This window comes from Eretmochelys imbricata, chromosome 8, assembly GCF_965152235.1.
Source record: "Eretmochelys imbricata isolate rEreImb1 chromosome 8, rEreImb1.hap1, whole genome shotgun sequence".
Classification (NCBI taxonomy): domain Eukaryota; kingdom Metazoa; phylum Chordata; order Testudines; family Cheloniidae; genus Eretmochelys; species Eretmochelys imbricata.
In genome coordinates, this window is record NC_135579.1 from 74,407,964 (window position 1) to 74,658,298 (window position 250,335).

Sequence of the window (250,335 nt, forward strand, 5' to 3'; positions counted from 1 at the left end):
TTGGAAAATGGATTAATGTTACTTTCCAATCACAGGGCTTAGAGAAATGAATATATTGATCCAGCCTAGCATACAACTTTGTGATGAGGCCCACAAGATTACAGTAACAAGAATGGCTGATGGTTTAGCTACTTGTGGGATACTTGGGGGAGAAGATAGGGATCATTAATCCATTCTCATTTTGGTTTTTTTCAGTACAGGTCTCCATATTAGTGTCACTTTCTAGCACTCAGTCTTCATCCTAAGAACAAATCATAATGTTAGCAGACAGTATGATTACCAAAAGGCTGATGTATCCCTTTTCCTCATTTGGAAAGACTTTAACCAAAAAGTCAAGACGAAGCGGTGTTCTGCATAAATTATTTCACTCTTATGAGAAAAGAAGAAGTGAGCAGGGAGTGTTTGGTCTAAAGGAAGAATGGATAACAAAGGCGCTTTCCTCCCTCCTTTTCTATATGGGACCCTGTTCTGAACTGTTAGGATTGAATTAAAATACTTTTTGTTTTATTATGATACAAGTCCCTTTCCCAATTAAGCACCAAAGTGCTGCTCACGGCTGTTCGAGTATGGCAACTCTTCAAAATGTTCTCCTCTGAGTGAGAACTCAGTAAGATGGTACTATTTAGTCCTGGTTCATTGAAGAGGATCTTTCGAGAAATATTACTGTAGATAACAAGGTCTAGTTATGATGTGGTATGCCAAATAACTATAAAATATCATGGGCAAAGGCTGTCACAGACTTCACAGAAGCCAACGTTTTACTTTGATAATGTTCCTGCCTTTCACTCATTTCAGATGAGATGAAAAGACATGGTTGGGAATAGACCCATGTGTAGGGATACTATTAATAAATATTCTGTGTTGACCTATGCTAGTCTTCTGTGTTTGGGAACTGATAGTCTGTGTGTCAGGGTTGAAAAACAACTGTACGCTCATGCAACCATATAATTTTTTCGGATTTTTTTAAAATCAATTATAGAAAAACTTACATAATTCTGAAGAGGTCAAGTAGAGTAGTTTAACTTTCATAAGTCAGAGTATACAAGACATTAAAATATAGACTCAGTATCTAATTTTTGTAATCTAAATTGTGAATATAACAGGAAACTACAAAACTTGATTATTGCAATGAGACTAGGAGATGTTTTGAGTGGAACCCTCTTGCATTTACTTGTGAAGACTGGAATCTTGTGGCCTTTCTTAGATACTGTAGTGGTGAATGGGTTATTATTCGCAGTAGAAAATAAATGTATAACCAAAGGTGCTGCTAAGCTTTTCAGCCACCCACTGAACTGGTTTATAGACATTTTATGTCAGTTCAACCAACTCAATAGATCTGCCAAAAATCCAATAAAATAACCATCACTCTACCTAAATGGCAAACTCTTAAGTGAGCAGATAAAACAAGGAAAGGAGGCTTAACTCACAAGAATTGTACCAAACAAATGAAAATATTTGTATCTGTAACTCCAATGCCAATGAAGGATCAACAAATACAAAAACCTTTCTGAAGAATGTGGATGAGAATTTTAAAAAATAAAACATTTAACGTTAGCAGAGGCCTTGGAGATAAGGAAAATATGAAAAATAAAGGCTCAGGCAATGAAGCCCTTAATGACATAACAGTTTGCAAGTAGTCTTTATATACTGTGTTCTTTTTATACACAATATTTCTCTTTGGACTGTATAGCTTCACATGTGTAGGGCTAAATTCATCCCAGTGTAACTCCAATGGCTTCAATAGAATCATAGCAGGGATGAATTTGAATCAAGAATTTTATTCCTGAATTACAGCATATATATTATGTCACCTAGACATATCATTCTATTACCCTGCAAGCTGTATCACTTGGCTGGTTTGGTAATGAAGTGCTGGAGTTTCCTGAGCTAAGTTCTAATGAAAATGTCAGTAGTTCATTGTTCTGGAAAATAAACAATTTGGAGTGCTATTTTCCCCCTCAATTTCTCTTTTTAGCTAATGGACAATTGTTGGTAACTAAAATATTCATTTCAGAGTGGGGCCAAATTTCATCGCTTGAGTTACTGTGTTGTCTCCCAAAGACTTACCCCAGAGATGGTCCATTATGTTAAAAAAAACCTCTGGGAACACTGTAAACCAGATCAGTTCTGTCAGGTAAGCATGACTGCAGACTATTTTGTTTTCACAATAGGGACGAATGGCTGTTATCTAGTCTCCAGCCTTTTATGAAGTGTTTTTGTTTTGTGTCTGTCTTTGACGAAGTGCTGTGTCTAGGAGCAAGAGTGCCTAATCATTTGCACTGAAAACTCTTGTTTTTCAGCACTGAACTGTACTGAAGTCAGACACTGAGGCATCAGTGTTTTCTTTACTTTCCACTCTTAAATAAATGTGCATTTCTCAGCAAAAATTACACCACTGCAAAGTAAAAGATACTTTTCCACTCTGTCTTAATTTGAATTTTAAAAGAACCCAGATTAGCACTAAACTTGTTGTTCAGGCGTTTTCTATGGAGTACAAGACAGAAGTTATTTTAACTTGCAGACACTCTCAGAAGTTGTTCGGTATTATTGAAGATACACAGGCATGTCTTAATGGTGATTTTTCATCTCTAAAAAGGTCTGGTTAAGTGCACAGATGGAGGATTCTTCCACACTTCTGCAAACTCTGTTGTTAAATACAAAAACATGTCTGCCATTTGTGTGCTTCCTGATTTTGCCTCCCAGAAGTATTTGACGTACTGTTTCCTATGAAAAAACAATGAGGAGTCCTTGTGGCACCTTAGGCCTGGTCTACAGTACGCGGTTATTCCGGAATTAGCTGAGTTAATTCGAAATAAAACTGATTCCGTCCACACAACCAAACCAGTTTTTTTGATTTAAAGGGCTCTTTAATCCGATTTCTGTACTCCACCTCGGCAAGTGGAGTAGCGCTAAAATTGAGGTCACAGTTCTGGGTTACAGTGTACTGTACCACAGGGTACTGTACCACAGGGTACTGTGGACGCAATTCAACGTTATTGCCCTCCGGGAGCTATCCCAGAATGCTCCCTTGTGACCGCTCTGGACAACACTCTCAACTCCAATGCACTAGCCAGGTAGGCAGTAAAAGCCCCGGGAACTTTTGAATTTCATTTCCTGTTTGGTCACCATCAGCACAGTCCGCCATCACAGGAGACCACGCAGAGTCCACCATCACAAGAGACCATGCAGTTCCGGATTCGCAGACAAGCTCCGGCATGGTCCGAATGGGAGGTACTGGATCTCATCGCATGTTGGGGAGATGAATCTGTTATGGCAGAACTACGTTCCAAAAAAAGAAACGCAAATATGTACGCTAAAGTCTCCTGGGCCATGACGGAAAGAGGCTATTCCAGGGACACAGAGCAGTGTCATTCAAAAATCAAGGAGCTCAGGCAAGCATACCAAAAAGCCAGAGCGGCGAACGGATGCTCTGGGTCACAGCGCCTTACATGCCGCTTCTACCATGAGCTGCATGCAATTATGGGGGGTGACGCCACCACTACCCCACCACTGTCCGTGGACACCTGCAAGGGGGGAGTTGCATGGAGCGAGGAGGATGAGTTATTGGAGGACGAAGAGGAAGAGGAGGAGGAGGAGGACAGTGCACAGGTGGCAAGTGGGGAATCCGTTTTCTCCCCTAGCCAGGAACTAGTCTTAACGCTGGAGCCAATAGCCTCCCCCCACTCCCAAGGCAGGCTCCCAGACCATGACCCTGGAGAAGGCACTTCCGGTGAGTGAGAGTTTGATCGGAGCCATGCGGTGGGGGGAAACCCAGCTGCGCTGGGCTGTTCGCGTTTAGTTTAAAGGGCTCATCCCTGCTCAGAGTCTCATCGGAGCCACGTGGTGGGTGCAGGGAGGTGGGGATGAGGTGTTGTGTGAAGCAATCGTCCCAGAGAGCCTGCAGGCCCTCTTTTTATATGGCAAACCCACCAGGCATTGCTTGCTATGGGAAAGGGGGCCCGGCAGTTTGAAAGCATTGAAATGAATGCGGAAGAAGCAGAACCCCACGTGCCCCTAGGGCTTACCGTGGCTGCCTGCAAGCTGAATTCTGTTGCCCGGCCACATGTGATGGCTTGCTCACGCCAAAGTGGCAGGCACTTCAGTATAAGAGGCAAAATGCGACCTTGTACAGAAAGACCATGTGCTGTGTACTATGAATTGCCTGTTTCACTGAGAAAGAGTGTCCCCTTGGTTCTCTAAAATGTATCTTTTAAAATACTACCCTCCCTTTTCCTCCTCCCACAGGTGCAAATGTTTCAACATGGCCCCTATCTACTCCTTCCCAGAGGCTGGTCCAGATTAGAAGGCGGAAGAAACGAACTCGGGACGACATGTTCGCCGAGCTCATGCAGTCCTCCCGCACTGATAGGGCCCAGCTGAATGCGTGGAGGCAAACAATTGCGGAGTCCCAAAAAGCGTTAAATGAACACAGAGAGAGGAGGCATGTGTGCGATGAGAGCAGGCAGGATGCTATGATCAAGCTCATGGGGGAGCAAACTGACATGCTCCACTGTATGGTGGATCTAATGTGGGAAAGGCAGCAAGATGACAGATTGTTGCTGCAGCCCCTGTATAACCGCCCTCCTTCCTCCCCAAGTTCCATAGCCTCCTCACCCAGACGCCCAAGAACACGGGGGGGAGGGGAGGCTATGGGGACCCACATACTCAACCCCAGAGGATTTCACAAGCAGCAGAAAGCTGGCATATCCAAAATTTTAATTTCTGGACTTGTCCTTCCCTCCTCCTCCATCCCCCTAACCCAATATCTCCCCTTACCCCCGGTCTGCCTTCTGATTTCTCTCAATGTGTTGTGCAACAAATAATAAAGAATGGTTTTTAAACAATTGTGACTTTATTTTCTTTCATATATATAAGGGGCGGGTAACTTCAAGAGAAACAAACACAACTGTCACACCGTACTCTGGCCAGTCATGAAACTGGCTTTCAAAGCTTCTCTGATGCGCAGCACGCCCTGCTACACTCTTCTAATCGCCCTGCTGTCTGGCTGTGCGAAATTGGCTGCCAGGTGAGTTGCCTCAACCTCCCACCCTGCCATAAATGTCTCCCCCTTACTCTCACAGATATTGTGGAGCACACAACAAGCAGCAATTACCATTGGAATATTGGCTGGGTCCCCGAGGATAACTCTAGGCATTTCAACATCCCCAACAGTAATTTTCTGGTCTGGGAAGTAAGTCCCTTCCTGCAGCTGTTCAAACAGACCAGAGTTCCTGAAGATGCGAGTGTCATGCACCTTTTCTGGCCATCCCACGTTGATGTCGGTGAAACGTCCCTTGTGATCCACCAGTGCTTGCAGCACCATGGAAAAGTACCCCTTGCAGCTTACGCACTGGCCAAGATAGGGATATGGGTTCCGTCTATCTCCCCACCGCAGTTAGGGAATCCCAGCGAATTAAAGCCATCCCCAATGGTCTGTACATTTCCTAGAGTCACTACCTTTGATAGCAGTAGCTCAGTGATTGCGTTGGCTACTTGCATCACAGCAGCCCCCACAGTAGATTTGCCCACTCCAAACTGATTCCCGACTTGACCAGTAGCTGTCAGGCATTGCAAGCTTCAACAGGACTATGGCCACTCACTTCTCAACTGTGAGGGCTGCTCTTGTCTTGGTGTCTTTGCGCTTCAGGGCAGGGGACAGCAAGTCACAAAGTTCCATGAAAGTGGCCCTACGCACAAAAGTTTCGTAGCCACTGGGAATCATCCCATACCTGCAACGCTGTGCTTGTTTCCTGGGCCCAGAATCAGCCCAATGCCACCATGATCTCCCAATCGCCACATGTCGTGCTTCTAGGAACGTCTGTGTCCATGCCCTCATCAGTATAGTAATCACACTGTTGTCGCTTCCTCGCCCGGTTTTGCAGGTACTGCACATACTGCTGGATAATGCACGAGGTATTTACAGTGGTCAAAACTGCAGCGGAGAGCTGAGCGGGTTCCATGATTGCTACACTATGACGCCTGCATGGGTAATCCTGGAAAAAGGGCGTGAAATGTAGGAGAGCAGAGTGGCAGCGGAAGAGGTGCTGTTTGGTTCATGATAGCTGAAAAAAGGCAGGAAATGGCTGTCTTCTGTAGCTTTCACGGAGGCGGGAGCCCAGGACAGACACCATGGAGAAGCTCGGTGCGCAGCAAGAGCGGGAGAGCCGAGTTGGCGGCGGAAGCTGTGCTGCTCGGTCTACGATGGCCGAGCCGAGTTGGCGGCGGAAGCTGTGCTGCTCGGTTTTCGATGGCCGAGCACAGTTGGCAGTGGAAGCGGTCGATGAGGAAGAGAAAGAGTAGATACTTACAGAGATTACATAGAAAGACGAGAGGAAATGCGAGGTGGATTCAGAGTACCAGGAGAGAAGCAGTGCACCGTACTGCACCGTCTGCTGAAAGCAGTATGGCGTCTGCTTGCCAAAAAGGCACGAAATGATTGTCTGCCGTAGCTTTCACGGAGGGAGGAGCGACTGACGACACACACCCAGAAACACCCGCGAGAATGTTTTTGCCCCATCGTGCACTGGGATCTTAACCCAGAATTCCAATGGGCAGCGGGGACTGCGGGAACTGTGGGATAGCTACCCACAGTGCACCGCTCCAACATTCGATGCTAGCCTCGGTACTGTGGACGCACTCCACCGAATTCACGCGCTTTAGTGGGGACAAACAAGACCGAAGGTATAAAATCGCTTCTGAAAATTTGAATACAATAATTTTGAAATAATTTTGTACTGTAACAAATTTGTTAGTCTCTAAGGTGCAACAAGGACTCCTCGTTGTTTTTGCTGATACAGACTAACACAGCTATCACTCTGAAACCTGTTTCCTATGAGTATTTAATCCAACCTAGATGAAATTAGAATGAGGCATCATATATTTTGAATCAGTAACTAAGATCCTTTCAATATGCTCTTTGGTTCTTTCTACGTATGGCCATGTTCTCTGCTGCATTCTGGCTCTTTTTTTGCTGCTAAGAAGCCAAAAAGCAACACAATCTCCCCCATGCCAGGGCAACCCTTACCTTGGAGAGTCCATAGTGGGCCTGGAGCCAACATAGAAATGTAGGTCGACCTATTTTAGATTGACTTGCAGCCACTGCAGTAATCACTGCAGTGGTGCATGTCCACACTACCTTCCTTGGATCAGTGGTGCGCATCTTCACCAGGAGCACTTCCACTGACCTAAGGGAAGTGTGGGGAGCTGAGAGCCCAGTCTCTCAGCTCCACTAGCAGCTCCCTGCCAGGAGCCTGGCTGCCCCTCAGGCTCTCGGGGTTTTGGTGGGCTGCCCCCACCTTCCCCTCCCCATTCCCCACCAAGAGCAGGGGAAGTCACCCGGTGCTTCTCCCCATCCTATTTCAGGCTTGTCAGCCCACCACGCCAACCCTCGCCCACTCCCTGCCGGGAACCGGGCAGCCTTGTCAATGTCATGGCTCACCAAGTTGTGAAACTGACATGGTTGCCCCGTTCCCTGCAGTGAGTGGGGTGGGGAGGTGCTGGGGCTTCTCACCCCAGTTCCCAGCTGGGAGTGGCGGGGTAGGGGGGTGCTGCCAGGGCTTCTCGCCGGTGGCTCCCAGCTGGGAGTGTGTGTGTGTGTGTGTGTAGAAAGGCACCAGGGCTTCTCGCCCCAGTTCCCAGTGGGGGGAAGCTGCCGGGGCTTCTCGCCCACAGCTCCCAGCCAGAGCGGGGTCCAGCCGCCCAGCTCTCTAGGGGAGTGGGGGCCAGTAAAATTGACAAGACAGCCAACAGCCAATGTAAAGGAGGCAGTGTCTACATAGTTACTGTGTCGCCTAACTATACCAACATAAGCCTTACACCTCTCATGGAGGTGAAGTTGTTATGTTGGTGTAGTAGGGCACTTAGGCGAGCTAAGTCGGTCTAAGTTACGCAACTTCAGCTACGAAAATAGCGTAGCTGAAGTCGACGTACTTAGAGCTACTTACCGCAGTGTCTTCACTGGGGTAGGTCAACTGCTGACACTCCCCCATTGACTCCACCTACGCTTCTCGCTCTGGTGGAGTACCAGAGTCGACAGGAAAGTGCTCGGTGGTCAATTTATCGTGTCTTCACTAGACATGATAAATCGACCCCCGCTGGATCGATCGCTCCAGAGGTAAGTGTAGACATGCCCTTACATCGGCGGGAGGAAGGCTGTAGTATAGACACTGACATAATTAGGTCAACATAAGCTGCCTAGTGTAGAATCATAGAATCATAGAATATCAGGGTTGGAAGGGACCCCTGAAGGTCATCTAGTCCAAGCCCCTGCTCGAAGCAGGACCAATTCCCAGTTAAATCATCCCAGCCAGGGCTTTGTCAAGCCTAACCTTAAAAACCTCTAAGGAAGGAGATTCTACCACCTCCCTAGGTAACGCATTCCAGTGTTTCACCACCCTCTTAGTGAAAAAGTTTTTCCTAATATCCAATCTAAACCTCCCCCACTGCAACTTGAGACCATTACTCCTCATTCTGTCATCTGCTACCATTGAGAACAGTCTAGAGCCATCCTCTTTGGAACCCCCTTTCAGGTAGTTGAAAGCAGCTATCAAATCCCCCCTCATTCTTCTCTTCTGCAGGCTAAACAATCCCAGCTCCCTCAGCCTCTCCTCATAAGTCATGTGTTCTAGACCCCTAATCATTTTTGTTGCCCTTCGCTGGACTCTCTCCAATTTATCCACATCCTTCTTGTAGTGTGGGGCCCAAAACTGGACACAGTACTCCAGATGAGGCCTCACCAATGTCGAATAGAGGGGAACGATCACGTCCCTCGATCTGCTCGCTATGCCCCTACTTATACATCCCAAAATGCCATTGGCCTTCTTGGCAACAAGGGCACACTGCTGACTCATATCCAGCTTCTCGTCCACTGTCACCCCTAGGTCCTTTTCCGCAGAACTGCTGCCTAGCCATTCGGTCCCTAGTCTGTAGCGGTGCATTGGATTCTTCCATCCTAAGTGCAGGACCCTGCACTTATCCTTATTGAACCTCATCAGATTTCTTTTGGCCCAATCCTCCAATTTGTCTAGGTCCTTCTGTATCCTATCCCTCCCCTCCAGCATATCTACCACTTCTCCCAGTTTAGTATCATCCGCAAATTTGCTGAGAGTGCAATCCACAACATCCTCCAGATCATTTATGAAGATATTGAACAAAACCGGCCCCAGGACCGACCCTTGGGGCACTCCACTTGATACCGGCTGCCAACTAGACATGGAGCCATTGATCACTACCCGTTGAGCCCGACAATCTAGCCAGCTTTCTACCCACCTTATAGTGCATTCATCCAGCCCATACTTCCTTAACTTGCTGACAAGAATACTGTGGGAGACCGTGTCAAAAGCTTTGCTAAAGTCAAGAAACAATACATCCACTGCTTTCCCTTCATCCACAGAACCAGTAACCTCATCATAAAAGGCGATTAGATTAGTCAGGCATGACCTTCCCTTGGTGAATCCATGCTGGCTGTTCCTGATCACTTTCCTCTCATGCAAGTGCATCAGGATTGATTCTTTGAGGACCTGCTCCATGATTTTTCCAGGGACTGAGGTGAGGCTGACTGGCCTGTAGTTCCCAGGATCCTCCTTCTTCCCTTTTTTAAAGATTGTCAGCTCCTACACCCAGGCACATTTGTTCCTCCCTATAGCTCCCCGTGCGAAGCACAGGGAGGGAGCGTGGCCAGAGCGTATTGTAGTCCAGATATCCCTAACATGTAGATTGCTCACTGGGAGCTGTAGCCAGTTGGAGAAGATTTGGGCAGTCTCAAGGGGGGGGGCGTGGGGAACTCTGTTCAGCAAAGGACTCTGCTGACACAGATACAGCAGGATTTGATCTTATGTGTAGATGGGATGTAGTGTTTTAACCGTGTTACAATATTGTGCTACCGCCTTCAAGAGAATGATTAAAATATGGTTTGATCTGAATTACACTACAAGACCAAACCATGCTTCAGCTGTGTTGGGGAGGGCTGATGTGTTGTAACCGGTCCTGCAGTGTGATGGAAATGTCATTGTAGAAAGGGCAATGTAAATATTAAAGGTACATTTCTGGTTTGACATAACAAAGAAACATCTTTTAGGTTTTACCAGCATTAGAAGCTATTAATTTAAGAATTCATTGGTACCTTGATTGTCATGAACCTAAAGACTGTGCTGTTCGTATACAGATGAAATTGTACAGTAGCCATAAGAATGGAAAATAAAGTGAGCAGCATCAAAAAGTAGAGAGATAATTTCTTTTGCAGAATTCCAAAAAGCTAGCTCTTTGTTTTTCAATGCAATTCCAATTTAGCTGAATTCTGATTAACAACAGTTTGTGGCTTAAACTTACTTCATTTATATCTTTGGGGAATTTTGTAGAAATAAAATACAATTTTATCAAAATATTTTCTTGCCCAAAAAGGGAACATTTAAATCTTTATCTTTGAGAGACTGGCTATGTAATATGTCTTGGTATTTTTAGTTTGTTTATATAAATTTTCCTAGAGAGAATGAGAGATGGAGAGAAAGAGATTGCCATTTTAATGGGATCTATGTTTAGATCTTTTGTGGGTCCATTAGCCTAGTCTATGTGGTTTAAAAAAACAAAGGCCAAAGTTGATATATTTAAACAAATATAAGCATCATCATAGTTTATTGCCAGTGAATATAAAAGGAGATCAAAAAGCTGATGTGTAATTAACATGCCCTATCTTCCTGCTTCTGGTTTGGAAAGCTGTTTTTACATTTAAATTTCTTTATAAGTAACTATATGCTACTGTCGAATTTCTTTTCCTTTTGCAGTACACTGCTTTTTCTTTCTGATCTTCTGATCTTTCTTTCGTGGTGCAAGGCAGAGCAGCCTAAGATTTGTGCTATTAAGAAGGGAGATGGGAGAGCAATAAACTTGCCACTCACATTTTAGCTCTAGGTACCTGCAAGCACAAATGGGCTTCATCCCCCAGAAAACAGTCTCCAGCAGCCACATGTTCCAGCACTATAATCTTCCATACTGTATACAGACTATACTGTAGTGATAGGAGCAATGTAGATAGACAGTGCAGCTATTTTTAAAAAAATCCATCCTCAACGAGGCTAGTAAATAGCCATATATAAAGAAATACCTCAGTCTTTAGCAAAGAGTTATCAGAGAGCCAAAGCGATGAACAAAAGAGCCTACTTGGTCCCGCTGTTGAACACAAGTCATGCTCAAACAGATCAGCTTTTTCCCACTGTGTCTCTTCTGCTTTCCTTAAAAACCTTGGAATCACAGCCAGATTTTTCAGTTCAGTAGTATTCACTACCTACTTTGCAGATTCCAGACTGGAGCCAAAGTATTCTGGTACATTTGCCGAGAGTCAGAGGAGGCTGCTTTGAACACTTCCTTTAGCATAACAGTTGGGGATGACATCAACACCTGTGTGGTCTTTCTGCTTTTCTTCACAAGTTCAAGGATTGGAAATTTTTCTCCCACCTTTTCCCAGCTTTAAATGAGGAGCTCAAAAGCATAGACACAATTACAAAATTATAAACATACAGGTCTGGCTTTTATGTACCTCATGGGCCCTCGGGCAGTCCCAGATCCCAAAAGCAGCTGAGCTAAAAACTACAACCCAGTCCTTTGAAAGTTCAAACTTTGTTTATTCTTACTGTTTCTGTCTGGCTCCCTATTTATCCTAGATCTCCATGTCAGTCAGAAGGTGAATAAAAATCATCTTCACTGAGGCTGTTAATTCATTACTTTCATTTGAGACATCACGCAGAAATTGGAAAAACCATTGGTTTCCATGTACAAGGGGCCACTGTCACAAAACTGTGCTAACCCATGTTAATTGTGTTCTTCTACTGCTGGAGAAAAAAGGGAACATAGACCTGCTAGTGGACTGTTGCTGTAAAGAAGAGCACTGTGAAGACTCTTCCACCTACTCTTCCCTTCTCGAGCAGGGGGAGGTTTGAAAACCATCCCACGATGTCATCTTTGCTGCCCTTCATTGGTTCACTACTTCTCTTTGGGGGAGGGGGAGTTGATAGATATGCAAATAAAACTGATTTCTCTTCAGAGACTTTCATTACTTCATTTTCCACTTTCATTTTAACACTGTATATCTCAAAGCATGTTTATTGTGAGCCTTAGTTGATGTGATGAGTGTATCAAATATTTTAACAAAGGCTTCCTTTTCCAAAGTGTTAATAGTCAGTGAAGTTAAATTGATGTAACCAAAAAAAAGTAACAGTTTTACTAAAAAATCCCTTCCTCTCTCAAAAACGTCTCTTTCACTGTCTTGAATCATGTGACATTATACTTTCGCTAATTCTCAGTGGCTGTAGAATCTTCCAGAGTGGACAAGACCTGAATTTCTAATGTAAGAAACAAGCAGAAAAAGCACCTTTACAAAATGTAGGCTCTCTTTATACATATCATACAGAAGTATACAAGCCCCCACCTTTTTTGCCCTCCTCTGTACGTCACCTTTAAAAGGTATTTTTTCTGATGTTGGTTCTTTTTATTTTGCCTAGTTGACCTAGTGGTCGTGGTCTGTATCACCAGGCCAGAGATCAGCTTCCATTTCCAGCCAGAGTAGTCTGGTTTTGGTTATGATTTCAAAAGGTTTCCTTCTTCTGTTAGCCTAGTTTTAAAGGGAAGGTAATATCAGTATTTCCCAGAAAGATAGCCACATGAAGTTGATGGGTTCTACTCATCCATCAATATGGCAAGGATGGCTGTGTGTAAGCCCAAGTGGTGGTTGTAGGTCTTGCCCCTCGTAAAACTGTAGACATTGATAAGAGAAGAGATTCCAGTGTCATTTGAGCAACTTTGTTCGTTTATATATTTTTAAAGGTCTGGGCTATACTTAGTGTTAGGCTGATATAGCTACAATGCTCAGGGGTGTAAAAAATCCACACCCCTGGGCAACGTAGTGATGCTGTCATAACACCCACTGATGCAACTAGGTCAAGAGAAGAATGCTTCAGTCAAACTAGCTACCGTTGCTTCGGGAGGTGGTGGTCCTACACGGATGGAAAAAGCCCTTCTATTGGTGTAGGCTGTGTCTATACCAGTGGTTCTCAGGGTGACATGGGCTGTGTTATGTGGGCTGCAGGTTGAGAACCACAGTCCCCATCCCCAAACCCTCCACAGTCCCCTATGCCCAACACCCCCTGCGCAGAGACCCCTCCACAGGGGAATGGGTAGCCTAAAACCTGGGGTGCTGCAGCACCCCCACAAGCCCCTCGTTCCTAGCACCCCCACCCAGTCACTGCCCAGAGTGCTCCCCCTCCCCACAAACCTGCCCAGAGTCCCACTCTCCCGCACCCTGCCCCCCTACTACACTCACCAGCCCCCTGCTGGCAGTAGTGCTCCAGCAGGCTGCCAGACACTGTCTCCTCCTCAGCCAGCCCTGCTCCCTTTCAGACCGGAGCAGCAAATTTTGCATTTTTTTAGCACACAGCTGGGCCGCAGCTGTGTCCTAATTGGGCTGTATGTGGCCTGTGAGCCACGAGTTGAGAACCACTGTTCTATACTGTGTGGTTATGTCAGCATAGCTACTCCACCATAGCAGTGACAGTATAGTTCCTGTAGCGTAGACAAGCCTAAAGTCTCCCTGCTGTTCTCTTTCTGGCATTTATATTGTTTGTTTCTTGAGCTATGTGGCAATATTAGCAGTGAGCATGTCTTAGAACTGCTCAGGCTTGTAGCTAGGCAAACAAAAGTGAGGATGCTTTGGGAAGGCAATAACAATATAAATGTGGTAAGAGTCCTCCCCACAGAAAACTGTGAAATGTCACGTGCAATCATCTGTATTTTAGAAGGATTTTAGACAATTAAAAGCAAAACACAAAGAAGGAAGCCTATCTACTATTTATTTGGAATTGTAGGAAACCTTGTTGATGACAAATTATATGCAGTTAAAACACCAACACGTAACAAAAACCTTGGTTCAGAAATACTCATATATACTCAAAAAAGGGCCCATATTGGATTTATGTGGTTTTATTTGTTTTGTTATCCTCTCCTCCGTACATGTGGCAGGGACACTAGACTCCACTGTACACCCCGCAACAACAGTGAGGAGTCCTCAGCCCTCTCTAGCATTTGAGTTGGTATAATATTTTGCTACCAAACTTTCTGTTTAAAGAGAACCAATTTGAAACCTACTGATTTATTTTTGTGCTCCCTCTTTCCCCATTTGACAGTCTTTCCTTCCATGGCTTTTTCCCCTGTGGCCTGTTCTCTAAAAAGTAGCTTTCTTTCCCACTCTGGAGCCTGATCCACAGCCCATGGAAGTCAATGCAAGTCTTTCAATTGACTTAATGGACTTTGAATATGGCTCTTAACCTCTCTCTCTCTCTCTGTTTTTTTGTTCCTCCACCTTTTTCCTTCCACTTCACTCATTTTTTCCATAATCTCCCATCAGCTCTCAATCACAGCTCTCTTGCTTCCCCTTTTCTGCGTTATACTATTTCCCCTGGCTCCCTTACTTCTGCTTTCTATTCCCTGTCTACTCTTTCCTGTTCTGTTCTCTCCATGCCCTTCTTTAGCCCCTTGCCCAACCTTTCTTCTCCCACTTCTACCCCATATTCTAGTCACTCTCCCCACACTTCCATATTCTCTCTCTCTTGCCCTACCTGAGGCTCCCATATCTTTCTTGCCTCCTGCATATTTCTTTCCCATTCTCCCACTGCTCCATCAATGCATCCATGTGCCCCAGCCATCATTAAAGGTCTGTAATGTGTTATTTCTACCTGTAAATGTCTGATGTTGGAGGCAGGATCTGCCTAGGAGTGGATTATTTTGTCCACTGATGGTGTTAGTGAGATGGATTCCAGTACCTTTAGAATCTTTGATTTTTAAGATCAGGTGTTCTTACCTCAAAGTAAAAAAGAAAAATAAGCTCCATGGGCCAAATTCATCCAATTGAAGTCAATAGAGTTACACACTTTTACACCAGGCAGTGATACTCAGACTGAGGCTCGCAAGCTGCAAGTGGCTCTTTAATGTGTCTCCTGCAGCTGTTGGCAGCACATGATATTAAAACACTGATTTAATTATAAACTAATTAGGATGCTTTTACTATGTTATTAATCAATTGTAGTTGATAAAATAATAATACTTGGTCAGTCATTTTGCTGAGAGAATAATATATCTATATATAATATATAGATATAAAACTAAATATTTCCCCTATCATACTGTTTAAATACAAATATATAGTACTATAGTAAATGGAACAATGAATTCACACTACCGTGGCTCTTTTGGGCAATGCTGATCGCTAATTTGGATCCTGAACCACTGAAGTCTGAGTATCACTGCACCAGGACCTAGTCTAGCGCACTTGTTTTAGAGATATGGTCCTGGGTTGTGATGTTCAGATCAAAAGTTGGACCAAGATCTGAACTTTCCAAAAGTTCAGGAGGAAGGTGGGCACAGATGAATCATGTGTCTCAACTCAGGTCCATCTCTAATTTCTTCTTTTATAAAGGAAGGTGTATGGCCAGCAAATAGCAGTTGCTTTATTTTGATTTTTAAGCTATTCATCCAACACTACCAGAAGAAGCCTGACAGAAAAGATATGGCCCCTAGCAGCAAAACCTTCTGGCTGCTGCTATTGCTCATTACGCATTGTATTAATAGAATATAGGGTAGAGGCCATGTACATTTTTTTCCAGTACTAGATCAGACCACTGCTCCATCCACTGTAGTGTCTTGCCCCTGGCAGCAACCACTACCTGATGCTTTGTCAAAAGGAGAATTTCTTCATAATGCAACCGGCCATTGTGCAGTAAGGGGAGGGGATCCTTCCAGTGCCTTTTGGAGCCACTCAGTTTACATTTTGAAGATTAGATTTGATGAGTGTTAGATCAGGTTAGGAGCACTACACTATATATTGCTAAAATTTAAAGGGAAACCAATTTTTTTTTAATGATACTGTCCATACCTTTTTATTACCTATTACAAAGTACACCTCAAGGGACTATAACTTTAAAATATTAGAGAGAAATTGCATTTTTCCCCAGTCTGTTTACTTTGTGCATTTAAGAACACTGTATAATCAGTTTCACAGTTTTACCTGTTGTTTGTGTGGTTTTTTTCACAGTGGAAGGGGAGGGAAGTGTTGTTTTAAACAGGAAAGTGTGATTGTAAAGCTATCACAATTGGCCAGGGGACTGAAGGGTAAGAGTTGTACCTGACACTACATTTAACTCATTTTGGGAAATAGACTAAATCCCTTTAATGCAACCTCTGCTGAAGGATCTTTGTTCCCCATAGCTTGTCTGTCAGATAGCTTCTTTAATTTTTGTTCTTTAGGATTTATTTGAAAATTTTGCCATAAAATGAGGAAGTGAAACTGCAGTTTGAAAAAAACCTCAGCAGCCTGAGCTGACAAAAAAACAAACGAAAAACACCAACAACCCCTACAGACAGAAATTGAGTCTACTCTTAGAACACTGAGCAGAGGTATAAACTGCACTGAGGTCCTGAAGGTGATTCCCACCTGTGCGCTATCTCTCAGCACATGTACCCTATCTGATCTTAACTCTTCTGTAACCCATTCAGCACCCTATCTTCCCTTCTTTCCCGCTTTGGGGAGCTTGGCTACTCCTTTCCCATCACAAATATTCCTGACCCTCTCCTCTTCTCTGGAGGAATTCTACTCCCCACCCGCTAGCAAAGCCCCCTTTCCTGACATCAAACCCAGCTCTCAAGTTGTCCTGCTATTGTTCTCTTTTCAGAAGAGTACTCAGTCCCTGCCTCCTCCTGTGTCTCCCCATCCCTTAAAGCACTTGTTCTCAGTTAAAGATTCTTGATGGGCTAAGAAGTTACCTTAGGCTCCATCTATGCTCCAGATTCAGGTCCATGTTTTATTACTAGCTTGACAAGTTTCACTTTGGATTTCATTCTGTTGTGAAGTGATTTCAATGTAACATTTCATACAATTTTAGATAGGTCTGATTGGAGACAGATAAATATTCAGGATAATGCATAAAAATAAGCTGCAAGAGATAAGTTATTCTTAGTGCCTGGCAGAAATTAAATCCACTATCCAGGAATTTCACGTTCACCACCTATACATTATAGCTAAGGCTATGTTTTAGTCATGGGTATTTTTAGTAAAAGTCATGGACAGGTTATGGGCTATATAACCCATGACCTGTCCATGACTTCTACTATATACCCCTGACTAAATCTTGGGGGGGAGGGGTGGCCTGGGGGTGCTGCGGGTGCTTGGGTGGGCATGGGCAGCAGCGCATGGCCCATGGATGCCGCAGGTGCTGGGGGAGGGGCAGCAGCATGCGGCCTGGGACCCCCACTGGGACTGGGGAGGGGTTGGCTGGGCCAGCAGACTCCCTACCTGGCTCTGTGCCTCCCTGGAAGTGGCGACATCCCCCTTGCTCAGCTCCTAGGTGGAGACATGGCCTGACAGCTCTGTGCACTGCCTCTGCCCAGAGTGCCGGTTTCGCAGTTCCCATTGGCTGGGAACCGCGGCCAATGGGAGCTGCGGGGGTGGTGCCTGCAGGTGGAGACAGCACACAGAGCTGCCTGGCCAAGCCTCTGCCTAGGAGCTGAGCGGGGGGGATGTCGCTGCTTCCGGGGAGCCCCCCGCCAGGTAAGCACTGCCCAGAGCCCGCTTTACCCCATCCCGTGCCCTAATCCCCTACCCTCCCTCCCACCCAAACTCCTGCTGCTGCTGGGGACGGGGTGTGGTAGCCTGAGGCTGCCCCAGCAGCGGTTGGTGAGACTGGCGCAGCAGCTGCCTGAGCTGCCCCCGGGCCAGGCGCACCAGCAGCTGCAGAAGTCACGGAGGCCATGGAAAGTCACAGAATCCGTGACTTCTGTGGCAACTCACAGCCTTAATGAAGGCTGATTATATTCTAATCTTGTCCCTTTTATAACCTGATATTGGCTAATTGGTTTGGAGTGAGCATGTTCCACTTTCTGCTACTTTCTGGTGTGGCACAGAGGCCCTGAAAAATGAATAATCTACTGCTAATTGTTTGTCATTTAGATAGTTTAAGACGAGGCCACAACATAGTTTGAAATCAGTGAGAATGGAGGAAACTCCAACAACGTTATATGGGAAGCTTATAATGAAGTGACAAGAAGAAAGCTCTTTAGAATTGCTTCTGGGAAGAAAGAAGACAATGAAAGGGGTAGACTTCAGATTGAAATGAAATATTTTGAAATAGCGCATAAAAATATTTTAAAAAAGAAACAACCACTCGAGATCAATTCAATATCATTCTGTCTGGTAAGGCAGAGACAGCTCTTCACAGGCTGCTGCAACATTATGAGGAAAATGATAATAAAGTCCTTAGATTTGTGACTTATACATTAATAAGGGCTTGTCTGCACTGGCAATTTACAGCACTGCAACTTTCTTGCTCAGGGGTGTGAAAAAACACCCCCCCCCCCGAACGCAGCAAGTTTCAGCTCTGTAAAGCACCAGGGTAGACAGTGCACCAGCACTGGGAGCCGCACTCCCAGTGTTGGTAGCTACTCCCCTCGTGGAGGTGGGTTTTTTTAGAGCCGCGACAGCACTTTAACGTTGCCAGTGTAGACTAGCCCTAAGACAAAAGAAAGAAAAATAACAATATTAGCAACATTTTTCTGGATAACTGGAGACAGCAACAAAGGATCAGCATCTAACAAAGGAGAAAAAGAGGGATATTGAATTGGAAAAGTGAAGGGATCCAGTACGGAATGTGAGCATATCTTTGAAAAAAGTAGCAGTCCCAGAAAGATCTTTCAGGATGAGGGGGTGATGTGCCTACCTTTGCATGTAAGCAATAACCCTCTGGTTGGGTCAGTGATAGATTTGAAGGTGACTGTCAAGGTTCCTCCCCCACTCTGAACTCTAGGGTACAGATGTGGGGACCTGCATGAAAAAAACCTCCTAAGCTTATCTTTACCAGCTTAGGTCAAAACTTCCCCAAGGTACAAAATATTCCCCCCCGTTGTCCTTGGACTGGCCGCTACCACCACCAAACTAATACTGGTTACTGGGGAACAGCTGTTTGGACGCGTCTTTCCCCCCAAAATACTTCCCAAAACCCTGCACCCCACTTCCTGGACAAGGTTTGGTAAAAAGCCTCACCAATTTGCCTAGGTGACTACAGACCCAGACCCTTGGATCTTAAGAACAATGAACAATCCTCCCAACACTTGCACCCCCCCTTTCCTGGGAAACGTTGGATAAAAAGCCTCACCAATTTGCATAGGTGACCACAGACCCAAACCCTTGGATCTAAGAACAATGAAAAAGCATTCAGTTTTTTACAAGAAGACTTTTAATAAAAATAGAAGTAAATAGAAATAAAGAAATCCCCCCTGTAAAATCAGGATGGTAGATATCTTACAGGGTAATTAGATTAAAAAACATAGAGAACCCCTCTAGGCAAAACCTTAAGTTACAAAAAAGATACACAGACAGAAATAGTTATTCTATTCAGCACAATTCTTTTCTCAGCCATTTAAAGAAATCATAATCTAACACATACCTAGCTAGATTACTTACTAAAAGTTCTAAGACTCCATTCCTGGTCTATCCCCAGCCAAGACCCAGCATAAGACAGACACAGACCCTTTGTTTCTCTCCCTCCTCCCAGCTTTTGAAAGTATCTTGTCTCCTCATTGGTCATTTTGATCAGGTGCCAGCGAGGTTACCTTTAGCTTCTTAACCCTTTACAGGTGAGAGGAGCTTTCCCCTGGCCAGGAGGGATTTCAAAGGGGTTTACCCTTCCCTTTATATTTATGACAGTGACTGAAATAATTTATGAATACTATATGTTCTATATGCTTTCCTGGTTGTTATAAGGGGTTTATTGTAATACATGAGGTTAATTCAAGAAGAGGCTGTTTGCACATAGGCAGGAAAAGAGTATAACGGCTTCACTGAGTTGTCTATCCACCAACACTTGAGGGACAGTGAAAGAGCCATTGGCTTTCAAGTTCCACCTCCAGACACACTGCTGAGCTCAGCAGGTGGGTTTTGGACAGCAGGACAAAGACGCTGCAGGAAACTGAGAACAGAAGCTTTTGGCTGGATTTAGAGAGAGGTCCTTAAGGCCAGGGGGAGAGAGAGAACAGGGAACAGACTGAGACCCAGAGATTAGGAGTCAGGAGGAAGACAGACTTGCCTAGGGCCTTAGGTAAGATAAGTGAGCATGCAGACCTGTTGTTTTAAAAATCCACTTTGTCTTGTTTGCTCTGTTCTGTGGTTAAATAAATAGTACTTTGGTTTATAAAAGCTGTTTTGGGTCTCTGTAGTCCATTGGTCACAAGCTCCTGAAGGGAAGAACCACAGGTACTGAATCCAGTCAGACCTGCTGGTTAGCATGGTTGATACACAGGGTTCTGTAGTTTAGGTCCTGATCTGACAGTGGGAGAATTGCATGATTCTGTCAGAGGAAAGGTAAAGGGGTGCACTCAGAGACCAGAAGGGCAGCTAGCCCTGTAAGTGTGACATCAGCAGCAGCCAAGTTTGAACCCAAGACCTCTAGGTCCTAAGCAAAGGCTATAGTCACTTGAGCTAATGCTGGGGTAGCAGAGAGTTGTTAGCACATGGCTATTCTCTGTGGATCAGCCCCTTCCCCTGGGAAATGTCTGCCCCAACTGTGACAAAATCTGTGGATCCTGGATCAGCCTCATTAGCCACCTGCGGATCCACCAGGGCTAACTGGCTATCATTTTATGGAAGACAATCATCCTCAAGCTCCAGGGGATTGCTGACAAGTCAGGAAGGTGACACAGGCACACAGGGCCTGAATGTTACTTCCAGAGGTGAGAAGGCAATTCAGAGGTGATGCGTGGGGAGGGAGGCATGTGGGCTCATGTATTCCCCCCCCCCCCGATTTTTGGTTGCACCCCTCCAAACTCAGACAGGCTGGGTGGCTTGCTGAAGTGAGTCGGGGGTGGAAGTGGCACTCCCTCCCTGAACCCCACCAGGTGGGGTTAGCTTGAGCCCCCTAGCATCACCACTGACCCCTAGGGTGGCATGCCCCACAGTTTGAAAACCTCTGTGGGGTGGTCACTTGCCTCCCAGAACCTTTACACTGCCCTCCCCCACTGTGAACAGTTACGTGTTGCCTCTGGAAGGCATGTTGCTGTTCTGAACAGACTAGCACTGGAAGTGAACAACAGGAGGGGGCTGCAGTGATCAAGGCGTGAAATCAGTGATTCAACAGAGTGAGAGTTGTGGTGGCTTCAGGTGGTGTTGCAGATGTGGTGGTAGGTGAACTCACAGGGTGGTGCAAGGTGCAAAGGAATTCCCTTGGTGTGAGGAGGACACATCTGTGTATAAACAAGAAGTAAAAAGGATGCTAGCTTGAGAGAGGAGATGGATGAGCTGGGTATATGTACCAGTCCACGTGCAGTGCATTGCATTGGCACAATGAGGAAGATAAATGATGGGGAGGAGGGACACAACATTTCTGTCTTCTTGGGGCACCCTGATCTTTACATATGTTGCTTTTCTTCGTGTAAATGAGCCCTTGTTAATTCATTGAGGGAAAGAGCTGTTTGTTTTGTGCACCCAACACCTACTGTTCTAATTGGTCACAACCATTGACAGGTAGGTGGGCTTTTGTCTCCGTGAATACACTTTACACCGCAAACTAGTTGCACCCATGTCTGGATGTGCGCAAAAATAGGTGCTAATATAATTAAATTATCTGGGAGTGAAGTGACAGTAGTCGTCTGGATTGCCCACTAAAGGTTGTATTAGGAAGTGATAAATCATCACTTCAGTGGTATCTTACAGGGAGAAGTTAAAAGTTCTCAAATCCATGGAAAAGGGCAACGGGAGGTCACCGCATGTAAATAGTATTTATGTAGGGGGTTCAGGGAGATTCAGCCTGAATAGTCTACCAAGGGGAGTGGCTGGAAAGCAGTAAATCACCGCTTGAGTGCTGGCTTGTGTGTCTCTCAGAACTGCGTCTGCAGCTGCTGAGCTGTTGCACGCAGTATACAGAGCTCTAGGCTGCTCAATTAGAACTTCAAAAGACTAGAAGAATTCTGTTCAATCAAAGTGGTTCTGGTTGAGCTGTGAGATCTGATTGAGAGCTGCCAGTGTCTGTCTGCCTTCCCGAACCGATCTGGCTCCGAGATGAAGGGTATGCTGCACTGATCTGAAAGTGTGCGAGTACTCTTCAGAGAGGTAAGTGGCTCCCTATTATTTGTCTAACTTCAGATTATGCGAAGGGACAAGTCACTGAACCAGAAGCCTTTAAAGATTTTTACATCGCTAGTTTTCTCTGTATTTTGCTATCCCAGTGATAATACAATGATTCCACCGGGGTGCTTTTACGAGACTTTAATGTGGAGATCTTTGGTCTATATAATGAACAGTCATTATTAACTAAATGAAAAGTGTTACTATGGTAATCGTGATGCACTGGAATTTGCCCATAAATATCCCAGCTAATTTAGTTTGAACAGACGGAGCTGGCGTTTGCACTTGCATATTCCAGATGATCAGTGAGCTTTGTTAAAAATATGCTGGGTTTGTATGTGTGTGTAAAAACATATGTATTTGTTCTAATGGTTTGGTGTGGTGGTCCTTGTTTACAATGTGTTGCCCTGTTTACTGTATCAAAGGAGGCTCAGCTGCTTTGGAAATTAATTGAATGGGGCACAGCTCGAGGTAGAACATTTCGAGGAGACAAACTTTTCTACTAATCTCTTCGAAAGCTAGCAAAGAAAGAGAAGTAGCCTGCCATGTAACTGTGTTGACAACATTGTTCTTTTTCTTTGCTGGATGACGAATGAATAGCTGGTTGTATTTGTCTCCCAGGGGGAGGGGAGAAAGGAGAAGAGCTCAGAGCTGACTCACCCTAAACTATTTTGGTAGCTCTGAACTAAATCTGGTCTCGATTTTAGGCGTTTAGAGCTTTGAGGCTTTTGAGAGGAAGAGATTTCGGAGTTTAGCTACCACGGGGATGGGCTCTGTGGAAACTGCTTCAATACATAATCAAAGATCGGTAAACGACGGCTATTATTTTAAAAGCCAAAAGCAGCTGGTGCGTTCAGGCTCGTGTTCCACACAGCAGCCAAAGGAAAGATACAATATTGAGTGTCAAGTCAATAACCGATCTCCTCATTCGTGATTACATAATTTTGCTTTGTTTAAGGAGGAGCCCATAGCAAGATGCTGCTTCCTGTCCCGCTCTGTTACTGTTTTTTACATAAATCCATTATTAGTACAAGATAGAAGAGCTGTATGTTTACTACTGGAAAGAACTCTGAAATAGCTCATGGGGATGTGCCTGGTAACGCAGAGAAATCCTGGGACTAGAACAACGTGATAACAATAAATGGCTTCCCCGTGCCAAAAAGAGAGGAGGTCTTGTTGGTTGGGCTGTCTCTGTCTGCACAGAGAGGAAACCGCATAGCCGCGGGAACTAGGGGTGCTGCTACACCCCCGGCTTAAAGTGGTTTCCATCATATACAGGGTTTACAGTTTACTGCTGAGGGCATTCTGTGCCTAAAAATTATACGCACAATATTTTAAAATTCTGCAAGTTTTATTTGTCAATAAATAAATGCAGAGGCTCCAGCATGGCAGTGGGGTGCACAGGCCACTGGCTTGCTGAAGGTGGGAGATCACCCTGCAGTCCTCTCCCAGCCGCAGGACGCAGACTCAGTGATGTGGTGAGGTTGGGCCCGAACCTAACACAGCACAAGGCCTGGACCTGCCCCAGAAAAATCCTGGGGCTCGGTGCAAGGCAGGTGGGCTCAACCAGGCAGGATCCAGGTGTGGCGGGGTTCAGCATGGTGGGATCCAGGTGTGCGGTGAGAGGATTCTGTGTGGGACAATCTGGGTGCAGGCAGCTCTGGGGGGGGGGGTCTATGTGTGGGGGGATCTGGATGCACAGAGGCTCGTTGGGGGGTTCAAGGTGCAGGGGCAATGGGACTCTGCATGGGCTTTCAAGTGAAGGTGGTTGGGGCTAAGTGGAGGGGTCTGGGTGTGGGGGTCTCAGTGGGGGTCTGGGTGCAGCTCATTGGGGGTTAGTGGTGTGGGGGTCTGGATGTGGGGGCTCAGGGTGGTGCGGGGGGGTGGAGCTCATCAGGGTGGGGGTTTGAGTGCAGGGAGCTCAGTGGGGGTAATCTGGGGGCAGGGGTCCAAAGGCAGGGCATCTGGGTATAGGAGGCTTCAGATGTAGGGGGTTGAGATTCAGTGAGGTGGGGTTTGGGTATGGAGGGCTAGGAGGGTTGTGGATGTACCTGGGGAAGCTTGTCAGGGGTGTCTGGGTATGGGAGGTCCGTATGCATGGGGGTTGGGTGGATGTGGGAGCAGCTCCCCCTACAGTGACCCTTCCCATCCACAACTGAGGAGCAATGGGGACAGGAAGCAGGGGAGGATGCTGAGCTTCCTGCAGCGGGGGGAGGTTTCTGGGGGTGGATTTGACACTGCCCTAGACACTCCTTGCAAGGGAAGAGGAAGTCCTGTCCTCTCCTGCCTCCAGCCCAGACCTGACTAGCAGCTGATCCTGGCTCAGGATAGGAGCCACTGGCTCCTAGGTGTCCCCAGCCCCATGGTGATTTACCTCTCCGCTAGCTGCTCTGGGTGCCTGAAACAATGTACCTGCTCTGCTAGGGAGTGGTGCATGACTGCACTTGCAGATTCTCTTTGCCTCCCTGTCAGAAAGTCATTTTTATGTGGGAAAGCAAAGAAATCTGTAGGGGACATGAATTCTGCGCACGCGCAGTGGCACAGAATCCCCCAAGAAGTAACTATTTGATTCAGTGACTCAGCACCCCTAGGAAACAGTGATTTTCATTTAAAGAGCTAGCTGAAAAATACTCCGATTTGACAACCATTTTATCTTCAGGAATGGAGAGAAGGAGGATCCAGAATTTTTTTTTATCCCTAGTCAAGGGTGTTTGTTGGCTGATCTGCCATTCAAAATCAATGAGCAGTTGCACTGTGTGGGTCTAATTTCATATTACCTTAACAGGGGTATGTAACATTTTCAGGGAATTGTATAGTACGGTGAAAGGGCCAAATGACGAGATACTAGGACTCAGTAAAAAATTAAGTAAGTAATATGAATACTTAATCCTTAGCTTTTATATAGCTTTGTTTCTTAATTCATAGATTTCAAGGTATTGTATAGGTGGGGAACAGGTGAAATGACATGTCAAGACAAATAAGAGCATGTCATGGAAGAGTTGGGAATAAAACCCAGGTCTCCTGATTTAGGCAAATGAAAATCAATGGGAATTTTTCCTGGTTAAGGACTTTGTAAAAATTAAAGACTTGACCTCACTGGGATTTGAGGGCACTCAGCACCTTCTGGGAGGTGTTCAGATTTTCAGAATCTTTCAGAATGAGCTTCTCTAAGTATGGATATCAGAATTTGGCTGAGAATTTTTTTTTTAAATGTTCATCATAGAAACGTTCATGATGATATAGTAGAGGTTTTCTGCTTGACAAAATGCATTTTTAGCTTTTAAATCAAAATCCACAAAACTGTCTTGATCATGTTACAATTTAAATGACTTACAATCCCAAAAAACAGTTAAAATTGAAGTATTAGAAGTATTTATGCATACATTTTTAAATAAAAGTAAAAATTTAGTTTGTGGCCAGTTATTATAAATCTAATGAAATGATGTGATAAAAAGACTGATCTGAAATGTTTCTGACAAACAATGGGGGATTTGTTCAGTTAAACTTTTCTCAAAAGCGAGTTAAAAATCTAGTGTGAAACATTGGCTGGCCACAGCTTTATTTTAATTTGAAATTGATATTGAGTAAGCCCAAGTCATCCTTGTTTATATGCTTTCCACTGACTCAGAATAATGGTTATAAAAAACTGTTCAAATAGGTTGTGAGCTTATCATAATATAGGATAAGGATTAATCAGCTTTTTTTTTTTTAATTGTAAGTACATTTGACATCTTTTCAGAAGCCTTTTCAAAGCTCTGGTCTGTCTGTAATCTCATGTGTTTGATGCTTGGCAGACTCTAGCTTGTTCCTGATAGAGGTTTAGATCCTTTGAACTGTTGCATGTGCTCTCACCCACTCACCCCCTTTATCATATCAGGTTATGGATTCCCTGAACCTTTGTATTCATTTCAAAGTCTTCAGGCCAGTTTGCCATGGAGGCTAGAGTACCAATTAATTTTATAATACCTGTATCAAAGGCTTGGTAGTATGCAGGAATTTTTTAATCCCAGATAATTTTATGGAAGCACCTCTTGGTGCAGGAAGACTTGTTTGATTTTTAACTATTTTCTTGGTTACTTTAGACAAATGCAAAAAAAGTGTTTTGTTTTGTTTTGTTTTTTAAAGTTCAAAATAGTTTTCAGCTACTACATCTATCCAAGCCACCTGCCAACTTCTGTGGTTTTTCAATCACATTTTCCTATTTTATTTTATTTTATTTATTTATTTTATTTTAAAATGTGCGGTTCTTCTCTCTTGATATGAAAAACCACCCACACCAGCAATGGGGAAAACTGAAGGCCTTGATCCTGCCATTGACTCTGCATGGGTCCTTCACTTGCGTGCAGAAGGCTGCCAGTGCCAATTCAGTTTCAGGATCAGGGCTTTGCTGACCATACATTGAAAATGGTGAAAGGGACTATACACAAAGTGCTTGCAAATGTGCAAAGTAAACAAACTGAAAAATATATTTTTCTGTAATCTTTCAATTACAATATTCTTAAGGATTACTTGTAATAATAGTACTGTAAGTAAAACGTTTTCAAACAGGTGTGTGTTTTAAATTGACTATGTCCCTTTAAATGGAGAGTGAATTTGTGTGAGGGGGTGGAGGGTGAGAAAACCTGGATTTGTGCTGGAAATGGCCCAACCTGATGATCACTTTAGATAAGCTATTACCAGCAGGACAGTGGGGTGGGAGGAGGTATTGTTTCATATTCTCTGTGTATATATAAAGTCTGCTGCAGTTTCCACGGTATGCATCCGATGAAGTGAGCTGTAGCTCACGAAAGCTCATGCTCAAATAAATTGGTTAGTCTCTAAGGTGCCACAAGTACTCCTTTTCTTTTTGCGAATACAGACTAACACGGCTGTTACTCTGAAACCAAAATAGTTTGTTTACTTGAATTGGATATGCACATATTACTCTGCTCCATCCCTCTTAACTCCATTACTAGAGAGAGCAGTGAGAGACAGGGGTGAGATGGGGGGAGGAAGGAGGTTAGTATCTATAGTACAGTACAACCAAACCAAGTAAGACATACATCCAAAGAGCCTGATACAAATCCCCCACTGAAGTCAATGGGCATCTTTCTGTATGATGAGCTTTGGAGCAGAACTCAAGTGTGATATGAATCAGTTTTCATAAATATCTAACAATGCACTGATCGCTTAGCATTTTGAAAAGAGATGGTTTAAGACCCTGATCCAGAGTCCTTTGAAATAAGTAGAAAGACTCCCATTGGCTTCATGGGATTCTTGAATCAGGCTGTAAATAGGGATTTCACAAATACAAAGGGGGCAGACAGGATGAATCTAATTTTTGTGGCCAAATGAGAAGTTTTCTCCTGGACAGACTGGAGTTACAGTTTTCACCATTAGACTTATTTTATTGTTCCTTCTCCAAAAGGACCACTTACTCTGTGAAGTAAGGTAGAAAAACTTCAGAGCATCTCCGGGGAAGGCGGGGGTAGGGAAAAGGGGTTTGCTTCAGGAAGGCAGATTGAACCATAATGTTGGCATTTTTATTCCCAAATCAGAGTCAAAATAGCTTTTTGAATACTCCATCTTAGGTATTTATAAGGCATATATCAGGTTGGTGTCTGAGCAATGATGTGAATAGAATCTTTGTTTTGGAATGTAATATTGTTTGGTTTTTCCCAGCAGACAGATGCCTTCACCCTGTTTCCAATCCCTCTGCAAAATTTCCCAATGCATCCACATTCATTAATGTACATGGTCATTTAAAGACATCTTGGTCCATGCTTCCTCTGTTTGCAATATAATAAAAGGGTGGGTGGGTTCTTTCAAAATCTGTGCATGGAATCTGGAAAACATCTTGTCTATTAGCTGGGATCTGGATCTGGAGTCTTTTGTTTCTTCTGTAGCTGACTAAGACCAATTTGCTTCACAGATGGTCAAAAGCTGTCTTTGCTCTTCTTATGGGGCTAGGGGGAAGTAACGGGGACAGAGATATTGTACTATGAATAAAATACAAAATTCCTACCATAGATTTAGCATTATAGGAGACTGAAACAGTTTTTGTTCTGCCCTAAATAAAAGCGAGCTATACCATTTCCCAGGCTCTTACTCTAGTGTGACTGCATGTTAGCAAGCAGTAGTGTTCAGAACTGGGATTCCAGTCCCTTTTGTTCAAAAACCCTCTAGTATGTTGACCCATTGTGTCAGCTGTTGATTGAAACTTTTGGCAGGCAAAGAGTGCTCTCTAATAATGAGTGTAGTTTTCTAGGACTGCATCTACAGTAAATTCAAGCATTCCTGCTTGGCTCATACACTGAAACAATTGAAACATTCCAGGATCTCCAGCTGAAAAGGGGCTCATTCCTTGGAGCTTTGACATTCAGCCAAAGCAAAACTTGTCAGATAATCTGGCAATTTGCATTACTGAGCTGACTGTTTTGGTTATGTTGCTGAATCTTGACTTGCTTTTAGGAGTCCATCAAGGAGTAGCAAGTCCTACTTCTGACCCTTGGTGAGGATGCTAGCAGGCATGATTATAGAAAAATTGAGTAGACCTATTTTGAGGGGGGAAATGCTGTAATGTAATCAACATTTTTATGTATTAAAATTAAAGTATAGCTACATATACTTTGCAAGTGGAGAGATCATTTATCAAATGTGAAAGCAGGATGTTTATGTCTCTCATGTGAATTCTCAAAACAGCACCTAAATGCTCATTTTGCATACCTAAGTGTGAATTTAAGTATACAAATACTAGACTTACATATCCCATCAATGTGTATGCATTTGAAAACTGGGCTTATGGTCTAGCTCATGTGGGGGGTGAAGGTGCTTTAAAATGTGCAGTAGCAAATTCATGGTTTAATACTTGGAAAAGTAAACCTCATGAGCCTTTCTTGTTTCACTGAAATAGTTTGTCAGGCTGTTGTTTTAGAAATTAATATCTTTGATAATGGAAGTTATTGGTGCAGGCGGGTGGTCCTCTTTCTCTAGATATCGCTACATAGGAAGTAGTCTGAAGTCTATGGTTAATGTGTGTCTATCACAGATTTTGGTGGTAGCCAAAACTATAGCTGAAGTTACATTGCAACTTCTATTATTCTATCCACTTGTTTTTGCATGCTTGTAACTTTTGAGACTAAAACTTCATATGCTTTATCTCAGCCTAGAGATGAATTTACTAGCAAGTTTGAGGAAAATCCCTCATATGTTTGAGTTAAGAAGACTGAGGAAAGTACATTTATTATATTATAATACTTTTGCACTTATCAGTCTCAAGGTTTTTTATGAAGATGGTAAGTACCATCATTAGGTGCAAAATCAGAGGCAATTCTAAAAGTTGGCTCAGTGCGGGCAAGTTAGGCTGGGACTTCCAAACTCCTGTAAATATGGGGTTTGGGTGCCTACTCAATTAAGGTTCCAGCCTCAATGTTAGTGTGAGTTTTGAGAACCTTCATTTTTTTCATTTCTTGACTTTGATTGGGAATAGTTAACTTTTTAGCCTTAATACTCTGTTTAGTATATGGACCAATGGAGTTATACCAATTTACACTAGCTGGGAATCTGGCCCTGGATCTATATCCTGCATTTTCTGTTTTGGACCTACCTCTGAATCAATTATGTTGGCATGGGTAATCAAAAATGCAAAGCAGCCTATACAACACAGTAAAATTTTGAATGAACTGGCAATATTTTTTGTTGCCACCAGGTAGAAATGACTTCCCCAAACTACATTCTGAATGAAGATGTAAACAATAGGAGGGTCTGAGATTTAGTGGTCACATCAAGGGACACATCATAATCTGTCAGAAAGACCTCTTGAAAGGTCTTTATTTTAATTTAATCCCTGTTAGTTGACTCCATCTACAAGAGCACAACTTCCCATAAACATTACACAACATGCAAGAGCAATTCTACAGAGCCTCTGCACTTGGAACTTTTCACTTTCACATTATAAGTGATGTCATCAAGGTCCTACCATAAATACCTTGCTCTAATTACAGATAGTGTTTTTATTTAAAAAAAAAAAAAAAAAAAGGCGGGAGGGAGTTTTTATCAAGTCACCAACATATTTGTGGAGTCCATGGCTAGATTCTCTGCAGCATCCGAGGCCTTTGTGGTGCAGCTAAAGTGGAGGGGGGAGAGTGTAAAGGTACTTTTATGAGCTGAACCCTGACATAAGTGAGATCAGCCTCAGTGTTGCTCTAAATTATGCCTGGCTACAATAACCCGCAAAGACCCCCAGCACTCTAACAATGTCCTGATGTTGGAGCTGGAAGTGGATGGAATGGGGCATAGAGCCGGTGTAGCCATCACTACAGGACCTCTGGATTCCCCTAAACCAGAGGCATCCATTGGTAGTCACTTAATGCTACTTTATATTTGTGGAGTGGCAGAAAGCAGCCTTATCATGGGGCCAGAATCTGACCCTATGAATTTACACCAAGTGTTGTAATTTTGTTCATGTTGGAGACACCTCTCTGTTGTAGGCCAGGGTATAATTGACCAAATTCACCTCTAATGTAAAGTTGCATCCCACTTATACCAGTAGTGAATTTGACTCAGTTGGCCTGTGTATCCTACAGAAAAGAATTCCAGTAATCTATTGCCCTTCTCTTTTGGATAAAATCCTTTGTTTTACAAACTGTTAAAAATATTTGCCCCAGGTCTGCAGTGCCCACTACTGAGTTTAGACTAGCAATCTTTTAAACTAAGCCTTGGTCTGTATGTTGTTGGGTTTTTTTCCTGACAACTCAGTTTCAGTTAATGATTCCAGACTGATGTTTGACCTTTCAAATGGAATGGTTTCTAAGAACTCCGGGTAAAACAACAGATAAGAAGATAAACCTTGTAGGTAATAGCAGATTATGGCCCAGATCCTGCAAACGCTTGCATATGTGTTTAAGTCAATTATTTTAATGGGGCTATTCACATGCATAAAGGTTAAGTACATTTGTATAATAATCTGCAGGATTGGAATTTATGAGATTAGGTCATAATTTAGTGTATATTTGAAAAGCATATAAATTGTCTGCCTTCTAATACAAGAAGTGTAATGTTAATAGAGACAACAGCTAACAATGTTGTTTAATTTCATTTAAAATGGCAGCACTAGTGATTGATGAACGCTGTGGGTAATTTTTATTTTTCAGAGCTGAGAATGATAGCTGCTGGAAAACTTTCAAGTCTCCACAGAAATATACAGATGAACCATCAGTTCTCACTGGCTTCTTCTATGGATCTTTTGAGCAGCAAACCTCCTCTGACCGAGCATCGCTTAGACTCCTATCAAGATGTTTCTATCCATGGCACTCTCCCTAGGAAGAAAAAGGGGACCATTCCCATTAGATCTTGTGATATGTTTAGCCATATGGGAACCCTGCCGTTCTCCAGAACACATAGGCAGCAGTCACCTTTGATTCAAGATGTCCTAGAGGAGTATCCCCTGCAAGACAGGAAGAGTGAGAAACTCCACTTCAGGTACCTTCTTAAATTTAACCCAGATGTTTGTTTTATAAGAGCTGTACTGTATTCTTCTAGAACTCCTGTCCTCTACTTATAAGGCTACACTGGCATGGCTGAGCCAACATGGGCATGACCGTGAGCTGGTGCTCAGCTTGAGTCAGCCCTTAGTGAGATGGCCCAAAGTCACAAGCCAGGTTTTAGGTCTGCTTCTATGTAATTATTACACAAAAAATGAAATCTGATGCATTTTGCTAATTATAAGGGAAATTTTTGCATTTTATTTCATAGATTAAAATGAAAAAAAGTCTTAGGTGGTAGTTTGATTAAGTTTTAAATATTGTAAATTTTAATAATTTTTGTTGCTTTGTTCCTGTGGATTCAGAAATCTCTGGGTGTGTGTGTGTGTGTGGTGAGAGGCAGGTCTAATTAGTTGTCCTAGTGAAGATAAAAATATTCTGGCCAAAAATTTTAAATGTCGGTACCTAAACTTAGACACTTAAACAAAAGCTCGATCCAATTCCACTCGAAGTATTTGGGAGCACTACTGAAAGCCTCAGTTACTTACAGTAATGACTGAAGTCTAAGAACCTGCATCAGATAGTCATTCTATTAACTTCAGTGAACACTGTATCAGTTCCTAAATGTCCTGATTTTCAGAGATGCTGATCCTTCAATGGCTCTGGACATCCTCCTCATACCATTTTGTGGGATATCTACTTAGGTTTGCCCACATGTTACACTCAAAGGGTGAAATCTTAGCTCCATTGAAGTCAATGGCAAAACTCCCACTGACTTCAATAGGGATACTATTATTTATTACTGTTATTTAGTAAGTGATAGAGAAGAAGAATTAGGGTGCAAAGTTGTAAAAACACAGTCACGGAGCATAGGCAAAGTATTGTTGACAATCCCATAAGAATGGCAAGATTGTCTTGGGTGGGTGCCAGAGTCAGGAAAAACAGAACAAACTTGAGTATAACACAGTGGATTAATAAGGTACAAAGAATATGAGATCCCATTTTGCTGCTTGGATTTCAGAATTGGCATGGTTAAGAAAAGTAATCAAATGGAACTTCTACATTGGGATTTATAGTTACACTGTAAAAATGTATTTACCAATCAGATTTCATCACACAACCTTTGATTGAAGGAGCGAAATTGTATATGCTCTGTTCTTCTGGCAGATCAGATCAGCCTTCTCCTTTTAAGGGTGAAGTTAACTGAATCTATACTGTTAGTAGTGCTTGAGGACAAGCTGAAAGGTTGTTCAGGAACAGTTTGTTTCTTTCTACCCTCCAACAAATCAGTCTGGGTAAATGGCTTCAGAGCACATAATATTCCTCTCCATATGGTTTATAGGGCAATGGTCGTGAGGTGTAATTGCTTCCTGCTTGTTTGGCCTGGCTTGTGACCTGTTGAACTCCTTTTAATTTTTATGTGATGAGAAAGTGCGTGCACCCAGAGATGTTATCAAAAGAAGAATGTGACCTCATACACTGTTGCTTTCTCACAATCTTCCTTCACATAACAATTACTGTACAAGTACAGTTTACAAGAGATGTACCTTCTCTCTTTTAGAGAATAGGGCCTCCAAATTACATATATTTATACTTGTGCTATTAGGAATATTGCTGCAGTCTCAGCAAGAACAAAAGTGTCAAGAGGGGAAGGACAAGTCTCACCCAGAATGAGAACATGATGCTACTCAAATAATAAGGGATGTTGTTAGAACAGCCAGGTAATAGTGCTTTCTACTGCCATGTAGGAGATCTGGTTGGTCTTCCAGTCACCTTGCTAGATTAGTCAAGAGCTACTACCATACATCTCTGACTAATGTTTACAGTGCTGGCAACTGATGTTAGACCTGAAGTCACTGTCCACTCGCGCCATGAGTAAGTGTGTAAAAGAGCTGTGACATCCATAGGTAAATATATATATGATGGCAGACATATGGAGCCAGATTCTTTACCCCTTGCTTATGTTGAATACTCTGCCAGTAGGTTTGGTTTGTGGTTTTTGTTTTTGTTTTGTTTGTTTTTGGGGGTTTTTTCGGAAAGCTAGAAATTGCCGTATTCTGCCATCCTCCTTGGTGTCTCATGTTGTAAATCTGCACCTTTGTTCAATAACTAAAAATTAAGATGGTACATTTAGACACAAATGCAGAGCACATTTATGATTTGCCTGTAGTGAGCTTTTGTCATAATCAGCAGGGGTCACATTCTGATGCTCTCACTGATGTTGAGCATGTTGAAATCAATGGGACTGTTGGGGTAGTGAGGAGGCTCCACTCAATGTGAGTGAGGGTATACGTCTAAGCTCACTTGACACTGAGCATTCCTACAGTTTGATAAGACAGATAGATATCCTTCTTGTACTACTGATTTCTGTGTAAAATCTCCTGGTGAATGAGAGTCAGAGATCAGTTCCTCAGAATAGGAGCTGCATTGCAAACAAGTGTATCTGAGGCAATCACTAGGATAGCTCAGTTTGGGTAGTTAAGAGAACACAGCACTGAATAAATTCTTTCTTTTGTGGCCAGTTGGTTCTTTTTTTATATAGTGTTTTACTTTCACTTAAACTTACTCTGGAGGCCTTATTGAAATTGGGAGAATCCCTGTCCACTTCCATCACTGTGTTGACATAACAATAAAGCAGGGTTCTAATGCTTAGCATTGTAGTTGCTATGAACTGAGGTTAGAGGATCCTAAATATTGAATTGTGATACAGAATGTCAAGGTTGCAAGCTCAAGTATTGTGCTTTTGGGATAGATTTTTTTTTTTTAAATAACATTTATTGAGACTTTATATATCAATACACTCTTCCAAGAGTTTTTAAAGTTAAGAATAAAACCGTGAAAACACAGTGGAGACCATACACAGGGATCAGTTGAAATTGCTGGGGAAAGAAACCGGATACAGTAAAGAGCAGAAAAGAAAAAATATAGTAGGTATCCAGAGTGTACAATACTCTCGTGCAACTCTGAGCATTAATTTATATTTCTCCCTTGGTTTTTATTTCCAAACATTCCTCTCATATCTCCTGATACTTTGTCAAGTCATCTTTCAGTATCAGTTGGTTGTGGGGCAGAGGAAGCTATTTCTCCCAGGCATTGGTTTAAAACATGTATGAATGGTATCATATGTGAGCTACTTATTAAAATTACATTTTACTTTACACAAGATAGATTATATATTTTAAATATCTATTGTGTAATGTACCTTGATTATATGAAATGGCTTGTTTTCCAGATAGGGACGTTTCCCTGTGACCCTCAGAGCACCCCAGTGCCACAAGGCAAACTGCTCTGTGGTATCTAGCAGTGAGCCTCAACTGTCCTGACAAGCTCAATGTAACCCAACTTGATAGTGTCATAATCTATATCTAAAGGGTGTCCTGTAAGGTATAATATGTGAACTGGTAACATGCTCCTCATTAATACTGTGTCGTGTATGTATGGGTGATACAGACTCTACATTGAGCAAAGAGGCAATAAAAGTACATTTACAGAAAAGGTAAACAAAGCCATCAAACTAGTGAGTGGGGGAGATGGGCACTTAAGTATCACAATGGGAGGCAGGGAGACACTGCAAAAATTAACATGGCGTGAGATTCGTGGTGGACACAACAAGCTGAGCCCCCATGAGAGTGTCCTGACTTTGAAGATAAAGGTAAAATAGAGGCTAGAAGTGGAGAAAGAGCAAGCCATTTTCATATCCTTCACTAGAAGAAACAAAGAACCAAGCGCTTTGAGCTCTGTGTTGGGCCCTGGCTAAGAACTGGCTGCCCACGCTGGAAGAACTATGGTGAAATCTACTTTGAACAAAAGATTCTAGTTGGTTAAGTTCGGTTTTAGTCTTAGTGTATTTTTACTTTCTATCTCAATTCCTTTTACTTGGTATCACTTAGATATTTCTTCTTTGTTAATAAACTTGTTTTATTACACAATCATCTCAGTGCAGTGTTTCAAACTGAAGAGTAAAATCCTCAGCCACACTAACAGACTGGTGCTTGTACTGCCTCTCTAAAGGAGCATCAAACTTGATAAGGTTTTGTGAGGGCTGCAGTGAGGGGGTGGTTTTGGGAGGACTTGAGATTGGAGAGGCTGTTGGAGTCACCCTGCAACTAGCCAGGTTGGTGGAACGCAGGGTGAGGGCATTTTGCTGTGAGCAGGGCTCTGAGACAGATCTGTACAGCACAGACACACACGGGGTTACAGGGCAAGTAGTGACACAATCTCTTACTGGTCTGGGTGAACACCCAAAGCATCACAGTCCCCAAAATACTTTTAATTGAAAATGTTCTTGTTTATCTGATCCCCAATTCTTCAAACCTGTTTAGTGTCTTCTCTCTCTTCCTCCTCTCTTCCGCCCCATTACATTTGGCTAATCAAGCTCTGAAGGACCGCTTTATGGTTAAAACACGGGGCTGCTGACTCTCCCATAGACTTACTGAATGATCTTTGGGAAGATATTCAGGCAAAATTTTTGAAAGCTGGGCACCAAAAGTTAGACACCATATTTGGTACCTAAATAAAAGTGGCCTATTTTTCAGAGGAGCTGATGCTTGCGGCTCCCAGTGAAGTCAATGGGAACTATGACTCTTCAGTACCTCTGAAAATCAGGTCCTTAACCTCACTTTGCCTCAGTTCCCCATCTGTAAAATGGAGATAATATTTACTGAGTAAGCAGGGGTGTTGCAAGGCCTAATTACTGTCTGCAAAGTTTTTTGAGATCTTCTATTTGAAGCTGTTACACTAGTGCACAGTATATTATATGAGTAAATGTTTTTGCTTATTCTATTCTGGTGTTTTCTCAGTTTGCAAAGAAAAATGCTGTTTACTCCCTGCATGTACTGTCCATTCAAGGGCTCAGAGCTGGAGCCATGTCCGTCTTGAAAGTGTTGTTTTGTGTGTTGTGTGCAGTGTTTCTTGAATGTTGTCAAGTAAATATAAATAAAGGATTTCCCTTTGAGGCCAGGTCCATGGATCTTGTTCATTGATTAACTTGACCTTGCAGAATGTTTCTATTTAAACACCAGAAGTACTCAAAAGTGTTTCCTTGCAATGAGACTTAGTCATTCTGGGTTGCTTTCTTTGGCTGACATCAGAAAACCCACCGCTTTCTACATCCTTTTATTTAGTTTAGGGTTGGATTTTTGTGAATGTCTATTCTTCTGCTTGACTGAAGATCAGCCCAGATTCTTTGCCACATCTTTTGGTGAACTGTGTATTTCCAGAACACCACTGGATAGAATAGTAATATGAAGTACTTAATTTGGCTGCTCTGGTACTATGAGAAGTGGGTATGAAGGGTCATGAACATTTTTCTAGTCAAGTCAGAAGTTTTCTGTTGAAAACTTTTTTGTTTTTTTTTTTCTGGTTTTCTGCCAAACCAAATATCTACACAAATGTAGACTTTATACATATGCTAAAAAGCATATTCCTTCAGAGCTTTTATGTTTACTTTTTAATGTATCAAATGTGCCTAATTATTAAATACCTCAAACCACATGGTCACACTTTAATAAAAAAAAAAAAAAATCTACAAAATCTTTTGAAAGAATAGGCTTACCGCAAATGCAACCAACCAAACCCCCAGTCAAGCAAAAGTCTGAGAAAAGAGATGAGTCATATACCATGCCCCAACAGCACTGTTGGGCCAGCAAAGGAAGGAAAATAACCGAGGTCACCTGGTTTTTGATTATTATGATTCCCATTGACTGGGTCAGTGAAGTTGGAAGCTAGTCTTCCAATGCTGGAGGTCATGCAATTCCACCCTTGCTCTTTATCACAGCAAGATGTCCTTCATAAATATGTTACATCTAAAAATAATGCAAATTAGTATTATCATTGCGCATAAGAATGTTGCCTGTTAGTGGTACCACCCACGCTGTGCAAAGCTGGTGGTGAAGGCAACTGTGGAAGACATGTGCATAGTTCATTGCCCTGGATCCTAAGCTGAGGAGATAGCCAACTGAAATCTTCTTTCCTTATGAGCCTGTCAGTAGCACCCCCATAACAACTGCCAGACCCTTATAGACAAATATGATTTCAATGTAAGAGCTAAGATGATGTGTGCATTCTCAGCTGTTCTTTCACAGGAGAGGCACAGGAATTTCTGAAGATCATCCAAGAAGGCATAACAGATAAGAACTTGATTTTGCAAAGTGTCAGAAAGGAACAACAACTTTCCAGTTCTGAAGCCATCCTCTCACTGGTATTTCAGAAGGCACAACAAATGGAATACGTCGCCGCCACCTTCATCTTGCTAGGTATATGGTGACACCTGTACTACTCACTTTTTCTGTATGTTCTTATAACTACAGTACCTTGAAAATAAGAGCACTTAAAAAAAGCACTTAAAACTAGTGTCTCTCTATTCAGTTGATCACATAATGAGAAAAATGGATGCTCAATTTCAATTACTAGTAATGAGTTACATTTTTAATAGCCAAATAGAGTGCTGAAAATGTCATTTCAGCTCCATCTATCTTGTTCTAAACAAGTACGTGGATTATTTTTTCCAGAATTGATGGATTTCTTCATGCACCATCAAAGTTTCCTGTTAGAGCTATGTGAATTGCTGCAGTGTTCCTGTACAGGGGTTTATGCCAACCATTTCTTTTGCTTCAATCTGTGCTGGGAGCCGATTCCCTGAGGTTTGGTTTGTTTCAGATTGAACAAACCCCAAAATGTTTGGCACTCAGATAAAGTGATAGGGCACTTAGGTATTTCTGAGATCAAGAGAGAAATTCAGCATGAACTTAATTTGAAACTGATGGGTTTCATAGCAAAACTATCATACAGAATTTCATATAGTTTCAAATCAAAACTATATAACTGGTCTAGGGGCCTGAAATTGGACCCAGATTTTATAGAAGCTTCATGATCCTTTCAAGGAACCTAGGCCAAATGTTAAGATTGTAACAAACTCTAAACCAGGCAAGATTTAGCATGAAGAAGTAACTTTTCTGACCATGGCCTGTTAATACATATGCACATTAATGTCTCTGTGAGTTGTTTTACGTGGGCAGAATTCCTACCAGACTTCCTTTACCAAGGATGAATGACAAGTGTGTCTTGTGGTGCTTAGCATTTGGTGGCATGACAGAAGAGCTGCTTTCCCCCAATCCTAAGAACATACATAAGTATAATGGAACCATTTTGTCTGAATGCCTTGTAGTATTTTAGCACATAAGAGGTTGGTCACATATTTGCATTACATTGTTTTCATGCTCCAGACTGGCCTCTCCTAGGAAGTGCTGACACTTAGCAGCTGCTAGTAAGAAAAACTGTGCATTAATTTGTGTGAATTAAAAAAATCTACAAAGTGAAAATTAATTTACAGGGAATATTTCCAATTATATGCTTTTACTGGCTGGGCTCATTTCAATAGCCATTTCTTCTGCATTTAGAGTTGCAAAGTCAGTTTTCAATTCAAATTCCCTTCCTTGGCCACAATGACATTTTTAAAATCTGGGTCAGTCTGGTAAATAAGTTGGACTGTAGTACTGGAAATGGTTTGGATTCCAAACACTTGCCTGCTTCTGTAAACTATATAAGATGTCCTTAATGTTTTGTTGTACTGCAGTTGCTGAAGGATTCTGTTTCTGACCTTATCTTTTCCTTTAATTTTTATGGGGTGACTAGTTTAGCCTGTGCTGGCTGTACACAACTAGAATGTTCACATGTAAAGGTCAGGTTTTCACTAGACTCTGTTCATTGTTTTTGAGAACGTGGAATTGTAACAGTAGAACCTGTAATATTCACTTCTTTCCTTCTGGCCGTGGTTCGATTCTTAAAGGCCCTGTCTGTGTTGAAACTACCACTATGTCAAGAGACCAGACTATTCCGCTTTTGTCTGTTGACTGAGTTACCACGTACTTCCTCTTTGTTTTCCCGAACAATGCCAAAGCCTTGATTGGGAGTTGATTGGTATCCAAGGCTTTGGCATGGTTCCAGGGACACCATTTGAATATGCATTTTTAACTGTCTGTGCTATAAGACTGATTTGTGTTTTTAACAGGAGTGGTCGTGGGTGCAGCTGTAATGTGGACGGGGCCTTACATTCATGGTGATATTAAATATAACCACTTTTATTTTATTATTTTATTTGAAAACTAGCCATTAGAAACTATAAATATAGACACCTCTTTCTGATGCTGAATTTGGTGTTGAGACTTTTCCTGTCACAAAGATTTGAATTTCTTAGTGTATCCAACTTGTTTATATTTAGCCAAATTTCAATCTTTTGGCCTTCTGATAACCACTCAAGCCATCTTTTTCAGCAAGCTTTTTTCCTGTGGTTTCAGATTAAGTGCTATAATCTAGCATTGAACTGTCCATTGCTATCACAGGCTGCTGTTCTAGAGCAGATATGTTCTTAATGATCAAATAAACTACTGTGCATTTTGTCATTATTGGCCCTCTCATCCCCTATGTTTTAGGTGGGGTTTATGCACTTTATAAAAGTCTCTTAAAATAATGAAACTTTTACAATGTGTAAGGTTAAGCATAATAAAGATACAATAATGTTGAGTGGCTCCACTGACTACCCCAGGAGACTCAGTTACAATGAAGTGCCTAAGATGAAGCACTCGGGTAATACTTTGTAAGAGCGAGGCCTTAGAACATATGAAGGAAGAACATTTCTGGGAGCAATCAATCAAGGCGTTGATTTTGATTAATAAAACCTTATATAGTTTGGGTCCTGAGTATCTGAAAATCTCCTCTGTCCTTGTCGTGATATCAGAGCAGCTGAGATCCACTTGAGCTAACAGCCCCCTGGTTTAAATGCAAGGGAACTGGAGGCACAGGGTGGTTTTAGGGGACACTCTGGGATTCGCTTCTCCCTTAGCTCAACAGAGCACAGGCCTGTTGACCTTCATGACCAGCTGTTCTTACAGGCTTTTAGAAGGAGCAGGGTTAGGTGTTTGGGAGGGATCCCATTGATAATCCTGATTATAAATAGTCCTGATGGGCTGGTTGCGTAATGCTTTATTTTGTAATGTTTTAATTGCCTTTACTGTATGAGCACCTCAAGTATATGGATAGGTGTATTTTGAAAATCAAAGTACAATTTAAAATTAAGCTAAAATTGTGGAGTATTGTCTATCTCCATTAAAACTTACACTTTCACATATGTCTTGTTTCTCCTATTTTATGGAGAGAAGTGAATAAAACATTAATTTATAGTGATGTTTGCCGTGCCCATTGAACTCAGTGGGAGTACTTGCATGTTTGCAGGATCAAGGTCTTCGTCTGTTTCCCATTTAATTCCTTTTTCAAAACAGGAAAATGTATTTGCAAAACTATAAACCAGTGTAATACCTGAAACGACATCTACTTTTTAGTTAATCTCTCCCCCCTCCCCCCCCCAATTTATGAGATGATGAGTTGACAATTTCCTTTAAATAGGAATAGGCTGGTAGGGCATGCTTTATTGCCCTAGACTGTATCTGTTTGTTGGATATAGCAGATGTGAACCTATATGCTCTTTAATAAAAGCTAGGAAGTGTTTTCCTGTTTCTCTAAACACTCATCCATTTATTTTGTGATGAGACATATCTGGGATCAGATAGCAAATTTCAGTCACCTCTGGAGAAATAGACTGAAAGGAGATTGTACAGAAGAGAAGTACTCTCTTTTCTCGCAACACTTTCAATGGTTTTTTTTTCCTCTCCCTTTTTTAGAAACATTTATTAAAAAAGGAAAAACATGACAGAATTATTTCAAACAAACACTAAACATTCCTGTGAATCTGTTTTCAAATAATATCCCATTGATGCCACTGTATTATTTTACAGCGGGACACTAGTCTTTTTCTGTGCCTTAGCGCTGCCCACATAGCAGGTGGAGCAGTTTCTTTCCCCTTGAAATGTCAATGCTTATTTAATTATATAAAGTGTAACTAGAAAGTCAGTTAAAGCCTCCTATATCACAACACACTGCACTTTCTAGGTATGGAACTATAGGTTACATTTTACACACATAATAATCAGCAGTTTAACCTTATGCCCTGATACTGCAACTTTTTGTGCATAGACTGACTTTAGTGGGTCTCTGCGTGGACACAAGGACCTTCCTGTGGAGCCCATTAAGATTAAGACTGGGGCCTTAATGTTAATTGTCAAGTCAGTATAGGCCCAAATGTTACAAAACATCAGACAAGTAGAAATATTTTCCTTTTAAAAACAAAAAACAAACAAACAAAAACACACCACTGATTGGAAATAGGGTGTTTTTTGTTTTAAATTCTAGGGGTCGGGGCATGTCTATGCAACAAACTTTGGTTGCTGCAAGTTATGTTGGCATACAGCCACAAAAGTTAGTATATCACTTGTGTGTGTGAGAGAGACACTGTTGCTTCTGTAGGCTGATTTATTACAAACATTGCATTTTTCTGTTCTTCCCCCCCCCCCCCCCACACACACACCCCTCTCTCTCACACATACACGCTTGCACTCTCTGTGTATCACCCCCTCTATTTCACAGACTTCCTGCAGTCACCCCAACACCCCTCCCAACTTGCCCAGGGGCTTTGTGTGTCTTCCATGTCCTCCTTCCCCCTATATCATTGTCCCCCATTCTTATTTCTTCTCTTGCTGTGTGGGAGATAAGTTACTTACTGTGTTAACATTTCTCAACTGTATTGGAAGGCATTGTTGTGCTGGAATGTGTTAATGGCTGCCATCAACCAGTTCTTTGATCTATAGAAAATCACAGAGGTGGTTGAAGCGCTTGGCTCTGCTAACCAGATGCAAGGGGCTCTGCATGCCCCACATTTCCCCCCATCTGTTTTTTCTGATTGCCACCAAAATAAATAGGGTTCTTCTGCCCAGGGATGTGTTGATCATTCCCTGAAATTTTAGAATTAATCAGATGTATTCAAAAGTTATTGCATTACAGACAAATGTCATCAAGTTGAGTGTAGATCCAAACTTTGCTCTCCCAATAAATATACTTTAACTTGCAGGGCCTGCAGCTCAGACATTACAGCTGTGTGCCTGGTCACTGAGAGCAGATCGGACTATAAACTAACATAGAAGTGTCTAGTTTGTCTGTGTCCAAGCTGAGATAAATGTAAAATGCACAGAGAAAAGTAAACTAGATTTTTAAATATTTTTTTCTGCCAAACTATTTTAAATCATTATTGTTAACATAGATTAAGGTTTTCAGGACAAATTTTTTGGTGGCCTCAGAGTGCGGCCACCAACTTTTGCTGGTGGCTGCTCTCACACTTTTTCCTGAAGTACTTAATTAGCTTTAGGAAAAACAAATAAATATGCACATAGACACATCCAAATCATTGTAATTTATTTATTGCTAGCTAGTTAGTCTGCTGTGAAAAGTGATATTAATCAACATACAAGTATCACTTTTTCACAGCAGTCTTACTCAGCCCTGCCAAGCCTGGGGACAAATTAAGCCCTGGATGGAAGGACAGGGGAGGCAGCTGGGGAGTAGAGCCTGAAGCCCAGCAGCTAGAGGCTGGGGCCTGCCGCCATGCAGCCAGAGCCCAGGCCTGGAGCCCGGAGCCTGAGCCCCACTACACCAGGAAGGTGGGGAATTCACCGGCTGCCAGCTCCCGCAGTGTGGTGCCCCAGACGTTGGCCTAACCCCTGTTGGCGACCCCAGCAACCAACACCAAGGAAGTACATCAGGAGCAACAGGGAGCGGGAGGGACCTCTACTTTGTCCTCCCCTTCCCCCCATTAGACCCAGGAGGCTGTGGCTGTAAGAAAAGCCCCTGGTGGCCACATTTGAGAAATGCTGGATTAGATTATTTGTTCTTTACAAATATTTTTGTCCTGATACTATATTGTTATAAATTAAAGGGTGGGGGGGTAACTTTCTCTAGCTTCTGGTAGGTTTCTCATGTATGAGGTTTAAAACCAAGTTTTTGTATATTGTGGAGGTAGAGTTTAATAACACTTTGGCAATTACACTGAGGGACATGTCAATCCTCATCCCCCTCCACAGAGGTTAATACATTAATAAGATGAGTCTAAACAGAAGCAGCTGCCAGTGAATTGTCCTTTAGGGCTGTTTTCTCAATCTGGCCATGCAAATATTAGCAGTGAAAATGGAGGTTGTAAGGGTGAATTCCTGTGCTTTGAGAGGAGATTTTACCATGGCCTGAACTGTTAACCTTTTTGGTTAATTAATTTACCAATAACCCCTAAGGGATATTCTCTCATCTCAGCACAAAGGGGATTTATACGTGCAAGTGCCTTTAATGTTAACACTAACTGCTGGAGCAGGTGTTTTATCTCTGGCATTAAAATAAGAGTGTCTACTAAATGAAATATACATATTTTTAATAACTTTATACTTTTTTCAATAACTATTTATATATGAACAATGTACAAACAGAACCATATGAAAAAATGAATCCATGAGTGGAGTTAAAGATGCCCAGTGTAGCTATCCGGCAACCCCTGCTAGTGAAGACAGGGCCTTAGACATATTCAGGCTGTAACAAGTTAAATCTACAATCCCACAAGATAGTGGGAACAGAAAATCCTCTCTCGTTAAGGATAAATACGCTAGAATTAAATATATTAGCTCAGGAGACAAAGATCCTGAATTTCTTTGGTGGAGTAGTTCAGCTATTAGGTTCCGTGTTTTCAAATACTTGAGACTCTGGCTCCAATTCTGGGCTGCAGCAATACAGCCCATAAAGGGACATGGCAGCAAAGCACAAGTTAGAGCAGCCCCCAAATTTCCTGCTTATTGCCATTTTTTTAGTTCCTTTCTTGATTCTTCACTAATAACGCACAAACAGTTTTGAGACCATATAAAACAATATCTGTACCAAATATCTCAGTCTGAAAATTGGCATAAATACCATGGGGTAGAATGAGGGAGCGTCTTCTCTCCCCGGCATGAATTGCTTTCGGCAGTGGCATTTAAAAGAGGGGCATTAGGGCAACACTTATTCCTGCCTTTACTAAAGCCCCATACTAAGGCCTGGTCTACACTACAAAGTTAGGTTGATGTAAGCCAGCTTGCGTTGACCTAGTTGTACATGTGTCTACACTTAAATTTGTCTCCAACAATAAAAGCGCACTGTTAGTGCCATGAAGTAACGTTACCTCCTCAAATGGTTGACATACTGAGCTCAACATAGTGTGAATGTAGACACTGCATGACCTATGTCAACGCTAACCGTCCTCCAGCTGCTGTCCCACGATGCCCAATACTGACCACTCTGGTCACAGTTGAGAACTCCACTGCTCAGGGGTTGCAGACATAAGTGCCAGCTTCCCCCTGCTCTGCCCCAGGCCCCACCTCTTCCCACCCCGGCCCTGCTTCTTCCTGCCCAGTTCTGACCCCTCCCCTGGGTGTGCCCCATCCCCACTCCTCCTCCTCCCTCCCAGAGCCTCCTGCATGCTGCAAAACAGCTGCTTGCAGTGGGCAGTAGGCACTGGGCGGGAGGGGGGAAGAGTTGATTGGCGGGGCTGCCAGCAGGTAAGAGGTGCTGGGAGAGATGGGGGAGCTGGCTAAGCACCCACTAATTTTTTTTCCATGGGTGCTCCAGCCATGGAGTCAACACCTATGCTCACAGAGACGAAGTGCCACACTACCCCCTCTTTAAAACCCTGCACATTTTTGAAATGCCTTTTCCTGATTGCCTAGCTGGAGTAGACAGGAGATATTGGATCTCCTGGGGCTGGGGAGAGAAGAGGCTGTGCATTCACAGCTGTGGAGCAGCTGTAGAAATGGACATCAATGAGCAGATTGCATGGGGATGCAGGAAAAGGGATGAACAGCAGTGCCACATGAAAGAGAAGAATGTGTGGCAGGCATAACAGAAGACCAGGGAGGCCAACAGTTAATCCAGTGCCGAGCCACAGACCTGATACTTTTACAAAGAACCGCATATCATCCTTGGTGGCGTATGATATCATACTTGGTGGAGACCCCACCGCCACCCCGTGTGCCACCAGAGGAGGCTGAGACCCAGACGTCTGCTATGAACAGTGAGGAGCAGGAAGAGGAAAAGGATGTGGGAAATGCAACTGGGAGGGGTCCAGCTATGCCATGAGCCAAGACTTGTTTGAGACTCAACCACAGTCCAGTCAGTCCCACCAGTTGAGCACGGGTGAGCCCGATGCAGGGGAAAAAAACCTCAGGTAAGTGTATAAATGAATTTCCCATTACAATGATGTTCTGCTGGCATCCCCAACTTAGTAGGAGTTAGCTAGTGATTTTTCATTAATTTACTCAGACTAGACGAGGTAGAGGTACTACAAAGAGAGGTAGAGTTATCCTCTGCTTTTCATTCCTCTGTAGAGATAGATTCAAGGGGACGTGCGGAGCAGCTTGTTTATGTACACAGGGATGTCCCTTGAATCCTCCTGAGAGATCTCGATATAACGTTCATGGAGGTACTCTGCAATCCTCTTCCAAAGGCTTCTAGGGATGGCAGCCTTATTTCTTTCTCCACAGTAGGACACTTTCCCACACTACTCTGTGATTACTGCAATGGAGCCTGCCAAAGTTAACAGGCTAGCAGCATATAGGCTTTGGCAGCTTTGGGATGTTAACAGCGACTGTGCTATTTTACTCTGAGATATCAGCTAAAATCCCCACTGCCTGTGGGAAACAGTGACTATGTTCGGTTCCATTGCCCTATACTCATGGTTTCATCCAACCAAGCAATTCCTCCTCACTTCCTTCATGCCTGGAACACCATACTCACAATGGCTAGTGCAGTGCTGTGAGTGATGCTGTGCACAAACAAACACTTTGAAGCAGACATGTCAAAAAGCATGTCTTGTTTAAAACTTTGGAGAGCAAAGGAAGGGAGTCCTGAACCTCAGCTTTCACTTTCCATTGTGACTGTACTGACAATGGTACCTCGGTGTGTTCTATTTGCAGCTGCTGCAAATGCAGCATTCCCCCTCCACACTTATGAACACCTGAGCCAGATGAGGAGGAGAAAGAAAAGGACTCAGGATGACATGTTCAGTGAGATCCTGCAAACCCAGTGCTGTGCCAGACCGTGAGCAGAGGGCCTGGAGGCATAGGTGCCGACTCCGTGGGTGCTCCAGGGAAAAATTGGTGGGTGCCCTGCACCCACCGACAGCCAACCTCCCATACCCGCCTGCCTCCCCTCCACCCCAGCCTTGTCCCCTGAGCGCGCCACGTCCCCGCTTCGCCACCTACCTCCCAGCGCTTGCCAATGCAAAACAGCTGTTTCATGGCATAAGAAGCTCCAGGAGGGAGGGGAAAGGAGCAGGAATGCTGCACGCTCAGGGGGGAGGCGGGGCTGGGGCGGGGATTTGGGGAAGGTGTTGGAAGAGGGGCAGGGAGGGGGTGGGGCTGGGATTTGGGGAAGGCATTGCAATGGGGTGGGGCAGGGGCGGAGTCTGGGGCAGAGGTGGGTCAAGCACTCACCGGTGCCAGCAGAAGTCAGCGTCTATGCCTGGAGGATGAATATTTCAGGCTACATTGAGAAGGGAAGAGCAGACTGGGAAAGGCCCAGGAGTCCCAGCAGGAAAAGGAGAGGAAGATGTACCAGGACATAATGAGAGTCCTACAGCAGCAAACAAAGATGTGGCAGACTCTTGTGGACCTACAGATTCAACAATCGCAGGCTCGCCTCCCTTTGCAGTCCATGGAGAACTCCCATTACAGCATCTTCCTACACCTTCACCCCACTCAACATTCTATGTGGTGTCAGGGGCCACGTCCCTATCCTCCATACTGGGGGACATTAAGGACAGCCACAGCTTTGCATATGCTGATCTGTGAGAACCACAATTGATACATGTGTAGATAAAATGGACACGAATGTTTTTTCCCGTTGTTAAGTTCTGTACTATTAATTTATTAAGTTTTGCATGTATTTGCTTTTACACTGCACAGATTTTTTCCCCACTGCTTTTGTTACTGAATAAAATTTTATTATTTGGAAAATAATTCAGTTGCAGAATGCTTAGTGATACAGAAAGCATCTAGTTACATGTTACTGTACAGCATGACACCACTCATAGGACTGGTGATAAACACAGTGTAATAATCATAAGTGTACAGCAAGCACCACAAAATTAATAGGGCCATTGACAGTGTTATATTCACAAATGTACGCCAAGCAGCGTGCAGTTCCTAGCAGGCCCCAAAACAGGAGGGCCAGGTAAAGCACAGTACACCACAATGCGTTACTGTGCCTCACTATGAAAGTGCTCTCTGAAGGCCTCCCTCAGCTGTATAGCTCCATATTGAGATCTTCTAATAGACCTTTGTCTGGCTATTCAAACTCAGCAGACCGACAATCCACTCCATCCAGCAGCAACTTTTCTCCCTTTGCATCACAGACGTTACGCAGGGCACAGCAGGCAGCTATAACCATTGGGATATTTTTCTCACAGAGATCCAGTCTTGTGAATAAACAATGCCATCATTCCCTCAGTCTAACAAAAACACCTTCAGCTGTCCTTCTGCACTCGCTGAGCCGGTAGTTGAATCTTTTTGTGGTGCTGCTGTTGATGTGGCTGGAGTACATATTCATGAACCAGGGGATCAAGGGGTAGGCTGGGTCCCTCAGGATCACTACTGGCATTTCAACATCACTAATGGTAATCTGCCATTCAGGAAATAATGTCCCTGCTTGTAGTTTTCTGAACAGCTCTGTATTCTTAAAGATGCGAGTGTCATGCATCAGGCTACGATTTGGCTATGGAGGTCATGGAATCCACGACTTCCGCGGACCTCTGTGACTTCAGCCTGCAGCTGCTGGGAGCTGCAGGGTACCTTCACCTCCCCTGGTGGCCAGGAGCTGCAGGGTACCTCTGCCACCACCGGCATCTCCCCCGATGCTGCGGACAGCGGAGGGGGAATCCCCCAGCAGCTCTCCAGCCACCACAGGAGGGGGTCCCTCCCAGCCAGAGGGCAGGGGCCGCAGCTCCCACCCACAGCAGGGCAAGGTGCTGAACCCTCCCTCCCTGTTTTGTCATGGACATTTTTACTAAAACTCAGGGACATGTCATGGTGTCCGAGAATTTTTGTTAATTGCCCGTGACCTGTCCATGACTTTTACTAAAGATGTCCATGACAAAATTGTAGCCTTAGTCATGCACTTTCTCTGGCCAGCCAACACTGATGTCAGTGAAGCATCCCTGGTGATCAGTAGAGAGATGCATGCTGTCTATTGCTCCACCACAGTTTGGGACTCCTATTGCTATAAATCTATCCACTATGTCCTGTACATTGCATCATCGCAGTCCTGCAAAGCAGGACACAATTAGTGGCCCTGCATACTAGCACGACAATGCTCCTTCCCCCCCCGTTCCCCCCCACAAAGGATTTTTCAACTCCAAAATGATTTCCCACTGACTGGTAAGGAATCTGCTGTTAAGACGGGAAGGGTGTTGACTCCACTGCAGGGTGTTCAGATGATCCAAAATGTGTTACTATCTGCTTCAGACTAGTATCTGGGTAAGGTAATATCTTTTATTGGACCAACTTCTGTTGGTGACAGAGACAAGCTTGTCTGCCCTGGGGTTGTGGTGCAGGGGGAGACGTATAACTTGGGTAGTTCATAGTTTAAATCCAAATCTCTAAATTGCAAACTGCTTTGTTACAATTTTTTCTTTTAAAGTACTTAATAGCTTTCCCCTTAAAGTGCTATTAAGCAACACCTACATCAAATGTACCTTTGTTTACATGGAAATAAGGCTTTTATCTGATCATTAAGAAGCCAAATGTAAAATGTAAACTTACTTGTGGACCCACAATTTACATACTACACAAGTCAAGCATTGCTCTCTAATGCAAACATACTGTGAGTAAACAGAGACCAATCAAGAGCTCTCTAAACTCAAGCTAAATAAAAAGATAAACATTAGCTTTATTTGAAATTTAATAACATCTCATGAAAGACAGAACTTAATATTATATTGTATTGAAACAAATTGTCAGCTGCAGTTCATTTGGAGATGGCTGGGATTGCAGCACCTGTCATCCAACCTAAAGTCATTTGAAAATATCAAAATACCCCTTTCCTGCTGGTAACCCGAACTGCTTAATATAAAATCAGAATGTGTGTGCGTTTTTTCATACTTACATATGGTGGTCTTGGGTGTTATTGATGGTTTTGTGCATACAGCCCAGAGAGAACATGTGGCTAACACAGGTCTGGGATTCAGCAGATCCTGGGCTCTACTCATGGGTCTGCCACCAGTTTGGTGTGTTACTTTGGGAAAAATGCTAAACCTGTCCGTGTGTCATCTCCTCCATCTTTTAAGCAGAGGAAATAATCCCTCCCACTCTATCTCATAAGGCTGTACAGGGGAAAAATGTGGGTGAATTCTTGTTTCTTTATGATGGATAAAGATCTGGATGGGTTTGCTTTTTCTTAGGGTTTTTTTTTTTGGGGGGGGGGCGTCATTAAATGTCTAGGCACTGTCTAGTCTAGAAAACTCTATAGTCTTATCTACACTAGGAAACAGATTTCAGAGTAACAGCCGTGTTAGTCTGTCTTCGCAAAAAGAAAAGGAGTACTTGTGGCACCTTAGAGACTAACCAATTTATTTGAGCATGAGCTTTCGTGAGCTACAGCTCACTTGATGAAGTGAGCTGTAGCTCACGAAAGCTCATGCTCAAATAAATTGGTTAGTCTCTAAGGTGCCACAAGTACTCCTTTTCTTTTTACACTAGGAAAATCATCCATTCCTCACAATGGGTATAGCCGAGCTAGTATTGAACACAGTATAACTAAGCATAGTAGAGGATGAAGTGTATTCATTACTATTTCAGAAGCTATCAAATAAATCAGTTGTTAATTTTAATGCTCATGTTTCACTCTCTTGGTATTTTGGGTATCATGACATTGGTAGTTCTTCAGTTGTCCAGGAAAAATAGGGTGGACAAGGATTTTCAGAAGCATTCAGCATTTAATAGAAGTAGAGTTGGGCCACTAGTTAGTGTGTTTTGAAAATTCCATTCCTAATTTCTAATATAAAAATCAAATAGAAGGCCAGGCAAATAAATAATTAATCTTTCAGGCCTTATTTGTGCATCATAAAAGAGAAATAAGCACACAAACCTATATGATTTTCTTTGCAAGTCACTTTTAAAAAGCAGCTTTTTACACTGGGCCAAATCCTATTCCCACTGAACTCGCCAGCAAAACACATTAATTTCTCTGGGAATAGGATTTGGGCCTTTGTGAATGACTGGATAGCAAACAATAGCAGCTGCTGATACCAGCCTGGCAGCTAAATTTTCCTCATTGTAGAAATGTCTTTGGGGAGTGGTGGTGGTGTTTTATTTCCCTAATTGTTATGTTTTGGATTAAAAGTTAAGAGCCCAGACCCAAAATTAGATATATAATAGCTTAGTTTATTGAGTTTATTTAAAGCTACATTCAGACAACACTGAGAAATTGGAGACAGAGAATTCCGGGTCAGACTGATTCCAGAGAAACTCAACTCCTACACATTTTGAAGTTGCATATTACATTAAAAGCATTATATCATAACAACCCCCTGCTGTGCAAGATGCTGTTTCCAGATGTAATATGATCAATAGCCAGGGCTTAAATTCAGCCAGAGCTGTCCAGAGCAGAGCTTCAGTAAATATTTTTAAACCTATGGGGCTGAAGCCCTGAGCCTCGAATGGGGGACGGGGGGAACATAGGGGGTTCCAGGAAATACATGAGAATTTAAGTCCTGTCAATAGCCTTATACAAATTGACCTTTTCATGGTTTTCACACCAAACTCATATTCCCTTACAGGTGTGTCTGGTTTTGTGTGTGTGTGTGTGTGTTGTAAGGGTTTTTTTAAAGGGAACACTGTGGTATTATATGTGCCTTTAAGTTCTATAGAAATAATCCAAGCACAACTTGTAGGTTTTGTAAGCCTGTCCTCTTATAAAAATCTTGTAAATACTTGGGTTTTTTATTAATTGCATTTTGTAGAAAAAGTTGTAATTGTGATGAGTGGACTGTCCTCCTAGGTTTCTACACCTTTGGGAATATTTGCCATTTGTGCAGATGGGAAAATAGCAAGGAGACTCTTTTTTAAAAAAGAAATAGAGCTCTATTGATTTAACATTCTATTTCTACGGCAAGTAATACAACAGTGACTATATTGTGGCTTAGTTATGGTTGTAACAGAGCTTGCAAGAACCACGTAAGTTTCTTCAATTATAAATATAAGTTTAACTCCCACACCCTTCTGCGCACCAGAGCTTTATCTCTAGTGAAACTGAAAGATGCTGTACTTTCATTTTCTTACATTATCCCTGTCTTTTCTAGACAACTTTTAGGGCTAACATCAATTAGAATGATTTATATTCATTACTTTAATATGGTCACAAGTAAATTTAACAAATGGAAATCCTTCAGTGGGTTAGCTCAAGTTTGGGGGAAAAATGTCTTCCAAGGCATTTAAGCATTCAGACAAAAGATTTGCTTTCAGTTCTTTCAGTGAAGAAAGCGGTCTTCCTCATTCTAAAGCAGATAAACGCCCTTCACTTGCATAATATTCAAGAATTTTAGAGAGCATTTGGATTACAAAGGCTAGCCGTATAGCTATTTTTAGCCATCTGTTGAGATGCTGTTCTCTAGATTTTCTTTGTTCAAAACTGTGTAATGAGTTTTCAAATGAATTAATAGAGTTCAGTAATGACATTCAGGAGGGAAACAAGGCTGCATATATTTGTTAAAGTATAGAGAGCATGAGGCATTAGAGCAACAAAATGTTGATTTGTCTAGGTTAGAGTTTAACAATAACTATTTTAACTTTTTGCTCTTGAAAGCATCTCTTTGGCATAAGAAAACATTTGATTCACTACTGTGTTTTTCCTTTGTAGAGGTCAGAATATCCTGGATCCAGCTATGGAATATGTGAAGGTACTGTATCACTTCCAAACATCAAAATCCTTTCCCAAATATTTTATAGTGTACGTAATCAGCGATAGCCAATTATTAATCTATTTTCCGTTTCTGATCGAATGCAATCGAATAGTACTGCAATCAAATTTTTCAGATTAGGGGAAAAAAGAATTAATTATATTGTGTGAAGCAAACACTTAGAAAATAGAGTACTTGGCCACCAAGGACTGTTTCTTTTTTGGGAGAATATATTCTGATATTCAGAGACCTCTGTTACATCATGAATATTCTCTATTTAGTAACGGCTTTAATTTTTTTTTTTTTTTTTTTTTAATGTTTGAATTAAATTGGTTAAATGATCCCACATTTCTCACTGTGAGGTAGGGCCTTTGGGGAAGTAGAAGAAAGAAATAGGTCATATCTCAAAAAGATTACCCTCCGCCCCGGCCAATCTGAAATTGAGGCCTTATAGATTTGGCACTTTCCTCTTTACAAATACAGCTACAAATTCATCTCTGGTCTAAAAAGCCAGAGCCAGGTCTGGATTTGGTCCACACTAGTTAAGGCAAGGCTGCTAGGTTAAACACTAACACTAATTATACTCAGTGCTGATTAGGCCTCTACTGAAGTATTGTGTCCACTTCTGGGTGACACATTTCAGGAAAGATGTGGACAAATTGGAGAAAGTCCAGAGAAGAGCAACAAAAATGATTAAAGGTCTAGAAAACATGACCTGTGAGGGAAGATTGAAAAAACTGGGTTTGTTTAATTTGGAGAAGAGAAGATGAGAGGAGACATGATAACAGTTTTCAAGTACATAAAAGGTTGTTAACAAGGAGGAGGGAGAAAAACGTTCTCGTTAATCTCTGAGGATAGAACAAGAAGCAATGGGCTTAAATTGAAACAAGGGCAATTTAGGTTGGACATTAGGAAAAACTTCCTGTTAAACACTGGAATAAATTGCCTAGGGAGGTTGTGGAATCTCTGTCATTGGAGATTTTTAAGAGCAGGTTAGGCAAACACCTGTCAGGAATGGTCGAGATAATACTTAGTCCTGCCTTGAGTGCAGGCAGGGCTGGCTCTAGGCACCAGCAAACCAAGCACGTGCTTTGGGCTGCACATTTCCAGGGGCAGCATCCATGGGTGCTCTGGGACTGGAGCACCCACGGGGAAAAATTGGTGGGTGCTTTGCACCCACCAGCAGCTCCCCGCACCCCCGTGCCCCAGCTCGCCTCTGCCTCCGCTCTGCCTCTGCCTGCTCCCCTGAGTGCGACGCTGCTCCGCTTCTCCCCGCTCCCTCCCAGGCTCGCCAGCTGTTTCGCCCTGCAAGCCTGGGAGGGTGGGATAGGAGGGGAAATGTGGCGTGCCCAGGGGAGGAGGCGGGGTTGGAATGGGGCTGGGGAAGAGGTAGAGTTGGGACTGGGCTGGGGGGGCACGGGAAAAAAGCGGGGGGTGGCCAAAATTTTTTTTGCTTGGGGCGGCAAAAAACCTAGAGCCGGCCCTGAGTGCAGGATACTGGACTAGAAGACCTGTTAAGGTTCCTTCCAGTCGTATGATTCTATGATTTGAACTAATCGGCCAATATTTTTGTGTATACCTTTACAAGTATTGTCCCTACAGTCTGAGAGTCTGACTCCTGGTGTTTGCAGTATGTCTAAAGTGATTTGAGACAAGACAGCATAGTATGTTTTATCTGACCGTCAGGCAACAATGAAGTTCTGGAGTCACTTTAAATCTTTTAATCATTTACATTCTGGAGCATACATTAATGCTCATTCTAAACTCAATCCTGGGCAAGCAATATAGGAACATCCAAGGAAACACGAGGGGGGATTCTTCTTGATGTGAATGCTTCCTGAAAGTGCTGGCATCCTCAATTTCCACTGAATTGGCATCTTACACCACTGATCCCTTAGGCTCAGCTCCTCAAAGGTATTTAGACACCTGGCTCCCAGAGCCCTGTAGTCACTGCTGATTTGCTCAGGGTCATACCTGGCAGCATCACGGGGAATCATCATATAGCAGGCGTTGTTTCTAGTGGGTCATGAATGGATTGGTTCTTGGACCTGCACTATTTAACATTCTTATTAATGGCATGGAAGAAGACTAAATCATCACTGATACATTTTCAGATGACACCAAAAATTGGGGGAGGGGTAAATAATGGAGTGATTTGAATCACGTGGTAAGCCGGGTACAAGTAATTTGCATTTTAATACGTATGTATTAAAGTTACACATCTAGGAATAAAGAATGTAGGCCATTCTTACACAATGGGGACTCTATCCTAGGCAACAGTGCCTCTGAAAAAGACTTGGGGATCATGGTGGATAATTAGCTGAACATGAGTTCACAGTGCAACTCTGTGGCCAAAAAGGCTAATGTGATCCTGGGATGCATAAATGGGAATCTCAGAAAGGTTATATTGGCTCTGTGTTTGGCACTGGTATAACCACTGCTGGAATACTATGTCCGGTCCTGGTATCTACAATTCAAGAAGGATGTGGCTAAATTGGGTAAGGTTCCTAATGCCTAACAGTGATAGACTCAAGGAGCTGACTCTATTTAGCTTACCTAAGAGAAGGTTAAGGGGCGACTTGATTACAGTCTGTAAGTACCTATATAAGGAACAAATATTTGATAATGGGCTCCAGTCTAGCAGAGAAGATCCAATGACTAGACTTTGAAATTAGACAAATTCAGACCGGAAAAGAGGCTTAAGTTTTCAGATAGTAGTTAATCTTTGGAACAATTTACCAAAGATTGTGATGGATTCTCCATCACTGGAAATTTTAAAATCAAGATTGGATTTTTTAAAAACAGGTGGTATAGTTCAGGAATTATTTTGCGGGAGTTCTATGGCCTGTGTTATATGTGGGTGAAACTATGCAATCACAGTGGTTTCCTCTGGCCTTAGAGTCTATGAATATGGCAGGGAGGAAGACAAGGTTCTGTGTTGGTCATTCACGAGTGTGCTTGGTAGCAGGAAGTGATGCTGTGAAAAGATAATAGACTAAGTGCTAATTCTGATGCTTGTAACCTTTCCAACAGGAGTAGGTCCCATACTTTTGTCAGTAGTTGAGATGTTTGTTAATCATTAAGATTTTGGAGCTGGGGAGGGTAGCATGGCAGAACAAGTTTGTAAGACAGGAGGAGGGCATTGTAACCCCATCTCTTCCACTTCCCTCTCCTGCTCCCTCATTTTAATTAATTGTCAAGTAGTTTAAGCCTAGCATTTGACCTGCCTTAGAATAAAAATTCCCTGATGGGAAAAATCCTGTGGATTCTAAATAGCTAGTTAAAACATACATATAGGAATAAGAAATAATTGCAATTTGTGTAGGACCTACACAAAACAATATCTTGTAATTTGTGCAATTGTAGATGATAAAAATTATTTCCAGAATTGTGTTGACCTCACTCTTGATCTTGCTGCACAAAGAAGGGAACATCTCAATAGCTACTAGTCATCAATTTTCTTTAAAAATGTTTTTTAACAGTTTAAAAACTATATTAAAAGATCTTTTTGGTTTTTGCTTCTTTAATTTTGTGTGTCTTCTCAATTTCTTTCGTTGTGCTTATTTATAACCTGCTGAACCTCACCTTGTGAGGATTAATATATTAATGTTTGTAAAGCTCTCCCAGCTCCTTGGATAAAAGATGCTATAGGTGGAAAGTAGTATTTGTAAACTGAAGAACAGTAAAGTCCCTGTAAAGTCCCAAAGTTCAGTGCAGAGGTTCCTGTAGCATCCAGCTGTGCTCCTACCCATAACTGCAGTTTGCACTTAACAAGTGTATTTGACAAGAGGCACAAAGTCTTAGTTTGCTTTGCTTGAGCTCAGGGAGTTGAAGCACACTCAAGATTTTCCATTAGTTACCTCACCTCTTCTTATTTGATAATCTTTGACACAAGCCTGTTATAGAAGGAAGTGGCACTAATAAGAGATAAGCAACAAAATTAACCCTTAGAAGTAAATAAAAAGAGGAAGGGAAAAACTCAATAAAAAAAACACCAAGAGCATTTTACTTTGTTGATATGTGATATCAGAATAGATAGGATTCTGGTGGTTCTAGCTGTGAGCAAGAGAACTTTCCTAAGACCAAACTGTCTGATGCATGCAAGAAAACATAGCTCTGTAGCCCTGTGGCAGGGTGTCGTGAGCTGCTTCAAACTGGGCTCTATTAAAGCCAGCACCTGGTCACCTAGAACAATCAGGGCACTGAGTGGGTTGAAGGTAGGAGGGAGCACTTACACCTGGTGGTAGCCTGATGAATTAATGAGGTAATTAGCTCACCAGCTGGAGAACCCAGGAGGGAAGACAGGCAGTATAAAAAGCAAAACCAGGGTGCTGAAAGGGAGAGGACTCCTCATAACTGCTGCTATATGGTTGTATTGTGCCTGGAGCTTACGAAAGAGACAAACAATAAATGCACATGGTGAAGATACCTTGGTGGACATGTGTGCTGCTCAATTCACCAAGAGGGCTTACCAGCCAGGGTTTTCCAGGAGAGGATAGGGGAGCCTGTTCACAAGCCCTTACACCTTCCTACTGCAAAGTGTTAAATTAGATGGCTGAAAATAAATTTAAATATAAGTACCCAAACATAAAGTATGGTACTAACTATGACCATTCATTGATGCTACACTTTCTTACACTCCATTGTTTATCAGGTTGTTTGGACTGTAAACTCTTTGGGGGAAAGAGCTTTCATGTGATTCTAATCTCATCTACCCAGGCATAAAACCAGTGTATAAAAAAGCAAACATTATTCTGGGATGTATTAGCAGGAGTGTTGTAAGCAAGACACGAGAAGTAATTCTTCTGCTCTGCTCCAAGCTGATTAGGCCTCAGCTGGAGTATTGTGTCCAGTTCTGGGCGCCACATTTCAGGAAAGATGTGGACAAACTGGAGAAAGTCCAGAGAAGAGCAACAAAAATGATTAAAGGTCTAGAAAACATGACCTCTGAGGGAAGATTGAAAAAATTGGGTTTGTTTAGTCTGGAGAAGAGAAGACTGAGAGGGGACATGCTAGCAGTTTTCAAGTACATAAAAGGTTGTTACAAGGAGGAGAGAGAAAAATTGTTCTTCTTAACCTCTGAGGAGAGGACAAGAAGCAATGGGCTTAAAGTGCAGCAAGGGAGGTTTAGGTTGGACATTACAAAAAACTTCCTAACTGTCAGAGTGGTTAAACACTGGAAATAAATTGCCTAGGGAGGTTCTGGAATCTCCATAATTGGGAATTTTTAAGAGCAGGTTGGACAAATACCTGTCATGGATAGTCTAGATAATACTTAGTCCTGCCTTGAGTGCAGGGGCCTGGACTAGATGACCTCTCGAGGTCCCTTCCAGGTCTATGATTCTATGATTCGATGATGATGGGCAGACTGGACTTGTATGGAGTTTCCTGCATGCCGCCTCCTTCTTTCAGGGTGTGCTGGGAACCCTCCAGCTCCCCCTCCTTCCTGGCAGTGTCCTCTATTTGTGAACTGGGGAGCTGGGCTCTGTCGGCCTGTAGTATGCACATATGCTTGTTTGAAGGTCACTTATGCTTGTTGCCATGGAGTACTTGGTTCAAAAAGTGCTCCTGCTTGGAAATGACAAACATTCCCAGATGAGCTGCAATTCAGTTTTAAATAGAACGGAGGGGATTCATTGTGGAGTAAGGAAAAAAATAACACAGTTACTGGCTGGATTCAAGAAAATTACAATACGCCAAGTGTCTGCACAATAAACAAAGTATAGCGGTGTTAGACGCACACCAAGAGCTGCAGCCAGATGTCACCATAAAAGATGGAGATGTTTATAATCTGTTATTTAACACACCCTTGTAGGTTTGCTGTATCATTTTACTTTTTCACCTGTACTTTGTCTCTCCTTGCCAAAAACTGTTGCCTGGAGCTGAAGTAAATAATTAGTTGCATTTGGAGATAAATTGAGGGACCTGTTTAGAAAATGTTCTACCAAGAGTGACAGCAAAAGGATTCGTTTTCCTTCCTATTAATGCTGCTCAATGACACCAGATATTTTAGACTGCTTATTTGTAACATTAATCCTTTGAACATGTTCTTTGTCACAGAAGACTCTATAGGCATGTTATAGAGTTTCTCATACTTGAATCTAAATTAAAGTTCACAAATGGCAGTTTATTGCATCTTGAATAATGATGCATTATGTCATCCAGTTGATAAAAAGAGAGCTAATTATGCATAAACCAGTTCTAAGGGAAAAAAATGTACTGATGTGTTGGAGCCTGAGTACTGAAAAGTTGCAACATGACTTCAACCCTTCCTTTGTGCTCACAGTACTGCTGAAACCATGGCCACAGTTAAATGGCTCTTTGAGAATACCCTTTCATTCCAGAAGTGAAAACAGGCCAGTCTACTTTGAGTTAGGCTGCTAACAAAGTCATGAAAGAGTTTTATAAAAACAATAGAACGTTGTACATTCTGTGAGATTTTTACAAGTTTGATGAACCAAATAACGGAGGCATTGACTGCCTATGCAGGGGTTGTGGTTGTTTTTTGTTGGGTTTTGTGTGTGTGTGCCTGAGTCTGCACATCCACAGAACAAACTCCATCGCCCTGTGGGGAGTGGGGGGAAGGATCAAAAGGTGCCAGCTGCGAATGTGTAACAGGACTGTATTTGAGCTTTTGCAATCAAATGTGTATGAACTAAGTATAGCCACCCACCACTCCCCTATCCACTACTAAGATCTTTGAGGTTTTGTAATAAAGTGTTGATTTTCTCTTATTATAGCTAGGAGAGGGCGGGAAGATGGAAGAATGGATTAATTGCATTCCTTACATGGAAATCTTGCGTAGTGTTTCCATGCAGTGTGCTGATAGTGACAGAAATAAGAATTTAATGCATCACTGATGAGTTGTGGGCTTACTCTGGAAATGTGTGTTAAAACTTCAATGGAAAGAAAAACAAAATCTGTGACTGTCTGCTGAGTATGATTAAGAAGAATGTTTATATTTAGCGATCAATGTGGAGAAACCATTTCACCGCTGCCATAAGGAAGTTACAAAATTAGCCTCTCACAGTTTGTATGGTAACTTCCAACTTATCTGTGTGTATACATATGTGTATCTTACTATATGTTCCATTCTATGCATCCGATGAAGTGAGCTGTAGCTCACGAAAGCTTATGCTCCAGTAAATTTGTTAGTCTCTAAGGTGCCACAAGTCCTCCTGTTCTAACTGCAGTACTGTCATCCTTCGTTTGTGACACTCCATTGAGAATGAGTTGTACCTGCTTACCCCAGCCCCATATCACCTAACTATCTTTTCTTCTGTAGGTTTTATTCCATCTTACTTGTGAGATTTGCCCAGGGAGTAACAGTGTTATAGCGAGAATAGCAGCATTATGAGGGCTTAACCCTAATGTGTCTAAAAACAAAACGTTGCCTGGCATCAGAGCCTCTCTGTCAACCTACTTTTTCTGTAGCTTTGCAGTGCTGTCCAGTATTTTATAGAGTGATCTCCCCTACAGGAAGCATTGCAGCTCATGTGGGGACATTTACTGGGTGGTAAATCAAAATATTGTAGAGACCATACCTTTTATTACTATTCCCAAATTAAATGGAACTAACTTTTGCAGCTGTCTGGCTCTTATAGGAACATTGGCAGTAATCATGATTTCTTACTGATTTTCTTGCCATTGTTTGTCACTCACATGCCAAAAGACCATTTAGAAAGAGTTTCCATGAGAATAGCAAGAAGAAAATATTTTTTTCAACCCATTGGCATCACAAATGTTAATGTATTGGGAAAGAATCCTTTGACTGAGGCACTGAAGAATGACTTGTTGGTCATTCTTTTGTGGTAAACAACAGTTTTGCAAACCAATTTCCATTGCTGTGTATCCCGGGAATTGGCTAAAAGTGCTACTTTTGGGGGAGAAGTAGTATTCCAGGAGCTGAGAGATAAAACATAAATCTCTGCTGTAAATGCCATCAGTTAAAGTCTGTATTTCTATGAAACATACCACCTGTTTCTATGTCTCAGGGACTGTCCAGATTTTCATGACAATACTCTTAATCCTCCCGTGTATTTCATTGGAAGAAATTGGAGTGTCCTTTATTTTTCTTCAAAATATCCATATTTATGGCTTCCAAATGCAGAGAGTCATATGCTGCTATTAATAATGTCATTGAATCAAAATGGCATTGCCAGTGAGGCAAAAGTGTGGGTAACAGTAGAGTGGCCATCTGCTTTTCAAAGACATTAAAAATACAGGACAACGCTTACTTTTAAGGAATGACACCACACAAGATTTTATTTGTGGTTCAGAATCATGCACCTTATAAAATCATAAATTTGTACTGAAGATCGTTGTCTTTTGCATGATTATTTTTGAAATGCAAGACAAAACATGTTTCTTATTGACATGATACAAGCCATGAGACATTGGGCACCAGGGCCTGATCCAATGCCCATTACATTTAATGGAAGGACTCCTACTGACTTTAATGGGATTTGCATCAGGCTCCAGGCCAGGAGCATTTCTTTAAAAATAATAAAATAAAATAATAAAGGGGTGGGAAGGAGAAGGGGGTAATGGTAACAATATGCCCATTGTGGTCTTTGTTCTCTTTTGTCATTCGTGGGTCTCCTGTTTCCATGAGTCCTGTCACTACATGTTGTATAAAGTGGGGATGAATAGGCAATGCAGTGTGTAATACTTAGCACCTGTACAACATTTTTGAATTTCAAAGGCTCATACAAACATTAACTAATTGATTTATTAATTAACACAATGGAAAATTGATTGATTACGTATTCATTGGTGGAGTCTCCTGGAAGTGGAATTGTTGCTAAAATGTGTTCTGACTTGATTTTATTTCTCTCTCTGTGACATGAAATAGTGAAACCACCTGCAGTAGAGCTGGATTTCGATAGCTATCCATACAGGCACAGAAGTCTTATCCCTTCTGTATTGCACCTTTCTTGGCTGCTGGGATTGTTTCCTTTGAGCGAGAGCAAAATGTCTCTAATTCTCCCGTTTCATCCTGCATTTTATGGGCAGTATTGTCTCCCAAGACACTGTGATAATCTTTTACAGAAGCCTCACCCTGTCCTGAAATCAGCCCATTCCAGAAAAACTCCCAAGTGAATCATCTAGATCTGCTCATGCTGATAAAATGAGCTTCTGTTTAATGTTGTCCTCTGGAGACTTGCACAATGAGATGCATGTTATGACTTGTGAGCAGTGAGTTTGCCAGATTTCTAACCCTGTCCTTGAGCATTATCCATTAAGAATCAGAGCTGGGATGGAGACTCCGATAGAATTTGTCAACACCAAGCAGCAACAGGATTCCTTTCAGATCCAAAATTTTTCAGTTTTGTTTCTTTGCCCCTGTTACAATAGTGGCACCAGCAGGAGATAGGAGGGCAAATAATAAGGGTAGCAGCATGAGGATATGCCTCCATTAGTAGAAATCTGAAATCTTCCTACATATCTGATTAAACATACATTACAAAGCTTCTATGATAACTATGAACAAACTGTCAAACTGGAAGAAACCCACTGGCATGGAGGCTATTTCATAACGTCACTTCGGGAAGCTTTTTAGAAAGAGTTTTTTTACATTTAACTTTTCAACAGAACTTCACCTGCAAATGTGGCTTTAACACAACCCTTTTGTTGATCACCAAAACAATTCAGACAGAAGAGATTGTCAGTAATTTAGACTATTGTTGAGTCAGTTCATTATCTATTTGTCTCCAGATCAAAAAAAAAAAAAAAGTATTTTGAAAATGTGATACTTGAGGAGTGCCTGATGGTATGCATTGCCCTCTAGTGTAGGTCAGTAGAATGATACTGAATAGAGTTTTTCACTTTAAAAACATAAAGATAATTGAGAAAGAATGGTCACTTAGATGGCTTATAGCAAGAGTCATTCATTCCCAGCATGGCTGTCAGAAGACTTAAAGCTTTTATCTCTACTGTGGAATGAGAGTGCTTTTCTGAGGCAAAGTGGAAAATGACAACTAGGTTGTTAAACATTTTTGGATCCATATATGCCTTGTGTTTCTTGGGATGAACATTCCCTATTTTAAAATTTTTAAATATTTGTTTCTACTGTTCCCCCCAAAAGCTCTATCAGCCCAGTGTATTTGGTCTAATAGTTACAACTAGGATTTTCAAAGGAGCCTAAGGGAGTTAGATGCCCAAATCCCATTAAAATGTAATGAGAACTAGGTAGCTAACTCCCCCAGGCACCTTTGAAAATTGTACCCTATATGTTTAAATTCATGGAAATCTTTTTAATTTCTCAATGGAATAATATTGTCCATGATTGTTGCTGGAATTTTACCCATGCAGATATAGGTTTATGGGGTATCCTCACAGCTTTTGACAACGTGGTCAACATCAGGTCAGTCTACGATGAAAAGTTGGAAAATGGTAATTCACATACAGTCCTTTTTGTTACAGTGACATAAATCCAAGCTGTTTTTTCCCCAGTGAATATGCAAAAAGTATGCCTACCACTATGTAAAACTATATAATACAATTTCCTATTGCATGTCTAATTCATGCTTGGCCAGTATACAATTTCCTACACTAGTCTTTTTGATTTTTCCATGCCTAGATGTTCCTGATTGTTTTTCTCACTAAGATCTGATTTTGAATACATGGTAGGTATTAGAATTCTCTCTCTTTTGAGTGATAACCATCTCATCGGTTCTAGTTCACCCAAAAGTGGATGGCGGTCGTTATTAATAGAAAGTTACCCCCCACCTTTCATTGGGTGATCCGTCTGTAGTGCTGACTCTTGCTCTCTTTCTCTCCACTTTTGTTACTGATGCAGGTAGGATTGGTGACTCTGGTGTATGGAGCAATGCCTATTCTTACATACTGCTGTAGTTTTGCTGACTTGGGTATGCATAAAATGATGTTTCTGTGACTATCACTTACTTTCCAGGATTGCATGTTAAAGAATAATCTTATCTCTGTAGTTTCATTATACATCACTGACTCTATTAATAACCACATTCTGATTTAATTTATTTTTAATCATTAACTCTAAGTTCTGGTTGATCCTGAAACATCAAAGCTTATACATTCACTACAGTTGCGATAGCTGAGCTTTGAGCTGAAAATCTATAAAAGTATATTGTGCCAATTTCTATGGTACCTTGGCGCCAGTAGGCATACTTAGAGCTCAGGTGGTGCTTTCATCTGCTAACTAATTAATCCTCACCGTACCCCTCTGCGGTGGATAACTATTATCAACCCATTTTTACAGATGGAGAAAGTGAGTCAGATCCAGTAGTAGAAACCAGGAACTTCTGAATCTTAAACACATGCTCAGTCCACCAAATCCCTCTTCCTCTGCAGCTTTATCTGTAGTAAAGGCATCAAACATCTCTCCCTGTTGTATAGTAAAAGCCACACATCTCTTGTTGGTCATTCTTTTGTGGTAAACAACAGTTTTGCAAACCAATTTCCATTGCTGTGTATCCCGGGAATTGGCTAAAAGTGCTACTTTTGGGGGAGAAGAAGTATTCCAGGAGCTGAGAGATAAAACATAAATCTCTGCTGTAAATGCCATCAGTTAAAGTCTGTATTTCTATGAAACATACCACCTGTTTCTATGTCTCAGGGACTGTCCAGATTTTCATGACAATACTCTTAATCCTCCCGTGTATTTCATTGGAAGAAATTGGAGTGTCCTTTATTTTTCTTCAAAATATCCATATTTATGGCTTCCAAATGCGGAGAGTCATATGCTGCTATTAATAATGTCATTGAATCAAAATGGCATTGCCAGTGAGGCAAAAGTGTGGGTAACAGTAGAGTGGCCATCTGCTTTTCAAAGACATTAAAAATACAGGACAACGCTTACTTTTAAGGAATGACACCACACAAGATTTTATTTGTGGTTCAGAATCATGCACCTTATAAAATCATAAATTTGTACTGATGATCGTTGTCTTTTGCATGATTATTTTTGAAATGCAAGACAAAACATGTTTCTTATTGACATGATACAAGCCATGAGACATTGGGCACCAGGGCCTGATCCAATGCCCATTACATTTAATGGAAGGACTCCTACTGACTTTAATGGGATTTGCATCAGGCTCCAGGCCAGGAGTATTTCTTTAAAAATAATAAAATAAAATAATAAAGGGGAGGGGGAGGGAGAAGGGGGTAATGATAACAATATGCACATTGTGGTCTTTGTTCTCTTTTGTCATTCATGGGTCTCCTGTTTCCATGAGTCCTGTCACTACATGTTGTATAAAGTGGGGATGAATAGGCAATGCAGTGTGTAATACTTAGCACCTGTACAACATTTTTGAATTTCAAAGGCTCATACAAGCATTAACTAATTGATTTATTAATTAACACAATGGAAAATTGATTGATTACGTATTCATTGGTGGAGTCTCCTGGAAGTGGAATTGTTGCTAAAATGTGTTCTGACTTGATTTTATTTCTCTCTCTGTGACATGAAATAGTGAAACCACCTGCAGTAGAGCTGGATTTCGATAGCTATCCATACAGGCACAGAAGTCTTATCCCTTCTGTATTGCACCTTTCTTGGCTGCTGGGATTGTTTCCTTTGAGCGAGAGCAAAATGTCTCTAATTCTCCCGTTTCATCCTGCATTTTATGGGCAGTATTGTCCCAGAGGAGTGCAGGTGGTCATGGTGAGTAATGGATGGAACTGTGGTCACTGAGGTAGCTAGGTCCTGATCTATTGATTATTTTGAAGATCAGGACAAAGGAATTGCACTAGCAAGAAAAGCGGACTGGGAGCTGAAGAAGGGATCAAAGCAACAGTATTAGGCACCTGCGGCAGCCAGTCCCATTGAGGAGTTGGAGGCCTGGCATTGCTGTCTCCTTCAGCCCCAGATACAGGTACAGTAATCCAGTGTGGAGGTGGCAGGCACATGGATCAGTGTGGCCAGAACCTTCTTTGGGAGCAAGTTCCCTAGCAAGAACTTGGAAGGTCATGCCTGACTAATCTAATCGCCTTTTATCATGAGATTACTGGTTCTGTGGATGAAGGGAAAGCAGTGGATGTATTGTTTCTTGACTTTAGCAAAGCTTTTGACACGGTCTCCCACAGTATTCTTGTCAGCAAGTTAAGGAAGTATGGGCTGGATGAATGCACTATAGGGTGGGTAGAAAGCTGGCTAGATTGTCGGGCTCAACGGGTAGTGATCAATGGCTCCATGTCTAGTTGGCAGCCGGTGTCAAGTGGAGTGCCCCAGGGGTCGGTCCTGGGGCCGGTTTTGTTCAATATCTTCATAAATGATCTGGAGGATGGTGTGGATTGCACTCTCAGCAAATTTGCGGACGATACTAAACTGGGAGGAGTGGTAGATACGCTGGAGGGGAGGGATAGGATACAGAAGGACCTAGACAAATTGGAGGATTGGGCCATAAGAAATCTGATGAGGTTCAATAAGGATAAGTGCAGGGTCCTGCACTTAGGACGGAAGAATCCAATGCACCGCTACAGACTAGGGACCGAATGGCTAGGCAGCAGTTCTGCGGAAAAGGACCTAGGGGTGACAGTGGACGAGAAGCTGGATATGAGTCAGCAGTGTGCCCTTGTTGCCAAGAAGGCCAATGGCATTTTGGGATGTATACGTAGGGGCATAGCGAGCAGATCGAGGGACGTGATCGTCCCCCTCTATTCGACATTGGTGAGGCCTCATCTGGAGTACTGTGTCCAGTTTTGGGCCCCACACTACAAGAAGGATGTGGATAAATTGGAGAGAGTCCAGCGAAGGGCAACAAAAATGATTAGGGGTCTAGAACACATGACTTATGAGGAGAGGCTGAGGGAGCTGGGATTGTTTAGCCTGCAGAAGAGAAGAATGAGGGGGGATTTGATAGCTGCTTTCAACTACCTGAAAGGGGGTTCCAAAGAGGATGGCTCTAGACTGTTCTCAATGGTAGCAGATGACAGAACGAGGAGTAATGGCTTCAAGTTGCAGTGGGGGAGGTTTAGATTGGATATTAGGAAAAACTTTTTCACTAAGAGGGTGGTGAAACACTGGAATGCGTTGCCTAGGGAGGTGGTGGAATCTCCTTCCTTGGAAGTTTTTAAGGTCAGGCTTGACAAAGCCCTGGCTGGGATGATTTAACTGGGAATTGGTCCTGCTTCGAGCAGGGGGTTGGACTAGATGACCTTCAGGGGTCCCTTCCAACCCTGATATTCTATGATTCTATGATTCTATGATTCTAAGCTGGAGTTGGAAGATGACATTTTTAATCACTGATGGTACCTAGTCTTCTAGGCTAAGCGCTGAGTTGAACAGAATGCTGAGGCTTGGCACGACTGTGACCAATAGGGGCAGACAGCTTTGAAGAAAGGAAGGAGAGTATCCTGGTTTGTTCTTCAAAACATTTTCCCCATTCAGTGAGCGTTGTTTTGATCTTACCCAGGATGGTAAAAGGTGGTAGCTGAATCCATGTGCGTGGATCACACCATCCAAGGGATCCTGACGTGGTGTTGGAAATGATTTTGTCTCTGATACTGTCGTCAACACTCATTCAAGGAGAGCAGTTCAACAATGGTTCAGTTGTCTAGTGTAGAAAAGGCAAGAGCCTGTGTTTGACTCTTTCATAGCTGGAAGGAAACCAGATTACAGCTGTACTTTTCTGCAACAGGTTTCAGAGTAACAGCCGTGTTAGTCTGTATTCGCAAAAAGAAAAGGAGGACTTGTGGCACCTTAGAGACTAACCAATTTATTTGAGCATGAGCTTTCGTGAGCTACAGCTCACTTCATCAGATGCATACCGTGGAAACTGCAGCAGACTTTATATATACACAGAGAATATGAAACAATACCTCCTCCCACCCCACTGTCCTGCTGGTAATAGCTTATCTAAAGTGAGCATCAGGTTAGGCCATTTCCAGCACAAATCCAGGTTTTCTCACCCTCCACCCCCCCACACAAATTCACTCTCCTGCTGGTGATAGCCCATCCAAAGTGACAACTCTTTACACAATGTGCATGATAATGAAGTTAGGCCATTTCCTGCACAAATCCAAGTTCTCTCACTCCCTCACCCCCCTCCAAAAACCCACCCCCATACACACACAACATGCAACAGACTTTGCAGAACGTTTTAATATGCTGTGAGCCACAAGGGGGAGTTAGAGTGTAATTTGTTGCCAGGCAGATTATGGTAATAATTTCAGGCTGTATAACTATTCAAGGAGTGGTCCTCTGAGGCTGAAGTTCCTTTCCCCTATCTTTTGTAGCATGATGCTATAGTTTTCTCTATATGTGCATCTGATTTCAATAAAACTGTTCCTTTTAAATGATGTGTCTCGCTCACTTCATTGAGGGGGAAGCTGCTTCAAACCCTCCTGATATGTTGTAGTTCCCTTCTCTTCCCTCCTTCTTTGAGTTGCAAGTGGGTCTGGGTTGGAAGAGTAGCTGGGGGAATGTTAGGTGGAACAAAGTGCTCTTTTGGGTGGGGTGATGTCACCTCCCATCTGCTCTAGGGTAGGCACATGCTGCAGTGTGAGGGCTCCAGCTGCTTTGTTCGCTGAATTCTTTTGGATTCATTTACTTGGATACCCATGATGTTACAATGTCACTTCAGCAAATGCCTTACCCTGGTCATCCAGGACCAACTGTTGCCAGGTTTTTTTCTGAAAATCCCAATATCTTGAATAAAAATTGTTGAAAGATAATATCTACTCAGAGCGCTAATATGATCCTGTAGCCTTTGTTCAACTACACCAAGTTTTGTGTGTGGGGAAATAGAAGAGAGCCAATCATCCCCAAACACATGCACTCATGGGTCAAGATTTTTTAAAATGGAGTCTAAAACTAACTCCCAGGCTATTTTTCTTATGCTCCCTAAATATAGATTTAATTTTCAAAAGTGCTGAGCATCCAACAACCCTTTGTGATCAGAGGGAATTGTACTCAGCGTTTTAGAAAATCTGATCATTTATTTAGATGTCTCATATGAATTAAATGGTTAACTTTAGGCTTCCACTGTTGAAAATACTGCCCACCCTGCCAGAGTAGAACTGATTCTGGTTTGCTGAGCTGATCACAATCCCACTACGATCGTTAAAACATGAAACATTTTTGTGGCGTTGCCATGCTGTGGGAAATCAATCCTTTTTAGAGGCAGGGCCCCTTCAGCATAGTGTCAGGCAAGACAGGTGTTAGATTGGTGACAGCCTACACAGTGTCAGCAACAGAGGGGAGGAGAAAAGGCCAGGTACAAAGGCTGACAGAGAACGTGAACCAACTGTGATGGCAATGAAAGAAAAACTGTCTGAAGGGTAAGTTAAAAATTAAGTTAAAGAAGAGTGAATCAAGAGATGAGGGAGGTTTTACAAGTCATCTATATCTGTATATATGTGAATAGTTAGGAAGACAGCAGATGGTGCTGAGAAACATGCAGCATCATTCTTGGGTGTTGTAGGACCAATAAAACTTGCTGGTGTTGTGCACTGCAAATGGTTTCCTCTGTGCAGCTTTTTACATCAGCTCTTAACAGGAGGAAGGGAAGAAGAGGAGGTGGCTGAAGGGGGTAAGAAAGAGGTTGCTGCAGCTTAGCCTCTTGCAGGGTGTGTGTGGGAGTGTGTTTTGGCGTGAAAATGGCCTGTTGTAGTTATAAATTTGGGCCAGATTTTCAAAGGTATATAGGTTCCTAAAGATACAGATAGGTGTTAGTGGGAGTCAGGTGCCTAACCTGGTTAGGCACTTTTGAAAATCCCACTAAGCACCTATCTGCATCGTTAGGCACTTAAATACATTCAAAAATCAAAAATCTGGCCCAAAGTGTATTGAAAACCAGATAGATGGCAGGCTGCCATCTCTGCCACTGTTGTGACAGCTATAGAAAGTTTCTTACATTGCCTCATAGAACCATCAAACCGAGAAAAAGGAAATTACACTGACCTCTCCCACACCACTCCCCTGCAGTGCAAACAAGTGAGATTACACCTGTTGCTGTGTTTACTGAATTATGATTAGAAGCCACAGCTACAACAGCCTGCAAAAGCAAAGGTAACAGGGTGGAGAGTGTATGGGAAAGAAAAGGTCAATCCCAGTAAGGATTGCCCTATACACAGACGGCTGAGTGATGGGATTTTGGCACCAGGATTTTGTATATTTAATTTAGGTCCACATGCAGTTGAATTAGGAAGGGGCTAGTTTTAGGTAGCGGTTTCAGGAGTGCCTTCACCCCCTTCCATTTTGGACATCATCCCACCCTTCCCTTCCAATGACCTGCGCTTTGTAAACTATGTGCATTATTCTGTTGTGAATAACTAGGGAGATGGTGCCACTGTGTGGCGGCATCTCCCTCAGCAGGTTTACAGAGGGGATGGGGACCGGACTAAGTACAAGGAAGAATGGGGAGTGGGCGCTCTGCTGATGGCAACGATGGCCACTACAAATGGGCTGCATTGTGTATTTCTCACATGTTAATAAAGAGGGCCCTGTTAAGGGAAAGGGAAATTCTTGTAATTAAGTTAAGAGCGTTGCCATCCTAGGGTTTAGATCAGGTGCGGACAAACTTTTTGGCGTGAGGGCCACATCGGGTTTCTGAAATTGTATGGAGGGCTGGTTAGGGGAGGCTGTGCCCCCCAAACAGCCAGTCATGGCCCAACCCAACCCCCCCGCTTCTCACCCCCTGACAGCCCCCCCAGGACTCCTGCCCCATCCAATCCCCCCTGTCCCCTGACGGCCGCCCCGGGACCCCTGCCCCATCTACCGCTCCCTGTCCCCTGACCACCCCTGGGCCCCCTGCCCCGATTAACCCCCACCGCCCCATCCAACCCATTCTCTCTTTCCTTGGAGAGGTTCAGAGAAGAGCCACAAGGAGGATTAAAGGATTAGAAAACATGCTTTATAGTGATAGACTAACGGAGCTCAATCCATTTAGTTTAACAAAGAAAAGGTTATGGGGCGACTTGTTTACAGTTGATAGGTATCTACATGAGGAACAAGTATTTAATTGGTCCTTCGATCTAGCAGAAAAAGGTACAACACAATCCAGCAGCAAGAAGCTGAAGATAGAAACTGAAGTTTTCAAACTGGAAATAAGGTGTACATTTCTAACTGTCATAGTAATTAACCATTGGAGCAATTTACCAAGGGTTGTGATGGATTCTCCATCACTGAGCATTTTATAATCAAGATTGGAAGTTCTTCTAAAAGATCTGCTCTAGGAATTATGTGGGGGAAGTTCTATGGCCTGTATTATACAGGAGAGCAGAATAGATGATCACAGTGGTCCCTTCTGGCCTTAGAATCTATGGCCTGGTGTGACATGTTACTGAGACACAGGACTGGAACCTGGCCTGATTTGTGGCCTCTTTGTATTGCACTGCTGGCACAAAGCAGCCATAAAGCTGGTGTAGCTGGTTACGGGAGAATCACCAGAGTGCGAGGGAATCCTGTTAGCGAAGAAAAAGTATAGCAGCTCCTATGAACTGCCAAATACCAGTAAGCTGTTCGTAGTCAGCCTTTGGGCTGCTCTAATTTACATAGGGAAACCAGCTTGGTGCATAGATGACCTAGGAAAATAAAGGATCCAAAAAAGTGGTCTAAAGCCATTTTTTCACCATCCCATCCTGCATACATCTTGACAGCAACCCACGCTCTGGGTCGCTGAGTGCAAGAAAATAAATTTCCTGTGTCATATACCTTCAAAACGTCAACTGCAGACTTAAATCGTCCCCCCACTCAGATCTGGGACTTTTTCAGCCCCTTTACACTGTTCTGGCCAGACATGCCAAATCCGCGGAAAAAATGCAGAAATTGGGCTTGTTTTTGGCTTAATTGGCTTCTGAATTGCTTGTTGTCTAGTTTTTGGCTTGTAGCTTGTTTGGCTTGTAGCTTGTTGCTTCTTTTTTTTTGATCGGCTCCTGGCAAGCAGGGAAAAAGGGAGTGGGGGGAGAGAGAGTCAGGGATGCACAGCGGGGTGCTTATTTAGTCAGGGTGCTTATTTACCACTTGAAAATTGGCAACTGTGGTTCTGGCCTTTTTATGTGGCATAAAGGGCCTGGGCATAAGGGACAAGGGTCTTTTCACCATCCAGGAACTGAAGTACTGCAAGAAGAGACGATCCTGCATTTCAACATAATAAATGGCTCATTGAAATAATGTATAACAACCTTATGAAAACAGACAACTATTTGAAGTAAGGACTGTGAGGAAATGTGTTATGAATGGAATCTGAAAGCAAAATTAACCACGTGATTTAAAAAAATCCAATCTGAAGCATCTAAACCAGAGGTGGGCAAACTACGGCCCGTGGGCCACATCCAGCCCACTGGACCCTCCTACCCGGCCCGTGAGCGCCTGGCCCTGGAGGCTAGCCCCTGGCCCCTCTCCTGCTGTTCCCCTCCCCCAGTGCTCTGTGCTGCGTGGTGGCATGGCTGGCTCCAGCCAGGCGGCACGGCTGCCTGTCCTGGTGCTCTGGTGATGCAGCTGTAGTGCTGCCAGCCACCGGTGCTCCAGGCAGTGCGGTAAGGGGACAGGGAGCTGGGGTGTGTGTGTGTGTGGATAGAGAGCAAGAGAGTTCAGGGTGGTGGTCGGGGATGTGGATAGGGGTCGGGGCGGTCAGAGAGCGGGGATCAAGGGGGTTGAATGGGGGCAGGGGTCCCGGGGGGGCAGTCAGGAAGGAGAGGGGGGCAGTCAGGGGCAGGGGTTCTAGGGGCAGTCAGGGAGAAGGGGTGGTTGGATGTGGCACGGGTTCCAGGGGGGCAGCCGTTAGTCTATCACTATAAAGCATGTTTTCTAATCCTTTAATCCTCCTTGTGGCTCTTCTCTGAACCTCTCCAATTCATCAACCATCCTTCTTGAACTGTGGGCACCAGAACTAGAGACCGTGTTCTAGCGGTGATCGCACCAGTGCCAAATAAAGAGGTGAAATAACCTCTCTGCTCCTACTCGAGATTCCCCTGTTTGTGCATCCCAGGATCACATTAACTCTTTTGGTTCCAGCATCACACTGGGAGCTCATGTTCAGCTGATTATGCACCATGACCACCAAATCTTTTTAGAGGCTCTGCTTCCCAGGATAGAGTCCCCCATCTCGAAGGGGGACTCTTTTAACTCTTTGTGGAGGGGGTGCCCATGTGCATGCTCTCTCTCTCACAGACACAAACAGAGCAATGCAAGACTGGCATTAAGCCTTGATAAATACAAATATCCCATTTTACATGCTTGTTGGCTAGGATTAATTCAGTATAACGATGCAGTATTCATTACCGAAAGAAAGATGTCTTTATTTCCTGACAGTTACACTGCTGTTTTTGTAAAGGATGCCAGCAGTTGTCATATTAAATTGGACAGTATTATTTTTCTTGAGGGCCAGGATCATTATTACTGGCACTCATGCACTGTGAGTAGTCACTTCTGAACAGATTCTTTACTTTACTGTCACAGAATGAGTTGCCAGTTATTTGTTATTTGTGCCATGCTGTTCAGCTCAGATTGTGGATGCAATACTTTAGCTTTGTTATATTTGCTGCTTGATAACAAGCCTTTCCAAAGAGAAACATGCACCTCCACATCAAAACATACTGGGCCAAATCACATCCAGTTATATCTGTGAATACCCATTCAAGTCAGGAGGTTGGGCCCATTTGGGGATCTATTGGAGGCACAGGGCCAACCCCTCTATTTTTATAGAGGAGAGGGAAAGAGAGGCAACCAGGTCTTGTTCAGAAGATTTGGAAGGAAACGACATAAGGGAAATCTTACAGACTTTTCCTGTCCTTGTTCCCATCTCTGGTTGTGATTTTTGGTTTGTCTTTGAAAACCCGAAAGAGATTGAAGTTGATCTGGGTCAAATTTGGAATCTACGGCCAAATTCTACCCTGACTTAGAGCTTGTTAAACCCCATGATGTATATCAGGGAAGAACTTGGCCATTTTTGCTCTTCATTAAGGGCCCGATTCTGCCACCTCCTCTCATGTTGAGCAGTGTCTCACTCCAGAGAGCTCCATGGAAATCAGTGAATGGCAAAATATCACTGATGGTGAGCAGAGCTGGCACAATCGTTCTCTAAGCCTTAAGGCCTTGTCTACATGAGGAAATTTTTCAAAGTTGCATAAGCTAAACCGGAAAAAGACACTTGTATTCCAGAATAAGTATCCACACGGTGAGTTATACCAGTAAAACTACAGCTGTATGATTATATCACAATAATTATCCCAGTAAATTTCTCCATGTAGACAAGCCCTAAGTGAAGTTTACAAAACTATTAGTTTGTCATTTAAGACATGAATGTACCTGTAAAATGGCTGTGGGCATTTTACATGGGGACTACATATACATAGTGCAGGGTCAGTAATCATCCTTGTTTATAGCTGGATGTCTGGACTACACTCTAGTCACTGGGCCTAGATACTGTAGTAACAACTTACAAAATACCAACATCAGACGCTCTCTTCCCCTCTCTGCTGTCCTAAGCCTTTACTCCCTCTTCGTAAGGAATCAGCATTATTAAACTTCTCTTGCTTTTAGCAACTAAGGGTATGTCTACACTACAAAATTAGGTCGATTTTATAGAAGTCAATTTTTAGAAATCGATTTTATACAGTCGATTGCATATGTCCACACTAAGCGCATTAAGTCGGAGGAGTGCATCCTCACTACCGTGGCTAGCATCAACTTATGGAGCAGTGCACTATGGGTAGCTATCCCACAGTTCCTGCAGCCTCCACCGCCCATTGGAATTCTGCGTTAAGCTCCCAATGCCCGATGGGGCAAAAACGTTGTCGCGGGTGGTTTTGGGTACATGTCGTCAGTTGCCCCTCCCTCCATGAAAGCAACGGCAGACAATCGTTTCGCGCCTTTTTTCTGTGCAGATGCCATACCATGGCAAGCATGGAGCCCACTCAGCTCACTGTCACCGCTGCTGATGTGTCCTGGGTGCTGCTGTTAGCAGACGGTGCAGTACGACTGCTAACCATCATCATCCACCTCTTCCGCTGCAACGCTGCTCTCCTGCTCTTGTAAATGAGCTCAGTCTCAATAGCAAATTTCTCCATGTTGTCGTCATCCACCGCTTCCGCTGCAACTCTGTTCTCCTGCTCTTCTGGTGCCATGAATCCACCTCGCAGGTCCTCTCATTGTTCTGTATAAATATCTATTCTCGTGGCATCCATCATCGTCCACCGCTTCCGCTGCAACTCTGCTCTCCTGCAGACACCATACCATGGCAAGCATGGAGCCCACTCAGCACACCACTACTATTGTGAGCATTGTAAACACCTCTTGCATTATCCTGGAGTATATGCAGAACCGGGCTAAGAGACACCAGCACCAGTGATGAGGACATGGACACAGACATTCCTGAAAGCACGGGCTGTGGCAATTGGGACATCATGGTGACAGTGGGGCTGGTTGATACAGTGGAATGCCAATTCTGGGCCGGGCAAACAAGCACAGACTGGTGCGACCACATAGTGTGGCGGGTATGGGATGATTCACAGTGGTTGCGAAACTTTTGCATGCGTAAGGCCACTTTCCCTGAACTTTGTGAGTTGCTTTCCCCCGCCCCGAAGTCCAGAATACCAAGATGAGAGCTGCCCTGGCAGTTGAGAAGCGAGTGGCGATAGCCCTGTGGAAGCTTGCTACACCTGACTGCTACCGGTCAGTCGGGAATCAGTTTGGAGTGAGCAAATCTACTGTGGGGGCTGCTGTGATTCAAGTAGCCAATGCAATCATTGATGTTCTGTTATCAAGGGTAGTGACTCTGGGAAATGTGCAGATCATAGTGGATGGCTTTGCTGCAATGGGGTTCCCTAACTGTGGTGGGGCGATGGATGGAACCCATATCCCTATCTTGGCACTGGACCACCTAGCCAACCAGTTCGTAAACCGCAAGGGGTACTTCTCAATGGTACTGCAAGCACTGGGGGGTACTTCTCAATGGTACTGCAAGCACTGGGGGATCACAAGGGACGTTTCACCGACATCAACATGAGATGGCCGGGAAAGGTGCATGACGCTCACATCTTTAGCAACTCAGGGCTGTTCAAGCAGTTGCAAGAAGGGACTTACTTCCCAGACCAGAAAATTACTGTTGGGGATGTTGAAATGCCAATAGTTATCGTAGGGGACCCAGCCTACCTCTTGCTCCCATGGCTCATGAAGCCATACACAGGCAGCCTTGACAGTAGTAAGGAGCAGTTCAACTATAGGCTGAGCAAGTGCAGAATGGTGACAGAATGTGCCTTTGGACATTTAAAAACTCGCTGGTGCTGTTTGCTGACTAGGTTAGACCTCAGCACAACCAATATTCCCTTTGTTATTGCTGCTTGCTGTGTGCTCCATAATATCTGAGAGAGTCAGGGAGAGACGTTTTTGGCGGGGTGGGAGGTTGAGGCAAATCGCCTGGCATCCGATTTTGAGAAGCCAGACACCAGGGCGATTAGAAGAGCACAGCAAGATGTGCTGCGCATCAGAGAGGCTTTGAAAACCAGTTTCATGACTGGCTAGGCTTCGGTGTGACAGCTGGTGTGTGTTTCTCCTTGATGCAAACCCGCCCCCTTTGTTCATTTTAATTCCTTGTAAGCCAACCACCCTCCCCCCTTCAAAATAAAGTAACTATTGTTTTGAAACCATGCATTCTTTCTTTATTAATTAAAAAAAAAAAGGGAGATAACTGACAAGGTAGCCGGGTGGGGTGGGGGAGGAGGGAAGGACAAGGCCACATGGCTTATTGTAGCCACACAACAAATCAAAACTATTTGAATGACAGCCTTCTGTTGCTTGGGCCATCCTCTGGAGTGGAGTGGCTGGGTGCCCGGAGCCTTCCCCCACTCCCGCAGCATTCTTGGGCCTCTGGGTGAGGAGGATATGGAACTTGGGGAGGAGGGCAGCCAGTTATACAATGGCAGCAGGGGTCTGTGCTTTTGTTGGCTTTCCTGCAGCTGCACCAGACACTTCACCGTGTCCGTTTGCTCCCCCATTAACCTCAGCATCGCCTCCTGCCTCTGCTCTTCGTGCTCACTTAATGCTTTCCTGGCCTCTGCCACTGAATGCCTCCATGCATTAAGCTGTGCCCTATCAGTGCGGGAGGACTGCATGAGCTCGGAAAACATATCATTGCGAGTGCGTTTTTTCCGCCTTCTAATCTGCGATAACCTCAGGGATGGAGATGATAGGGGGAGCACAGAAACATTTGCACCTGGGGGGAGATAAAAAGGGAGAGTAAAATTTAAGATGATACATTTCTGAGAACAAAAGGGAGACTCTTTCACAGTAAATCAAGCAATTCACAGCAGACAGCACATGAGCTTTGGGTACAAGGTCGCATTTTGCCTTTTATATTGAGCTCCTGCTGGTATGGTGACACATCACACATCGCTGGGCAACAGAATTTCCAGGCAGCCGTGGTAAGGCAAAGGGTATGCGGGGTTGGCTTTTTACACATAACATGTGGGAATGGTTTCAAACTGCAGCACCATCCTTTCCCATAGCAAGCAATGCCAGTTGGGTTTCACATTTGAAAGGAGGGACTGAGGTTTTCAGGTGGATGTGCAGCACACATCTCCCCCCACCCCACCGCGTGGCTATTCTCCGGGATGATCCCTTTTAGCCAAGCGCAAACAGCCCAGCATGAACAGGAGTACTTTTACTGTTCCCGTACAAAAATTCCCGTATTTCAACCAGGTGACCATGAATGATATCACTCTCCTGAGGCTAACACAGAACGATATAGACCGAATGTTGCTTGAATGCGACCAAAACCCAGGACCATTTGCTGCCATGCTTTGTGCTGCAATGATTCCAGACTACTTTCAGAGTACCTCCAGGAGAGCTTCTTGGAGATGTCCCTGGAGGATTCCCGCTCCATCCCCAGACACGTTAACAGACTTTTCCAGTAGCTGTACTGGCCGTGAATGCATTCCAATTCTTCAGGGCAAATCAAACATTAAACACTATGGCTTTTAAACCCTGTACTGTAGTTACAAATGTTCACTCACCAGAGGTGCCTTCTCCAGCTTCAGGGTCGCGGATCCCGCCTTCGGAGGGTATTTGGCTCCAGGGTGATGAAAAGGTCCTGGCTGATGGGGAGAACGGATTCACCGCTTGCCTGCTGCACATTCTCCTCCTCCTCCCCTTCCTCATCCACAAAATCCTCCTCCCTGTTGCATGAGACTCCCCCCTTGCAGGTGTACACAGACAATGGTGGGGTAGTGGTAGGGTCCCCTCCTAGAATGCCATGCAGCTGATCATAGAAGTGGCATGTATGGGGCTCTGACCCAGAGTGACCATTTGCCTCCTTTGTCTTTTCGTAGGCTTGCCTGAGCTCCTTAACTTTCACGCGGCACTGCTGTGTGTCCCTGTTGTAGCCTTTCTCCAACATGCCCTGTGAGATTTTGGCAAATATATTTGCATTTCCTCTTTATGATCGAAGTTTGGCCTGCACAGATACTTCTCCCTATACAGCAATCAGATCCAGTGTCTCCCTTTCGGTCCATGCTGGAGCTCGTTTGCGATTCTGGGGGGACTGCATGGTCACCTGTGCTGCTGAGTTCACCGACCAAACAGGAAATTAAATTCAAAAGTTCCTGGGGCTTTTCCTGTGTACCTGGCTAGTGCATTGGAGTTCAAAGTGCTGTCCAGAGCGGTCACAATGGAGCACTCTGGGATAGCTCCCGGAGGCCAATACCGTCAATTTGCATCTGCACTACCTCAAATTCAACCCAGCAAGGTTGATTTTAGCGCCACTCCCCTCGCCGGGGAGGAGTATAGAAGTAAATTTTAAGAGCCCTTTAAGTCGACGGAATGGGTTTGCTTGTGTGGACACATTCATTTTAAAACCGACCTAATGCGGCTAAATTCGACCTAACCCCATAGTGTAGACCAGGCCTAACTGAACAGCTATTCACCATAGGTAGCCTGAAATGCCCTTGTTTCCATGGTCATGGACTAATGTGTGCTAAATTAGACCTGACCATGAAAAAAGCCAAACTCCAAGATAGTGGTTGGATCTTTCCCAATGCCCGTTTCTCTCTGAATCCTTGATAGATATTTTGAATGTCTGTAACTGGTGTGAGAGGAGCTGCAGGGCCCAGCTGAAGGTGCAGTTTTGAGAAGGAGTTTCTTAGAGTCCCTCTCTCAGCCAGCCCCCCTCACCCTGGGAGGGTGGGATCAGAATTCACACACTCCCCCATTCCCATATATTTAAAAGCCCCATGTTTACACAGACTGGTAACTATGTGCTTTTTGTATCTAATATATCTAGGTATCTGAGAGGGTGAATTTAGAACCAGTCCTAAAGATGACATGATTTGAACCTCTTCACAACCGGTCATGTTTTCTTGGTGATAGACTGTACTGTAGTTGCTTGCATGAAGGAATTAGTCAGAATTTGTATCTGAATTAAAAACTTGATCATACCCACTGATGTGGAGTAGCGACTGTGGTCAGCTAAAAAAGGGAGACAGTGTTGTTTACTGGTGAAAGCAGAGTAGTGGGAATCGGGAACCCGTCCATTGCACTTCTGGCTCTGCCCCGGCATGGACAAATCATCCCGGATTTGGACAAATCGTTGCAGCTCTTGTGGGCCACACAGATATTCAGAGGAGCTCAGCATCTGTAATTTGGGCCAGATTATTTAAAAGGCTGAGTTCCCATTTAGGCACCAAAACAATGAGCCAGGTTTTCAGCAAAGTTGACAGTGTAGGTTGCTGAGTGTTTTTGGAAAGTCTGGCCATAAGTGTCACAATGAGAGGTTCTAGGTGCAAATCTTTTGAAAGTACAGCCTTTATTTAGGTATCTAGATGGAACTTGAATTCTTCTGAATTTCTAGCCCCAGGTGATTGACTTTGTCCATCTGTACCCATAATACCTGTCTCACAGTGGTACTGCAGGGCCAAGTTTAATATCTGAAAGATGCTTTGGCTTTCTTGGATGAAATATACCATAGAAGGGCAAAATAGTGTGCTCTACTATTATTATTTATTATTAGAAGCCTTTTGGCCTCCCACCCATCACCTTCCTGTCAGCCGCTGGACTCAGTGCTCCTGAACTAGCAGAACTTTGTGTGCGCCACGATGACTAGATGGTCCATGGTTAAAATGGAAGTTAGCTGGACAGTTCTTCTGTGGTGATAGTACCCTCGTTCCCGACCAGACTGAAACCATATGGTGGAAACCGTGTCTTTACGAAAGGGAGGAAGAGGATGGTGAAAGCAAAGCTGAGAGTCAATACTGACTTGACTTTCTCTGTTTATTCCCCAGTGAAGAGCTGCAGAATGCCCACCAGCCCCAAGGAGACCCAGTCAGTATAATGTACAGGTTTATTTGCCTGCATTTCAAATTTGTGGTTTCTAGAGTTAAATCATTGCACATTAAAATAAATACTGGAACAGAGAGTGCCAGTCTTCAAAGAAATCGCAGACTCTGAATTCCCTAGCTGGGTAATTGCAGCTTTAGGGCCCAGGCCCACACTGAGACATGCAGATGAGCACCTTTAAGTTCATTGGAGACACACACACCACACACACACCGCAAGTGAAGGATCAGGCCCTCAAACTTTCTCTGTCTCCATGGTCGGCTACTTCCAACATTGCACAGATGTTTGGAGCGGATGTACTGTTGTGGGGGGCAGCAGGTTTCCATTCACTAAGAGAGTAATAACTGAAAACTTTGGCAGCTCGTAGAGCTCTGAAGTGAGGGACTTCTTGGAGAGCAGTGACCTGATCCAACACCCACTGAAGATTTTGGGGTTCTTTCCATTGACTTCAGTGGGCAGTGGATCAGGCCCCTGCACAAGTAAACTTTGGTCTTCTGTGATTGATCCACGTACATGCACATACCTTGGGACAGTTTTTCTCTGTTGCAATTGTGTAAATCTGGAAAAACTCAGATGAGACAGAATCAGAATTTGGCCTATTGATTCCCAAGGAGATACTCACATAAGTACGGGTTTCAGGATCAGGCCTATAAATTGCAATGTCGTATAATTCATTTCCATTTAAAATACTAAGAGAAGTGAACCCTGCTCTGCTCTGTATCCATAAGAAGTGGCCACATTTTGGAACCAGGGCTTTTTTTTAACAATTTGTGAGTTTACAGGCCAGCAGCCAGTGTTTCTGCACATGAGCCTCAGAGCTCTCTTGCTCACACCCTGGTCAGGAGCAGGCGGGCACCCACTGGGCAACAGGGCTTTTTCTTTTTTTTTAGTATGTGTGTTTGTAGTGATCTTAGCAGGCAAATGGTGTGGAAAGAAGCTTTGCATGAAAACCACCTCCTACTGAACTGCTTCTGGAACAAGCATCAGTGAATCTGTTTCAGCAAATACTTCTGGCTGGAAAAAAAATCCATCTAAAATTAAATGACTAAAATTAAACATCTGCAGATGTTATCATAAATAAAAATGTCCGATCCTGTTTTGAATCTTGCTAAACTATTTGCCTCCCTAGTATCCTGTGGTAGTGAGTTCCAGAAGCTATTTATGTTGTGGACGTTAATTATTTTTTAAATTAAATCCAGCTTCTTGCCTATAGCCATTACCTTTGTTCATCCTTCATTTCCTAATATTTTCCTCTCCACTGGTACTATAGATTTTAACTTTGTAAAATATTGTAACAATTCCATTGTCATGTAGGAATCTCACAGCTATTGCTGTGCTGCATGTCATAGCCACTCAGACTGACACAATAATGAAGTTGTATAAAAATCCAGTCTTTCCTCCAAAAGCACAGGTCCCTAACACTTGAGTTAGAGAAGACTCTCTGTTAGTTCCTAGTTATACAGGGACTAAGATATATCGTTGACCAGTTTTGCTTCCATCCAGTAGAGGGCAGTGACTAATCCATTTGTGACCGTATCTTTTTGAGGAAAATTTTAAGTGCTGCTTTTTTTCTTTATTATGAGCATAATCAAGAACTAATGCATTGGAAAGGAAAAGAGTAGGAGAAGAGGAAATATGACCGTGTTGAGAGAGCCAATCAGCAATGCTTTATTTACTTTTTTCCCCAGTACAAGAAGAGATTAAAAGAAACAGATAAAAGGGAATACTTTAACAGCCACAGCCTTGCAGAGGTCTCCGGATGGAACTGTGCTCTCTAAGAGAAGAGCAGCATATATATATAAATATGACTGCTTCCTCTTCTGTGAGGATAAGGTTTAACTTTATATCCACGCTGAAGTTTTCAAACTTACACAGTATGTTCTCCTTTCTAACAGCTTGCCCAATTACGTGGGACCTGCACCAGGCTCTGGCTGTTTGTTGATGGTCTTAATTAAACTCCAAAAGGTTGTATTAGCTATGTCGCTAATAATGACTGTACTGATGTAATTGGCTTCTCCCAATTTTTTTCCTGTGACTGGCTGCCAGAAGCTTCCTAATTAAAAATAAACAGATTTGACATTTTCCTTGGTTATCTACACTCTAAGTATATACCATCTTGTTTGATTATGAAGAGTAACAGAGTCATGCAAGCCCTAGGCAACCACTCTCCGTCTCTCTCCTTATCACTTGTGTGCTAAACAGAATTATTTATGTAACATGTAGATACTTTGTGACTGAACAGAGACAGCAGGAGTGAGCAATCAAACCTTTAGGAGTGCAGTGAGTGACTCAGGTGTTGTACATTGTTGAGAAAAAGAGTCTGCCATGAGCCTGTGGCTCAAAAATTTGTACACTGCAACTGTGATCCAAGGGGATACCCAAATAGAGGCACTTTCCCAGAGGGTTAGAATTTCATTGGTGAGTGTGATAGATCACATGCGGATTCTGGCACTCTCTACATGGCAGGCTGGAAGCTAGCATGCCTGAAGCCACTGAACTAATAGTATCTGCACTAGCTGAGGAAATAGTCCCAGATTGATGTGTGAGTAAGGGGGAGTGTATGAGCCCTGGCAGGCTGAGGGCAATGCAAAAGAGCTCAAAAGTAACTCCTGAAAGTTGCTGGTGATGACCATTTGCTTTTAATCCAAAGGGTCCACAGAACAGAGGATTTGAAAATGCCTAAGGATTGTAATGTTTTTCAAACTCTCATAACAGCTCTTTGCTGTTTTTATCACCGTAAATCCATTATTGGAGTTAAGGTAGGTGCCCTTCTGCAATAACAGTAACTATACTGCATACTAGTTGATATTCAACAGTGTTTGTTTTCAAATGACATTTAGATACAGTGTGTGATGGTCATATAATGGAAGTACCTTTTGATAGTGTACTGTCGGCTGAAGGAGAGGCTTAAAAATGTTCAAACTTACTTGCCTGAAGTTGAATGCACAAATCCATATTTAGGCACCTAAATCAAAGTGCCCTGAGTTTGAGATAGTGAGCCCCAGCAGATCCCATGGAAATAAATAGTAACTTCAAGTAGGGGTGCTGGAACAATTTGTATAGTGCGGGGTGCTGAGAGCCATTGTACCAAACTGTAAACCCTGTAGATGATGGAAACCACTTCAAGCCAGGGGTTGCGGTCGCACCCCTAATTCCAGCACCTATGGCTTCAAGTTCTCAGTACCTTGTAAATCAGGCTGCTTTGATTTAGATGCCAAAATATAGATATATGCCTAAATTTAAGCACCTAAATTTGAAAATTTAGGCCACTGTGTTCAGTCTTTGCTTTCTATTCAGGTAATAGTGTTCAGAAGTTAAGCCTTGGTATTGGTCCAAAGGAGCCAAAATGCTATAAAGAATAGGTGGGACTTTTCAGTGACAGCATCTCATACACTTGTATTGGGTCAAGGTCATTAGTTTTTCTTTTATTATAGTATCATTTTAAAACCGTACAGGCAATTCCGATTTTATTGTAGATTTAAAATGTGAGATTATGTAATATCCTAAATGCGCTAAGCGCTTTACAGACACCGAGTGGGACGCATTCCATATGAGCCACAATCAATTGTGATCGAAGTCTCTCCAAAGAGCTTTGGATCAGTTTTACAGTTCAGCCCCATCCCTAATAAAAACCACAATAGCCAAACCATATAAACAGGTTCTCCGTTTGAGCTGCTCTCATGGGTTTAGTTTGTAGATATGTGAGCCTACATGGCAGCTTGTTTGTGTGAAGAAGATGCATTGAGGCTTTCAGAGATGAGCATCTATCAGCATTAAAAGGTATTGTCATTGTGATTAGAATTGGACAGCGTCCTCACTGATGGAGATGCCTTCGCTATCTAGACACAATGCAGCCACTGTACGGTTTAATTAATGCAAACATTAAGATTATTTTAAAGACTGGCTTTCTGTAATTATTACAGACTAGCTTGTGTTGAAATGAATCCTAGAACCCAGACTTGATCCCTGATTTATGTTTGAAAACAAAAACGCATGCTACAGATTGTTGTAGAAGCCGGGTATGTAGCTGCATGATTGCATCAAACATGATTGCATCAGATGGCTACCTCGCTGAGGAAGGCAGGTTGTGTGTCTCTCCCAATCCTGTTAATGCTGCTGACCGTGCGAGCGAGTGGAATGTTCACAGTGCCCCACCAGCCCAAGCTAACTGCGTTCAGTGGAGTGCAGGCTTGTTTTGTGCGCTGGTAATTAAATTTTTCTTCACCTTCCATTCACTATGTATGGTTGGTGGGACAAAATCCTATACCCTCCTGAAATATTTAATCTTCATTTTCAAAATATTAGGGGTCTCATTTTCAGAAGTGCCAAAGCGATTAAGGAGCCTAGTCCTATTTTCAAAAGTGACTTTCAGTGAGATTTATGCTCGTAAGGGCCTAAAGACAGTCTCCCTGACAGTCAGTGGGATTTGGGCTCCTGAATCACTTTGGCACTTTTGAAAATTTGACCCTACTGTAGATTCTCTTCTCCTTTTCACTGATGCAGCCGCATTGAAGTAGTCACCAGTATCAAAGAAAGGAGAGTCTGTCCTGTTAACTTTATTGCTTTTAATTTTAATTGGGATTTTAAAGGTTCTCACTGTAGTTCTGTTGCTCTACAACTTTCAAAATGAAGTTGGGGTTTATTGTTTGCTATCAGAACTGAATTAAAACGATCATTCTTGTCCATGCCCTTTGTTTAACTTGGCATGAATTTCTAATATCTAAAATAACACTGGTGTTGTCATGGTAATTTTCCATTTGGTCTAATCCATATAGTCTCTGGAGAAACCGAAACATTAATAGTGTTTGCTGTATGGGAAAAGAATAAAGCCTTTTATGAAGAAACAAATTACAGCTGGTCTCTTTCAAAAATAAGGTTCTATTTAAAGAGATTTCCAGCATTTAAAATAGATTTCAATACATGTGTTCCAGAAGGCACTGCTGACTTATCTTCAATTAAACCCAATGAACTGCTATTTTTAGACATGCCTACATTTTGGAAGTGGGTCACCCTTGCTGAGGGGAAAACAGTCAGACATGGAAATGGGTAGGGGGCAAGAGAACATGAGATCCAAGAGAGGGAGCTGAATGCCTCCTTTCTCTAGCACACCAATGCACTTCGGTGCCAGCATTGATAAAGAACTCAGGGCTAGTTGTTCTCTCACACCACTGTAAACCTATTGACTTCAATGGAAAAAAATTATATTTAGATGAGATTTATCCTTAACTTTGTTAGGGATCAGCTTTGTGCAGTTACCGAGGACAAGTTCATTCTGAATAAATCCTCTGACATCAGTAGAGTTATACCAGGGATGCATTTGAGACACGGGACCAAATTCTGTTCTGTTACACTGAGGTAAATCCACAGTAACTGCACTGACTTGAGTTGTAACTGAGAGCAGAATCTGGCCTAGCACATGGACACTGATATATGTCCCACCATGCACTGTAGTGACATGTACAGGGTCTGAGTACTGATAATGCATTATACCTACCTTTGTGACTCTTGAAAATCAGAAATACAGCAGCTAAAGTGGTATTTTAGTTACTGGAGTGTAAAGTCCAACGTAATGGTTAGTTCAGAAACTCTATAGCCTAATAACGCTATATCATGATAATGGGGTGTGTGTGTGTGTGTTTTAGAAAGTGCACCCCTGTTCAATTACTAACAGTAAGTAAGAATGAGGATCACCACCTAGTTCAGATGTTTACTGCAATTTACAGAAAACTGCAGTGTGATTGGCAGCTGTCTGTAGAAATGGGCAGAGACACTTCTACTTCCCCTAAACTGTGCTCATTTATTATGTGAGCTTCAAGCCACTGAAAATGGTTCCTTTTAAAAGTTCTATCTGTCATTTTTGGGATTCAGAATCTGGAAATTCAGATGCAACCATGGTAAAAATGGTAAACAGCCCCCATCTTAGCCCTGAAGGTGTTGCAACTTCTATTCAGTTAATATGTTCTTTACGATTGGAAGGGGAGAACCTGTTCAAATATTATATTTGTTCGTAACAGCCTAATTATACAGCTGATGATTCACCCTCATCTGAAGCTGTTCAAAAGGGGAAAGCCATTCAAGTTCTCATTGCTGCCAGGTTTTGAAACTTCCAGTATATAGAGCTACCACATCACCCAGTAATGTCCTAATGTTATGAATGTAACCCAGGCAGGCAGCCTTTTATAAGAGGCCACCCTTGCAAGTTCGTCCAAGAGAAAGATAGCCTTTGCAATGGCTTTTTATAGATGGTGATTTTTAACTAATATTTCTTCACTACATGACAATCTAAATCTGATTCACTGGTATCTTTGGGCTTTACGTATCCAGTTTCAGCATTCACATGAAGGATATTCAGTCTGATACCATGAGCTAGCAAGTCACCACAGCCCAGCTTTTGGATCTTTGTTTTTGGCATAAAATTTGTTGTTGTTGGAGAGTCTGGGCTGGGAAGGAATAACTTACCAAGATACTGTGAAATTTCACATAACTCTCTGAACCTTGGCTCCCCATTGACTTCAGGATCTGCAATGAGGTTTGTTTTGCATCCTTGGTAGCAAGGCTGATTTTTTAAAAAAAATCATGTTTGAAAAGATCTTCTTTCCTTCTTGACCTGTCTGCATGTCCTAAGATCTTCCAAGGGGAAAGCTCCTCTCTCTGAGTTCTCATGCTACTTTTACATAATTCATAAGATTTCCACTCCCACATGCCCTCTAACACACGCGTAACTGATGTCTGTGCTACCCCAGTTCTTTTTCTGAGCATGACTATAGTGGGTGTAGTGAAGATGGTGCACGGAATGTGTTGCTAAAAGAGATAAACGATTGTCTTTATATATGCTACTTTGTGCCTTTGTTACCACAATTTTCCTTCTTTGTTCAAACTCCTAAACTCCATGCTTACTTTTTACTCTGTACTTGCTTCAGCCTATTCCCATTTGCTGAAGTGGGAGCTTTACGTGAGTACATACATCAGCGTTTGGCTTCTTAGTAATAGATTGGACATAAGCATTTCTCAAATACATTTGCATAAGCACATGGGGCCAAATCTTGCAGTCCTTAAGATTTACTCAGGCAAAAATCCCCATTGCAATTAAGGGGAATTTTTCCTGAGCAAATACCATTCAACAGTGGAATAGGAACTTTAGGATTGTGACACATAAGAATTCAAAGCTTTAGGCTCCATTAGCTAAAGGTGAACCATATTCCCTAGTCTGTGAATGCTGTCGTTTCAGTAATTAAGGATTGAGTTATATTTACAGTTGGGTTGTAGGGAGGGTATTATTTTCTTACTGGAGTGAAGGATTGTATAACATAGGCCTGACCCAAAGCCCACTGCAGCCAATGAGATTCTTTCTGTTGGTTTCAGCGAGCACTTGACTGAACCCTGTGATATTGTATTGTATGCCTGTTGGGCATAAACCAGATCAATGTTCATGTGGCTCTTCCATTCAGGAACATCTCCATAAATGTCAGAAGGGCCTCACGCTCCTTGCCTTGTGGTGGGCAAAGGACACTCAGCTTGTGTGACTGACTTGAATTTCAAGAAAGTCAGTGAGATGATGATTGAAGTTTGCCTGTTACTGATACTTTTCACCAGTTGTTCCTCCAAAAGTTCCCAGCTGACACTAGAGACTCACGATTCTTCAGCCAATGCCCATTTGGGTTTTCCATAAAATGTCATTCCACTCCGTCTTAGTTCAGGTCTCTGGTTAATTCTAGGGTTCCCTTGGCTCAGTTTAAGATCTATATATTGGCCATCTTCAAAACTTTCTCCTGAACAAGCTGGCGGTTGGGCCTGACCTTGCCTTGTTACATCATTCAGTTTAGATCAGTTTTATGTCTCCCTCTTTTGGGCCAAATTCTGTCTCATGCACCCCTACATGTACAAGGCTCTGACCTCATTCGAACTGGTGTGATTCCACTGTGCTGGGGCATGGGTTTCAGGGAGATTATGCAGGGGTCCACACCTTCTGTGAAGTGTGGAAATGGGTAGCCATCTGCCATTCTCCTCCATGACTGGGGAGGGCAGCAGCTGCAGGGTGTGTTGAAGCCCTGAATCTGCAGTATTAGCCATGGAACGCTACCTTGGGGAAAACTTCTTTCCTCCTCTGGATTTTCCCAGTACCTGACCTAAAAATATGGGCTGTGTGCTATAGTCAAGATGTGCCCCTCTTGTAGCTGCTGCCATTGTATTAATTTACTTAAAGTTTCACATTGTCCAGGAATGCCCAGTCAGCTCTCACGTGTCCGGCCATCACTTATCTCTGGCTGAGGACCCTTGTCCCAGTCCCTTCTGACTGGGGATTTTAAGGCTGCACAGCTCCCTGCCCTACACTGCAGTATCCCCAGCAAGCCAGTCTAGCTAAAGGCCAGCACCTGTGCTTTGCTTTCCCTTCAAGGGCTCTGAACAGTAGCTATCAGTTAACACACAGCTTCTTCTAAACAAGCACATTTATTCCTCAGGTAAAAGCATTACAGGGAAAACATTAAAAACAATAGAAGAAGCTGCATGCATCAATATATGAGGCTCTAGTAGGCAAAATCTTTCTGCAAGGGTGGGGGCGCTTGCACAGAAAGTCCTATTCATTTGCTGGATCAGAAAGAAGGCATTGGGTCTGTTTAAATACAGCCTTTTTATGCCAAAAGTTCTTTCTTTATCTGTTGGTCTCTGGAAAATCCAGTTTGAACTAGTATATGCAAGCCTCCCCAGGGGTTGGTACCTCTCTAGAGGTGTTTACACCTGTCCTAGAGTGATTTACCTTAATCACCCCCCACAGTTCTTAGTTCATGGAGGAGTTGTGGCATCCCTCTTCCTGGAGTTGCATACAATTCCTGGCCCATAGTGATACATAAACCATTCACACACTTAATGTACTATGATCCCCAAAGATGTTGCATGTGGTTGCGATATCTGTCACACACCATCTTAGTTCCACAAACATTTTCCATTTTTTGTGAGAAATTAAGGGAAATCTAAGCAGAGAAGTCAGTGCTATGACCATTTAAGATGTACCATTCAAGATGTACACCATTTAGCAAGAGAGTCTTCCATCCCTCCACTTCCCCCAAAGTAATGTTTGAAATTAGTCTGGGTTTTGCACGCTTGCAGTTTTACAGGCTAAGTGCAATAAAACCACCAGGCAGGAGAGAATAAGGACCAAACAGAATGCTTTCAAATAGCATCCCATTAGGGATATTTTTTGCAGGTGATTACACCTATACATGTGAAATACTTGATGCAAGTCTGTCTTGGTTAGTAGTTTAGGGGCTAGGGAATTGTAAAGGATGCTTTGTGGTATCCAATACCTTTAAATATCTTTATACATGCAGTGTCAGGTACTTACAGCAAATGTCAAAAGAAGGCAAGGTTAAACTTACTGCAGTAAGTGTACATTTTAAATGGAAGCCATGAGTTTTACAGTAAATATTGAGTTTCTCTTACCTTATCTAGGCCAAATCTTCTCTTATTATTATCAGAGAGGAGCAACCTGAGAAAATTGGGGTTGGATTCAGATGAGCCTCACTCACTCCCTACAGTTTGGAAGCTTTTCCAGACCTTGTGAGTTTTCCCTTTCTTTTCCTCAATACTTCTCCTCTGTTTCATCTCCTATCCTCTCCTGTCTTGCTCTCCCTCACCTCCCAAATCCCCAACATCCCTTTCACCTGTGCTTCTATTCCTTTGGGAGTTTTCAGTCTAGCACTCTGGACAGCTGCTCTGTTCAAATCATGTGAATTCTGGGATTTTCCCAGTATCTGAAGCCAGGGCATACCTCCCTCCTCCCCTCATCTATTCTAAGAAAGTGCCAGAACTTGTGAGATCTGAAGATTGCAACTAGGCTAGCAAAGACTTCAGGATGGACTTAACCAAGAGCAGGAGGCCTGTGGGGGGTTGGGGAAAAGATGGGTTTGTGGGATATGTAGCTGAATTTATTAGAACCTTGGGCAAGGTGTAGGTTTGGTTCAATTCCTGGTTCAGGTGATGCCCCCTTTTTTTTCCTAATTGATTCATTGATCTCTAATCATAATACTGCTCTCTGCTTTGAAGCCTTCTCAAAAGTTGAGCTTTTCCTTTCAAAGCAAGAAGAATCAGAAAATAACAAGGCTGCCTCTTGGGGCTAATTTAAATGTCTGCTAGCTAAACTGTGCCCATAGCAGCAGGAAATAATTGAAATACTATCATGAGGATGAAGGACATAAGGGAAGCTGCATGAGCAGAAGACGCTAGCGAATGGTCTGATGAAAACCTCATCAGGGTTTCGGGTTACCTTTTATCAGGAAAGTTGAGACCTACAGAAACAACTGTAACAGTCCTTAGATGTGCTTTGAGTAAATAATACTTTACCAACAGGCTACACAGAGATATGACAGTGAATCCCCTGGGTAACCAAAAATTCATCTGGAGATTTTGTGCAGTAAACATCTTGAACAGTTTCCAACATATATTTTATAAAGAAAACCGTTTGTGTCTTCATAATTCCAGCCAATTTGGATTAGGTTAGGTTTTATTATTATTATCGTTGCTTCCTATCCATTTTTAGTGTAAATTAAGATTATTTAATTTGTTCTATCCATCCTCTGACTATATAATACCTGACTCTCAAACTCAGATAGAAACCAGATTTGGTTTATTGCTTCCCATTAGAATTGAGATAAGCCTCCAAAGCAGAAGCAACATAAGCTTTGGGGATGTATGTAAAACAGTGGGCCTGACTCTCTTCCTCCTTATTCTCGTATTAAACTGATGTGTCTCCATTGACTTTAACGGAGTTACTCCAGATTTACACTGGTGTAGGGGAGAGTGGAATCTGCCCCGTTAGTCTACAGGATAAACAACAATTATGAGTTTAGCTTGCAGACAAAGGGCGAGTCTACATTACAGCACAATATCGGCACAGCTGCAGCGCATCTGGTGAAGATGCGCTATGCCGAGGGAGAGCGCTCTCCCGTCGCATAATAATTATTCCACCTCAGTGAGAAGTGGAAGCTGTGTCAGTGGAACAGAACAAAACTTGCCTCGCTTGGGGTGGGAGGGAAGGCTTTTTCACACCCCTGTGTGACGTAAGTTATATTGATTTTAGGCTGTAGTGTAGACCTGCCCAAAGTTGCTACAGAGCAATGGGCACCGTTCAAAATTATCCAAATGCGATTCGTTCTGAATGGAGGATTAAGAACTAGGGCCTGCTGTAGTAGAGAGGTCTCTTTGGAAGAATCCCATCTGCACAAATAAAAATAATCATTTTCATTTGGATGTGAGAATAGTATATTTTAATAGGAACTTCCCAGAACAATAGGTTTGTCAAATTTCATACATATAATATATGATGATAATCCAAGTCACTTTTGATAGTTTATCCTAAACAGGCAAAATGGAGTGAATCTTTTGGAATTTGATTTTCTTGAACTTCACTGGTATTTTCCAATCTTCATTGCACCTAACAGCTTATGTTTGCCTTTGAAATGCAAAATCACATATAGTATCAAAACAAGCCTATGGAATTAATGACAGGTTGTGATCCTAGATTTAATGAGACTTGAGGGGAAATCATTCGTACAATGTGATAAACGCCGCAAGTTTAATTGGAAAAATGGTAAAATAATTGCAGTGGTCATTTTAAACGTTTTGCTGAAAATTAAAAGCTTGGGACCATGTGTTCCCACTGGGATTCTTAGCAGAATTCAACACTGAGGGAATCCCTTGGGCAGGCCCTTGTGGATTAATGAAGTCAAAGTGGCTCTGTGCAGGCACAGGGATTTGCCTACATGGTTCTCCTTGCAGTATCAGGGCTGCATATGAAGGAGTTGTTATTACCGATTGGAGATCCTGAGGAATCTGAGCTGCATGCTTCCTTGTTTCTCTGTCAGAGTGAGTTATGTCACAACACGGATTGGAATAATAGGATCATATTTAGAGGTTGAAAAGACTTTTATCACCCACTCCACCATCTCTCTGCAAATGCATGGTAGAAGCAACGCTCCATTCAAACCTCTTTATTGTTTATTATTATTAGATAACTGCTGACAAAGCGTTTGTCTCTGTCCAAGACACAAAATTAAGACAAATGCTGCTCAATTTAAAAAAAAAAAAAGTCAAGACAAATGAATCTAATATGTGATTTATTTGCTGTTGCTCTCTAAGTGCAAACACCACAGTTTTATAAATAGATTTGGGCTAATGGTAGTACTGTCTGTAGAATGCCCCTGTTGTGGTAGGTGCTGCACAGATGCATAGGAAGACTCAGTCCCTCCCCTGAAGAGTTTCAAATCTAACCATTTTTATTCTAGGTTCCAGTCTGTTGTGAGTTTAAAAGGCTGATCATGAATGTTAACTATTTGGCTAAGTTGGATTCCTTAAAAATGTTTTTCTTATGATGAGCACACTGTTTCATTACTTTCTTTTTAAAGCTAGTGAATAATCCAGTTACCCATGATTTATTTCCTGTATTATATTAAATATGTTCCTGTATCCTGATGAAAACAGCTGTGATAGATAACCCAGCCTCCATTTGTAAGATAAAAGTTAGTTGTCAGCATTGTTCACTATGACTGAAATTCACTCTTGAGCTGAAGGTCTGGCATGATTATATTTTATAGACCTGTAGCATCTTTCATCCTGATTGGTCCTGTAGCATGTCACAAAGTCATATTCCATTATACAGTAATAGCGTCACCCACCACTGAAATGGTCTCATTTCTAGAGCGACCCTTGATTAATGATATAAATACTGCTTTTTTTATATCCAGAAAATTTGCAGTAAGCAATAGATTACATCAAAACTCTTTATTTAGGAGCTACAATCCATGAACAACTACACTACAGAAATACTGTCTGATAAATGTGTTCCATCTAATACAGTAGATGTATATACAAGATATTTAGAATTACATTTGTGCACCGAGTTATTTTGATTTGGGCTAGTATTTTTAAAACTCCCTATGGCAATTTAAGTGCCCAACGTCTAGCCACTTAAAATGGGAACTGGGCAGCTAACTCCCTTAATTACTTTTGAAAATCCCATCCTAGATTTGTATACTAACCAGGGGCGGCTCTACCAATTTTGCAGCCCCAAGCAGTCGCCGCCGAATTGCCGCTGAGGCAGGAAGAGCGGCAGAGCAGCCGCCGAATTGCCGCTGCGGCATACGGGCTACCGCCCCATTCTAAATGCCGCCCCAAGCACCCGCTTGGAAAGCTGGTGCCTGGAGCCCGCCCTGACACTAACTTCCCTAAGTAACTGCAAATATATAATTGGCATGATGTTGTCATGCAGATGCAACAGTATGCCTCTTTAGTCCATACAATTGCTATAATTGTATCTCATTTAGCTTTAACCCATTTAGTGTAGGATAATACTTTTAATCTTTCACACCTTTCCTTGTATTTAAAGATCACTGGTGCAAATCGTGCGCTGGGCAGCTAAGTGATGACGATGCTGGAGCTGAGTTCGGTGGATCTGCCAATTTGCTGATCTACTGGATACTCATTCATGCACAGACACTCACATGCACCACAGGGGAGAGTGAAACAGCTGTGGAGAGCTGAAGTAGCAGCTGCAAAAGTGACTCATTAGTGCTCCACAGGCCACAGCTGCAGGAAGGATGGCTCCGTCCACCCCACCCCTCTGAAGGTCCCCTGTGCAATGCTCATTTACTTTGCTTTACTGCAGGGAGGGACGACTTGGCCTATTGTTTATATCTATGCCCCCGTTTTTCTAAATTATGCAGTGCATGTGGGAGGAATCTTACACTGAGTGCTTGGCCCAACTAGCTGAGCCAGGCACCAAACACAGGTATTGTGAGGGATGGGGAGACTACAAATCCTCTCCCCTACAGGCTGCAACGCAACCAGGGAGCTGATTTGTCGAGACTCCTCTACATCAGTGGCCAGAGTCCTTGCCGTAGCCCCTTGCATGATTCTTTCTGCACCCAAGCTGTGGCCTTCTGTGCCCTCCCATCACTGCATGCTGCTGTGCAGGGAGCTCCATGTATAGGCTATACACCCAACCCCCAAATCCTGCCCGATCCCTGAAGCAGAGAGGCATCCTGGCTGCAGGAGAAGGAGCAGGACTTGTCCCTTGTTGCACAACATGAGTATCCCTGTTAACCATGTTCACCTGTGTAAACAGCATGGTAACATGGCTGACAAACAAAATTGCAGGGGGGTTTAAAGTGCTACTATAGTGCTTCATTGACCTCAACTGTATAAACTAAACCTTCAACTATTTATTGTCTAAAAAGGCACATAGTTTTTCCTTGGAAGAGATAGGAAGAAAATTCATCTTAGAATGAATCTGTTTAAATGATGTGGGCAGCAGAACGCCCACCTCTCCTGAAATTTTTCCATCAAGAATATGCTCTCTAACAAACAGTTGTAACTTGGTCTATCCCAGACTGCACCGAGGCTTGTTGATGGGAGCTCAAAACACACAGCATCTGCTCTCTGTTATATGCTGAAAGGACGCAATGATGGAAACTCTAGAGAGCACAGCGATCACAGAAAGACTGTGATCAGTGGGTGAACAGCAGCGTTCTCCAGTCTTTTTATAAACAATGCATAAATTGTACCATTCAATCAAAGTGTCCTGTGAAAGGAATCTGGGCGCCTTGGATTCCATCCAAATAACTTAAAAAAAAAAGAAGTGTCTGTCCATGGGGGGAAAAATGTTCTGTGGTTATTGTTTCATTGTAACCCATCTCCTATCAGGGGTCCAACATTCCGTGTCACTTTAGCTCTGGCTTGTTTATTTTATTTTTTGGAGGTAGCATCTGTCTCTTTCCAGGATCAATGTAGCATCATGTTGGTTTCCACAAATAGCCGAATCCCATTAAAATATTTTATAGTTGAACATATGGGGCTTTCTGAGGGCATTTCAGCAACATCAAACCCTACGTTTAAATCACAGGCCTTGCAGAGGAAGTTAGAATGTCCAAAGAACGTCTCCCCTTTGAGAATTTCTGGAAAATTGGACAACAGTATCCTTAGTGGTTCTCTGGAGAAGGAGCCACACCCTTCATGGATCACCAAAGTCACACTTAGGGTGACCAGATCACAACAGTAAAATATCGGGACACATTGGGGTGCCATCGACCCTGCCCACAGTCCACCCCTGCTTCTCCCAGGCTCCGTTCCCACTCTGCCCCAGGTCCCACCCCCTCCCTGCTCGGCCCCTCCGTCCCGCCACCGTGCCCTTCCTCACCCACCGGCCTGCCGCTGGCTTACTGCGTCCCTCCTCAGTCCCCCACCCACCACTCACCTCCTCACTCCGCTGCCAGAAACCCCCATGTCTGCTCCGAAAACCCCCACTTGCTGCTGGCTCGCTGATCGCCTCCCACCCGCCCACCGCTGGCTCACCAATCACCTCTTCACCCTCCCTGCCTGCTACTTGCCTTTTCGCACCCCCCCCTCGCCTCTTCACACCTGCCCCCGCCTGCTGCTCGCCTACTCACCTCTCCCGCTTGCCTCCTTTCCTGAATATCGGGACAGATGCGGTCCCAATTGTACATTGATCGGGATGCGGGACAAAGGGTTAAATATCGGGACATTCCCGATTTTTATCAGGACATCTAGTCACCCTAGTCACACTCCAGAGAAAGAATAAGGACCCCAGATGGAAGTGGTACGTCATTTGGGAATAGAGGGACACGGCAACCCCCTGAATATCCTGCGCTTGTTGAAAGGGGGAGAAATCCCATAGAAGATCTTACGGTTGTTATATTATAGAGATAGAGGAATCCCCCAGAAGACCTTACACATTGTAGGGAGGTGCCCTAACGGGAACCAAGATTTTTGCTCTCTTCAGGAAGGAATAAGGAGAAATGCCAGAAGATGCAGGCTTCAATAAGGCTGTACTTCTACTTAGAAGTAAGTGTTTTAAGGGAAACTTGCCTTTAATAAGGCAGATATTTCTCATGCAGCATAAGTACTGAATTGTACACTCTGTATCTGTCCTGATAGTTTAGGATATGCTTTCTTAAAATGGGGCAAAAAAGCAAAGTTCAGATCTGAATTAAACTACAAAGTCTTGGGGCGGGGGCAGAAGCTTTGGACCCATCTCTGCTTCTTATCTTGGGAAGATGCAATTACTGAAGTGGCTCAGTAGGTGCATGTTATCTCTCGATACACAGATGGGCCATTTATTATGCACTCAGTACAGTGTGTCGTCATTACGCACCTTCTCACCTGACACTAGTTTTTGCAAATACAACTTAGGGATCAAAGGCAGGTCAGCTTGTTAAACGTAGCATCCATGTTCCAGTAGCTTTTGCAGATTGTGTGACATATGTGATGAAAGTTTTGAGTGATATAAAATGTTAATGACTAAACCTGGCACAGTCAAACCTTTTAATCTTTATTGCAGTTTTCTAAAGAGAGGCAGATTATGGACAACACCCCAGAAAAGCTGAAGAAAGAGTTAGAGGAAGAGCTGCAGTTGAGCAGCGAAGACTTACGTAGCCATGCTTGGTACCATGGACGCATTCCTCGGCAGGTACGTCCCTCCAGGGTCTTCCTTTCACAGGCAAAGCTGTGGGCTTTCATATACAGATACAGACAGGTTAACACTGGCGTGTTACAGAGGCTGCATGAGATCAGCAATTCAGTAGAAAGGAATGCCTTCCAGTGTGAGAAAAAAACAGTGTCTGGTATAATTTACTTAATATGCCCTGGTGAGAAATGAGACTGAGGGAAGAAATCCACTGTTTCTTATACTTTTAACAAATAAAAAATCATCCAATGAGGAGAGGTAAGAAAGCTCCTCTGTGCTGTAGATGAGCTACACTCTGTCCTCTAATATTGTTGTTCAGCTGCTGGCCTGAATTTAGATTAATATGATTATCCAGAATTTTAAAATGTTCCAATCTTCTCCCTTTCTTTAGTTTGAAACGATAAAACAGCGTACTAGTAGTAATAATGATTAATAGTTATTTGGAGTAGCTATCTTTTTATTTTGGTCGTCTACACCAAAAAGGGTTGTGAGTTCAATCCTTGAGGGGGTCATTTAGGGATCTGGGGTAAAAATTGGGGATTGGTCCTGCTTTGAGCAGGGGGTTGGACTAGATGATCTCCTGAGGTCCTTTCCAACCCTGATAGTCTATTCTATGAATGGAAAAACATCATGAGCTCCCCCTGCTGGCTCGTCATCAACATGCACCTGGCAAATGCTGTTTCTCATAGTTATGAGCTTTCCTGCTGCCATCAGCAGATGCTGAACATTGGGCAGAGCAGCCAGAAACAGGCAGCTCTGTGGTTTGAAAATTAATGAATTAATGTTTGTCCAATGGGAAGGGCCAGCTTGGTTCAAAAAGAAATGGGTTTTTTCAGCTTTTATGTGCATATTGCAAAACAAAGAGAAGAATGGTGTGAAACCCTTTTTAAATATAGCTCTTTTGTCTCTCTTGAGGTATATACAGATTAGTTTCTTTTGACAAATTGGGGAAATATGCACACAAACTGCGTTCTCTGGCCCTGTCCTAGAAGGTCCTTCCAGACTCCTGTTGTAGAAAGTCTGTGGAATGGCTTGTGGATTTTAGAAGGAGCCAGAATTAGAGAGGGCAACATTCTGCCCCACGCTTTTCCTCCATCCTGTCTTTTCTGGTTTTAAACCTGTGCTCACAGAGCCGCCAGAATTGGGCCTGACATTTAGGATTAAATAACAAGACTCTACTGATGTGATACTAGCCCAGGCTGAGTATTCCTCTTCTGATTCTAAATGTGAGTTTTTTGTTTTTGTATGTTTTCTCTCTAAGGTGGCAGAAAGCCTAGTTCAGAGAGATGGAGATTTCCTGATTAGGGATTCTCTCTCCAGTCCTGGAAACTTTGTTCTTACCTGTCAGTGGAAAAACATCTCTCAACATTTCAAAATCAACAGGACAGTCCTCAGACTCAATGAAGCCTACTGCCGTGTTCAGTATCAGTTCGAACTTGAAAGTTTCGACAGCATCCCTGGGTTAGTGAGATGTTATGTGGGGAATCGCAGGCCAATATCAAAGCAGAGTGGAGCAATTATTTTTCAGCCTATCAACCGGACCGTGCCACTGAGGTGTCTAGAGGAAAAGTACGGAGTATCTCCAGTTCGACAAAGAGAATGCAATATCACTGAAGGAAAAACAGAGACAGCAGTAAGGCTCAGTATATGCGGCGTGCAGTCCCAGGAGCACAGCTTAACCAGAGGAAATCTTTTAAGGTACTTTTCTCTTGTTCCACCATCATCCTTAAAGGGGAGTCAAGAATCCAATCCTGCTCCCATTGAAGTCAATGGGAGTTTTGTCCTCTACTTTCATGGGGAAAGAATCAGGCCTCACAGTCTCATCTAATAACTCATTTTAAGAACCTGATCCAAAGCCCAGTGAAGTCAGTGAAAAGACTCTCACTGATTCCAGTGAGCTTTGGCTCAGGCCTTAGAGGACTAACAGCTGTAATAAGGAGCTTTAAGGTAACTCTGTCTTCAATTATATTAATGTAAAACACAGAGATTACTGATGCCATTGACTATGGCAGCAGCCTAATTTAAGTACAGATATTCTAACAAACTAGATGAATGGTGTAATCAGATTTTGAAAATAATCAGCTCTAAAATATCTTTAAAAAAACATGATTCAGGGTTTTTGCAGTGAGATCTGTTTCCTCAGCGAGATGGTGTTTGGGCTCTGCAGTGCTGGCCCACGAGGAGTCGCAGTGAAGTCCATGGAACTTCAGACAGATGCAGAGGATTGCTTGTGCAGCAGTGGGGTCTGGACCGCTAATGATGTCTGCTCTTGAACTGAGAAATGCAGTTGGTAGGCATTGTTAATGCCTTTTATGAAAACTGCATGTTGGCTGAGCAGTCGTTCATCCAAAGCCTGTAAATAATATTCTGCATCTGCTTTTCCTGGGAATGTCAACCAAAGCAGGTCCTTATTTACTCTCCTGTGGCTGAACCAGGGCAGAAATGGAAGGGCAGCTTTCTTTTCTGTTAGCTCAGTGATACCCAGACTGAGGCTCGCGAACCGCAAGCGGCTCTTTAATGTGTCTCCTGCAGCTATTTGCAGCACATGATATTAAAACAGTGGTGTGATTTAATTATTAACCAATCAGGATGCTTTTACTATGTTATTAACCAATTGTAGTTGATAAAATAATAATAATACTTGGTCAGCCATTTTGCTGTGAGAATAAACTAAATATTTCTCCAGTCATATTATTTAAATCTGAATGTATAGTTCTATAGTAAATGAAACAATGAATTCAAACTACTGTGGCTCTTTTGGGTAATATTGATTGTTAGTTTGGCTCCTGAACCACTGAGGTCTGAGTATCACTGTGTTAGAGAATGGGTTCTTAACCTGAGGGTTGTGACACACACTCCAACCAGGGGACACACTCCTCCTCCCTTCCTGTATGGCTAGGAGAGAAAAGGAGTCACAAATCTTTCCTCTGCTGTAAGAGGGGGTCACAGCATGCAAAAGGTTGAGAACCTGTAAAGCATTAATTTCTGCCCTGCCATGTTGTACAATTACAGACCTGTTGCCATGTTGCACAAAGCAATAACTCTCAGTACTGAATGCTCAGAGCCAGATCTTCACCCATACTAAGGGCCCTTTAAGCGGCTGTAAGTGGGAAGCTGAGGACTCTCCTTAGTTCTGGCACAACTGAAGGTTGGTCCTGTATGTTAAATGTCCTACTGCACTTTAATGATATATTGTTGTGTTGGCTTTTTTCCCCCTCAGAAACAAAGAAAAAAGTGGTAGCCAGCCAGCTAGTTTGGATCACGTCCAGGAGAAAAGATTCTCCCTAAAGGCTCACCAGTCAGAAAGCTACCTGCCAATAGGTATGTCTGTAGGCAGATTTCTAATAACTCCTTAGAAGATGCATGCCAGCAAGCAGTCAGCCTTCTACCCTGTCTTCAGGTTACATTTTAAAATGCTGGAGATTTTCAGAGACTGGAGCCCACGTGAAATTCACGGTCTCAAGTGTGAGGGTACTGAATACAGTTAGCATCTGATGACTGTTCAGTGGTCCATGGAAATGGAGTTGATAGGCTCATTATAATAACTAGAGTCAAGCATGCTATTTAGAAGGCACCCATCAGCTTGGTATGGCACCCTAGTGCCTAGGTTTACACATCACAAAAATGATGATCATGATTGGCACGAATAGGTCCATTTCTTGGCAGTGTCACCATCTCAACCCTAGAGTTTTACAAGACCCTCAACAGTTTCACTGATACCATCATGCCCATAGCTGCTTGAGCAGCTGTGGTAAACCTGATGCAATCTGGTATGTTTCACTGCTGTTAGGCAGGTAATGCAGCTAATGCAGAATCAGTACTCTGCTATTTTCCACCCCTGGCTACTGCTGGTGGTTAGGGAAGAGGAAGTGGGGCAGCTGTACACTCTGTTCCTCTGATCCCCCTTTGCTCTTCCTTTCTCTGCTTATATCACAATTCTGCCCCTGCTGCTGCCCCATGTAACTTTCCTGGGGGGAAGCAATATGAAATTTACCAGAATGTGATCAGTTTCATTTGCATTACCCTACTGATAGAAGACTTACTAGCACTTGCCCAATTGCCAGAGAAATTTTGCTTACCTTCCCACCCCCCCCACCCCCGACCTACCCTCCAAGCTATACCTAGGGGGGAAAATTGTAAGGGCACCCCCTTATATGCCAAACAGGAGCACTGTGTGAGGAAGCTTGAGATGAGGTTGTGAGTAGCCCTGTGGATAAATTCTGGCCTTTGGTTTCCAAGGTGGTCAATCTTGAACTTTTGTAGAGCACTAAATCTGTTTAAAAAATAAAATAAAAGGAAATGGGTGTTGTGGATTTTAAACTGATTTCTAAAGGCAGGAGTTCTCAAACATTTCTGTGGAGTGGCCCGCACCTTAATAGAGAGAGATTGTCTAGTCATGCGCATCTCTTCCTCCACCGTACTCCCAGACATAACTGAACAAACTGCTTTCCCTCCCATTTGTGATCGGATGAACTGCCTTCCACCCATTCACGATTGCAATAACATTGATGTAGTAACTATAGCAATTACCCTGAAAAGTAAAATTAGGAAAGTATTTCATGTGTGATTCATGTATTTATTTATATTATGATGGTGGCTAGAGGCTCCAATCAGGAGCAGGGCCCCTAGACACCTTGCAGACACATAGTAGGAGATAGTCGCTACTCTGGAGACCTTACAGTCTGGGGGGTCTTTAATGCAATGTAGCAGTTGGGGTAATGAGAAGTATGAAGTAATCAGTCAGCTCTCTGTAGACAACCAGCAAGTTCTCCGTGGGCCACAGTTTGGGAACTTCTGTCTTAAGCAGGGGTGGGCAAACTTTTTGGCTCGAGGGCTCCATCGGAGTGTGCAACTGTATGGAGGGTTAGGTAGGGAAGGCTGTGCTTCCCCAAAGAGCCTGGCCCTAACCCCCAATCCGCCCCCTCCCACTTCCTGCCCTCCTCAGAAACCGCAACCCATCCAATGCTCCATGTCCCCTGACCCCGGCCCCTAACCACCCCCCAGGACCCCATCCCCATCCAACTCCCACCCCCCTTCTCCCTGTACCCTGGCTGCCCCGACCCCTATCCAAACCCCTGCCCCCAGACAGGCACCCCTGGGACCCCACCCCCTATCCGACCCCCCTGCTCCGTGTCCCCTGACTGCCCCAATCCCTATTCACACCTGCACCCCCAGACAGGCCCCCCCCCGGACTCCCATGCCTATCCATACCCCCCTGTCTCCTGACTGCCCCCTCCCAGAACCTCTGCCCCATCCAACTGCCCTCTGTCCCCTGACTGCCCCCCCCGGAACCCTTTGCCCCTTATCCAACCCCTGCCCCTTACCATGCTGCTCAGAGCAGGAACGCCCCACTACCCAGCCAGAGCCAGCCACGCTGCCACCGCGCTGCCCAGCAGGAGCGGTGGGCCAGAGCGTTGGCGTCATGTCGTGCTGAGGCTGCAGGGGAGGGGGAATAGTATCCGGAAGTGGCCCGCGGACTGTAGTTTGCCCGCTTCTGGTCTTAAGAATCCTGCAGCCAGCCCTCATTTGATGTCAATGGGATGTTTGCCTGTGTGGTAACTGCAGGATGGGGCCTATGTGTGTAAATATTACAGTGTACACACATTCCCTCATATTTGAGTCAACTGTCTTTTAGGGTTACAGAAGTAGATTCCCTGAAGTTCATTCTTTTCATACCTCACTACATGCCCAGACTCCACTTTAAGGAAGTTTTTCTTTCTTTTCAAAACATGTCATTCTTAAAAATGACTCATAGGCCTCGTGTGGTGCAACTAGATTCCATTTTTATCTGGCAGATCAAGTTACAAACTCACTCCCATTCCAAGCCAGGACTTTCCAGCTCTGACTGTACAGCCTTTGTGTGCTGTGGGGTTGTGGGTTATTGTCAGTGTTACCACAGGGTGACATTACAGCCCAGCTGCTCTCTGTATCTGGGATTTTGTGAGGATCTGTTTGGTAGCTCATCTCTTAAAGTATACATTTTAAACAGTGTTTGACAGAATGAAGAATTTACATAATCTGAAACACTTCCCCCAGTAAACAACAGCAACAAAAAAGAACTGTAAAATGTATCTCAGGCTTATATGTAGTTTTGCCTTAATGCTATTATTACATCATAAAAAATGATTCTGTTCTTCACCTACAGGTTCAAGGCATCCATCTCAGTTACCTGAAGTAGATACAAGCCCATGTTCAAATTCCCCTGCATTTAGAACAGGCAGTGAACCTACTCTAAGCCCCACAGTAGTTCAGAGGATCGCTTCTGAGTCGCCAGTAGGAGAAGCTCTTAGAGGATCAGACAGTCAGCTCTGTCCCAAGCCTCCGCCTAAACCCAACAAAGTGCCCTTGCTGAGGCAACCTCAGTCTCCTTTAGCTTGGCACAGTTCAGAGGCACACTACTGTGAATTAAACCCTGCCACTTCCATAGACTGTGGAGCAACACAGCAACCTCTGTCTCAGAAGAGCAGCTATGTGGAGCATCTGATAGCTAAAGAGAATGGATTGCTCTCATTCAGGAACTCTGAAACAAGTTATCTGATCCATGAAGATGATGCCTTACAGAGCTCAATGGATCCATTAGCAGCTTGGACTGAGATGGCTGAAGAAGGCAGCATGTTTGTAGTACCTGTTCTTGAGACAGTATCCGGTTTTAAACCAAATGATTTTGAATCCAAACTTCTTCCTTCTGAAAACAAGCCACTTGAAACACCAATGTTAAAAAGAGTTAAGGAGCTATTCACCAACAGTAATCCAAAGATTATTGCCCGGCATATGCTTAGAATGGACTGCAAGGTAATTGATTATTTGGTTTTTAATAATTGTAAAGGGCATTAACTTTTCTGCATGTCACTGGATACCCTGCCAGATTAAGCTTTTTTAAAATAGAGATTTGAAAGAATTAAAGGAGAGATCTGGGACTCAGGTAATGAATATATTTACTTGGGGGACTTGCAGGGATTTGTCAAGGGGTACGGTTGGAAAAGAGCTTTTAGCCTAGGAAGAATGATTACAAATTTGTCTCTGGACCAAAAATCCCTCTTAGTTGTCCCTAATTTTAGAGCTATATTTCCCTCCATTCCACACAAATTTGATGTTCTCTTTGTTTGTTGTAGATTTATTTAAAGCAGAAATGCTGAATCGTGAAACTGAGATTAGGAAAAATGGTATTTATTCTGAAGGAATGAATCCCATATCAGCGAATGAGGACACCACACATTGCTCATGTTACTGGAAGGCACTCAGATACCAAAATGGTGGGCATGAGCTAAGAACCTGAATAGAATACAATCTGTTTTAGCTTCCTATATGAATACTGCTCTTCTAACCCTTGTTTGGGTCTTTGGGCCTTGACAGGATGAGAGGTAGTGGAAGGGGCCTGCAGAGCGTTTAGATGCAGTTCTCTCCTCACATGCCATTTGTACCCTCTATTGCACACCTTGGTAAGCATCAGAAGCACACAGATATTTTTACAAGGAGGCAGGCTTGGTTATACTGGCAAATCTTTGAGCAGCAATTCTGGAATCAGCAACATGGAAAAAAGAAGAGAGAAACTCAAGTACAAACAGCCCTTTTTATAGGATAATGATTTTATTTAAAGGGAACATGAAACCCATTTGAATTCTAAGTCATTTGAAGTGGATGGTTGAATGCTGTATCCATTACAGACACAGCATTTGAGAGAAAGCGTGGTATGCCTCACACTTCTTCAGTGTGAACCTGGTTCCAGATCCTCAAAGTTATTTAGGCACCCAATTCCCATTGAAATCAGTAGCACTGGGTCTAATGAAATCCAGGGGAGTTAGGATATGTCATAATTGCAATGCCTGTGATTCGAATGACATGATCTGTGTGTAACCCACACACCACCTGGGTGTTGTGTTCTGTCCCATCTAGTGGCACTGAGACCACTGAGAGAGCAATTAATGAGTCTGCTCTACAGCCTTAGCTAAGAGCCAGGTGGCATTTAGCTCATGTGATAGAGGCTCATGCATTGAGCTCCAGAGGTCCCAGGTTCAATCCCACCCCCCAACGACCGGGGTCTGTCAGCGTTACATGTGCACAGTTTCAAATAGCATTTCCTTCTTACTGCCATCAGCTCCATTACACCCCTTTAAACTCTCTATACAATCTATTGGAATTGGAATTGAATGGTTCTTGATTGAGTCTAAATAATGGAAGCACCAGCCAGCCCACTGCAGAAAGAATGGAAAGGCCTTTCCAGCCCTGCTGCTTCTTGTTAGGAGTGCTTTACTGTGAAAGCATAATCAAGGTTTGTTAGTTTCCAAAGGGCGCTGGAGGCCAAAGAGATGGTGCATTGTAGTGATTTTCAAACGGCATATTTGCACACTCACATGAGGTGAAATCAGTGCATCAGTTAATTCAGTCAGTCATTTGGGAACTATATTTGTGAGAAGTGATATTGTTTCTAATTACGCTAAAGAAATGTACACCACCTGCCCAATATCCAGAGAGGGGCAATGGCTCCTCCTGAGGCAGAAATGGATAATGCTGTGACTATCATTTTGTTATAACTCAAAACAAACTCTTCTCTACAATGTTTGCTGTAAAACTTGCCTCATGAAGGTACAGCATTTGTCTCATCTGCCACTCACTGAGCATGAGATTTAGAAGAGAGTTTTGCGTGCTCAGTGACCTAGCAAGGGCTCTTCCCCGCCCCTGGGGTTTCTAATAGCTTACATGGAGAACTGCACAGTGTCTCCAAGACTCATTTGGGAGACAGGTTGGCGAATGGGACACGTGACTACTGTCAGCCATAAAGATGAACAAACAGTGCAGCAGTGATTTCAGGTGTATTGAGGAATGACAGGTGAATCTGCCTAACATGAATATTACACTGTAAGGTAGAAAGAACCAGGCTGTGCCAGTTTCCCCAACAAAATGTTACTGCTAGTACTCCCCCAATGCTAGTGTGCTTACTAGTGGCTCCACAGCCCCAAGGGAGCATGATTAGCCAGGTATGGGTGTGGCTAGCACACCCGCCCTATCGACCTGCTGGCATCCACCAGTAGATGCTGAAGTAGCATACACTGTTTCTTTCTGAGGCAGTTGCACTGACTGCTTCTGAATGTGCTTCCCTAGGCCCTCCTGAGCCATTCCGATGCCCATCTGTTCCTCATACACAGAATGGCTCAGGGAACCTCACTCAGCAGCTACACCTCTGCACCACCCTTCCAGAAGAAATGCCAGAATGTGGCTTCCTTACAGTCATAGAATTATAGAAGCATAGGACTAAAAGGGACCCCGAGAAGACATCAGGCAGGACCTACTAAACCTAGACCATCCCTGACAGTGTTTGTCCAACTTAAAAATCTACAGTGATGGGGATTCCACAACCTCCCTTGGAAACCTATTCCAGAGCTTAACTACCCTTATAGTTAGAAAGTTTCTCCTAATATCTAACCTAAATCTCAGTTAATGCAGATTAAGCCCATTACTTCTTCTCATACCTTCAGTGGACATGAGATTGTTCACAGTCCTCTTTATAATAGCCTTTAACATATTTGAAGACTTATCAGGTCTCCCTCAATCTTCGTTTCTCAAGACTAAACATGCCCAGTTTTTCAAACGTTCCTCATAGGTCTTGTTTTCTAAGCCTCTTCAGAAAACTAATAGTTCTAATAATAGCACTTCTCTAACCCTTTTTTTTCAAAGCCCGGCACAATCTAACTAATATAGTACCTTTTCTCCTTCTACCGCAGATAAAGTTTTAAAAAATGGAATTTTAAAACCATTATAACAAGAAGAATGGCTTGCAATCGAATAGCAAAAGTGTGTGTTGACTGAAGTAATTCCCTTAGGTATACCCTAGTTTAATAGGAAATCTTAGCTTCTGTAATTAGCCTAGCAAACTTAATTAAGAACTCTGCTTCCATGATGGAATATTAAAAGACCTGGAACAAATGTGGCTGGAGATGCTTCTTTCTGATGGCTACGTTGTGCTTCACTCAGTTTGACCCTATCAAAGTGCCTATGCATTCTCTTTCGATCTTGCTTTTCCCCCCTGATCCTGTGACTATCGAACTCATTTAGATGCAACCTGAAATGACAGCTTGTTCTCTGCCTGTGCTGCTGGGATTGAAGGATTGCCATTTGTTTGGAATTGGTTATATACTATTGGTACCACCGAATTCTAAAGTATTACAACAGATTTGCATACAAGCAGGGCCAGATTAAAGCCTGTACACTATAGATCTGTGTATAGGACCCCAGCTCCTGAAGTCTGATTACATCAGAATCTCAGCTTTCATTTAAAAAATAAAGTTTGTAGCCCTCAGAATTGTGGAGGAACACTCAAACATTTACCAGGTGTAACCGAGGTAGTGATGTCTGCTTGTCTGTAGAACGCCTGGAACAATAGCTGTGAGAGGAGAAACTGTCCCATTCATCTCAATGGGCTGTTAACTCCCAGACCTAGTGCTCTGGTGGCACACACTAACTCCACTCAAGTCGGGATCTATGTATGGCAGGAGGAGATGAGCAGTGATTCTGATCTATTCACCCAAGCAGATTAACCCTGGCCTCTCCATGAGGCCCTCTGCCACCACTCTTGTCTCTCTGGGAGGAAATGGGGATCGTCTGGGGGGTAAAGCCATTGGGTAGCCAGTGTCATGGTGTGCCTAAGGCCCCATATTGCCTTAATACAGTCCTGCAGATAAAGGTTGGCACTTAGATGCTGTGATGATAGAGAGGCAGATTAGATTAGAAATTTGTCAGCATATGAACATTAAAACAATACCCATAAGTATTTCATTAGATAATATGAACATTATTAAGATTAATACAGATTAATAGTTCTTATAGATGTAGCAAACTGCAAATAATCATTATGTATTTGAAAGGCAAGGACTAATGCAGTAGGGAGGGAAAATAGAGGCTTTTTTGTATGAATTACTGTCAGACACGGAGCACTCACATAGTCCTTTCCAAATTCAGAATGCTTTGTGTACATTAATTCATTCTCACAAGAGTCCTGTGGCGTGGAGAAGCAGCAGTGTTACAGTATTATACCTATTTTACAGATGAGGAAAGTGAGGCAAAGAGGTTAAGTATCTTGGCCACAGAGCGTTCGTGTCAGAGCAAAGATCAAGCCACGAGACCACTCCGTGCTTTTGTTAGATGTGTGGGGATTTGCTTTTGGTAGAGTGCTTGATCAGATCTGTTGTAGGTTTGACACAAGCCCTACGGCTCTCTGCTCTAGAAGAAAATCTCCTTATGATGCTGCTTGTTTTCTGTTGTTTTTTAAAAACCAGATCAAAGAATTAGTCCTTATTTCTTGGCCATAATTCTTATTTGTTTTCATACACTTGTCTCACTAAAGGAAAGCATTTCTAAGTTCTGCACTAAAACCTCATTGTGTTTAATGTACTCAGCATGTTTCTGTTTAACGGGGATATTTTTAAATGGCTTTATATTAGTGTTCTAGCTGCACAGCGAGTTAGAGTAACACTAGGAAGGAATCAAACTCCTCCTTTCCTTAAATAAGTCAACTTCCTGGATCAGTGTGTGTGAACTTTTGCACTTGACAGGTTGCTAGGATACTAGAGGTCTCTGAAGAGATGAGGAGGAGGATGGGAGTGAGCTCAGGTCTGGAGCTCATTACATTGCCCTATGGACACCAATTGCGCTTGGACATAATTGAAAGGTATACGTTCTTGTTACATTGTGCTTCGGTTCTGAGACACTTGGCTAGAATATCAGTCTGTTGTTGGTATTGGTGTGTCTTATATCTCCAGGTAGAAACACTCTCCTGCCCCAATAAACACTTTACAGTATTGTATACTATGTTGAAATCCACTGAGAGGCAGTTTATTGGGACACAGAGGTATTGTACAGCTTTGTGCTTAGGAGGATTCCTGGAGATCATCAGGCAACTCCATGGAGGGAGTGCTTGGAGGAAAAAACCAGGTATTAAGAGTCTGATTCTGGTAGGGGAACCTGAGCCCGCCCTCTGCTCCAGGTTCCAGCTCTGGAGCCCTCTCTTCAGCATCCAAGGTCTGCCCTATCCTATTTCCTGCTGCTTTTCCCCTGAGCCTTTCCTAGCTCTCTGGCTCTCCTCCTTCCCTGGGTTTACCAGCCCAAACTCCCTCCTCCCAGGGAGTAACTGCAGGTTACCTATCTCTTTGCCTCAAACACACCTCCCTTCTCCCAGGCAGTGACTGCAAACTACTTCCCCTTGCTGCTCTTTGTTCCTGGGCTTAATACAGGCCCCACCTGTTCCTGTCCAGCTGAGCCTCTTCTCATTAATCCTTGCTCCCTGGCTCTTCCTCTAGGTGCAGTCTAAGTGGCTTACCTAGTCACCTTACCCCTTCAGGAACTGTGTGAGGTGGACACCCCATCACAGGTGTGCAATAACATAAGGGCAGATCTGTTCCCTGAAGCCTCCAATATATGGTCAGTCTATATCACATAAGCGTACCATTGTCCCTGAGCTCCATGTAACAGCAGCATTGTCAGTAACATCCATTTAATCCTGTCTAGGGACATTAAGGTCTTTTAGGCGTTGCCTTTGTTATTTGATCACTTCTTATCATTTCAATAGTTTACTCTAGACATCACTGACTTGCTTCTCTCTAGACACAACACCATGGCAATCGGAATAGCTGTGGATATTTTGGGCTGCACAGGAAACTTAGAAGAGAGGGCTGCAACGTTAAACAGGATCATCCAGGTAGCCGTGGAACTGAAGGACTCCCTGGGGGATTTGTACGCATTCTCTGCTGTCATGAAAGCACTTGAAATGCCACAGGTAAAACAAGGTTCCCTTTATGGTATTCAAAGAGCTTAATTTTAGTTAGTTGATTTTTTTCAACATTTTAAAGCCCTTAGACAAGTGCTTAGATGTGACAGGAATGGGCATTATAGAAGGCCCATCCCCATGTAGACAGACAGATGGTCATAAGAGCTAAGATAAGTTTAGCCATTATGAACTTACAATACTTTTGATCGTAACAATCTCATTCCATTCAATGCCAGGACAAGAAGAAAACTTTGCTTTATAGAACAACGGTCTGTTTATTTTAAAGCAAGGCGGGTCTGATAGCGTCAAGACATTTCTTCTGTACTATTTAAAAAAACCAACAAATTTGTTATGAAACAAATAACTATTTTTTGCAATTACAGAAATTTGCCTCTTTTGAATATATCTCTATTATGCTCTTTGGTGAAAGCTTTTTTTGTGATCCTGCAGGGTATAGATGACCTTTTGAGATTAACACTTTGATGAGAGAAAGTTGAGCAACCAGCAGTAAAAACCCTAAATACCAAAAGAATGGATGTTATCTGAATTCAGCTAGTAACATTTATCTAAACAAAATTTTCCAATCACACATGCCAGTTGGGAGACAGTTCTCATATCTAATCCTTGAATAACAGCGTTAGAAACACAGAGTATTTAGAATAGCTGGTCTGTAAACAAAGAAATGTACATTTGTTATGTGCAAATGGACATGGTACAGCAATTATTTATTTGTCAATCCAGTAAAAAAAAAACCCTCATGTTTTCCCCCCCGACATTAAATCTAAGTTTAGGGCCCTTTTAAAATCACTCAGCAGAGAAACATGCTGTTATTGCATCAGCTAAATGCTTGGCTGAAAGTTTACTACTACACAAGGAAAGTGAGACAGTAGTTGCAAGGAGAGATTGCCAGATGTGGCACCAGGAATGCTGCTTTAATTTTTGAGTGAGAGGAATTTGTTAGCTGTATCTTGGCCTGTGGTGATTTGAAACTTGTCCTAGATGACCGGAAAGGGCCACTTCATGGGAACAGAACATTGGGTTGTGGCTTTTTCCCCAAGGAGCACACAATTATTTTGCCTAAATACTAGGATGTTTTATTCAGTGGTATTAAGTTGTATCAAGGTATTGTTATTTATTAATGTCAGGATCCAGTGGAAGAGGCAAACTGTTGCATAAGCTTAAACAAGAGATGGTATCATATTATTATGATTCAGACCAATCCGAATCAACCCTCTGGTGTCTGCCAGAAGCAGCATAGTGGCTTTACTTAAGAATTGTTGCAAAATGAAAATTGGACTCTCTTCTTTGCATCTGAACAGATCGCAAGGTTGGAACAAACATGGGTGACTTTACGGCACCACTACACCCAAACTGCCGTTACTTATGAAAAGCAGTTGAAGCCGTTCAGCAAAGCTCTGCATGAAGGGAGAGGTGAGTGTGTAGCACGTGGGATTGCAGCCAGACGTGTGTGACGCTGGCCGTCACCATATTTGTTTTCATTAAGGGAACCAGACTAAGTCCGTTACTGAAAATGACAGATTTTCAGTCTGAATAGCCTTTACCTTGCTTCCCCTCTCCATTAATGTAATAACGGACATACACAGAAATGGAGTCAGTTCAGCATAGTCCTACCCACTAGCTTGTGAATGCCTTCAACTCCCATAGCACAGACCAGACAGGCTGTACGACTGCCTCAGCCCGGTCAATATAGTAGATCAGTACAGAAGGGGCGTTTCACTCATTCTGGTGCCTATATGTGATCATGCGCTGAAGTGACACTGCATCGTTGTGTGATGGAACACGGCACAGGGATGAATAAATCAGAGGAGTCCATATCTGCAAGTAAGTCCATAGCTAGCCAAACCAGAGTGTAACACCCCTTGTGCTCCCAGCATTTCCCCTCCCCACACCCACTATGGAGTGCGAGGAGGGCAGGGGAACTGATAAGGCCCTTCTGCTTCACCGGGATTCTGACTAGTAGAAAGCAAATCTGTGCAGAGCCTCCCTTTCCCCCTGCAAAGGAGGAAGAACGGTGGTGTGGCAGACTCCTATATGTCTACACTGCATTCAGAAGCAAGACTGCAGCCTGTGTAGACACACCCAAGCTAGCTCTACAAGCCCACTGGGGACCCAGAATATATATTAGAGCAGCCAGCCCCTGTTGTCACCTCTGCTGCTGCAGTTTCACTGTTATTGCCCGCCCGTCAAGGTAGCTAGATCAGAGCTAGCTCAGGTATGTCTACTTGAGCCGTAATCGCACTTTTGATTGCAATGTAGCCATACCCTTACTCACGCTGCATCCTGGAGGTGAGAGGGAAGCAGCAGGGGAAACCAATCTTCATGCAGAAGGAAAGAAGCGGATCAGGGTCTTCCACCTGAGCTAGTTCTTCCGGCCCTGTCAAGTCACGGGGGTGCTGCTGCTTCTACTTGTGGGAAGGCTCAGAGCCCCGTAAACTCTGAGCCCCACGTGTAGCTGCTGCTGCTGTTGCTCCCATTTCAGACTCATGCCCGCTGCATCCACATTCCAGGAGGAGCAGAGCTGCATGCCTGGTTTGTAAATCCTGCCTGCATCAGGACTTAAGTGTCTGTGCACATGCTCATAGGCAGCGTACTTTAATGGCAGAAACTTAGGCACCAAAGGCCTTTATGCACCTTCAGGATAAGGTGGCAGCTGAGAGGGGTTTTGAAGATCTGAATTTTGAACGTAAGTGTCTAAAGTGGCACTGATGCACTTCAATTCCTGTGTGGCTCTAGCCTTCAATTCCTAATACTTCAGCAGAGAACATAGATGGGATGCGAGCTATTGCCCTGCACCAGCTGCAATTTTTCAGCATTACAGTAGATTCTAGATTTATCAGGATATTAACTGGAAGCTGGGGGGCAGGGATGAATAGTGAGGATGCTAATTTGAAGGATTACAGAGGCATATTATGGAAGGGAAAAATACTCAAAACAAATGCTATTTGTAACTGGTTTAGGGAAGAATGTTGTACTATAATTAGCTTGTAAATTAGCAGGATTTACGATTGTTGAGTGGCTGTGTTGCATCTCTTCCAGAGTCCGTGTGCGCTCCCCAAAACAACATAACCGTGCCCCTGCTGATGCCCTCGGTTACCTTGATGGAGCGACAGATTGTCATTTTTGATGGGATGGACCTGTGGGAAAACACCGACCAAAGCTGTGAAATAATGCTTAAGCATTTAGCCACAGCCCGTTTTATAGCACAGAATGCTGACATGTACCGAATGACTGCGGAAAGGATACTGGAAGGTAGGGACACTGGCAGCAGTAAAATCTTGCTGCACATTTCACCAGTTCAATATTTCTCAGAGTGAGCAGAATGTGAGAGGTGTTTTGTTAAAGTAATGAAGAGATACTGCATATTCTCCCAAGAGTCCAGGCTCTTATTAGTAACTGAAATAACAGCTTAGAAAATCTGGTACAGGCTTTTTCTTCAGCAATTGACAAATCTGAGAAAAGTTAACATGTAAATTGACCAGGAATTTGCCTTTGTCCTATCTCCCCCTCTCAGCTGGATTAGTCTGAGGGCATGATGCTACAGCTACTGTGTGCAACTCTCAGCAGCATGCCCTACAGAAGGAAACGTACTGTATGAAAAGGAGTATTTCCACGTTAAACCTACATGGCTTCTTATTGCTTTTTGTTAGTGAATCAGTCTCTCCATTAGCTGTTAGATTCTCTCAAAAGAAAATCCTCTACATTCCTTTTGTCTGACTCTCCCTTAGCTGAAGTTTTGTCACTAGCTCATACCCTCCTAACCCATCTTCTGTAGGAACTCTTGTTGTACAGAACTGTGAATTTCTTTGAGAAGGTCTTTCACTTAAGTGGACTAGGAATTGCTGCAAGAAATACATTCTTCTCTCCTCTCCCAAGGCTGCGATTCTCCTAAATCAAAGTCTCTTCCAGGCCACAGTAGCTGAATACACTCTCAAGTGAATCATCAGGCTGGCTCGAGTTAAACAGTCATTTTGTATTTATCCAGTTAGCAGCATGGTAATGCAATTGCACTATACACATTTATCTGTTAAGTCAGAGCCATTGTGACCTTTTAAGTAAATATGCACGTAAGAAGCTAAGAGGACTCTCAACATATGTTGATAAGGAGCTGATGACAATTTGCAGCCATTCATATAATTTAAGATCGGTCAAAGTGGCTTAGTATGTGGCTAGCCGACCGGCAAGGGAAGCAGGTGGTTCAGTAGATGGTATTCTATCTTCTGACTCAGGAAGCAAAGACCCATGGTTTTCAGGGATTCTGTGCTCCTGGAAGTGCCGTAAAACTGAGACCCTTCTCATTAAAGAGCCCATAGAGCTCTTCAAAACCGGTATCTATTAACCCCACCAATCGGACTAAATTCCAGCTCAAGTGATTATTTTGCCTGCAAAAAAAAATTCTGACTCCACTTGTGTGTTTGCAATAACTATGACCAATATTAATCACACTGAACAGATTTTCTGCTGGTGCAGGGAAATTAAAAATAAAGTTATTGCAGGCAAATATATAGTCTCAGAGAGCTCTACATTTTTCAGGAGTTGCCATTACACCATCTCCTCTTCACCTAACAGTCTTTATAGATTTTTAAGGCCAGAAGGGACCATTATGATCTCCTAGTCTGACCTTTTTTACGCACTATCAAGAGCCAAAGTTTTCCTTGGTTCTGAGTATATCCTATGCCAATGATCTTTAACTAAACCAAAGTCATCTACATGTCCCCACAGCATGGCCAGTGGAAGTGTTTTTTAGTATTTACCCAGCTTTTTAATATCTCCAAATATTTATTTTGGAGATAAAGCCGATAGTATAAAAAGAACCCAACATTTGAGCATAGATGTACTTTTGGAAAAGTTCAATAACCTTAGAACCCGCCCCCCATCACCAAGTAAAAGCCGATTTGATGGTTAGACAAGGTGGGTGAGGTATTATCTTTTATTGGACCAATTTTGAGAGAGACAAGCTTTTGAATCACTGAGTTCTTCTTCAGGTCATACACCATTATGCATTTTCTGTTTTCCGCATTAGGTTTTCAGCCAGATGATGAGATGAGTGAGATCTTCAAGACAGAATTTCAAATGAGATTGTTATGGGGCAGCAAAGGAGCACAAGTTAATCAGAGAGAGAGATACGAGAAATTCAACCAGATTTTAACTGCTCTCTCCCGAAAATTAGAACCTTCTCCAGTGAAACAGGTAGAGCAATGAAATATCAAATGGACCCTTAAGATATGATTACTTCAAGTTTGCCATTTAAAAGAAATTGCCCATTTGTCACTGTACAAGCTTCTAGCATTCACAGGATCTTTAGGACTTGTAAATTGCACAATGCACATTTATGAATTGTTTAAAAGCTACTGATTTCTAAATGAATAATTTATTTATTAATATGTAACCATGTTTTAATAATTTCTTGAACAGTCAAATTTAAGATAGTCTGCATAATGTATTCTTGTGATTTACAAAAGTGTCTATTGATGTCTACTAGTCATTACTATTGGTGTTTTACTTAATGTTATCAATAATGGAACAGTGTACTGTAAATAAAAAACGATAGGTATTTTAGAAAATATCAGTTGTATGATATTCCTTAATAAATATGAACCTGTACATAGTTGTGAATTAAAATATAAATACTGTACAGTGGGTCATTGTACACTATAATCACAGGAAATAATGTGATCTGTTAAGAAGGTGTCCTTTTTATACTGTCCTGGCGACGGGGGAAGAAAGGGCTGAGACGGTAGTGGAACAGAAAATTAACTAGTTGATTAGGGTAGAGTTTGATATATTCTTTCACCAAGGTACATAGCACCCATGAGCTGATACCATTTGTCTCCCAGGAAAATAGTATTTAGAAGTTACTCTGGACTTCGTAATGCACAAGTTACTATTCAGGAGCGTTCTGGTTTGTTGTTCAGGCTCCAGTACAAACTATGTAATGTGTGCTGGAAATGAGTGGGGGGAAAAAGCCCAAACAAGGGGATGAGAAGAACAAATAGCTAAGCAATCAAGATCATTAAAATGTCTTCAACTTCACCATCAGCTAGAGGTTTGCACCTGTATCTCAGGTCTTCTCCAGCAAACAGAGGTTAGTAAGTAGTAGCTAGATTAATCTATCAATCTTTGCTGTATACAATTAAGAGGAACTGCATAATCTGATGGCAAAGTGTGGTGGAGTTCAAGTCTTTGAGGAACTAGTCATGGAGATATTAGAAAAGCTCACCTGTAATAAACCATCAACATTGGATGGTATTTTATGAAATAGGGGAGACAGCAAATTAGTGTCGGTGCAGCTGTGACTGCAATGTAGATCATGGCTGCTAATGGGTTTTTCTTAACTTTTTTTTAAATTGATAAACTCTCAAAAGGGCTTACTCAGAATCCTCATCTCCATTGTAAGAGTAATATACCTGTGCCATATTTTATAGCAATATCTATAATGGTCAAATGAAATCAGCCTTCTACAAGAGAAACCATCTCTAGTGCTTTAGGATTATTTCAGGAAGTTCAAATAGTAGATAAAAATGACAGTCAGTCAAATTTAATTTACTTGGATTTTCATAAGGACCCCCATAAGCGATCAAGAAAAATAAATAACCACAGCCTCAGTGACAAAAGTTATGATGCTGATTAAAATCTTACACTGAACTAGAAATTTCTCTGCCCAGTGAAGTGTGAGATTATTTCTCAGTTACACAAATCCCTGCACTCAAGTTAGCTAGGTGATTTTATTACTGTTGCCTGTAGTTAATTACGCAAATCCCCTAATTATTGGAGGCGGGGGGGGGGGGAAAGGAGAGGAGTCCACATGGGGACTAAGGAGGAAAAGCAAACTAATAACTGAGGTTATTACATGGAAATCACCGCTGTGCGCTTCAGGGCCACACTTAAATATAAACAAAGCTCAATGCAGTTTTGGACCTCACACGCTATACGAGTCACAAACAGGCCCTCTCCTCCACTGAGACCAGAGACCACTACCTGGCACACTAACTGTCTCCACTTGCGAAAGAAAGCAAGTTAATGACCTTTTTGGCACTTTAAATGATAGGCCCAAAAGCCAGCTCTCTAAGTAAACCATTAGAAACAAAATGATAATGAATTACTGTAGTGTGAGGGAGGCATTAATATGATTATGGTAGATTGTTTACTTGTGGATGGCTAGCTAGAAGAATTGCACTAATGTCTCAATGCGTGTAAAAACTTAAAAATCCCTCCTGCGGAGGGGGAGAAGAAATATTCCTGTGCATTGACTTTGAAAGTAATTGAGATACCCTTGAGGCATATGCTATAAATCCTTAGATTGAGCAATCTATTTTAGTAAAGAAACACACCTCACCCTGCACAGATTTTAAATCTGGCCCATCAAATGGCAAACTCATGCTTTAATCCATTGGGAAGGCCTGATATGGCCACATTTAAAAAAAGGTGAAACAAGCTTATGTTCAAGACAGGTTTACTATTGGCACCATAACCTCATAATATATACACAGAGGGTGTTTCTTGTGATATGTAGCTTTCAAATACAAATTGTTATATAAATAAAACTATAACCACAAGAGTCATTTTGTGGCATATAGAGTCACTGCCCTGTATATATTTCAGCAACTCGGAGCCAGATTCGGCCACTTTTGTTCCTCATGCCACAAGTAGGCCTAATGAAGTCACTGCAACGTACCACTCTAAGGGTGACATAATGTGGCCCTCTATTAATGGATCAGTATAAAACATTTGATGTACAGGGATGGTTTTGTAACAGAAGACAAAAAGGAAGCTATCTTGACCATGAAAAGTTTTTATTCCATTAAAATATTCTCAACAGAGAACACTATTTTTAAACAAAGCATTTAACATTTAAGAAATCAACATGTGCACAAAAAGATTAAAAATTACTGGAAAATGTAAGATTAAGACAATTCATGTTCAAAATTTCAGAATGAGTTAGAACTAGCTGTGCAAGTACAAATTTTCCCCCTATATTTAATAACCCTCATACAGGTTGCACTATCCCTCATGAAAGCAATTTGCCTCCAAAGGAAGCAAATTCCACTTTTAGAAAAACAAACAGTAGCATGAAAAGAACAGTTAGTTCTTTACCAGGAAGTGTTACCAGTGACCTCTGAAGCATCTAGCCAAGTCAACCAAAGGCTTCTTAGCCAAAATATCAGCTCACATTTCCACCTCTTCTCTAACTTTAAAATAAAAAAGCACTGTTTAAAAAAAAACTACATTATGTAGTTTGTCAGTATTGAGTAATGTCACCTTATATAAATAACCCTGTATACAATATCCAAAAATCTAAACTTGAGTTTAATAGCCCCCAAATGTAATACACTAGGTCAGCTGTGTAATAGTGGTATACATAACAAAGGAATACACTTCCACACAAGAAATCACTCAGATTTAGTATTACTGGTAGTACAATTTCTAACAACACTGAATTTTTCATTTAAAAAAAAAGAATCCAGCACTGCTGTGTCCAAGTATTGCTTCAAACCCTGTGAAAGAGACAATATTAGCTCATTCCACAAACAGCAAGTGGCTGGGCTTATGAAGCTTTAAATGATACAAGTCTCCCTCCCACTACGTCCCCTATTCTAGTGTTCCCCACTGAATCAGATAAGATTTATTTTATTAATAGAATCACAAATGGGAGAAAAGACACCATAAGCAATAGGGGCACTGCAGACAGCTATATTTACACGTATGAACATATCCAAATGTCAATTGTTTACAAGTAAAAGTGCACATAGATCATTACAAAGTATCACTCAAATTTCAACTGGTCCATACAATGAAGCATCAGCTAAAAACAGACTACCACTGGAGCCTCATAACCCAAAATTAAAAAACAATCAAAGAGTTTTCATAATTTTTTTTTACATGTCTTTAGTTTCAATGCATAAAATTTATGATGCACCATGTATTATGTTAAGGTAGAGCTCTAGAAAACAAACACCTACCCTGGCTACCTCAGCAGCTGCTGCACTTTGGAAAGAGTAACAGGCGGTCATACTGAGCTGAGACACAAAGCCCTTCGTGGGATACTGTAGTGGTAGGATTGGCAATCAACAGATTTAGGCACTCTCTAGTTTTAAGGCAGCATTTGAGTGGCAAGCAGTTGACTTCTGAAAACAGTCGTTTGTCTTGTAGTGGCGATTCTCTTTGTTGTTATGCCGGGTTTTCAGTGCTCACAACAGGCTACTGAAGTGCTGAAGATGAACCACAGTTCTTGGAGATCCTGTGACTGCATCAGGGGCTAGAGCTGAGATATAGTCTTTTCCCCAAATCAACATAAATACATAAAGGTTTACATCAGTTATAATGCCAAGAAAACTGGAATGTAACGATGGTTGCATTGGAATAGTTATAGCAGCACGCATGGACACTGGGATGAAAACTTTAGTGCTGGAAATATTTAAACAAAGTGGTTTTGCTACAAATGCAAAATAAAATGAGAAGCAATGGAAATAATAAAAAGTGTTATGCAGGAGTGCCTGACAATTCTAGACATGCAGGAGGAGGTTAGGGCGAGCATGGAGGTGGCACTGGCAGATGTGGACAAATGACAGGGTTCCGATTGCCAATTAAAATGGGGTAGGAAAAGAAGACAGCTGAGACAGCCAAAATGTAATACAAACTGATGAACAGTTTGTACATCTTTCAGAACTTAGGACCATGAGTCTGAACTATTTAAAATCTGGTTGCCTTTCTATTCTGCCATAATGGAGTTTTCAGAAATTTAAGAATTTGTAACATGTTCTTAATTATGTATGGAAATGCCAAGAATGTTAGTGAATAAATGTATGTCTGCATGCATTCATGCAACTTGCTTTTTCCCTCTTTTTGCTGGCCCTCCCAGCCTAATGCCCTCCCCCAAAAGCAGCTGCATGTAACCTCCTTCAACATCTCGCCCATTTTCTCAGAAACCCGCTTCAGGAACCTGCAGTCCAAGAGGAAAAAGAAAAGAACAGAGTTATTGAAAGCATCTGGAAAACAGAGAAGCCTTCTCAATTCTAATCAACCATCCTAAATGGCTATAGAATAGCTATTCTATTTAATCCCTGAACAATTAACCATATCTGATGGCAAGCAAAAGCCCTTTCAAGCTTATTCTCAACATACATTCCAGAACAGCTATTTGTCTAGTAATAAACTAGTGCAATGTACCTTCCTATCCTTCATTATTTAAAATTAGGTAAGGAAAATGTCTGTAGATCTAATGTTTGAATTTTAACCCACAAGTGATTAAATGTAAAGCCTCTAGCTATGGTACAAGATCCTTTACACTGGGAATGTAAAACATTTACTAGAACTCAGAAAAAGAGACTAAGAGCTTTTCAAGAGTGGAAAGGAGAATGGGAATTCAGAAAGACACATTTTATGTTTTAACCATATAGTAACATCAAAAACATTTCCAAGCCAAAGTAGTATCAAATAGACAACATTCTAGGTTCATAGCTGCTGGAAGGAGAATAAAAGGGTAGGTCATCATACTGTACTTTCTCTATCTTTAATGGACCATCCTGAGTAGATTGTGCTTTTTTACCTTTGAGAACAGGAAAATGTTTTCCCTTTTATGACATGAAAGCTGCTAGTATATTTACAAAGCAAGGACAATTATGAACACTTTCAGTAACTGAGCTCAGTCAGTTGTAGAGTGGTTTATTTATTTTTTGTTTTGGAGTTTTAAGTATGTGGTAGTTAAAGTTGCTGATGCACGAACAATAGATCCTAAAGAGGTTTTCAGAAATTGCAATTTGGAACAGAGGTTATTTTCAAGTATATTATTATACAGACAGAATTTTGTCAAAATTACTTTCTGAAGCAAATGAATATTAAAAATGGATTTAAAAATAGTAGTATAAAAACAAGACGACCTGATCAATGGAGCGGATCCAATGATTTGTAAAATGAAAACACTAAAGGACCTCAGACAGGTAAATGCAGAAATAAGGCAAATGTTGCAGAGCAATTTAATTTAATTAAGACTTTTTTTTTTTTTCTTTCTTTACTTTTAGTACTAACATCTCTGAAAAAAAAATGTCTCTAGCCAAGCTCACACAGTGAACAACAGACCACACAAATGCCTTCAGATATCCTAACGCTTTCTATGAAATTGTGTGATTCAGTATTTTCCCTGTGGAATGTAGAGTAGTAAGCTGCCACCTTAGTTGTTATATATAGGTTACTGCACCTTTACTGTTTTTCTCTAGAGTTACATCTATATATGATGTTGGCACATAGCCTTCCTCTCCATTCTGTCTTCGAGCTCTTGTCCATCCATCTCCTTTATCTTCCTCGATAACGTACAAAACCTCCCCTTCTTTCATTGCGAGAGTGCCTTCATTGTGACCTGGGAAAACAGACAAAAAAAAGTCTCACAGCTCAGACACGATTTAAAAGTAAGCTTTATATAAACAGGAAGTACTGATAATCTATGGAAGGGAACATATGGAAGAGCAATACTGCGGTGCATAGACAATCCAGGAAGTTTTTGGAAAGCGTAGGGGACAATTTCCTGGTGCAAGTGCTAGAGGAGCCAACTAGGGGGGGCGCTTTTCTTGACCTGCTGCTCACAAACCAGGTAGAATTAGTGGGGGAAGCAAAAGTGGATGGGAATCTGGGAGGCAGTGACCATGAGTTGGTTGAGTTCAGGATCCTGACGCAGGGAAGAAAGGTAAGCAGCAGGATACGGACCCTGGACTTCAGGAAAGCAGACTTCGACTCCCTCAGGGAACGGATGGCCAGGATCCCCTGGGGGACTAACTTGAAGGGGAAAGGAGTCCAGGAGAGCTGGCTGTATTTCAAGGAATCCCTGTTGAGGTTACAGGGACAAACCATCCCGATGAGTCGAAAGAATAGTAAATATGGCAGGCGACCGGCTTGGCTTAACGGTGAAATCCTAGCGGATCTTAAACATAAAAAAGAAGCTTACAAGAAGTGGAAGGTTGGACATATGACCAGGGAAGAGTATAAAAATATTGCTCGGGCATGTAGGAATGAAATCAGGAGGGCCAAATCGCACCTGGAGCTGCAGCTAGCGAGAGATGTCAAGAGTAACAAGAAGGGTTTCTTCAGGTATGTTGGCAACAAGAAGAAAGCCAAGGAAAGTGTGGGACCCTTACTGAATGAGGGAGGCAACCTAGTGACAGAGGATGTGGAAAAAGCTAATGTACTCAATGCTTTTTTTGCCTCTGTTTTCACTAACAAGGTCAGCTCCCAGACTGCTACGCTGGGCATCACAAAATGGGGAAGAGATGGCCAGCCCTCTGTGGAGATAGAGGTGGTTAGGGACTATTTAGAAAAGCTGGACGTGCACAAGTCCATGGGGCCGGACGAGTTGCATCCGAGAGTGCTGAAGGAATTGGCGGCTGTGATTGCAGAGCCATTGGCCATTATCTTTGAAAACTCGTGGCGAACCGGGGAAGTCCCGGATGACTGGAAAAAGGCTAATGTAGTGCCAATCTTTAAAAAAGGGAAGAAGGAGGATCCTGGGAACTACAGGCCAGTCAGCCTCACCTCAGTCCCTGGAAAAATCATGGAGCAGGTCCTCAAAGAATCAATCTTGAAGTACTTGCATGAGAGGAAAGTGATCAGGAACAGCCAGCATGGATTCACCAAGGGAAGGTCATGCCTGACTAATCTAATCGCCTTTTATCATGAGATTACTGGTTCTGTGGATGAAGGGAAAGCAGTGGATGTATTGTTTCTTGACTTTAGCAAAGCTTTTGACACGGTCTCCCACAGTATTCTTGTCAGCAAGTTAAGGAAGTATGGGCTGGATGAATGCACTATAGGGTGGGTAGAAAGCTGGCTAGATTGTCGGGCTCAACGGGTAGTGATCAATGGCTCCATATCTAGTTGGCAGCCGGTGTCAAGTGGAGTGCCCCAGGGGTCGGTCCTGGGGCCGGTTTTGTTCAATATCTTCATAAATGATCTGGAGGATGGTGTGGATTGCACTCTCAGCAAATTTGCGGACGATACTAAACTGGGAGGAGTGGTAGATACGCTGGAGGGGAGGGATAGGATACAGAAGGACCTAGACAAATTGGAGGATTGGGCCAAAAGAAATCTGATGAGGTTCAATAAGGATAAGTGCAGGGTCCTGCACTTAGGACGGAAGAATCCAATGCACTGCTACAGACTAGGGACCGAATGGCTAGGCAGCAGTTCTGCGGAAAAGGACCTAGGGGTGACAGTGGACGAGAAGCTGGATATGAGTCAGCAGTGTGCCCTTGTTGCCAAGAAGGCCAATGGCATTTTGGGATGTATACGTAGGGGCATAGCGAGCAGATCGAGGGACGTGATCGTCCCCCTCTATTAGACATTGGTGAGGCCTCATCTGGAGTACTGTGTCCAGTTTTGGGCCCCACACTACAAGAAGGATGTGGATAAATTGGAGAGAGTCCAGCGAAGGGCAACAAAAATGATTAGGGGTCTAGAACACATGACTTATGAGGAGAGGCTGAGGGAGCTGGGATTGTTTAGCCTGCAGAAGAGAAGAATGAGGGGGGATTTGATAGCTGCTTTCAACTACCTGAAAGGGGGTTCCAAAGAGGATGGCTCTAGACTGTTCTCAATGGTAGCAGATGACAGAACGAGGAGTAATGGCCTCAAGTTGCAGTGGGGGAGGTTTAGATTGGATATTAGGAAAAACTTTTTCACTAAGAGGGTGGTGAAACACTGGAATGCGTTGCCTAGGGAGGTGGTGGAATCTCCTTCCTTGGAAGTTTTTAAGGTCAGGCTTGACAAAGCCCTGGCTGGGATGATTTAACTGGGAATTGGTCCTGCTTCGAGCAGGGGGTTGGACTAGATGACCTTCAGGGGTCCCTTCCAACCCTGATATTCTATGATTCTATATGGACAAACATAGGCTTGCACACAAAAATCTGGTCTCATGTTGTAAAGCTGAATATATGCCAGTAGCTGTTTTTCTAATATTTGTGTTACAACAATATAAAAGTACTATTCTGCCAAAGAATTCAATTGATCTATGGACTACTTCTCATGACCTTAAAACGCTGCTGCTAATATTTTTTTTTAAAACAAAGAGAACAGGGATGCAAGATTCTCGTAAGAAATAATCCATCAGTCTTTTGTTCTGTTTTTTAAAATCAAATTAGCACAATATATAGAGTTAACCCTACCATCGAAAGGATAAATTGCTTTGCAGTGTCCTATAGCTGGTAAGGGATCATCATCTTCAAATTCATCATCAAATTCATTATGGTGTGCATGCTGTTGTGGTGGGCCTCGGACTTCCTGGTTTGCATCATCCGTGTAGCTCCCCTCAGGGCTATAATGCAACGAGGAGAGTAAGGACTCTGTATATTTCTCAAAAACCACCCACACAACTTTAAAAGTTACATTTCCATATCTAAAAATATATCGGAACCCTAGTGCAACTCAGAAAAGGTTGTTCAAAGTTGTTCTAGGCTATCAGTGTGAACACATCAGGAAAACAGGTTGGCAATATTTAATTATGGATTAAGTATTAATGAATGTTATTTTCTGAAGGAGCAGAGCTGTTTTTTAAAGGCTTGAACTGAACTCTGCTATTAGAACAGCCCAAATTTAACGTTTAACAAGGAAGATACAGCAATGGGGATGATCTGACAGAGGAGCGAAATGGGGAAAAAAAATCTGAGATGTTTGGGAAGTTATAGAAGTCAACAGGGGACATTAATTGAAAGAGTGACCCTTCGGTGATGTCATATACCGTTTTCACCTTGAATTACCTAAAACCTGACTACTCTGTCTCATGTGTTCTAATGGAAAATTCATTATTTCACTGAAGTGGCAAGTATGAAAAGAAGTAAAACCTAGAACCTTATGGCCAAAAGATGCCATTTGAAGGACATACATAGTGTATCTGGGAATGTGGGAGAAGAAGAGGTGGGTATCACTCACTTAAATGCCAGATGGACATGGTGGGAATAGCTGTGAAAAATAAAAAAAATCTACTGAGAATTCCAGTAAAGCTTCAACGTAAGGATAGTTAAAATAGTTACCTCTCTCTTCCTTGTGTTACAAGGTGGTTGATGTCACTGCTGTGCCTTCTGTCTCCTCTTGCTGCTACTTTACCTTCAACTTCAGAGAGCCAGGCCTTATGGGGAAAAAGTCAGAAAATATCTGGGGTCAATATTACCAGAGAATTCTCAACCAGCAAATGTTATATATCACTAAATGTATGATTTCAAATACACTTAACAGTGTAGAATTTAGGTGCCAATAAATATATAGATATCTGCTAAATACCAAATCATCATGCAAAGTTTCCTATTTACTTGGCTTGAAGCACAAAGCTATCATCTTAGTTTAATACTCAGGAGTGGTGTCGAGAAAATGGTAAAAACTGACATCTTGAACCATTTAACATGAATAACTTAAAAATAAATCTGTAGAAAATAATTTACATTAAATTACTCAGTGCATATCATCTCAGTCTAGCTACATCAACATACGCGGGGGAAAGATGCTCCATGGAAAACTGAATCAGGCTAACTTCTTCAAACAGAGAAATTTTCTGGTTCCTATGTTTGTGACTTACAGGGAACACCAACATATTCCTATTTCAATACACTTTCCAAGGAATAATTTAATAGCTTTTAACCTCATTCTTGTGTATTTCCATTCGAAGACGATCCATGTTGCTCATAGTCTCAGCTAATTTTGGCTGCAAACTGCCTGGATCCCCCATCTGTGGATTCTTCTCATAAACATCTTTCATTTTGATGAGTGCATCCCTGTAGTGTAGGGAATGCCCAGGAATTATTACAAGTGACAATTACATTACAACATGTTTTGTCTTTAACAGTCCAATAAATACTAAAACAATGTTTGTACAGCACCTAGCACAATGGGTTCCTGGTCCATCACTAGAACTCCTAAGTTCTACAGTAACACAAATAACCACCACCATCGTAGACACACAGAGGACAAATATAAAAATTCTCTCTTTCCTGCCCCAAGAGAAGCTACTGTCTCCCGCCCCAGTCCTGTCCCCTCATCCTCTACTCTCGGAGTAAAATAAGGCCCTCATTTCCTTAGCCTCTCCCCAAGGGCAAAGCCCAGTATCCTGTCTTCCATCCCACTGTGCTTATGCGCCTCCCTCCCCACCACTGCCCTCCCTCTTGAAAGACATACAGAGTTCAAATACAGAGTCTTTCCACCCATCTTCAATCTCATTATAATTCACCTCTGCTGCCTGGTTCCTGGCATATGGTCCGTTTCTTAAGAATTAATGCCCACATTTTCTAATGTATCCACTAGTTTTAGATGCCCAGCTTGACAGACCTAAGGTCGATGTTCAGATTGTTGAGCATTCACAAGTCTAGATACAGTATTTATAATTTATAATATAAAACGGATACTCAGTTGCTAGAACAACAAAGTTGATAACGATGGAGCACATATACTATAAAAGTGGACAGACCAACAATTGACATACTACTTAGAGTAGTTTAACTTTTGAAAACTCTGGCTTATAAAAAGAAACACAGAAAGAAATGGTCATAAAGATAAGGGTGTCCAAAAAAATGAGTAAGCTGTGAAGGACACACTTACTTTTGGTCGGTTTCTTTCTGTAGTTCTCTGTTGAGTTCGTCGATTCTCTGCTGCAGTTTCTTACGTCTTTGTTCTGGTGGCAGATGACTGAAATCTTCTAATGCAGGACCCTGCAACAAAGTTAAATACTATTAAACACTGGAAAATTCTGTCTATAGTTATTTCTACTGACAATCCACACACAAACAGTTTTCTCTGACATGAGGTATCAGAATGAACCTTCTTAGCAACTATACTATATACACGGCTATATCAAGCATACATCTAAACTGAGTATGTATGATCATAGTGTCACAGCCCTTGTTCTTCACTCTGTCACCTCCCTACTGTTTTGTTCAGTCACATCATGTGACAAGTTAGATTATAGGCATTTCGAAAGACTCACCATCTCTCCCTCAATGTATATCCTGAAGTGCCTAGCGCACTTTTAGGCATCGTCAAAAAATAATCAAACAAGAAGTCTTAATAAAATCTTTATAGGATACATATCACAAGAGTGACACATGATGGGGAATAAATTGACTTAGAATACACACTAGCAGAAAATAAATCAAAATGAATAACCATCTCAGCTAAGCTGTGAGGAAATTTAGACTTAGTTTCTTTGTTTCATATGCAAATTAATTTGCCCACGGCAGATCTGGTAAATGTGCAAGTCAGCAAAATTTGTAACCCTAAGTACTTTTCATGTACAGTAATGCCAGTTCAAAGTATTCTTCATAATATTACAACAATCACTTACTGAACAGGAGCAATATCAGTATCTAACCAAAAAACATTTTTTCATACTGTCTAAATTCTATCAACATTGGTGAACTACACCCCATCATCAGTATTTCCACAATTACCTTAATACATACTTCTGTAAAATAACGTTTAGTTGCTGTAAGTTACTTTGTAGATACAACTATGCCTACAGCCTAATACTGGTCCCACTGAAGTCAACAGAAATGCTGACAGTTTCTTCAATAGCTGGGTTAGGTCCACAATAAATAATTTATGGATCTGTAAACAATTACACAGAAAAACTGAATCATAGGTCCTCCTAGTCCAGTCCTTGCAATCAAAGCCAATTTAGTAAGTTAACAGACAGCATGAAATACTGTACCAAATAGTAATTACAACTGAAATCCAAAAATCAATAGGTTTATATGGTTTGCAATCTGCCTAGAGTGTCTGTTTTCCACTTTACTTGTATACTGCCAAAGGAAAAGAACACAATCGTGGTATTCATCCAAAAATAAGTGGAGCATCCATTGGGACACTACTCGAAGAACAGTTTGTTGCTCAAACATTGATGGTTATTGAAATTCTGCATAAAAAACTAACTTTAAATGCTCAAATTCTTTTACCAAATAAGTTACAGAAAATATGGATTATGGGCAGTATGAGTTCCCTCACCTTAGTATATTGCAGGAATAAGCCCCCATATGTCCTCTCAATTAAGTGTGCATGGGTATTTATACATATGAATTTTAAGAGGTTGTTGCCAAAAGCCCACACCTCAACGACAGACATGCATGTCAGAGAGAGAGAGAGAGAGAGAGAGAGAGAGAGAAAGAGAGAGAGAGAGAAAGAATATGCATTCGGGTAGCGGAAAAAAAAAAAAGGTTCAAGCCTTAGGGTTAATACAGTAATACCGATTGATAAAAATGCTGCATTCTTCATGTGCTAGTTACTTAGAAGACTGTTTGTTTTAAACACTGAAAAAGAATCTGGCATTAAAGGCAACCTGAAAAAGGGAGAATTTAACAAGCAGTGCAGTTCTCCCAACTGTCAGGATTTTGAGTTAAATGGGCATTCATTGACCCAACACCAGCCCACACCAAGTTTTAAACAATGTGTCTAAAAATTTCTTCCCTTCTCAACTGCATGGTTTTCAGTCCCTTGTCACTTGTGATATCATCATTCCACTACTACTTCAGTCATTCAGTACAACCAGGGAAATCAAGATCTGATATTTCTAATGTAAAAAACACAGCCACCACCATGTTGCTTTCTTTACGCATCATAAAGAAACAAGAAAGGACAAACTTTCCTCCTGCCCCTCTCATCCACCCTGCCGCCTTTTTACATCAGTGGTACCTTATAGTAAAATTAGAAGAACAGGACTCTTATTGTGAATATCATTGATTCACTCCAGGAAACTAAATGCCAATAGGCGTGTGTTGGAATTTTTCATCCAAATTGAGAGCTTGGCAATACAAGTGGAAAGAGGTGTATTTTTCCTTCAACCACTACAAATTAAGTTCAAAAGACCCTTTATTATTCTTATTAATGTTTCCCGCTTTATAAAACTTGCACAATGTTTTCATATAACTATATGACAGCTTTTCTATCAATCCCTGATACATCATAAAATATATTTTCATTATGACCAACACATGAAATCTGTCCACCTTCACTCTAAGTCATAGATAAACTGCATCCAGATCACAGGTCTAATTAGCTCACACTGCACATGGATGATTAAAAAGAAAGACCATGTATACAAGGTGAAAAATCTGAAAATGTATTTCAGCACCTGATTCAAAGCAATTATGATATGGAAACAATTTCAAAAGATTACTTTCATGCTATTTTATCAGAAGTACAGCAGACAGATCAGCACACAGGCTTACCATCTTCACCGACCACTGAACAGTTCATTTGAAAACAGAAAGAAACGGGAAGTTATTCACATGCAATCATCATTTAGGAAGTGAAGGTTTATTCCTAAAAATATATCTTTAAAATATTATTTCAAAATAAAATTTTACAAACTCAAAATTAAATAATGCACTTCACTATCAGCACAAAAACAGCAAAATACAAGTTTGAAGTGCACTTATGCTGAGAGAATTACTGGCAATTAAAGCTTACATTGAAATGATAATGGGTAGTTTACCGTATGGAATTACAATGCATGGCGTCATTTAATGACTTATTAATTTTAGTATTTATAATATATATTTAGAGAAAAACAAAATATACAGCAAACACTGCACAAAGCAGAAGAATTTGATGATGATGATGGGCTGGTCTACCATATACAAAAATTTGGTTAATCATGACTAGGAATACACTGCATCACTTCAAGATTGTTAATATCCCAATAGAACAAAAATAGAGAGGTTTCCCGTGGAAGCTGCAAAATCCCTTCTCTGCCATTTCAAGCTTAAAAATTTAATTTTACATTTTAAACTGTTCAATTGATCATTGCGCTATACTCAAAAATATTAAAATCTACAGACAAACTGGTGAGAACAAACAGGATTTTCTCCTGGGACAAAGCAATACCTTATGATAGACAAGACTGGTACGGCTCCAACAAGGTGCCATATCCCAGGGACGTGCCATACACTCAGAGTGATCCTACCAAACTTGTTAAGCTTCTCAAACAGAGCACCATGAAGGGGTTAGAAAGGACCCTTTCATCAATGTATCAATGATCCATATTCACCACATCAGTTGTGACCAAATGGTATTACTGTCTGACTGCTGACGAGTGGCATACGTGAAAGGTTAGAGGTCTCATTTAAGCAACTTTCTAACAAGTTTCTACCTAAAAATCCACCTTTATTAATAACCCTCTGTCTAGCAAGCTCAGTAAATTCTAATAATGTAATGGGGACATAGACTGAACTACTCTGCTTTCTAGAGGTAATCTCCCCAGACACGCAGTGAGAAGAACTGGCAGAGAAGCATGAGTGAGGTTTGCACTTCCATTTCTTATGATAGGCCTGTTTTAAGGCTGGAATTTCCATTCAAACTGATATCAAGCTGGCACCTTTCACAGCATTAAACTCTTTGACAATTACAAATTTGAAGTAGAATAAATAATAATGCATTTTAACAAATAAGTGACAAAAACTACCCATTATCTGATGTGTCTGGTTTGCAGAATCACTTTCCCTTGATTTATAGCATGGAATGATATTTGGGTTTCTCCTTCACATTAAATAAACAACATAGCTGCATTTATGCTCATTTCAGATGGACAACGGTAACAGTGAACAAAGAAAACCCCTACAGTTTTAATTTGTTTTCTGTTACACACAGTTGCTGATGGGGAGTCTTGATGATGCACAAAGCACAGAGTAATGAGAGCCGTTTCCTGTTTATGGCCTTGTTCAAATATCCGTTGAGTGAAATCCTGGACAGGGCAGGTAAACAAAATATCCAACACACTCAGCTTCTGTGCATATTATTTGCCAATTTACTGGTGAATTTAAATTAAAAAACAAAGCAAATTAAAATGCCACTTGATAGCAGAGAATGTCAATACCACTGAGAAAATGTTTTACAGCAATAAAAGAGTGGAAATAACAGGGGTGTGTGTGTGTGTGTGTGTGTTTGTGTGTGTTAAATAGTGACAATGTACAATATCTGAAATACTGTATATGTTTTCCATCAAAATATATAAAAATATTAAATTGCCATATGACAGGAAATTTTTTTACAACTATGGTAAATTGTTCAGCTTGCAAAAGGACGTATCAGTTCCCTCGATATTTGTTAAAGTAGTATTTTAAAGTGCTTGCACAATATTGCAAAATTTTTAAAAATGAAACTAAAAATTATATTTGCTGCCCTGAAGGTTTACAAGAGAGAATAAAGTTTGGTACTTTGGGACTTACACTGAGCTGAGCTCAGATCTGTCAAAGCTTGAATGATCCTTGTAAATTTTAATTAATGCCATATTTGATCAGATTCGCTAACCTTTCTGTTTTGGATTGTGATCAATGCATTTTAAAATAAAAAACTTCATTTAAAATGCACTTCATTTTCTGTTCATACAGTAAAACTGCCACTAGATGATTTTTACATGTAATAAAATAGCCTACTTGGTTAAAACCCATCAGACCTTGCTTCCTGAGTCAGAAGCAGGCATGTTCAGTAATCAGGAGAAAGCGGAAAAGGTTAGTGTTATTTCAACAACCTCCCATATCTCATTAAAGAACAACATTGAAGGAGTTTCCTTATACTCTCCTGGCCAAAGCAAGTTTTGATCAATTGACACAGGAGAGAAAGGGGAAATCTGTCCTTCATCAAGATCTTAGATGTCCACAAGGGTCTTCTGCAACCTAGGCTCCTGTATATAAGGGGTGGTATATAGAGTAACTGGAGGGTCTTGGAGTAACTGGGCACTAGATAAGGTAAATTAAAGAATGTAAATTTAAAATAATCTGAAATGTAATCAACTGACAGCCAGGGCTCCTCTAATCATTAACTGGATTGCCATATGACGTTGGACTTTGATCTCCACTCTAGAGCAACAGAATCCGCCATGGTTGTATACAGAATGAAACAGAGGGTTTATTTCGTTTTTAATATCAGAAAAATAATGAAATAAATCCAACCAAATATATCTAAATTTCTGATTATGGGGATCAACAAATGCTATAAATTTTACATAAACAAGAAAGACTATGTTTCACTGACATAATGGGATAATGCCAGTTCATTTTTCACTAGTACAATATATGTTTCTAGGAAACCATTTCAACTTTTCAATTTTATTGTCAACGGAACAAATTCCATTTGCTGAATATGCTATTATAAATTAGTAAATGCACTCCCCTAATAAATCTCAGAAAGTGACATTTAGTAGTAATTTATAATTGATGGAAGGTTTTTACAAAAAAAATCCTTTAGGAAGCAAAAGCAATTTAACTATCAATGTACATTACAGTAAAAAAATTATAATCCATTATAAGAAATGAATGATGGTTTAACATGTTAAAAGCTGCACGCTATCGCATTTCAACTACAATGGGAGATGGGTTTTTCCCTTTTAATTCAGTTTCTCAGAAGTCAGCTTCTACTATTTTAGTAAGACATCAGAAAATAAGACATGTCAATTTGTTCAGTGATGACTATATACCCAATAATAAATTACTGCAAAAATGCATTACATGATGGAGGTAAGACATTTGTGAATGTGCACAACAACAACAAAAGATTTCAAACACATACTCAGCACCCTCTTTATAACACTTTCCTTTTGGAGTCAAACATTTTTAATGTTATAAAAAGTTTTTAAAATGAAGGTAATTATTGTGTAATAGAGAGTAAACTACCTTAAAAGTGACCTTTTATCCGTGTTATACCAGAGTGAGCCTTATAATGAGGGTGGAGGGTATCAGAAAAGCCACACCACAAACACACTTCATAGCCCATCATGCATTTTCAACTGGTTATCAAACTTACCCCTCTTTTGAGGCTTCTGAAAGAAGGAATTCTGGCCTTCCCTGTTTTTATGTCACTCATGCAATAATGCACTGGTTCAATGGAGAATATGGGATACTGGGACCCATTAGGAGTAGTGGATGTGTATAAACTAGTAGGGGTAAGGGGTGGGGACTGTGGCTAATATGGAAATAAAGAAAGGAAATAAATAAGCCAAATGTTCAAAGTAATTTTAAAATGAAAATTCTGTCTTTCAGTAACAAAATTTCCATCCAACACAAAAACGGTTCGTAGCATGTTTTACTAGAAGACTTACCACCATCAACTTTAAAACAGTTTGCAGAGCAAATATAGTCATTTTTCTAAACTGTTTTATTCAGAATTAGTCATGTGAGTTAAAGTTGGTGCAGATAACAGATACAGGTTTAAGAAAACTTTCCACACAATTTCCAAGATCCTAGCAATATCCAAGTACCTGAGATAGTCTCCTTCCTTAATACTTCCCAATAGCATCTTCAGTATTCCCTAACCCAGGGGTCTCAAACTGGGGGTCGGGACCCCACAGGGGATCATGAAGTTATTACATGGGGGGGTCGCGAGCTGTCAGCCTCCACCCCAAACTCCGCTTTGCATCCAGCATTTATAATGGTGTTAAATATATTAAAAAGTGTTTTTAATTTATAAAGGGGAGTTGCACTCAGAGGCTTGCTATGTGAAAGGGGTCACCAGTACAAAAGTTTGAGAACCTCTGCCCTACCCCTGCTATTATCCTTCTAGACTCCTGCTCTTCCCCACCCTGCACTGCTCCTCCTTCTCTGTAAGGTTTTTTCCATTTTATGTGGTAGGCTAAACCCAGAATTACCATCATGATATCCCTAAATAGGTCAGTCACAGAAAGATGAATTTGTAATCCCAGTTGTGGGGAATTACTGAAGTAGGTAAGGTAGATTCACTGCCTTTGGACTTTGACATTAGGTGTATGGCTTTCCTCACCATTACAGCCTCTTTAATGTCCTCATCCTTCCTCCACTTTTGTTTTAAAGCACCCGCCTCTAATCTTATCTCCTCCTCCTCCCTAGCTCCTTTTCTAATCTGCTTTTCCCTCACCTGCTATACACCTCTCCTCCATCTTCTATAGTTCTTTCCCCTTTCAAAAAACTACCATCTCAGTGGAACTTACCATCTACGAAGAGGTCAAGTATCTTGAAATGCAAATTAAAACCCACCAGATTCACAGATACATCAAGTCACAAAGGCTACCTGAACATCCAGCTAGTTTGTCAACCAGAATTTCTTTAAATCAATTAAAAAATCCAGTTTTTGTTATAAATTGTTTAAATAATGCTCTGATTTTTTAAAAAATACTTTAAAAAAAAGTATGTTTTCTTGTCACTGGTTTTTTCCTTCAGAAAATGAGAAACACTGACATAAGCTTCCATTCTGCAATGCACGTAACCATTATATATGAGTAACTTTACACATGATTTGGTCCACTCTGTTCAGCAGCACTACTTAATGTGTAAGTATTTGCAGAATTGTAGCATGATTCTATAAAGTAAACAGTGACTATATACAAAGTGCTATCAAATGTACAAAGTAAAACTGGAGAAGAGAGAGATATTTTTTTCCTGATACCTTCTTTCAACTACAGTCATCTTAGGTGTTAATTGTAACTAAAGTAAGAACAAAAGGCCAGGTCCTCAGCAGGTGTAAATCTGCTTCATTACTTCCATGGAAATAGCCAATTTACACCAGATGAGGCCATGGCTAAAATTTTCAGGCAGAAGTATGATTTTCAAATTGATGGTGCCCTTTAATTTAAATTCAGTCCTAATCTCTACATTTCTAATTGCTATCACACAGAAGCAATTAGAAATGAACTATGAGGAGGATACAGGAATTAGATATTCTATCTCTCCCCTTAGAGAAGACTTGTGTATCTGGAATATTATCTGCAAAAACATAAATCCCAACTGAAAAGAAGTCTGGAGAGTAGTTCTTTCATCATAATAAAGCTTTTCTATTTCACTAAGTTGCTAGTGACTAGCAGCACTGAAAGTCCTCATTAAAATTTGTGGGAATAATTAAACGATTTGTTTATATGCTCTAATATGGAACAAGTAAAAAAGATCTAAAATAGGTTTAATTTAATCTTTGTATGTTCGATTACTTATTTAAATAGCCAACACCAGTATAAGTGGCCCCTTTTGTTGGTCCATGAAGGCATCTTTCACAGAAAGTGTCAATTAAACCTACATGCACAGAAGTAAGAGAGGAATAACATCTCTGTTATAACATTTTTATCAAAAGTAGCTTTATAGCTATTAATTATTTTATCTGTTTAGTCTTAAGATTTCCCTTTGGCACCTGCCCATATGAAACTCCAAAAAATTAGAAGTTTTACTATATGACCAAATATTTAGTGTTTTCAAACTGAACGCATTTTTATGAAAATATTATCACAAACTTTCAAAACCAGCAATAAATAGTAGAATCCATTTGGTACCTCTACCTGCAAAGTAAAGGGGAAAGCATGTAATTTAATTTTCTTTTGTGAGTCACCTTTAAAAGAAGTAATTCCTCGTACCACAAACTACAAATCCTGAGCACACTGTTATTTGGGAATAGTAACTTCACAATTCTTACCTTTGGCTTCTTTCCAAAAAGCCACAGCTTGCCCTTAGCCTTGCCCACAGTGGTTTTTGAATCTATCTTCATTCCTTCCTGCTTTGGTGTACTGATGGTTCCATCAGAGACAGTCCTGTAAATATGCTGACTGTAATCTTCAAATGGGAAGTCTCCAGGAGGTTCAAACCCAGACTTGAAGGAGTCTATCACTATTTGAGAATCCTGTACATAAGCAACATCAGTGAGCTTAAAAAAAAAAATCTCCACATATGACTCTTACTCCACTGGCTACGCCATAAACATACTCACCCAAGACAACAGAAGCAATATGGACTGCATAAAATATAATTCCAGACATGAATATTCTTTCTAACTGAATAATTACGCTTACAGATACCATCTTCCTGTTAGCACTTGTACTATCATGTAATCCAGAGGTTTTCAACCGTGGTTCGCAGACCCCCCGGGAGTGCACAGACTATGTCAAAGATTTCCAAAGGGATCCATACCTCCATTCAAAATTTTGTAGGGGTCCGCAAATGAAAAAAGATTGAAAACCACTGATCTAATCTATTCAAAGGTGTAGTCTAGAGGCTAAGCCCATGGGACAGGGAACCAGGAAATCCAAAGTTTATAGGATCAGTTCTGACACTGACTCTCTCTATAGCCTTGGGTATGTCAATAAATCCCTGACTCAAATCTTCCAGCTATAAAATAATACTTAGCTACTGTAACACACAGAATTTTTAAATATTAATATTATAGATTAAACCAAATATTGCATCTGCCTTCATTCCACAGTAATAATTAATTTTTATACCTCCTCTTTCAGACAAATTAGTGAGCTTTCATATACACTATTTTCTGTAAATTGTTTTAATTACACATGAAAAATACTTTCCCAATATAATTCCTTATATAAAATATTTTATATATTACAAACATAAGGTCCAGTGTGGCTACCAGTGAAGCCAATGACAAAACTCTCATTTCAGTGAGTAGGATCAATCCCATAATACAGTATTTTACATTTATATTGTGTGATCATGTAATTTAAAGACCAGGTCATAATGCTATGTACCAGGGGGTCAAATTAAGGTTGCACAAGCAGACAATTCTGGAATTTCCTAATTTGTGAGTACTGGACGTTACAACCATACCAGTCGTTACACTTAGTTCTTTGTGTGATCAAACTGCTGTCTGTCTATTTCAGACAGCTCTTCAGCAGCTCATGTAAAATAAATTGCTGTCAACCCACTTCCCAGTCAAGAAGCCTCCAGATCACAAACTCACATTGGTTTAATCCAGGCCTGGCTACCCAACCATAGTTTTCAAAATAGACTATTAAGATGGAGTGATCATTTGTGCAAAGCCAACCTGAGTACTAAGTACCAGTGGGGTTGCATTAACAGTGATGAGCCAAAAGGATGAAAAAGTACGAAAAAGTTTTGATGTAGACAACAGACATCAAAACAGGAAATGAGCATTTTGACCAAATCCTGAAGTCATAACTCATTTCTTACTCAGGTAAAATGCCCAAAGACAACGTTAACTTCAGGATTTGGATCTTTTAGATTAAAAGATAAGTAGACAATATAAATCTGAAATATTTAGTGTATTTTCCCCTCTTTCAATAATATGCCACATGGCTCCCATATTAGTTAATTTACTCATGCATGTTAAAAAACAAAATGAGCTGAATTCACTTACTCTGCGTTCATCAACCGATTTTGCTGCAAGAATCATTCCTTCTAAACATTTAGAGATTATGGGAATAACTTTGCGCTCAGAATCAGCAAAACCTTTATAACATTCACTCAGTTTGATGGTCCTTCGTTCATCCATTTCTTGAAGATGCTACAAAGAAGAAAAAGATAATATGATGATTTTGTTTACTGATATTCCTGTTAAGTATGCAGATTCAGGAGCCATTTTATAACAAAGTATGGAATTTCTTTATCCAGTATTAGTACAAAACTGAATACAATTAGATAAAAATTAATATTCTTTAAATACTTTTGTCATTGACACTTTTTTAGCAAAAGAAGTACAGAATACAGTGTAATCAGGAAGACTGGATACTCTTTATTAAAAACAATATTTGGAAACACAAGGCTTCCTATTGTCATAGTCTCCTCTCTGTCCTCTACCCCGTAATCACATAGACACTTCCTTTAATTAAGAAACATTTCAGATAAAATTTGGAAAATACTGTAGGACAATTGGATGAATTTCCCATCTTCTAACCTCCCCCACCCATGTAATTCTTTCTAGTCTTAGCTAACAAAAATTTGAGGCTTCTTAAAAAAAAATCTTGTTTTTGTTTTGAACTTTCCTTCCATTTGACACACGTTGCCAACAGAAATGATTAAAAACACTGGGACAGAAGAACAGAAATGATTAAAAACATTGGGAAAAGATATGAATATCATGGGACACAATTCTAAAATCCCATTTAAGAAACAAACCCTATCCTGCAAGAGATGTGTTCTGGAAAATAAGAAAAAATATCAATGTTATATAAGCTTTGTAATGAAAGCCAATTAGAACTATTTCTTATCCAAGTATCTCAGTGGATGTTGGCCAGTCCCACATTTAAAACAGAAAAAGGTAACATTAAGTTCAAAATCGCAGAGACCCTTGAGCAAATTAAAAAAACAACAACAATAATCCATTATTTATATAATGATGCATATCCAGAGCTCACCTCACTCTTACTATAAAAAGACACTATAAAAATCTATTGAAAACTCAGCCTATTAGTTACAATAATTGGCATCTGAGGTAGGCTTAAGTCTTTGCTAAATCTACCCTAACAGAAGCAGATGTCTCAAGCAGCATCACACGTGATCTCCCTAAGATAAAACTATACCACCTGAGTCATGTAATTACTCGCTTGTAAATATTACTCAACACTTGCAAATAAACAATAAAAAGAAATGCCAAGAAAGAGCCTTAGAAAGTAGTGGTTTTCAATCTATGCTCCGTGGACCTCTGGGGGTCTGCAGACTATATCTAAGGGGTCTGCGAAACAATTTTGGTACCATAGCACAGAGGTTTTCAACCTGTGGTCTGTTGACCCCTGGGGATCCGCAGACTATGTTTAAGATTTCCAAAGACATCTGCACCTTCCATCTGAAAATTTTTAGGGGTCCGCACATGAAAAAAGGTTGAAAGACTCTGTTATAAAGTAAAACTAGGTCTTTGGGATCATATTTGCTAAGGACTTCAGGAAACAAGAGTAATTTCTCGTAACAAAAAATTTATTTTAACCCTGGAGAAATGTAATTCTCTGATCAAGTCTCTGATCAAAAATGTTCCTCTTGGGTCTTTGCTTAATACACGGATTTCTGCAGTCTCAGGTATGCACTATAATTCCTTCCTTAGTCTTCTACTGACAGATTCACTGGAGGTAGCATTCTTCACCTGGTAAAAAAATAAGGAAGAAAAATTTCCTCCTGAGATTCCTAGTTTCAAATAAATAATTCTTTTGCGATCCTCTCCCATGCTCCTGGAAAATCTCATGTGTTCTCAGGTTATTAAACTTGTAAATGAATTCAAGGTTTTCATTCTTCCTCTGTTTCCTCTCACTTTGATTCTCAGTAATAGCCTGTGACAGATGGAAATAAGCTTGCTGGACGGTGGGCGGCATCCTAAAACTGAATTCTTGATATCTTTATGCACAAGAAATTCTAAGCCATTGACATGTTTGTCCTCTCCACTGTAATAGAGTACATGGCCTTCTTCCGTTAGTACCTCTCCAAAGTTCTTCCATCTGACCTCAGAGATTCCTAGCAGGTGCCAGGTGTATGGTACCATTCCGTACGTGTCCTTTCAACCTCCCTATTTGTCTCAATGTCCTTACATTCCATGTGGCTATGGTGATGTTACCTCTTCCACGGATCCTCTTTGTTGGGGTTACACCAGTAGTATACTTGTCGCGTCTGCCCTGGTGGGATGGCACAGTCATAATTAACCCGGGCTGCAATCAATCCGGTATGGACATCGTTGACTTGCTCATCATATGGTGTGTCTTGGACAAATTTCTAACCTGGCGGAGCCCATCCTCTCCAGGCAGCCCCATTTTAATCACCTCTTACAAGATGTAGGAGGAGCAGTGGGCCTATTCTGTCCCCGGACCCACATCCGTCTAAAGGCAATACCTTTTAATATCACAGTTGGACAAGTCTATGCCCCTACAACAGACTAGGACGATGATCAAATTGAAGATCTTTACAACCAGCTCCAAGACATTATCGATAAGGTACACAAGAAAGATATCCTGATTATACAAGGAGATTGGAATACTAAAGTGGGTACTGACGCACAGGCAGATTGGCAAGATTATTGTGGCCCTTTCTGTATTGCGGTAACCAATGAGATAGGATTGAGACTTTTGGAGTTTGCCAGCTGTAACAATCTGGTTCTTGCAAACATATTAGGAGCACATAAAACATCCAGACGATCAACATGGCACACATGGATTTTGTTCTGGGATTAACAGAGCTAAAACAAGGAGTTTCTCTGGTGCTGATACTGGAAGTGATCATGACCTTGTGATGCTAAATTTTTAGCTGCGGCTAAGGAAAATTGTCAGGCCAAAGTTCACCACACTCAGAGACCAAAATGTTGCAGAGTCATTCCAAGCAATGACTGGCAGAAAATTTGCCCCGCTGCTTGCTCTAGAGGAAGACATAGAAACAATGACCAACAATTTCAACGCTGTAATGAATGCAGCAGCAATGGACATCCTTGGGAAACACTGTAAGAAGACAAAACCATGAGTCACAAATGAAATACTACAAATGTGTGATATTAGAAGAGAACATAAGAGAGACAAGAACACACTGAAGGAGCTGATAAATACAGAGCGATTGGCAGAAAGATCAAGAAAGGAATGAAGGTGGCCAGGGAGATATGGATTGAAAAACAATGCTCTAAAACTGAAGAGCGTATCAATTATAAAAATAGCAAACTACCAGGTTGTAAAAAATCTGACGAAGGAAAGATGGACCAAAGCTAATGCAATTCAAGACAAAGAAGGGAACAGTCTTACAGAAGAAAGGGACATCATCAATAGGTGGACCCCAAACTACTGCTCTGATCTATACAACCATCAGACAAATGGAGATCCTAGTGTCTTAGACAGCCCAGATTGAACAGAGGAGGATGACTTTCCAATACTATGTGAAGAAGTGGAGACAGCTGTGAAATCACTCAAGAATGGAAAGGCTACAGGTATTCACAACATCCCAGCTGAACTGATGAAATTCAGAGGAGAAATAGTAATAGATGAACTCACCAAAATCTGCAACAAGATCTGGCAGACCGGTGACTGGCCCTCCACATGGACACAGTCACTAATTGTCACTCTGCCAAAGAAAGACAACCTGCAATTGTGTCAAAATTATCGGACCATAAGCTTAATTAGCCATCCCAACAAAGTGATGTTGAAAGTCATATTGAACAGATTGAAGACACAAGCAGACAATATCATTGCTGAAGAACAGGCCGGCTTTCGTGCTGGAAGAAGTACTACAGAACAGATTTTCAACCTTCGTGTTCTATGTGAGAAATACTTACACCACCAGCAGGACACCTACCACGTCTTTGTTGACTTCAAGAAGATATTTGACAGAGTATGGCACCAAGCTCTCTGGGAAACCATGAATAAGTACAATGTTGGTCATAAGCTTATTCTTACCATTAAACAACTGTATGCCAAGGCCAGCAGTACAGTTCTCATCAATGGCACAATGGGAGAGTGGTTTTGCACTACTGTTGGAGTCCGGCAAGGCTGCCTTCTTTTGCCCACACTGTTCAATATCTACTTGGAGCGCATAATGACTGATGCCCTAGAAGATCACATATGTACAGTCAGCATTGGGGGCGAACAATCTCAAATCTTCGGTTCGCTGATGACATTGATGTCCTGGCAGGCAATAAAGATGAATTTGCCAATCTTGTGAAACAACTGGATGAAACCTTCGCAAAATATGGCATGGAAATCAGTGCAGAGAAAACCAAGCTGATGACAAACAAACGTGATGGGATCAGCTCACATATCACTGTCAGTGGACAAGAGCTGGAGACAGTGAAACAGTTCAAGTATTTGTGGGCAGTCATCACTGATGAAGGATCCAAGGCAGAAATTCAGGCAAGAACTGCGGAAATAACAGCAGCAGTGGCAAAGCTAAAGCCAATTCGGATGAATAAGAACATCTCCCCGGAATCCAGACTGAAACTGCTGCACGCATTGGTCATCTCCATTTTTCTGTATGCGCGCGAGACATGGACCCTTACGGCAGAACTTGCACGGAAAATACAGGTAGTAGAAATGAGATGCCCAGGATTTTACAGAAGTATCTCCTACTTTGACCACGTCACTAATGAAGAGGTCCGCAACATCACCCAATGCGCTGGCTCATATGAAGACCTCCTGATGACCATGAAGAAGCGCAAGCTGAAGTGGTACAACCATGTAACAAGATCATCTGGCCTATCCAAGATCATCCTCCAAGGGACAGTACAGGGGAAGAGAAGAAGAGTTAGACAAAAGAAGAGATGGATTGACAATATAAAAGAGTGGACAGGAATGGGCTTTGCGGAGACTCAAGCACTGACAAACGATCACCAGGGGTGGAGAACATTAATGGATTGCTCATCAGTGATGGTGCCCCAATGACCAGTGTGTTTATGGGAGTGATGATGAGTAGCCTGTGAGGTTCCCAGTGTTATCCCAAATGCTTCAACAGACTTCAAGACCTTTGAGGGATTTCCCACTTGTTACCGTCCATGGATCACTTTATATTAAATGAATGCTGCACAGAATGTATGTCCTTGAAAGAAACTTTTTCTTCTTTTGCAATATGATTCTAGTATTCTTTAAGCAAACAAAAGGAAGCTTACTATTTATAACAATATTCACAGAAACTACAACAGTATTTTATTTACATTTCTAAATCTAATTGCTATGAACAATAAATGTAACCTAATAAAAACCTAGGCAGATATGCTTTAGACATCTTTACCAGCTTAGGTGATGGAAGTGATCTACCAAGATTATCTTTTTCTTTAAGTTTTAGATTTTGAAATCCTCTTCCCCCTCAAAAAATAAAGAAATTAATTTTATTAAATATTGTTTTACCTTGTAAATCTGAGGAATGACAATGTAGTAATGTTTGTGTTGCTCTCCATTAAAGTTCTGTAGTTGTGCAGCATATTCATTTTTGTTTTCATCTGCCATGTGTGTACGCAGGTTTAATTGTTGCTTAGCCTAATGGGAAGTCACATCAGTACAAACATGCCTCATTTGTGTTCTCTCAAAAGAAATGTAACATTACTTTAACTAGCTTTCCCACCAATTACATAAAAAAATTAGTCACAGTGGATGTGGAGGCACAAACATTTCTCCCTATAATTAACAAAAAGGGAAGGAATGTGAGTGCCATTAAATTTGTAATGTCAATCTACAGGTCATATTCAGGAACTGCCATAAAAACTTCCTCTGCAGCCATTGGACTAAAGGTGGTTCAGAAGGAGAATAAAATAGAAACCATTAAACTAGATTCTAAGCACATTACACCAAAAATTACATCAGACAAATATCCCCATCTACAGCTTCTGTCTTAGACATTATCTGTAATTTGCTCTGTGATCATCCTTTGAATAATTAAAAGACTAAAATATGTCAATATGCCTCACTACACTGTACATTGAGTTTTAAAAGATGAATTATACTGTAACTTTGATATTGCCTAAAATATGTAAATAAATATATTATGTTGTTCAAATATTGCTACAAAAAATAAAGCCAACAAAAATTAACATTTTCTAATAATAGTAACAACAAGAATGCGGAGAGGAAGAAGTGTCATGGGTCTTACCTTCTCAACATCGGCCTTAGTTGCATTTGTGTCGTTGTCCAGTCTTTCATAACTTTGCTGTGCCTTTTCTGCCTCTCTGCACTCTCTTTCAAATTTCTTTTTGCTCTATAAAAATCATGAAAACTATATTGCTCTAACAAACCAACAGATAGTACTGTTTTATTTTTACAGCAACTTCAAAACCTAGATATCTAAGCTTCCATTTAAAATTTCCATTAATCTTGGCTGAAAAGAGCCTTCACCCTGAAAATCAAAGCACTGCTAGTCTTGTTCGATCTGCAGTCAAACCACCTTTTCTCCAGAGGTTTCAACTTGCTCCATTTACCTTAATGGGGTTCCAGCACAGAAATGTTCAAAATAGGTTTTAAAATTATTATACAAGCAACCAAATTATGAACACCCAATTACAGAGACAAATTTAATTATAAAGAACAGCTGGGTCCAGATTTTAGCTCAGATTACCCGGGGGGGGAAGAAAGAGGCTGGGAAAGAAAATCCTAATCTGGACCCAGACATCTATATAATTTTAAAATTCATTTCTTTAACCAATTTGTTACAATGATGTTAATAGACAAGATACTGAGCATGGTTTAGCAGTGAGCATACACCAGAACAAATAGTGTTCAGCAACGTCTCAGCTAACCAAAATTAGACCCTCTGACACAATGCTGAACAATGTTTGTCCTGGTCTACACTGACCACACTAACCCATACTCGGCATCATATTAGCTAACCTTACTGATAACAAACCTGTCATATATTGTCAGATTTCACAGCATAGATCAAGCCTTCAGAGATTTGTTGAGAGACTCTGTAGCCAAAGACAACTAATCTTCATATATTTGAGACTATCTCACAGAGAAGTGCACTGTCGGTATTGCCAACCTACTGAGACTGCAATTCTCAACACATTTACTGTAAGGTGGTCTCTGACTGTTGACACACTATGGCTCTATTTTATGCCCCACTATTAAACATCCACAGTGAGAAAAGGCTGTTACCCATCATGTTCACCAAGGCCCTGTTAATTCCTTATTTTTAAGCCAGAATTAGATGGAACTTGAAACAATACATTAAGGAAGATACATACACACCAATAAATGATCAAAGTATGTGAGCATATGAAGTGCTAGCATCTGCCGGAATGGTGTTTTTCAGGACCGGTAATGCTGTTTTCCATCACAAATCCATAGTGACTGAAATATATTCCTATGCAGATATCGAGAATTCTTCAGGTTCAATCACATCGATTTCCAAGACAGATGACTGACTCCAGAAAAATCACTAAGATTTTTCCTGTGCAGTGATATGTAATTCTAATTTATTCTGACATTAAGAGGGAAGTTAGTCTTTGTAATACTGAAGTTTCAAAGATGAACTGGAAAGCTAAAAATTAAAACTGTGACAAACCCAGAACTGTCTCTCCAATTTACCCAGCATGGGAGGAGCATTCAGCACAGAAATAAGTTTTAAATAACCATCTTCAGTTACCTGAGCAATGCCCAGTGGATTTCATGTAGGAGAATGGAAAAAAAGGGTTAATTAAAAATTTATTTCTGCACTGCATGTCCCTTAGTCTGGTAAATGGGGACCACTCAGCATAGAAATCTGGGATTAACTCAGTTTTCACTTTTGTTCTGAAGTCAGTTCACCTTAAAATGATTTAATGATTTCCCTTCGCTCTTCCTTCCTTCTGTTTGGCACTGGTTCAATGGAAATGTTTCAGAAATGCAAATGTTTTTGTAATCTTCTTCCTGATTAGCACTTTCCTTTCCAAAAATTTGGTGACAATAGGCAAGATTTCCAAGAAAGAATGTTGAACCTTTATGAACAATCTTCAGCAACCAACTGCTACCCTCTCTTGACACTTTACAGATGAAGTATTTTGAAATCCTATTGCTTATCCTCTCTTCTTTATGTAAAGCAGGGGTCGGCAACCTATGGCACACGTGCCAAAGACAGCACGTGAGCCGATTTTTAATGGCACACTGCTGCCTGCCGGGTCCCAGCTGCCGGCCCTGCTCAGCCTGCTGCCAAACCCAGACCGGTACCCCGGCAGGCAGCAGCGTGTCATTAAAAATCCTGCCTGCCCCAGCCTGCTCTTCTCCGCCCCCGGAGATGAAGAAGCTTGGTCCTGCCGGCTGCTGCTGCAGGGCAGGCAAGCTCCTCCCTCCCCCGCCTCTTCCCCCAGCGTGCTGCATTCCTGCTCCTTCTCCTCTCCCTGCCATCGATCAGCACGGGAGTGGGAGAAGAAGAGCCACAGTGCGCTCGCTGCTCCGGAGAGGAGGCGGAGAAGAGGTGTGGGACAGGGCCTTGGAGAAGGGGGGTGGAATCAGAGCATATCCCCTCCAGCGCCCTGCCATGAGCCGCTCTGGGCAGGGGGCTGGGAGCAACCCCACACCCCCAGCCCACACCCCAGCCCCCTGCCCTGACCCTTACATCCCCCCCACACCCCAGCCCCCTGCCCTGAGCCCTGCACCCCCCTCACACACACCCAGCCCTCTGCCCTGATCCCTGCACCCCCAAAACACCCCAGCCCTCTACCCTGATCCCTGCACCTTACATTCCGCCCCCACACCCCAGCCCCCTGCCCTGAGCCCTGCACCCCGCTCACACAAGCCAGCCCTCTGCCCTGACCCCTGCACCCCCCTCACACACAGCCAGCCCTCTCTCCTGTCCCCTGCACCACCCACACACCCCAGCCTCCTTCCCTGACCCCTGCACCCCACATGACCCCAGCCCTGACTCCAGTACCCCCCACATACCTAGCCCCCCCACACCCCATGCCCTGACCCCTGCACCCACCACACATCCCAGCCTCCTGCCCTGACCCCTGCACCCCCCACGACCCCAGCCCTGACTCCAGTACCATCCACACATACCTAGCCCCGTCAAACCCCATGTCCTAACTCTTGCACCCCCCACATTCCCACCCCTCGCACCAAATGGGAGCTGCCCAGGTAAGCACTCCACACCCAAACCTCTTGCCCCAACCCTGAGCCCCCTCCCTCATTCTAGCTCCTGGCCAGACCCTGCACCCCAACCCCCAGCCTGCTCCTTCACCCCCAACCCTGTGCTCAGTGCACTCCCACCCTCAGCTCAGTGCAGAGAGAGGAAGAGAATGGGGTAGAACCAGGGAGAAGGTAGGTACTCCTCTATGTGGGCGGGGCTGGGATCCCAGACCGGCAGCAGGCTGAGCAGGAACGGCAGCCGTAACCCTGGCTGGCAGGAGCCGGCGGACTGAACCCCAGACCGGCAGCGGGTTGAGCGGCAGCAGGCTGAGCCGCTCAGCCCACTGCCAGTCTGGGGTCCCGGCCGCCGGCCCCGCTCAGCCCGCTGCTGGTCTGGGGTCCTGGCCGCAGGCCCCTTGCTAGCCGGGGTCCTGGCCACAGGCCCCTTGCTAGCCGGGGTCCTGGCCGCAGGCCCCTTGCTAGCCGGGGTCCTGGCCGCAGGCCCCTTGCTAGCCGGGGTCCTGGCCGCAGGCCCCTTGCTAGCCAGGGTCCTGGCCGCAGGCCCCTTGCTAGCCAGGGTCCTGGCCGCAGGCCCCTTGCTAGCCAGGGTCCTGGCCGCAGGCCCCGGTCAGCCTGCTGCCAGCCTAGGTGAACGGAACCCGAGGCTGGCAGCGGGCTGAGTGGGCCAGCGGCGTAAGATCAGCATTTTAATTTTAAATGAAGCTTCTTAAACATTTTGAAAACCTTGTTTACTTTACATACAACAATAGTTTAGTTATATAATATATAGACTTATAGCGAGAGACCGTCTAAAAAAATGTTAAAATGTATTACTGGCACGTGAAACCTTAAATTAAAGTGAATAAATGAAGACTCGGCACACCACTTCTGAAAGGCTGCCGACCCCGATGTAAAGCATGTGAAATTAAAAATTTGTTTCATTCTTCTGACTCTGCCTTCCTAAATATGAATCTTCCACCTCTTCACCATTGTTTTAGGATATCTGACCAAGAACCAACACATTCTAAGGATGGCGTATTGGCACAGGAGGAATCTTTGTCAATATCACTTCAAAAGTATCACTGAGACATGGAAAGTAGAATTTCTGTTCTGCCTCCTTTTAAACTGGGGCTTTAAAAGAATGGAACCCTGGAGTACTCTGCCTGTATTCCTCTATTAAACAGAGTTTATATTGACTGAAAGTGAAATAAACAAAAAAGGACTATACAATAGACATAGCAGCATTCTTGAATAAACCTTTTGTTACAAGCCATCTTGATCAAGTCCAATGCTGATGACGGACTTAAAGCTTTGATTTCCTAAATGATGCATAAGTAAATGCTACATACCTTCAAGTCTTTAAACACAGTTGGGTTAATTTGAGGTTAATTAGTAAGAACAGAAACTTGGAAAATCTACTACAACTACTAAGGAGGCAGCAGTAAATCTATAAAAATGTGAAAAGATGGAACATAACTAGTGAAACTGTCCCACAAAATAAGCTATTTCTTAAACTGTAGGTGATTACAATGAGAGCAGGCTAGGAGAAAAGGGACTGATAGCTGAAGGATTGCTAGGCTGAAGGATTGCTAGTAGATGCCTCCAGGACATAGGATTGAGTGTTATTTTCAAGAAAATTCTAATATATTTGAAAGCTACTTCTCTACATCACATAAACCCCAAAAAGGTAACTCCTACAGAGAATAACAATTTACAGAGAAATTAATTAGGTAATGAACTACAAGTACATTGTATTCTGTCTTGGCTACTGAACAATAAATCTAATGCGATCATTCAGTGATACAGCTAAACTAAACACCAACGCAAACGTAATGGCAACAGTTGTGTAGAACTGTACACTATTAACAGAAAAACTCACATTATCCATCTGTTTCCAGCACATGTCAAGATACTGCTGAGCTTTTCGCCCTTCTTGAAGATGCTGTAAGGCCATAAATAAGACATTTTCACAAATCTCAGATACTGTTAACCTTACTGGTTTCTGTTCTAGTTTACATTCAGTATGCTATGTCAATTGCTTACTAATTTATCAAGGTACTTTATTGGAGATATTACTATCCATGCAAGAACAGCACGATAGACCAGGGTTATTTACTCAAAAGTTATTAATGGGCACTATTCTATATTTCTATTTTCAACATCATAGCAAGTAAATATGTATTGAAGAGAGCTACTCTGATGTTATGTTAAGTTGCACATAAAACTTATAATTGACACTACTGTCACATTTATACTACTGACTGGACAAATAAGTATACAGATTCTTTGAATGAAAACAGTCATTTTATACACGATTGTTGGATAAGAATATAGGAATTACCATTTTTCTTTCTGTTTTTAGATCATGAGAATATCTCATTAGTTCTCCATAGACTCTGTGTCCCATTTCTTCTGCTACTACTTCTCGTTGTCCTGCATAGTCATTTAACTCATTAAGGATGTTAAAAAAGGCTAGACAGGATGTAAACCTGACAAAATACACATTGAAAACACAAGGTGAAATTGACTTTTACTTTCACTAAGGATTTCTTTACTTAGCCATTAAGAGAACATAGTGTGTGCTAAAATTAGATACACTGTAAAATAAGCCTTAGACTAATGTTGAACTACAGTGAAAATGCACAGTGGGGAAAGCCGACGTTGGGCCTAAGATGTACCACATTCTAATGTCTCTTCATACATAGTTTATAAGAACATGGATTCTGGGGAGTGGAAAAGAAAGAATAAGAATACTACCTGAAAGGCCCTGCAGTTTAGTGGTATCCTAAGCTGCCAACTGAGAGGCCTGAGCTTGGGAACGGACTTAGGTCCCTAGGCTCGGAGGCTGAACTTGTTGCAGAGATGATGTGCTTGGTCTTGAGGGTGGAACATGCCAATCATACCACTCATATGCATCCCGATGGATGATCTACAGAACAAGTTTGCTATCAGCTCTGGAGACAGCTGCCTGTTTGCCTGCCCACCTCTTGGCTGGAGGTAAGGTGCCACTATGGCTGGCACTAAAAAGGGGGAGGAGGAGGGGCAAAAATAAGGGTAGAAAGTGTGTGTGGAAGGGAGGAAAGAAACAAAAACAGTCACCATATTAAAATATGCATCTTTCTTTAATAATGGAATATTGCCATCTTCTTAAAGCTGGCATCCTGAATTCCATTGTGGACTTGGAAATCCTGACTCCTGCCGTCCAGATTTCTTTGGAGGTGGGTTTAAATAGAACTGGAGGTGTTTCTGGTAGGGTTCCCCAAGGCATTTCTGCATAGCACTTCCCTGGCTGCAACGTGAAATCCATCCCACATGCTACTCTTAAGTTTTCACCATTCTTTCATTCATAGTCCAATTATTTATACTTTAAAAACTAGCACTGTGTTTTAATCAGACATCAAATATCATCAATGACGAGGACAGCAAAATAAGCACTTCTCTTAGGCTATGTCTACCCTGTAGTTGGGAGTGACTGTGGGCATACACGTGCTAGCACTTCTGGAGCGAGTGCGCTAAACATGGCAGCACTGGTGGTAGCTCAGGCTAGCCTCCAAAGAACAACTCCATGGGAGATCTTACATACACACGATGCCAGCTGTGCCACCTCAGCCACCCCGCATGCTAGCTCAAGCATGTACGTTTACCGGAACTGGGAATCACACCTCCCCACTGCAGTGTAGATGTATCCTTACACCATTGACAATGGAATTGCTTAACATGCAGTGTTACCCTCACAAATGGTCATCCAAATCTACTTTGCCTCTTGGAACCAAAGTAAGTTGCCAGGGTAACACACTTGAGTTTCACTAGCCAAAAATAAATGACAATTCAGCATGCAGTCAAAACCCAAGTCTGCAGAGCTGCATTGGTAGAACGTTACCAGGATTCTCAAAGGGTTAATAAAAATTGTAAGAAAAAGAAACACACACATTAAGGCCAAATTATTCCCAATCCTATAAAAGTAATGCCAGAATATATATATATATATATATATATGTGTGTGTGTGTGTGTGTGTGTGTGTGTGTGTGTGTGTAACATATATATAATTTTATATAATATATATATTGCACTAAAACTTCACTTTCAAACTCTTCTGCTAAATGAAGTTTAATTTGGAAAGCTGCTAATACAAATTGACAACACCTAAAACTTTAAGACACCAATAGTGGGAACAGTAAAGTGTGATATTTAATTGTTATAGAACAAGAACCCAAACAAAGGAAGTCCTGATTTCATTCATTTGCTAATTTATCCATCAAAAATATTTACACAGAAAAAGTTCCATTAAGGATAAAAAAGATTAAACAATATACAGTGGTATTTGCTATTTATATATGTAAAACTTTAAATGCATATATTTTACCTGGGCTCTTCATCTTTTGATGAACGTTTGGGACAGTACTTCTTAACCAGATTTCTGTTAAAAGGTGAAAAGTACATATACTATATTATAAAAGCATTTTTCTAGTTGCAGTGTCAAAAAAAAAAAAATAGTGATAAAAAATAGGCCCCAGTGCTGCAACGGATTTCCATGGGGAGAGCCTTATACCAGTGAAGGTCTCTGCAGCACTAGGGTCACATACTGTAAACTATTTGAACGAAGAATTTGATACAACTTCACAGGGCAAACTTATTTTGGTGTAAACTCAGTGAAGCCAACAGAGTAATATATATTTTAAGGCACCTGTTGCCATAGTAACTAAATCACCTCATTTATTCACATCCAACTTAAAAGGCTCACAAACAGCAGGTTTTATATTACATTTACTATCCTATCTGGACACACAAATGATATAGACAGGCACAGATAAGCAACGTGCAAATCATATAGTCATTCTGGGTACCACATTCATGACTGTTTGCAGAGAAATCCGGTGACCAGGGTTTAGCTTTCAGCAGACACTCAGACAAATTATTTTAACTACACTACAGTCATTGTTTTGAACATGAGCAGATTTTAGGGTGCAAGATGCAGAATCTTTTTTTTTAAAAATGGAGGCAATACCTTAGACCTGAAAACATCATCAGTGTCCCTGGAAACATCAACAGTTCAAAAGCTAAGAAAAAAAAAAATCTAAAAAAAGAGACTGAGACCCCCTAATACGCTCTATGTAGCATGTGGACAGACTGCTGTGCCTGTGAGAAGCATCATTTACTTTAATGAGTGGACATAGCCATGCATCTGCATGCTACACACTGCAGGAATGCAATCTTGATCAACACATTTGCTGTACTAAATCCTCTAGTCAGACACTGATAACATAGGGATGCACTGCTACAGAAATAACTGCAGGATTAGTGCCTAAATTTGGAAATGCAGTAGAACAACATTATAAAGAATCCTGTGACATGCCAAAGCAACATAACGTGCCCACAATCTTACAAAAAGGAAAGAGAGAGAAAGAGAGAGAGAGAGAGAGAGAAACAATACTTGAGTGTCAATTTTCAAATACAATCCTTCTCCAAAACATATATTCCCCCACTCCCACCCGGCTGGACCAGATTTACTGTCCCAAAAAAAAGATTTATTGCCACAGGTAACAAACTTTTCTGAAAGCCAGAAAGGTACCTGTAGGACACCATGAAACCCTTCCTTTAAAAAAAAAAAACAAACAAGCCCACAATTAATTCTCCCCACCCTCCTATTTTCAGTATACGGACAAAGATCCCATCTTCATACTGCAGTATCTTTTTTATTATAACAGTCTTCAAAATTCTCTCACTTTTTATAAACCACAAAAGTTGCAATTATAGCTCCATTACTGATCTCCCTGCCTCTGTCTAGAAGGAATTTTGTATCTTTTTCAGCAAATACAGAATAATTTTCTGTGTCAAAGTGAAATAAACAAACCATAATTTTAACAAAATACAAGAGGATCTGGCACTTCTTTGGCCACTGGCACATCTTTAAATCTAACATTTCTACATTTTATTTGATTTTCCAGTAATTCCGATAGTCTCTATCATATGATCAGATTTTACGTTTTATGCAAGTTGTTATTCTCTTCAGTTTTTGCTTGAATTTACTGAAGATTTTCTGATAGTTAATTTAAGAGTCTACTTCAGTAGCTCTAGTGTCCAATGTGGTCATGTTAGCAGAAAACTCTTTAGCTTTCCTTCCGTAATAGTCATGGACTTTTGCAGAGCATTAGTTCTTGTCAGTACTTATTAAAACCTTTCACAATAGAATCTGTATCACCCAATTTTATTGTTAAGAGTCTTCTGCAGCCAACAGACGATGGCAGTGAGTACAGTCTGAAGAGGTATCAGGTTTCTTTATAGGCATTTTGAAAGCATATCAATTTCTTCTCCAGATATTTCTGTAAAATACTGTTTATATTGCACTTTCTTCACCATGAAATCCATTTAGTAGCTGCAATGAGAAGGGCAGATAGCAGAGCTAACTGCTGTATATTCTCCATTTTAGGCTGCTAATACCATGCCCAATACTGCATATTTCATATGCCAGATTTTTATCCATCCTATATATTTACAATCCAAACAATAAAAAACAGTACAAATTAGCATATTATTTACATATTGCTGTAGAATAGCGTTTGCCCAGGCTTCCCTTTGTTCAGTTTTAGGATTTAAAAGTGCAGTTACACTGAAAGGATGACTGCAAGAACAGCACTCTCTTGCTCTGCTGTGTAACTCAAAAGCCATACTGTGTCTACTTATTTTACTAATACGCTCACCCTTCACACTTTTCAGTGTGACAGAGCACCAAAATGTGGACCACCTGTGTTTTGTTGCAACACAATTATCACATAGGATGGTTTTTAAACCATAAAAGTGTCTAAGGATGTTTTCTCACTGTAAATTAAATAAGCTAGTTATTCAAAGAGAAAAATTGGGAGGGGGAAGAAATTCCATCATGTGCAAATAGGAGAAACCCTTCCCAACCCTCACCCTCCCCAGGTTAGCATTAAGGTTGAATTTCTGAACCATGCGATTCCCAGCACAGACATCTAAACTTGAGCTAAAGAAGTGTTATTTTTCTATTTGGACCAGGCCCTTTGGGGAGGTTGTGATACTTCAGCAAATTGTTGTGTAACCCACTGACAAGCAGCAACAGAATGTTGGAGATTAGGATTTTTGCATTCTATTCCTACCTCTGTGAAGGAAGTATACCTAGTAGTTAGAAAAGTAGTTTTAAGTACATAGATTTGCAACATTCTGTAGAAGAGGCAGTATGACAGAGTAGTAGATAGTAGGGACTTGGGTTCTAGTCCCAGTTTCACCAGAAGAGACCTTGTGCAACCTCTCTTAACTTATACGTAAACTGGGGGGAATGATACTTGCCTCTGTATGGAAAGGGTATGAAGCAATGCTCAATGGTGAAGTGCACAAAAATATAAGCAGCAGCCAGTGTAGAAGAAGAGATCTTAATCTGATCTGTGAGCCAAGGAACTATGGGTTTACTTCCCTCTCCTCATGTACATGGAACGCTGCATGGCTTGGCAATGGCCAGCATCCCACAGGAACTCTGGCAGAGGCAGACACAGAACTCAGTTCTCCAAAGTGGTACTCAGCTACTTGAATCATGAGATGCTCTTTTCTCTTCCTGCAGTTCCCTGCCTCGTTCAATGCACATCTTCCAACTTCCACAACAAATGAGGCAGGGGTCACGCAGACAACCACCTCATTCACTACACAACCCTGATTCATAACCAGAGCAGTTCCAACTTTCCGAATTTTTGAGTGCTTGACTTTGCAACATTAACATTATTTTACTATATTGTTTTATTTTTACATGCAATTTCCTACTTTTTAAAAAGTAAAAAAAAAAAAAAAATCCATCATAACCATATTGACCCCCATATAGGCCATAGTAACGGATATGCATAGTAGGATGTCATCCGCTATGTCACCTAACCACTCAAGAAGATGTTTTTCCAGTGGGTTTCCCACCTATTTACTGATAGCAGAGTGTTGAGTCTCGGGAATCCTGGGTCCAGTGACGTTCCAGAGGGAGTGTGTTTAGTAGCTACAGATCTTTCCACTCTTGTTCCCTCAGCTCCAGTCTCAATCCTATGCCCACCCCATTGTGAGGGGATGGATCACGTTCAGTCGCTCTGTGGGATGGCATACAAACGGTCTGGCTGACACAATGGAGCTGTGCAGGGATAGAGCACATGCAGAGCAGACAGAATCTTCTGAGAATTTTACTGCCAAACTGAGCATGTGCAAACTATGATTTTTTTCAGAGGCTTATAGTTTGGCCAAACGTTGGCAGATTTTCACAAGAATGGCAAAAGGCACATGCCTGACACTAGGATCAGCCCTCTGCCCGATTCCAAGTCAGTGCTGCAAAGCTTGGAGGTGCTAGAGCTACTTAAGAAAATTCTTACACCATATCATAACGCAGACAAAGCAAAGTATTTTTCATAATTTTATTCTTAGAAATGGCATAACTGTTCTTGCTGAAATTTTCAAAAAATATTCAGCCTGAAGCAGACATCAGGCATGGAAAGTTCAGCCTGAATGATTAAAGTTTGTCAAAGTTATAAGCAACTTGAAAACAGTGTCTTATAATCAAAGTGTTAGGCAACTTTAACTATAACTACAGGCATCACTACCAGCGCCCTCTACAATAAAGTAATAAAGTAACCTACAATGCCATTTTTATAGTCACTTTTCTGACTACCTCCTCAATTTAGCATACTCATCATGCTATTCTCTTCGAAAGACTGAGCTCATAATCGCATCTCTTTCCTGCTTTATATTAAAATATAGCTCCTAATATTAGCTGAAAGGGGAGCTCATTTTTCCATCCAAAACTTCTGAAAAGGTGTAACATAAGAGATTATACAATCAACACCAATAAGATACAGAGCTACATAGTAGTCTGCCTATGATGCCCAGAACTATTTCACAAATTCAACTTTTGCTGTTCTAAATCATTTTATGAATAAAAATTACTTCAGAGGGCAATACTGTGACTCTCCAGGTGTAGACAAGAATTTTTCTCCAGTATCATGGAGTCCATTGTGTGTGTGCAAATTCTATTTGCTGTGCTGTTAGAGATTAAAAGCAGACAAGTCTCCATATATCTGGATAGTGTGTGTTTTTTCTCATGTCAAAAAAGACAAAACCTCTTCCGTGGCACCCAAAATAATTTTCCTATGTTGCTTTTTCTGGCATTATTTTATATTCCTGCCTTACACTCTTTATATAGAGGCTTACATTATAAACAGGGAACTCCTAAAATACACCTCATTATTATTCAGAAGGTGAAATCCATAACAAGCATAACAATGCTGTAACTAGGCAACTGTGCAAGAGCCTGTGCAAGAGAAGATTTTCTGGCATGTTACAGATAAGAAAGGAAAACCACTTAATATAAAGCATACAGTTTAGAATGGCAGTGGGGGAGGGTCATGATTACTGATGACTTAGTAGCATGCTGATTTCTGTTCTAGTTTTATTTTTCCAGTGTGATGCTGTTTTTATTCATCATTTCTAGGAAGACAGAAATACCTTACGACAACCTTCCCCCCAAAACAAAAACAACATACGCTGTAGCATTTAAACCAAATTAACTAGCAGTTGGATCCTGACTGCATTTGGGCTCACATGAATTTGTAATTTGATGCATCAAATTTTGTCAGATTTTCTAAGGACTCAGCAAACAGTAAATAGCTCAGGCTTCAATAAGTGCACAAGATAATAAACATGAAAAGACAGATCATGAGTGCAAGAGTCAGAGGAAAAACGGAAGGCATGGAGAGATCAAAGGAGCACAAAAGGATATTCTAAAATGAGAAAACTGTGGCTTGAAAAGCAAAGAGCAAATGAACTGATGTCCTGGAAAATAACTCTTAGGTGCCAGGGGGTTTGTGACGACATCAGGAATAGAAGCTCAGGCAACACCTCTAGAAAGTATTTGCTGACAGGTATCTCTTGGAAAAAAGAGAAATGTTTGACATTTGTATCTAAACTTGAGCTTAGCTCTTGGAATCTAAAGATAATTGGTCTGTCCAGATGATGAGGCCAAACCAAAAAAAAATCTAATAAATAAAAAATCTGTTAGATCTAGCCCAAATTTTATTTTTTCAAACATTTTAATGAATCAAGAATTTGGAGGGAAAAAAACTGTTTCAAATAAACCAAAACATTTTGGGTCAACCACAAACTTTTTTTTTTCCCAATGTGATCATTTTCAGGTGTTTTCACACTCACACCCCCCTTTTTTTTTAATTGACCAAATTTCAAAGTGGAATACCATTTCAAAATAAAAAGTTGAAATAAAGCATTTCAAAATGGTCAAAATGAAATTTGTTGACATTTTTGAAATAAAAAAGAAGTAAAAATTATTTATTGAATTCTATCAGAATTGTGAATGGATTCAGAGATCCAAAAAATGCATTTTTCGGCAAAGATACGATTTGCAAAAAGAAAAAAAAAAAGAAAAAATCACCCAGCTCTATGCAGACTTATACCCCCATCAGCAAGCCATTGACATAGGGATCTGCCCAGATGTACAGGCATGGGGGACTTAAAGTGAAGCTGAAGAGTAAGAATCTAGACTATGAAGTGTTTTATTCTGTCAGGTTCTTAATGACAACTCTGATTAATCTTTTCTTCCACCCACAACGTTTTGAATCTTTAAGGTCACAAGATTTACTAAAAGAGTTTATGATAAACAGTTTGTTTAGCATTGTAATTATCTTCTGCAATACAAAACAAACACATTGGAAAATAATGAGAGTCTATTTTAACAGAGCATATTATTATGATCTTTTTACTTACAGTATAAAGAAAACTCATTCTGTCATTGTGAGGATAGAAAATGAGAGTTGATGGCTTAGAAAGCTGAAAATGGAATACGACTCTTTTTACCACTAGGTCATCAATTTAAATCCCACCCCGGTTAGTAATGATTGAAAGTCATTGCATTGCTAGCCCATGTTAAATGAATTATGGCTAAGGTTCGCAGAATTTGATATTTAAAAAGAATAATTTTGATGGATAATTTCAATGTTTATTTTTAAGCATCTTTTCCCACAACTTTTATCCACTTAAATTTTTGCATTTGTAGGAAATTATGGGAGGGTCATATATAATTATTTAACAACAGTATAAATTTAGATTGAAAAAGTTAAAGCTTTATAACGGTTAAAACACAAATTGTCAATTTCACATGTCAAAATATACCAAGTAAATATCCTTAATTCAAACTCTAGTAAGTTTTCAAGCAGCATTTTTCTTAACTGAAATTTACAAATAGGCCAAGTATCAGTGGAAATGTGTTTTCATCAGTTTGTGCGAAGGGTGAAATCCATATTTACCAATAAAAATCTAATCCTTCCAGTCTAGTTATGACCCCTTACCCAATGGACACATATCCACACTGTACATACGGGCACCACTTTTCACATTAATTAATGGCTTCAGCAGAGATTCTTAGGGTTACTAAGGTCACAGACACTGAACTCATCCCTAACTGTGGCCTTTCTAGGAAAGGATTTCCACACACCAGCAGGATGGAGCGGAGAGTCTTGGACTGCCACTACCTGTGCTGTGCCCCAAGTCTGTACACGAACAAATGATTTCACAGTCTAACAGGGTCAATTCAGCACCATGCACAAGCACTAAATTAATATAACTAAAAATAAAATAGGGACAAAATGAGGGCTCTAGATTAAAAACATTTGATTGCAGATGAAAGTTGGATGGTCAATATTTTTAGTGGCAGGATTAGACCACACTGCTCTCTGGTTTGGTGAAAAGACTCAAGTGATGTGTTGGCAAGCAATAATTATTGCTTAATGAAATCTAGGCGTTAAGATGCTTAGTACTTTTAAAAATATAGCACTCTGGAAGAAAACGAACTCCACTCTCAGGTTGGAAGCAACAAAATCAGAGACAGTTTTATTCGAGCAATTGCAAGGGAAGAATACAGCTGGCAGAGAGCATCTCTGCCTCAGTTTCTCCAAAGTACAAACAAAATCACAAAAACGTTTATACCTCTTTGTGATGTACAGAAATTAAAAACATCTACATTTTATTTAGGCTATTTACTATCTATTCCAGTATTTTCTCACTTTCTCCTCTCAAAACATCGTTATCTCAAGGATAGGTCACACGGACTATTCTGCTGTTTCCTACTGCTTCTACAGGTCTCACGATATTAGGCTAAGACTTAGCTCAACAGTTGTTCTGTCTCTGACACTTAAATGGCTGCCCTTAAACCCTCTCTTTCTTTCCCTGCTTCCACATCACGGATCTCCCAATTCAACTCTCTTTGAAAGTAGTACTAGCTTTCAAGGAAATGTGTGTATTTTCTGTAACGTAGGATGGAGTTATGTAAATCTTATCAAGTGCCTCAGTCACTACATTACAGCAATTTACTGTAAATATTTGTATAGCGGTGTGGTTATCTTGAATTTTGCATATGGTCTTTAGGTCCATACAGTGCTGTAAGCAGCGTTACAAGTGGGTGCAGTTTCACTGACATTCTAAAAGTTGTTTTGATTAAATGATTTAATACAGCTGGAGAAACCAACTCTGAATTTGTCCCACCATCTTTATATTCCATTAAGGGAGATTTTGGAAGTGAATTATATTTAAAGTCTACTTTCACAGACTATGAAGCCATGCAATTAGAACTTCCAGGCCTTTTGATAGTTAAAGGAAAAGCTCCACTTTTAATGGCACTCTAGTAGCTTGAAAGATTGGAATAGCATCAACTAACAGTTATGGTGAGCACTGATCACAAAAGTGTTTTAATTTAATATCTCAATAAGTTATCAGAAAAAGCATTCAACTGAAGACAAAACACCATAGAAAGGAACTACGTGGTAGCTGAGTACAAAATAAAATAATCTATTTGGAATATAAAAGTTCATATGCTTTGGCTCTTAAGGTAGTCACTAAAAGAAAATTTGCCAGATCCACATTTGGATAATAAACAACAGCTTAAGTTTTCAGCTCCAATCAAAGAAAACCAGATTTGAGAAACAAACACATATGGTGGTAATTTGCATTCCCAACTTAACTTTTAAGCTTATGTTTAAATAACGTTTTTCTGTTTTTTATATATAGCAATTTAGGTAAATGTCTCAAGGTGACTTGAAATGTACATTAATCTGCTATGAAGAAAAAACAACAACCCAGTAGTATACTTTAGTCAGAGGATAATCACCATTATAATTTAAGCAAAACATTTTCTGTAACTGACTCAAATCAACTAGATGATTCTAGAGATCATGGAATATTACATAATTAGAGAACAACACTCACTCCAAGGAGTGAGTGGCTTTTTCCGCCTCACTCCAGTTTAAAGCAGCTGAACAAATTCAGAATTTTATTTTTTGTTGACGTTACGCTAGTTATACTTCTGCATCACATAACAGAAAGTTGTATCTCCCACTACAACAGTGTTAGCATGAAAGAAATGTGCTGAACAGAATAAAAACAAAAAGGAGAATCTCTGGAATTGTTTTGATTTGACAAAGAGGAAGTAAACCAAACAAACCTCTTCCCTTTCATCAACAACAGTTACTGTATCAAAAACAACATCTGATAGTTCAGTTACAAGTATCCACTGACGGTATACTAATTTGACACATAATAAAACCAACTTCTTTTTAATCATAAATTAAGGACAAATTAAATATGTATATCACTGAATGACTTTGTTAACCTACTGCATATCCAGGTCTACCTGTCCTGACCCATGCTGCTGAAACTTTGCAACAATCAATAACCTGCTTATTCTTTGGTTCCCTGGTAACGTATTATGACATCACAAGTTTTACACAACACACCTTTTCGTTTGCTCCTCTTTAATTGTGCTCAAGAAAATTACTGGTTAGAGCAGTGGTCTCCAACCTTTTTACTCACAAGATTACGTTTTTAATTTAAGTGCAACACAGGATCTATCCTGCTCCTTCCCTGAGGCCCCACCCCTTCCTGCTCACTCCCTCTCCCCCACCCTCACTCACTTTCACTGGGCTGGGGCAGGGGATTGGGGTTCGGGAGGGGATGCAGGCTCTGGGCTGGGGCCGAGGGGTTTGGAGTGTCGGAGGGGGCTCCAGGCTCAGGAGGTTGTGGTGCAGGAGGTGGTGAGGGGTGCAAGCTCTGGAAGCGAGTTTGCGTGCAGGAGGGGGCTCTGGGAGGGGGTTCAGGGGGTTGGGGTGCAGGAGGGGAGTTGGGGTGCTGGCTCCAGGAGGAGGCTCGGGGTTGGGGTGCGGGTTCACGCTGGATGGCACTTACCCTGGGCGGCTCCCAGTTGGTGGCGCAGCGGGGCTAAGGCAGGCTCTCTGCCTATCCCGGTCCCATGCTGTTCCTGGAAGTGGGTAACATGCCTCTGGGGGGGCCCATATGGCTCCGCACACTGCTCCTGCCTGCAAGCACTGCCCCCACAGCTCCCATTGGCTGGGAATAGGGAACTGTGGCCAATGGGAGCTGCGGAGGCAATGCTTGCAGGCAGGAGCAGTGCGCAGAGACCCCTGCCTCCCCAAGGGGCGGCAGGGGTGTTCTGGCTGCTTCTGGGAGTGGTGTGGGATCGGGGCAGGTAAGGAGCCTGCCTTAGTCCCGTTGTGCTGCTGGACTTTTAGTGGCCAGAGATCATGATCAGCTGGCAGAGGTTCTAGATTTAACCAGTCGATCATGGTCTACAGGTTGGTGGCCACTAGGTTAGAGTAAATTATAAGGGTATACATTTTTCATTTATAAAGTGCACTATGCAAGAATTCCAAGGCAGTATACTCTTCAGGAGGAATTACAAATCTTATCCAAAACAATATTAAAAATGAAAGAATGAAAGGTTTGTTTTTATATAATATTGACATAATAATACAGATAATATAACTTTTAGAACAAAGTAGATAAAAGTTCACATATAGACAATGCAGGCCTCTACAGTTAAGCATCAACATTTTAAAAATCAAGGCACAGACAAATCTGAAGTCAATAACCCTCTGTAAGGTGGTCAAAAAATAAGCTTCAGTTACTTAAGCAAAGAGGTGACTTGTTTGTGCTGTCTGTGAAAAAGTTTTTGATTAATGTGTCCAAATAAAATGGTTTCCTCATTTAAACAGACAGAAGAGCAAAACAAACCAACACAGCGCTGTGAAATGGTGCTGCATTCTGCATACTTAAATCACTTCTTGAGCTCCTTAAATTCTCATATTCCAATCTTCTAAAATTCTGCTCACGAATGACTTCTATCAGATTTCTAACATAAAGAAGTGAATTCTGCCAATCCAACATAAGAAATGGATGTTAAAGCGTCTGCTTCTAAACTTTGTTGAACAGAGAAGAAACCAAAGAGCTGGCTAATGCGAAAAGATTGCTAAACGCAAACCCCAAAACCAGTGCAGAAGTATCAGTAGTTTTTAAAAAGTCTCAAGATTCCATTGAGTGTATCTTTCAGGTTCAAAAGACTCAAGGGGGGAGAGCACTTTGGACTGGTAAATCTGAAGATCAGAAAAATCCGTCTCTCATGAAAAGTAACTAATGATCTAATTCGGACGACAGATGAAAAACAGACCTTGAACAACAGAATCAAATATTTATCTACCCATCTGATAATGTAATTCAGAGTAACTGTTGCGGAGTAGGATTTGTTTAAAAAAATACAACAACTTACCTTAATTGTTTTGAATAGTTTTGTTCAATCTCTATCCTTTCTTTTACAAACTTTGCATATCTCTCCAAGAAGTCAATGCCCCACTGTGTATGCTTGTCTAAGTTATCAAATTGATCCTTTAAAACAAAACAAAGAAATTCAATTAGCTACACAAAGTTAAAAAAAAAAAAATCAGAAAAAATCAATCAATTTCATTTAGTTATGAAGTGTGGTCTTTGATATTTAGATATAACTCACTACAATGGGGATAATAAAGCCAGTCCTATGCATATCACAACCCTCATATGCCAGAATATTAGTAAGCTAAAATCACATGTGCAAACATACCTTTGGCTCTTCATGTAAAAGCACCTGTACTCATATTTTAAAATTACTCACGGTTGATTTTTTTTCATAAAAGGTAATGACCATTAATATTTGTATTACTTTAAAAATAATCCTTTTCAATCAAGGAAGGTTTCCAATACAACACTGAACATATAAGTGGAGACAAGCGTTCTGTAACTGGTTAACAGACTATTCAAGTACAATTTATTTCCAAAAGATTTTTTAGTAATTTTAAAATTCCTCAACACAGACCCTAGGTATGGTTTCTAGGCATACAAAAAAGTATTTACATCCTTAAGATCACCCAATGACAGGAAACACACTTAAGTGATACTATACAACAAAGGTTGATACACAGATAGTCCAAGTCATCAGCAAATGCTCACTCCATGATAGGTGCTGGTGACAGTCTCCAGACAGAACAAAACTAGTCCTCAAAATGAAGAGGGCTATGACAAACTGGCAACAGAAACTGGGTTTTAGAAAAGCAGATTTCTATAGAAATGATCAAAAACCCTGTCATATTGCTACCTTCAAAGTTGAGTTTTCACTATTAGAGGTGACAGATCAACAGGTTGAGCAAACATTCATTCAGGGTGAAGAAGGAATCCAAAAACAAAAAGGGGAAACTTGAATGAAATATCTAAAAAAAAATGAAGATGCAGTTCAGTAAACCACACCACACCGCACCCAGTCATATTTTTATATTAAAAATTTAAACTATGCCTTGCTGAAGAGAAGTCCAGGATTTGTGTTTTAAGATGACAATATTTATTGTAAATTCTGACTATATTTAGCACACCTCCTCATGAACAATTGCTCAATAATCTAAAAAAACATGAGCAAATGTAAAAACAAATATAAGTTATCATACAGTGTGGCCCATAGAAACTGTGTCCAGATACACTTGATAGTTAAATAATACAGCTATAAAGTAAAATTAAAAATTAATACCAGAGAAAGAAAGTGATGAGGTACAGGCAAGGCTAATTGTGTTGCCTTTAGATATTTAAAGTTTGCATGATAGAACATTACTTTCTTCATTATCTTAAGTTATGCACCACCACATGCCTGGCAACCCTGACTCAGTATTGCACCTTAACTTAAAAAGTCATACCACCCTTTCCTACTAACAACTTTAGTCTTCTTATTCCAATGCACACTACAGTGATTTGAAGTTCCATCAAGGAATGCTGTTAGTAAAAATATACAATCATTTAGAATACATAAGATCAAACAACATTTTATCAGCTTTGACAAACGTAAGGAAGAAATTCAGAAGTAAGATTGCTCTCAAATCTCATCTCAACCTGTTGGGTTTAGGGCAGTGAAGCATAGATTAAATATATCACACATCTAACTTGTGCCATAATGGTGATTTAAAGACAGTGTTGGCCTTCACTCTAAATTTCTTTGAAGTCAGATCCTGAACATTATTTAAACAGGGTTTTTTGGGAAGCATTAAAATATCATATGTAAGCATAAATTATAACTTTCTCAGAAGCTTTGCTCTTTTATATTCTGCTCTTGTTTTTGTAATTACTTTGACAATACTAGCCTTGCATCCAAATGAAGTCCCAATAAGGTGTTTTTGATAGGGAGCCAACGGTCAGAGCCATTAAAAAAAAGACTTCCTTCAGTGAACAGCAAAACAATTCCTTGCTGTCCTAGTTTCAGCTGCTTACTCCACTGCTTTGATTTGCTGCCAAGGTTTAACTTAATATTCTGGAACACCAAACTGTTAATATTTTAGAACACATAACCACAGAGAATATATTTCCAATATTACAGGTTCAAATAAAAAACAAATAATTTGAAAGATCTGTTAATGAAAGTTACTTATTTACTACTGACATATACAAAGGTGAACCTGTATAAGTAATATACATCTCTCCTTCTACCATTAACAAAAGGATCACTCCTCCTCCCTGAAAAGCTTTCCTTTCTTTACTTCATCTTCCTCCATCTCACTCTAGAAGCTGCAGGTTCTGAGCGAGGACAGCCAGGAATAGGAGATTTTGCTTTTGGTTCCATGAAAAGAATAATTTGGCTGCTGGAAAGAGAGGTTACTCACCATGTGCAGTAACTGGAATTGATCAATGATTTTTGGCAGAGGTACCCATTCAGCCTACATATGCAAGAGAAAGGCTATATGGGGCTGCTCAGGAAAACCACCCTCACTTCCTTCTCCACTGCAAAGTCCCACAAGGACAACTTCAAAGCAGAGAAGGAGGAGGATGGGTAGCGAAGCACCCACAGGGGGACACATCTCAAAGAATTCAAGTTATTGCAGAAGGTTAGTAACTCTCCTTCTTCAAATAAAGTTCCTGTGGGTATGCCACTTCAGGTGACTCCTGAGCAGTACCCTGCTCAGGAGGTAGGAGGTTGAGAGCAGAGTCCAAGAGAAAAGAGAGAACTGAGTTGCTTACAGCAACATCTGATCTTGCCACAGACACTAGGACGTAATGATTAGAAAAGGTACGAAGAGAGGACCAAGTTGCCGCTCTACAGATGTCTGCAATTGGTACATCCTTAAGTAAGTACATAGTGCTATTGAAGAATGTGCTATTACTCTCAAAGGGGGTTGGACTTCAGCTCTGTTATAACATGTCTTAATATAACCACAGATCCACTTTAACAGCCTCTGTTTTGAGGTTACCAAACCCTTGTTTCTGCCTGCAATGGATACAAATAATCTAGGACATTTTCTAAATGGTTTGGTCCTATTTTGCTAGAAGACCAATGCCATCTTGACATCTAGAGTACGGAATATGGCTTCTTGACTAGTCCAATGCAGTCTGGAGAAGAATGGTTTGATTAATGTGGAATTCTGAGGACACTGTAGGTAACTATCTTGGATGACCCCGTACCAACACTTTAGCTTTGTTGAATACTGTAAATGGGGGATCCACCATTAAAGCCCACAATTCTCATTCCCTTTGTGCACAACAGATCACTATCAGAAAGGCTTTCTTCATAAAGAAATCTAACAAACACATAGCTAGTGGTTCAAACAGATGCTTCAGAAAGGGAATTAAGGACTAGGTTCAGGTCTCAGCTACGAGTAGGTCTCTGATTTCTGAGGAGACATTCAACAAATCTCTTAGGAATCATGATGTAGTTGGGTGAATGAAGAGTGAAAAACCCCCTATGAGTGTATGAAAGGCTGTTACTGGTGTTAAATGAACCCTAATGGAATTCACAGAAACATCCAGTGTTTTCAATTCTAACAGATAATCTAATATCCTAGGAAGAGGAGAGTGAGTTGGAGAAATCTGATGATTGTTATACCAAAGCAGTTTCTGGAGGTAAGTATTTCTTGTAGATGGTTTATAAAACTTGTACCTCTGAGGAACAAGATATCTCTATTCCCAACAACCATTGAGGAATAAATGCTTGGAACCTCAGAATCCGCAAGTTGGAGTAAAGCGTTTGAACGACACCTTGAGTCAGTAGGTGAGGACTGATCGGAAGCTTCCAGGAAAGACGAGAGGTGAGTCTCATTAGATAGGGATACCAGACTTGTCTAGCCACAGTGGTGCAATCAGTACAACTCTGGCTCAATCTTGTTTGATCTTGTTGAGAATCTTCAACAGTAACCATGTCAGTGGAGATGCACAGAGAAGTCTTTTCATCATCACAGAGATGAGAAATGTATCTCCTAGAGATAGGGGATCAAGACCCCCTCCCTCCCCTAGAACAATACCTGATGCATTTTGAGTTGGTTGCTGTGGCAAACGTACTGATCTCCAGGAATTCCCAAGCTAAGAACATCGTGTGGAGGACTCTGGAGTTTAGCTCCCATTCATAATTTAGAAATAAATGTCTGTTGAGGTCATCTGCCATGGTGTACTGAATACCTGGTAGGTAAGAATCTGAGATGACTATTTGTTGGCTATGCACCAATTCCAGAGTTTTATCACTTCAGCCTAGAGAGATGAGGAACATCCTCCTCTCTGATGGTTGATATAATACACACATGCCACACTGTCTGTCATGATCTTTACAGACTTTGATCTAATTAGAGGTGGAAAGTGTAGAAAGCAATTCTGACAGCTCTCAATTCAAAAGATTTATGTGTAGAAGCTGCTCTTGTAGCAACCATTTGCTTCGCACCGTAAGAGGTCCCAGATGTGTCCCCCAACTCAAAGCAAAGCATCTGATATTTTCACTGTGGTAGGGGAAAATCTGAATGAAGAAAACACCTTTGGATGTCTTTGTGAGGTTCTTCTACCTACTGAGTGCAGAACCCGCTGGGGAACAGAGTAACCTGCCTAGATTGTGTCTGCTTGGTTTTTAAACTGTTCAAAGCCATCCCTGTGGACTTTGAAGATTTAACCTGGCATGGTACACTACAAAGACACAAGCTGATATGTCGCAGATCGAAGGCAATCTTTATCATCACTTAAGGACTTTTCTGAATCCTTGAGATGAGATATGCTAGTGCAAGAAATCTGGAGGAAAGGAGGTATCTGTTGAGTCCGCAAAGATCTCGAGATCATTAAAGGGGAGATCTTCAATGGTACTCTGAACCTCTCCCTGAAAGCCCAACATCTGCAGCCAGGGTGCTCTTCTCATTACCACTGCAGTGTATATAGACCATGCTGCAGAATCTGCCATGTCTAAGGAGTCCTGAAGTGATGTCCTTGCTAGAAACTGGCCCTCTTGAATATTAAATTGGTCACAATGTTCCTCTGGCCGATGCTTAATAAAGGAATTAAATTTGTTATAATTAAGTAGCTGTACTTAGCCATGAGCACCTGATGGTTTGCTAATCTGAGGTGTGGCTGATGCGTAGGATCTGTGGCCAAAAACATTGAGTCTCTTATGGTCTTTACTGTATGGGGCAGACTTTGAGCTATGTCGCTTGTCTTGTTCATTAATGGCTTCCACTACTAGGATGTTCAGAGCTGGGTGAGAAATAGAAACTCCAATTCTCTGTCCAGAACCTAATATTTTTTAATCCAGACCCTTGAAGGTAGGTAGCTGGGGTTTGCCAGACAGTCTAAGCAGGCTCCATAACAGCTTCATTCACTGGAAAGGCAATTCTCAGAGATGACGATGTGTGTCAAATATCTAGGAGTTTGAAGCAGGACTCCGGAACCTCCTTTAAGGGATTCTCAAGTATGTCAGCAATTCACTCCATCAGTTCCTGAAAATGTCTGAAGTCATCTAACATAAAAGGGGGTGGAGGCATGCCAGCTTCATCAGTTGATAAGGAGAAAATATTTGTAAGAGGTGTCACCTCCTTATCTACCTTGCTTCTTACTCCTCAAAGGTGGTGACAGAGGGGGAATGAAGAGAATGGGCCCTTCTCTGTTCCCTCAAGAGTCAAGGAAAGACCTCATAGCAAATTGTTGGCAACTGAATGCCCACAGATCCCAGTGAGGCCACTGAGGGGGGCCAAATGGCAAAAGTGGAGGCATTCATCTGTGTTCCTGTGATGTGGGTATCATTTGAGGTCTACCCTCCTGCAAATCAGTGTAGGAAGGAGAGCAATGTGTCCTAGAATAGACACGGCAACCCTATACTGAAATCCAAGATGGGGGAGAGCTGCAAAGTAGACAAGGGCAAATATATTTATCAAGGTGATAAAGGGGCTGGTGATTGAGAGGATCTTGATGCTGAGAAATGCCGGCACTCATTAATAGGGGAGACTAGCTCCAAAGAGTTTAGGATACCCGAACTCTTGCAGTACCGATGGTAACAAAGACTGGCCTGGGAGAGGATCTGTGGAGGATGGCTTCAGAACTGATGTAGTTGGCCCTGAACGCTTAGCCTGCGTGCGAGTCAGCTCAGATTTTCTCAGTACCGCAGGAGGCCTCGCAGTCTTTGGTACCATTGACTTTTGTGATACGGTACCAAGTGTTGTTCAGGGATGGACTTATAGCTCTTTTCAACCATGTCTCTGCCAGTCTGGGTCCAAGTACCTGAACTCTGTGAGTCTGTCTTAGACTGACCCTTTTTCTTTGTCTTTGCAATACCAGCATCACTCAAACCCTGCATGGAGCTCTCTGTGGGACTGGAGGTCTCCATAGCCTTCTAGTGTGCTGGTGACCAAGATCTTTTTTGGAGATTTATTCCTTACCTCCTTCTGTTTAGAGGCAGATGAAGATAAGGTCTACAGTACGGTATATTTACTCGGTGCAGAGTACTGCCTACCTCTAGTGGCTCTGGTGTCTGAGATCTTGTTGTGGATGGGGCACTAGCGGTCCAGGGAGGTCTATGTATAGAGGTGTTCTCCAGCCCTGGATCTGAAGCAGGACATAAAGCTTGCTCCATCATTAAGAGTTTAAACTTGATCTCCTGAATCAGTGAAAAGCATATTTATGACCTAAGGACTGAATGGGAAACAAATGAAAGTGATCCTTCAATAATGGAAATGTCTAAGCAACGTTAACTATAGGTGTTTACATGCACTACCTATAATACAAAGGCACTGATCTAGCAAAGCGCTTAAGCACAAGCTTAAGTTTAAGAATATCAGCAGTCTCACTGAAGTCCACAGGGCTATTCACATGCTTCAAGTTAAGCATGTGCTTATGCACTTTGCTGGACCAGGGCCTGAAACCCTAGTTTAGCAAGTCAGTAGCCTGCCCTTATAGATATAATCAATAGAAGTGGTATGCGCTGCTCCTTTCATAGGGAGATGACTTCACAAAGATTGTTTGTTTCGTGTCTTAATATGTTGGAAGAATTCATGTTAACTACGGAGTGGAATATTTGGATGTTGGAAAGACTGAAGATTAAAATAAAGGTTTCTGAAAAATTAAGTATCCTTTGAAGGACAGATTGAGACTCAGCAAAAATAGATGCCTCAAAACAGAACTGCTTTTTTTTTTTAAATCCACAAAAGACATCTCATGTTTAGATTAAAAAAATACAATAAACTCCTACTTACAATATAAGTATGTAATCAAGGATAAAAACTGGACACATTCAATGTATGCATTTCATTCTCTCCAAACACTGTACATACTGTAGAACATTCTGCTCTCAATGACTACCAGATAAAAGAAAATATGTTAAATGAATACATCTGTTCTGCAGCATAGGATAAGAATAATAATAAAAATTAAAATTAGCCTAAGTTTGGTTAAGAAAATAACATTTTCTCCTTATAGCTCATGGCCAGTAGGGAAAAGACCCCAATCAGCAAGTAAACGAAGGCCATGAGAATAGTAAGTAGTGTTACTTTTAGCATGGGAAGGATGTATGGCTCCCAAAGTAACTAATAAAGTAAAAAAGAGCTGCGGTAACAAGACAAAGGGAAATTGTCTCAAAAGAAACAGCCGCAAACCTTCCTACTGTTCTGCTGTACAAGCAAGGGGGTGGGGAGAATAAGAGAAGGCCTTGTAGGAAGGAAAGAAGCAAGGAGAAACTGCTGCAAACCAGGTTTTTGCTAAAGCTAGCAAATTAGCTGAAGTCAGTTATTGGCAATGACATCACTTGTTTGTTAAAGGGTATAAAAAGTAAACTCCTAAAGAGGTTCATTGCTAATACCTGCCTGACCAAGTTGGAGATGACTAATATGGGTCTCAGCACCCCCAGATTTAGCCTATTAGTAAGTAACTGATCGCATGCTTATAAATATTGTTAATGTATTGGATGTAGAAACTGCTTATTGTTAGGCCATTGGACTTGTTTAGAGCAACTGCATAAAATACCATTTGGCCTTTGGATTTAAAATAGAAATTTATGGTTAAATTAGTGTTTGGTGTTTTCCCATATCAATATTAATAATTTTAAATATTATTATTGATTCCAACACGCAGTTTGTTTTTTTATAATTCTATACACAACAAGGAATCTACCCTGAAGGGAACAGGAGTGCTGCAGATAGTGTGCTCATCCCCTAGGAGGGACAAGGGGCCTTACGTTTCTTAGCAGTCGTACAGAGACGAACAAGCAACAGCCAAGGAAGTTTCATTCAGTCAGCAGGCAGAAGGAGGATGACAACGACACAAAACTTCTAAGGTAGAGAGGGATTCAGTTTGGACGTCGAAATCAGCCTGATATTCATATTTTTAGCAAGATTGGTTGCAGGTTTCACCCCAGTCCCTCCATTGCTCCCACAAGACACATAACCAGAGGAACTGTTCCTCACTGCTGCAAAGGTAGCCACATTATGGGATGAGACACGAGACAGCTTTGAGTTGTGCCAGGAAGACAACAAAGGCAAAAATCCGTACCACCACCTGATAGGGAATGCTTAGATACCAACTTTCTTGCCAGTACTAAAAGCTCTCCTAACCACCTAATTTGGAAATTTAACATACTGTTTACTGATGTTAATATCAGTTTTGAATTGGTTTATCTGTGTGAAACTAAGCCTAGTCTATTCTGAACATAAGCAGGCTGTACAACACAGGGGACAAAGTTAACTGAGTAAATGTGGTCTGGTGTGTAAAATTACAATTAATTTTAAGTCTGGAACTTTTAGCAAAAAACATTAAATATTTAGATATACAAGTATTTCTTTTCTGGAAAGTGTGGAAGTTATATTAGCTAATAAAGATTGACACAAGATAATGAACAAAATGTCTGTCCATTACCTTAGCAGAAACTATTTTCCCACTGACCTCCCAAGACAAATATACATGAGGTACACTGTATAATTAGGGCTGTTTGTCTATATGCTATTAAATAAATGACAAAACAATAGCTCCCAATTTAATGAAACACTGTTCTTAACAGCCAAACGTGTAAGTCTGTTGAAGAATTTTTAATTAGCACTGTATCTGACATTCTATTAATGAGTTGCAGATATCAGTTGATCGATGGGCCTGGTGGATATTACACTGCCCACTCACCAACTGGAATCCAGTTCAAAGCTTGAGAGTCATATATGAAATAAGTCTGCCATTCCACAAAGGTCCATAATGAGTCAGTGTAGATTATTCAACAGGATGTATTTTAACTGTAGTTCGGGAATAACATAATTGTTACTGGGAACGAGACGTGTAAAACTTCAAGTAGTTTAGACATCTCATTCCAAAATTCTCAGAATATTGGGGATTTTATTCATTTATATGTACCTGCCTTCTCAAATGCAAATTAGTTACCAAACAAAGTAACCAAATGAAAACAAAGAATTCCAAGTCAAGATGGGTAGAATATTATCCACATTAACAAACCAAACCTTTAACTTCAGAGTAGCGGTTTATTGAAACTAAACTATTGACACTTACTTGGTAAATATTTTTCTTTAAAGTAAAAAGCAAAAAAAATCAGTTTAGAACAAACAATTGTAGACTGCACCAGAGATAGGCTGCACCAAAGGTGATGCAGACTACACAACAGATCTCACATTCCAGCCTTCCAAATCTCAAATGACTTTTTTCCAAGATTGGTTTTAAAAGATCTAATTTGGAATGCCTCACTTACTTATTTGAAGGAGTGGCCATGGGGTGCATCACTGAAGATGTCTAGGGCAGAAATATCAAAGCACCGCTCAAGATGTGAGAGGCAGAGTCCCCACTGCTGATCTGATATTCTACCAGAGGAAAGAGAACATTTCCTAACCCGAATTCAGCTTCTGCTCTCCCTTTTTTCTATATTGGAGCCTCAGATTGAGTCCTAGTTTTCTGCAACACCAGCTTTGAAAGCCAATCAAGAGAAACGGAAAGAGGGTCTCTGTGGGGTCCAGTGGCAAATGCCACAGCATAAGCATAAAGTCTTCCCTTTTCCTGGAGCTATCACCATACCTGGTGATGTACCCTATACCTGCTAGCCAGTGAATAACGGAAGTGCAGAGAGCTACATCAGGTCAAACCACAGGTTCTTGTGTTATTTCAATATTTGCAGTCACTTAGAACTCACTTCTACTCTAGCTATAAACAGGGACTTGTGTACTCTACATTAGTGGCACCAAATTCCGTGGCAGCAACACCTATATTCTGTGGTAACATTTATATGTTCTGTGACCAAAAAATATAGTTCATTTCCATCCCCCAACCCCATAAGAACACATACAGAGCCTCTGGCTCAGAGCTGAAAATGCTCATAGACAAAGTCAGCTGCTGATTGTGTTCTAGCATCGTCATTTTCAAGGATGGGTTTTTATTATACTCTTCAGGCAGCCAGAAGCAAAGTCCACACAATGATGTTCAAGAAATTCATTTCAGAGCCTCCTTATATGTTCTATATGCCAGGGAAGGGAGGAGTTTATAGCCAGCTTCAAAAATTTACCTCCCTGGCTCCCCAGTCCTCAGTTGCTACACTGTTTATAGATTTCACCGGCCAGAAGGGACTATTATGATCATCTAGTCTAGGGGTTCTCAAACTAGGGGTTGGGACCCCTCAGGGGGTCATGAAGTATTACATGGGGGTTTGCGAACTCTCAGCCTGGTCCACCCCAAGCCTCGCTTTGCCTCCAACATTTATAATGGTGTTAAGTATGTTAAAAATGTTTTTAATTTATAAGGGGGGATGCATACAGAGGCTTGCTATGTGAAAGGGGTCACCAGTACAAAAGTTTGAGAACCACTGATCTAGTCTGACCTTCTGCATAACAAGGCCATAGAACTTCTCCAATAATTTCTGCATAAAGCCCATCACTTCTGTATGAGCTACAGCATATGTTTTAGAAAGACATCAGTCTTGATTCAAAGACTTCAGATGATGGCAAATCCACCAAATTCTGAGGTAAATTGTTTCAGTGGTTAATTATCCTCCTCATTAAATATCTGCACCTTATTTCTAGTCTGAATTTGTCTAGTTTCCATTTCCATCCACTGGATCTCATTATGCTTTTTTATTTTTTTTATGAGATTAAAGAGCCATCCACTGTCATAAATCTCTTCTCTGTAGGTATTTGTAGATCATGATCAAGCAACCTCCTAATCCTCTCTTGGATAAACTATATAGATTGACAGGTTTCAGAGTAACCGCTGTGTTAGTCTGCATTCGCAAAAAGAAAAGGAGTACTTGTGGCACCTTAGAGACTAACCAATTTATTTGAGCATAAGTTTTCGGGAGCTACAGCTCACTTCATCGGATGCATACTGTGGAAAATACAGAAGATGTTTGTTTTTATACACACAAATCATGAAAAAATGGGTGTTTATCACTACAAAAGGTTTTCTCTCCCCCCACCCCACTCTCCTGCTGGTAATAGCTTATGTAAAGTGATCACTCTCCTTACAATTGTACACAGGAGAGTGATCACTTTACATAAGCTATTACCAACAGGAGAGTGGGTTTGTTTGGGGGGGGGGGGGTGGAGAGAAAACCTGGATTTATGCTGGAAATGGCCCACCTTTTGATTATCATACACATTGTAAGTAGAGTGATCACTTTACATAAGCTATTACCAGCAGGAGAGTGGAGTGGGGGGAGAAAAAACCTTTTGTAGTGATAAACACCCATTTTTTCATGATTTGTGTGTATAAAAACAAACATCTTCTGTATTTTCCACAGTATGCATCCGATGAAGTGAGCTGTAGCTCACGAAAGCTTATGCTCAAATAAATTGGTTAGTCTCTAAGGTGCAACAAGTACTCCTTTTCTTTTTATATAGATTGAGTTTCTTAAGTCTCTCACTATAAAGGCATGTTTTCCAGACCACAAATCATTCTTGGAGCTATTTTCTGAACTCTTTCCAAGTTTTTGACAGTTTTTTTGAAACAGGGACATCAGAAATGGGCATAGTACTCCAGCAAAGGTCTCACTAATGTATACAATTTCAATACAAATTCAAAATGATCTGGACAAACGGGAGAAATGGTCTGAGATAAATAGGATGAAATTCAATAAGGACAAATGTGAAGTACTCTATTTAGGAAGGAATAATAGAGTTACATGTATACAAAATGGAAAATGACTGCCTAGGAAGGAGTACTGCAGAAAGAGATCTGGGGGGTCACATAGCAGACCACAAGCTAAATATGAGTCAACAGTGTAACACTGTTGCAAAAAAAGCAGACGTAATTCTGGGATGCATTAGCAGGAGTATTGTAAACAAGACACGAGAAGTAATTCTTGTGCTCTATTCCACGCTGATTAGGCCTCAACTGGATTATTGTGTCCAGTTCTAGGCACCACATTTCAGGAAGGATGTGGACAAATTGGAGAGAGTCCAGAGAAGAGCGACAAAAATGATTAAAGGTCTAGAAAACATGACCTTTGAAGGAAGGTTGAAAAAAATTGGATTTGTTTAGTCTGGAAAAGAGAAAGACTCAGAGGGAACATGATAACAGTTTTCAAGTATGTAAAAGGTTGTTACAAGGAGGAGGGAGAAAATTTGTTTTTCTTAACGTCTGAGGATAGGAAAAGAAGCAGTGGGCTTAAATTGCAGCAAGGGAGGTTTAGGTTGGATATAAGGAAAAAGTTCTTAACTGTCAGGGTGGTGAAGCACTGGAATAAATTGCCTAGGGAGGTTGTGGAATCTCCCTCACTGAAGATTTTTTAAGAGCAGGTTAGACAAATACTTGTCAGGAATGGTCTAGATAATACTTAGTCCTGCCATGAGTGCAGGGGACTGGACTAGATGACCTCTCGAGGTCCCTTCCAGTCCTATGATTCTATAATACCACATCCCTAGTCCTACTTGACATTCCCCTATTTATATACCCAAGAATTACATTTGTCTTCTTTATTATACCATCACACTGGGAGTTCATGTTCAGTTAGTTACCTGCCATGACTGCTATTCTTTTTCAGTATCATTGCATTTCAGGATACAGCCGCCACTCTTCTATGTTTTTTATTCCCAGATGTATAACCTGGTATTTGGCTGTTTTAAAAACACATATTGTTCAACTGAACCAGGTCAGTCTGTATAGCTGACTTGTCCCCATCATTATTTACCAGTCCACCGACATTTGGAATCACCTGCAAAATTTCCAGTAATTATTTTATACTTTCTTTCAAAAGAAAAAAATTGGACAAAGAACAGATCCCCGTGGGACCCCACTTGAAATACCCTCACTGACTGACAATTCTCCATGTACAATTTCTGCAATCTATCAGCTAACCAGTTTTAAAATCCATTTAATAAGGGCTATATTCATATTGTATAGTGCTAATTTTCTTATTTTAATCCAGTTGTCATACTGGACAAAGTCAAATGACAGAAATGTAGGGCTGGAAAGGACTTCAAGAGGTCATCTAGTCCAGTCCCTGAGCTGAGGTAAGACCAAGTACAAGTAGGCCATCCTGACAGGTGTTTGTCTAACCTGTTCTTAAAAATCTTCAATGACGGGGATTCAAAAACCTCCCTTGGAAGCCTATTTCAGTGCTAACAGTTAGAGAGTTTTTCCTTGATCTAACCTAAATCTCCCTTGCTGCAGATTAAGCCCATTGCTTCTCGTCCTACCTTCAGTGATTCATAGATACAAGCCCAAAAGGGACCACTGTGATCATCTAACAACAGTATATGGCCTGTCATACAGGCGGTCAGAACATTCCCACAATAACTCTTATTGAACATGGAAAACAGTTGATCACCATCCTCTTTGTAACAGCCCTTAACATATTTGAAGACTTACCAGATCCTCCCTCATTCTTCTTTTCTCAAGACTAAACATGCCCAGTTTTTTTTAAACTTTTCCTCATAGATTATTCTTCTAAACCTTTTATTATTTTTTTGTTCTCCTCTGGACTCCCTCCAATTTGTCCACATCTTTCTTGAAGTGTAGCACCCAGAACTGGACACAGTACTCTAAGTGATGCCTTATAGAAGTCTAAATATATTACATGAACTGTTACTTTATCAATCTCGTAATCTCATTAAAAAAAAAAGTTTCTTTAATAAGACTTATTTTCCATAAAACTATGCTGATTGGCATTAATTATGCTACAATCTTTTAATTTTTCATTGATTTCATCCCATTTCAGCTTCTCCATGATTTGGCCCAGGATCAATGGCAGGCTCACTACTCTATAGTTATAGTTACCAACGTCATTCCATTTACTGTTTTGAAACAGTGGCACAACGTTAGCTTTCTTCCAGTTCTTTGTTCTCCAGGCTGTCAACCTTGCCTAACTACGCACACACACAAATAAAAGGTTGTATTCTGGAGAACAATTCTGCAGTAAGGGAATGCATTCTGCAGCTGTGGAATCACTAATAGACAAGGTCCTGACTATTGATAAATAGTTAAGCCTCATGAACGTAAGAATAGCCATACTGGGTCAGACCAAAGGTCCATCCAGCCCAGTATCCTGTCTACCAACAGTGGCCAATGCCAGGTGCCCCAGAGGGAGTGAACCTAACAGTTAATGATCAAGTGATCTCTCTCCTGCCATCCATCTCCACCCTCTCACAAACAGAGGCTAGGAACACCATTCCTTGCCCATCCTGGCTAATAGCCATTAATGGACTTAACCTCCATGAATTTATCCAGTTCTCTTTGAAACCCTGCTATAGTCCTAGCCTTCACAACCTCCTCAGGCAAGGAGTTCCACAGGTTGACTGTGCACTGAGTGAAGAACTTCCTTTTATTTGTTTTAAACCTGCTACCCATTCATTTCATTTGGTGGCCCCTAGTTCTTATATTATGGGAACAAGTAAATAACTTTTCCTTATTCACTTTCTCCACACCACTCATGATTTTATATACGTCTAGCACATCCCCCCTTAGTCTCCTCTTTTCCAAGCTGAAAAGTCCTAGCCTCTTTAATCTCTCCTCATATGGGACCCGTTCCAAACCCCAATAATTTTAGTTGTCCCTTTCTGAACCTTTTCTAATGCCAGTATATCTTTTTTGAGATCAGGGGACCACATCTGTATGCAGTATTCAAGATATGGGTGTACCATGGAGTTATAAAAGGGTAATAAGATATTCTCTGTCTTATTCTCTGTCCCATTTCTAATGATTCCTAACATCCCATTTGCTTTTTTGACTGCCACTACACACTGCATGGATGTCTTCAGAGAACTATCCACGATGACTCCAAGATCTTTCTCCTGATTAGTCGTAGCTAAATTAGCCCCCATCATATGGTATGTATAGTTGGGGTTATTTTTTCCAGTGTGCATTACTTTACATTTATCCACTTTTAATTTCATTTGCCATTTTGTTGCCCAATCACTTAGTTTTGTGAGATCTTTTTAAAGTTCTTCACAGTCTGCTTTGGTCTTAACTATCTTGAGCAGTTTAGTATCATCTACAAACTTTGCCACCTCACTGCTTACCCCTTTCTCCAGATCGTTTATGAATAAGTTGAATAGGATTGGTCCTAGGACTGACCCTTGGGGAACACCACTAGTTACCCCCTCTCCATTCTGAAAATTTATGATTTATCCCTACCCTTTGTTCCCTGTCTTTTAACCAGTTCTCAATCCATGAAAGGATTCCTCTTATCCCACAACAACTTAATTTACGTAAGAGCCTTTGGTGAGGGACCTTGTCAAAGGCTTTCTGGAAATCTAAGTACACTATGTACACTGGATCTCCTTTATCTGCATGCCTGTTGACCCCCTCAAAGAATTCTAGTAGATTGGTGAGGCACGATTTCCCTTTACAAAAACCATGCTGACTTTTGCACAACAATTTATGTTCTTCTATGTGTCTGACAATTTTATTCTTTACTATTGTTTCAACTAATTTGCCCGTAATTTCATTTGGTGGCCCCTTTTTCTTGTATTATGAGAAGGAGTAAATAATACTTCCTTATTTACTTTCTCTATATCACTCATGATTTTATAGACCTCTATTATATCCCCCCTTAGTCGCCTCTTTTCCAAGCTGAAAAGTCCCAGTCTTATTAATCTCTCCTCATACGGAAGCCATTCCATACCCCTAATCATTTTTGCTGCCCTTTTCTGAACTTGTTCCAAGTCCAATATATCTTTTTTGAGATGAGGCAACCACATCTGCACGCAGTATTCAAGGTGTGGGCGTACCATGGATTTATACAGAGGCAATATGATATTTTCTGTCTTATCTATCCCTTTCTTGATGATTCCCAACATTCTGTTCACTTTTTTGACTGCTGCTGCACATTGAGTGGATGTTTTCAAAGAACTATCCACAGTGACTCCAAGATCTCTTTCTTGAGTGGTAACAGCTAATTTAGACCCCATCATTGTATATGCATAGTTAGGATTATGTTTTCCAATGTGCATTACTTTGCATTTATCAACTTTAAAATTTCATCTGCCATTTTGTTGCCCAGTCAACCAGTTTTGTGAGATCCTTTTGTAGCTCTTTGCAGTCTGCCTGGGACTTAACTATCTTGAGTAGTTTTGTATCATCTGTAAATTTTGCCACCTCCCTGTTTACCCCTTTCTCCAGATCATTTATGAATATGCTAAATAGGATTGGGCCCAGTACAGATCCCTGGGGGACACCACTATTTACCTCTCTCCATTCTGAAAACTGATCATTTATTCCTACCCTTTGTTTACTGTCTTTTAACCAGTTACCAATCCATGAGAGAACTTTCCCTCTTATCCCATGATTGCTTATTTTGCTGAAGAGCCTTTGGTGAGGGACCTTGTCAAAGGCTTTCTGAAAATCTAAATACACTATATCCACTAGATCTCCTTTATCTGCATGCCTGTTGACCCCCTCAAAGAATTCTAGTAGATTGGTGAGGCATGATTTCCCTTTACAAAAACCATGTTGGCTATTTCCTAACAAATTATGTTCATCTATGTGTCTGACAATTTTGTTCTTTATGATAGTTTCAACCAATTTGCCCGGTACTGAAGTGAGGCTTACTAGCCTGTAGTTGCCACGGTCACCTCTGGAGCCATTTTTAAAAATTGGCGTCACGTGAGCTATCCTCCAATCATTTGGTACAGACGTTGATTTAAATGATAGGTTACAGATAACCGTTAGTAGTCCTGCAATTTCACATTTGAGTTCCTTCAGAACTCTTGGGTGAATACCACCAGGTCCTGGAGACTTATTACTGTTTAGTTTATCAATTTGTTCCAAAACCTCCTCTAATGACACCTCAATTTGGGACAGTTCCTCAGATCTGTCACCCAAAAAGAATGGCTCCGGTTTGAGAATCTCCCTCACATCCACAACAGTGAAGACCGATGCAAAGAATTCATTTAGTTTCTCCACAATGGTCTTATCGTCTTTGAGTGCTCTTTTAGCATCTCAATTGTCCAGTGGCCCAACTGGTTGTTTAGCAGACTTTCTGCTTCTGATGTATTTAAAAAAACGTTTGCTATTACTTTTGGAGTCTTTGTCTAGCTGTTCTTCAAATTCTTTTTTTTGTCTTTTTAATTATATTTTAACTCTTCGTTTGCCAGAGTTTATGCTCTTTTGTATTTTCCTCATTAAGATTTATCTTCCACTTTTTAAAGGACGCCTTTTTGCCTCTCACTTCTTCTTTTACATTGTTGTTTAACCACGGTGGCTCTTTTTTGGTTCTCTTACTATGTTTTTTAAATTGGGGTATACATTTAAGTTGAGCCTCTATTACGGTGTCTTTAAAAAGTTTCCACACAGCTTGCAGGGATTTTACTTTTGGTACTGTATCTTTTAATTTCTGTTTCACTAACCTCCTCATTTTTGTACAGTTCCCCTTTCTGACATTAAATGCTACAATGTTGGACTGCTGTGGAGTTTTCCTTGCCACAGGAATGTTAAGTTTAATTATATTATGATCACTATTACCAAGTGGTCCAGCTATATTCACCTCTTGGACCTGATCCTGTGCTCCACTTAGGACTAAATCAAGAATTGCCTCTCCTCTTATGGGTTCTAGGATCAGCTGCTCCAAGAAGCAGTCATTTAGGTGTCAAGAAACTTTATCTCAGCATCCCTTCCTGAGGTGGTATGTACCTAGTCAATATGGGGAATAGTTGAAATCCCCCATTATTATTATTGAATTTTTTATTTTAATAGCCTCTCTAATCTCCCTAAGCATTTCAGAGTCACTAACACCATCCTGGTCAGGTGGTCTGTAATATAGCCCTACTGCTTTTTTCTTATTTTTCAAGCATGAAATTACTATCCATACAGATTCTATGGTACAATTTAGTTCATTTAAAATTTTTACTTCATTTGATTCTACGCTTTCTTTCACATATAGTGCCACTCCCCCACCAGCATGACCTGTTCTGTCCTTCCGATATATTTTGTACCCTGGTATTACTGTGTCCCATTGATTATCCTCATTCCACCAGGTTTCTGTGATGCCTATTATATTAATATCTTCATTTAATACTAGGCACTCTAGTTCACTCATCTTATTATTTAGACTTCTAGCATTGGTATATAAGCATTTTAAAAACTTGTCATTTTTTGGCTGTCCCCTATTGTATGACGTAATTGAATGGGACTTTTTTTCATTTGATTGTTTCTCATCAGATCCTCCCTGTATTTTATCATTTTCCATCCTCTCCTCATTAGGACATAGGAAATCTCCATTTGTAGATCCTCCCCTAAGGGACGTCCAAACCACATGCTCCTCCGCACCTGTCGGCTTTCCCCCAGTAGCATTATTGTTATTACTGAGTCTGCCAAAAATGTCTATAACTATAAATTACAATGAATTGGATGTGTGTGTGTGCATATTTAATTGTTTTTCCTAAAGTTAATTAAGTATTTTAGGGAAAAGCGTCAGTGCGGCCATCAGTGAGAGCTGGTCTACACCTGAGGCCACCAAAGAATTTGTTGTGAGAATCCCTGTCCTATACTCATCCCTATAGTATATGAGTGTTTACAACTGCTGACTGTCCTTTAGTTCAGTGAGCTAAATTTATCATAGTAATAAACACTGTAATTGGACTCCAAGAGAAATCCTGACTCAGATTACTGGGAGAAGTTAGTAATTAGCACTGCTTTGCAACTATTTGGACTACCTTAGTACTCTTACATATTACAATATAAGGCTCTTAAAATAGACTAATCAGATAAAGCCTGATTTATCCAGCTTATCCCAACTCTCATTTTAAGCGGACAGAATTTTCCTAAGCAGGCATTTGCTTTCATGGGGAAAAAAATGCAGAGGATACAGAAATTCAGTATTTATACTGGATTTCCTTGTGCTTGCCAATTAAAGTTAAAGTAACAGAGAAAATAACTAAAGAGGTCTTGTATAACGTTAATTTTGAAAAGGAATGGAAGCTCCTGAAATGTTTGAGAGGTGACATGACAAAACCATTCATTACTTCTTTGGAGCCATTATACAGTTTTGTGGGAATGCCTAAACCTTCATATGACCCTATAGATGCAGTCAGGCTGCTTCTGAAAGTTCTTTGAGAAATAACGTAGCCACTTGCGCAGTGTTAACTTGGAAATTTTAACTCTGAACATCTCCAAAAATGATGGGCTACACCAAGGATTAATTGCTTACCAGATTCCCTTTTTTCAAATATGAGTTAAAACTAATGCTAAAAAACCATACGCACGCATGCAGACACACATAAAAAGTGTTATGACACTTCTACAACAAACATGAGTTATGTTTAAACAAGGAAGTGAATCCAATATCCAACAAAAAAAAATATATTCATTTTACTAAGAGGTACATGGCAATCTGATTTATTCTAATGAGGAAACACCACATTAAGATGAAACCTGAATCTCAAATTAGCACAGTGAACCAAAATAAGTAATTTTCATTCCACAAAAATACATATATATGGAGATCATGCCTACAGACTGCTCAGAAAAAATAACAAGTAGACAAAAATTCAGGTGATATTCCAAAAAGTGCTCACTGTTACCCTCATTCTCTTCCCACTGAAGAAACTCCCGTTCACTTCACTATTGAGCACTTTTGAAAATACCATCCCAAATATCTTGATAATAGAACAAGAAAATTTCTTTTTACTCAGATGGTAATTTTACATTGTCTCAAAATGTATCCTAATTCCTACCTCACTCAATGAAAGCAATAAGAATATCAAACACTTTATTAGAAATGAAAGCACATTCGGGGTGTTATAACAGATCAAAAAGTTCTAACATGACATTAATTTTTTCATTCTGGCTCATCAACTCAACATGGTTTCTTGCATTTACTTGTCCATCTGCTTACGTGCCAGAATAGCTCTGGGAATTGTATTTAAGTGATACTACAAAGCATACAAGACTGCACAAATTGTGTGCATAAATCCCATATAGGTGATGATGATAAATTAGATCTATAGTTAGATATATAGATAATGCAAGTTAATGTTTTTCATGTTAAAAGATCTTCATGCACGTTAATCCTTACAACACCAAAGTGAAAAAAAATGGTTACTAACCTTTCATAACTGTTGTTCTTTGAGATGCGTTGCTCATGTCCATTCCATGCTAGGTGTGCATGTGGCAGCTGCCAGAGATATTTCCCTTTGTGGTATCTGTAGGACTGGCTTTAATGTCCCCGGGGACCATCCGTGTACTTGCTGATATAAGGGGTGCCGCCGGATCCACACCCTCTCAGTTCCTTCTTGGCAATAACTCCAACAGAGTGGTAGGAGGGTGGGTCATGGAATGGACATGAGCGACATCTTGAAGAACAACAGCTACGAAATATTAACCGATTTTTCTTCTTCGAGTGCTTGCTCATATCCATTCCATTCTTGGTGACTCACAAGCAGTACCCTTGAAGGTGGGCTCAGAGTTTCTGGACATGCTGGGCTAGTCTACACTGGCAACGCTAAAGCACTGCTGCCACGGCAGCGCTTTAATGTGCCTTGTGTGGTCGCTGTGCAACGCTGGGAGAGCGCTCTCCCAGTGCTCTAAAAATACCACCTCCATGAGAGGCTTGGCTCCCAGCGCTGTCTACATTGGCGCCTTACAGCGCTGCAACTTGCTGCGTTCAGGGGGGTGTTTTTTCACACCCCTGAGCGAGAAAGTTGCAGCGCTGTAAATTGTCAGTGTAGACAAGCCCTCTGACTGCAACACAACTCTTCCAAAACTGGTACAGTCACAGGCCTGCTAGATGATGGCACTGTTAAGACACAAAGGCTTGAACTGATGACCATGTCGCAGCTCTGCAGATGTCCTGGACTGGTATTTGCGCGAGGAATGCTGCTAACAAAACCTGAGCTCTCGTAGAATGAGTGGTTACGATGGCTGGAGGCGGAACCTTCGCCTGCTCATAGCAAGCCCAGATACTGGCAGTTATCCAGGATGAGATTCTTTGGGATGACACTGGCAGTCCTCTCATCCTTTCTGTACTGCTACAAAGAGTTGCGTAGACTTGCGGAAGGGCTTAGTCCTCTCAATATAGAAGGCCAGGGCCCGCCTAACATCTAACGTATGGAGCTGACATTCCTCAGAGGTCTTATGAGGTTTTGGGAAGAAGACAGGCAGAAAGATGTCCTGGTTGTTGTGGAATTGCGACACCATGTTAGGAAGGCCAGATGGGGGCGCAGCTGGACCTTGTCCTTGAAAAACACCTTATAAGGGGATTCTGACATCAGAGCTTTGATCACAGAGACCCTCTGGTCAAGGTGATCGCCACCAGGAAAGCGACCTTCCAAGAGATAAGCAGTAAGGAACATGATGCTAACGGCTTGAAGGCAGGCCCCATGAGTTTTGACAGGACCAAGTTTAGGACCCATGGGGGAATCAGGTCGTGAATCAGAGGGTATAGTCTTTGACACATTCCGTACCTTGGGGGAGCGTCCTGTAACCCCCATATTCCTCATGTTTATATAACCGTGATCTTACATAGAATATAAAGCATGCCTTGTAAGGTATCAGGGAAAAGGTTATGATCTGCTGAAAGTCATTTCTCTATCCATATACATATATCATTAATGCATATGAAGTTATGAGAATTGTGTTGTATGGTTATCACTAAAACATGCAGTAAGTTGGGGAATCAGCCAGATATTCGCTCCCCAGAGGCAACAACAAGGAAATTAACCAACACCAGGGCAGGGTATCCATCAACCCATGAACAACCATTGTCCAGCAATGACTCACCTGCATGAGGCCACACCAGGGGAACTGCTCAGCCTTGCCTGGAAACTCAGCAATGCCCCCAGACATGCCTGGACTTTGTGCTCCCCAAGCACTTAAAATCTTATTGTAATCAATAAACTTTGTTTACTCTTTATCTTTACCAGTGAATTCATATGAAGTGTGTGGAAAATCTGTTCAGGTTTTGCAAAGACTAGTGTATATTCACTTTCCTTTGATGAAATGGTGAACCAATTAATAAATTTGCACTGCTTATCTTGCTGGTATATTCCTGGTACAGTGCTGGGATGGATTTGGCTGGTGCCTTTCCCTTGTGATTGATGAGTGACTCTGGAAGCACTCATGCAATATAGCTGGGTGTGAGGCTCCACATGCTGTTGTGCTGAGTGATAACAGCTCCTGGAGCGGTTTGCTGCTGGTCACTAGCAAGGCATTGAGAGAGACAGCCCAGGCTGGAGAGAGTTAAGGGGGCACAGCGGTCCCACAGTCCCAGGCTGCACCCCGGGACTCCTGTCACAGTCTTTTCAAGCCTTTGAGAAACCTAACCGTCATTTTGTGGGAGAACACTGATCTGCCCTGCACTGGAAGGTGGAAGGCCGAAATGGCTGCCAAGTGAACCTTAACAGATGAGAGAGCCAGACTGTGATGTTTTTGGTGTAGCAGATAGTCCAAGATAGACTGTAGAGAAGAACGGGATGGAGAAAGATTCCGTTCGGAAGTCCAAGTGAAATGTTTTCACTTAGGTAGCCATGGTGGAAGTCTTTCTGCTACCTAGCAAGATCTGTTGAACCTATTCCAAACAGGCCTGCTCTTCAGTGTTCAGCCACGCTGCCATCATGCCATCAGGCACAGGGAGGCGAGGTTTGGGTGAAGCAATCGGATGTGGTCTTGTGAAATCAAGTTCAGATGGGATGGAAGCACAAGTGGAGCTGCTACTGAGAGATCCAATGCCTCTGAATCAGTGCTGGCATGGCCATGCCAGAGCTATCAGGATAACCTTTCCCTTGTCCCGCTTGATTTTTAGGAGGATCATGTGAACCAATGGGATTGGTGGGAATACATATAGTAGTCTATCTGCCCATGAGAGCAGGAAGGCATCAGAGAGGGAGCCCCTGCTGAGCCCATACAGTGAACAGAACTGATGGCGAACAGGTCCACCTGGGGAGGGCCCCACTTCTGGAAGATGACCCAGGTGACCTCCAAGCGAAGAGTCCACTTGTGGTGAGAGGAAAAGGACCTGCTGAGGTGATCCACCAATGTGTTCCAGGCCTCTGGGAGGTGCGAAGCCTCCGGGTGAATGGTGTGCTTCATGCAGAAGTCCCACAGCCAGAGGGTCTCTTGGGACAGGGCTGAAGATTGAGCTCCCCCTTGCTTGTTGATGTAAAATATCGAGGCCGTATTGTCCATCAAGACCCATACCACCTTGCCTGAGATTTGGGGAAGGAACACCTGACATTTATGTGCAGGGAGAGTTCTTCCTGGGACCAGAGGCCCTGAGTCCTGAGACTGTCAAGTTGGGCTCCCCATCCCAGATCTGACACATCTGAAACCATGGTTACCAATAGATACAGGGTGGCAAAGGGTACTCCTTTCATTACAGGACAGGCTCCACCAAGACAACGAAGCCAGGACAACTGGCGTAACCGTGAATATTGAGTCCAAGTGGTGTGTGCTCAGGAAGTAGACTGACACCAGCCACATCGGTAAGAGTCTGAGGTGTAGCCACTTGTACTGCATCACATACATACATGCTGCCACGTGGCGCAACAGTTTGAGGCAAACCCATGTGGTTGTAAGAGAGTGGGTTGTGACCTGGGCGATCAGGTACGATATAATCCTGTAGATAGGCTTTGGCCTGGGTGGAGTTGAACACCGCCCCAATGAACTCTGTTCTCTGAGCCAGGACCAAAGTTGACTTTTGCTCGTTTATTAATAGACCCAGTGCCTGAAAGGTGGCCCGTACTGTACCGATACAGTGCTGAACTTGAGCCTTTGATCGTTGAGATACAGGTAGACTTGAATGCCTCAATGTCTGAGGAATGCTGCAACCATCTCCATACACTTTGTGAAACCTGTGGGGCTGCTGAGAGGCCGAAGGGAAGCACGGTGAATTAGTAGTGGCGTTGACCCACCACTACCCTGAGGAATCTTCTGTGCCCACGTAAGGTGGAGATGTGGAAATAAGCGTCCTTCAAATTGAGGGTGGCGTACCAGTCTCCTGGATCGAGGGAGGGAATGATGGAGGTGAGGGAGACCATGCAGAACCTCAGTTTCTTGAGGTATTTGTTGAAGCAAGGCAGGTCCAGGATGGGCTGCAGACCCCCTTTGGCCTTCAGGATTAGGAAATATTGGAAGTAAAACCCTTTCCCTCTCAAGTCTCAAGGAACCTCCTCTACAGCGCCCACACATAGGAGGGCTTGCACCTCCTGAATAAGCAGCTGCTCGTGAGAAGGGTCCCTGAAGAGGGGCTGGGGATGGCAGGAAGGGGTGGACAAAAACCGGAGGGTGTACCCAGCTGCCATATTATTGAGCACCCACCAGTCCAATGTTATGCAAGACCATGGTGGGTGGAAGGGTGACAGGTAGTCCAAAAAAAAAAAAGGGGGTGGGGTGGGGTGGGGTGGAGCGGGAGAGGATCCATAGTCAAGACCAGTATGCTGTCCTCGGGAGTACCTTTCTAAAGCCTGCCTGGCCCCGCCAGCGTATCTACATGAGCCTGATTGGGAGGCTGAGGCAGAAGGTAGGGGTTGACAACATTTATAGCCCTTTCCCTTTCTTTAGTAGGGCTCCTGCCTGGGAGGTGCCAGAAATCTGGGAGGCTGCTGGGGCTTCTTGGAGGCTGGGGGCACCTAAAAGCCCAGGGAGTGAAGCATGACCCTCGAGTCTTTGATGGTGTAAAGTTTGGAGCCTGTCTTTTCAGAGAACAGGGAGGTACCCTCAAAGGGGTGGTCCTGGATAGACTTCTGCACCTCATGAGAGAGAACCGATGACTGGAGACATGAACAGCACCTCATGGTGACTGCTGATGCCATCGTTCTGGTTGCTGAGTTGGCCATATCCAGAGCTGTCTCGAGGGAGGTCCTGGCCGCCATCTTGCCTTCCTCCAGGATGGCCATGAACTCCTGCCACATGGAGTCCTTAAACTTGGCCATCGAGTCCCACAGATTAAAACCGCACCTCCCCAGCAGAGCCTGCTGGTTAGAGATACATAGCTGGAGGCAACTCATCGAATAAACCTTGCGTCCGTACAACCTCCAGTCTCTTAGCCTCTATTTTTGGAGAGGGCGCTCGACTGCACTTGTCTGTCCTCTTGTTTGCAGTCGACACCACCAGGGACCCTGGCGGGGGGGACACGAGTAGAGGTACTCAAACCCACTGGCCAGTACATAGTACTTTTTCTCTGCCCTTTTTGTGGTAGGGGGCAGAGGTGAGGGGGTCTGCCATAATGCCCTGATGGGTTCCAACACTGCCTCATTAACTGGCAGGGCTGCTCTGGAGGGAGCCACTGCAGCCAGTATATCAACTAAGCTGTGGACAGATTCCTTCAACTCCTTAGCTATCAGCCCCAAGTTTCTGGTGACCCATTTCAGGAGCTCTTGATGGCCCCTGTAGTTGTTCAGCAGGAACGGTTGCTAGGGCCTGTGATTGCCTCATCCGGGGATGATGAGGAAGAGGCTAGCACTGGAGGAGGGAATGCTTCTTCCTCCACCTGTACCATTTCCAATTGGGGCCACTTCTGGGAAATCGGTACCAGAGTCAGGGTCCAGTCCTGGGCAGAATGAAACAGTGGCTTGTCTCTCATGAACAGGAACAACGGGTAAGAGGTCCTGCTACTCGTGGAAACTCCCATGGGTTCCAATACTGCCAATGCATTGGCCAGTGGCCCACTGGCCAATCACCAGCTGGAGGGCTGGTACTAAAGTCCGCTGCTTAGGTCATATACCATTGCTTCTTCAGTGGAGCGAAGGATTCCCATTTGGACTCCGAAGAGGATTCTTCACTTGGGAGACCCAGGAGGCATCGTACCTGCTTCCTCCTCCAGGCAGTGCCGGTGAACAGGTGACCGATGACGGGCAGGAGACTGCTCAAACAGGACCATGGAGGGTTTTACTCTGAGCGGTGCCATGATGGTCAGTGCTGTGATGGAGCTCACCACTCCTCGACCTCTTCAATCCAAAGGAGACCTTTGCTGGAAAACATCCAGAGTCGAAGGGGCCAACTGACATGAGGTCCTTTACCAGTAAAGGAAAAAATCTCTAGCAACTGTGCATGCGGCACGCACACACCTAGCATGGAATGGATATGAGCAAGCACTCAAAAAAAATAAAGTATTAGATAATTCTGTTTTAGTAATTTAATTTTGTCTACTTTTGTGGCAATAGTAAGAGAGACCTATTATAAAAATATTAACTACTTAGGGCCATATACTGTTCTTTATTAGCAGTAGAATTTCCAATTACATCAGTGGAACCAGGACAAGGTGTGTCCCTTAGAATCACCTTCACCAAGTAATAGTAATGGTACATGTTAAATGTGGGACTATACTACTGGTTTTAACAAACATGAAACCTCTTTCCAAAATAATACTTTTCTTCTAAACTTTTAGAGAACTTTGGATCCATGTTAAATAATGAACTCACGGAATACAATTCATAGTGCTGGAATACAATGTTAAATGTACCATATATGTTATGTTCTGTAACTATACACAGGGCAATCATGCCATTTATATATAGCCCAAAAAACAGAATAAGTACATTTAAAGAGCCATCTTTTGAACTGATCACAGATTCAGAAATATTGGATTACTGTTTGTAGTTTCATTTTCTAATATTTTAATATTTGCACTTCTAGGGAACATGTGAAAATTACAATTATCATTTGTGCACAAAACCGTTCCGATTGATTGTTTTTAATTTTACTGGGTTAAACTCTTTCGTGCATTTTGTTTTGTTTAATTTATTTTATTGGTGGAAGTTAGGAGACTAAAAGTGTTGTTAATCAAATTAGTCTCTATAGGCTCAGTCCTGAGCTTTGTCACCTCCCATTGAAGCTAATGGGAATTGAGAGTGCTCAGCACCTTGCGGGATTCAAGGCCCATGTTGACTTGAGCTAGGAATCTAATGAACAGAGTGACAATTACATAAGCTTACTGGGCTCTTAAACTCTCTTAACTGGAGTTAACAAGTTCTTTGAAACTCTTCTACAATGGGGTGGACAAAAACTGATGTTCCAGAGGTTGTGTCTTCCAAATGGTCCATTCCTATTCTGAGCTGAAAAGATTTCCCTTCCAGTGCCATCTGTGATTGTTTAACGTACTGAAGAAAGCAATTTTTTAAATACATAAAATCCACCATTTTCTTTTCCTAAGGGTAGCTGTATTTAAGTGTTCTACATTTTCTCCTTTCATTTGACTTTAAAACCTAAAACATGTTTGATCAGAGTTAACAAGATAGTAAACTAGGAACTTCCTGTCTCTGCTTGAACAATGTCTCTAATAAAAAGCATTATCTCACAAAAAAAAGATACCTGATTAAATCTATTTGCACTCACTAATTTTAAAGAAAAATTTATTTTAACATGTAAAGTAACTGAATGAAATATTTATATTAAAAAAACATGTCTAAGTTGGCAGTCAACCACACACCTCATTTGGAACAATTAGGCAGCAGCAGAGACAAAAAAAAAAAAAAAGGCAAATACAGTATAGTACTGTATTAAACATAAACCACTAAAAAAAATAAAGGGAAAGCAGCATTTTCTTCTGCATAGTAAAGTTTCAAAGTTGTATTAAGTCAAGATTCAGTTGTAAACTTTGGAAGAACAACCATAACATTTTGTTCAGAGTTACAAACATTTCATAGTTACGAACAACCTCCATTCCCAAAAACTCTTCATAAACCATCTCAGTCTAATATAAAGGTACTTTCTTTGTAAGGCTGAACACATAAGGAAAACTAAAGGAAGGACAGCAATATGGAGAGTAAAACATTCTCCCCCTCATATTATCCTCTTAAAAATATGATCAATTAAAGCTACAGATCAGTAATGTACTCCAGTGGGAGTGGCTATCGCCCTTGGAGCTTTTTAAAAAGCATAACATGTTTTCAAAAGAATGTCATAAGTCATACTCAATTTAGACTTATACATTGTGCAAACTAGAACTGTATACAACTTCATTGTGTGGAAAATACACATTTCTAAACCTTGATGATCACCTTTTCCCTACTACGTACACAAAGTACAGGTTCAAAAAAGCTCAGTTCTGATTTTTCTAGAACACATTGTAGCTATTGTAGTTTTAGGAAGGCACTGTGTCCAGCAAGCTTCTTCCACAAACAGTATGTGTCTGATGTTGAATCCATACAAATTCATATTGCAGCCAATCAGTACCAATATTTCTGAAGAAAACACCAGGTAAACAGCATTTGGTTAAGCAGGCAAAAGTAAACAAGGAATGACATCAGTAGCAGCAGACTTTTACATCCTATTTTTATTTTTTGCTGTGTGTGTGTGTTTCTCTCTCAATCTATACATGCTACAATCAAGGTACCTCATCAGCAACTGCCTTCTGCCATAAACTAATGGAGCTACAAGACAGTTTCTTGAACACAGTGGAACACAGGAAAATGTATAAGCACAATAATAATAACTGTCATTAACCTAAATATTGTGGTTGTTGCTGCATATGAAAAAGAGATAGCTGCCATTTCTTTGTTTCCTTCTCCCAGTTATTTTCACCAGAGTTCCTTTCTACTCTTCTTATCCTCAATTTCCACTTTTGTTGTCTCTCCCTGTCCAACCACCACCATTTTGTCATCCCTCCCTTACCCATTTTGCTCTTCTTGAGTCTCTCTTCCTGCTTCCTTTCCTGCCTCCCTGATGGAAGGACCTAATTAGATACCCCACTGAGCAGGTAATTAAAAAAAAAGTTCCCTAATCAAAGAGTACTTACCCAGGGACACCAAATTAACAGCCACATTTTGAACCACGGTTTAATTTTATACCCAATGCAAAAACTTTCAATAGTTTGCCCTAGTGACAGCAATAGAAATGTCATGTAACTATAGTAAGTTGTACAAGTAATCTTCCTGTTTACAGATTTGTCACTAAACATGGTATATCTTGTGCTATGGCAAAACTGACACTTCATTATTGTCATTTTTCAGCATAAAAATACATTGGATACTACAGTATGGATTTCTGCCAATAACACTGCGCTAGAGAGACCAATCCAGACAACAGGGTTGGTCTCTTCCCCTCCACCCCAAAAAACAAAAAAATTATGTCAGGAAACACTCATTTCTGGTAATATTTTAGTTGGTTCAGTACTAATCAAAGGATCTTGTAAAATTTCAAACAGGCTATGCTATAGAGACATAGCACCACTCTTACTTGTACTGATTGTAAAGTTTCTACTTTTTAATACCTACATTTGTATGTCTGTATCTGCTATGTTTTGTATTCTCTCCAACACCAAGTCAGTCATATATAATCTTTGTGAACAGTTTAATACATTTTAATGGGAAATAATACATAACTGTGATTGATTTGGGGATCTGTCTGTGCAACTTATGAATTCCGGTTGGTATTATGAAATTTCTGTATCATGGAAAGCCCCTGTGTTAATGTGTATCCATCATCACTGACAGGACCTGCAACAAGTACACAACAGACTGACAACAATGGGGAGTAATTAACTTTAACCACTGAGTACTGATTAGGCAATAGATACACTAAAGGAAGTTTGCTCAATCTGTGAAAAAATACTTTCTCCACAATCGGCAGGGGGCGAGTGTAGAGCAGTGGAAAGTCATCAAAAAAGAACAAAGATACAGGTGAGTACAGCAAGTTTTAGGGGGACAAGACACACAAACTTTGGGCAGGAGGAAGGAAGGGCATGGACTGTCCAAGACTAGAGGAAGCAAGCTATTCTAGGGAGAAGGTTCGATGTCTCAGACCATAAGCCATGCCCTGAAACAGAACAATTCTGGATGGGCCCAAAGGACTTTGACCCCGGTCCAAAGCCCTAGAGTTGTGAGGAAACTGAGGGTTTGTAAAGATCCGTGTATTTCTGGTGTAATTAAATAAAGAACAATAATGTGGAAGACTTCTGTACAAAATGTCTGGTATTATATGCTGCGTTTACCACATGATCCCTGGAAGAGGTAAACCCCTAAGGTTCATACTTTCAGTGGGATTCTAGGAGAGGGTATGTCTAAGCTACAGGGAGTCTGAGGAATCAGAAATGGTTCCAGGGGCTAGGTAGGGGACTGTGCACTCTCAGCTCTCAGGCTGGGATGCTTGACTGATCATCTTCACCTCAAGAACATGCCCAGGGACCTCAAACTGGGAACAGTGGCTGGGCTCAGTTTAGATTCCAGACGCTTTAAACACCCAGGGATTCTACAGCTGATTCGCCTCCCAGCAATCTGGTGGGCTATGGGCAGGAGGAGGGTTGTGACAAGACTTATGGATTTCTTCTGTGGAATGTGCTTCTCCTATTTGTACTCTGGGCTCAATTCTCTAAAGCCTAAAAAATGAAGGGGCAACAACAAAAACAAAATACAACACAGGATTAGTGTTTTCTCTCCCCTCCTGAAGTCACAAATGGACCGTAAGACGCTATCGCTCCAAATATTTGACAAACCAGAACAAAGATAAAGCCTCAGAAGATTATTTTTCCCTGTATGATGTAAGATTGCAGTTGGACTTTTCCATTACACTGATTAAAAAGGAACTATATTGACATTTAACATCTCCATTTTCTTTGGCTTCACACAAAACCAAACAAATTAGGAACAAGTTTCACAGAAAAAGGAATCCATCTATTGTGTATGCTTGCTACAGGCCTGTTCTTATATCGTATGCTACTTTAAAACTGGCACACTTTAATCACTTGCTAAGGAATTTCCTATCTAGGAGAGAATGTGTTTAAACTGAGTTCTCTAGCTTTAGAGCTTCCATTTCTTGTAGGTTTTTAATCAACAGAGAGTTTCATATTTTGCTAGCTAAAGAAATTCAAAATGAAGACTAACCAAATTACATTTTTTCCTCAACACACAACAAGATTTATTTATAAAGATAATTCACTCTACAACAATGTTTAAGCAAATCCACGTCAAACATTCTGCTTCCCAACACATCTCTAAGAAGAAAAATACAACTGACACTACAGAGAGACATTTGTCTTGTTTGTGTTAGTACTATCAATTCATCACATCCTGAACATAAGAGGAAATAAGTCTCCTACAAGAAGTTTGTAATAGAGACTGATGATCTGGGAAGCAAGCAGTAAAAACAAAAACAAAATAGATTGATGAAAGGGGTTTATAAGAGATTTCTATCCTTCCCTGGCAGAGGGACACGACTATTATCAACAGGTGTTTTCTATTTATATGGCACGTAGATTTACAATCATAATACGTAAGTACCATATTTTATATTTTCTAGGGCTGTCAAATGATTAATCGTGCGATTAATCATGATTAATTTTTTTTAAAAAAATTAATTGCACTGTTAATAATAGAATACCATTTATTTAATATTTTGGGGCATTTTCTTCATTTTCAAATATATTGATTTAAATTATAACAGAATACAAAGTGTACAGTGCTCACTTTATATTTCTTTTTTATTACAAATATTTGTGCTGTAAAAACAAAAGAAATAGTATTTTTCTATTCACCTAATACAAGTACTGTAGTGCAATCTGTATCATGAAAGTTGAACTTACAAATGTAGAGTTATGTACAAAAAAATAACTGCATTCAAAAATAAAACAATGTACAAGTTTAGAGCCTACAATTCCACTCAGTCCTACTTCTTGTTCAGCCAATCACTCAGACAAACAAGTTGTTTACATTTGCAGGAGATAACGCTGCCCGCTTCTTGTTCACAATGTCACCTGAAAGTGAGAACAGGTGTTTGCATGGCACTGTTGTAGCCAGTGTCGCAAGATATTTACATGCCAGATTCGCTAAAGATTCATATGTTCCTTCATGCTTCAACTACCATTCCAGGCGACGTATCCATGCTGATGACGGGTTCTACTCAATAACAATCCAAAACAGTGCGGACCGAGACATGTTTATTTTATCATCCGAGTCAGATGCCTCCAGCAGAAGGTTAATTTTCTTTTTTAGTGGTTTGGGTTCTGTAGTTTCCGCATCGGAGTTTTGCTCTTTTAAGACTGCTGAAAGCATGCCACACCTCATCCCTCTCAGATTTTGGAAGGCAATTCAGATTCTTAAACCTTGGATCAAGTGCTGTAGCTATCTTTAGAAATCTCAGATTGGTACTTTCTTTGCGTTTTGTCAAATCTGCAGGGAAAGTGTTCTTAAAATAAACAAGATATGCTGAGTCATCATCTGAGGCTACTATAACATGAAATATATGGCAGAATGTAGATAAAATACAGCCGGAGACATATAATTCTTCCCCAAGGAATTCAGTTAAAATTTAATTAACGCTTTTTTTTTTTTTTTTTTAAATACGATTGCCATCAGCATGGAAGCATGTCCTCTGGAATGGTAGCTGAAGCAAGAAGGGGCATACAAATGTTTAGCATATCTGGCACGTAAATACCTTGCAATGCCAGCTACAAAAGTCCCATGTGAATGCCTGTTCTCACTCTCTGGTGACACTGTAAATAAGAAACGGGCAGCATTATGTCCCGTAAAGGTAAATAAACTTGTTTGTCTTAGCGATTGGCTGAACGAGAAGTAGACTGAGTGGACTTGTAGGCTCTAAAGTTTTGCACTGTTTTGTTTTTGAGAGCAGTTATGTAACAAAAAAATAAATAAATCTACATTTGTAAGTTGCAGTTTCATGATAAAGAGATTTCACTACAGTAATTGTATGAGGTGAATTGAAAAATACTGTTTCTTTTATCATTTTACAGTGCAAATATTTGTAATAAAATATAATATAAAGTGAGCAGTGTACACTTTGTATTCTGTGTTGTAATTGAAATCAATATATTTGAAAATGTAGAAACATCCAAATATATATATGAAAATAAATTTCAATGGGTATTCTATTCTTTAACAGTGTGATTAAAATGGCAATTAATTGTGATTAACTTTTTTGAGTTAATCGCATGAGTTAACTGCAATTAATCGACAGCCCTAATACTTTCTAACTATAACAGAGGTGAGACCTCAGAAGTGTAAAGAGTTCATATGACTATACTGAAATGCACAAGACAAGCATGGATTTTCGGGACAATATGTGTTAAGTAGATTTCCTGGGGAGTGGTGAATGCTATGACTCCGGTTTTGTAGGGGGGAGAAAGTGCCTTTTGAAGCTACACCCTGAGGGGAGGGCTGTCAACTATTGACTACCTGTTCTCAGAGACTGGAGATCTAAGGCCCGACTGTATAAAGGAACAGTTGATTTGCTCAGCCTTGGTTCTGGTTCCTGAGCTAAAGACAGATAACCACAGGGAAAACTCAGTTGTGGAGTCTGAAGGACAGAGACTTACCAAAGCCCTATGTTGAAGTTGGTAGTGACCCCCGGTAATCCCTTTTAGGTTCTTTTATTGCTTTTATATGCGTTCTCTGTCATGTTTTTACCTTAACATTAAACGTGCCTGTTTAGAAGGAGCTGTGTGGTAACTTGTAACTGTATTGCCAGCAATGTTCATAGCCCTCAGAGAGAGAGAGAGCAAAGCACAGGCCTTTTAGGCAGACTGGCTTGCTGAGGATATTGCACTGTAAGGCAGGGAGATGTGCAGCCTTAAAACCCCCAGTCAGAAGGGAATGAGACACAGGTCTCTGTCCAAGAGAGGTAACACCCAGGAGCAAAAACCTTTAAATGGGTGCCCTTAAGCGACCACAGAGAGGAAAATATAGGTGCAGTTATCTTGAAACTGACACTAACTAAAGAAAGCCCTCACTTTGCCAGCCACTGCTATCAATGACTAAGCAGATTCCAGAGTGAAGTGGAACATGGAAGACCACATCATACTAAGGGCATGGAAAGATATTTGGCACAATGTTGTAAATATCTACTTCACCACTGTCACAAATCTAATCGAACACCCCCTCTTGGGGACTCACAAGACACTGAATCCCCATGTGCTTTAAGACTCTAGTGTCTGAACAGAGGGCACTGCCCCTAGGTTGGGGTCTCTAGGCTCTCTAAGGGTGCAGACCTTCTATCTAGCAGACCACTTCCTAAGAGGTGAGATCTCACGATGCAACTGCCTAGCCCCAGAGATCAGTACTGACCCCTTGGATTCCCCTGTAGTGTATATATAGCCCATCCCAGAACTCTGGCCCTGTGGACACTCTGGGTTCACAAATTAACTCTTCAAGGGCATGTGACAGGAAAAACACAAGATACACAAAGACTTTGCACTAGATCCTAAAGTACCATTGCTTTTTACTTAATAGGACAAGAAACAGATCTATACAGAAATAAATCCTACATGCAGTTCCCTGCCTTAGTTTCCTCACCACTCCCAAACATTCTTTGGGCTGGTGGCAGGGTCCTCTGGGAGGTGTCTGGTATCCTGCTGCAGCTCCTGTCTTGACTTCTGAACCAGGGAGCCTCTTTCCCCGTAGGTCAGTTTGATTTCTCTAACTCTTAGCTGGCCCCGCAGCTCAACTGGCCCCACTCCCTGCTATGAAAGCAAACCCATCTCTTCCCCTTTCCTGCCCAAAACTTCCTCTCTCTCTCTCTCTCTCTCCAAAGCCTTCTGCCTCTGACTCCTTTTAAAACCCCTGCTTTATCACTTACATTTTTTTGTTCTGTTTGGGATTTTCCACTATCTCCATTTCCCTCTCCCTGCAAACAAGCTGAATGAAGTAACTTCTCCCACATTCAGCCAACCCATTTGTCATTCAGCTGCTTCCACCTGAATAGGTGACTGACCACTGTCCCTGATGTGGCAGAGGTGTGCTTATTACCCCGTCAGCAATGGTGGATTCTACATTTACATAGAGACATTCAACAATGCAGCAATTTTCAGAGTAACAACTTCATATTATCAGCTAGAATTCATAAACTGTATAGACAGATTCCCCAATTCATCATAACATCCCCTCCTTGAATTTAGTCAAAATACAATCCTGAACCACTGTTATTGGATCCCATACTAAATATGTTTTAAGAACAGGAGGCAAGCAGACAATATGCACTGTGGTCACCTTAGCAAACAATTGAACCTGGAGTATTAATCCCAGGGGAAACTGAGTGAAATGAACCGTCCATCCGTAAATGAGAATAACAATCGCCTACATCATAGTGAGGATTAACCAATATTTGTACCGTGCTTTGAAGCTGTAAACCACTAAAGACTGTAAGCAGGAGGTGTTTCTAAAATATATTTCAAAAAGGTTAGTAAGTATAAAAGAGATCCTCACATTCTTTTTTGTGACACAGGTCTCCTTTGTCAATTAATACAAATTAATTAAAAAATTCTTAACTTGGTTTTTGAGTTTCCAAATAATCACATTTTCTATTTATGCAAGGGGATTTTTTGCTTGGGTTTGGGGGAGAGAGGTTAATATGAAGTGCTTCAGAATGGACAGGAGATGGTCACATATTACATACTTTTCAGGAACCAGCCATTTTTGTTCACCAAAATTTCATGTCTTTTTCCTATTTAAAGATTGTTCTTGCTAAGTGTTTTACAAGATTATTCTTCTATATGGAGGAACAGACAACCCACTTAAAAAAACCATCCAAGTGGTTTAACATTACATGTTTGATCTTCCACTGCCACAAAATCAGGTTTGTCAGTATTTGCTTTCACATCAGCAGAAGGTGTGGAGGAGAGAAAAATAAGTAATTATTTAATTGACACACTGAGATTTGGTAAACAATGTTTTTGTACAAAGATGAAGTATCTCCACTATCCAGGTCTAAAATCAAGCATTTGGCAGAATCCGAGGTAGGAGTGAAACACTATTTGTCCCCTAGTTTGAATATCTCTTAGCTTATTCTATTAACAATATTTCCAGAGCTCCCTTTCTTTTAAGAACTAAATCTTCTCTCTAAAAATTATTTTATGCAAATTTTATATTTCAGAATTATGTGGGGACCTCTGGAATTTTCACATCAGGACTCATTTTCCAATTTTCTTTACCATGAAGCAACTTCACTGTTCTGCAAATTTGTTACTGTCTGGCTTGCAGGAAGAACCAGGTGAAGGCCAGGTGGTGTACAGGAATAACACATATCTAGAGGTATTGCAGTAACATATTTCTTATTAACATGTTTCTTGTGGAAGCAGGAATCCAGAGAGTGCATGTAAATTTCAGCATGCCCTCAGCCCCATTTTTATTACTGAAATAAAACCAAAAAGTGATGATCCTGGTAGCAGTCACAGATAAGAGTTAACAAATTCTTATTTGGAAATACTGAGAGAAATGGCTTAGACTAGAAACAAACATTATATTCCAACTTGGAAAGTTTTGTTCTTTGTCTGTTGTATTCACCAATTTAAAATCCCAATCATTTTCCAAATGAGATTCTGTGTATGCAAAACCCATTCATGTCAGGAGTGCCTCCAGTTAATGGTCATGCATTTTGCATTAGGAAATTATGCTGGAAATCCTCACTTGGTACCAATGCATTAGAGTTAAAAGTCCATTGCTGTGTCCGGAATCAAGAGAATTAAAATGTCTCTTTTTGTGGAAATCTTTACATTGGTTGTGGGTAAGATCTGTACAATATGTATCAGAATGAATATAAAATGTGTTTATTAAATATTTCACAGAATAGGCTAATATCTCTTACAATGAATGAAGGATCACTTAAATCAAACCACTCACAGACACAATGGCTAGTAACAGGAGAGCAATATTTAAAATAATTTAGTGAACATACTCTCTAAGCTGCTGTGATTTTTAGCTTTTACTATTAGAAATGGGCAAATTTTTTCCAATGAAAGTTTTTTCCCCACTGAAAATTGCAGATGTGATGTCACCAAAAAATTTCGCAAATTTGTGTCAGTTTAGCCAAATTGTTCCGGTCACAAGAACAATATTCTGAAAAAAAATTGAAAAGTTTCAATTTGAAATGACATTTCATTTTAAAATTCCCTTTAATTGTATTTTAAAATATCATTTAAAAATGTTTAAATTTGCTCCAAATCTAAAAGAAACATTTTGTCTTAGGTCAAACAACACATTTTGGTCCACCCAGACAGAATAACATTTTTCAACTTTCAATTCACTGAAAATTTCAAAAAAATTTATTTTTCAGTTCAACCCAAAATGATTCCCCCCCACAACCCCTCGATTTTTGGAAGAGCTAGCAAACCCAAAAAATCCATTATTTGCCCAGTTCTAGTTACTATCAGTACCTCTAGTTGTATTTTTAAGCTATCACATCTTATTACTTGGTTATGTTAAACATAATGGTACCTTTAACAAAAATTAAACTTGTATTAAATGTTTTGATTAGCTATGTCTCTATCAGTATCCACAAAATGAATGTAAATAAATCTCAAACCAAGAGACAGGCTGAGTAAACTGACAAACACATCCATTCCCATGATGAGATTATAGCTTTACTAACTTCAGTAGAAACCAGGCTGCACAGATCACAACTCAGTGGGCCTGTCAACAGGTCCCAACAGACACCTTTGATCTAGAAGCACATTAGAGTCCGAAATAACCACCAGACTCATTTTTACATAATAAAGACACTAGAAGAACTGTTTTTACAGTACAATAACAAGGCAGTTGGTAGAGTGTTTAAACAATACCAAGCAGATGCTCAAGTACAGTAGCAAACAGAATACTGAATACTAATGAAACAGTGCTGTGAGAACAACAAATATACTATAAAAACTAGCATTGAGGTGAAATCAAGTGTCTGAAATCTTGGCGGAAACACTGAATAGATAAAGCATTTTTAAAAGGAAGCATTCTTTTTACTTGAAATTTTCTGCAATTTTTTTTTTCAGTATGACTCCAAGACAAAAGGATATTCGATATGACATTAAAGGATATGATAAGCTGCTGGTACTTATGCACTGTGCAAATGAATACAGTGGTATGAGCCCTACTTGTATCTGTAGTAGCCAACATTAGGAGGACATTATTGGGAACTTATTTCTCCCCCTACTCTGTTAATAAAAAACTTAAACGCCTGAAAATAAACCCCAATCCACTGATTTAAATCCTGTATAAGGAGTCTCTAGGGAGAAGGTTTTCAATTTTTTCAGTGACAAAATGGTGTATTATAAAGCAAAAGAGAATATCCAGAAGACATTACCCATCAGACTGGAATAATTATATAAGACTACTGAAACATCAGGCCTAAGACCACTTGACAGTATCCTTTTAAAATGTTATGTATTGTTTGCATCATATGCCATAGTAGATAAACCATTGTTCTTATAATCCCAAGAGAAGGCCATATGTGTCACAGAGCTAAGCTGTCTGTCCCCTAAAGAACAAAAGGGGGTTAAATACATACTAAACAAAGATTATTTTATACAGCAGCTGGCACCTCTGTAATTCAAATTTATCAAACTAACTCTCTAGTGCCCTCTACATTACTCCTAAAATCAGCTTTAGGACTGGCAGTGTCAAAAGGGGGTCAATAATAGCAACACATCATTATAAATATTGCTATTTAATGATAGGTTTCAGAGTAGCAGCCGTGTTAGTCTGTATTCGCAAAAAGCTGTAGCTCACAAAAGCTTATGCTCAAATAAATTGGTTAGTCTCTAAGGTGTCACAAGTACTCCTTTTCTTATTGCTATTTAACAAATTCAAATTCAGCTAGTTAAAATCATATCAATCAGGTAAAAACTATAATCTCAGAATTAAATATAAAAAGTCAACTATGAATATTTGCAAATCATTTGTATTAAGCCAGTAATTCAAATGTATTTTGTTTGTTCTCTTGATTGTACTCAAGCATATGCATAGTTCTGTTTATTCATAAAGATTCCTAAAAAAATCCACTACAAGTCCCTAGCACATGGCAACTCAAAGAAACCCATCTATTTTAGATACACAGCAAGGAACTTCTTTGGCCCACCCTCCCTGGCTACATAATCAAAAAAGCAAACAAGTCATCAGTATAAACAAGCAGTATGCCAGTTTTTTTGACCACTGACTCTTGGTACATGGAAAAAGAAACACCAAACTCAATTAACTAAACATGGCTAGAAACTACACAGGGCCTTCACGGTTTAGCTATGTGTATTTAGAGACTGCATAAGTAAGCCAAAGTGAAGAGAATGAAATAAGTGTCAAGTATTGGGATATAAAAATCATTAACCATACAAAATTCAAGAGAGATCAAAGAGTAAGAAAAGAGGTAACAAAAAAAGGTGGGGGAGGAAATAGGGGGAGGGAGGGAGGACAATTCTAAAAACTAAAGGGTGGCACAAGAACAGAGAAATGCTGACAATTTCCAGCAAAGTGCAAATGAATGTGACAAGGAGAGTTCAAATGAATATTTTATATGTATGAAGAAGCTAAAATAAAATCTAGTGGCAAAAATGAGAAGGAACTCAGATGAATAAATTCAATGTGGTATTTCTTGGTGTCATGAGACAGACAAAATTCTGAGTCACTAAGTGGGAAACAATATGGTTAAAAGCAAGCTTAATACCCTCCCACCTTGCAGGGTCCTAGAGCCTGGCTTCCAGCCTGAGCCTGAATCTCTGTACCCCTCAGCCTAAACCCCATGAGCCTGAGTCAGCTAGCATGGGTCAGCCGCAGGTTTCTAACTGCAGTATAGACTAATAAAGATGGGGAAATAGCACTCCAGATAAAAGGGTTAGGTAAAATGGCCCTACAGTCAGACTTGGGGCAATCCAATATCCTGGGATCCTGATCTGGAGAGACAAGAGCTTCTATTTAGGCAGCAGATTTAAAACAAACAAAAGAAAGTATTTCTTCACACAACGCAGTCAACCTGTGGAACTCTTCACCAGGGGATGTTGTGAAGGCCAAGACTATAACAGGGTTCAAAAAAGAACTAGATAAATTTATGGAGGATAGGTCTATTAATGGCTATTAGCCAGGATGGGCAGGGATGGTGTCCCTAGCCTCTATTTGCCAGAAGCTGGGAATGGGCAACAGGGGATGGATCACTTGATTATCTGTTTCATTCATTCTCTCTGGGGCACTTAGCATTGGTCACTGTCGAAAGACAGGATACTGGGCTAGATGGACCTTTGGTCTGACCCAGTATGGCCATTCTTATGTTCATGTTTTGGGTCAGGTAGATGGGTGAAGAGCCTCTCACTCTTAAAAAAAAATAAAAACAATAAAGTTAGTGACATTTGCTGTTAATGTTTATTGACTCCTTCCCCTTCCTGTAGGGCCTAACCTTTGAAGATGATACACAGAGCACGTACTCTTAGGATTTTCCAGTCAAGATCAATGCCAATCAACCACGTAAGAGATGGGACTAGAATTTTAAAATATATATTATTGCTGCTCTATTGCTCTATAGCTGAAAAACTGGATACACTAAAAAACAAAATAATCAAAAACTGAGAACAAGGAAAACAGTTTTACATTGGGTATGTGATGGACATATAATTAGTAAACAGTACATTTGTAAGCACCTAGAAGATAATAGGCTTATAAGGAACAACTAACATGGATTTGTTGAAAACAAATCATGCCAGATCAACTGAATTTACTTCTTTGTTGGGGTTACTGGCCTAATTTATCGGGGGAAGCAGTACACGCGATATATCTTGATTTTAGTAAGGCTTCTGACACAGTCTCACATACATTCTCATAAACAAACTAGGGAAATGTGATCTAGATAAAATTACTATAAAATGGGTGGAAAACAAGTTGAAAGACCGTACTCAAAGAATATTTATCAGCGGTTCACTTTCAAACCAGGGGGAAGTATCTAGTGGGGTCCCACAGAGGCCTGTTCCAGGTTCCATACTAATCAATAGCTTTATTAATTGTATGGATAATGGATTGGACAGTATACTAAAAAATGTGTAGATGACACCAAGCTGGGAGGAGATGCTAGCACTTTGGAGGAATGGATAAGAATTCAAAACCACTTTAATGAATTGGCCTAAAAATCACCAAAAGGAAATTACATAAAGACAAATGCAAACTACATTCACTTATGAAAGAAAAATCAAATCCACAATTACAAAATGGGGAATAACTGGCTACACAGTACTACTGCTGAAAAGGATTTGGAGGTTATAGTGGATCACAAATTGAATGAGAGTCAACAATATGATGCAGTTGTGAATAAGGCTAATATCATTCTGGGCTGTATTAACAGGAGAGTGGTATGTAAAACACAGGAGGTAATTGCCCCACTCTACTCGGCACTGGTGAGGCCTCAACTGGAGTGCTGTGACCAGTTATGGGAACTGCATTTTAAGAAAAATGAGGACAAACTGGAGAGAGACTCCAAAGGAGAGCAACAGTATTTTTCCTTATTTTAGTGTTTCTTCTTTGTACTTTTAAATAAAATGATATTTTGCTTTAAAGCAATTATAATCTGGATTTGATCATTAATGGTGAAATCTGACAATCTAAGGTCCACATCACAGAAATGTCAGAGCACCTTGCAATCTTTAATGTATTTATCCTCACAACACCCTTATGGAGGCAAGGAAGTATAACATTCATATATAAATCATTTGAACTTATCAGTTTTTCAACATTCATAAACACAAGCAGTGACTTGTATTAATGTTCTGGACTAGCACAGTATCCAGCATCCAAGCTCAGAAATCTCTCTCAGACTTTAATACAAAACAATTACTTAAAATCACAAATTACCAGTAATTCCTGCAGATTAGTGTGAATCAGTACAGTAACTATGACCTACAGCAGTGGTGATCCACTGGTGGGCTGCCAGACCATTTGTTTACATTTCCATGGCTGCCCACAGCTCCCAGTGGCCGCAGTTCGCTGTTCCCAGCCAATGAGAGCTGCGGGAAGCGGCAGCCAGGCCTGCACTGCTTCCCACAGCTCCCATTGGCCAGGAATGGCGAACCACGGACACTGGGAGCTGCAGACGGCCGTGCAAATGTAAACAAACGGTCTGGCAGCCCGTCAGCAGATTACCCTGACGGGTCGCAGGTTGCCAACCACTGATCTACAGGGAGTGGCAGCCAATATGCTAATTTAAAGCTTAGGATACAGTTGTGCATCTTACCACAGAAACACATCCCATGAAAATGTGTTTTATAATATTAAAGTAGCCAAGATTATCTACAAATGTGCATCATTGTTATTATACCCACACAGCATCTGCACATTTCATTAACATGCTGTTTTATTCACTCTTCTAAAGGATCTGATCTTAAAAGGTCTTGTGCAAATACTTAACATTAAGCAAGTAAATAGTTCTTTTGACTTCAGTGGAGCTACTCATGTTAGTAAAGAAAAAGCATAAGCATTTGCAAGATCAAAGCCATAATAAAGACCAGACCTAAGCGAGACCCCTGAAGTACCCCACTAAACATGCCCCTCATAACTCAGCCCTGGTGTTTTATCACTCTTTGTTTATGGTCTTTCAGCCAGTTCTCAGGCCATGTTTGGTGCTAATCTGAATTCATGCTGAGGGTAAGATTTTGAGAGTCATAACATTTTACTAAAATTCAGCTACTATGCATCACACCCCCTTACAGCCACTATATTTCTGTCATTCTTTTTTAAAATAGTAGTGTTTAGCTTTAATCTTCCTTTCTCAACATTCCTACTATATTATCATCCACTCCTGATGATAGTTTCCTACTATATTATCATCCACTACCTTTGCTAATTTCTAGTCTTTTAGTATACCAAATTCAAGCTTCTTGTTTAGCTATCTAGGCATTCCTAAGCTACCAACCACTGACAGTCTAATACAGTTATATGACTAGGGGACAGAGGAAAATTTGTGAAGGACTCTGTCCTATGCTTGGATTGGCAGCAATTACTTATTAAAGTGCTGTACAAGACAAAAATTGTTTCTGATAAGTGGTTTCAGGTAGGAGCCAATCATGATACGTGAGTCATATATATAGATATAGATATGTATACCTATGCATTATATAACAAAGTGTTTGCACAAGGATTCTTAGAATAGGTATTGTCTTAGAGATGATACTGTTATCATGACATAACATGAGTAAGGAGTTAAAGTCCCAAAATTTTCTAATATCTTTCCCTTTCTGTGTTTTGCTGTTTCTTTTTCAAGCAGGCTGCATCTATTCGTGGGATTGCTTTTCTTTACTGGTGCAGTCTCTTTCCTATGTACAGTAGTAGCTACATCCCACTGATGTCTCTTGTTACAATCTAGAAATGTATTACAAACATGTAAGCTGCTAAGCATCCACAAGTCCTCTTAACTTTAGTAGGAGTTAAACTCTGAACCTCACAGGATCAAGCTCTATCTGTCGTCTGGGTATTTTGGTTGGACACAGACATTTTGTAAAAAAAAAAAAAAACCTGCTTTCACTGAATCCTAGTTTAAGAAAATTAAGAGGTGTTTCAGGACCCAAATTGCTGAAATACAATATTGTAAAGCGGAGATTGTTAGGAATATATGATTTTTCCAAATGTGATGTGATGGCTCTAGAAAGCCATGCTTTATTCCTCTTGACCTCTCCCTCAAGATGCTGCACCAAGTTAACAATCCTTTTGGAGCCTCTCAGTAGTATTTTTGAAACAGTGAGCCCACTAGAAAGCAACATAAGAATGGTCCTTTCTCCACTGGACCGAGCTTTTGCTACACTATGATATCAGCCTAGTAGAGATGACCAGGAGGAAATGATGGAACTAAAAACGCATCCACATCTCCAAGGTCAAGAGTTCTCAAATTAGGGGTCGCGAGGTTATTATGTGGTGGGGTCGCGAGCTGTCAGCCTCCACCTGAAACCCCACGTTGCATCCAGCATTTATAATTGTGTTCAATATATATTTAAAATGTTTTTAATTTATAAAGGTAGGAGGGTCGCACTCAGAGGCTTGCTATGTGAAAGGGGTCACCAGTACAAAAGTTTGAGAACCACTGCCCTCAGTCATGGAACAATTTTATTTGTGCTCTTCTTGTGGCCAAATGTGTTTGCACTTTCCAAACACCTACTTTATCATTATTTATATAGTGCTAGAAGTGTAACAGGCACAATAGACTAATGCTTTGTGTTCAAAAATTACTCAGATGTAGTAACAGCAGCAGGTTACTGAACATGGATCAATGTCAAAGTCAAACCTTCCCCTATTATTGATTCCTTGTAGCTGTCCAATAAATAATCACATTAGGAATGTTAAAGATAGTTTTATGTGATTACAAACAGAAAGAAACCTATGGACTAATTTAAAAAAAAAAACAACAGTTGCAAATGGATGAAATTACATCTACATATTACAGAAGGAATACTTTTTATACACAGGAAAACCATGTTAATAAATAAGCACTTACTGATTCTTACATAAAAAATAAGCTATAACTTAATATTATCACGAACTGAATCTCTCAGCTCCTAGTCTTATGTCTGCTGCACAGATATTCAAACCATTTCAAAGTGAAGACTACATCATAGCACAGAGATGGTCTCAGGGATCACCTCCCGTTCATACACAAACACATAGACCTCTCCTCCTATTCAAAATCACATACCATCACTGTGCCTGTTACAACCGCTTACATGGAAGAGTTATTAGGAAAGTAATTTTTTTTAGCTTCTTTCAATACAATCTGTAGAGCCCTGCAAATCTGCAGATATCCGCTTCATATCCACAAACCATTTTTGCGAATAGTGGATCAGGTGCAGATACAACTGCGCAGGGATCTACTCACTGGTGGAGCCTGGCCCATGGAGTCCAGCTCAGGCAGCCCAGGGGGCGCAGCGTGCTTGGGGCCGGCAGCCAGCACCCAGTGGCTGGGGCTGTCCGGCACCCGCTAGCTACGCCGCTTCCAGTCCAGAGCTCATGCCCCTTGGGCAGTGCCAGCGTCCCCACCATGGCCTGGCCCAGCAGCTCTGGCAGCGATCTCAGTCCCAGGCTTGGCCCACCAGCTCCTGGGCAGCAGGGCCTGCCCCTGGCCATGGGGATTGGAGTGGGCAGAGCCCCGGCACCCCACTCCTCCACCCCACTGTAATGCAACACGCACTGCTGCTGCGTGCCATTGCTCACGAGCCCCCGGGAGCAGCACAGGCTGTGACACCCCAGCCCCCCAGCCCCTCCCCTCTGCGACACTCCTTCTCCTTGAGACCCTGCCCCTGCGCTGCCTCTTACCCTCAGTCTCCACCCTCGCGCTGCCTCTTCCACACAAGACCCCGCTCCCCAATCTCTTCCCCCACCCCATCACTAGCCCTTGTGAGAGGGCTTGCTGCTGCAGGTGCAGATGCAGGTAAAAGACAGCTAGCAGATCAGGGGATGCAGATCCAAATTTTTGTATCCACACAGGGCTCTAACAGTCTAGTAGCTAGAAACAAAGAAAGGAGGCATCATCTGAAAAATCAACTCTACACAAAGCTACCAGCTATTGCGCAATAAACCACAGTTGGGAAGTGATGCTTTCATGTCCATGCAGTAGATTTGAACTCCCCCATCATCAGGAAGAAGCTGTACCACCTAAAACTCAAATGCTCCTTTCCTAAGGACTTACAGAGTAGTTCGAGATCTTTTCACACACTTGTTTTTCCATCAGCTCGCAGCTTCATTCTCTCAGGTTTGCCACCATGACAGAGGGGTGACCAAGACAAACCTAAGCAGCGCTCCAACCCTTTTCACCCAGTTGCAACACCCAGAGCAGGGAGTCAAGCCGAGCCCCAAGGAAAAGGAAGTGCCACTGTAGAGTGAGTGCAGGGCAGGCTTGTTCTGCAACCTCCCACCCCCAGGAGGTTCCTGACCCGACCCCTCCCATGCAGATTAAATGAAACAAAAAATTCCTGAAAAATAAAATTAAAAAAACTATTAAAAATAAAAAATTTCATGGGGCTCTTAAAATTGCCTCATGAATTGCCCTATTCCTTTCCTATGGTGAATCATGTTGCCACACTTAAAGGTTTCTCAGTACATATAGCTAACACTCCACACTATCGCAAAAAACACATAGTAATTTGTCATAAAATGCTTGAAAGGCATAGTCATTTATAGTAAATATGGAATTACAAAAAAAATCAGTTGAGTGCCAGCCTGTCAAGTGAATTTGCACTATTCCTCCCTCTTAAACAAATACTTGGTAAGTACAAGTGTTAAATGAACAAACAATACATACCAAATGATAAATCAACTTTTCACTTTAATTAATTAAATTTGCTATACACTATTGCTTGATGAATACTGTAAATAAACGTCTTTTAAAACGGCAGTCTATGGAGTAACTAGTTAGTTAACATTTACAGCATATTGCTTGACTTATTTGTATAAATGATAAAAAAAGGATCCAAGTACGCAAAAGTTGGGAGAAGATAACATTTTACAATAATGAAAGACACCATTTAAAATAGCTTTCATTTTATTTCAATTAAGCAATAACTCTGATCATTGAGATTTAGGAAAAAAATAGAATTTGTTGCCCTTAAATTTAGTTTCCACTCTTTTAAAAAATGTTCAATTCCATATGAAACAAAAGCTCTGACCTGTAGTAATAACTAAAAAATAACACTTTGTACTTGTATAGTACCCTCCATTAGAGGGTCTCAAAAGCACTTTACAAACATTAACGAATTAAGCCTCAAACAATTATCTGAGGAAGGGAAATATTTCTCCCATTTTACAGATGGAGTTATGGAGGCAAAGAAGTTAATTTACTTGCCTAAGGCAAACAGGAAGTCCACAGCAAGCCAGAAACAAGATTCAAGTTTCCTTACTCCCAGCCCAGTACCCTAACAACAAGACAATACTTCTCCCCCAGAGGAAGTAAAGAAAAAAAAAATCTCAATTGTGGATTGTAAACCACAGACGGAACAAGTAACTGCCTACAGAAGATGGGTTTCCAGTACATAATGACAAGGAGCAGCTATGATCAGTTTGGATACACTCACGTGACCCAAGTCATAGGGCAGAAGCAAAGTGAGCACGACAACAGGAGCAACAGCAGAGAAGAAAAAGAAAGCTATCCAAAATCTCTCATTTAATTGTTTAAACATTCTACTGCTCTATCTAGGACATATACAGGCAAACAAGAACACCTGAATATAAGCCATTAATGTATTCGCAATCTGGTGCGTCACCTAAAAGGAATTATGATCTTGTTGTTACTCTCATCTTGGAATAAAACTGTAAGTACAAAGAACAGCCAACAGTTTACATTTATGGGAATTAACTGCAATAAGAGTGTTGAGGGTCAGCATTTTAATAAAAACCTTCTGTTTTCATTATTGTAAGATGTTATTTTCTCCTCTCTTTCCTCTCCGCATACAGCTGGAAGCACTAACGTATATCAGAAGATTAATCCATAAACTTTTTGCCAAGACTGCACTGGGACTGGGATATGTAATCTCACTAGAGGCAACTGAGGCAAACTGATTGGAATTTCAGCCTTCACTGAACAATTTGTTTCCTAACACATGGAAAAAACTGAACATGTTTGGCCCTCTCACAATTTTTCCTACGAACAAAAATTGTACATCATCATAAACAATCTGTGTGCATGCATTATGAACAAAATATTCTGAAAAAGTTAGAAGTGTTCATATATGAACTTCCCTTCAGTATAGAATTACTGGGATAATCAATGAATGGCTTCACTGAATAGGCTAAGAAGCTGTTCTGCTAACATCACAGAGAAGGCATTCAACTACTACACAATATGTCCTAACCTAGTATCAGGATAAAACACACAAATGACTCTTTAGGGCAGGCCCTTTTTTCTAAGTTGCTACCTTAATTGAGTGTATCTGTATCTTTAGACTCCACAGTTAATACCATTTTTTGTTTTTCAAACATTTGTTAGATTGTTTATCCCTCCCCAGAGAATAACTGTATTGTGGGCTGCTGACAATCTCCAAACATAGCAATTAAAAGCTTGGTAACAGATTTGCCCATATCCTCACTTTTTCCCTCCCACATTCATGATGGCGTAATTTTCACTTTCAAAGAATCATGTCCCAGGCATCATTTTGACAGAACTGCTCTTTGAAGAAATCCTCTGCATCACTGAGATAGGAGGCCTTGTAATCTCAGACAACCTCCTGCTATTCTCACTCAGAAAATCAAACTGGAAGTAGTAGCATTTAGACTCCCTTGAGATAGCCAGCTCTCAGAATTGTGAATAAGGACTCTGGCAAGGAAGGTAGACATTTTTTCCCATGTTAAGCATTCCATGGCACTCCAGGATTTGTAACATCCTATGTATGGCTGCATGGACTTCCTTGAAAATCAGCCAGATTTCCAAATCCATATACAAATGAATTCACGAGGCTTCATAAATAAAATCAGGAACAGATGTAATTCTAACAGACATCAAGTGACTACCAGTGTTTCAAATTGGGGTGGGGAAAGGAATCTAACAAGATTCTGAAAGGGATACAGGAAAATATGCACACGTTTAGTCAACTGATAGCAGAAAATCCCTTAGTTAAACATCTCTGGCAGTATTTTTGCCAACTCAGAACATAAACTGATGAAAAAATCTTGGGGCCAATGACTCATTCTTTCTGGAAACAGTAGCAGAAAGGGTCAGATGCTTGTGAACGAGACAACTGCTGGAAAGATACAAACAAATATTATTTCTAACTAAAATAAAATGCTGTTGGAGTAATACTTGGACCTGTGGGATCTTCAGAATGAAATTTTCTTCTGATGTTTTCATCACTGGGCCAGCAGAGGGTATGGCTATGTCTACACTGGCACTTTCGTCGTTAAAACTTTTGTCGCTCAGGGATGTGAAAAACACACCCCTAAACGACAAATGTTTTAACGACGAAAAGTGCCAGTGTGGACAGATCAATCCACACTGAGAGATTAATATTATACCCAAGATCATACTCATTAAAGCACTGAGATATTAAACATCTTACCCAAGATCACAAAGGGAGTCTATGGCAGATGCAGAAAAAGAACTCAGATCTCTGGACTAACAATTCTTCCAGACTATACTTTAGCCACAAGACCATCCTCATCACATTCCACTGCACAGCTCAAAGCAATCTGTATGTCCAACTCAGAGCATCACTAAGGGGCTACTATTTAGCGCTCCTTGGACAGAGAGAGGCTGCAAATGGAGGCATCGGAGAACATACTGAAAAATATCTACAGGAAATCTGAAATTAGATAAAATAGTGTTTTTCACACTATGTGTGTGAACTTACTACAAATCAATTCGCAGCACAATCAAGATTTAAAACTAAAGGAACATTTCCTCAGGCCAGAGGATTTGTTTTAGTTTACAGAACACCTTTCAAAGATTTCTAAATTATTGTTTTAAAATAATCATCAGGGCGGGCAATTCTGACAATTATGAGGGACTAGCTATATACACACAGAGATATTCTAAACAGAACAATTAGTCTGTGGAAATCATGCTGCATGATATGACTGAGACGAAGAGCTCAGATTAATTCTTTTATGAGTCTGACATATGGAAAATGAGACTATTCAGTTACACTGCATAGTATGTAATCTGTAAGAAATACAAACCCTCATTATTCAGAGCATTAGCTAACCATTAATCAATGAGGTTAGGAAGAAACTTCTTAAGTGTGCAGATTACTCTATGCCTGTTCACTATGGGGATTCTTGCATCTCCTTTTAAGCATCTGGTACTGGTCTCCATCAGAGACAACATGCTGGACTAGACAGAGCTGTCATTAGTGTGAATCGGTATGACAAATTCTTAGTTGCCTGTTTACATCTGTCAGAAAGGTTATAGTTCTGAACCCACTTAATATTAATTGATAAACAAACACTTTCCTTACTGGGAGCGCTTGCATGAAGAAAAATTTAAGCTCATAAAAGTCAGATAAAGTAAAACTATACTAATTCACAGTAACTGAAAGACTCTTGCTAATTAATGAATTTTGAAAATTAGCAAGTAAGGACCAGATATTGAGAGTTAAAGAGCACCTCAAATTCTTGCTGATTAATGGGAGTTGCAGCTAATCAGCACTACTGAAAGGACCTCAGCCAAAGCCCACTGAAGTCAATGAGAAGATGCCTATTGACTTCAATGGACTTTGGATCAGACTCAAAATCAGGTCAACAGTAAAAAAAAAAAAAAAAAACCAAGATAAGGCAGCGCATAACAATATGCCTTGTTCATGTATTTGGTCAACTGTAGTTTATTTTTAAATTATGAAAATACTTAAAAGTTTATTTCACAATGTTCTGAGCACTTTCCTAATATGGAAGGAGGCATGAATTCCTTCCCAAGGCACTCACAGCAGTATACTAGTAAATATTCTATAACACATTCTGCAAAAATGATGAAGTCTTAGTAACATAAAGGACCTTATTCCAGCTTGCGTTCTTAAATATCTGCAAAGAAGGGGAAAATGCCTAGATTTAGTATAGATTAGTAAGGGTCTAATTAATATTTTTCTTCTGTTACTTTTCACACCTAATAAAAAAGGGCCAGTGTTAGACTTTTTTTTGTTAATGAATTTGCAACAAAAACAAAAGCCCTGATCATGCACTGCATTCCATATGGGCAGATCGCTATGCCCATGGACTTTATTAGAAACTCCCGTGTCTCTGGAGCTCACTCTGTGATTGGAACTGGAGTGAGTACATAGAAAGATTTTCATATTTAGCTTAACTGAAAAATCTCCAAGAAGAAAATTAAGATACAAAATAAAATAGGTAACTTGTATGCTTTTGTATGTCACAGAGGAGGAGAACTCCATATGCACAAAAGCAGAAACATTTCAGTATAAAATAAGGTCTAAATATTTTCAGTAGTTTTGACTCATTATGAATAGATTCATTTAACAGATCAGGTTCTACCATTTCCAAACATTTCAGCAAAAACAGCTAATAATGAACTATCACCTCTCTATTTTCTTCTTGGATAATGTACACAGCAGGCATGAAACTTAATGCAAGTTATGCAAGAGGATGAAAGTAAAATTATACCTAACAATGCTGTTTTTAACAATTAAGGCTCCAGATCTGGAAAGACTTAACTTTACATGCTTAACTATGAAATCAGTGTGTAAAGTTAAGCATGTGCTTAAGTCTTTCCAGACATGAAGCCTAAATGTGTAACTGTCTCACAGCTACTGAACTGAGCATGAGGTCACTAGATACACAGTACACAAATTTAAAATTTAGTTAAATCCCTGAAAAATATATCTGCTTAAATAAAATAGCAGCATTTTTCATCCTATAATAAAATATAGAAGCAATACTTTGTCACTACATGTTATCTTTCATCAGAGGATCTAAGATTTACAAACATTAATTATCCTATGTGAAGTAGATATTAGTCACATTTTACAGATAGGGAAACTGAAGGACAGAGTAATTCACACAAAGACACAAATAGTGACAGCTGGATAAGTTGGGAACAGAACCCAAGACCTCCCTACTCCCTGTAGTCTGGTCTAACCATCAGACAGTGCATGCTCACCAAGATAGAATGATAAATAATATTTTAAACTCTGTTAAGACAGGTGAATTTAGAATATGCTGCAGGGGTGACCGTAGAAACAAATACACTAGTGAGAATAAGGCTATTAAGGGAACAACACTCTTAAAAATGGATCAGAAAGTTGTAACAAGATATGTGAGCGGGGAAATAAAGGGGATGGAGCAATTTTTTATGCAGTGTGAAGAAAAACTGTAGAAGAAAGTAGTTCTACAGATATGTCAGCTTAAACTAACAAACCTTTTAACTATTTTTAGTTCACATTTTAAAGGAATGTTGTCAAGTAAGAAAAATATACACATATATGTAAGCACTAACACACAACAGGGAGCATTCTGTTCAGCCAATACACACATTTTGGGTGTGCTGAGGTACAAAGTCCAGCAGCGTATTTCAGCCCACCCAAGGCGTGCATATATTATCCGACACACAAACTTTTCATTTTATTTTTTGCACAGCTGTGAATTCAATTTAGTTATTTGTGCTGTTAATACAAATTCTATATATAAACTGCTATTGTTAATAAAATTACAAGAACTTTCACTTATATTTTTTGCTTTAGTTTGTGAAGGCAGTGTAGCAGCACTGTTAGCCTACTGTTAGTAGGCAATGAACCAATATTATTATTATTTATTATTTTATTATCATTGCGCTTAAGAGCCCTAGTCTTAGACCAGGGTGTCCCATTGAGTTAGGTGCTGCACAAGTACAGAACAGAAAGATAATCCATGTGCCAAACAGTTTTCAATCTAAGTACTGATACCTCTCAAACCGGTGTCTTACCTGGAATACAATTCACACGTTACACTATCACATAAACATCCCAACAAATCCCTTGTATTCCATTTAGCATAACAGACCAACTATCACACTGTGGGATAAAATGAAGCAATACTGACTAAACTTCTTCAAACTATAAAGCTCTAACATTTATTTTTCCAGTAAAGTGTTTTTATCAGAAAAATTGTCTCTTCATTCCACACTCTCTTCTTAAACAAATAGATCAGTCTGCACTGCTTTGAATTGTTATCAAGCAGGACCCATTATCAGCATGGACGCATGTCCTCTGGAATGGTTGTTGAAGACGAAGGGACAGATGACTCTTTAGCACATCTAGCATGTAATTATCTTGCGACGCCAGCTACAACAGTGCCATGCAAATGCCTGTTCTCACTTTCAGGTGACATTGTAAACAAGAAACGGGCAGCATTATCTCCCATAAATGTAAAACTTGTTTGAGTGACTGACTGAATAAAAAGTAGGACTGAGTGGACTTGCAGGCTCTGAAGTTTTACATTGTTTTATTTTTGAATGCAGGTGGTGTTTTTTTTTTTTTTTACATAATTCTACATTTGTAAGTTCAACTTTCATGATAAAGAGATTGCATTGCAGTACTTGTACGAGGTGAATTGAAAAATAGTATTTCTTCTGTTTTTACAGAACAAATATTTGTAATAAAAAATAAATATAAAGTGAGTACTGTACACTTTGTATTCTGTGTTGTAATTGAATATATTTGAAAACATCCAAAAATATTTAAATAAATGGTATTCTATTATTAACAATGCGATTAATTGCACAATTAATTTTTTTAATCGCTTGACAGCCCTAGTATATAGTAATCATCATCATAATACCTAGCTCTACATATGGCAGAAGGCATTTAAAATTGGAGAACTGAGCCCTTCTGGGCAGTAGGATTTTTTCCCTAAAATTTCCCACCATTGCAACCACCACTGTGCCATTTGTGGTACCAATGGTGGGCACAGTAGTGTAGAAAATGTACCATATCATGTTGATTCACCCTGAACTGGTTTAGACATCATGGTACTTAAAAACACTGGTGGTTAGCTGGAGCCCTGTCCACACTAGCACTTCCTCTACAACTACCATTAGCAGAATCAAACTGCTTGTAGTAATGGTGGAAATTTTTAAAACAAAGATGTAGTGTGGACACATAAGAGATGCTACTGCCTGGTTTGCAGCCATGCATTCTTTGTACAAAAAGTACTATAGGAAAGTAACAGCCCTATACTCTGTATTATGCTGTAATACTTTAGGCCATTATTATAGAATTCGCAAAGAGTCCTGTGGCACCTTATAGACGAACAGATGTATTGGAGCATAAAGTTTCGTGGGTGAATACCCACTTCGTCAGATGCATTATAGAATTGTACATAGTGAGATGACACACCTCAAAATTATTTGCTTGTGGGACTCTTCTTTTTTCAAAAACAGTGAACTGTTCTGACAATTATGTGCCATCAATAGGCCTGTATAGAAATAGTCCCTCTCTCTTCAATCCCCCATTTAAGTAACTAAGGTTCTGATCCTGCAAATACAGGAGAGTAGCTTTACGGATGTGAGTTGTCTCCAAATTCTATGGGACTGCTCAGGTGCCTAAATACACGCAGGATCAGACTTTACTTACATTACTCACTAATCTCTCTTCTTCACCACAGCACCTCCTGCTATCTACTGCTAGCCCATCCCCAGCAGCTCAGCATTCTCTGAATCCCCTGACACAGGATACCAGGCACAACTGACTCACACTAAAAGGGACTGAACAAACTGGAAAGTCCTTTTCACCCCTGTCCTTGCTCACCAAAAAAATTTGTTTGTTGATATACTGTTGTGGTTCACAAAAGACTACTCTAAAGGCACTTACAGCCATCCCCAATGCCACTTTCCCCCAGCTGCCACTCATTACCATTGCTTAGCCACTGTAGTGATGGGCACTAGAAATTTGGATGCAGCACTCTCCTAGAGCCCCATAAATCGCCACCAAGCACCTACCCACTGCCCAGCACCTATCCTATTCCCAGCCCAATATCCAGCCCCCAACTGTCATGCTATCTCCAATCCCCCTCACTGCCCATCCCCAACCTCCCCTTCCCAGTCCCCCTCACTGCCCATCCCCAACCTCCCCTTCCCATCCCAATCCTCCTCCCCAGACTTCCTCAGTGCCCAGCCAAGCCCTCTTCCTCCATTCCCCTCTCCATTGCCCATCCCCATGGCTCCCCACTGCCCTCTCGGCCCACCCGCCCCCTCCCCAGTGCTCCCCGCTGCCCATCCCCAAGCGCCTCGGCCCGGTTGCCAGGGGGCGGGAGGGCCACGGGCCTGTCCCTCCTCTCGGCAGCCTAACAAAAGCCCGCCAGCCCCCGGCCCCGCTCCCCCGGGAGTCCCTCGGCAGACTAGGAGCGGGTGAATCCCAGACACAATGAGGCGCCAGCAGCGACTCACCCACAGCTCCGCGCCCCAGCTCATGGCGGCTCCGCGGGCAGCGCAGGCTGACGAGAACCGGGTCCGGGGTGGCTGCACAGGGCCGGGGTCTCCTGGGCGACCGGGGCAGGACGAGAGGTAGCAGCGGCGAGTCAGGCTGCGGCGGCTCCACGGGCTGGGGACAAGGGGAGGGGGAGCCGCGGAGGAGGCTGGGAGAGGGGCGGGCTCGGCTACGGGGGAGGGGAGAGGCCGCCGCTCCCCAGGGAGGCCCAGGGACAAGGTCGGGGCTGCGCTACCTCCTCCCGTAATAGGGCCCGTAGAGGAGCCCTAGCGCAGCTCTCTGGGTCTCACTGTGGGGAGGGGGTCTCAGACGGGGATCGGGGGCTCCTTCCTGGGGACGCGGGGTCTCCCTTTGCGGGGTGGGGGTCTGGCGGTGGAAAGGGGGCTTCCTCGGGGGCCCGCGCTGGGGAGGGAACGCCCCCCTAGGGAGAGTCTCGCGGGCGGGGCTTTTTACGAGGGGGGTCACTCTTGGGGGTCTCGCTTTAGGGGCGTCTTTTATTGCAGGGGGAGCAGGTCGGGGTAGAAGGGCTATTTCCCAGCATGGGGGTGCGGGGGAGGGGGAAGACGACTCGCTCTCCCGGGGCTGCGCGCCACTGTTCCAAGGCTTTCTCTGGCAGCGGACAGCTGCCTGCCCCTGCCGGCTCAGGAAACCTCCTGCTGTAAAAGCCCGGAAGAAAGAGCCCCTCCCTTTTTCTCCTGTGCTGATCCCGACCCAGCCTGTTCCCAGAGAATCCAGGCAGGCGGAATCAATTACAACCATTGGTTTCTATTTCTTAAACATGGGGAAGAGAGCAAACTAAATGTGGAATAGCCAAGGCAACATGCAAATAAAGGAAATTAAGTGGGATCCGTACAGAAACTTACTGCTGCTGAGCATTGATCTGAGACTGAGAAATTATTTCTGACTCAGTAAGTAAAAATAATACCTGAGCACATGCGTTATGTAATATTTCTTCTTATGAACAAGGAAGGATGTCATTACAGGAACTCATTAAAATCGTGCTATATAGCACCTGACCAAGATGTTCCCCTTAAAGCTTTGTACCTCGGTATAGGCCACACAATTCCACAGAGAATGACTCAGGCAGGAAAACACTCAGCTTCTAAATCAATATTGCCAGTGCAGTTGTATCTGAAAGCATTATGCATCCAACCAGAACTACAGGGAACAATACTAAAGCTTTGATTAGATACACTATTGTGATGCTAAGAGAGATCTGAAAGGAGGAGGAATCTGGTTTTTGACCCCCTTATTTTTATAATTATGCATTAATAGATCCTGAAAAGTCCTTCTTTTAAAGTTTCTTTCTGCTTGTTTTTCACCTTAGAAATGTGAGGTCTTGTTTTACCAATTTTTGTTGGTTGACAAGAATGACTCAGATGCTTCCTTAGCTTCCTTAGCTCTTAATTAAAGGGATATGTTGAAAGGGAACTTTTTTTTATTATAAACAACGAGTTGATCACCATATTTGGGGTCAGGAAGGAATTTTCCTCCAGGGCAGATTGGAAGAGGCCCTGGGGGTTTTTCGCCTTCCTCTGCAGCATAGGGTACAGGTCATTTGCTGGAGGATTCTCTGCACCTCGAAGTCTTTCAACCATGATTTGAGGACTTCAATAGTTCAGACATAGGTGAGAGGTTTATTGCAGGAGTGGGTGGGTGAGATTCAGTGGCCTGCATTGTGCAGGTCAGACTAGATGATCATAATGGTCCCTTCTGATCTTAATATCTATGAGTCTTGTGGCATCTTAAAGACTAACAAATTTATTAGATGCCACAAGACTCCTCATTGTTTTTGCTGAAACAGACTAACACGGCTACCCCTCTGAAATTTTTATTATGATGGTTTAAAACTTTGTTTTCTGTTAACATCTATTTAACTTAAACATTTGAGAGGAAATGTTTTAAGTTAAAAAGGCGTTAACAAAAAACAAAGTTTTAAACAATCAAAAATAAATTCCCCTTCAATGAGGTTTCACTTCCTTGGTATATATTTCTACTCTGGCTAACCTGCTAGCTTTCTAGTCATCCGTAGTGTTTCAGGATAGACAAAATCTGAATTTTTAAGGTTAAAAAAGCAGTTAAGGAGGGGTGCGCAGAAACACTTTTCACGCCTTTGTTATATGTTATCATGAAGCAAAGAGGAAAAAACTTTTTTTCCATTTGCAAGTCACCTTTTAGGTAATGTGCCTAGTTGTCTTGTTTAAATAGGTTTCATCTTATAAAGGGACAAAGTTAAGCTTTAATAAGCCTCTGAATTCCATCAACTTTCTTTTTTCAGTAAAGCAAGGAATTATCAAAATAATAAACAGGTGATCTTGTATGAAACATATGTCTCTGCACAGCTGCCATGATAAAGATCATGGGCCAAATTCATTCCTAGAGTAACTGTTTAAATCAGTGACTTTACAGCAGGAAATGGATCCAGCCCCCTGCATGTGTGCAGATTTATGTGAGTGTTGTGCCAGATGTTATGTTCTCTGAAAGCAGGACTGGGGCAATAAAATATATTAGTTTAGATGGAATATATGGGTCCAAAGGGTCAAAGATGTTAACATGACTCTCTCACAGTCCAACATTAAAACAGTTTTAAACAAGGTTCAGAGTTTAGTATACAGAGACCTCAGTCTGCTTAGTACCATGGCAAACACCCCATTAAAAATCCTTTTAATCTTCTATTAGATACAGAAAAGAAGGAAAAACAGCATTTGAAATGTAAAGTATTAAAGTAAGGCTTTCATTTTAGCAATATCCCTTGCTCCCCTTCCCGTTAGTTGAAGAGAGCTTTTATAAGGACAAAAACCCTTGTTTGACAGTTTCTCAGATGGTATCAAAGATGATAACTGACCTTCTGGGTAAAAAAGAAGTTCGTAGATATGATCTGGAGCTGTTGTTGACGCTGTTAAAGTTGTATCCCATTTCATCCCATGTGGTGTTTGTCACCTCTACCTACTCCAGATGAATCCCAGTGGTACCTCTCTGTGGCCTGGTCAGGTCAGGACATCTTTCAGGATCAGGATGACGAAGGCTGAGGATCGCAGGAGACCATGGGGTGTCAGTCATGATGTTGAAACTCACTCTAGTAACCTCCATCCATTTTTCTGTATTTCCCCCTCCACTGTCTCTTTCTTTAAGGACCTAAAAAGGAAGCAACGGATGGAATAACCCATCCCCTCATTATTTTGTCCACCAATTAGGCCTAATATCCAACACTCCAGTTTTGGTTCGTTAGTTTCCAGACCCACATTTTCTTGTTTACCAGGCATGATCTTAATGCAGTCCTTGAGTTATATCAGTAGGTCTTTTTGTTTGGACTATTTCAGTCCAATTTTCCCATCAACATTTATTATTAGAGGTCATTATGACATCTTATGAACATTCACAGACTTTTTACAGTTGAGCTCACAATTAGGGTAAATGCAAACAGATCCCTATATTTTAGTCTATAGACTAAATTTCACACACACACAAACTTGTGTAGAACTCAGACTGCTGCCTGTGCTTGGACAGTTAATATTTCATCATTTTAAAGTCCTAAATGCCAAAAACAATTTTATGCAATCTGTACTAATAAGTGCATGACAATACTGCTGTGAATAGGGTAGAAAATGCTCACCAAAACTTCACACACGTTTGATGTCCTCAAACACTAATAACTCATTCTTAAAAAATTAAATAATTCAAGATAAATTTGCTTTCACATCTAGGAACATAAATTATCTTTATTAAACTGTATTGATTTACCTTTTTCTTTAGATACAAGGACATGAGAAATATCAACCTTAAAATTGTTATAGTTTTGCACTTATTAAAAAAAATCCTTCAGAAGACAGATAAGTTAATCTATTTCTATGTAAACGCTGGAAATTTTGGTTCAGATCCTGAGTAGGTCAAAATTAGAATAATGTGTTCACTTGTATACATTTTTTACCACATAACTCCTCTTTCAAATTAAGGTCAATACTGTAACTTGTCCCCGTTGTAAGAAATCTTACAGTCAAAGGTAAAAAGGAATGGATAAGCTATTACTTCAGGAGCAAGATTATCAAAACTGATTAGTGACTCTGGGTGCCTTAATTTTGTGTGCTCAGCTTGAGACAACTTGAGGCCCACAATTTTGAAAAATATGAGCTCTGTGATTTTATATATATGAAAGTTACGTCCAGGGGAGGTTTCATCTGAATACTTGCAATAATGTTGGTTGGTTGGTTAAGAGTTGCACATATTTTAAAGTGCTGAACTTTTATTTTTTTTAATGGAACTCATGCATAAGAGCTAATTAAATATTCCCATTTCAACCTGATATATTTTACAAAAATTCCCCAAAATGTCAGGGGCTTTTCTATTCATATTAATATAACCAGACTTACTGTTATACTGGTGATCTAGTAGTGCTTGGAGCTTTCAATGACAGAATGTATCATAGCTGCAGTCATCAGACACTGAGCTCCTCAGTAGGAAACATTGCTTTCAAGTTGATATTTTCCATTCTGTAGAACCATTTTGATCTCACAGTACTACCATCATGCATTTATTAGTTAGTACAGATCGCATACAGTTGTTTTTGGCATGTAGGACTTTAAAATTATGAAATAGGGGGTAAAATTGTATACATAGGTGAGATCCTCATCCTTGCTCTGGTTCCCTTCATATCAGGTAGATGGGCCAGAGTGGCATAAAGCCCCAATGCTGGCTGTTGGAGGATTCCCCTAGTGCAGGCAGGCATCACTCCTGCAATCCAGGTACATAAGACAGCCATAAGGCTGTTTTTCAAGGACCCCCTCACAAGCCTTGGTATAGGGGATATACTAAGGATTGATGGGGAAGGAGCCACAGCATTCAGTGTTACAGAGATTCCAGGCAATGCTGCAACCCATAGTGTATAATTTAAACAGCCCCTCTGGCCTGTATAACTTAATGACAGAGACTGTTCCACACCCCAAAGCAGCCCAGGATCAGGAGGGTACAAAGGTGTCTTAAAGCCATCCGAGCCCCTCTCCCTTGGACTGCAAGTTCTGTTCTGTGCCTCTTGGAGGTGCAATCAGTTCTGCAACTAAATTGTATAAACAATTATGGGGAGATTGGATAATCATTAAATAGTCTATGAAGAATTGGAGGAAAGGTGGAGCTCTTACACACACAAGGAGCTTTTGTCTCTCAGTTTTGGAATTCTTGTATTACATTATTACAGCATTATAACAAAGCAAAACAAATCTAAGATTTTAACAATGCACGCATTATAGGATTAAAAGCTTTATATAAATACCCCAAATAATATAAAGGGCCTACATTTATACAGCTCTTTCCATATTGTGGGATTCTGCAACGCTTTTACATCTTTGTGTGTTTGTACACACATGAATGAATGACCAAGAGAGGTTCATGCTGCAAAATTCAAATCCAAAACCTGCATCCTTCAAACACTTAAGTCATGCTTAAATCTAAGCATGTGCTTATTTGTTTTCAGGATTAGGTCCCAAATGTCTATTAGTTTTTGAACATTCCAAATCTTGTAGTATATATTCCAGATATAGAGATTAGATTTATATCCATCTCTAAGATGTTTAGATGCCCAAGTACATTTCACTCTTCCCTGAACCATTGACATTCAGCCACCTCTTCAGTAGAAAACAGCAGCTGTTTCAGCAGCACACAGCATCACTACAAAAACAGTTTGACTGTATCCAACTGAAATTACAAGGAAGTTTTAGATAGACAGAAAGTAATTACCCAAACTGAAATTTGAAAGGGACAAACCACCCAAGACCACAAGTGATCAAGACTCTAATTTTAACTCTAATTAAAAAACAAAAAACAAATCCAGCACTACCACCCAATATCAGGCAGAGGCAATAACTCAATACTGACTTAGAGGGAAGTGTGATATCATGAATCAGCCCCTCTTCCAGCATGATCCTATATTTTCCTTGGAGGACTCCTATCCATATACTGAGCCAGGCTCAAATCTGCTTAGCTTAAAAAAAATCAGCACCTGAGGACATAGCTGTAAAAGGAGGGAAACAATCCAGTACATCTGTGCTGAATATTGTTAGAAATATGTCTGCCATTAATAAATCATTTAATTTCTGGAATTCATGCTCACGGAGGCAATTGGTCTCCAGTTTTCTATACTAATTGGCTCTTTCCCAAGGAGTTATTAAATCACATTGTAATGTATTGCAGCAATATATCTCTCTAAATATATTTTAAGACAAGAGTCTTTTTTTTAAAACCAACCAGATTTTTTAAAAAATTCTCTGCTTAGTCTGGCTGACATGGGGGGAAGTAAATTATAAATGTATGTAAGTAATTTGTATACCTGGCAAAGGCTTCAGGAGACACTCCTCAAATCATATCATTCTGGTACCCACGCAACCATCATTTGCCTTTAATAGAAGCTGGTGACAGTTTGCATTTACCTTTGGTTATTTGTTACTATATGGAAATAGATAATTTTTCTCCCATGGTTGACAAATTAATATAGGTTTTAAAGAAACTTCTGATTTCATTTTTTAGACTGAATTCCACTTATTAAAATAATTATCATGTCTCACTGATTCTGTCCACTTCAGCAGTTGCTGCTCAGTTTACAGCAGTACCTAAGGAAATTAAGTTGACAGAACAGCGATTTGTGTGATTAATTTGGACTAGCAGAGAAACCCCTTTGGCACTCTCTAAAGAGACACTTTCTAAAGACAGAAGACGCTTGCCCTTTCATAGTCTCAAATTTTGCATTTGGGGCTGCCAGAAATGGATGATTAAATCCTGGCTTGATTTGCCCAATTAATTACAACAGAAAAGCAAGATTGCTGTTTATGCCCTTCTAGAACTGGAATTTGTATCTTTCTATAATCAGAGATCATTTTCTTCTTCCATTATATCCCGTCTCTCTTGCTGGATTCCGTTATGGATCCAGTGGATCAAACATATACTCTCCAGGTACTGCCTTCTGTGTATGAGATGCCATTTACCCCCATTTGTGGCAACCTTTAGTTTCTCTACTGTGTGAGATTGGGATTTTCACTCCCTGCAGACAACTAGGAAATTTCATCCCATTCATGGATATTTAAAACATTGGGTTTTTCTTCTTTATGGTGTATAGAGACAGCATAAAAGGGTTTTTTCCTTGCTTTATTTTTAAATTACCCTTTTAAATGATAATTTGTGGGTGCTTCCTGTTGACAAAGTATAACAGTCTCCTGAGCTAAATTAACATGACGGCTGGTGGCTGGGTGTTTATAAACCCTGGGTGTAGTTATTACTGAGTTAGCAGGGAATTCCCTCAAGCTGTTATTTTCCTGAAATGTGCTTTTCAACTCTTCACACCTGCATTCTCTGCATGAATACTATAAATCCCTCTGCTTTGACTGGCATAGCCTTTCCCACAACCACCATGGCCTGGCCACCTCCACTCTGAAATCCTCCTCTCCGTGCTACTCCCCTTAACTCCAGAGAGCAGACGTACACCTCTTGAGAAATATGCCCTGAAGAGTAATTCCTTTAAAAATAAAAAATGTATTTAATATTTGGAGTTGGGTGACAGCAGGCGGCCAGAAGTTTTAATGACACTGTTTGCTGTGAGCATATGGATGAAGAGCACCAATGCCAATCAGCCAATCAGAGCAGAGCAGTGATTATCCAAATCCCTCTGCTTTCACTGGCTAATAGCTTTCAACCAGAATATAGGGATTTGCATACTGTTTGGATATAGAGAAATGTCTATACTGTAATGATGCAAATTCCAACTGCTGAGTCAAAGCACAGGGGAATGTATAACTGAAGCATGTGCAGCAATGAATCAGTAAGTGTACAGCATCCCTGTGTTCTGACAGGCTAAAAAAATTCCCTTTCAGTTTAATCTGACATTTACTACAATAAATTTAGTAACACAACACAAACATCTACACTATCAAAGGACATATATTTATATGAAAGTATTTTGGCCCATTCACTAGAGGTCCAACTGAAATATGATAAAATACAAGACAGTACAATGGAAAGGTATCCAGTAATACTTCCCTTCTAAAAAGTAAAACCCTTCCAGTTATTGTTCTCTAGCAGAATCACAAGTCCAGAAGCAGATTTATTTAAATGTTATGAAAATAAACTATGCTGTAGATTATCTATACATTTAAATTAACAAATTCAGTTAACTAATAGATTGAAACTGTTAATGCTGTAAGAAATGTACAGAGCTTTGTAATTGTTTTAACAATGAGCTCTACAGAACTCCTGATGGCGATTATACTACTATATAATTGCACACAATTGATGTTTAAAAACCCTCTGATCAATGTTTTAATTATTCAAGTGACAAGTATCCTAGCTCAGTGGTTAATCTATACAGTGGCACTTTTTAAATAAATTTGTATTTAATTAACATGCTAACTAAACTTCAAAGAGTAACAGGCGGTTCAAGCAGTGATTTTTGCATAATGCATTTCTGAAGTCAGGAGGCAATTAATTATTGTATTGGACTTGACAGCCACCTACTGGCAAATAATGGAACATAAAGGCCTATTGTATTAACTCCAAAACAAACAATGACAAGAGAAAAATAATTTCTTGGTATTATTTAAGAACAATGGGCCTGACTGTGATCTCATTACTCTAGTGTAAATCAGGTGTAATGTGTAAAAATGGTGGGACCTGAGAAAGGCCCAATCCCTTTTGGTCACTGGGTTTGAGCCTCCAAACCCCTACACCGTTGCAGATCCTGTGACTTCTCTTCTTTCCCACAATACCCAAAGGAACTCAATACATAGCCAGAAGTTTTCCTCTCCAGACCCCATTCTAGCATCAAAGAAAGCAGAAACTGACAGTTGGAAAAGTGTCCTTGATGGAAACTTTCTTTGAGGTATTTTGTAGGAAATCCACATACTCTGCATTACAACTGAGAGAACTAATTTCTCTGTCTTTTGCTGTTATCCCATCAACAGGATAATAGGACTCAGTAAATAAACCAATAATAGAAACTGAAATAGTGTATAGTAAAGACATACTGTGTACACGGAACTTGTGTATCTCAGTGATCAAAACGATGATCTCATCTAAAGGGATATGCATGTAGCCCTGTCTCTTTGTTAAATCTTGATAAGGAAGCTACTTTGTTATTAGAAATTTTTAAATAATTCCATATAAATAATAGCATAAAAACACACATAAAATTTGAAGAAAGGATTACAATGGGTTTTTTTTAGGGCTTTGAATTAATACAAAGTAACTCCTGACAAACTCATTATCTAGAGTGGCAGATTAAAATTAAATGAGGGCCAGATAAACCCAACTTTTTGATCTCTCAAACAAATATTGTCCCCTCCCTTCTTCCCTTGTAATTATTCTTCCTCTTGGCTCTTTGCTTCTCAGTAGGGTACTTTCTCTTTCACACATTTCCTCAGGAAGACTGTTCTTCCCCCCTTTCCCCCCCCCACATTTTGTAGTTGCTCTGAAAGAATTTCATTTTCTCACTGACTCACTGCTACCTTGGGATTGCTCATTTGCCTTGGCCCAGACCCCCAAAACCTAAGGATTTTGGAAAATGAGGCTCACAAAAGCTTATGTTCAAATAAATTGGTTAGTCTCTAAGGTGCCACAAGTACTCCTTTTCTTTTTGCAGATACAGACTAACACGGCTGCTACTCTGAAACAGAGGTTAAGGGTCTGATTCTGCTGCTTAGTTTTTCCCATGTTGCGTAGTACCATAAAACTATTTCTATAGAAAGGTACTTCTTTACAAGAGAAACGGTGACAGAATCAGGCCCCAAGTGACTTACCAAATGTCAAATAAAGACTCAGTGCAGAACACGAAGTAGAACTTAAGTCTCATGACTCCCAAGTCCACTGTGCCTTATCCAATGAACCACGTTACAACAAAACCAAAACCTCAAATGTGAACATTCTCTAGCTTTGGGATGCTGGAACTCCGGATCCATAGTGGAATTTTGTGGTTTGCAGTCATCTCTAGTGAGTATAATTGTTTGCATCCTGTACATGTCATTTTTTGTTTCCCTGTACTGTATCTTGACAGTATTCTGAATTACTTTACTTTATACACAAATTGATTGTATCATATTGTGACATTGTCTAATTAAAATATAACCATGCAAATAATTATTGCTACCACTGTTATATAATTGCAACAAATCTTATACAAAATATAACTCATGCCCAGAAAGGGTTAAACAGCTTGCAGGCTGAATGACCGAAAGCCGACCTTTAAAGACATGTTAAAAAGGTATGCAAATGATAATTAGGGTCATTGCATGCTAAATAAGCTAGAACTTTGAAATGTAAACCTACATTGTTAGGAGTTAGAAGTAATACTAATTGTGTGTATCTTAGAAGCTAGCCATGTAAACAGCCAATTCCTTTCTGTCACTAAAACTATTAATTCAGAGATCAAAAGGGAATACTAACACTTAGATAAATCTTGGGTGAAGTAATGTCATTGTCTATATGTCTCTTTGAAGTTTGTGATAAACGCCTAATGGATAAATTGCCCTATATTAATTTGTGTAACTAATTACTGGTGGTGTTTAGAAAACAGAAGGTTACATCAAAAGCCTATTGTTTACCCAGGACTGTGTGGTCAAGTGGATGCTAGAACACTGTATAAAAAACAGTTGGATCCTGATTCTGTCATCTCAGATCTGCTTGAGGCTTCATACAAGGGAAACTTAAGCCATAAGGACTGAGATCCCAGTCCTGAGGTGGAATGCCCTGAATAAGATATTGGACATTGGACTATAACCTATGGACTAAATTCTAAAGGAACTCTTTGCAACTACAAAGCTTATCATCTCTGCTATGTTTCAGAGTAGCAGCCATGTTAGTCTGTATCTGCAAAAAGAATAGGAGTACTTGCGGCACCTTAGAGACAAATTTATTAGAGCATAAGCTACAGCCCACCTCATCCGATGCATACAATGGAACATATAGTAAGACATATACTTACATACACACACACACACACACACACATATACACACACATACATACTTACAGATAAGTTGGAAGTTACCATATAAACTGTGAGAGGCTAATTAGTTAACATGAGCTATTATCAGCAGGAGAAAAAAAACTTTTGTAGTGATAATCAAGATGACCCATTTAGACAGTTGACAAGAAGGTGTGAGGATACTTAAGGAAATAGATTCAATATGTGTAATGACCCAGCCAATCCCATTAGCCATCTCTGCTATGTATCTGCACTTCAAAAATTGAACTCATGTCTGTATGTATATTGATCTTTTAACCTATACACTCTCTCTTTTCTTTTTTAATAGATTTTAGTTTAGTTAATAAGAATTGGCTATATCCGTGTATTTGGGTAAGATCTAGAATATTCATTAACCTGGGAGGTAACGTGTCCGATCCTTTAGGATTGGAAGAACCTTTTCTTTTATATGATGAAATAAGATTTACAGGAATCCTCATCATATTTGACTTAGGTACCTGGATGGAGGCCTGAGGCTGGGTACTTTAAGGGAACTGTGTTGTTTCGGACTTCTGAATAACCAGAAAGGTAATAAAGAAGCTGTTTTATGCTGGCTTGGAAAATTTAAGTATTGAATTATCAACGAGCTTTGGGATTTGTCTGCCCCATTCTTTGCAGTTCACCTAATTGAGTGACCTCAGCTGGCCCCCACTGGGACCCTGGTCACACATACTCTTACTCCTATCTGACCTGAGTAATTAGCTAATTTTCAGGGTTTGGTGGTTCATTTCTGCTATGAGAAATTGAGGGAGTCAGGTGTATTCTTTGATGCCATCTTGTTTACAAGGTTTTACAAAGAAGGTGCACAGTCCTGAACATATCTGGAGTCAAAAAACAGGAAACAATTCCTTTGCTCACAGTTCTAGGCCTCTTTTCAGCCACCACTGTACCCAAAAGCTCCCTCTCAGCTTTTTTCTCAGGGTCATGCTACCTGGGCTTCTTTGGCTGTGTCTAGGCTTCTTTGCTCCTTCCGTGTCCTTCTATTTGTTTCTGCTGCTTCTCTCACTCACAGACACGCACACAGTTCCACTGATCCATGCCACAGCCCCACAGTTTACTGTATCCGTCCCAGGGCAAACCCTTGGGCAACATGTTTTGCTTCAGCTCTCTGGTTCCACAAAAGAGCTTGACTGTGTCTGATATTTACTCTGAATGAAGGGCAGCAGTGTCACCCACCAGGTTCAATGAAGATTCATTCACCCCCAAGCATAAAAACACTAAAATAAATTGCCCATTAACAGTTGCACAGTAAAAACCCTACTCTGTGCCATAAAGAGAACAAATGGTGCTAACCAGCCTGCTCACATCAAGTCACATAAAAATGGGTATGTGATAAATATAGCACCATAAAAAGGAAAGGAATCACAAGCCCATAAAATCCCCTGGAACAGGAACATCTCAGGTACCTACTGAATATCAGCATAGGAAAGATCAGCAACCTGCTACTGCACTGCCAATGACATTATAAATAACCTGACTTAATGTAGGACAAGAACCATTCATCCTACCCATTTACAGTGACTTAAAAATAGCAGACACACAACTATACCAGTAAATATTGGACAACAGTTAAATATATATTCCTTCATTCTATCAGCTATATACATACTCCTCTGAGTACCAAAAAAGGTGTAAAACCCTATACTCTAGATGCAGGGCCGTCCCGAGGGGGTGTGGGACAGAGGTGCAGAGTTTCTATCTGCCAGGAGGTGCTCCCCCCGGCTCTGCCCAGGCCCTGCCCCCACTCCACCCCTTCCTCCAAGGCTCCACCCCCCTCCACCCCCTCCCACGAGCACGCTGCGCCCTCACTCCTCTCCCCTCCCCCTCCAGCGCCTCCAGACACTGCAAAACAGCTGATCTGTGGCAGGCAGGAGGCACTGGGGGGAAGGAGAGGTTGTTGGGGGGGCTCTTCACCGCCCCCACCACCCGCCTGCCTACCTGCCACTCATCTCCTCACCCCGCCCGCCTCCTGCCTCACCTCCCCGCCAGGCGCCCACCTTCTGATGAAGCGCAGGCGCCCCCTAAAGCACGGGGCCTGAGGCAGTTGCCTCGATTTGCCGTACCCTAGGGATGGCTCTGTCTAGATGATAAATGGCAGGAAATATGGTTGACAATGAAAAGCAAACACCAGCAGAAGCTTGCAATTCATCTGTTGGAAATTAGCAACACTATTAATATATGATAGCATGAAATATTCCTTTTTTGATATCTACAGTACTTGGTGTAGCCTCCAGCAAAATACACAGAACCAATCCTGTTGCATGCACAAACTACAGTGCTGAACATAATATAAATGCCCAGATACACTAAATAGATTAAATAATCTTCAAACCGGAGTTTTGTCTGGAGAAGGACTGACTATAGGATTTCTTCCATTTCACAATAAGGGATAGAGTTAATACAGCATAGTGCTTGGAGTCCCTCTAGCACTGGTCTCCAACTCATGGTACGCAGAGTATGCTACCAGATATCTAAAATGCTCACGATGTCCCCCTGCAGTGGTGTCAGTTATAATCAATAATAATAACAACCACCACCCTACAATAATTTCTAGAACTAGGAGAGTATGGAAGACTGCAGGAATGCTCACACAAAGGCCAAATTCTGGCGCAATGTTAATATCTAGTGCAACTACACTCGAGCATAATGTCATTCATTGTCTTACTTTATAGTGATTGATCAAATCTAGTGTTACTGCTACTTGGTAAAGTAATTCTTTAACATAACATGTACATTTCCTTTACACATATGAGACCAATAAGCAGAATAAAATAGGAAAGTTTAGGAATATAAAACAACCTATTCTTTCTACTCAACTCACTTGAGTTGATTCCCTGACATATGTACAGCATCCCAAGAAAAAAAGATACACTCCCAAGAGGATGTGTCATACAAAGAGCAAAGCACGGCCCTTTAGTCAAGATCAGTGGTTCTCAAGCAGCGGTCCGGGGTCCATTGAGGGGCCCCGAGCAGGTTTCAGAGGGTCCGCAAGCAGGGCCAGCCTTAGACTTGTTGTAGCCCAGGGCAGAAAGCTGAAGCCCCACCGCATGGGGCTGAAGCCTGGGGTTCCAAGTCCCACCACGCAGACTGAAGCTGAAGCCTGAGCAACTTAGCTTCATAGGGCCCCTGGTAGCGTGGGGCCCCAGGCAATTGCCCTGCTTGCTACCCCCAAACGCTGGCCCTGCCTTTTATATGCAGCAAACAGTTGTGACACAGGTGGACTGTGGAGTTTTTATAGCATGTTGGGGACGGGGGGCTCAGAAAGAAAAAGGTTAAGAACCCCTGGTCTAGATAACTTAAATTAGATCAAGGAAAGCTATAAAGAAAGAACAAATATAAAATCTCTAAGAGAAAGTAGGGTAGCTCCTTCTTGCTGCAAAAGTTCCTCTCAGACGTTTCTAATTTCAAAAGGACTTCTCACATTTGAGTCTCGTTACCTATGTTGTGCACACAATTGATGTCCCCTTCCCTTTCACTGTTGGAAATTATTTACAATAAATATAAAAAAATCATGAAACTGAGGTTTTTAGACCTCATCTTTCCCACACTGGATTTTTAAGCACGAGTGTTGCTATACTGGTGCATTGCTTTTGTACAGACCTGACTCACACAAATGCAGGATTATTCACACTGGTGCAGTTTACCCTGCTTTGAAATTGAGGTAAGGAGCCCTGGTGTAAATCATATCTATGCTAGGGGTTTGTACTAGTGCATGTGATACAGCATGGCCAGAAGGCAGCAGGAGAGTGATATAGGAGAGATATGTAGGTCCCAGAATGAGGAGAAGCCTTATTCCCTGTAGAGGGAAGAATGGTTTCTCTAGATTAATTAAAAGCACCTGAAGCTAGTCACCTGATAAAAAAACCCCGCTTCAATCAGCCAAGGGAAGGAGTTGAAGTAGCGGAGAGTTTGGAGAAGTGCCGGGGCTGGCTAGAAGACCAAGACCCTGGGTAAAGAGACACCCGGCTTATGCAGAGAGAGAGAGAGAGAGAGAGAGAGGGCAGGAAGTCCCACAAGCTGAAGAGCAGGAGAGGAAAGTAGCCCAGGGGAAGGAAGCACTAGTTCAAGTGGTTTACCACTATTCCTAGGGCCCCTCCCTCTCCACTATCCTTCTCTGGGTTACTAGTGGGACAGTAGATACCCTAGTTCACGGGCAGGAAGCTGCGCCCTGAAACCTCCCCCACCCAAGAGTGGAAGCGCGGGACCCATCATAATCATACCGGCAATTTGCCACATGCACCTACACTAGTTGCTAAAAGCCCAAGGTAGACAAGGTCATAAAAAGAGTTACCTATTTACATAAATCCCACATCATTCTAAGTTTCCTGCATTCACAAATTTTATTTCCCTCATTTAGGGTTTTTGTCACACACTTTCTGGCCTTGGCGGTTGAGGAGTCTGGATCCTCCATCTTGAATCCTCTCGCATCCCAGCCTCCATAGCTGACAGCCATCTCATATTTAAAAGGTGCTGTACAAAGGAAACAATCCTAGCATACAGTGATGTGTAGGTCTGAAATGCAGGAGCATCTTCCAACTCTACTGTGTGTATTAAATTGAACAATTTTGAAGAACCAACAAAAACACTTAGTGCAGACAATTATCTGCCTGAAAAAAATCCAGAAGGGATACCATCTCCCCCTGCAAACTGCTGAACTGAAAAAGTGGTACCTTCCTCAGTGAGGAAAAAGGGTGGGGAGAGGGGTTGTATTTTCCACCTATAGGAGATTCTAAGATGAACAATGCACTTCAATTACTACCTTCAGTGTGAATATATAAGCCATTGGGTGTGGCGGGGGTTTACAGTGATGCTTACCCTCCCTTGTAGAAGCAACAGTGAAAAATCTGGGGAAGAAGAAATCTTTTCTTAGTAAAAATAAGTAAAAATTTCTACCCTGTCCATCTCACTTTTGCAATCACATTCAATAGCCAAGGAGAGAGACAGAATATCTGTCCTAAAGTGCTTCTTTATCATCCCCTTTCTTGATCAGCTGAATCATACAGAGTCAGAAGTGAGAATGATATGGGCATTCAAATCAAGCAACTAGCAGTGCTTTTAGTGAAACAGCTTCAAAGAAAGTGGACACTCAGTTAGATAGTAACCTGCCATATAGGGCCCCATATTCTTCTTTTTCCAACCCTCCCTCACATCCACCAAATGACAAAGGGGAAAAAGAAAATCTTCACTTTGATACTCAGAGAGTATCCCACACAACAGCGATGGAGTCAAGAGGGCCTTTTAACTGCAACAGTGATAGGAAAACTACATCATGTGATGGAAAAATAATAAATTATTTGCTCCTGGTTTGGGCCTACAGTCTTTTTGATTAACAGATATCAACATTTTCAGTTGTTAAATTGACCGCTAGAGGGAGCCCATATTATTTTATGAATGCAATAGAAGCTTAATGAGAATTACAAAGAGAAATTGATAGTAGGTAAGATCCACAGAGTCCTAAGTATGTTTGTTAAATCATAGCATGAAATCTGTAATAAAAATTCAATTTAATATAGACTATGTCTCCATTACACAGCCTATGCTGGGATAGCCCCTTAGTGTCGATGCAGCAGACACTGACAGAAGGAGTTTTTCTGCCAGTGTAGAAACACAAACTCTCCAAACAACATTAGCTACACCAACAGAAGCACTCTTCTGTTGACATAGCTGCATCTACACTGGGGGGTTTGTCAGCACAACTATGTCACGAAGAGAGTGTGGTTTTCACACATGCCTGACTGACCTAGCTATGCCAATATAAGTTTTAAGCATAGACAAAGACGTAGGGCATGTCCACACTACAACTTTTTGCTAACTCAGGTTATGTTGGCATAAAGCCGCTGCAGTTAGTATATTGCTTGTGTGCATCCATACTTGTCTCCTTGTGTCAGTGCTTTGTGTACTCACCAGGCGTACTTCTTTTGATACACTATGCGGTGCACCACTGTTAGGTAGTTATCCCAGTGTGCAACTTGCCATCGTCCAGTGTCCTGTCTTTTGGGACATTTTGGCAATGCACAATGGCACAGAAACGAGTCGCACAGAGGTGACTGGGACTGTGGAGTCAAGTTCCCATCATGCAACTTCCTCCACTCCATAATGCTATCTCTATTCGATAATTTTTTTTGCCTATTTTTAAGATCCCATGAATCCACATGGGACTGGTCACTGTCTGCCATCACTTACAGACGCATGGAGCCCACACAACTCTGCATTATTGTCATGAGCGTTGCAGGCACAGGATGCATGATCCTTTAGCATTTGCAGAGGTGCATGAACTGCTGGAAACATGATGATTTCCTGGAGGACAGGTTGCTGTGGGACATAGCAAGAACCAATTTAAGGTTGTTGGTAGCATTCACAGAGCAGCTGCAAAGGTACAGCACCACTTTTGGGCCCAAGAAACAAGCCCTGGAATGGTGGAACTGCATCATAATGCAGGTTTAGGATGAAAAGCAGTGGCTGCAGAACTTTTGGATGCTCAGGGCACATTCCTGGATCTGTGTGCTGAGCTTGCCCCAGTCCTCCACCCCAGGGACACCAGAATGAGAGCTGCATTGACAGTGGAGAAGCAAGTGCTAATCGCACTGTAGAAACTTGCAACAGCAGATTGCTACCAGTCAGTGGGAAATCATTTTGGAGTTGGAAAATCCACTGTGGGAACCATTGTCATGCAAGTGTGCAAGGCCATTGATAGTCTCCTGCTATGCAGGACTGAGACTCATGGCAATGTGCAGGACATAATGGATGGATATGCAGCAATGGGGTTCCAGAACTGCAGTGGAGTGAGAGATGGCATGTGTATCCCTATTTTGGCACCAGAGTACTTTGCCACAGAGTACATCTAAACAGAGGGTTACTTTTCTGTGGTTATGCAAGTGCTGATGGATCACCAGGGACGCTTCACCAACATTAATGTTGGCTGGTCTGGGAAGATGCATGATGCTTGCATCTTTAAGAACACAGGAGTATTCTTAAAAACAATAAGCAAGGACTGGCAGATTACCGGATTACCACTGGCAAAATTGAGATGCCAGTAGTGATCCTGGGGGACTCAGCCTACCCCTTGATATGCTGGCTCATAAAGCTGTACACCAGCCAGCTCAACAGAACCAAGGAAAGATCCAACTATTGGCTCAGCCCGTGCTGAATGACAGTTGAATGTGCTTTTGGTAGATTGAAAGGACGCTGGCATTGTTTACTCACAAGACTGGATTTCTGTGAGAAAAATATCCCAATGGTTATAGCTGCCTGCTATGTTGTGCATAATATCTGTGAAGCAAAGGTAGAAAAGTTGCCACCAGGGTGGAGGAGGAGTGGCTCAGGCTGTCTGCGGAGTTTGAACACAAGGGCTAGAACAAGAGCTCAAAGCAGAGCTATATGGCTCAGAGAGGCTTTGAAAGAGCACTTTAACAGTAAACCACAGTAACGCGTTGTGCTGTACTGTGCTCTACCTGGCCCTGCTGTTTGGGGGCCTGTTGGAATAGCGTGATGCTTGGAGCACATCTATGAATATAACTGACAATGCACCTATTAATTTTGTGGTGCTTGCCTTAGATTTATGATTATTACAATGTGTTTGTCACTGATCCTAGGAGTTGTGTCACAGCATACAATAACTAAGTGGGTGCTTTCAGTACCACTAGGCATGCTTAGCATATGTTGGGAACTGTTAAAGATGAATTATTTTCCATACAATATTGTTTTACTGAGTAACGAAAATACTTCAAAAATTTTTGTTCAAGTTAAAAGCAATGCATATAAAACCATATAAATATATGGAACAGAAGTTAAAGAATGGGAAGGAACATTCATGTCCATTTTAGCTACACATACATCAACCATGACTCTCACAGCTCACTGCATGTGAAGCTCTGGTTGTTCTTAATGTCCCCTGCTATGGCGCGGTAGGGGTAAGGCTGTGTACCCTGATGCCACATGGAATGTTGAGGGAGAGTATAGGGTACTATACTGGAGCTCTTCATGGATTGCAAAGTGAGACGACACCAGGAATGTTGAATCTATAGGTCCACAAGCGTCTGCAGCATCTGTTTGCTGCCGGAGAAGCCCATTATGTCCTGGTGCATCTTCCTCTCCTACTTCTGGGCCTTCCTCCTGCCAGCTCTTTCCTTCTCTATAAAGTCTGCAATACTCACCCTCCAGGCCCTCAGCACTCAGACTGACACAGCACTGGCTTGCAGGATCTCACTGAACAGGTCATCCTGAGTCCTCTTCTTTCTCCTCCATGCCTGGATTAGGCATTCTGCGGGTGTGGAAGGGGAACCCCTTCACGCCACAACAGCGGGAGGTACAGATAAAACACATAGATAACATTTTAAGTATAATCACAATGGAAAGCAAAAGTTAAGATTCTGCTTTGGAGTGTGTGTGTGTAAGGCACTATTCATAGCTCCGGCCATAGTGAGTATGACACGCCAGGGGTGAGGGAAATGAGAAGGGAATTGCTTGGTTGCATGAAATTATGAGTATAGGGCAATAGCACTGACTGGCACCATTTTCACAGGCTGTGGTGATTTTAGCTGATCTCTCACTCCTGAGAGTAATAAAGACACAGAGAGTGTTGCTGCTGGCATCCAGAAGCCACCTGGGCCTGTATGCCACTAGACTGTTTACTGCCATGGAGCCTGCTGACGTTACTGCAGAGGGGCATGGGAAAGCATCCCATGATTATGGGGTGCCATTCCTAGAAACCTTTGGAAGAGGATTGCAGAATACCTCCATGGAAGTTTCATCAAGATCACCCAGGAGGATTCAAGGAACATCCCTGTGTACATAAACAAAGTGTTCCGCATGTCCCTGGCTCTGCGCCTAACTTCAAGGGAATGAAAAGCAGATGGCTCCACCACTGTTCGTTGTCCCACTATCTATTCCTGTACAAGTAAATTAATTAAAAGTCAATAGCTATGTCTTGCTAAGTTGGGAATATCATCACTGTAATGGGAAAAAACAGTTACCCATCTTTTGTAACTGTTGTTCTTTGAGATGTGTTGCTCATGTCCATTCCATTCTAGCTGCATGTGCACCGATGCGTGCAGTCATTGGAGATTTTTGCCATAGCGGTATCTGTAGGGCCGGCCGTGGCGCCCACTTGAGTGCCGCACCCATGCATCAGTATATCAGGCGCCACTGGCCCTACACCCTCTCGGTTCCTTCTTGCCAACAACTCCGACAGAGGGCTAGGAGGGCAGGTAATAGAATGGACATGAGCAACACATCTTGAAGAACAACAATTACAAAAGGTGGGTAACCATTTTTTCTTCTTCGAGTGCTTGCTCACGTCGATTCCATTCTAGGTGACTCACAAGCAGTATCAACAGAGGTGGGCTCAGAATTCACAGTCTTGTAGCACAACTCTGCCAAAGCCAGCATCATCTCGAGCCTGCTGCTGGGTCAGCACGTAATGCGATGACCAAATAACGACCCCACAGATTTCTTGGATCGACACCTGTGCCCTTTTTGAGTATGCCATCATGATTGCCAGCAGGGGCACCTTTGCCAGATCATAGTAGTAACGGATGCAGGCTGTAATCCATGATGAGATTCTCTGTGTAGACACTGGACAACCTTTCATCCTGTCTGCCACCGCAACGAACAACTGCGTTGACTTACGGAACGGCTTCGTTCTATCTATGTAAAATGCCAAAGCTCTCTTGATGTCTAGGGTGTGAAGCCTATGTTCCTCATCAGACACATGGGGCTTCCAATAGATGTATATGTCCTAGCCAGCATGAAACTGAGAAACAACCTTGGGCAGAAATGCCGGATAAGGTCGCAGCTGGACCTTGTCCTTGTAGAAGACCATATAGGGCAGCTCCAAGGTGAGCACCATGATCTCAGACACCCTGTGAGCTGATGTTACGGCGACCAGGAATAAAACCTTCCAGGAGAGAAGCAGGAGGGAACAGGAAGCCTGGACGGCACAAGATTCAGGTCCCGGTGGGGGATCGGGTCCCGGATGTGTGGTTAGAGGCACTCCAGACCCTTCAAAAACTGCATCATCACAGGATGGGTGAAGAGACCTGCCTTGGAACAGAGGATCCAAAGCTGAAATGGCAGCCAGGTGGACTTTGATCGAAGAGAGGGACAAGCCTCGGAGTTTGAGGTGCAGCAGATAATCCAATATGTCCTGCAGTGAGGCCTGCTCAGCCCCGAGACATCGCTCCGAGGCCCAGCACTCAAACCGTTTCCATGTAGGCAGGTAGGTTGCCATGGTGGAGGGTTTCCTGCTACCCACCAAGATTTGTTGGACACTGCTCGATCACGCCCGCTCATCCGTGCTTAGCCATGCAGTAGCCAAGCCGTCAAATGCAGCACTGCCAAGTTCAGGTGCAGCAGATTGCCGTGGTTCTGGGACAGCAGATCCGGCTGAAGAGGCAGAGGAAGAGGGGTGGCTGCCAAAAGGCTCAGCAACATGTTGAACTAGTGCTGACAGGGCCACGCAGGGGCTACCAGGATAACTGTTGCCCTATCCTGCTTGACTTTCACGAGGACCCTGTGAATTAACGGCATTGGCGGGAAGACATACATCAGTGCTCCCGACCATGGAATGAAGAAAACATCCCAAAGGGAACCTCTGTCCAAACACCGAATGAAACAGAACACGACACTTCCTGTTCTGGACTCGAACAGGTCCACCTGGGGAGTCCCCCACCTCTGGAAGATTATGTTGACCACCTCTGGATGGAACAACCATTCATGGCAAGACGAGAAGGTCCCACTGAGGCAATCTGCCAAGATGTTCATGGTGCCTGACAGGTGGGTGGCGACCAGATGAATGGCATGCTGCATACAAAAGTCCCAAAGGCTGAGTGCCTCTTGACAAAGGGCTGAGGACCTGGCACCGCCCTGCCTGTTGATGTAATACATCAGGTGGGGCAAGAAAGCCTGGCAAGCTAAGCAAACCACCCTGAGTTCCCTGACATTTATATAGAGGGCGAGATCGTCCCGCAGCCAATGGCCCTGGTCCAACCCATGTCTGTTGGGGATACAGACTTAGGCCAGCCGTGCTTGCAAAGGTTGTAAATGGAGCCGAGCATGGGTGACCATGTATGTGCACGTGGCCATGTGGCCCATCAGACGTAGGCAGGTGTGGGCCATAGTGAGCGGGTAGCTCTTTAAGTGGGAGATCAAGCCCAACATGGCCTGAAAACGTGCCTCCAGGAGAAAGGGCCTGGTTTGCATGGAGTTGAGGACCACCCCGATGAATTCTATGTGCTAGACTAGCGTTAATGTGGACTTTTTTTATATTTATTAACAGGCCCAGATTGTGGCAGGTGGAATTAACCAGATCAAGGCTCCTCTTCACATGCTCCTGAGACCTGCCCTTGATGAGCCCATCATCAAGATATGGGAAAATTTGGACCCCTCGACGTCTCAGGTAAGCTGCCACTGGTGCCATGCATTTTGTGAACACCCTTGGGGATGAAGTCAGGCCAAAAGGCAGCACTGTGAACTGGAACTGGCACCTGCCCACTATGAAGCGAAGGACACGCCTGTGACCCGCTAATATAGAAATGTGGAAATAAATGTCCCGTAAGTTGAGAGTGGTATACCAGTCTCCTGGATCCAGGGAGGGGATGATGGAGGCCAGTGAAACCATGCCAAACTTCAACTTCTTGAGATGATGCAGGTCCAGGATGGGTCTGAAGCCTCCTTTCACTTTCGGGATTAGGAAGTACTGGGAGTAGAACCTCTTTCCTTTCATGTCCCAAGGGACCTCCTCTACCGCCCCCAGGCACAGAAAATTCTCGACATCCTGAACGAGGAGTTGCTCATGAGAAGAGTCCCTGAAGAGGGACGGGGAAAGTGTGGGGGCGGGAGGAAGGGGCACTGAAAATTGCAGGGTATAGCCTGGAGATACTATGTCCAGTACCCAGGGGTCCAAGGTAACCCACAAACAGGCCAGACGGCAGGGGTGGAAGCGGTTGAGGAAAAGGAAAGGTAGATCTGGGGAATTGGCTGGGGTGGTGCTCTTGAGCACACTCTCAAAACTAGTGCTTCTGGCCTCCAGACCGTTTCGCTGGGCTGGGCTGCGTGGGTGGTGGAAGAGCAGCGATGGCTGAACCCAGTGTCTCCATCCCTTCTTCTAGCAGACCCCGGACGAGGCTGCCATGGCCTTGGCAGCGGAGGCGGACAGAACTGCTTACGCGCCAACTGCGGCGTGTGCACGCCCAGCAAGCAAAGGGTGGCTCTGCTGTCCTTCAGCCCACGCAGTCTCGCATCTATCTGGTCAGAGAACAGACCATTCCCATCAAATGGGAGGTCTTGGATGGAGGTCAGCATCTCCTGGGAGAGTCGGATGGTTTGAAGTCAGATGGTTTGTGGCGCCTCATCACCACAGCGGACGCTACCACACTAGCTGCCGAGTTTGCCACATCTCACAACATTTGCAGGGAGCACTCGGCTGCCATACTGCCTTCCTGCACCAGAGTATCAAACTCTTGGGCCAAGTCCTGCAGGAGGGACTCCTTAAACTTATGGAGGGAGTCCCATAAATTAAAGATGTAATGGCCCAAGAGGGCCTAATGATTTACCACCCGAAACTGTAAACTGGTGGTGGAATAAATTTTCCTCCCAAACAAGTACAGTTGTTTGGTCTCTTTATTTTTTGGGGTTGAGCTGGACCAACCCTGCTTTTCCTTCTCACTGGCCACTGAGACCACCAGTGAGCCGAGGGGAGGGTGGGTATACAGATATTCAGAACTTTTGGCCAGCACAATGTATTTCTTTTCGGCCCATTTTGAGGTGGGAGGGATGGAGGAAGGGCTTTGCCAGATGGACTTAGCAATTCTGAAGGCCTCGTTGTGACGTTGCACCCCATAATGCTTTATGGAAATATGCTTATGAATGTAAATATGACATAACTGAAATATGTTTTATGATACATATGCCATGTAACATATCTCTGCAAAGGTTATGATTTACTGAATATACTCATCCTATTCGTATGCATGTAGCATTTTTGTATTTGAAGTTATGAACATTGGCTGTGTACTTGTCTCAGTTTAAGTAGCCTTAGTAAAGCATTTGGTCAGCTTCTTGAGAAAGGAATGTGCAAATTAAGTGCCCAACCAAGAAACACTTAACTGACAGTAGATCTTGGAAGACTTCCAATCCACATAAGAAGTCTTCCTGGAGACATTCAAGATAGCATGTGGGCAATGGCTAATGCCTGTAAAAACGGAGTCATGCATGGACATGTGACTTGCCCGTGTGACTCCAAAACTCCATCTTGGAGCTGGATTCTGTATAAGAGAGAGGAGGGGGTCTCCACCCACAAGAGAAAGTCTATTTAAGCCCCTGGCAGACCCCTCTATTTTGTCTTCAGCTGGCTCAAGAGATAGCCTCTCCACCCCCAAGGATACCTGAAAGAAACTGGAACAAAGGATAGTAACCACGGGGGTGTGAGTGATTGCTGGACCCAGACTAGGACGAGCCTAGTCTGTAAAAGAAGCTTACTGGAACATCTCTGAGGGTGAGATTTCATCTATATTCAGTTTCTTACTGTATTAGGTTTAGACTTGTGTGTTTTATTTTATTTTGTTTGGTAATTTACTTTGTTCTGTCTGTTATTACTTGGAACCACTTAAATCCTACTTTTTGTATTTAATAAAATCACTTTTTACTTATTAATTAACCCAGAGTATGCATTAATACCGGGGGGGGGGGGCAAACAGCTGTGCATATCTCTCCTTCAGTGTTATAGAGGGTGAACAATTTATAAGTTTACCCTGTATTTGGACCCGATTGGGAACTGGGCATCTGGGTGTTGGAGACAGGAACACTTCTTAAGCTGTTTTCAGTTAAGCCTGCAGCCTTTGGGGGACGTAGTTCAGACCTGGGTCTGGGTTTATAGAAGGCTAGCGTGACCGGCTCAAAACAGGCAAGGTTCCCAAGCTGGGTTAGAAGTAACCTCAGCACATTAGTTGGCAGTCCCAAGGGGGTTTCTGTGATCCAACTGTCACATCCGTCATGCACTGGTAGTACAAGGTGGGTCAGGGTAGAGGCCGAAAGGATGTTGAATAGGGTGTCCATCAGCTCAGCCATCTCCTCCACCTCCAGGCCCAAGTTCTCTGCCACTCAACAAAGCAAGGCTTGGTGATCCTTAAAGTCATCTGGCGGACTCACCTAGAGGGGCCTACGACTGCCTCATCCAGGGACAAAGATGAAGACCGTACCATAGGTGGTGGGCTCTGGTCCTCCTCCTCCACTGGGCAGGGTGGCTTAGGAGTGGTCACAACTTCCTGAGCCTCGGTCTCTGGGCGTGCTTCCCGCACCAAGCCCAGTGCTGTCGATGCCGGCAGCTGCTGCTCTGAGATGGTAGCTGACGAGTGAAGTGATGGCTGCATAGCCATGACTGGAACTTCCCATGCGTTCCAGCCAGGCCACTGCACTCGCCACTGACCCAGCTGCCACTGCACCAGCGCTACAGTCTCAGTCGCCCAGTCACCCCCATTGGGTTCTAGCTGAGGGGCTAAACCTTCCCTCAGTACCGGAGGAACCGCCCTACAGAGACCACGAAGGTGCTGTGGATGCCTGGATCTGCTTAGAGATCACGGATAAAGGTGTCTGGTGCACAGTACAAGAGAACCGGTACCAGTGGCATGGAGACTGGTGTCAATACCAGGGGGACCAGGGGTAGGACGAAGAACGCTCTCACCATGTAAGCAACCTGGATCAGAGACGAGACGGTGACTGGCGGGGAGGTGAGCAGTAGTAAGGGGATCTACATCTCCCTCTTGATGATCCATGTCGAGACGACGGGGACCGCGGATCGCAGTGCCAGAGACCGATGGCGAGCCCCAGATGATCTCAGCGGTGGCTCGGTGACTGGCAGTGCAGAAGTGGAGAGCATGTCATTGTCTCAGGGATCGGCGGCGCTCCACTGCTACATAAGGAGTCTTATCGGTTGGCTTTCCCTCTTGAGGGGTCTTTGCTGAAGCCTGCAGCCCTTGCTGCATCGGCGGTGTAGGCAGAGGACTTTGCTCCTTCGATGCCAGGGAAGCACGTGAAGACATTTGTGCTGGCAGGGGAGCTAGTCTGATACTGCTTCCCAAGAGTCAGAGAACCTTTCACAGGGCTAATGTCCCCAGTGGGAGAAGGCTGACTGTGGGACTCCGGGGTAGATGGCTGTACCGAGGCAGGTGTTTTGCCCACTGCCACATGACTCTTTCTTTCCCGCTGCCAGGGAGCCTTGCTTCTTGGCCTTCTTCGGCACCGGCACCAGGAAACAGTGCTAAATGGGATTTGGTGTCGGGGTGCACATCGTACCGATGCCGAAATGGGGGTCACTACACAGGCGTAGGCCTGTTACAGTCTGCGCAGGGCTTGAAGCCTGGAGACCAGGGCATGTCCTGCGAGGGGCACAATCCCCGCTGGGACTCTATTAACAACTAAACAAACACTAACTACTAAAGAATCAACTATATACAAGAAATTAAGGCACGAAGTCCAAAGCAGAAAAAACTGCTAGCCCTTGCTAAGCAAGGGAAGGCGTTCTGACTAACCACCACGGACAGTAAGGAGGAACTGAGAGGGCATAGGGCCAGCGGTGTCTGATATACCAGCACATGGGCATGGCACTCAAGGGGGCACCACGGCCAGCCCTACGGATACCACGAAGGCAAAAAATCTCCGATGACCGCGCACATGGGCGGGCACACACTTAGAATGGAATGGTCATAAGCAAGCACTCGAAGAAGAAATAAATTTTCACATTTACCCAAGGTTCCTTTCATTGCATTGGGCTCACCTGTGCTCTACTGCCAGGACTGATGTGGAGTCTCAAACAGGTCCTGGGTCATAGCATAGCTGGACCCTCTATCTGAATGTCTCCCATCCTTCTCTTCTTCCTCCTCCATCTTCTCCTCACTGTTCATGGCAGAGATCTGTCTCAGGTTCCTCAGAGGCATCTATGGTGATGTGCAGGGTATTGGTGGGGTCTCTGCCAAGTATGGCGTGCAGTTCTGTGGAAAAGCAGCAGGCCTGCAGCTTGGCACCGGTTCAACTACTGGCCTCCCTAGCCTTCTGATATGCCTTATACTGTTCCTTCATTCACACAGCACTGTTGTTGGTCCCTGTCATACCCTTTCTTCTGCATCCCCTAAGTAATCTGCTCATAGATATCCACATTTATGTGACTGGTCTGGAGCTGTGCCCGCACAGCCTCTTCTCCCCACAGACCCAGGAGATCCAATATCTCCTGTCTACTCCAGGCCAGAGAGCATCTGGAGCATGTAACTAGCATGATCAGCCAGGCAGAGTTCCGCCCCCTGCGCCTCCAATGGCCATGATCCCTGGGCAGCGGAGTTCACAATTGTGACCAGAGTGGTCAGCATTGGGCATTGTGGGACAGCTGCTGGAGGACTGTTAGGGTCAACATAGCTAATGCAATGTCTACATTTGCACTCTGCCAACCTCAATACATTGACCCTGACTCAACACCACTCAGAGAGGTAGTGTTACTACGTTGGCATAATGGAGAGCTTACATCGGTGGGAGACAAATTTAAGTGTAGACACAAGGTCGACACAAGCTGGCTTATGTTGACCTAACTTTTTAGCATAAACCAGACCTTATTGTGTGTGTTAATCTTAACACAAAGCATGAAGTTAAAACAAGCCAAGTTTGGGGGGACTGGATTGCTTTAAAAGTAGATTTCTAGAGCCTTTAATGAGTGTTTCACCTATACATTGCTTGTTTAAATGCAAACCAGGCTGTTAACGACCAAAAAGCTCCCAGCCTCTTAAGTCTGTTCAGTAGCTAGTATGTCAAAGGAACTGATTTCCTATGGCAGAAAAAGCCACCATCGAAACTGGGACTTGTTGGCAGCCTCAGTACCAAGATTTAACTGGATGTGGGGACTGAACTATCTTTTCACCACCTGCATGTGGTCCCTCTGGGGCACATGTAAGGCACATTATTGAGGTAGCTTATATGTTTTTTGAACATACTATGCACGTATGAGAATCAGAGAAATTCAGTATTCAGAAGCTTCTTTCAATATAGTGAGAAGATACCTTTTTGCAACCTGCTGTGGGGAAAAAAAAAAAAACCACCCACATTCCATATACCGGTTAAGGTCCAAACTAACCTTCTTTCTGGAGTTTGGCATTATTAACAGAGAAAACACTAACATAACAAAACGATTAACTCAAACTTTCTCCCCCGGCCTGGCTGCTCCTATATTTACTCCCTCAGGATTGTTCAGCCTTCACCCTAGACCCCTTCTCCTCCAAGGGGTGGCTAATTTTTGAGTAGGCAGCTCTTCCTACACAGTTCTTGCCAGGCTGGATTATACCCACAGCAGAGTTATTTCTATTCATGTCTAAACTTTCTGTTGAAGCTTCTGCACCCTAAATGACAAGCCTTAGTTTTCAGGGAGAATAACTCGTAACAGATTAATTTTGTTGCTGGAGCGGCAGTTTACGCTGTGGGAGCAGCACTAAATGGCATGAGTAGAGCAGTTTCCACACCCACATACTCATCTCTCGCTCTCATATTCTGATGGGATAACAAGTCACAATCCTCAGTGAGTAAACAGAAACCACTTAATTCTGTTGCAATACAGAGCTAGTAGAGCACATCAAAAAATTTGCATCGAATGTTATTTGTAAAAAAAAAAAGCAACAATCTTTTTAAAATGCAACTTCCAAAATTATCAAAATCTTCTGTTTGTCACAAAACGTCCTTGATTTTTTTTTATTACAGAAGCTACTGAATTTTTAAAAAATTGTTTTTGAAATTTTAAATTTACCAAAACTCATGTTTTCCTACTAAAAGCCAGATTTTTGTTAAATGTCATTTTTCAGATCTTCTACTTTGGTAAATTTCAGTACGAACAAGTTGTGGAAGTTTTCACAAAAAAACTGAAATAGGTTGGTTTTGAACCCTGCACAAGGGAAACAATTTCAAATATTTTCACAAAAGTTTCTGCTTTTCAACCAGTAATAATTATTGTTGTCATTACTATTACTTATTTGGTAAGTAGAAGCATGTGAAGTCCCTGCCACAGAGAATTTGCAATTTTTAGACAATGGACAAAAGAATAAGATGCACTGGGAGATCCAGAAGAAAGTTACTTTAAGATTAAAAATGTTCCTATTCCTCTCATCTTAATTTTAAATAAGAACATAAGAGTGGCCATACTGGGTCAGACCAATGATCCACCTAGCCCAGTATTCTGTCTTCTGACAGTGGCCAATACCAGATGCTTCAAAGGGAATGAACAGAACAGGGCAATCATCAAGTGATCCATCCCCTGTCATCTACTCCCAGCATCTGGCAGTTAGAGGCTTAGGGACACCCAGAGCGTGGGGTTGCATCCCTGACCATCTTGGGTAATAGCCAATGATGGACCTATCCTTCATGAACTTATCTAATTCTTTTTTGAATCCAGTTCATAGTTTTGGCCTTCACAACATCCCCTGGCAAGGAGTTCCACAGGTTGGCTGTACATTGTGTGAAGAAATACTTCCTTTTGTTTTAAAACTGCTGCCTTGTGTTATGTGAAGGGGTAAATAACACTTCCTTATTCACTTTCTCCACACCATTCAGGATTTTTAAGGCCTCTGTCATATTCCCCTCTGTCATCTCTTTTCCAAGCTGAACAGTCCCAGTTTTTTTTAATCTTTCCTCATATGGAAGCTGTTCCATGCCCTTAATTTTTGTTGCCCTTCTCTGTACCTTTTCCATTTCTAATGCATCTTTTTTAAGATGGGGTGACCAGAACTGCATGCAGTATTCCAGGCATGGACATATAATGGATTTATATATTGGCATTATATTTTATTTCTGTCCTTTTCCTAATGGTTCCTAACCTTGTTAGCATTTTTGACTGTCACTGCACATTGAGCAGTGTATGATCCACAATGCAGAGTATGCAGTTTGCAGAGTATGATCCACAATGACTCCAAGATCTCTTTCCTGAGTGGTAAAAGCTAATTTAGACTCCATCTTTTGTATGTATAGTTGAGATTATGTTTTCAGTGTGCATTACTTTGCATTTAAATTTCATCTGCCATTTTGTCGCCCAGTAACCCAGTTTTGTGAGATCCCTTTATTGCAGTCTGCTTTGGACTTGAGTAATTTTTTATCATCTGCAAACTTTGCCACCTCACTGTTTACCCCTTTTTCCAGATCATTTATGAATATATTGAACTTCACTGTATGTTTTTGTTCTATAGGCCTCATGAAAGCAGTGAGTCTGAAGAATTTGAATAATAAAAGTAGGGTGGATTGAGATTGGGAGTGTGTTCTCCATAAACAAGGCAGCAAAAGAAAATATGAAAATGAGATTGAGAAAAGGTAACAAGGAGGCATCAAGACTGGCACAACTGGCAGCAGGAAGTGGATGAGGAAGAACACTGTAAAGAGAGACGATCTAAGGAGCCGGGAGGAGTTGTGTAAATATACATTTCATATCTACATTAAAGATTCACATTCTACTGTCTATATTTCAAAGATTTGTCTGGAATGTGGTTGTCTCTAAAGAGTAATCGTAGCAGCTAGATGAATTACATGAGATAGCCATCATTGATTGTCTCCCATACCCATCTCCTTAATCATCCTCTCCAAAGAGTTACAAAATCTGGAAGTTTGACCTCAACTGGAAAATCTGGTGGTGGGGTGGAATGGAGTAGTCAGGCTCTTCATCTTGCTCACACTGCAAGGACTGCTACCTGATGAAATTCTCTTTCTTGGCTTATATTTTTGCCTGACTGCGGAAAGTTCAGTTCTTGTGCTGAAGAGAGATTTAGTTTTGCTTTCTGTTCTGGGTGTCGTTTGGGAAATACACTTTTCACTGTTTGGGTTACAGGCATGGGAGAATAGAACAAATGCTTTCAGTTCAGAGAATTACTTTTCTAATAAGGTTTCAAATTTCTTTAGAGAAAGCTTTTTTAATGACATGTTGTTTAGACAAGTCAGCATTCCACAGGTTGAGATGCAGATAACAGCTTGATCTTCTACACCCTGCACCACCATTTATTTCCCTAGTATGTTCGTATGTGAATAGGCATCAACTTCAAAGCCTAGTTGGAAACACAGACATTATGCCAGGCAGCATAACATTGCCTGATTAATCCTTGTCAAGTGCTTTGAAGATGTAACACTCTGTGTAAGTGCTGAGCAATAATATCGAACACCCAATTCAAAATCTTCACAGTACAGCAAAATGGTTCTCCCATGGACAGGCATGGAAATTCCTCTACTCATGCCATGCAGTACTGCTCCACTGTGAGCAGCTGCTCCAGCAACAAAACTAATCTTTCACTAAGGCTACATCTACACTAACACTTTTGTTGGTAAAACTTGTGTCAGCCAGGGGTGTGAAAAAACACACACCCTGACCAACATAAGTTTCACCAACAAAGGCGCCGGCCTGGTCAGGCACATCTATGGACACCAATATGTTGGTGGGGGAGACTCTCCTACTGACATAGCTACTGCCACTCGTAAGAGGTGGTTTAATTATGCCAACGGGAGAGCTCTCTCCCGTTGGCATAGAGCAGCTACAAGGGAGACCTTACAGTGGCTCAGCTGCAGCAGTACAGCTGTGCGGGTATAAAGTCTGTAGCGCAGACATAGCCTTACTGAGTTTTTCTCCCTGGGAATTAATAGTCTTGCCATTTAGGGTGCAGAAGCTCCACAAGAGATTTAGACAATTAGAAGCACCCCAGCTCTGTGTATAACATGATGCTCCAAGAACTGTGTATGTATTGCTGCTTACTCAGAAATTAGACTCCCCTTTAGCTTCCAGGAAACTGCTTTTATAGAGGTCTCTTGTAGTGTCCGACGGGGACTTCAGCCCAGATTAATTCGTGCACTGGTGCAGGGACGGGAGAAAGACCTGTGCTTCCCCAATTCAATTCAAAGAGTGCAATGGCCTAGTTCATGAATCATAGAATATCAGGGTTGGAAGGGACCTCAGGAGATCATCTAGTCCAACCCCCCACTAAAAGCAGGACCAATCCCTAATTTTTCCCCAGATCCCTAAATGGCCCCCTCAAGGACTAAACTCGTAACCCTGGGGTTAGCAGGCCAATGCTCAAACCACTGAGCTATCCCTCCCCACCACCACAACTACAGACTCTCATAGCTGAGAACTGACCTAATAGACCGGCCTTTTACAATAGTTTGCATGAACAATTGTAGAGGTGCAAAATTGCCCCAGACACACAGTTTCAACTTTGCCTTGAGTCCACTCTAACATGCCTTCTACCTCAGAGGCAGCACAGAGGTGGCTTTGCACACGTTGTGTGGGCCATCTGTGCCGCTGAGGCTCTTTAGCAGTATTGCCACAAACATGTCACAGGGGATCTCTGAATCTAGTCTTTTATCTCCATCTGTTTTCTCACTGCAGCCTGTATGCTGCTTAACAGCAATAATAAAAATATGATCTCTGCCCAGAGATTAACAACGACATAGAATGAATGTTTAAACATGTACACAATAATTCACCTAAAGACAGGAAAGGGAGATATATTTGCCTAAGCAATATGGTTGTACTATTTATCTTAAGCAGCAGGTGGAAATCTATTTGTGATTGCAGGTGAGAGTTCACTTCTATACAGTCAGAAAAAAATCCCCACACAGATTACATTAAAAAAGCACTTAGAAAAAGAATTCAGGCATATAAGGAAATAAAAATACACACAGGGCCCATCCTGCAAGATGTGCACCCTATACAAATATGGCCCCTACCCCAAAGAGCTTACAGTCTTGTAAACAAGAAACAAAATTGCATCTGTCAAGGTTCCTTCCCCACTCTGAACTTTAGGGTACAGATGTGGGGACCTGCATAAAAACCTCCTAAGCTTACTTTTACCAGCTTAGGTTAAAACTTTCCAAAGGTACAAACTATTTTACCTTTTGCCCTTGGACTTTCGCTGCCACCACCAAACGTCTAACCGGGATATTTTATTGGGAAAGAGTTCATTTGGAAACGTCTTTCCCCCCAAAATCCTCACCAAAACTTGGCACCCCCCTTCCTGGGGAAGGTTTGATAAAAAATCCTCACCAATTTGCATAGGTGACCACAGACCCAAACCCTTGGATCTTAAGAACAATGAAAAAGCATTCAGTGTCTTACAAGAAGAATTTTAATAGACATAAAAAGAATCACCTCTGTAAAATCAGGATGATAAATACCTTACAGAGTAATTAGATTCAAAACATAGAGAATCCCTCTAGGCAAAACCTTAAGTTACAAAAAGACACTAAAACAGGAATATACATTCCATTCAGCACAGCTCATTTTATCAGCCATTTAAACATAACAGAATCTAATGCATATCTAGCTAGATTACTTACTAAGTTCTAAGACTCCATTCCTTTTCTGTTCCTGGCAAAAGCATCACACAAACAGACCCAGACCCTTTGTTTCTCCCCTCCTCCAGCTTTGAAAGTATCTTGTCTCCTCATTGGTCATTGTGGTCAGGTGCCAGCGAGGTTATCCTAGCTTCTTAACCCTTTACAGATGAAATGGTTTTTCCTCTGGCCAGGAGGGATTTTAAAGGTGTTTACCCTTCCCTTTATATTTATGACAGCATCCAATGAAAAACTCTCCCAGCAAATTAAAAATAAACGTAGCTTTGTTACTGGTTTCTGTAAACATGCAAATTAAATAATGTTCACCATATTATTATTGAAGTATTAGATATTAAAGGGAGAGGGATATAAAAATGTCCTTTTGGAAAAGTTACTATATACATTTAAATGTGTGGCTCTAAAAATTCTGAAGCAAAAGTGATTTTTAGGTCAGTTCTCACAATTCCCTCTAGCTCATGGCAGCTTCGTGTAATCAGCCCTTAATGCCATCGCTGGTACAGATAGTGCATATTGCCCACACTAGGTTGGGACAATATAATTTCTGATTTATTAAGGATGTTAGGAAGAACACATATCTGATAGGTTATTTTAAAAAACACAAGCTGTGTGAAGCTGTTCAAATGTTAGGAATGTTAGCAATAGACTTGGTAGGGCTGCATCAGAAGATAGAGAAGGCAGTAAAAAGTACATAAGTCATAGTATCCAATGATCAATTTTATGTTTAAGATGGCTATTATCACACAGATCTCACTACCAGATGTATGATAGTATCCACTTATCGTAACCAACCATATCTAAAGCTTGAAATTATTTAATTTTTAAAGAAATTGTAGCATAGTGTCCATCCTACATTGTACATTCAAGTTGTTTTCTCTAAGCTCCTTCACTGCACTTGTGACATTAGTTTTACTCAAATGTATAATTAAATATACATAAGTCTGGGTTTGATGCTGTACAAAAATTGTTGTACATTTGTACAATAGATTATTTATCTTCTGCTAGTCTTGCCTCTGCAGCAGAGCCAATACACAAAAGTTTGTTGAAGGGGGATCCACATAAACCCAATTTCCATTCCCACGCTGTTATACTTCCACTTGTTAAGCACCTGTACAATGGCATGACTTAACACTGCATAGGGGAGAGGGCCCCAGCAAAGAACTCTCCCTCCCTATAAAAACTCGCTTTGGTTGTCCCGCTGTCCAGTGAAACTGCCTCAGTTCTACTGCTTTTAGAACTCTGTGCACAGAGAGGTGAGACAGGATGCAACTAATTCCACTGCTGATCTCTGACCCAGAAT

At 41.6% G+C, this 250,335-nt stretch overlaps 2 protein-coding genes across 4 annotated transcripts; one reads left to right on the top strand and one right to left on the bottom strand.

The window, feature by feature from the left end:
- Window positions 1-22,781: 22,781 nt before the first annotated feature.
- On the top strand, window positions 22,782-114,160 carry BCAR3 (BCAR3 adaptor protein, NSP family member). The gene is made up of 12 exons (XM_077824225.1): window positions 22,782-22,797; window positions 31,279-31,606; window positions 52,414-52,453; window positions 96,058-96,186; window positions 97,445-97,881; window positions 99,404-99,504; window positions 102,329-102,975; window positions 107,730-107,845; window positions 108,778-108,949; window positions 110,260-110,371; window positions 111,998-112,210; window positions 113,982-114,160. Exons 2-12 carry the CDS (start codon window positions 31,287-31,289, stop codon window positions 114,158-114,160), a joined length of 2,466 nt encoding a protein of 821 aa, XP_077680351.1. The 5' UTR covers window positions 22,782-22,797; window positions 31,279-31,286.
- A 2,574-nt stretch (window positions 114,161-116,734) lies between these two features.
- Window positions 116,735-215,820, bottom strand: FNBP1L (formin binding protein 1 like). 3 transcript variants are annotated; one of them, XM_077823862.1, is made up of 17 exons: window positions 215,659-215,820; window positions 160,763-160,878; window positions 149,525-149,578; window positions 147,502-147,649; window positions 147,040-147,102; window positions 142,210-142,314; window positions 141,471-141,599; window positions 136,034-136,180; window positions 134,342-134,545; window positions 131,717-131,875; window positions 128,146-128,160; window positions 125,525-125,634; window positions 124,572-124,704; window positions 123,970-124,064; window positions 123,106-123,254; window positions 120,153-120,311; window positions 116,735-118,898 (listed from the first exon to the last, which is right to left on the bottom strand). In XM_077823862.1, exons 1-17 carry the CDS (start codon window positions 215,680-215,682, stop codon window positions 118,891-118,893), a joined length of 1,818 nt encoding a protein of 605 aa, XP_077679988.1. In that variant the 5' UTR covers window positions 215,683-215,820; the 3' UTR covers window positions 116,735-118,890. The 3 variants fall into 3 exon arrangements, with proteins under 3 accessions (XP_077679988.1, XP_077679987.1, XP_077679989.1); XM_077823861.1 differs by having other exon boundaries at window positions 116,735-120,311; XM_077823863.1 differs by lacking the exons at window positions 128,146-128,160; window positions 131,717-131,875 and having other exon boundaries at window positions 116,735-120,311.
- Window positions 215,821-250,335: the final 34,515 nt, after the last annotated feature.

Coding starts and splice junctions, on each gene's coding strand:
- BCAR3 (XM_077824225.1), top strand. CDS start 31,287: ATGATAGCTGCTGGAAAACTTTCAAGTCTCCACAGAAATATACAGATG. Junction 96,187..97,444: donor ATGGACGCATTCCTCGGCAG/GTACGTCCCTCC, acceptor TTTCTCTCTAAG/GTGGCAGAAAGCCTAGTTCA. Junction 108,950..110,259: donor AAGCACTTGAAATGCCACAG/GTAAAACAAGGT, acceptor GCATCTGAACAG/ATCGCAAGGTTGGAACAAAC.
- FNBP1L (XM_077823861.1), bottom strand. CDS start 215,682: ATGAGCTGGGGCGCGGAGCTGTGG. Junction 141,600..142,209: donor CTAAGGCCGATGTTGAGAAG/GTAAGACCCATG, acceptor ACTTCCCATTAG/GCTAAGCAACAATTAAACCT. Junction 124,705..125,524: donor CAGAAAGAAACCGACCAAAA/GTAAGTGTGTCC, acceptor CCTACACTACAG/GGATGCACTCATCAAAATGA.